General features: G+C 40.5%; 6 protein-coding genes and 4 long non-coding RNA genes across 17 annotated transcripts; 6 read left to right on the forward strand and 4 right to left on the reverse strand.

The window, feature by feature from the left end:
• The first annotated feature begins 23,243 nt into the window (after positions 1-23,243).
• LOC119134803 lies at positions 23,244-24,518 on the forward strand. The gene is made up of 3 exons (XR_005100401.1): positions 23,244-23,484; positions 24,027-24,095; positions 24,194-24,518. It is a non-coding gene; the product is annotated as an uncharacterized LOC119134803 (long non-coding RNA).
• Positions 24,519-62,278: 37,760 nt separating this feature from the next.
• bcl11aa (BAF chromatin remodeling complex subunit BCL11A a) lies at positions 62,279-96,112 on the reverse strand. Its single transcript, XM_037271150.1, has 3 exons — positions 95,757-96,112; positions 92,240-92,686; positions 62,279-67,727 (listed from the first exon to the last, which is right to left on the reverse strand). Exons 1-3 carry the CDS (start codon positions 95,809-95,811, stop codon positions 65,503-65,505), a joined length of 2,727 nt encoding a protein of 908 aa, XP_037127045.1. The 5' UTR covers positions 95,812-96,112; the 3' UTR covers positions 62,279-65,502.
• Positions 96,113-97,260: 1,148 nt separating this feature from the next.
• On the forward strand, positions 97,261-100,467 carry LOC119134462. The gene is made up of 2 exons (XR_005100345.1): positions 97,261-97,781; positions 99,840-100,467. It is a non-coding gene; the product is annotated as an uncharacterized LOC119134462 (long non-coding RNA).
• Positions 100,468-101,444: 977 nt separating this feature from the next.
• Positions 101,445-111,189, forward strand: LOC119134461. Its single transcript, XR_005100344.1, has 2 exons — positions 101,445-103,973; positions 110,566-111,189. It is a non-coding gene; the product is annotated as an uncharacterized LOC119134461 (long non-coding RNA).
• A 174-nt stretch (positions 111,190-111,363) lies between these two features.
• On the reverse strand, positions 111,364-144,213 carry LOC119134458 (regulating synaptic membrane exocytosis protein 1-like). Of its 7 annotated transcripts, none has more exons than XM_037271136.1 (32): positions 143,752-144,213; positions 141,665-141,739; positions 137,190-137,400; positions 136,001-136,012; positions 131,319-131,587; positions 130,216-130,895; positions 128,277-128,317; positions 128,067-128,180; positions 127,856-127,955; positions 127,554-127,677; positions 127,089-127,106; positions 126,259-126,305; positions 126,037-126,152; positions 125,834-125,964; positions 125,482-125,653; positions 125,174-125,327; positions 124,873-124,926; positions 124,016-124,178; positions 123,473-123,577; positions 122,983-123,042; positions 120,806-120,895; positions 119,546-119,629; positions 117,580-117,683; positions 117,355-117,476; positions 117,115-117,275; positions 116,804-117,018; positions 116,487-116,519; positions 115,135-115,303; positions 114,821-114,933; positions 114,600-114,701; positions 114,371-114,510; positions 113,413-113,631 (listed from the first exon to the last, which is right to left on the reverse strand). In XM_037271136.1, exons 1-32 carry the CDS (start codon positions 143,901-143,903, stop codon positions 113,413-113,415), a joined length of 4,350 nt encoding a protein of 1,449 aa, XP_037127031.1. In that variant the 5' UTR covers positions 143,904-144,213. The 7 variants fall into 7 exon arrangements, with proteins under 7 accessions (XP_037127034.1, XP_037127035.1, XP_037127031.1 ...); XM_037271134.1 differs by having other exon boundaries at positions 128,067-128,201; XM_037271138.1 differs by lacking the exon at positions 127,089-127,106.
• A 1,224-nt stretch (positions 144,214-145,437) lies between these two features.
• On the forward strand, positions 145,438-150,794 carry asrgl1 (asparaginase and isoaspartyl peptidase 1). Of its 2 annotated transcripts, XM_037271141.1 has the most exons (8): positions 145,467-145,580; positions 145,770-145,812; positions 146,319-146,516; positions 147,219-147,361; positions 147,771-147,925; positions 149,501-149,622; positions 149,875-149,985; positions 150,144-150,794. In XM_037271141.1, exons 1-8 carry the CDS (start codon positions 145,560-145,562, stop codon positions 150,353-150,355), a joined length of 1,005 nt encoding a protein of 334 aa, XP_037127036.1. In that variant the 5' UTR covers positions 145,467-145,559; the 3' UTR covers positions 150,356-150,794. The 2 variants fall into 2 exon arrangements, with proteins under 2 accessions (XP_037127037.1, XP_037127036.1); XM_037271142.1 differs by lacking the exon at positions 145,770-145,812 and having other exon boundaries at positions 145,438-145,580.
• Positions 150,795-151,709: 915 nt separating this feature from the next.
• LOC119134436 lies at positions 151,710-157,401 on the forward strand. Its single transcript, XR_005100325.1, has 2 exons — positions 151,710-152,115; positions 157,331-157,401. It is a non-coding gene; the product is annotated as an uncharacterized LOC119134436 (long non-coding RNA).
• Positions 157,402-159,308: 1,907 nt separating this feature from the next.
• Positions 159,309-164,943, reverse strand: LOC119134414 (opioid growth factor receptor-like protein 1). The gene is made up of 7 exons (XM_037271079.1): positions 164,425-164,943; positions 163,294-163,380; positions 162,804-162,882; positions 162,642-162,720; positions 162,502-162,568; positions 162,287-162,432; positions 159,309-162,193 (listed from the first exon to the last, which is right to left on the reverse strand). The coding sequence occupies exons 1-7, from the start codon at positions 164,608-164,610 to the stop codon at positions 161,644-161,646; spliced, it is 1,194 nt and encodes a 397-aa protein (XP_037126974.1). The 5' UTR covers positions 164,611-164,943; the 3' UTR covers positions 159,309-161,643.
• A 9,633-nt stretch (positions 164,944-174,576) lies between these two features.
• Positions 174,577-194,812, forward strand: b3gat2 (beta-1,3-glucuronyltransferase 2 (glucuronosyltransferase S)). Its single transcript, XM_037271089.1, has 4 exons — positions 174,577-175,506; positions 183,982-184,126; positions 187,666-187,814; positions 193,473-194,812. The coding sequence occupies exons 1-4, from the start codon at positions 175,006-175,008 to the stop codon at positions 193,557-193,559; spliced, it is 882 nt and encodes a 293-aa protein (XP_037126984.1). The 5' UTR covers positions 174,577-175,005; the 3' UTR covers positions 193,560-194,812.
• Positions 194,813-195,656: 844 nt separating this feature from the next.
• LOC119134415 (stromal membrane-associated protein 1-like) lies at positions 195,657-221,255 on the reverse strand. Its single transcript, XM_037271080.1, has 11 exons — positions 220,978-221,255; positions 216,088-216,221; positions 215,319-215,404; positions 213,233-213,305; positions 212,153-212,218; positions 211,750-211,815; positions 204,916-204,976; positions 203,838-203,947; positions 200,118-200,307; positions 199,062-199,225; positions 195,657-198,393 (listed from the first exon to the last, which is right to left on the reverse strand). Exons 1-11 carry the CDS (start codon positions 221,093-221,095, stop codon positions 198,268-198,270), a joined length of 1,194 nt encoding a protein of 397 aa, XP_037126975.1. The 5' UTR covers positions 221,096-221,255; the 3' UTR covers positions 195,657-198,267.
• Between the last annotated feature and the right edge of the window lie 587 nt (positions 221,256-221,842).

Raw genomic sequence — 221,842 nt, forward strand, 5'->3', positions numbered from 1 at the left:
ACAGTCATTTCAGGAATCATGATTTGATTTGATGTTTTTGCTACCCTGCAAGAATAGCTCCAGGGGATAGTGTCGCGCAGTTGGTCCACTATTTAGATCCAGGCTGATGTATACCATACTGGAAAAAATTTCATGCGATCACATGCAAGAAATGAGATTGAATTAAAAATTAGTTGCTCCCATAATTGGTGGAAAAAACATTTTTTAATTTTTTTCAGATCGCAAAAACACGGCATTTGAACAGGGTTTTTTTTTTTCAATTCTGTATATGCAGACAAACAACAGACTTCAAACAACAGACTTAAGCAGGAAAGCTGTTTAAATAGTGATTTGGATATCAAAATGCTAAAATGCAATAAGAAAAAGTGGACAGATACAACTTTGTCAGTTTGCATAGATCAAGCTGAGACCAGAATATATAAATGTGTGTTCCTCTATGAAGTTGTCCCTGACACGCAGAGGCCTCATCATCCACTATGATCCAGACTCTGATGTATCGACCTGAGCCTGGGCCTCACGTCAATAAATCTATTCCATCTCCTCCTACTCTTCTTCATTCTTCTTTTTTTCTGCACTCGCTCTCCTGCAAACCAGTGAGGTGAGAGGTGTCCTGAAAAAGAGGAATGAACACACCAGCAGTCTATCATGGCAAGGTCGAACTGTGTCCAAAACTCCAGGACAAACTGACTCAGGAATTGGGAGGAGTGAAAAATGAGAAGGGACGTGAGGATAAAAATAAGACTGAAGATGGATGGGCAGGTTTGATAGTTATACTAGAAAAAAAAGATGGTCTCATGGTCAAACAATAATTAAAAAATATTTCTCTACTCCATGTCTTACACCGAATAGGACAGAACAACACCAAATACATTTACACTATACAAATGACCAAAGACATACGCAAACATAAACACTCTCAAGTTACACCTTTTAAAATTTTAGAAATTGCACTGGCAAAAGTATTTGAAACCCTTCATTGCTTGGGATATTGTTTTAAATTATGCTTACTCTTTTCTGGGAATTTATCCAACTAAATCATAGACTTTTGTTCATTATCTCCACCACTCCCAAAAACTGCGAGAAAGCACACCGTCCTATAAACACACAAATGATCATCCACACACATAGACACACTCGCGCACACACACACACTGGACATAAGGAAGGGGCTTAGCCAATCGTCCTGACTTAGATTGAGCTCCAGACCGGGTCTTAATATTCTGTTGGAGTGGCAGAGCCGTTCTTCTGCACGACCAATCCCATCGTCAAGTCAAATTTGCATTAGCAAATGGGAAAGTAGCGACGGTCTATTTGTTAATCTGATCTTTGTTTACCCAACACTCTTGTAATCCACTTTTAATTAAATAGCTACCCAAATATGTGAGAGCAGCAGTTTGACTTTGTCTGTGCCCACACAGCCAGACTGATGCAGAGAGAAAGATCTAAAGAAAGCACAAAAGAAAGAAAGCAAGAACCAAACGTCACTCACACGCACCACACACAAACACAAGCTACAGAAAGCGTGAGCGCTATAGTTTATATACACACCAATGGGTCACTTCTGGAGATGGAGCACATTCCATTGTCTGGTCAAATATCTAATTCTAACCTCACAATAGATTTCTATGCACTATCTGTCGTAAAGCATGCACTGGCTAGTTAGAATAAATCATATGATGCACAAACACACACATATTGTAGGTGCGAGCAGTATCAAACACACACACACACCTCGCAGCACAGACAGACAAAACACAATATGGCTGCATAGGTTCCTTTATCTATTTATAGTTAATGCCATCCGAAGCCCGATAATGCAAGCAGATACCAGGTAGGCAATTACATCGTTCTGATTTCTTCTGCAATAAAAATTCACCGGTAATAGGAAAAAAAGGGGTAAATAACATCATGGAATGGATGAATCTGGGCTGCCCGCTACTGCACATCCCCAATAAGTCAGCCTCCACTGACACTAGCAACATTGTCATTCATATGTGTCGGCTCTGCTGTTTTTACTTGTAAAGGGAAGGCGGTGTGCTAGTACGCTGTATCTGGATCTGGGTATTAGAGGTGACATCACATTATCCTTATCCCCAAAGCAGATCTAAATAACTTTCTTGAATATTTATGGGCCTCCCTCTGAGGCTTTGTATTCATATAGACACCTTGTGGATGTGGAAGTTAGAGATAGAAAGTGCCATGCAGATGCTGTGCATGTGAGTTGTGTACGTTGCGCTGGACGTGATAAACGACACAAGGAGTCACGAACAATAACTGGAATTTATGTGTGGTCTGTTTTTCTTATTCAAATTTTATTTATTTATATTTTATTTTGGATTATTATATATCATACTGGATCTATATTGAAGAAGGGGACATAAGCAGGTCCATGGCTGGGAGATTGAGGGTTGAGGTGGAGGGGGAGTTAATTCCCGCGGTGAAGAGGTATTGAAAAACATTCCTTAGCCAGTTGAAGTTCCCTTGAGCAAGACACTGATTTATTTTCTTAAATCTGTGTCTGTCTTGACTTCAGACAGATTTCTGTAGCCTGTAAGGTGATGAGAGCTGTGTGTGTATGTGCGTGTGTGTGCTGCGTAAAATAATATACAGTGGATATAAAATTTCCTCACTCAACTGTTCTAAGGCTAGTTTTTTGTGATATGGAAAAAGAAGGTATGCGCAGAAGATTCACTGTCGCTGTCGGTCTTTTGTGGTGTATTTTTGTCATTTTATTTCCAGTGTCGACACGTGTATATATATATATATATATATATAATTTTTTTTTTTTTTCTTCCATTTTGTTTTTATTATTTACATCAGCAATGTTGGCCAGACTTATTTTTCCATTTCTACAAATATTGCTACCCCTAAATTAGTTTAGAACTCCTTTTCTTTCTCGTTGTTAAAAGACACGGTTCCTACTAAGTATTTAGCGCCACTGAGCCATGAATATTCATTGTTGGTTCACTTTCCTCATAATGCTGCAGTCATAAAGGAGGAGCGGGGCTCTAATATACCCATCATTCCAGGGAGAGAGTATTAAGGAGAGATTTAATAGAGCCATGAGTATGGGCAGACTCATTATCTTTCTATTAGCCCTGTCGCTGTGCGTTCTCTGCCAGCAGGGTTATACTGACTTCTATTAGGTTAGCGGTCAGATACACACTTTCACACACATATTAACTCGAAAAAAAAAACTACTTCCAATATAGGCCAATTTGGTAGCCTGTGCTTCTCAGCACAAAGAGTTCTAGCAAATGAGTGTCCATTACGGGACTTGATTTACGAGACTGGTAAACCTAATATTTTATTTTATGTGTGTGTGCTCTTTGCAAGTAGTTCATAATTCTGAGATCAAATAGAAAGCTCCTTACGGGGGAAACCAAGACAATACTAAGGGTTATAGTTACCGCTCGTCATTTTTACCCAAGAGAGTCAAGTGCAGTCAGTAATTGTCGTGAAGTGTTCCCTAGATTATCGCTGGGTTTAGGTTACCAAAAATAAATGAAATCCGCAAAGCAGAGGTTGTTTATTTTTATTATTTATTTAAAATTTCTTTGGGCGGGGGGGTATAAGCCTCTATGGTGGTCAACTATTCAACAAGTCTGCCTCAGAGTGACCCTTTTGAGGATATTGCTGTTTGGATAATGGATGGATACATTTATGCCTCCATTATGCCGTTACGAGCACCCTCCCACCGCCAATCAGTTCTCCTCCTTCTAAATACTTGTTCCGCTTCATAAATTTAATTTCTAAAATGCAAACCAAATATCCAGCTGTAGGTTGTGAGAGGTGCATATGACAAACTGTGAATTGTTTTTTGATATTTTTACCAATATGTCACCTCGTGTGACCAACAGCCTGTGCAATTCACAAAAAATAAACAACCAACAATTTATTTACCCATGTGTTGAAACACATTGCAACTGGGATGTGACTCTTCTCGTTCAGAATCAACCAATCACATTCAAAGTTCTATTAAATGGAAGATGCCACCATTTAAAGTGCCCCCCATGATTGTATAGTTGATTATAAAAGCGTGTCTTGGCCACTGGTGTTGGAACATTGGGGCCAATGCCAATCCCCCCCACCCCCACTGGGAACATCAGCAGCATCCTTTTTTTTTCTATACAGTGTGCTCAAGCATTCATCGCGCCAGGAGCAATGGCCCAGTACAGATATATTACAAAGCACTTAGATCTTAAAGCTTACACAGTGCATTCCCTCTTATAGATCCTGACCGCAATTCTATTGCCTGCCTAATTGAATCATAAATACCGTACATGTATATGTATATTATCCATTAATAAATAAAGACACACTTTTTTATTAATGAAGTGGAAAATGTGGTATGGGGAGACATCAATCATTTAGTATAAAAACCATGGGTATTAGTGGGGTGATATGGTTCAGGGGGATAAAATTAGACACGTTAAATAGGGAGCGCTGTGTGCATTAGTGTGAGTTTTTACATAAGCAATTATGGAAGCCTTCAATGTTAATTTATGTGTGATCAGTGAACAAGAAGAGGGAGGGAGAGGGTCATGTAAGTGGGTGAGATAAATAGATGGAAATAGGAGCAAATGGGGAGGAATTGTGCAGCCGGTTGCTCGACAGAAAGGGAAGTGAGAAGATGGAGTGAGTAGCGAGTGGTACAGGACGGACGGAATGCATTAGCAAGGAGACGTGGGAAGATTGTGTGAAAAGCAAGCATATTAATGAGGCAATATGAATCACGCTGATTACTCAACAATTAGGGATCTGTTGTCTTTCTGAGAGTGCACAAGGAAGAAGGAAAACAGGAGAGTGTCAGTTGAGGGACAAAACTGCAGGTGCATCAGAGGTCTTGTCAAACAAACCTGAAGAGCCAGGCGGAGGGAAGCACATTTTCTCCATTGATTCCAAGAGGAAGTGCACCGAGTCAAAAGTGAATTGGATGAACTCGAGAATGAACTAATGAGACATTGAAGATGTAATGGGGCTTAATGTTCACCTAGGGCAGCCTTTAATACTCACAGCGCCATTTCGACCGTCTTTTGACTTAAAACTAAGCTTGAATTATCCACTTAGCCAGCCCAAAATGCAAACCAAAAATGCCATCTGTTTCTGTCTTATCCTTTTATCACATATGGAGCGGCTATAAGTCTTAACAATGTAAAAAGTAGATTTGCGTAATAATAGCCAATCCAAATATTTATTTTACCTGGTCAAAGGGATTTTTGCCTCTGCTATTTATTTGGTCATTTTGGCCAGGTGATCATGTCTGTCGATATACTTCATAAAACATTCTATGTGTGTGCGTGAGTGTGTGTGTGCGCGTGTGTGTGTGTGTGTGTGTGTGTGTGTGTGTGTTTGGTGTCTCTCTAGGGTGAGGGTGAGGGACACAGCTGTCTAAAATCACCACTGGGGGAGAGAATAACCTGGGGTCTTTCAGGCCTTCATCTGCGTGCCCACACACACACACAAACACACACTCACACACACACACAAACACATATAAACACATGCCCACAAAGAAACAATTCACTCATAGCTGAAGCGTAGTTTAGCGTAGAAGCCTCAGGGTCAGGACTCACTGGCCTCAAATTATATTTCTCAACATGAAGACCCACAAGTAGAGTGGAATTATTGTTCTCAGGTTGTGTTTGGCCTTGGTGTTTAAAATGCCTGATGGCAGCCTTTTGCATGTTCTTTTCTAATGCATACTCAAATACAAAGTTTGCTCTGCAAAAAGAAAACCATGGGAAATAAAGGTTATAGACTTCAAATTGTGTGACCATTACGTTTTAACTTGATGACTGACAGTAAATGTAAGAATTGTGATTTGATGTAGGTGTAGGACCAAACATGGTTGTTTTCTATCAACTATCTAGTTCAGGTGTTTTATTTTGTGCTCTTTTCCAGCCTATAAAAGGATTTGCCATTAATGTTTTAGTGTACGTGTTTAGATTAAGCTTGCTAAACTCGGAGAAAGTGAAAATGAAGAAACTAGTTTGTCCACCCTCTGAGGCTATATGAGCTCCCGCTCTTCCGCTACGACTTAGCACAAGGTGTTGGCATGTGTTGTAGGTTTTTTCCAGTTCATCCAGAGAAAAAATCTTTTGAGGTTAGAGGTCACTGTTGTTGGACTAGAGAGAGACCAAAAATCTCACCATTGTTGTTGTTCATGTCAGATGTGTAGAAGATGTTCCATGCCAAATATATCTAGTATATCCTTCAGGACCTTATTTTGTGCACCAGGTCACACTCAAACTGCAAAAGGCCTTTTGCAAACAAAGTTGCAAGTGTAAAATTGTCCAAAAGGTCTTGGTAAAATGAGTTTTTCGAGAAATTAAGATTTAGCGTGAAATAAGTCATATTCTATTTTTCAAGACATGGCTTCAACCGACCGAGCAATATTCAGTACCATGTCGTCCCGGCATCATTTGACAACAATCGCACATAAAAGTAAAACCTAAATAAATTAAAAAGCCGCGTTTTGTCGTCATGATTTATCTTGCTCTCCAAATAACATATATATTTTTTTAATATCTACACCCAGTGCAAAATATCAACGGAATAAACGTTCAGCCACACTCAAATTCTGCAATGCAGCTTGAAATAAATCCAACAATAATGTACTAGTTACCAATCACACTTCTAGTATTTGGAGTTTCTTGGGTAGTGTGCATTACAGTGTCCTCGAGGCTTACAGCTCCAAATATATTTTTACAGCCATCTGCGCCAGTTGGCTATTCTTAATCTGTGTGTGTTTGTGTGTGTGTGTGAGTGTATGTGTGATTTTTACCAACCTTACATACTGCAGTGGATAAAGAAAGTCATCAGCAAGACTTGGCTCAGGCACAGTGCCTCTGCGGTATATACTGTGATGCCAACATAAATGCCAGTGGAAGAGCGTAAATGTCAGTCATGCACACTCAGACACACATGCTGAGTTTTGAGGGATAGTCTTTATGCAGTAGCATGGGGTCTTTGGCACAGACTCGTGCCCAGACTGGCATGTGGTCTGGGATAAGTGGGGAGGCGTTAGCTGAGCTGACACACTACCAGACGTGACATACTGCACTCAATTCTCTCCTTTTTTTGACTGTTGTTCTCTCTTGTTTACTTGTGATAAGTATCAAACAAGTGAGCAAAAAAATCAACCAAAATAGCCCAAACAAGTCTTTGCATCCATTTCAGAATGTTTTGAAGGTGCTTTTCAGAATGGGGTTGATGTATGAATATAAATCAAAGGAGAAAAAGTGCTCATGTTTGGGAAGAAGATTGTACCTTCATTATTGTGGGTTTACAATTACAGTCAGCTTTAGAATAAAGGCCATTTTATAACGCAGAATTAAGACACTTGGTCCAATAAAACATTTTTTTTAATTTATTTGAAGCACCAAAGTCAAAATAGCTGCATGTCAAGTCAAGTTGCGAAATGCAGTGTAAGAGTGGGTGCAAAATATGTTGTACCATTCAAATTAGCCTGTCAAGTTCCAGTTCCAACTTCCGCCCCCCCAAATATTATTGCTGTGTCACAAACTTTAATTTGAATAAGATTTCTTCAAGCCTTGACAGCAAAGTAACGCAACAGTGCATTTCCAGTGCTAAGTAGTAAAGTGAATTAGATGCTAATGATTGGGCACAGATCGCTAAAGACGAAGCAGACTCTTGAGATGAAGAGACGGTCTGAGGCCAATTTGGAGGACGTAATGGAATGAAATGATATGATTGCCCAAACCTTAGCCTGCTGGTACGAGTTTCAATAAAGTGCTGATGAGTCCAACGTCTGTTGCACTATCAGCGTCTTCTCAATAATTTGCTTGCCGGCTGTCCACCCCTTCCTTCAGATGAATTATTTTTATTAGAGGAATACACTGTTGGGCATAAGGGAGCAGCTACTAGTACCCTGTGATGCAAGTGCCAGTTTAGCTAAGGTCCTTTCCGTCCCTCCATTCATGGTGAGCCCGGTGGGCCATGCCAGGCTCAGCTAGACTGGCTCAGCTCCCAGCTTGGCCGGAGGAATTTTGAGTACTACCAGTGATGCTTGTAGGCTGGAAGAGCAGCAAAAGAAGAGATCAAATGTAAATAAATAATATAATATAATATAATATAATATAATATAATATAATATAATATAATATAATATAATATAATATGACAGCCTAAAAGGTTCAAACACTATGGCCATTCAAATACTTCAAAGTGCGGCAATATGTACACTGCCATTGTTGGGAAATCTGAATTATTTCACCACTAGTGTTGGAGGCCACAATATTTCAGCATGCAACATTTGGGAATGGGGCTAACATGTTCTGACATCAAGGAGGCCAAAGATAAGAAGTTGATGTTGGAGGCCCTTGGACCCTGTGGCGCAGAGAGCATTAATGCCAAGCCTTCAACTTTCACTTCTCGCCTGAGTGGCTAAGACAATGATCACAACTACAAGACAGGCGCTTTGAACTCAAGCCAAAAAAAAAACATGTTACATTCTGCTTTTGTTTTAACACTGACGATATAATCAGGAAAGAACAAAAGTTTATCTTCAGCTTTTGTTGTCCAAATGGTCAACATCTTTCAGTTTGGAAAAGCTGTTGGACACTTCTGACCATATTTTGTTTGAGCATCTCATCCAAAATGTAGAAAAACAAATGGTGTTAATGGTGATGGCAGTGTGGAAGAGAATGATTTTAAGTGCTACTTTCAACTTCAACACATAAAAAACACTGCGTGATCTTCCACCACAGCTTGCAGACACACTTGCCAAGTATCAGTGAGTGCTATCTCAGTTAATTTGGAATTGTGCATCATCCAATTATTGTCTGCATACAGTATTGTTCATTTGTATAACTATGAGATTACACTTTTCTCATATTCATTTTCGTCTGGGTCAGATCGTAGGGGCGGCGTCCTCATCATCAGCAATCTTTCCTTTTGGTTTTGGTCATAAGCCTCGGCCGCTATGCTTGCGGTGTTTCGAAATATGAATCACAGTGGAAGTGACGTCACAAATTAGAGCAAATCGAAATGCAGAAAAGCTTCCATAAATTCTTTTGCAGATTATAGCCAATCAAAATGCACTAAGTCTTTAACACAAGACTTGACTCATTCTAAAAAGACAGTCCTTCGATTGAATGTCATAACTACTGACTCGGTCTTCAAGTGTTACGTATCCGTGCTCAATTCATTTTCCTCCTTTGGTATTCAGCTCACCCAACAGCCATCATTTAACATGAAATTCCTAAAGAAATTGCAATTTGTAGGTCGCACATCATGGTCAAATGCTGATTTGTGTCAAGTGAATTTAGATTTGTGTCTGATTTGGTCATTTCTGCTAGAAGCTTAATTGCTCATTGGTGACAGCAAATCTCATTTACATGCTGAAAGATTTGGCACATGACCTTTGTTGGCTGGTGTAAAAACAACATTGATGTGTATTAGCAATCACATTTCTTTTATAGGCTTACTTTAAATAGACTATTGAAGAGAACTATCACTTGCTGAGTGTGTGCGTGTGTGTGTGCAATATCAAGCACATGCCCTGCACACCTAAATGAAGATAATGTCTTGATTAGGTACGTGTGTGTATTTTGGCAAGGTCCTTCTGTACTCTGCAGGGAAGCGTTCCATTAAAGTTGGCAAGAGGCTCTTGTTCACCCTGCGCTTATGCAGCTCTTGATCTCACTGTGCCATGAAAAACTTGCGGCACATTAAACGAGCAGCCCAGGTTTCCACTGTTAACATATTATAGGGAACGACTTTTTCAGAAGAAATTGAAATAAAAGAGAGAGACTCCCCAGGCGTTTGAAAAGATTTTCGAGTGGAAACTTTCTGTATGACCTTATTGTAAAATTAGACAAAAACAAAAGGGATATTAATGTTTATATTCATATCCATCTTCTGTTGATTCTACATTTCACACAATGTCTATAAAATTCTCCAAAACTGAGGAGATGGAAGAAGAGCTGGCTTAACACCAACCATTTTACAATGGCCACTTGGATATATATATAATTTTGGAGGTCTGGTATGTCTTTCACTACTCTTGGCTGTGTTAAATTCCTGTCCACAAAGAGTTGGTCAGTTTATCTCATGTGAACCTTTTTTTGAGTTAGTCTTTTGAACCATAAATCACCATCAAACATTCACAAATGACCTGACAAGCATGCCTTTCGAGTGACCTCGGCTAAAATAGGGTTGGTAATGCAAAATATTTATGAAAATGTAGGCGAAATGGAAAGAGAATTTCCCAAGTGTCAATAATGTTTGTGTTACTCTTGTTTCATATTTGAACTCACGCTTTTGCATCATTATGAAACTAAAATCTGAATACTTTTGAGCACATATGACTTCTCTGCTTTTGCGTGAATCTCAAGGCATGTGTATGCCTGCATGTGTGTGTGTGTGTGGTAGGTGTATTGACATTGCCCCCTGTCAAAGGCGATTTGAGGCCAGTTCAGTCACTGTCAGGGCTGAGGCCAACCGGGTTGTGGAGCGTCTGTGTTTATCAGCTCTGTTAGATGCTGTCATCCAGCAGGCTGCAAGCAGTGCACAGGGGACCGATCATCATCTCATCCAGCAGGTAAAGAACATTGAAGTGACAGGAAAGGACCTCCAACCACACATATATGTGAACACTCACAAAACATGGCACATGTTGGCCATTCTCAGCGCTGGCTAAGCCCTCAGGTGTGGAGTAAAGGTGTGTCTACATTTACTGATTCACTTTGACAACCACCCGGGGTTTTGCTACCTACAAGGTATCAATTTAGCATCCAGAAATGATTGTCTCATTAACCAATTGTATTCATAGCTATTGATCGCTCTATCGATTTATCAATCTATCGATCCGTCCGTAGGCAAATGACTTGCACGATTTGTTTGTTCTTGCACCTCCTAATGCAACTAACCGATTTTTTGAAAAAATATTTTTGCACTGGCCAGGGATCACATCCACCCCAGCATGAGCCGGTACGCCATCATGGGCATCACAGTACATATGTATAAAATAGATAGATAAATAAATAAATAAATAAATAAATAAATAAATAAGTAAATAAAATGTATAATAATTTCAGACTGACTTATTTAGAATTGTGATATTGTTATTAAAAAATAAATAATACTATGTTTCTAATTCCTCTGGTGGAAAATTATATTGGAATAAATAGTCATCATAGAGATCCATCATCATATCTGCCAAGAATGGTAAATTATCTGTTTATTTGAGCGTATATGTGCAACAATAGGTTCAATATGTGTTGTGAGGCGGATAGTTTATAAATACATATATGTATCATCATTATTGAAATAGAACACAATGAAAACATTGTTTTTTAATTAATCCTGTCAGAATACTAAGGACACTTCAGGCTCAGCTCTAAGCAAATTAAAGTAAATTGGTCTTGAATTCCAGTTTAAATAGCTAAAGGCTTTTTTACAAGTAGCTGCTGCATGCTAATCAATGACTACTGAAAGGTAACTTTGATGTTTTACTTGATAAACATTGATTTATTTATTTAAGTGCATTTCTAACTGGAATTTAGCAACCAGAAAAAAACAATAAAGATAATTTGCATACAGTTTGGATGCTATTTCAGAAACTTTCTCGATGCCACAGGTGATAAACAATTGCACAATATATTGTAAATGCAAGTAAAGCACATCGTGCAATGGAAGACAACGGAAGGAAGGGAAATGAGTTTAGAACAGTGGAGGCAGGGAGATGGAGGGCTGTGGAGCTGAGGTCAGTAATGACTGTGGACAGGTTCAGAGGAACAGACCGCCAAGACACGATTTCCCACTAATAAGATTAAGAGGGATGAAATTTTCCCTGGAGGACCGGATGCTTTCACACCAGAGAGCCATGAAAAGAATGACATTTCTCCCTCGCTTGGCAATACAACCTGAGGGTTGGCTTTGTGCGTGTTTTATGTTTTTGTATGTTTGGTGGACTTTGTAGGACATTTGAAAAAAATATGAGGACAAATCATTATCTCATTTAGACATGGGTAGAAAGATAGTGTAGAAAGGTAATGCCAAAATGAGATACTATAATGTAGGTTACGTTTCACTTTCTTTTGCATTTTCAAGCTGAGGATCTTTTATCATTATTTTTCACATGTTGCATCACAATACATTGTACATGTACTTGGATTGTTCTGCACGTTTCATTTCAAAATTGTTAAAAAAAAAATCTTTACCATGTTAAGTTGTTCATGAAGATGTTAAAAAGAAATGTCTTCAGGTGTCTGCAGGCTCTATGTGGCATGCCAGCTCAACAATATAAAGCTAATGCCACCAAGTTAAAAAAGCTTTACAAACTTTTGTCCCCTTCAGCTCCAAATTTAGGCAGTACCGTATTGTGGACCTCTGTTGGTCTGGGGGTCTCTGCCTGTGTTGCTGCCCTGCCTCATCTGCCTATTTATGACCAGAGTCAAGTGGACAGGACTGACGGATGGTTCCCTGAAGCAAGGCTTTAGCAAAAGAGAACCGAGTGGAGGGTGTTTGTTTTGGGGGGAATGTTTGCACTCATTCTTGGGCAATTAGAGGAAAAGAGTGTGCGAACAGTGTGTGTGTGTTTCTGTGTGTGTCATGTGTGCGTGTGTGTGTGTCATGTGTCAGGGGCAGACATGGTGTGAGTTGGACTTTCCTAATCCATTATCAGTGGGCCTCGCTCCAGGTGGCGTTATGTCGACATGCTGAATGGCGAGTGTGTTGTGATGTGACAGGTTGGGTGTAGGAATGATCCACGGAGGCATCTGATGTGCGGTAATTGCTTCCCTCTCAGTTAACGGTTACAGATTGTCTTGAGAGGGGAAATTTGGTCCAGTCAAGGCACACTTTCTCACTACCACTGCCAAACTTTACTTCTTTCTTTGGGGGCATATTTTGGCTGTGGAGGAAATGAGTAGCTTAAAGGGAAGATAAAAATGCCTCTGCTTTGTTGTTGTCATGTAACAAGAAGTAAACACGACATATTTCTTATTATTTTAATTTATTGGAATTGCAAATAATCAACAAAGTGATCAATAACTCTCCTTTTACCATTCCTTGACTGAATAATCATCTAAACTGCATGTTTTTTGGGGAGGATTATTCAATTAAGAAATGTATCATTTACCTTGAAATGAAATGGATTTATTGATATACTGTATAATGTATAGTGACATTTTTGTATTACAGTATGATGTTGGTAATCAGCATTAAACAGTATTACAGTATAAACAGTATTGTTTGATAAATATATTATTGATAATATATATTTAATTTGTATAATAAAATATTAATATTATATTTTATATATATATATGATATGTTCACTTAGTTTGGTCTCAAATTCAAATACTGTCCAGAAAGTTAGTTTTATTTGTGATAGTCAGTCACTAGGAAGGTTGTTGTTAACATCATTTTTTCCCCTCAATACAATATAATGGATTCTTTCACGATTGACATTCCAAAACAAACAGTACTTGCACACATGCATACATTAAAAAAAATCCACACGCTACAAATACCACGAGTTGGTCTTCCACATGCCCACGACATGCTTACACTTCCACCCTGGATTGGTGAACCACAAAACACACACACACACACACACACACGCACACATACTGAAACAGGCACAGCTCCCACTGCTTCTCGGCCTTCAGAAGGTATTTTCACTCTCTCTCTGCCTCATCAGGCCCTGTAGCAAAGGGCAGGCAGTAGCTAATAATAGGTATTGACTGGTTCAACGTGGGATGAGCAAGGTTCAACCATTGGATCTCCAAATGTGCCCGGGGGTCACTCTTGCAGCGAACAAGTCTCCCTGGACCAGGCTGAAAGAAAAGGCATTTTAAACTTTCATGACTTCTCTGAAATCACGGCTCTTTCGCCTTTCAGGCCTTAACTCTTTGTACTCAAAGCGCTCAGCCCGATCGATATCCGCCATGTAGAGCGAGAAGAGGAGAGAAAGTGAGGAGAGGATGGAAAGCAGACATCTTTATTTCAACAACTGAGAGTGGTGAGCACGGAACACACAGGGCCAGGTTTGTTGGGTCACTGCGGGGGTGAACTCTGTGAGCACATTTGCTGTATCTCCAAAACAGTGAGATGTGCATTTAAAAGTTGACATACTGTTTACAATCCCCTCTTGCTGTAATGTCCTTTTGGTTATTTTACTGATTGTATCATTTTATAAGGCCCAAGCTAAGATTAAGCTACCTCAAACGTTTTAACAATTATCTATATTCATAATGAGCTCATTCTCTGGATCTTGTCTGACTTCCACACCAACTCTACAAAGTGAGTGCAGGAATTCACACCCCCAAATGTCAGTTTGTGAAGTTTTCTAACGGGAAGTACTCGTGTTCCTTCTGTTCGGTCCAACTCAGCACTTTGGACACGCTCTGCAGCAATTTAAGTAGTGTGACCCCTTCCAGCTAGAACTGAAACGTAGAAAGACCAAGGAGATGATGGTGACCTCACACAGAAGACAGAGAGGGCTTGCTGGAGCTGTCGCAACCAATATGTACAAATAGGGGGGCCACCTCCAACACAAAGGTCACCCTAAGGATGTGCATTTACTATGTCTCCTTCTCTTACTGAAAATGTTTGGAAAAAGGAAATGGATTTGAAATGGATGCTTATTTCAATTTTTAGGTCTACATAAAAAAAATAAAAAAAACGGAGCCATTCCAACCTTGATAAGCATGCAGATCAAGTCGAAAGAGTGGACAAAAAAACAAAAGTGCTTGTGACAACCCTGAGGCTGGAATGGACACAAACAGCCATTCAATAAATAGAACTGTTTTGCCTTGTGACAGGTCGGTCAGTCAGTTTATTGTTAGCTGACTAATGCACCATTCAAAAAAGTTTAACTGTTCAAATTCCACTAAATGGGACATCTGATATGTCTCCAGCTATAATAAAAAAGAGAAGTTCATAAAGAGAGAAAAACATATTTATCCACAGTTGTGCTTCGCACCAACATGGTCATGAATATTTGGACATTGCTTCATTAAATTGTCAAAAAATTAAATAAACCTAAGTGAAAAAACACACTACGTTGCAATTTCCAATTCAACTGTTCTACTGATAAATTCAGCAACATTATTTTTATTTGATATATATATTTTATTTTATGATATTTATTTACTTTTATGTAGTACATAGAGGCTGTCTTGCCATGAATAAATTAAATACAAAACAAAACACATTTTGCTTTATTCATGTGCAAAAAAACTTTTGAATATTTGTTTTAAACATTTGAGATGAACTGGAGAAGAGACATCATGATCATAAATATCTTTTCTGACCTCACAAATGATCCCAATTAATAGACACAAATTCAAACCAACGTGACCAGTACTCTGGACAGCTCATCTCCTGCTCCTTCCATCCCATCAGCAACATTTCCTGTGATTGGCCGCACCTCCGGCTCATTTCCACACCTGCTCCCAACTTGTATATAAACCTGGTACACCCAGCACTCTGTTTCACTTCCTTCTGTTGCTCTACCTGTTCTTTTTGACTGGGAAAAAAAAAATGAATATCCAGTCTAGCTGTTAAACGTTTCGAAGGCTTTCCATACTGGTTGAGCCAACTCTGTTTGCAACGCTTCACGTCTGTCACATCACTATTGTCACTTTTTTTGTGTAAAAAGGATTGTTTTGAAATGTTGCCACCTGAAACATTTTTAAAACACTATAGGCTGTTTTGGAGTGACTATACCCTTTTTATTTATTGCATTAACATATTTGGCTGTGATTGGCTGGCAATCAGTCAATGATGTCGTCTGCTCAACTATAGTCTGAGCTGACATGTTTTCGGACCCATTCAAATGTAAGCACATCAGTGAAAAAGCTTTCACTTTAATTAGTAAAAGACTATTTCCACTTGTAAACTATTTGATAAATTGCATGTTTTTTTGAAAAGACACTGCTTGTATATATCAAGCTTGATTAATATTTACACAATCAAACCTGTCATTAACAGTAAAAATAGACAAATGTGATTGCTCTAACCAAAGTTATTTTTTCCCCTGAACATCTATCAACAGATTTGTTGCTTTAAATGTCAATTTGAGATATTCTCTCGGTTTAATGTGCGTCTTTTAATTCTTTCCTCTGTGACCCTGATCACAAAACCCCAACCAGACAGACTCGCTTTAGCTTGGTCAAACACACATACTCACAGTGTGGGCGCTGACAGTCCCTTGAACTGTTGACAATAAGTTGATGGGCTAAAGCCTCCAGTAAACATCTCTGGTGCCACATCTACCCAGATGGAGATACTTAGAGGACACACACACACACACACTCTCTCGTGCACACACACACTTTCCAGGGCTGTGTTTCATTAGTCCGTGTGTTTATGTCTGCATTCATGTGGCCTGGCTGAGAAAACTCCCTGTTTCAAGGTCCTCTCTGGTTCTCTTGGGCTTTTACTTTGAGCAGAAAGCGGAGAGTGACCACATTTACTGGTTGGCGATTCATGTATGGACAGCTTGTGTGTATATTGGAGTGCAAGTGTACCCAGTCACCTTTGATGTTAAAACACGCAGTACATGCTGTTCTCATTTCTGATCCCACTCTTCTAACATTGCCGGCCAGCCACCCTAGGGCAGATGGCACCAGAATCTCCGTGCACGCACTTACACTCATGTGTGTTTGCGTCCACGTTTCAGCTTTGCGAGAAAACTGATGACCCCTGGGTCACTGGCCCTAGACAGGCTTAATTTTTCAACTATTAATCTCTTTCAGACAGAATGGATGAAATGAGTTTAAACACTCTGTCACATACACACTCTCGCTCGCACAGACTTGAAACCACTGCGTGCGTGTGTGTGGGAGTGTGTTAATCTGAGAGGTGAGTATGAGGAGATTAGATGGACCCGGGGGATTAAAATCTGGCCTTTACCTTAGGATCCCTTCCATCGGTGGCAGCCTGATGGACACGCTGTCCATCCATCCATTGGCCACACACAATACATGCACAAAAAAGGTCTAAAGCAGAAGACACATTTGGAGAAATGATCTAACATAAAATGAATAAAATGAGACAAGCTGAAGTTAGGGAGTGACAGCAAAAATATGAGATCTCGCGCACCCATGACACAAATATTGGCATGCAATCCTGGGCAAGCAGTGTGGGTTTTCCTTCAAATTTCAAAACATTCTTAATGGGTCGGAAAACAAGTTCTGACCCGCTCTTTATCGATGATGATGAGTCACAAACAAGTCAGCATCCAAATGCACCACCCACTCTAGTTTTGCTCACTCTAGCGGAAGAAATGCCATCCATTTTTGACAGCATCATTCATAATGTAATACACATCATTTTAAAACTAATTTAAAAGAAAAGTAAATATAATTCTGTTAACAAATTCTCATTTAGTGTCCAAGCATGTGAAGAGTAAAGCTTCTTAAAAAATGAAATACTCTTTAATGGCAATAATACAAGCTGCACCCAAAGAAAATTGTGGATATTGTCAAGATGGTCAGGTTTTCTTTTTTTGCTGTCAATTCCACAAACAGTGACTAAGCACAAATATTTGGCTCCCTCAGCAAGACACTGTGACGCACAATGTGTCCGCTAAACATAACAAAACAAATCTCTGTATTTTACGAGTATTATTGTGTTGTCATTCTATTGTTTTATTTATTTAATAAATGTGATGGTATGTGTGTGTGAATCTGTGTGTCCAGTCAGTGACATGCGGGGCTACAAGCAGAGACAGGGAGCATGTTGGAACTGACAAGGCCTGTAGGGTCAACATCAAGCCAAATCAACTGTACTTGGGATCAACCACTGCTCCGGGTCTGTCAAATTAGGGCACCACGCCAACACACAAACACACACGGACATGCACATAAACAGCTGTCAGGCACACACACACTCGTGACTGCCCACTGCCCCGGAAACATCAGAGCACATCTCTGCCCTGAGGTGAGAATTGCAGTGTGTGTGTCTGTGTGTGTGTACGTGCGTGTGTGTGGGCAGTCACAGGGTCTGTGTGGTAACTGCCGGAACATACTGGCTAAGCGGCAAGGGATTTGTGTTGGTTTGTGCATGTGTACATAAGACGGGACATTTTTATAAAATGATGTGTTAAGTGCAATTTGAAGTTGAGTGAGTCATCCCTTACTGTGTGTGTGTGCACAGTGGATGCATCAGCAATAATATTAAGAACAGCGCCTCAGCTCTTCATTAGTGTGTCTGTGAATGTGTGTATGTGTGTGCGTGTGTGTGTGTGTGTGTGAACCTGGTATTTATCCACACTGTATATTAGTAAGGTCTGTGCATGAAGCTATATCGAGCATTGTGTGTCGTGGGTGCACGCGTGTGTACGTGCGTGCGTGCGTGTCAGTTATGCCCCAAGGGTGTCATCAGCGGGGCAGTAAATGGGCATCTGTGCGTGGTCCAGTGGAAGCCAGCCGGTTAACTGGGCTAACTGGGCCACCTCTGCCAGCTTTTGCCAGCTGTGTCACCGAATGCACCCTCTCCACTTTGTCAACATCATCATCTTTGGCTTCACACAGACTGCCCACCATGGCCACCCCCACGACTCCATCTAGGGCAAGGGTGGACTTACTTAAATGCTGGAGGAAAAAAAATAATAATAATTGTTGTCCTCATCAACACAGAACTATCAGTCCATAGCATCAATTTTTCAGTTGCTTCTCGCAATTATCTGTCTGACATACATAAGTCCAGTGGTATTCTTCCAATAGCGTTCAAAATAGAAATAACCAATTAAGAAACATAAACACAATGAAAACTATTTGAATGACCTCACTCGGTTGTATCCGGTTTGTTTATTTATATACGGAGGGTCCTGTGTGTCACGGCGACTTGAGCGGTCAGGCAGCAAGGGCCTCATGACAGATCAAGGCATTCAGGCCAGTGACATTCCTCCCAAGCCCCAAATGCATCATGGGCCAGTGGTGTGAAAAATGCTGGTCGGCCTGATCCACTCAGCTGCAGATGAATGGAGCACTCGGTGCACTCACCCGTAGATGAATGGCGCGATCTGTCTTGTCAGCGGAGGTCGACCGAGAGGTTACAGTATCTGGCGTGTCTATACAGTACCTGTGTTTGCTGACTCTGGAAACAAGCTAGAGTGGAACGGACACATAAAAACTGTGTTCACAATAGATAACAGACAAACACAGTCGAGAGACACCAAGTTATCTTGAATATGTCTTGAAGCAATCTCAAATCGGTCAGTCTGTATCCAAAAGAAGAAAGAAACACCAAAAAAAAAAAAAAGGCAGTTTGAAGACTCCACAAAAACGTTGTTTCCGTTATGTTTTACATGTGTTTGGTACATTTTTCAATTTACAACAAGGAACACATCCCGGATGAGATATGATAAGCTAAATTGAATCATTCCGCTAACTAACGGGAGAACTAACGGCTGTTAAAAAACTGCAGTTATTTGTTTATATTTAAACTTCAGCTCGTGCTGCCAACTCAAATAATGTTATACTCGATGTGATTGCAAGATTAAAATTTCAGCATCCCGGCACCTTCATACTGGTCATGGGAGACCACAATCATGATTCTCTATCATCTACAAACAACTTTAGACAACATACATGCAAATATGTTTGATGCATGCTATTGTACATCTGATCAAATTAACTTGTGAAAGTAAACCTTAATTTTCTCCACTCAGAAATAGTTGTGCTACCTTGTAAAGTTGAGTAAATCTTCCGGTATTCATTTCTTCGACCAACAAGCACAGACACGAACACGCTGTTCATAACACATGTACAGACACACACAAAATGGCCAAGCCGTCACCGCCTTAGACATCAGCCCGGAGCTCAGGCGCCCCGAGCAGTGGCTCTGACATGTCTATATGTTTTTTCCACCTGACCTTTTACCGTCCTTTCTGCCACAGCCCGTAAAGAATAAGCTGATGTATGGTGGCAATTTTTAGTGGTGCCACTAGTATCTGAGTTATTGTGTACACTTTGGGGTTCCTGCCATCATGCCACCTTACATCTCTCTCTCTCTCTCTCTCTCTCTCTCTCTCTCTCTCTCTCTCTCTCTCTCTCTCTCTCTCTCTCTCTCTCTCTCGCTCTCTGTCTCTCTCTCTGTCAGTGTGGAATGAAGAGTTTGGTGATGATGATAATAATAATAATAATAATAATAAACATGACCTTTGGCAGTGTTTTATACGTTTTTTTTATATACTGTATATATATAGTTTCAATATGCTTTCTGTATATATTTTTCTGGAGCCCACATGAACATTAAGAATCATTAAACATATACAGCACATATAAAGTGATGGTTGTGAAAAGTTTAATTTTTTATTTATCTGATTGATGAAAACTGGCATCTCCCTGCACTTTGATGGCCATTCTGTCATACACTCATGGGGCATTTAGTTGAAGAAATGTCTAATTTTTACGCCTGCCACATTGTGTGTACACAGAGTTATTGTGAGTGTGAATGGTTATGTGTCTACGTGCCCTATCTGTGGCCAGTCCAGGAGGTAGCGTTTTTTGCCCAGGGTTATCGACCATAGACTCCAGCTTATCTGTAGCCATAATGAGGACAAACAATTTAAAAAACAAATGGGTTGATGCCATTAGTTGTGTGATAATAATAATAATAATTTCATGCACTTAATTTGTAGAACTCCAGAGTTAATTGAGAATTGCATTTACTTGAAATAAGTTTGGCTCTGAGCACAACAAACCTTTTGATAGTGTTTAAATCCCTTTTTATCTCAGCTTAATTTTTGGAATGCTGGTGAAGAGGTTGCTACGTGTGACTAGGAAGAGTTCATGTTCCAGTAATGGACTGCAGTAGCAGCTTGTTAGCATTTAACTCATGTTTGAACAGGCTGCAGTGTGCCCCTTTAGGCCGTTATCGCAGCGGCAGATTGAGCTCATTAGATTGTTACCATAAACTTATGCTATGGGAGCTATATGGCATTAGGCCATGTTACATTACTGCGACACAATGACACTTGTTAGCTTATTAGCATAACTCTCGATTGAATGGACGAGGAGGGAGCAATGCATTACTCCATGTAAGAGTATGGGAAAAGGCTTTGTTTGCATGCTAAACAGAGCAAGTATGCAATTTGGAGCATCTACCATCTTAAAACAAGTGCAAAGTGAATTCACAAATATTACAGGTTTTGTGCAGTATTATCGATTGAGGAATTGTGTTTGAGGAAAATATCGAATAATAAACTCATGCATTTTCGATGTAAAATGCATCTTGATTACAAACGGCGTCAATACAACATGACCATCCCCTCTTGCATCTCACAAGACCCACAATCATTTTTCCTTTTTTTTTCTTCCTGCAGACATATATGTGAACTTTAACAATAACACAATATGAATATAAATATAAAATGTGATTAGTTTATTTGCGCCAGTTAATTTACAGTCGACAAGCCTTTCGTTGTTTTTGACCAAAGTCATGAATTGTGTCATTCATTTTCTGTTATGTCAACTACTTAATAAACAATTGTGCGTGATCCGCAACGAAATCAATCTCGCCTGGAGCCTTGGAACCCCACCTTGTCATCCTGTGCAACCTTTCACAAATTCCCCATGCTTTTCAATTATGGATGACTGGGGTGTTATTGGCATTACTTTTCTACAGCTGGAATATTAATCTCGCTGTGGAAAGAAAGCATAATGCAGATGCCTTAATAAAAACTTCACCATGAAGGAGAATAATTACCGTGTCCTTAATGATGTACTTCCCGGTCTTTTAAATAATTGAGCTGCCCAACTTTGATGTGTTTGTATCGGGATCATTTCATCATACAGATTTCATCTAATGTATGTGACGTGTGGTTTTCACGTGTATGCATTTAATACATGAATGGTTTCTGTATAAACTTTATCCTCTAGTTAGAAATACCTGAAATTAAGAATGACCTGAAGTTTCATTGGGTTCAAAATAATTTGGCAAATTCAAGGTTAGTGTGCATGGGTGGAGTTTTTTTTTGTTTTGTTTCTTTTAACACTTTCTGATATAAATTTAGCAGGTGCACCGGAAGGCCCATAAAGGTGCAACATGGCCTCAACCACGGAGGTGGGATTGATGATCTTATTTTAAGATACGTGACCATGCTTATATTGCTGAGTATTTCACAAACCAGGAAAGATTATTGTGGTCGATGAATCAAAAGCTGGTATTTTACCCGACGGTGACAACTTTTTGCAATCTGTGCATGGTTACTGATATATTGTATTATTTTCTTTACTTTTGGTCATTGAACAAACTCATTTTTTCAACATATTTCATGTTATTTTCCAACCATCTTCAGCTGCATTAGAACTCGAAAGTGCATTTAAACATTTGCTGTCAGTCCTCTTGGGGGGGGGGGTGTCAAAATTCTTGGAAACCCTGCCAAACTACATGAAGTCTTGGATTTATGGTTACTGCATAACTATTTTTGTATCTAAGTTTTGGGCAGCTAGGTCACAGCTGTTGGAGATGTGCCAAGGTCATGTGGATATTAACTAGCCTTTAGGTTACTGTGCCTCTGTGCACTAAACAGGTCACCGCTTGCTCAAAGCCTTCACCTGGCTCCACATGCGCACATGCACACACACACACGCTCACACACACACAGACAATGGAACACACATTGAAACACTTTTTTTCCCCCCTCCAGTTTTACTTGTATAATAGGCTATTATTTTGATTTTCAATTTTTTATGCCACAAATCCCCACAAGAAATTTATTATAATAACTGGCAAATATATCACCACATTTTTATTTTTATAGTGACCTCATAAGTAATGAAGTAATGAATCATGACAAGCTTAATTACAAGTGTATTTCCACACAACGGGAGTTATTTTCTCCAGACTCAAATCATCGGAATCATCAATATCCTCGTCAAGGCCCACCTCCACATGCCCACCACGCTGGCTGCACGTGAGGGGCTCTGAACAACACACATAGAAAAAAGTCGGCATCCGGGCCGACGTTTACGCCGAGAGAGGCTCTTCAAGATGTGACTCTACGAGATGGGAAATGGTTAAAACGGGTGGGGTAGTGATGGGGGATTGTTGAAGAATAATTGCCTCGAGACGGTGCAGAAATAAGCCCTAATGGTCAGTAATCCAAGCCTGGAGAGGCCCTCTCCACAGTGTTCCACTGAATGCCGGTAATGGGCTTGCAGCTCTGTCACTTACATATGCATAGATCTTTCTCCATTAAAGCTGGTTTGAATGACAAATATGGGTGGGTGTAAAAAAATAAAAAACAGAAAAAGTAGAGGGGGAAACGAGGGAGGAGAGAGAGAGCGCGAACAAGATGGGAGAAGATTTTATCTTGGCTGGCAGTAATTTGGCAGCCGATCAGGCCCCCATCCTTAAATCTCATTAGCCAATTGTTCGCATGATGCTGCCTGGGTGAAGTAGAGGGCCAGGAGATGCAGCTTAAAGATGGTTAGAGGATATTTGGACCTGGCATTTCTTTTTTTACATCTTTGTGTCTGAAAGTGTCTGTAAGTGAGGGTGAGTACTTTCATGCTGACACCAATATGGATTAATTGGGGAATATAAATTGCCCCATGTCTGTTAGCGTTGTGACTGACAGGTGTAGGCAAAAGATTGTTTTGGATTAAAATAGGATAAAGGTTCCATCATTTTGGAAGTTCAATTTTATAACTACATTTCTGTAGAGGCGGGGACTAAATATAACAAACTACTAATGTTTTTATAGGAAATGATACACATGCATTGCTGGAAAGCGATGCAAAGTTTCCCTTTGGGTTTTTACAACTTACCGTGAAAGGGAATCATTATAAAAAAAATAAAATGAAAGTGTTCGTTTTTGTAGTTCTCGTTTTACTCTAAAATTAATTAAAACTCGGTTGGATTTGGTCCCAGCTTCGGTGTCGCACTGAAGAGGATAATATGATGCTGTAAGAAAATAATTGGATGGATAGTTTTGCTTTTAAAACTATTGAACCCACTGCAAATGTACAGTATATAGCAGATTGTGATCCTGATCTTGACTTTTTAAAGCAAAGCTGGTTGGATGTTTATTCTTGTAGTCCAGGTGGTCTTTATCTGGCTGACTGCATCACAACTGTTCTCCCCAGGCACCTGCATTGATACTCAGGGTAAAACAAACTCAACTGCCACATTCACACATCAGCATATTAGACAGACAACATCACACAATGCTTTCCACCTAAGACACAGGGCTCTCTTTTCACAGATGGCGCATGCCGAAATGCTGCCGTATCCTGATGGTCATGGAAGTGCAAGCCTTCTTTGGGAATTTGGCTGACCGCTCTGTGAAATGTTGGGCAAAAGTCTTATGATTCCTCAAACCACTTCTGGAGTTGGTTTTTACTTGAAGTTTTGCTTGCTTTTGATCAATTTGATTCATAAATATGACAACAGTGAGAGAGGCTGCTTTGATTGACAGTGAATGAGGTCATCCACTGTGTTCACGCCCACAACTGCGCACACGACCCTTTCCTTAAATACAGCGACTTGTCTGTGAAATTACACCGGGTCGAGCACTCTATTAAGAGATATATTTTCATATCTGTTGAATTCAAAAGTGTCAAATGGAATACGCTTAAAATCCACTGCACTGGTTTCTGAAGCTTAGTGCTTTTGTTATTTTGACAAGTTTGGTGGACCTCTATAAACTTCCATCGCCTATCATGTTCTGCCCACCTGCTGAAATTTTCATGCAGCGAAGCCAACTTGTTTCTGTGGGTCGACAGGATCAATTCCAGTTAAAGTATAGCATTTAGTGACTGGGTAGCACAATTGCACAGTGGTGAGTTTTTTTTCCAAACACCGTGAGAGATTTTTGTTTTCTATCCTCCTTCTCTCTGGGTCCTCTTGCTTCCTCCCACAGACCAAAATCATGCAGCAAGGCCAATTGTTGAGCTTGGTTTTCTGTCTCTAGGTGTCAGCCCCTGTGATTCCCTAGCAATCTGTCCAGGTTGTACTGCCTTTCTCCCAGTGGCATCCAGCTGTATCGAGAATGGATAGATAGATATTTACCGACCATCATTGTTTCCCAAAAACGATGACCATTAGCCACCCTTGGGCTGCCGTCCACGCGATTCCATGAACGTTCTTCAGCTTACAGTCTGTGCCCCAAAGGGTCTCTCGAAGAATGTGTTTTTAACAACTAATTTCACTTTCTGCTTTATATATATAAATTTTTTTTAATCTTGATACATTTTGAGGATGTCTATTAAATAATATCATTGAATTATTTTTGTTATTCAGTGAGTTGTCTAAGGTTATTTGTATTATACAAATGTATTATGTGGAAACAAACATATACAATTTTGAGTTCACACTTTAGAGTCTGTCAACAAATGCAGCATGTGTGCATGTTTTTGCATGCGTGTCTTAAGGGGGTAAGGGATACAGCGGTCTATTGGGGTTGCAGAGGGGGGCGGAGGAGCCATCATAACGGGAAGCCCCCCCAGCTTCCTCATCCTCCTGAGCTGCCAGATGGCACACGGATACCCCTCTGGAGGAAACCGCATATACACAAATACACACACACCCACCCACATTCAGTATTTCCGTAAACACAAATGCATCAGTCACACGCATCATGCACCCTTCATGACAAAAGAACACAGGTGCATAATCTTTCCAGAAAAAAAATGAAAGAGGAATGTGTGTAATTTTAGGCCAGCCGATCAAGCACAAATCACCTGCATTGTGCATGGAGAGCTTTTGCCGAACCATTAGAGAAGTCAGTGTAATTTCATGTATTTATTCGAGGTGCTACACAGAATATATTCCACTTGCTCACAGATATCAGCAGTCCACATGTTGTCATTGAAACGTGTCACCATATGGACGCCAGGACAGTCGGTAAATGCATCACTTTGTGACGGTTTTGTCACTCGCTCTCTTAGATCTATTTCCAGACCAAATATGTCACTCTTTCACACCATAAAATGCCAAAGCTACTGAGCACAGGGTGTGTGCGTATGCCAAGTGCACAAGTTCAAGGGCGCACATGTTCCGACGTGCAGGGATGAATGTACCTGGATTGAGAGATAAAAAGGTTCATATTTCACAATTGCTTCTCAAAGTGCCCCGGACTTTAATAGGAAAGATGGCTTTAGATGATATGAATATGAGAATTTGAGTGATGTTACTTATTTTGGGTACACGCTGTTGGAAACCCGGTTAGGGTGTGTGTGCGTGCGCATGTGTGTGTGTGCGTTCTGATAGTTGTGACAAATTTGTTGTTGAAGACATTTGTGTGTAACCTTTTGCTCAGATATCACACTCCCACACACGCTCCCACCCCAACACACACACATGCACACACAGTACCAGCAGTAATAGATATCCAATAGCTGGGAGCAGTGGAAGGGGTCTTGCTACATCTGTCAACGCTGCCTGGCAAAGGCACGGCAAGTTCAGATGCTATCTCCACAAACGGCTGCATCAAAAGATTTAGTGTCCCTAGCATCACTCCCACCCTGAGGTGGGCTGCGCTCGCAGTCTGCCGGGCAACACAACAAGGAGGAGGGTGGGGTGAAGAAAGACGCAGGCAGGGGACAGATAAGAGCCAAGCGACAGCAATATCAGCCAGGGGGTTTGAGGTGGAGGACAAGAGAAGGGGGTGAGGGGAGACCAGAGGTGGTGGGAGGAACAGGGAGAAGAGCTTCTCCTTTTTCACCTCTTCTTGAGCCCTACTTGATAGACAACACTTGGAATATAGTGTCTTTCCTCTGCCATCCGATGCTCTAAAACAAATTTTTTGTGGGCCTGTTTCCACCCTGTGTGGTTGCTTTTCCATTACACTCTTCCGAGGACGTGGTGATAATGGAAGTGTTGCCCCCAACCTTTTCTGACCTGGTTCAAGAATGCAGGCCAAGGAGTGCCTTGATGTCAACTGTCATCAGATTTCTTTTTTAAGCGATGTGACAAGGAACATGCTCATTTCTTGGTTTTAAACAGCCGAAAAAAGGTCGGAAAATACAGTATATACACTACACAAATTGTTTTTTAGATTAGAATATTACTCAATACTTACTTATGTATTTACAATTTCATATGTAGCAATGGATGAAATACTGAAGCATGTAGCAAAAGTTTTCAGAAGCATCACCAGGTCCATTCAGTAATGTTTTTGTTGAATAATGGATTTCATGTCTTTGTATTGTTCAGGTTCATGTTCAAAAGTTACATTTAGAGATGACAGATGAATAGAAGACTGATAACACCGGGAGCTTTTACAAGGAGATCTTTCTCTGTGCAGCTTTGGGTCTGAAGTTATAATCCTTTTTTTTTTCTATCTATTAAATTCCACTTATCAATGAGAGGGCAAAAATCTATTTGTTTGGTACGAACAGGAGTGCAGCACGGGGTGTGTGCAGGAGCAACAGCGACCTGGACACACTTCTAATTTCTCTCCCTTTGGGTCAGCTGCTAATCACAACTCTCCAGAGACCCCACTTGCCCCCCTCCCCCTTTCACACACAGACCTCAAAGACACATAATTTGCTCTTGAATAACCTCAACGGGGGTATGTGACGATGCAGGGAATTGGGGCAAAATGAACAATATTTTGAAAGAAAGAGAGAGCGTGTCTTTGAAGCTTTTTTTTTTTCTTTTTACTGCCACATGGCTACGAGGCTGTCAGCTCGTGGAGGATTTCTCCTGGATGTGTGTGTTAAAAGACCTTCCCATGAAGTAGGGGGAGGGAGTGAGGGAGGGAGAGAGCCGCAGCCCTGATTAAATGCTGGAGCCGTCATGCCTGCGAGCCAGCTAGGAGATTAATATCGGCGTAACCTGTTACTTAATTCATTATGGGGATACAGGCTAATTTGATTTGATATTATTTTAATAAAGTTCTGTGATATCCAAGATTGTTTCAGGCTATCAAAATAATTTTCCAGTTATTACAGTTCGTCAGGCAGGTCCCTTTGATAGCAGTGGTTAGCCAGGCCTGTCCTGAATACATTACTGCAGCCCCCCCCTCCACACACACACACACACACACCAACCCCCCATTTACATTCTCTCATTCCTGAAACTCTCTTGCGCTCTTGCCCTCACACAAGGACCCCCCTCACACACACACACACATGTACAATTTGTATTTTTTCACAAGTTTGGCACAAGGCGAGGTCTAAATCTGTGCAGTGACGACTATACTTTGTTATAATATTTTCTCAGACGCACAGAGCTTGGCGCAATGGGCATTTTGCACCATCGTGGGCATGACCACAAATGGAACGACTTGTTTCGCCACCATCAGAAGCGGCTCCTCTCATTCCCTTTCAAATTTACATGTAGGAGGAACAGACCTTGACATGGCGAAAGAAGAAATTGGTCAGAATGTTTAAAGATTGCATGTGAGCTTCGAACTAATTCATTCATTTTCCTTTTTTATGTGGAAAAAAATGTGTTCAAAATATGGACAAATCCAAAGTTAACTAATCTCTTTTACTTTTTCATTATATTTTCAGCGTTGTTGATTATGGCATTTGAACGATTGCTACAATGAAATAAATCTTCTAATAAAGCAGAAAAAGTCTACTTTGCCACTTCACCGATCAAAATATAAATACTCCCTCCACAATTTTTAGCAAAAAATCCACTTTAATTAAAACTCTCTATTTCTCTGTCGTTTCCATCTTGCTTTCCTTTTTTTCCCCCCCATCACCAGCGTCATCCATTCATTATTAAAGCTCCCCTCGCCTCATCTCTCCTGTGTTCTGCTCTATTATAAACCCTTGTATCAACTGCTCCGGGCCATCGAAGGACAGAGGAAAGAGGGGAAAAAATAAAATGAAGACATGTTCGGCTCTTTGCAGGGGGCGTGTAAGTCGCCTGTCAGCCTGTAATCACTGTGTCTGCGACTCTGTATGCTAATTTATCCCTCCATACTGCTGACTAGGACATGTAATATAAATGAAGTTTGTTGGACTGCACAAGGGCTGACTTGAATAAAAGATCAGGGTCCTGAGGAGATTCAGTGCTGTTATTAGCCATGTGGAACTTCACAACCCTACCACCAGAGACCTAATGTTGTAATGAAAATTTTTTACATAGAAATTGGCCTCTTTATCCGTGTCAGTGAGGGAGCCGCATTGTACTGTATATTCGTGACTTGAATGGATGCAAGCCACCGGACGGCCTTTTTTCTCACCTCAATTCTGACCCGATTATCAAATGAAACAACTAATTCGATTTTCAATGGGGAGGGTGACGAATGAGTGAAATTCTCAAGGCTTTCCATCGCTTACTGTTAATCTACATTCGTCACTTTTTGTTCTTAGCCTGTCCACTGATTTGATAGGTAACAGCCAATCAGAGTGATCAAATATCCCAACGTTACGATGCCGCTTCAACATGCAAAATCCGATTGGAAGGCCCCCCCCAGACGCTATCGACGTGATCGAGACATTAATCCAACACCCGCATGCTTCCCAACGCCAGCCGCATGGTCAGAGGGTGCTATTAATAATAATTTTAAGATAATGATAATTCCATCAATGACTTTATCTCTACAATGGTTCAGAGTGATTGCCTCATGGTGTTGTCAGATTTATGAATGAAATAATGAAATCCACCACACATGTCTGTGGAGCTCAGAATTTGTCAGGCTGTGCCTTCATTCAATCCACCAAAACCGAACACAGAACTAACTGTGTGGTAAACGGCTAACCAAACCGACCTCAGGCGCTTGGCTACTCACTTGGTAATGCCAAGTAAAAGTCACATTCAACACACTCCGGTGTGTTTGTGTGTGACTTCAAGCTACTATGATTGATACAATTGTTGTGATTTTTGAGATTTTCTGCTGGACACAATTTCTTGTACTTAACTGTAACTTTGAAGCCATTTTCTTCTCTTTTTCTGAGTGCTTTTTAGCCTTTTCAGTTTATCGTTTTAATTTCATGGCCCACTTATTTACTGCTGGGGCTCATTCTCATTAATCCAGTTTCCAGTTGAGGCAATTTGCTATGTTACCAACAAGGTGATGAATAAACTGCACACTTGGATTTGCAGGATCTAGCAGGATCTAGTCAACCCCAAAAGAAAACTGAAACAATAGTGGATTATGTTGTGCATTTCCATCAGTGGATTGTTTTTTCATTTTATTTCTGAGGGGTAAGGGGGTGATTGTTCTCTTCCACTTCTACATATATATACTTTTTAAACAATACAATACTAAACATAAACATTAACACAATTATTTTGAGATAGAATAAACTACAACAAATTTAATAGAAAAATGTTTCCTTTATATTTTGTTAATGGTATTACTAATATACACCCTTCCATCAAATACAAAATCCCCAAGGCCGAATGTTCAAATAAGGAATTAATACCTCTAATACAGAATCAACAGTTACTCGTGAGCTTTGCCCTGAATCAATAATTATTCAAACATATAGAATCAATAAGTGAAATAAAAATGAAGAGGAATTGACAAGATGGAGATGAAGCACATTGCATTTCTTTCTCTGTGAAATGAATGTTTGAATAGTCAACATTAGCATAGCACAACATCTATTTAACTTGTATGTGATAGGACTTCACATTTTACTTTAGCACATGGTTCAATATTTGAACAGTATTTAGGGAGGTTGAGAGGGGAAAAAAGTGCTTGGAGTGATAGTGGTAGTAATAAAGAAGTTATTGACCAAATGATATTGATCGACAGTTCCTCAGGCAAAACGAGCCGACCTTGGTCTCCCTCTGTGGCTTGCCCTCTCTCTTACTACCTCCCCTCTACTCTCCTCCCCCAGAATTCAATAATATATTATTTTACACAGTTTAAAGCCGGACAACAAATAGCTGCACTGCACAAGGTGAGGAATTGCTGCTAAATTTTTAATGGCTATTAGCCTCTAGGAATTTGGCAAGGGACTATGTGAGGGTGATTAAAATCAAGACTGCAGTCAAGTCTCAGTCTTGATTAGAAGCTTGCTATTCAACATAAGAAGGTGGGAGGGGGATGTTTGTCACAAACAAATAATTTCCTTCAATTCTGCTTGAATAAAACAATAACCTTGAAGTCATTGTAGAAAAGAAGCGAGGTGATTCTATCCACTAGTGTTGGCTGCTTAATGCACAAGGTCAAAGGCAAGACAAAGTGGCCATTGATTTAGCATGGAGAACACGGGAAGGGAATACGTACTTGGAAAGCTCAGAGATGCAGATAGATGTCCACATTTGGTGTTGGGTTTGTAACTTCTTTGTGAGGAAAGTTTGGTAACAATATTGCAAACGAGCTGAGATCAGCCAAATTTTCTTCAAAAAAAGATTTTTTCAAATCTTTGGAAAAATGAAAGAATTCCACCAAATTTCAATGCTATTTTTTTAAACCCAAGGGCAATACAATGGTGCTCATAACACAACTGCACCACAACAACAGGATTGGACTTGGAATTTGGGTTTCAATCTAAGCTCAAATTGCATCAATGTGGAGTACACAATTTCTGATATCCAAGTCACAGGCTTGTTAGGTTCCTCCTTTCCTTCCCAAAAGTGAGTGGTGCGCTTCTCGCATATGCTGTTTGAAACTGTTGTCAGCACTGATTCAGCCTTGTTTGCAGACGAAAACATTTGAAATGGTCTTTCCAGTCTTAACATATTCCAAGAGATTTGATTGACAGTCATTCCAAATGCTTGCGCAATATTTTTTTCATCCCACAGCCCAAAATGTCACTTCATTTGTCATCAGTTTTAGTCCTCACTTGAAAATAGACCCAAGGTTCATGTAACAGGCTATTGCAAAGTGACAAAATTGCCAAGTTGGACTGATTGGTACATTTTGTTGGCGGTGTCGAATAAAATGTTGGAGTGGATACAGATCTGACTCTTTTAATCAGATACATGATTTAATGATTCTCTTTTCTTTCTTTCTTTCTTTCTTTCTTTCTTTCTTTCTTTCTTTCTTTCTTTCTTTCTTTCTTTCTTTCTTTCTTTCTTTCTTTCTTTCGAAGGGCAAGTCCGATCATCTATAGCGCGTGCTTTCACCCTTACCTCACTTAGCCCATGTGAACATGATCTTCTTGTTCGTTTGCATGTCAGAGATGCTGATGGAGAAAGAGATGGTGGTTATGTTCGGTAAAATATTCATCCTTCTTGCAGGCCAGTCAAGTGAAACATCCAACTACTTGGCAAACAAGGCAACTGAAAAAAAGCAGACGATACATACATTATTTAGCTGTCGGGTTGTTATCAATTCATATTGGGTCACTATGGAAGATTTCAATTTGTGTGCATGTCAAAAAAGAAGAATTTGTGCCACACTTCTTTGTTACATTTGACCAGAACTGCTCAATAAATTCAGTTAGTCATTTAATGGTTTCAACAATCGGTGGCACATTGGGTTACATTGTTCTGCTTTTGTTCTTAGCTGCATCACTACTCTTTTAAAGCTTGACTGCATGATGCTACAAGATATGACCTTACCTTAAAATTCAGCCCACAAGTCTATTTCCCTACGTGACACACACACACGCACAGAAAGAGGGACAGATTCGCACAGTGTTTGCTGTGGGAGAGCTCCTCATTTACATCAATTATGGATATTCAACTTCCATCCTTGTGGCCTGGCACTGCATATTTCATGGAGAGGGGGTATTTTATGAGTTAATGTGTCCAGTTGACATGCCTCTGAAAGCACTGCCCTGTCCCTTACACCGCATGGAGGGTAGGGAAGAGCACGCAAACCTTGTGTGCGTGTGTGTATCCATTCAAAGTCCTCCCTTGCCATGTCATACATTAAGTGTGTGGCTACAATTTTGTAGAGGATATGCAAAATTGCATGCTTTTGACTTTGTCTTTATTGAGAGAATTTATGAACATCAAGAACAGAATATGTACAATGTCATGTATGTTTGGATCTTTAAACATCTATATACATACACGCATAAGAGTTTTGAATAATAAGGACTCGTTAGAAATTGTCCCAGTGTGTCATCCTTCTCTATGGAAGTCTATCTTCGGCATCCTCTATCACCCTAAGCTCCGTCCTTGTTGTCTTTCCTACTCTTTCTGGTTCCTCCACCAAGTCACCTTCTCTACTAGAAGTCATTCCAAGTACTCTCTTTTCTGTCTCACTTTGGCGGTAGCGGTCCAGTCTTTTCAGAAGCTTTCAGAAGATATTTTTGGGGAAAAAAAAGACATAACGGTAATAAGGAAAGCAAGGGGGCTCAGAGTGGGCTAACAGGGGGGCATAGCACCTCCTGGACTGTTTTTAACCATCAGTTAGCAGCACTCTCATCATCTTCAAACACATCGCCTTAGTGTGATGAGTTCCCCGAAGAGGTCTGTGGCTACTGTGCCTTGAAAGCACCCTGATTTTTGCCAGTGTGTGCACTTTTAATTGCGCTCCCATTGCTTACCCCACAGCCCCTCCAATCTCTCCGTTTCACATTCACCCATTCTCCTCCAGACCCCCGACAGCTCACTTTCCCCTTTTTCATTCTGACGTTTAAGCCCTTTCTCTCTATCTGTCCATTCTTCAAAGGCAAACTTCATTCACTTTATTTTAATTTCATAGACAAACCCTGGGGGCCGAGTGAGCGATGGCTGCGGTATTGGGAGTGGGATGGAAGGAGAAATAAGAAACTCAGCTTTATTTTACTGATGGCTCCATAATATTTAGGCTAAAGCTTTATTGGACTGCTTACCGTCCAGCCATGAACTAATAGTCAAAACAAAACGCGCTAACAGAAACGCCTACACAGGTTGAAGTATAGGCCTGAAGGACTTTTGGATCTTTGGTTACTCAAAGTTATGGAAAATTTGTGCAGACAAAAGGTTTGGCAGTCACTAAACCAGAATTACACGGCATTTCAAAAAAAACGGTATGGTACTTTTGCTCGCGATAATAGTGCGCCCCAGTATGCAGGTGAACAGGTTGAGTGAAAGATGAGGCCATCCTCTTCGCCCTTTGGTTATTTCTGTACTAAGCCTTCCCTGACAATGGTTGCGCAATGATCTGTGAGATAGAGATCGCTCTTTGTTGTCTCTGTCAGCCAGAACTGGTTCCACGGTGCCAGAAGGTCAAGTGAACGGAAAAAGAACAGGCTTACACAACATGGAAAACCCAGGCTTGTCTTTGATATGAAGCAAGGCCCCGTTCTCAGATTGAAGGCGGACATTGATTTCACAGAAAGCTAGCTTGAACAGAAGCGGAAATTGCTGGAAACAAACATTTTATTTCCTGCGGTTAGCCTGAACGTTTATTTGATACTAGCCTTTGATTTGACACAACTAAAATAAGTATGTGTTCATAATTTTAGAGGTTGCGGAGATGTATTGTAATGAGGAGGACATTTGTTTCTTCAATGCAACGCCTGTGAGATGGCAGCCTGTTACAACAGATCCACTAATTTGTCAACAATGGAAGCAGCTTCATTCCCTTTAAAATCAATGCGCGGTTCTTGACATGTCAGAAGAAGTGATTTATTCAACACCATGGTCAAGCAGGCAGATGACGTAAAGTTGGACAGGGAGATGATAGATCTGTGATGTGGGCACTTCACTTTTTGCATTGAGGGTCAATTGTCACAATTGTTTGGCACTCAAACCTACAGCCTATCGGGACCGAGGAAGGACAACAAAATCTTGAAATGAAAATGAAATTTACCTGTTTGATCATTAAACTTTCTTTGTGTTTTGACCAAGCGGAGAACATCGGCCCTGAAGAGGGAGAGATTGAGATGGGAATGAGAATGCATGGAACAAGAGCTGAAGGCAGAAATCCAGTAGGAATACAAGCCGTGCATTGCCAAATACAAAAACAGGCCGCTCTTTCGTCTTTCTTTATCCTCCTATTTTATTCCCTTTGTTAGCGGAACTTGGCGTACAGGACTTCAGAGGAGGCTGCAATGAGCACATCAAAGCATGCTGACAGATTGTGGCCCAACGGACACACTCCAAGTGGGCATTATTTTTCTTGTTGAAAATGTAGAAAAGGCGAGTACAAAGTGGGGAAATGAAAGCGCCTTCTACGGTTATTTTTGCCTCCCTCCTCATTTTCCGCTTTTGTTTTCCTCTCAGTCTCCTCGTGTCGAGGGTCAGAGCGGGTACCTTGTTTGTGTCAGATGTTCCTTTTTGGAGATTTATGTCCACCCTACAGTCTTCCTTTCTTACTTTCACACATTCCTTTTTGCAGACTTTTCTGACAAGCGCTTTTTGAGTTCAGCTCACGTGGCTCCGGGCAAAAATCCATATGGGTCTTCAGCTGCTCTACATTCAACCGACGAAGGTTAGGATAGAGAGAGACGGCCCAGCTCACAGTCCTGTGATTACAAACAAATTATTAATCGTGCTGTGCATCTGCTTACCAAAATAATAGATGAATAATTAAATGAGAAATGATCTCTTGACACTCTTTGTCTTATTTTTGTGCGCCTCGGGTTCCAGCAACGAGGAAAGTGTCAGATGGGAATTAGTAGTAAGATTATGAGAAGATGAATCAGGAAGGGATTCGCTCTGACCAGAGCTCAATGACATAGCGGGTTACTAAAGTCACTCACCTCGAGTGATGAATTTCAGACATGCTATTGATCATTGCTATCTTGCATTGTTTTGGCGTCATGGCTGGGGGTTCTCATTTATTTAATTTTTTACTGCCGAAATGCTAAGTAGCTGAGTGGGTGGTCAATTTGACAATGATATTGAGTTGGTGCGATCATAAAATATTTGGCATAGTGTTCTAGCTTTATGATCATAACATTTCATATCATTGTTACAATTGGTTTCATACACAATCCGATCAGATTACATCTGATTTACTGACATGTTTAATAAAGTACAATTATAGGAATAGGACGGCTGGCTTCAGTGAAGCATACAATGTAAATCTCGCCATTCAAGAGATTTGGCTGCAAACAATCCTGTGTGGTTCTTTTGCGCAAAGAAAGTCATACAACCTTGATGACCTTGATAATCCAATATATAAATTAACAAGCCTGGTGTACCCCTAAACTGCAAGTGATGTAACTAGTAGCATTTTTTTTCAGTATGTTGTGAAACGGGAGAGTCAGTTCAACAACATCAAATGACTTGTTTGTAATGCAGTCCACTTTTTTCAATCAGTGTGTATGTAAAAATAATTTAGGACAAAATAGATCGAGTTTACAATATTCTTTCTTGTTCTCCTCTTTGGTACACATTCCAGATAAATACTTTTGGCCAATAAATAGAAAATGAAGGCGATTTTGCAGTGACCCAAAGTTAAACATTCAGGAGTTCAACATGTAGCTGAAAATCTTTCAAGGGTGATATGTTTCAAAGCAACTCCGGCATCACAGAAATCTTACGCCATCGAACCTGGCATGGCCCCTGAGGGTGATGTTTCAGCCCATTGTCCAGGAATTGACAGAATTTCACAGCTGCATACTCTTCCCAGTTTTGATGCCTTTTTTGCTCATCGTGCGACCCTTTTTGAAAATGCTACACAAGACGGGTATACTTCCTTGGACTGTAGATGCTCTACACATTCACTTCACGTCGACCTCTTGGACTCCTCTCTCTGGTTTTGATCTCTCTTCCCTCACTCTTTGGCCCCTGGAGGATGTCAATGCAGACTGAAGGGGCTTCCAGGGGGTTTCAAGGGGCCTTTCAATCCTTCATCCAGGTCTTAGTGTTCAAAGACCTTGGCCAGTCATCCAACTGCACACACACACACGCTAGCTATTGTGTTGAAATACACACTGCTATTCTGGTGAAATAATGAAAAAAAAAAAGATGGCAAGACAAGAAAATGTCAAGAAAGGAAGGAAGTAGTAGCAAACTGAGAGCTTATCTGAATTTCAGAATAAGATCAAAAAGAAGTCCTCAGAGATGAAGCCTAAACACCATCAAAATGAGATTAAAAATGTCAAACGAGTACAACTTTGAACATGTTTCCAATATAGTCATTCTTCCACAAAACACACAATTCATATTCTACCTGCTACACATGTGCTTTTCCAGAGATGATCTTGTTAGGTTATCATATTTTTTTTTGTAAATATCTTGCCTGATTTAACACAACCAACTGAGGAATCAACAACTGCAGAACCAGACTCAACAAAAAAGTGTGTGTGCTTTGCAGCTTTACTTGCTGTCCATGAATCTTCACTTTTGTTTGCAGATCATTCGTATGTCCGTGTCCCGTATTGAGAAGAATGACAATGTGTGCACAAGGCTTGTCCGGCCTTATCTAGATGTCCTTATTATCGACTGGGCAACATGGCAGATAAGGAAAGATGACTACCCTGCCGTGTCCATCCATCGCAGTCCCCACACTTAATCAAACACAATACCTCAGTAACACCAGCAACAAACACTTCTCCCGAGTCTGATAAAGTGGAGTTTGAAGCACGTGCGCCCGTTTAAATATTTCTAGGGATTCTTTTTAGGATTTGTTTTGTAATAATGAGTGGTATTTGTGTTTGGATGGATGGACGGACGGATAGATGGATGATTTAATTAGGTTTTGCATGAGTGGTGCCACTCCACACCAACACACTTGCACACAGACACACACTTGCACACACACACTCACTTGAAGACAGTCAACGAGAGACAAATGTTTTTCCAATGGGATTTGACCCGCCAGTTCCAAACTCCTCAGTCTTACAGACGGCGACTGCCATCCATAACACTATTATTTTAGAAAAGGTTCAGGTTGTATGTTTGATAATGCTCTTGTATTAGATCTGACACCATTGTTGTATTGTTTTTTTTTTGCTGGTAAGTGGATGTTTATATTTTTGTGGTGCACTGAATGTATTCTACTGTAGTCTGTAAGTATATACATTGTAAATGAATGAAGATTAATATCAGCTGTATTTTGTCCCCTGTTTCTGTTAAGCCACAAAAACCCAAGATGAAAATAGAACAGATGCATATTGACCACATGTCACTCTTCATCTGAGTCAACTTTGAGCGAGGGAACACAGGTGTTCTGTACTGTTGTCATTTGTCTTGTTTTGCCTTGAGTGTTGTTTTTGATCAATAATCAATATGTTTGTATTTGCGGTGGGTGAAATAACTATGAACAGAAAGTGGGGCCGGGAGAAATACCTTGCATCTAGGTTCAGATTTGTTCCATTTTCATGAGAATGACACTGCAAAAATGTCAGTTTTGTTGCTGGGTAAACATCATAAACATGTAAACATCATATTACATCTTTAAGCTATTTGAACAAAGAAATTCACAGCTGCAAAAAAAAAAAGTAGTTGAAATCACATTTACACAATATTTCTCATTGGTTAAATGTGATTTGCTTAAATTCTCTCTTTTCATTATGGCAGATAAAATGTTAGGAAAAATGAGTCATGCATTCATCCTACCGTATAGAGACTTTTTTTTTTTTTTCTTCTGCCATCCCTTTTCACGGCTGCTTGGGCTCCTAACAGGAACCTGTTTGTGTTTTGTAGCGTCACGCTTGACTTCACCCACCTCCTCCGCCACACTAACCACTCTCTTGTTGCTTCTGCCCAAGTGGCTCCCTTTTGAATGCGCAACTTGGTTGAACAATTAATTATTCTAATGATGGGCCAGTACTCAGTGGTGCTTTTAACAAGGACACAGAGAACGCAAGGATGAAACGGATAGCAGAATTAATCTTCTGGAGTGGAAAAGAATTGTGCATGTGACCATGAGTTCAATTTGTCATTAGTTCTGATTGATGCAGACATACATAAACAATTCACTCAAATGTCAATTAAGCATAGGAGGCCTTCATTTCACTGGGCAACTTCGGCCACAGATCCTTTTATACCTTTGAGGAGTATTATTTGATAACAAATTACGTCGACTGTGTAAGAGAGACCTGTTTTATCTGCTGTACATATTTTTCATATCTTTTCAATATTCAGTAAAATGGATGCAGTCTTGATTTTCATTACAATCATGAATGAGCTTGTTTTGCGACTGTTCCACAGCGGCAGCCATTGGTAGCGAAATAGGAGAGATACATAAGTCAACACAATTGTAAACACAAAGGCCACTGGAAGAAAGGTGTTACTGTTAAAATGTGTTGTCACTGTCACTGCAATGCCAGAGCATCTGGCTGGCAGTCCGTGCCTTTGGCTTCCAACAAGATAAATGATCAGCGTTGGATTTGCGAATAGTGTTTAGGGCATGGCGATGCCGTTCTATTTACTTTTTTTTATATTGTTTTTAATCAGAAGAGAATGTCAACAAAATAAATGAAGTTGTGCTGCGAAGTGAAATTTTGATCCCATCAGCGGTGGTTGGACGGGTGTGGGAGCAGAGGGGATGATGATGCCTTTCTCCACCTCTCCTGATACACTGCTTCCCCACCACTTCCATTCATCATAGGCCATATTGAGGGAGTGAAATGCTGTGGCGCTGCCGGTAATCAATGGAAGGGCTCCATATGGTGGGGATCAAAGGTGTCACATAGTGTGTGGTTCTGCTTTATTGCCAGCCAGCACTGTTAATTGGACAACAAGATCAGAGGCAATATTAAAATCCAATTAAATTGATATGAACAGATTGCCAAGTGATGTACGCTAATGTATAATTGAGTATCAAGCAAATGCGAGTGGCCCGTCTCGAGTGCCGAGCTGCTGAATAAATGATGGCCTCGCCGTAGAGGACGGAAACAACTTTGCACATTAGCCCGCCCACCCCTCCCATCTCATCCCATCTCTTTTCCAAGCCTTCTCTCAATCCCCTTCCTTCACTCTCTGTGCCCTCAGATACGGAGGGACACGGAATATTTTTGCCTATTTTGTTCCTCGGGAGTAAAACGGAGAGTAGCATTTGTCCACGCTTGTCAGCGTGAGGGCAAAGGAGGAGAGAAGGTGCTCGCACGAGCGTGCAGTCGTGTCATGGTGCGTGTCCAAAGGGAGCTGCGGAAGATGGCGCGTAACGTTTTAACAGTGCTATTCCTTCACACGCACGCAGCTTTAATTTGAGTTTAATGAAATCTAAATTATGTATTGCCTTTTTTTCTGGAGCAAAAAACAAGTGCATGTTTTGGTGGTTTGACTAATCAGGCATAAACAACAGCGCCATTTCCCCGGAGACACTCACACTGTGATATGGAGTGCTCTTTAAGAAAAAAAAGCAGGAAATAAGCAGATGAAGATGGATGCGCTGACACTATTTAACAGACCAACGAGGTTCCGTCCAAGGTGACATTCCCTGATAAGGTACTCTTGGACCACAGCCCAAATGAATCCAAAGTTCATCACAACTCATTCATTTATTAATTGAATATTTTTCGCCCGGATTTAATGCGTTCAGCTGCTGTGCTAATTTGTGTCACTGCTAGGCTGATAAGGAGATTTACATATCAAATTTTAATGATATTTTGGCTCTAGTGATCCCCCTCCATTTTGGGGGGCTAATTATTTATTTCTGTTGTTTTGGTTGAGGTCCAGCATATGTGTTTTAGCCCCCTGCCTCCCCTTCTTTCTTGCATTAAGCTGGCTTCCTTAATTAAGCGGGCACAGGGCTCATTAGCTTCCATGGATATGGGGTGGCATGATGTGCCCATCTCTGCTCCCGCAGGCAATGCCCAGACAAAGTGCCTGGGGAGCAGGTGCTGACAAGGTCGCGGTGGCAGCGTGCCATCTGGACTGAGGCTCGGGCCCTATCGAGGCCTGGCTCTTTGTAGCTGGAGCTGTGGCTAATGCCATCCACCAATAACCCTGACTCAAAGACATCAAAACAGCGCTTGGGCTCTTAGGAGATCTGTGGACTTAACAACGCTAAAACAAAGGCGCAATAATTGGTTTTGGCGCAATCTGTCCTTCGTTTTCCACTCAAGGAGCTTTTGTGGTTATTAAGTGAGTTCCGAACAGACGGCACATTGAAGGTTTTCTTCAATTAAGCATGATGCACCTCCATTTGCATAACATAGATGTGCACATAAATACGCATGGATTGCAACAATGAAGACACCCCCCTCCCCCCATCTCCGTAATAAACCTCACCCAGGGACTTTATGCTAAATTGTAAGGGGACAGAAGATATTTTATTTTAGTTAAAAAGCCAGCTATATTTAGCAGCTATATGTAGCTTGGCACTGCCATGAAAAAAAAAGATGATTATGTCTGTACTCCACATTAACACATACACGGTTTGAAAAAAAATTGTTTTACCAGCTCTTGAAAGCTCCTGGTTCGAAACAGATATAAAACTCTCATCCAACGAGGATTGTTTTGAGATGATACTAATCACACAAATAATGAAAATGACATGGTCATTCAAAAATATCTCCTAAAATAAAATGAATGGCAAACGAAAAATGTGCACCACAGAGGGATGACGAGCCAACAATTTGTTACTGACTCTGACCCGATATTTGTTTGTCATTTGTTGCTGTGGGTGGTTTCCAAATAGAGAAGATACTTTCTCCTGCCCGGCACTGGTGTGGTATCACCTCCCTTTCCACCAAGTGGCAGATTGTCACAAAGTTCTCAGGCTTTAACTTATGAAGCTGCTGGTCGCACTCTATTTGAGGCCGCTATTCCACTGATCACAAGGGCTGAACACATAAATACCAGCGGGAAACCCATACTTACGCACTGGTCATTCCCATTCCCTTCCCACATTATTTTACAACCTCTGTGGGCTCCTTGCTAGATGCCTTGGCTGTCATTATGCGGTCCAGTGTTTGGGTTAGCAAGCACTCAGCTTCTGATTTGAGCTAAGGATGCGTTCTCTAACGGAAGAAAAAAAAAAAAGTATAAAAAGTGGTTTGATTCTACCTCAAGGTAGGATGTTAAAACCTTTACGGGTCTTGGACTTATTCAGAACACCACAGTGCGAGCACCACATGAGGTCAATCAGACGTGGTCAAAGGGAACGTTTATTTTAGTGATTTCTGGGTGGCTGGCATGTGGCGCAGCGCTTTAGATGAAAGCAAATGTTGACTTTGAATGGAGGGTTACTAACAAGTTTGTTGCACACAAACATTGAAAAAAGGAAGGAGGCCAGTTTACTGACAAAGCTAAAAGTGAAAATGATTCAAGATGCTGCAATAGACACGTGAGCATTTTACATGCATGACATACTGTACTTGGATATGAAGTTGGTGACGCAAAAAGGATTTATGAACACAAATCAGCGTATTTTTTTTTTCCAAACTTTGCTCGCTCACCAATGTCATTTCAATAATAATAAAAAAAAATCTCCTTGCGGTTAATTAAAAGTGCGTAAGGATTTCATGTACTTTGACCACTGATACACATACAGTGAGTGCATGAGGATAAACAGAGCAGAGTCTGAGGGATTTTCTTGAAGTCCCCTAATTTAATCCTCCAGCCCCTAATCTGGTGTGAACCCCTAAACCCTTCTGCACACAAAAGATGACCAACATAATCCCCCGGTACAGAGAGAAGGCCGTTCATTCCCTTACTTTCTGACAACTGCGCCATGCACATTTTTCATATTAACTCATTCAGTGCCATTGATGGTTATAAACGTCAAAGATATTAACAGGGTTGGCAGTGAAAGAGTTAATCACTATTTTTTTCACTTCCCTGTCAATCATTGTATATTAGTTACTACCCCAAATATGCATCACTAGTTTAAGTATCAAACAGACGCTTGACCATATTTTTAAAACATCCTATTTGCCTACAGTGCATACATTAAAGCATTTGGAAATCTCAACCAACCTTCTATGAAAATAAACCGCATGGTTTTGAGATGATACGTAATTAGGGGCAAGGGCAAGTAAGGCCCCACGTTTAGGGGGAAAATAGGTGGAAGAAAGAGTGGTGGGGGGGGTAGATGGAAGGGGTGGGAGAGACTCAGTAGGGGGCTCATTCTCCCCATGCCTTGCTGCAGCTGTGCCGCTGAAACTGAATGACAGATCCCTGAGCATGGGCGGGGGGACGTTGGGCATATGTCAGAACAGTGAGGGGCCTGCCAACTTCCTGTTACAATTTTCATAGGTTATTTCGCAGCCAGGCTAAGAGTTTCTCTGTAGGGAATAGAACGGTCACAAATATGTTTTGTCATTTTCCAAACCATTTTGTCAACTTCATGTGCAAATACACACCACCATTTTGGTGTATTCATGCATCAGGCTATTATTCCCAGTGGAGTCGATTATCTTTTATTTCCAATCAAATATTTATTTTTGACTTGTTACGTGGATGCAAATAGTTTTGCTGCATTTGCCCTGAAGCAGCTGCAAGTACAGACGGTCAATTAAAGCGAACTTTAATCTGAACATGTTCCAACGGTAGCTACCACTCTGGACCAGAATAGAGAAATGTCCAGTGTAGGTGTTCAAAAAAGGAAGACATGAAATTGCAGTGTTGGAGCAGCCACCCCTCCTGCGGCAGGACCTTAAGCACAGTGACCTTCTATCAAAGCTTGGCATGTAGCAGAGCTGCCAGGGAGAAGCGCATTAATTATTGAGGAGCATACGGTAACAAGCTGCGAACGCCATTGACCACCTATCGCCCGATTAACTAGTGTTAACCTCATTTTTTGGCCCCGTCTCTGTTAAAATGAAGGCTTTTGAATATCTGGTTGTACAATGTAAGTGAAGAGGCAGAAAATTCACAAACACGGCAAACAAAAATGACAACACACCTGCTTTTTAACCAACTTCTTCCTGTAACCAAATTAAAAATGGAGTCGGGGTCAAGGCTGCTCGGTGCACCCAGATGTGCGCGGCACGACCCCAAACATGCTAAAAACATTTCTTTTCCAGGCGTATAATTCACATGAAGCCTTGTCTCCTCATTTTCAATACCACATTTAAAAAGCATGCTATTAATTCGAGACAAGAAGCAGAAGTGCCATATTAGCAGTCTTTTCTTACTTTTTTTATGTCAATTTCTTTAAAAAAAAAAAGAACATTCCCAAATGTCACAAATCCCTGCAGCTGGTTAAAAAAAAAAACGACAGAAACAAAACAACTGAAACAACCACATCGTATTTCTCAGTAGGGGACAAGGCCAGAGTCCCTTTTCAAGTACAATCGCAATAAAAAAAATTCAAAGCCAAGTAGAGCAAGAAGCCTTTGTTTTTCCTCCCAATCCACACGACTTGAACCTGACCCTGTTTCTTCAAGCCTGGTGGAGGATAACATGTTCCTACAGTTTGATAGCGCAAGAGTACATTTTCTTATGACTTATTCATCTTTTCCAGCTCTCTGGCTCCTTAATTTATAATTCATTTGATGTAAAATTTCATTAATTTTCTAAAATGTTCCGATTGCTTTTTTTTTTTTTCTTGTCCAACCGTCTATTGTAGCTGACTATTATTCTTTTATGTAGCAGCCTTGTAGAGGTTATCATCTTCTGAGGGCAACCGGCGCTTGCTTGAAAAGTTTTAATCAGCTTTAATGAGAGGGGTCAGCGCTGGAACCAGCTAGCCTTTGGAATGTATGCATGACATTTTTATCTTTTTACAGTTTCTTTCTCTGTCATTTGTACTTTTCCCGTCGCAGTGACGGCCACGTTGTGCCTTGGCATCTTGATGTGAGATAATAACAATATTTGAATTCAGTTTGCTTTGATACAGTATTTTCTCAGAAATGATGTCAGACGTTTTGAGTGAGCAATTAAAAAAGTCCAATTTCTGCCAGCAGTCAAATAATTCAAACGTGCCTAAAAGGATGGACAATAATATGTCAAATCCTCAACCTCATCTTGCTCAAATTCCCTCACAATGATAACACTAGTTTAGACCTTCTGCGCCGACAATCCGTGGCTTTTTATCATTCCATAAAATCCTCAGATATCCCACTTTTACCTTCTCGTCTTTAAGTTACCTTGGTTTTCTCCGCTTAGACTTTATCAAATGGCACTGGCCTTTCTTTGGCTTTAGCCTTGGGCTCTAATCTTCTTCCAGAAGATAGTCTAATCCATTCCATTATTAGCATTTTACAGCCAAGGCTGAATTGCTCACCATGACATAGACTGTCTTTTTTCAGGCCAAACGGCAAATATATGACTTAACCTATTTAGCTTTAAGGTCATTGCAAGAACTGTGCGGGTTCTGACTGATTTCTTGCACCCGGAATGACCTCTGTGACTCAGATTCTTCGGACATTTTACTTCTTCTTCCGAATTAACACTTTTAAGGGTCAAGTTACACATAATAAAAATAAGAACTAATTCTGTAGTTTGCGAGTCACTATGGGAAAAAAAAGTCTTGGCTTGTTTACTGAGTTGCAGCCTGAATCACTGGTCAGTCAAGTCTCCACATGAGGTATTAGATCGAAGTAGGAAATTGAAGCCTCCACACCTCACCTCTTTCACACCATGAGGCCACAAAGCTCCATTGATCTTCCTTTTGCAAGCATTAGCATGTTTTCGTCCCTTGTATGCCACGGGAAAAGGTTAGCGTGTATCTGTGTGAGAGTGTGAGCATAATGTACATGTGCCCATATCTCTATCATCCCTATTATCTCCTTCTCCACATATCCAAATGTCACTACATCTTTTTTGCAAATGTCTTCCTGAACGCATAGTCTTTCAATGTCTCCTCAATATGTATGCATGTTGTTGTTGTTGGTTTTTTTTGCATTCTTGTGTGTACGTACTTTAGCTTGTACTGAATTTATCACAGGCCGAGTGTGTGAGCATTGCACGTTGTGCACGTGTCTGTGTAGGTGCAATCAGATAGTGATGCAAACTAGACTCACTGGGCTCCCAGTAGTGCTGAAGCCTGAGCTCAGAGGGCCGGCGCTTAGCCCCGGTGTCGATAAGCGGCCGCTCTTCAAAGAGCACTGAGGAAAAACGGCTCGGCCCTGTCAAAGCTGGACAAATTCCCTGCTAACACCCTGAGCCTCGCTGCTTGAACAGTTCAAAGAGCAAGAAAAGGAAAAGCGAGGAACTGAAGGGAAAGGGGTAAGCGGCTTTATAGATACAATATATAATTAGACGCATATGGAGATAAAACATCATCAGGTCTTAAGGAGAGGCCCAGGTGGACGTGACACACTGAGGTCATGATACACACAGTAGTAATTAGGATTGCTTTAAATCCTTCGAATTTGAATTCTTGAGGAGCACATCCGTCCGTCTAAACATCCATCTTCTATGCCCTTATCCTGTTCAGGGTCACAGGAAAGCAGGATCATATCCCAGTTGCCTTTGGGCACCAGTCAATTCCAGAGCTGACATGAAAGCCTCATTTCGATCCAGCGCCAAGGCTTAGTTCGCTTCATTACAGTACATACACTATTTGTGTCTCCCTTAAAAAGTTCCCAAATCACACAACCTATCCCATTTTTCTCTGTAGTAATTAGAATATAATGTGGGAAAATTATTATGTAAACCAACATATTTAATTGTTGGCAAGTGATATTTTCTCTTCACTTTATATCACAGTCACAAATTTCTAATATGAAAAACTCTTTCTCGCATGTTTTCTTTGGGAAGCTGAGAATATACTTTTCGACAGATGTGCGCTTGCGCTGTATGGATTGCTGGCAGTTTTAGTTCTGAAAGCACTTTGGCTAACCACAGACAGCATAGCCTTCCAGCGTGGGTCTGAGCCACAAATCCGCAAGCACTTCCATAACTTTAGCTAACAAAGAAGTCCTCCTGAAAGTTAGTAAACTTTGTACAGTGCATGAAAACAGAGGAGTGTGTGTGCGGGGGGATGGATGGATGGATGGATGGATGGATGGATGGATGGATGGACGGACGGACGGACGGACGGACGGACGGATGGTCGGAAGGACAGAAAGATGGATGGATGCATGTATCACTGATTTGTGGTGAGATTCATGACTGGTGAGGCACTACTTCACTGGAGTCAAAACCCCCAAAATAGCCCATATTACAATTGACTAAAATAAGATCAAAATTAAATTCTTGAATATTTGAAAGTTAGCATATCCGCCTGTCAGTTCAGAGGTGCAGGGTTCGATTCTGGCTCTGGTCACACGCGGTTGGGATCCTTACACAGAAATCAATGTCATATTTATTGTGTGTATCAATTTAGTTAATTCACGCTGAATAAATTATGACGGGATGACAAATATTCCATGATCGATCTCATCGAGGTTTTACTATGCTGCAAGTATGTGCTGTTCCACATTTGCCACAGTTTCCCACAAGTCCATTGTGTTCCCCAAGTAATGCACACCACGTCTGTAGTCCGACTGCCTGCAGGGGAGAAGATTGACTCCCGAAACTTCCTTAAATGACCAGCAAAGCTTTGCCTGTGGAACAAAAGAAATTGTAAAAATGTGCCAAAGCATAAAATGAAAAGAATGAAGAAAAAATGTGGCCTCAGCAACTCCACTTTTTCATCAATCGCATTAATAAGTTCTCCAGAACAACAAATTATTCTCAGCGCCTCTATATATATATTTTTTATCTGCCTTTCAGAAATTAATTAAATATTTTATATGTAGAATATGCAAAAAAAAGAGCTGAGGAGTGTTTGGTAAGGCAAAGTGATTAAAAATTTAACAATGTAGAATATCATTCTGTTACCTAAAGGGATACTACAGTTGAGCCTTCTGTTTTTTTTCTCCCCCATTCTGTATCTTTACTCCCTGTCTCCCTTGATGCTTTCATTTGTTTTTGTTTCTTGGGCTAGAGATTTTTTAAAGTTGCCTGCTCCTGGGGCAGTCATGCTTTCCAGCCCACAGACAGCAACAGAGTATGTGTTCTCCATATGCCTCATTTCTCTGTGTGTCTGTGATACATGTGTGTGTGTTAAGCAACATCTAGGCTATTTGTCATGGTGCAAGATGTTTGCTGGGTCAATCCAGATAAACTAATGTGTCTGTGCACAGGGCTCCACTGCTGACCAGAGAGCTTGCAAAATGCAAAAAACTTTGAATTATTTCTCTAGCCCGTGGCTCCCCTCTGAACACCATGCGAAAATGAGAAAAAATGCAAAGACAGCATAACATACGGAAGGAGGAAAAAACTGGGAGAGTACAGCTGGGATTAGTAAGGGACATTGAAGAGAAGAGAATGTGCGATATTGGAGGTCATAGAAATCGAGAGGGATAAGGGACTGTCAACCAGTGCAGAAGGAGAAAAACAGAGATTGAGAGTGTGTGAGAAAGACAGGATTAATGGAGGTGGGGGACAGTTTTTGCCAGTGCTTGCCCTCAGGGAAAGCATTAGCCAGCTTTAAAGAAATACGTGAAGGCTTAAGTGGCAAAATTGAGACGAACGCTCACAAGGTCAAAGGGCCTTTGGTCAGATAGATGGCATGAGTGTGTGTACGGTCTTGGGAAAATCTATGTGGCGGCTAACCTTATGAACTTGCATTTCATAGCGCATACAATATATTGCCATGCTGAGGATTACATTACAGCCACCAAAGCAATTAGACACTTTTTTTGTGCCGTGCATCTGCTGAATGACCTTAATTCAAACATTGGAAGGCACACTGTAAACAAATCTTCTCTTTTCAATGTCCACGTTTTAGAAGCACCAAAAACTGATGCTTGTTGTTTTAATCCTCCGGGATATAATACAGAATGTAGGAAACAAATAGACACCAGAATTCACTGAAATATAAATGAAGTTTTTGCTCCCATTTTTCATGAAATTCTCAAAGCTATTTTGCTCATTTGATTGCATTGAGGAGATTGTGACCTGTGAAATGTTGGTCCACTCGTCTTAGGTGGCTGTGTGGAGTTGCTGGATATTACCGGGAACTGGTTGTATACGCCAATCCAGAGTTTCCCAAAAGTGACATGGCTGTCCATGCAAGAACTGCAATATTTTCAGCTTCCACGAACTGTGTAGACAGCAACATGGGCCAGTGTGCCATCATGGCTGCAACATGACATGACGCTCATGCATTAATGACACGACAATAGCGTTATGGATCTCGCCACCGTATCACTAAAATGCACCCGGGTTTGTTGGCCCATATAATAAACCCACTGCCACCATGTGTGGCTCAATCTACAATACTGACATCTGAAAACCGCTCACCTACAATATAGTAAATGGTGTACGGTGATCCCACTTTGGCGGGGCTGAAAGTGGCAATGCAGGTGGGTGGTCCGTCTGGTAACTCGACCTTCAGCTCAGCTTTTCGTCCCAATGTTTCTGGTACTAAAATTAAATGATTAAATTCTCGTTCCTTTTATTGGGTAAAAACGTTTCATGATCACGTCAGTTCACAAACAAGAGTCAGGAAACAAAATTAGGACGTCATGAATGGAGGTTCTCGTCACATCTTCATCTAACTAATTCCTCTTGCTTTGATCAATCGCTAACCGGAGCAGGATTTGTGTGCATGCTTCAGTCCTAGCAGCTAATTGATCTGAGAGTCTAACACCATTGAATTTACAAGACAAGACAAAGCCAGAAGCAGTTGTCCATGTTTGGACAACACAAGAGTACATTTTGCCTATATATCAAATCTACGTATCACTTTACCAACAGAAAAATTGCATATATATATGGGTGTGTTTATATATACATATATACGTGTATATATATATCTTATCTATATATTATACTATATACACATGCATGTCAAACACACATATACGTATATCATATATATTACAAACACACTCTTGTAATCGGAATCAAGGCATGCATGTAGTATATATGTTTGCGTGCCGATACCCCAAACGACCAACTAAACACAGATGCTTGCCATCATTCTCATCTTCTGTTTCATCAAAACTTTGATTTGGCTGTTTTGCCTCGAGCTGACAGCCATGTGAGGGGATTTTTTTTTTTTGCTTCAGTTTTTTTGGCAAAGGATCAGACAAGCTGCACCATGGTATATTAAAATGTCAGCTTAGAATGGAAATAAACAAGTATTGGGAGAAACAGGTTTGGCAATCCCGTTACTATCAACCTAACCCCCGGACTGCTCGGTATGGCCCTGGGGCAGAGTGAAGATTGACAGATGGGCTGGCTAGATCTTGCAGCTGCAGGGGGTTCCCTGTTTGAACGGCAGGACCATTAGGTCTGTTAGAGGATCTAATAATAAACAGATAAGGCGATGACTTCATTCTGGTGTGCATACAATAGGAACTAACGTATAAATTGTCTTTGGAGTACACTTGCCAACAGCATCGAGAAGTCTGCCACAAGTGAAGTGTATGAAACTTAAACATATTGAGCCCCATGTTAAGTTTCCACAGTCTTAAAATTTCCATAGTTCAGTTTTATGTATATGTCACATGCCTACATCATCTGCCTTTGCTTTCACTATACTGTGGTGTGACCGAACGGTCAGAAGTTTGAAGTTTTAGAAGTTTGATACGATGTGCACATGCATGTCTAGACAGCAAAGTGTGTACCTTTTGTTTGTATGTTTGTTTGTATGTGCCCAAACGTGCGTATGTGCACTATGTTCTTGTTGAACCTCTTTGTCTATTTTGGGTGGGTGACATTCAGGAAATACTCCCAGAATGTCACAAGAAACAAATAAGCCACCCCCTGCCAACAACTGAGACAAAAGGGAAAACTTTTTCTCTCATGAATATGCAACTATATCACAAAGGACTCGTACTTGTTTGAAGAATTGCTGGTTTTGTTTCTTGCAATTAATAGCACAAACAACTCTGCACCCATCCGTCTCCGTGTCTGTCTCTCTTGTCCTATGAATAGGGTCGGCAGGGTGGATACAGTTTTCACTTCTTTCAGAATGGATGGAGATTTACAATGGAAATACAAAATGCACTCGACAATATTATTCTTGTCAGTGTTCGAAGGACATGAAACAATCAGTCAGAGATCCGAATTATTGTAGCTTCTATGTTGTAAAAGGGTTTTGGTCAATTTCAAAATTATTTTTCCAGTTATGTGATTTTGAAATTGAATATTTTATTTCTTTATATTTACAGACTCAAGATTGATTGATTGATTGATTGATTGATTGATTGATTGAAAAAAACATCAAAACCACTGGTTTTGTTTGATCAATGCACCCACTAATTGAAATTTGTACTGTCATTATTTTAATTCAAATTCAACCTCGGTCAGCAAGTTGATCTTGATCAAATGATAATAAAAAAAAAAAATGCATGAAGCCCAACTGAGCCTGGTTTAGACACGTCAGCGCTCAGTCCTCATATTGTGATAAGCAGCAAAGAAGGATGAGGACGTGCCCTGTCAGATTCCATGGAAAGTTGAGTGGTGAGAGACCAGGGCATCTGTCCGCCGTGCACAGGCTATTCCTCATATATTAATAATGATAATGAGCAAAGGGCTGACCAGGGCCTGGGGCCCTCAACTTGCATTTCCTTATTAGAATAACCCTGGCTACACACACACACATACACACACACATTCAACCAAGTGAATATTAGCATGAATATGTGCACAAGGCAGAATGACTGACAATATGCGCATGTACATGCACATGCAAATACATGCAAGTCAACAAAGACATATTATTCAAGAATGGATAATTAGACAATAAGCAACACACAAATAAATGGAACAGACATGCAAATGGACAACCCCTCTGGCCAAAGAGCCCATACTCAGAACTCATCACCCCTTCTGACCCTTGTCACACACAATCAACCTCCTACTCCAACACACACGATAAGCATGCGTAGCCCCCTTCGCCCCTTGTCTGGATCTCTCCCACGCATTTACACTAAGACACAGTGGGTGCCCTGCCTCAACCCTAGACCCGATTGGTCATTAGTATGGCGGTCTGTCTGTGTTTGTTTGGCTTCTAATGGACCATTTAAATGCAGAATATTCACAGCACACATGGCCATCCTCTGGGACAGCACGCACAGAGGCCTGAATGTGGTCCATTATCCAGGAGAAAGTTATTCTTATTATCATCTCGCAACCACAAACTGACTGGCAATGGATTTGGGAGCTTAATGCACAGCAGGTTGGACCAGCACAGCACACTGAACCTGCAAAACTACTCATTTTGTTTTCTATTAGACCCCATTCCAATCCATGGTGACAATATAATCACAAACACGTGATTGCAATAATTGTGAACATGACATCAAATTTCCCCACTGGTAAAATATTGTATCCATATAAGAAATGGTTCGGTGTGGTCAATTGCCTGGATTTAATTAACATTGGGCTGAGTGGTTAAATTGCTGAAGCCAAAATGCATTACCACACATGTTTTAGAGTGCCAATAGCAATGTGCCTCATTTCTGCTGTAAGGTGTTCACATTTCTATACCAAAACATGATTTTTTTTTTTTTTTTTCAGATGTCAATCAAAAGAAAGATGATATGTGACGCAAATTTGCAGGGTCAGTTGTCTGGCTCAGACAAACTAAAATTAATTAGGGGAGAATGTGCTGGAAGGAACAGCCACATCGGCAACAAAGCCTGTTGTCACTCCATTTTTGTTTCAGTCCTTAGCAAAATTAAAGAAATTGGCTTCACTAACAGCAATAAAAGGCAACAAAAGTATGTATGCATTGTATGAATATTTGTGTGAAGGAGTTCGGTGAAGTGTGCTTGTCGCGTGTGTGTGGCATGTGAATGTGTAATGGTGTGAGTGTACTTTTGTGCGCTCAGTACTCCCCGAGGAGCGGTGGTGGTGTTGAAGGAGGAGGTTCTGGAGGGAGGCTGCTGGCCCAGCGGGAGGCTCCAGATGTGGGGCTACTGAGCTGACAGGCCTGGGCCCCTTTGGGCGTATGTGTGCCAACCACAGACTCTCTCGCTTTTCAGCAGTTTCCTTTGTGGTTTGGTTCCAGTGAAGGGACAGGCAGAAAGAAAGTTAGAGAGAAAAAGACAGAGAGGCACTTTATTTTATTAAGCTAATCGTCATAAACAATACACAGTACAGTAATATGAATGTAAGTGAACAAAAAGCACAAGATTGCACAAGATCATGCAACTAAAAATGCAATGATTTTTTTCCCCGTCATTTTAGTTAATTAATTATTGAATGATAAAATTGCACTTTATGTGTTACTACTTATTATTTGTTTATTTATTTATTTATTTATTTATTTATTTTGATAATACTAATTAAAAGCCAAACGTAAAACACAGCCCTGCTGTTGCGTGTGCTGCTCTAATAGCTTCAAGAATTTACCTCAAATAATCAAGCCAAGCATGAGCAGAATCAAATATTCCGCTGGGATAGGCTGTTGGTGCATTTGTGTTTGTAAGCATTATATATAGTTCTCTTATCATAAATAAACAATGACTGTATATATTTTTCATATGGACAACACAGTGAATTACAACCCTGAAAATCATCCATGAGTCCAAAACACCAAAGGGACGAAACGGGTGAAATATTCACAACATATGGACAAAGTTAAAAAAAAAAAAAAAAATGACATATAAATAAGAGATTTGTGTTTAATTGAGCCTCCAGTGCAATTAATGTGAACAATAACCTCTAACTTAGTATTTCATGGAGCAAAGCATGCAAAGAAACTCCCTATTGTACGTATGAACCGTACGTCAAGTTTGCAGCGGGGTTATCAGTAAATATTATCAGCTCTATCTGTATGTGCGATTATTCTGGTAACACACACATCTAAAATGGGCAAAATCATCTGCTATCACACACACACAAGGCCATAGAATGCCTGGTTGCCCCTAGTGAGATGCGAGAAGGTGGTGTGGGGACGAGGGGCATCTCCTCGGGCCATATGGCAAAGACACAGACATTTACATAATGTCATATTTTATTTAATTAACCATTCTAAATGCAATCAAAACCTGACGTGGGCTTTGAGGAGCCTGGCTGATTGGCAACATGATAGCGCTCTGACCCCAAACGCAATCTTGCTGCATCACAATGATACAACTAAATTTAATTCCCATATGTGTTGTGTGTGCAGTCCATGCAGGAGATCGAACAAGAGACAAGATGGTCTAAAAATATATCTATTTTATTTGACTATGGATAGTGATCGTCCTTCGACAATCAATATACGTATATTTTTAATACTTCTATACTAGAACTGTAATCCCCCAAAGAGGCTAATAAGACATTTCAAGTAGGTTTTTGTCTTTAACTGTATATAACATGGTTTGAATAGTTTCCAAGTGCATCTGTAAATGTGTTTCTGAGAATCAGGAACTTCAATAATAGAGTAGCCTTGTCGGTGATCAGTTTCTAGCCAAGTTTCCGTAACGTACAACACATATAAACAGAAAGTGAGAGAAGCGTTGGTCGGTCAACGAACCAGGTCCCCTTGAACAGGAAGGAAGGAAACATTGTCTGCAAACACATACCTCAAAACACATACACACTCTCAGAGCACATGGAGGAAGCATTGAAAGGTAATACACACATTCATTGTTCATTAGTACATACACACACACGAGTCATACCTCCACAGACACACTTCCACACTACTGTGCTCCCAGCAGCAAGTCAAATAAACAGTTTAAGCAGTCTGGTCAGGTCCGGCTTGTTTTCACAGAACCAAAGTGGTTTAAAAAAGGTACTCATAATGTGGATTTTTTTTTTTTAACAAATAAATCATTCTTTGTAGTTCTTACGTTTATTGAAATAGCCACTGAGGCTAAGATGGCTCATTATATTATTTAAGTCTTTAGGTTGTCAACATTATAGACCTTTGCTCATCTTTTGCTTTCGCTGTTGAGATTAAAGTTTACATCAGATAAAATGCACTTATTCAACATTTGATGATAAAAATCACTAAGCCAAATGAATGAACACGAATATGATCATCAAGACAATGATAGTGATTGGGAGGAAAGATAATAGGCCAAGCAGTTGCGGATCCAGACTTACTGTATTAAAAATGTAAGGATTCATTTTGATGAACATTCTTTTACAGAAGGTAAGAAAAACCTTAGAGCTTTATTGATTGTATTTGGAATTTTTAGTGTTTTGACTTTGGATGAATTCATATTCTTCTCAAGTCTAGAGATTAAAAACAATCCACTTATCCTTTTCCTGACAATCGATATACAATTACATTGTCCAAGCAGCAGGGAATATGTGAGTGGCAGTGAGTAGACTAGTAATAACTGCTGTGTGTAGGACTTAAAATCCACCAAAGTTTATCATTGAATAAGTCATCAAAGTTGCGACTCTAAACTGTCCTGGAATGAAATCTTCACATTCTCCCTTCAGGTGTAACTTCAGCACACTTGAAAGGTTTTGTAAGTGTAACATACAATGCTTGGACATGGTTTGTTCAAATGGAAAAAAAAAACATAAAATGTATTTGCAAACAGTAATGATGGTAAAATGAAGCTTCAAACTTTCTCTATGAAGCAATTGTTCAATATTCAACATTGGGGTGAAAGCTTGCCATTTCTTTAACTATTTTATTTAAACCAGCAGTGCCATCAAGAAGAGTAAAAAATACAAATGGTTCATAAAGCAAATATGAAGCTTTATTTCCAAGTAGTTTGCTATGGTCATTGTGTTCAGAAAAGTGGACGCCGGTATTTAGGGCGAGAAGATTGTCTGGTTAGGAATTGATTTAGTCTGGGACTGAGACAGGGGTGGAAGGTCAAAGCCTTAAGCATATATCTTTCAAGAAAGTGGTCCACCTGGTGTACAAAATTGATATAACTGTCTAGGGATTAGCAGATAAATAAAAGAAACATATTGTAACTGAACTGTGAAATTAAAGAAAATGGACTTGCAACACTTTTTTCGTATGTGTGTGTGTGCGTGCGTGGGGGGGGGTCCATGTGTTGGTCCCACGATGACGCACGTCTCATTAGGCCGAGGAGGAGGTGTAGGGTCACTCCAAAGGGAGACGGGAGATCGATCAGGAAGTGTAACCCCCCACGACCTCCGCCACCATTTTTCACCTGCCGTACATTCCTTATAAAGCCTGCAAAACTAAAAGTGGCAAACCTGCAACTTCTCACGAGCAATTCTCAAATAAACCAGTGAAATAGTTTATCACTTGAAATGTCTTTAGTTTTTGCAGCACCTCTGTCAAATAATAGGAACAAGATTAATAAATAAACACGTGTTTGAGATGCAAGCATACACTGAAGGACAAACAGGGTGCAAAATGACCTCAACATTCACTCACATGCATTCACATGCCTCAATCTAAATTAGGGGTGCAAATTGAGTGAAGGGGGAGACGCAGAAGGGGGTGAGGAGTGACTGAAATGGAAGAACCAAAGTGATCAATACTCCTAGAGACTTGCCTCCCTTCACTCTCCTCTCAATTGTCACGCCACCGCCATGCAATTAAAGCCTCCCGCTCTGTCCACCTCACTCTGCCCTCTTTTCTTTCGTCTTCTTTTTTTACCCTGCATTTTCTTCAGTCCAGATTTAGAAAACTATGTATCTCCCCTTTTGTCCTTTGTATTTCTTGCTCTGTTGTCCAATTTGCTGTTGCGAAATGAAATTAAAGGTTAATGGTACTTGTGTTATTGTAGTATATATATATAATAATATATTTTCCCATCGTATCTATTCAAACTAGAGTCTGCACTGTTTTGTCTAAAACTGATCTTAATGGTTACCTGAAATCTGAATGACATTGTGCAAGTAATCCCAGCCATAATTAATTTTCTATTATGTTTAGTTTCATGCCATGGGTTATTTCGTCATTCACATTCCACTTTCATGCAGCTTGAGTGGGATCATCACCCACTAAATGCACTCTGAAAATCGACTTGAGATCGTCATTACCACAATCCTAGTAAAATATGTCATTTTGGAATACAAGTATATCTCGTAGTGCCGACAGTACTTAAATTAATATAATTACCGACAATGGGTTCAATACCAAAAAAAGGTTGGCACGCTGCATTTTCTGTTATTGTAACTTATCGCACTCTTCCGATCTTTGTAAACTATACAATGCAGTTTCAGGGTGTGTACTGTAAAACGGCATTGTTTTACCTTAAATTACTGACACATACTTATGCATACTCACAATAAAGATCACCCTCCTCAGTCTGGGGATTATGTGAATAGTTATGAATAATACATGAGTGTCTCCCCTCCCCCAACCTCCCATTGCTCTTATTGGTCTTGGCAGACCGCCACTCATTCAGCGGTTTGGGCAGACTTGTCTGTCTATCTAACTATTGGACCTTAACACACAATGTGTCTCTAACAATCAGACCTAATTCTCCCTCCAAAAGATCAGTGGAGACACGTGACAACAGCAATCATATTAGAAAAGCCCTTTTTTATGGAAACCAGCCAAGTTCTGGGATGAGGGCGAAATTTGGGGTAATATTCCGTCAATCAAATCGAATTGGAATGTTTGTTATAGGTACTTAACCCTGAGATTTGTGAATGACTGGCTGGTAGGTTCCAGCTTTTTCCACTCAAAAATGATCCGTTCAAGAATCACTGCATTTGATGCAATTTAGGCAGATAATAATCATATGATGTCTTGCGGTACATTACATCACATTCAGAAGACTCGGGAAATGTATCTTGCATGTCCTTAGTATTTTGTTGAATTGAATGTGCAGGTACACATCAACACCTCCACCTGGACCACTGTCTGGGATCCAGAATCAGCACATTCGGAAAAGTTTAATCGCGTCTCTGATCAAAAAATAAATAAAATAGAAAACATAAAAAATACACACACACACATATCTTTCTGTGTTTCCCAGAGAGATAGAAACACACACCTAAGCAGACATAATTATGCCACAAGGATCCATTTTCTGTTGACAGGACCATGTAAAATACATGGCGCTTGTCTTGGCTTAATATATTGCTGTGGAAGCGTAGGAGACCAGCCTAATGACCACACGGATTCATTATTTCAAATATTAATGCAATGTCATTCCTTTGTGTCTCCTGCATATTACAGAGAAGTGCACTACAGGCATCATACCATTTACGCTTATACTTTAATGGTTCCTTCTGAGGGTCAATAGTGACAAAGAGTTGGTCTCTGGAAGACCCAGGATCTGCAAGACAGACTGTTGGCAGTCCTTGGAATGTCTCAGTATCCCACTGGATGAAGTAACTGTATGGAGGGAAGTCTGGACCTCTCTGCTTAGGCTGCTGCCTCCATGACGCAAGCGTGGATAAGTGGAAGAAGATGGATGGAGTGCTTTTTATTTTAAGCATACCCTGTATTTGTCATGGCTCCGCTCCCCGGTGGTTCCGATCGCCCCACGGATGCCTGTATTCAAATGCACATGTTCTCGTGCTAACACAAGCTGAGGTCAGGCGACTGTGAGTGACCTTTTACACCATATCCCGTGATTAGAGAAACCGACATTCACAGCCTGCAGGACACTGAGCCCCCTCTAAAAAGGTGCTCCTCAGATTGCATTCTGAATGACGCATCGTGGTTCTGTAAATATGCATAATTTGAATGTGTGTAATTTACAAATACATTCTCTTGGTCAGTCCAATTGAACAAGTATACATTTATCATGCATCCGCGAGAACGGTACTCTGGACAGCTCATCTCTCATGCCCCTCCCATTCCGTCAGCAGCATTTATGCCGATTGGCCGCACCTCCGGCTCATTTCCACACCTGTTCCCAGCTCGTCAGCCACCCTATATAAACCTCACACACCTAGCCCTCTGTTTCAGTTCGTTCTGTTGTCCTACCTGTTGTCTTGCCACGTTGCTACCATTTTATTTCTGCTGTAAACATGTCAAACCAGGTGGGTATGTCAGCGCATCTGCCATATTGGATGTGGTCATCGCGTTAACCATAAAATTGGCAAACAATATTTGTAAAATTGAGTTAGAATGACACAAGTGGCAGTGCTGCACTAATAGAGTATCAACAAATACAGTACATGGAGCAGAATAAGTTTCTAGGGTATTCTAAGGTTGGTTTCTAGGATATTCATAATAATGATTTATCCCATTCTTGTGCCCCCCTTATGTCTGAGGTCTGGGGGGATCTGACTACCGGTAACTGTTTCGGACCAGATAAAGTAATCTGTCTTTGAATCTGTGTCAGTTCAGGTATTTTTATGTGGAGTTTGCATGTTCTCTCTGCTTCCTCCCACAGTCCCAAAACATGCAATGGCTGCTGATTATGAAAGTGATGTCCTATTTGTTAGTCCTGTGATGAAACGGTGATCTTTACACCAAAAGGCTGATAAACGGAGTGTTAGGACATGTGCCTTGCACTTGACGATATAAAAGTCGAATGCATAAAAAACATGACTTGAAACATGGAGGAATTTTCCTGAAATTGGTGAGGAGGAGTAAAACTGAACTAGACAAAACATACACACTTGAGCTTCCCCTATACCCTGTGGTGAGCAATAAAGATGTTCACTCATGTGAAACCCAACTCTCAACTGCATGTTGACCTTTGAACTATCACCAACAAATATGCACAAAAGCAAGCGGTGTGGGGGGATGAAATGAAAGGATGAAAGAGCAACGCTTGTATGTGTCTGTATTATAAAAAAAGCTTGAAGGCAGGAAGGTCACAGAAACACTTTGCTATCAGACATAACAAAAAACACAATGTCCCATAACCCACGTCGGTCTATCATTCCCTCCCACGTGCACGCACAAATGCTCATAAACACGGTGCATCTGAACTTTCTGCCATTACTTCTGCTATCTTTCCCTCATTCTTGTAACAAAATAGAGCCATATCCCTCCTCTGTCTAGCTGTAATTAACATCCCTGACCTCTGTGCTTATATCAGAGACTTTGGAACTTGGTAACACAAGTCAGGCAAGACACACACAAACGCACATTCACACACGAATAATCCATGTCTCTCCTGAACATCCTTTTATCCAGCTCAGGCCTGAGGGATTTTCCGTTCACCCAGCCTGGCCACTAGGTCTCTCCTTTTGGGGTCAGAGATCAGAGCGATAGCCTTCGTGACCCCGGAGGCTCTAAACAAGATGAAGCCTGAACAACTTCCTTCCTTTGTTGAGTTATGAGGTCACAGGGTGAACAGAGTCACAGCAGCTGATATAACACAGGATCAGCTTGTACAGTGGATAAGGGTAACTTGTGTTTTTATTATTATTCAGATAAATTGTACAAAATGCATTACTTGAGTAGACGGTGTACCAGTGAGGATTCAAAATAAGAGCCTATGCCCAAGAAGAAAAGAGAGGTACATTTCACAGACAATACCAGAAGACAAACTTCAATTATGGACGACAGGTGATTCCCATGCACGAAAGGTTAAAAAGTCATTCATTGGTGAAAAGAAGAAGATGAACGTTCATCATTGCCTTTTTGCAAATCTGCCCTGGAAAATGCATTTGATTGGTTGAGTCCTGTCACGTGAAAAAGATTCCCAATTTGATTGGTCTGTTAATCGCCTGTGTACATACATTTTCTGCCTCAGATCCCTCAAATAGTGCATTGTTTAAATTATAAGCACATGATATAAAAATAGATTTGAGTCCACATAAAAAAAAAGTTCTGTGTTATGGAACGATCGCTTATGCAGTAAAAATCTGACTTTGGCAAAAAAGAAATTTGCCAGGAAACAAAGACACATGCAAATATCTAAAAACGGATTCACTTCTTTTACTAATTTGACATTGGTAGGGCTTTTATATTGTCTTTCTCTGTGCTCAAAAAATCAAGAATTGCAAATTGTGAGTAATGTTCATGGAAAGTCCACTATAGAATTAATCATTTACTTTGCAGTGAGTTCCCACATACCGCAGTGGTCAGCCAACATGTATTCAATTATAGAACTACTCAATAGGTTGTCTCACACAAAATGAATTGTTGTGGCATTGAACACTATCTACTGTACACATAATATACTTTAGTAAACAGAAGGAAAAAAGACAAAACACTCATGCATCTGTATATTTGATTGCATTGAAACTGTGTTGTGTCAAGGCCATACACAAAAGCAGTGTGGAAAATGAAGTTTCTACTGTAAATGCAGAACCTCCTTTAAAGTATAAAGCCTGCAGGCCAAAGACAAATGCGCAGGCAGTTACTGGAGACTGCAGGTCATGGTTGTATACATTTTATTACAGTGACAAATGCATTACGCTCCTCATATAAAACCACAAAAGGATCGCCTCGATGAAAAGCCTGAATGCTTTGGAGGTTTACAACAATAAGCGTGTCGCAAAATCAACTGGAAAAATGTACAGAGTGGGAGGGAGGAGGGAAAGCGCAAAAAAAAAAATGTGCTGCTGATTTGTTTTATTCTTCCAGGTGGTGCACAGTGGCTAGTTTCATTGTTTAACAAAGAGCAAAGCAGAAACTGTTGCCAATTGTAGGTCATGGGGTGACAAATAAAGCTTTATTATATATATGGTCGTGTCCAACCTACCTGAACCGCAAGGCTCCCAGGGCACTGGGTTTGCTAAACTTTGTGAATTGCGGCATATGCTGTGTGTGACATTTTCTGGGTTATGTATAAGAAGTGTTTCGCCACCATGTTATGCCACCTACACAAACTGTATTGGCAAACAAAAAGTCCAGCTGGTTGTTTGGGAGGCATGTTTCACAAGCAACTTACTATTAAAGAACATTTTATAATATAATATAATATAATATAATATAATATAATATAATATAATATAATATAATATAATATAATATAATATAATATAATACAATATATTGGAATCTTTATTTTGTACATAGGCAAAAGAAGAATTTATTATTTTTGGATCTGGATGAGTGTGGCAATTTTTTGTATTGGCCTCCAATTCTCAATGGCTCCCAGCCTCTTCATCAATCTTGACGAACGGAGTTGAGCATGCATAAAGAAATTGAAGTGAGTCTTTAGTCTGTGAGATCTTATGGCATTGGCAGCATGCATAAAGAAATTGAAGTGAGTCTTTAGTCTGTGAGATCTTATGGCATTGGCAGAGGTCTGTGATTGACCTTTTTTTCATCGTCAACGACATCTCATACGATGTGATCAAATCTTCAGTACAAGTTTTCCTCTAAGTCGTCCAGTACCTATCTTTGCTCAAGAGGCTGAAGAGTGTGTAAGCTGAGCCGAAGGGTGCGGTGGCTGGAGGACATGGTGCTGATTGATCCTGACAGCTTTATGAGGCTTTGTGACTACTGAGCAAACTGAGGGACATAATTATATTTGCTTAAGGACATTCTGTGAGAGCGGGCCATTATATGTGTACTCATACTGTTAGTATGTCAAGTGAATATCGGGCACATGTGACTGTGAATAGCCGTTATCAGTAGCATACTGCATTGAACTTTAGAGTGACACACACACGTACGCAGGAAATCACGCGCACACAATGAGAGAACAACAAAGAAACTATGTCTACCGTAACCCATCATAATCCGAGATATGTGTATGTGTGTAGGGAGAGAGAGAAACAGAGATAATGGACATGTGCCAATATACTTTCATTTTTTTTTATTAACTGTTTTTTTTTTGATAAAGGGACAAAATGGGTGTGTGAACAGGATTATGCAGACATCTGTCAGAAAACACAGACAGTGGTTTTCTTAATACAACTGAACAGGTACTACATATACAACAGAAATTAATAAAGAGCTTGATTTGTCAAATGACCATTGGCCACAAATACAAAATAAATGATATACTCTGACAAAAAATATAAAATAAAATTAAGTCAAAACAAGGATCCATCCCATGTCTCTGTTTTGAACAGAGCATATAGGTGATAATAAATAGCAACTCCCATTGTAAAAGATAAAAGTTCAAGTTCAAGTTACAACAAACAGCTCTCAGAACAGGAATAGAAAAGGCTGATAACAAAATATTCCGCATTGCCATTTACAAAAATTCTTAACTTAAGCAGGCTTCTCCACGTCTCCCAGGTCAATTTTAAATATGCTTGGCATATGAATGTGTACCCAATCTGAATAGAAAGCACCATTTTGTATTTGGCAATGAAAAAAAAAACTGCAAAACATTGAATTATTTTTAAACATATTTATTTTGACACTTTTTTTTGTACTGCATGTACTGCATATGATTTATTTTTCTCTCTACTTGTTGGAATGTTGTCAGGTACGGTAAGAGAGACAAAAGCGCACAACAAAACAGGCCAATGTCAGCTTGTATGAAATCATACAAGAGTGGCAGCAGGATGGAAGGAGGGTCGAAACCAAAAACCAAAGAAGATATGTACAACGACCTCTGTGGACTGGGGAAAAAGCAGTGGCCATCATATGGCCGACAATGCCTCCCAATGCCACACACTTTAGCTGATTTTTTTTTTTTTTGTGAAAGGTTTTTCATTTTATCTCTTTAAACATACAAATAATTTGCACTATATTATCCTGCCAAATTAAAAAAATATACCGTGGCAGCTTGGGATTTTTTCCACTACCAAAAAAGGTATGGTACCTTTTAGAGAGAACAAGCAACAGTTAAAAATACGAGCCTCAATATAAATACTATAGTGCCTACTCTAAGTGAACATTGAATTCAAATACAGTTCTAGAAATACAGAAAAATCAACCATAAATGTGTTTAAGCATAGGAATTGACATGTACGTGTATTTTCCTATATTTTAAGTTCTTTATATATTTATATATAATCTTAATCATTTCCCCAATGCAAATTGTATTTCAACCTGAAGAGCTGTGAAGAGCCAAGGCAAAATAAAATACAAAACCATCACAGATTTTTTTTTTTTGTTTGCTTTTTTTTTTCCCTTTTCTATTTCATAATTTCATATATACTGTGATCGAAGTCTTGAACATTACCAAGACGCTGAGGAAAAGAGAAACGACAACAAACTTAACAGTTTGCCCTAAAAGACAGTGAAGTGTTATTTCCGGGAAGAAATAAAAGTTTATTTCCATACCTTATAATTAATGGGACATTTATACAAAAGTGTGAACATCACAAATTGAGTTTATCGTCCAGCTGACAAAATCAGAGATTATCCAAGACATCCATGGCAAGAATGAAACAATGCAGCTCTTCACCAAAGTCAACACTACAGTTGCCAGTGGGCCCAGAGTCCTTTTTGAAAAGATCTCCGAGTATTGTACATTAAATGTCCAAACCTTGTTGAAAGACTGCTTTTGCTTTTTTTTTTTTTTAAACCAAGCAGACACATTAACAAATGATTAACCTGGCAAGGAGGTGAAGAGTAACTATTATTTGTATGATTTGTTGACAGAGTGTTTTGCTGCTTTTACCAGTCGGACCCTTTTCTCCCTTCACCGTAAACTTTTAAACTTGGAATTTGAATTTCGACCACGACTCCAAATGTGTGGAACAATGCAAAAGAGATGATGGTACTTCCAGGTTGAATGACAAGTGCTTGACTGGTAAAAGATCTCTCCTCTTGGATTTCAAAGCAATGAAACATTTGCTCTGCATTCGCCTATGCATACTGATTAAAATGATCACATTTCACTCTTTTTAAAGAGCCAGTGTGTACTGATGGATTTGGTTTTTGAAATTACTGAAGATCACTGTCACGGACCCTGTTTTGAAGAAATGAAGAAATAATCGCTTTCAATCTCCGTAACACGTACTGTGTGTATATTCAAGTTTGTTGTAGCTTTCTCTCTGACTAGCTTCAAGGTATTTCAATGCTTCTCGAGTTTCTTTCGGAGGTCACGCATTTTTTAATGTGTCATTCCACGCACCACAAATCAAAGCAGCGTTGCAGGTTTGTGCTAACTCGGACAAATATCACCGGTATCCCTCAAGTTCAGGATTGTACGTTACAGATTAGCATTTTTTTTTTTGCTTCTTAAAAGTAGCTCCTTTTCAGAAACGGAACTAGAAATACTCAGATATCCACAACACTGGTCGTACCATGCTCCTTATGAAATCCACATACTGAAGCGAAGCCCATTGAACATGTACTAGGTAGCTGAATGGTCAGTAACTAGAAAGTGAAGCTTTGATTATGAGGTGTCACAGTCCACTGGGGCAGGCAGGTGCTTGATGCAAGAACCTTTTCTTGGTGGTTTCAACAGCCTAGTTTCCCCCCCAAACTTATTCCAGATAAGATTATGGCCAATGTAGTCTTAAAATATCAAAGGCACTCTTTCTTACTTACCAAATGATAGTACAATTTGATGTCTTTGCACACCCTTGCGTTATTGAAATTTGACCGTCATTGCTATTTATTTACTCGTCGAACCTTTTTAGTATTTTTTTTTTAACCCTGTGTGAACATGGCATCTTTTAGAAAGATCCGGATAAGTGCATTTCCAGGGATTCCAGACGTGGGTCATTTTCCATGTAACAACTCAAAACTGTACATGATATGTGTTACAGGGTATATGCAGCATGGGTATACTGTATCTTTCTTGCCTTTTCTCTTTTTGAAGAATAAAAAGAAAAATAACATAACAAGAGAAAAACAGCAACACATTTACTAAACAAGTAACCAACCAGGGACAAGTTCTTTTCTTTTTTTTTTCCATTTCTTTTTTTGTTTTGTTTTGTTTTTGATTAACAAAAACATACTATGCATGCTGACAAATTCTTCAAAATGAAAACGGTAAACTCAAAAAAATAAAATAGTACACAACATGTAATTTATTGCACAAGAAAAAGGCTTGAAGTTTTGCCTCAATGCAAGAGTATTGCCCCGATACAGATCATGCATTCAATGGGTAATGAACACGGGGTGTGCTGGTGCAGAGCACATGGTCTTAACTTTCCACCAGCCTGGTGAAAGTGGAGTTTTTGGGGCTGGGGCAAAAACTGCAAGAGTCTTGGAATAAACGGGGAGTTAATGGCAGATAGCTGCGGGGGGGGGGAAAGGTCCCATTGTTCGGCCTTCTACTCTGACTTTATTTCGGTACTCAAAGGACGGTCACTGTGCCATTTTTTCATGTGTTTCTCCAAGGTGCTATAGACACTGAAGGGCATCTTACAGATTTCACACTTGTACACATCCTTGCCCACTTGACCGTGGGTCTTCATGTGACGAGTAAGTTTGGAGCTCTGGGCACAAGCGTAATTGCACAGCTCACACTTGTACGGCCTCTCCCCCGTATGGCTGCGCCGGTGCACGGTCAGATTACTACAGTTCTTGAATATCTTGCCACAGTACTCACAAGTGTCACTCCTTCGGCCATCCTTGGAGCTGGGCCGCCCGGGACCCCCGAGATGAGGTGTGCTTCCCCCGCTTCCCGTACCACTGCGACCTGACATCCCACCGTCAAGTTCACCCGGAGGAGTTGAGAATCGTAGACTGCCGTTCTCTGAGGAATGCTCGGATGAAGAGGCAAAGGGCGATTGTCTGGAGTCCCCGAAGTTCAGAAAAGGATCCTTCAGCTGTCGAGAAGCAGCGTAGCCAGCGAGCCACTGCGAGTAGACGTTTTCCGTGTTGGGGATCGTGGGAGTAGGCAAGTCAAATTCTTTTTCCAGCTTGATGCGTTTGGAAAAAGGACTAAGTGGACTCGGGCTAAGCAGTTTTTTTGAAAGGCAGGCAGAGGCAGATTCGTTTGGGGATGCTCCGCGTCCGTTGACGGTCAAGAGCGAGCCCTCCTCGCCGCGATTTGTTTCCGGCATGGAGTTAGAATCGCACATCTCCCGATTTTGTGGATGTCCTCTGTTAAGGTGGTGGTGGAGGTGGTTCTCCTGGGCGATTGCGTTCCGTTTGTGTGCGTTGAGGGCTTCGCTGAAATGGTGCATGCTAGCGGCAAGGCCCATTCCCTGCATGACCTCAGGGAGCGAACGTGGAACAGACCCCTCATCAGTCATCCCTCCCAGTCGGGTTCCGATACCACCATTGTTTTCATGCTGACGTGCGGCTTCAAGGTTCAAGCCAAAGTGGTAGCTGTTGTTTCGTCGAACAGCCCTCTCTCCATTTTGCACTTCCTCCTCCTCTCCTTCTTCTTCCTCTTCCTCCTCTTCTTCTTCCTCCTCCTCCTCCTCTTCTTCCTCTTCCTCCTCTTCCTCTCCATTCTCGCGCAGCATTCTGTTGTTTTCACATTTCATCTTGGCCACCACGGACTTAAGGGCATTGCTGGCGCTGCCCATGTGCTCGCTGGTGCCAGGCTCTGGAGAGGAGGCAGTCGAAAGTCCATCTTCTGACTTGCCTGTGTTTGGCGAGGAGGATTTGTGCATGTGAGTTTTCATATGGCGCTTCAATTTACTTGCCTGTGTGCAAGCATGGTCACACAAATGGCATTTATACGGCTTTTCTCCTGTGTGGCTGCGCCGGTGCACTATTAGATTACTCTGAAACTTGAACGCTTTGCCGCAAAACTCGCAACACTTGGATTTCATTGGAGTGTTGGATGAGGGTGTTGCCCCTGCGGAGGGAAGTGGAGTGGTAGGAGTGGTCTGAGAGCCCACGGGGGACTGCATGGAACCTGGCAGAGGCGGTGGAGTTGCAAGATACGGAGTCTTGTTGCCACCGCCGCCTCCCGTGCCCATGCTTCCCACACTTGTCTGGAATGGCTGGAGTAAGCGTTGCATGGGGCCTGGCCGGCTGGGGGATAAAGGGGGAGTGGATCCTGAGGTGTTACCCGCCAGCTCCCGAAGCCGCCGTGAGAAGTCCATTGTTGGAGGGGGCTCCATGGGAAGAGGGGGATTGAGGCGCAGCACCCTGTCAAAGGCACTCGGATGGTGGGCTGCCAGCACCATCTCCTCCGGGCTCAGGTGGTGGGGGTCCAGGTGGTTCCTTGGAGGGGGGCTGAAGATAGGTGGTGTGGGAGGAAAACGCTGATGATGATGGAGCCCACCGCCAACCCCGAGTGTACTTCCTGCTCCTACGCTGTCCCTTCCCCCTGAGCCTGAGCCTGGGATTCGGAGGAGATTGAAAGGGCTTGAATCAGGAGGCAGATGGAGGCCGTGAAGGGGAGGATGAGAGGGGCAATCTGCGCCCCCACCCAAGGAGGAAGGCCCACCCATTCGTGGGATGAGAGGACTGCCATGTTCACTTTCCAGGTAGATGCGGAAACCATGGGAGTTCTGGGCGTGCTGCAGCAGGAACCAGGCACTGCCATACGACTGCTTACAAGTAGTGCATGTGTAGGTTGTCGGTTCTTCTTTGCCTGCAGTGACATAGAAATAGAAAAATATCTTAGAGGAGATCTTAGGAGTTATATGTTCAACAAGAATATATTTACGTAGATACAGAAACTGCTCCAGTTCTGTTCATTTTTTACCATCAAAGCTGCCACTGTATAGAGACTATTAATATTTTGTCCGGAATAACTAATACTCGGATGAACCAATCACTTTTACGAACCTTAGGCCTAAATATTCCAGCTATCAAGAGCAGTTGGAACATGGTGTTGCAGACTTTGCAAATACAACACTACCTCTTATTGAGGTCATGCCCCACATGAGTTACATGTGAGAATATGGTGTGCATGTTTTTTTTAGTGTGTGTTGTTCTTCTCTCAGACTTTTCTGGAACAAAATGCTTCCCTTTAGACTAAATGTTAGTCCTTTAATGTCAGCAGCAGAATAAAGAAAGTGCTATCCTGGCGGGCCATCTCTTTCCCTTCCCATTCAGCCACCAAAACAGTGTTGCACACAAACAGTGATAAATTTAGACAACAATATAATTACAGAAACATAACCAGGAGATAGAAATGTAGCAATATTCATGGAATGTTTCTCCTTTTCCTAGTCTGTCCTTTCTAACACACAGTCATCTCCCACGTGACCAGAACAGGGGCTGCTAAATTATGGATCATTAAAATCGGCACAAATTACCGCTAATGTGGCCACCTGCATCAGATTTAACCTCTGAATATCATTTGCATTATCAAGACTAGGGATGGTTAATTTTATTCAATCATTCATTTTTCCTCTTGATGAACTGGTCAGTCCATTTATTAATTTAGACTGCATGAAGGAATTGACAATAAAGCTGACTCTGACTCTATTTCTGAGATGCAGGAATTGCATGATGTGTCCTTATGACTCGTGTGGGTGGGATTTGATGCATTTTTCAGCAACATATTGATGCATTTTTCACCAACTTAAATGTTACAGCCCAAAAATAATATACAAAAAAAATCCACAAAATATTCAACAGATTTGCTGCCTTTAAAATGTATTTGCCTCCAAAGCCATTTAACATATAGCATCCATTAATAATCATAATAATTTGAAATAAAAGTAAATAAAACATCGTTGTTGTTTGGGGGGGAGGACTAATTACAGGGCAATAGTTATCATAAATAATCTCAAGTAGATGCGTCAGAGCAATGTAACACGAGATTAATTTCCAACATGTAAAAAGAAATATGAAGGCAACAAAGACTTTGGTACTCCCTAGCTATCTATGTATGTTCCCTAAAACACTTGGCCATGCACTGAGTGAAACTGTAAGGTTAATGGATTTTAGAGTAGACGATTGCTCCACTCCATCTCTCTGTAATATACTCCCATCAACCACTTCATTAGGAAAAGTCTCTTCCACTCTGAGGTAAAAAAAAAAATGAGAGAGTGGAATGAAGACAAAAACATGAAGGCAAAGCGATAGAGTTAAGAAAAGTGAAGTAATACTTTCATTTAAAATGAATAGCAAGTCGACAAACATGCTATAACAGGTTAGCTGAAGCACAGCAGGTTTATTAAAAGGAAGGAGAGGAAAGATGTGGACGGGGGGATGATAGCGTTGGAGACTTTACGCCAAGCTAAATGTCAAAGCTCCCGGTGAGACTCTGGAGAACAGACGGTTTCTGAAATGTCCTAACACTCAATACGAGCCATGCGACGGTGACCGGCTCAGGCATTACACTCTATTAAAGCAAGGGCGTTGCTTGGACACTTAAGTGGTGCTGCATGGGAGAGGGAGGAACGGGGAGAGATTAAGGTAGCTTCACTTGTCTTACCCCCTGCGTCTGCTTGTGTGGTTGCAAGTGTGTATGCACATGTGTGAGTGAGGGAAAAAGAGACTTGAATAGAAATAGTTTGGAAAATGGAGTTCTAATGTCACAACTGATAAGTGCTGATTTTTTTAGGATGATTAAAGTCTCGGCCACCGCTGATTGTCTGTATTTTTTTGACGCACATGAATTTGATCAATTTCTAGAAATGAGTCATTTCTCCATTTACCAGCTGTTTTTGTGAAATCTTTTTACTCTGTTTCAATGTTGGAATCTTTTTTCCACCTTTGCTCCCTCTGCTACTTCTCTCTTTATACCCATCAAATCTCTTTGCAGGTGTCCTTGACTGAGGTGGCGGTAACTGATCACTAAAATTGGAGTGAGGAGACAATTGTGTATTCCATTTAAAAACATGATGAAATTTGCGGATTCATTTAAAAATGCTTGTTGGTCAAGTTGAAACCAGTTCTGTTTCAAATGTAAAAAACAAAGACTTATAGAGGGAAACATTTAAGCGTGTTTATGTGGCTTTCCGTTCAATTATTGCATCCGCCCCTCAAATTAGAAGACATTTTTTACACTTTGACAGAGCATTGTAGGATGGAAGGATATACAGGATGTCTTACAATTTCAATACATTTGAAACTTGCATGAATTGATTGGGTTTGACTCAATACAAACAAAATATCAATAGTATATAAATATAAATTTCAAATAAAATGTTTTGAATACATACAAATCTGGCTGATAGCAACAAACCGTGGCCTAAAATTACTTTAAATATTTAAATTCCATATTTTCCAAATGGTATCCGCAGCCTTGAAAATCATCAACAGCTATTTCATGGTATTTCATGAATGCATTTAGATGACAAAAATAAACAACAATAGCGAGCTTCTTTGCATGCACGATGCATGTACATGCACGTGAACGAGTGTCTGCATGCTCCTGCCACACAGTCTCTCTTATGAGAAAAAAAATCTGTCCGTGTCTATTGTGGAATATATCAATACCTTCTGTCTCTGTGTTTAGAACCCCCGCCGAGCTACAGACTGTGGTATCTGCAACTCTCTTGTAATCGAGTGTGTTTGTGCGTGTGCGTGTGCGTGCGTACTCAATCCACCACAAGCCATTATAGCTGCAAAGTTTTTTTGCACACACACGCACCTTGTAAAGGCTGTTCTAATGACAAAGCCTGCACCTTTAAACTGTGTTTATACATGTAATTAAATGGAGGTGACCTTTGCAGAAGCATCCAAATGCACGGTGGCAGTATGCTTGTCGGTGTGTACGAGTGAACGCGCCGTGTCCATGTGGAAGGCCGGCACCCCTGATCGCAGTGACAGCCTCCACTTAACCCGAAACCACCATGGTGAAATTACAGACCAGCTAAATTACAGCACTTAGGTGCACAGAGAGCCAGAGAGAAAGAGAGAGACAGAGAGGGATTGAAAGACAGAAGGTGGTCCTCAATGTGTCTGTGCTTATGTTGGAAGCTTCTGAACTTGGTTACAAAGAGTCAGTGTCCACACATACACGCATGCACACACACACAAACACACAAAATTGTGCCTGCATGTGTGGCCCCATCCCGAGATGCAAACTATTGCTTTCAATTCTTGCTCTCTTGCCGTTTCATCAGATTTAATTTGATCGGTCCGAGTTGGTTTGGACTTTACTGGGACTGAATAATTTAAGCTTTTGATTGATTGCACACAACTGAATTTATTTGACATGCAGGACTTTTACTTGAAGGAGGAAAATGAACAAGAGGTAGTTAGGTGTTTAGTTCTGTCTCCACTAATACACATTAAAATGATACATAAACATCAATGCACAATTTCTGTAATTCATATTTTTAAAAACACATTCTTTTTTTTTTTTCCCTGAGACCAGTACCCCAAATCCACTTGCTCACACTGACACACACTCTCACAGGAACACACTGAGAATTTCATTACTTGCCATAAGTGAGAGAAGGGCTTGGTGGTCACAAATGACACACGCACACAGGCTAGTATTGAACGATCTGCAGAGATCTGCAACAGCTGCCAAGCACGACAATTCAGTCATCATTGTGTGTGTGTGTCTGTGTGTGTGTCTGCGTGTGTACTTTGTGCGTGCTGCAGTGACCGCAGTAGGAGATCACTCTGAGCCGAGCAAACACCTCAGCTGGACGGAGGCCCACACACAAACACGCACAGCACTTTGCTTCCTCTCCTCATCTAATCCCTCCTCCGCCCACTTGGCTTCATCCCTCCATCTGTCTGTCAACACTGCATACAGGTGGCTGTCTTCTCAATCTCTCTACTTTGATATTAAATTCAGTTGTCCGTGCCCTTGTTCTCGTCATCACCGTCTATCCATTACCCAGTTGAATTTATAATTCCCATCGCGTTATGATTTCATAGCGACGCGAAGGAAAAGACAAATCATCAGAATCCAAATGAGGAAAATTCTGAGTGTCACACATTGTTAACCACCCATGCATGTTAAATGCAAAATTTTTGGGACTTAAGAGCAGAAGCCAGTGATGTTGGTTGATGGTGCCTGGCTCACAAAATCTGAATGTGTCTTTGAATGCTTGAGAAGGTTGAGAAGCCAAACACATTTTTTATGGGCATTTCTTTGTCCAAATGATCTCAGTCGAATAAAGAATTAAGATTCCTGCACTGAGTGTAGAAACATTTTGATTATGTGAATATACAAGATCAAGCCCATCCTGGTTTTACTCAGCCATTTTCTTCCTGTCGTCCCTCCACTCTACTAGGTGGGAAGCACTCAGAGCCGATCTCTTTAATTGTGTTCGTTTAAGGCCAATCGATGTGGGACATATTTAATACAAATTTATGACTGTAAGCCATCTGCAATAAAAAGCCTTTGCCTTCCAATACAGCTTGTGGTGACAGAGTGAATGAGAAGAGAGGGGGAGGAAGGAGAGGAAAGATACGCCATCCTGCTTTTAACACAAACAGCCTCCCACAGACTCATTGTCGACCTTGGAGAGATATTTTGGCTGCACCAAAAAAATAAATTCAAGATAGCCCCGCCCCACTACTTTTCAGATGAGGCCACAACTTCAAGTGGATCTTGGGTGTATTTGGGGAGGTTTTTTTTAAGCATTTTATTTTCATCTTCCAACTGGGCATCAGTTTTGCAGTGATTCTTTAGGTAACGCAACTAAAATGATTATATTACTTTTCATTTATAATTAGAATATTATAATTCAGCACTCAAGCTGTGTGCACATTACATCAAAGTCTGTGCGTGGAAACAATAAAAAAAAGAAAAAAAAAGTTGGATCCACAGAGAAAACTAAAACCAGAGTTTGTGCTCACTGTGTGAAGACGACAAATTCGCTCTGAAGACCATGTCTGACTTCAGCCTTCAATGATGAGCCAGAGCTCCCCTGCGTTTCTGACTCTGGTTTGGAGCCCCCACACACACACACCTAGCAGACAGAAATCAACACCGAGCATTTTCGCAATGAGATGAAGAAGCGCAAAGACTAACTCCCCTCCAGCACCTACTCCTTCTCAACCTTGTCTATTTAATAAACACTGCAGGCTTCATTCATTAGAGCTACAGTCACTACACCCTGAGAGCCCAATCGATCCGCCAGACGTTTTATATAGAACGAGCAAAAGCTGAGAGCAGACGAGGCAGATAAAAGCAAGCGAGACAGGAAGAATATATGACTGTGTTAATATGAAATGAACAGCAGTTTACCTGCCTCTTTAACTACGTACTCGTGTGTGTGTGTGCGTGTGTGTGTGTGTGTGTGTGTGTGTGTGTGTGTGTGTGTGTGTGTGTGTGTGTGTGTGTGTGTGTGTGTGTGTGTGTGTGTGTGTGCGCGTGTGTGTGTGTGTGTGTTTGTGAGGAGACCGGGACGGCTCTCGCAGAAAAAAGCCCGGCGCTTGTTGCCAAAAGAAATCTTTTGTCCTCCAAGAGAAACAGGGAGTGCAACACTCGAACCACAGCCAAGCTGATGGAGACAGGTTTTTTGGTTAGTGTGAAATTGGTAGACAGATGTATTTGACAGACCTCAAGCAATAATCCTGGGGAATTTTTAAAAAATCCTTAATTTTGCTCGGGAATAAATGTATTGTCGAGGCATAAAATATGTTCCGTGTGTGTTTGTGTGCCTGCTACTGCTTTAAAAATACATATGACACCCTTTTTATTGGGTGAGTGGAAGAAAAACTGATCATAATCACAAACCTAAAGGCAATAGTTGTTCCATGTGGCACAGCAATATTGAAAACACATGGGCCTTTTTTGTTATGACATACGTTTTTTTTTTTTCAAATCTATCATCATTTTCTGGTCCTTGTGGGAGGTTTTTAAGTTCTACTTGTCATACAAATATGAGTAGCAACATGAAATAATCAGCTATGCATTCTTACAATTGTGAATGCTTGATTCCCTTTGACGTGGATCAAAAAACAATCAATGAACGTCTTAGTGGCTCATTTCTTTGCATGTAGAATTTCTGCTTGGCTCCATGCATCAGGCGACAATCTTTATGAGCCAGAGATTCAGCAGCATTTTAAAAGATACATTCACTCGTAAAAAATAAAATAAAATCCGACTTAAAGAGCAATGAGCTTTTTTTGTTTTGTTTGTGGTGACGAAAAATTGTTTCAGTGTTCAGTTATGTTCAGTTGATGTCTACAGAGCATATGGTATGGATAGGCGACAAAAGACTCGTGATGGATGTGAAAGGCTCTTCTGTTTGCGTGCGAAGCCCCATTCAGTTCTGCATACACAACACACACACACGCTGAATTACGCCTGGCCACCGGCAGAGGACAAAAAGGCCAGTAAATAACTGAGAAGTGAGAACAGCAACAGAAAGAAAAGTAGCGCGCTCACATTTACAATCGTCACATCTTTTAAACAGTGGATTCAATATCCAGGTGCAATCATTTCAACTACTTGTGTCTGCAGGCATGTGGCATGTGTGCTTGTATGTGCGCGTGTGTGTCCAAAGATGCTCCATTAGTGATTTTTGGAAAGTGGTGTGGGGGCCTGGCATTCCCATCAGGGTTCAGTATGGCTTAAGTGCTGCACCACATTCTCCTAAACCCCAACTAACCCCACCCTCATGGGCACAGCCTGAATTCCCCCCTCTCTCCACCCCTCAATCCCACCTAAGACGACCTTACAGCGCATCTGTCAGCTGGTTTCCAAAACGACACACACACACACACATATTCATGGTCCACTAATGACCAAACCCAAACAGCTCCCAAACAACTCTGAAAAGCTATTAGGAGAGAGCTTTTTGACGAGGAAGTGATTTTTTTTTTTTTATACGCCATTAAAAGCCATGGATAAAATGTGTGTTCGCGTAAATACAGCCACAGGTCAGAAGTAGCGCCAAACAGAGATAATTGAGAAAGCAGACTTCCCCCCCTGAGATAAAGGTAGAGCAGGATCCACGTCTGGCTTTATAGCACATGTAGAATACATTTGAAAGGAATGTGCTGTGAGTTACATCCTTTTAATGTTTTCCTTTTTTTCTGTGGCATGTAAGACAAAACTTTGAATATTCCCAAAAGAATACAGTTGACTGTGAATTTTGTATCCTGGTCAAAACGTTGAAAATGTTTTACCGGCTTTTGGTGCGCTGTCAGAAAAAGTGGAATAGATGTGACTCATTATTGTTCTATGTCCAAATTATTGCAATGAAACAGCATTTTTTTTTTCTTTTGGAAATACAAACGAAGAACACAGTGATGTAAGATGCCGGGTTAAAATACATTTGTAATGTAACTTTTTTTTATTTTTTTTATTTTATTTTACATGGTCCATGTTCAAGATTATTCATACTTGTTCTCAAAATAGACCAATGTGAGGTTTTAAATGTGTAATAGCTCAGAAGTCTCGTGTTCTGCTTGCTTGTGAAGAAGATTGTGCTCCAGGCTACAGAGATCCTTCAGATAAATGCAAAAGCTTGTGTTAGTACTTCCAGAATCTTCAGTAAGAAAAAGAATAATTTGTAAAATGCAGAAAATAACGTAAATCCAAACTTTTTCACATGCATAGTTTTTGAAGGTTTTTTTTCTCACATTCAATAAATAAAAAGCCAGATAACACCAAATTTGACTTGGGTGAGTTTGATATAACTGTATTTTGTGTCTGACAATTTTTTTATTCTTTTGCAGTTTTTCAGATTGCCTGATGGTAAAATTATTTCTTCACATTTCAAATATTTTGTCGCTGCAATGTGATACTCTGCAATTACGAATGTTAAAACACACGAACACTGCGCTGAATAAGCTCTATGCATGGAATTTAAAATCGGGGGACTTAAACACAGCACGAGTGCACAAGGGGCTCTTGACGGGGAGAAAATAAGTCTGGTTCCAGGGTAAACAGGATCCAGAGACACGAAGATTCACGTCAGGTCAAGTTCAGGCATGATTCAGAGCCCAATACCCACTGAAGCAATATTTTCATAGAAAGAGGTGGGCGGCTTCTATACCTGCTTATTACCGCTTTTTTTTTTTTTTCTTCCAATCTCCTCCCTATTTGTCTTAAGGCAGGTAGTGGATGAAAGACATCTAAAAGCCATTCATCAACAGATGCACTCACACATTCACAACACACCTGGCTCACTGTCACCCATCATAAAGAGCAAGTCAATCAGCACTGTCGCCCGTCTGTTAAAACGGAAAGTTGCAACACAAAATCGGAGAAAGCAAACAGACCTCATTTTTAGAATTAAGAGTTTCTCACGATGTTTTTGGGGCTCTTTAACAAACACTATAATTGCTGTTTGATGATCTTGATAAAAAATATTTCTGATGAGGTTACTCAGCTGATGAGCATATTACATATTTAGAGGCTGCTCAACTTGGGTGTGGCTAAGGCAGGAGAGGAACAAAACAAGTGTTGGTTGTGCTAATCAAATTGAGGATTTGTCGGATATCTCTAAAAATATATTAGTAGTGAAACGGGAATGCAAAAAAAAGAACAAGAATCGAGGAATGTATAAAGGAAACAGATGTATGATTCAGCACTAGACAGTGCGCTATTCATTTCAAATAAACAATGTTGGATGAATAATAATCTTATCCCATATCAGTGCTCTCTTTTTTTTTTCAAACCGTAGAGGTTGTTGGACAACTTTCTGATGAAGTGATAAAAGCACACACACTATTGCATTCATGTGTATCCATTTATGGATCTGTTTTGGCTTTCAGATGAGCTTTTATTCTCTCCGTTTGCGGGCTATCATTCTCTGCCATCCCCAAAAAGCTTCTGAGTCACATCATTAAAAGCACACACATGCACGTCTCTCCAAAGTCATCATATCCCAGTCATTCGGAATGATCCACAAAGAACATTATTGGAATGGATTATGGAGGGAGAAAAAGTCCCTGTAAAATAGCTGACAAAGGCGTTTTGGGTCGCTACGCTCTCAAATGTCTTCTGAATGTCTATGGAATGTATGTTGCAGTGAGTCAGATGCACAGATTAATTCCCCACAAAGCACACTTCTCCTTACAGGGCAGCAACTACTGGACCTCATAAAAACCACCAGCGTTTCTGTTTAAAACAAGTTATACAGTCACTATATTTCTTCTTCCCCAGACCTACTACTTGTAAACGACACTAGCCCATTTCTCTCAGTCCGTCTATGTCCCCTGCCCTCTTTTTTCTTTCTTTTTTTTTCACTCCTATTCCCTGCAGCTGAGCCCTCTAAATCAAGTTGAAACATATAGCGTAGCTGCTTTTTTGCGTATGTGTGCATGTCTGTCTATCTGTGTGTGTGTGCGCGCGTGCGTGTTGCTGTGTGTATGTACGTATGTTCTATATAACCATTGCCAAAAAACATGTCCCAAATGTACCACTTTTCTTTCCCTATACGTCTATAAGGGTACAGCTAGCGTGTACGTGCATGTGTGAGTGTGCTTAATATGGAATTTGGTGCTATCGGTCAGGGTCATGGGGGTAGGACTGCAGGCTTATCTCATGATGTGTGGAGCAGAAAAGTTTTTTTAGTATGTACAGTAACAGCTGGAACATTTTTATAATATTTGACATTGTTTGTCATAATAATATATCCGTTCATTATTAATCATCAGATATTAAAGAAATCCTACGTTGGCATTTGAAGGTTTTCTGATCCACACAATTCATCTGGATTAGCCTCCTGAGAGTGTGTTTTTTTTTTTTGTTTTTTTAGTTTTACCGCAGAGATAAAAATGTGCATTCTAAAAATTTTGTCACACAAAATTTAACTAAATTTTGTACAAAGAATGCAGTTTTTTCTATTCAGTACTACTGGCTCATATGTGTGTCCAAAAATAACAAGTACAGAAGTTGCACGTTTTATCCATTGAGTATATCTATGCAACATAGGTTGTGAAAAATGTTCCCATAATAAACAAGTGCAGTATATTCGAATATGTTGAGAAAAAAAAAAACCAAAAAAAAAACATGATAGACTTGCAGGGCAAGACTGATATGTCATCTTTAAATGTTCCAAACCTCAGAGACTAAACACCAAGTTTTGCTTTGGTCATCATTTATCAAATGACATTAAAATAACAGTGCCAATAACATTTTTTTTCTTCTTCATACAGTCACCAGTATAAGAGACGTGAGTCACCGTTCGTTTTTCCCTCACTGTAATTCAATACAAATGTACTCCTTAAAAAAAGCAGACGAGTGATCTGATTTATTGCCACTGTGTTGGACCACAGCATGAACGCACACAGAAACAGAACTTTTTGCGAACAGCATTTATGTCCATGATTTTTTCCCCCCTCTTGTTCTCCAGAAACAACACGAGAAGGGGTGTGTGTGAACAAACGGGTGGCAAAGTGAGCCGTATTTAGTCCAGACTGGCAAAGACAAGGATTTCCTGTTGCTTTTTCACACATGCACTAGTTTTACCATCTGCCTTCGTCTTCCTCACCAAGTGTCTTCTCTGTCATTCAGCGTACTCCTACTTACTCTGATATAACCTCCCATCACCTCCTCTCTGCCTTTTCTCGCCATTAAACGTGCCTCAACTTCTCAACCTGACAGTAGCTCGCGCGCCTCACACGTCTCGCCAAAACCCCCGGCGGCCATCACAGCTCCGCGCTTACGCTTTAAAATGGCTACCATTTAACTCCTTATCACATTTTAATATTAGACGCCGTAAATCTTTGTGGCAATGTGTGGGCCGGTGAGTCATGACAAGTATCGTGAATCACAAACGTAGAGGACGGTTTGTATACAAATCACACTTAAATAAGAAATGAGGACAGTTGGGTGTGACACCTGCAGTAGCTGAAACTGTAGACATTTTTAGAATATGTATCCACATTTGTTTGTTGTTTATTTTATCACTAATAATGGTTGTCTGTCATGAAGTCAGTGTATATATGTATGTACCTGGAAGTTTGTATCCACATGAGGACGCTACTTCCCTGGTTCTACCGTGACCCTGGCCGGACCTGCCCATCCCGCCACAGTGGGAAAGTCAAGCGCCATGTTGCGGTAATTAACCCCGTTAATCTAAGTGGCCAGTGCTTAAATGTGTGTGTGTGTTTGTGTGTGTGGCTGTAGCTGGCTAACCCCGGCAGATGAGCCCTCGCCCCATCACAGCCCCCTTATTTGCTGGCAGTCTGCCGTCTGACTTGGCAGACACACACTCACAAGGGGTCTGGCGTGCACGTGTGGCTGAGTGGCTGTGTGCACACGCGCATGTTTCGTCTGAGCTCGTGTGTGATTTCACAAGAGAGGAAGGATTATAGATGTTGAACATACACAGGCAAATGAGCACAGGGCTCGACTGGTGTGCGTGGTCCGCGTGTCTGTGAGTTGTAATAAAGCCAACAGCGCTTTATTAGCCCACTGACACTGCGCACAAAAAGATCAGTGGGCCAAATCCATTAGTGGTATAATTGCATTACATGGTAAATATTCCTAAAAGGTCAATATCTCCATCATCAGAGAGCATTGGAGGAGAAACAAGAACTCTGGGATTGCTTTCAGGCACCTACTGTGGCAATATCTCTTTTTCTTTTACAGTCTGGATTAATGTCGCACACATTTTCTCAAACATGTCATAAAGAAACAAGTCGTATAAAATGTTCTTCATTGTTGTACAGTTCTTTGCTAAGAATATCACATCGCCCTTTCTTTGTTACTGTAAATTCATGATCAGATAACACTGCATTGCATTACTATTATGTCACATAATTTACACAGTTATCTGATGTAGGCTAAAAAAAATTCAAGATGTACTGATACAAACGTGCCCATTAAATGAAATGATTAAACTTAGCAGCTTGAAATTGAGAAAAGGTCAGAGTTTACAAATCATGAAAGAAAAACTACAATTGTACAAAGATAAGCGAAGCGGGGCTATTTGGCACTTTTATCGCAACCAGACAACTTTTCTTTATTAAAAGAAGAGAAAAGATCACTTAAGGATACATTTTCACTCTTCCTTCTAATAGTTTTATATCATATACTGCATAATTAAATGACTTTTTACAATGACATTGAAGGATGTTTTTTTTAAGTGCCCAGTCTTCGTCAACAGTTTTTCTCTTTCTTCTTGAGCTTGTGCATGAGGTTAGCGCCAATCCAATAAAATAACATAATTACAGATAAGGAGGCTAATATCTCCTTATATGAATGGTGTCAAATGCTGTGCATTTAATTCGCGCAAAGCATTGTACCATTCAATAACATGGTGGATCTACTCCGGATTTATAGAATTGGGATGTAGCAACGTTTATTGGGCACTAAAAAAAACCTTTGACATGCCCAAACCTAAAGGGGGTTTTCATCTTTACTGCTCAAACACATGCTGACTCACTTAACTGTCATATCAACCCAGGCGCTTGTCTTATTCCAGGTTGTTTGGCTGCGGCCATAGAGTATCTGATGGAAGGGAAGGTTTTGGAACACAGAAAAAAACAAAAAAAAAACACTTTAAGGAGCATGTTTGATGGCTTGTTCAGTGTAGATATGTTGGATGGGTTAAATGTACAACATAAGATTTGGAAATGCTCAGGCAACGTCGTATTCACTCGAGTTTTAACTCATTCACTGCCAATATATTTGACATCTATAACCGTCAATGGCAAGGAATGAGTTAAGCATCATTTTGACTAAAATAGGTGCTTTCACATGGTCTACTTGTTGTTTTTCCCGTGTGGGTGGAGTAAAGAATTCAAAGCAGGGGCATATTGCTTTTCTCCATTGATATGAGCAGTCATGTGGGCATACCAACGGTTGCAGTTGAGCAGATAAAAAGCACATTTCTAATACAGTTGTATTTCTCCAGAAAAAAGATTGAGGTAAAAAGCATTGAAGGAAACCGAGAGTGAAAACACGCAAACAAACAGTGGCACGAGAGAGACACACTATCGTAAACACACACAGCCTCCAGGCTATTGTCCTCCAAATTTAGGTCAGAGTGAATCTAACAGTTACACACACACCCCAGGAGGCTCTCCTCACCTGCAAAGAGGCCAGTTTGGACACAGTGTCAAAGATTAAACCTGTTTTATGTCAGAGATGGGAGCCTGCTTGGGGGAGAGTGAGTAAGAGGGTGCGTTCACTCAGTCCTTTAAACCAAGGGGCAGCGGGTCGCTGGGGAATACACTTTTCTTCACACGTCTGTGCACCCGCACGCACACACGCGCGCGCACACACCGACATAGCTGACCCGCTCTATGTACCCGGTCAAGTAGAAAGGTGGATCTGTGTCAGGTAGCAAGGGTATTTACTGTTACTGAGACAAGCGAGCTGTGGAAACACAAACACAGCAAAGGGGGGAGATTGGAGAGCCAGTGTGAGGCAAAAAAACAACAAGAAAGATGTGAGACAGCAAGTGTTGTGAGACCTTGGCGGTCATCCCAATGCACACGTAATGTAATGTGTGTGGCACCCGATATACGTACATATGTGTGTGTGTATTATAAAAGGTCAGACAATAGGGAAATATTGATGAGAACGATCAGCAAGTATTCATCTATGACAAAGAGCTTTCTAGTGACACCATCAAAAGCCTAAAATATTATTTCACTGTTTTGACCCGCTTTTGCTTTACCCTAATACAGTGTCACAACTAAAGTCCAAACGTTCAAAACAATTCAAAAGATGGTATTTCGTATTGTCAACATGTGGCTATACTCAGAAAGAACAGACAGCACTGCATTTTTTTTTTCAAATTGTAAACAAAGACGGTGGATTTCAAATGACCTAAATCTAAAAAAAAAAAAAACAGAGAGGGAGAGAGAGAGAAATAGCAACGTGCTTCCAAGAGTAAACAATGTCTGCCATCTCTATTTACACCAGTCAAACAGAAAACCGGTTCATTAGGTGTTCAATCAGCTCTTAAAAAAGTTCATAAGCCACAGCGGCAAGACATATTGATCCTGAATGTTAACACGGTAAAGGATATAAAGCGCAAAAGAAATTTGAATGTTTTGGCAAAGGGGAAAAGAAGGACCACAGGTGAATTCGATGGACATCTGCAATTTATCATTCATACGCCAGTGATGGAAAGCCCGGACAAAATATGGCCTGGTAAACACAAACCATAGATCATTCACAGCAAAACACACACACACATAATACGTAGACACATAAAAATGCATCTCAGAAGACAGACGCTTATGCGTACATGGGTCTGGACATGGGTCATGTCACAACATGTCTCTTTCAGCACGGTGAAGACATTTTTGCTTTCTTTCAATTCCACTTGATTTTTCTCTCTCTTTTGTCGGCCTCCTGCAGTTTTCCTCTTCATCGTGTGAATTTCTAGCGGAATAAATACCTTGAACCAGTCACCGACGTTCTATTAACAGACTTGTCCTTTAACCCCGTAAAAAGAATCTTACTTTTTTGTTGTTTTGGATGCACACCGCCCAATATTTGCTTCTGTACGGTAAATACGATAAAGAGACGATAGACAAACTTCTTCCTCCTACATAAACATAGCTCCCCTAAACGTGAAGCATTTCTAAAGTTTAAATCCAGGATTTCGAGGGGGCCGTATCACAGTGGGACATCATTGCTGGCCCTCATCTGCCAGAGTAAGCTGGAAGCTGATTTCTGTGTTTACACAAGATTAGAGAGCAGGGAGGAAAGAAGCTAGCTGATATGGTAGCTTCAAGCCCAGAAGCTCTCATTTCAAATGCAGCCAACGATGTCACAAATAGCCACTAGGTAGTGGGGGCGACGTATAGCCAGAGGTCAAAAGAAGTTGTAACACCACCACACTGCATCTGTTTGTGCATGCGTGTGTAAATTACCTCCTCGATGCAAAATTGGCAGTAGCAATATGGAGATTTCGAAGAAAGAAAAATTAGAGATATCGAAAAAATGAACTGCAATTAGTACTTCAAGGCCAAAGTGAGAAGAACAGAGTTTTTTTCCTCTGTGACATCAATCACAACAAACCCCTTTTTCTCAAAACCCATCTTAATAAAACAAAAACAATGAAAACTAGTCAAGTCAGAGATTTATTGAAATACTCCAAACAGGTGCAATGAACCACTTTGCCGCCACCATATTAATTGCGAAATGGAAGTAGATTTTTCTTTGCAACTGTTGCTTCACTATATGATTACAGTATTGAAGTAAAGAGTACATTCCCATGCTTTACTGATTCGAGTGAAAAATAATCCAACATTAAAATCAGCAACATTTGTCTTTCAAAAGTCTAATTTACTTTAAAATACACATTTATTTCAATGAATTTACAACTATACTCTGGTCTGATAGTTATAAATAGTAAATAAAAACACAGCAGTATAAATTTGCAATCGTGTAACCTTCTCCTACTGCCCCTTGCTTTTGCGTCACACAGTGCCGAAAGTAAGATCCATAAAGGCATAGTTTGAGATTTTGTTCTATGATAAAACAACAAACTTTTCTATTGTAACATTTGCATTGTTCTTCAAGCCAACAATAAATACGTACCTAGCCATACAACACTGCTCTCATCAAACAATTAGACGTTGGCCAAGATCATCTGTTAATGGACAGTCTCAGCCTTTCACTCTTCACTTCACCCTCCCCCTTTCTCTCGTTCCCATCTCTATCCATATCCCGCCCGTCAGCCCAAGCCCCTCAAGGCCCCACTCTACCCCTATGCCCCTCTCTTCCTCGTCTCTCAGCCCTTCTCTTTCAGCCTTTCACAGTTCCATTCCCCAATTTCTCTCATCACCTAACTTTGTGGACTGGGGCCAGCATTTCCTTTGTACACCAAAGATAAACACTGCGTGTGTGAGTGCCATGTGTGCATGCATGCATGCGTGTGGCTTCCTTTCTCCGTCCGTCTGTCTGTCTGTCAGCAGACACTCTATGAATATACTTTACAGAAAGCCACAGAGCAAACGCAAATTAATCATGAATTAGACAAAGCCCGGAATAAATATATTTTAAGACAATAGATAAAAAATGTGCGGCTATGTATTGTTAACTGCAATCCAGTAGTTCAGACCAAAACATATATATATTGGTTTTATTGCAAAAGTATTGTTAAAAAGAATCACAATTTTGGTTTAGAACATCTGACAAACACAACCCAAAAAATAACCCACAATCTTACTTCACGATGCTTTGGTTTTACTCAGTTCCATTCATACGTTATTTAAAGTGAAATATATTTTCATTAATTTCTACATTGGCATCTATATCAGCACGAGCATCTTCTTCCATTTCGACCACACACACAGCAGAAGTGTTCATGGACACAACACACGTGTGCGTGCAAGAAGGCCCATGAGGGAAACGAGAGAAAAACGGCTAAAAAGTACATTTTAGCCATTCCATTTTGGGTGGATAAATTATCCATTAGATTTCACCATATCTTACAGGGCAATTACATCAAGAAAATGATAGCGGGCACAGGATCAATTATGCATGTTCTTGGCCTAAGACCAAGCACCGGGCACACACACACACACACACGAGAAAATTGCCCATCAGTTCATCTGACTACCTAAAAAAGTTCATTCACTAAATAATTTAGCTGTACTCTGGATACAGTTTCCCCGCTGAATATTAACAACTTTGAAGTGAGTAACAGCAGCCAGAGGTACATGCTGTATGTGTGGCAAATTTGTGTGTGCATGTGTGAAAAGACACCTCAGGAAAGATGCCTCTTGAGTCCCGACGGAGACCACCCCTCTAAACACACATACATACACTTCGTCCATCACGTTGCTCATTTCTGAGCAATTAAGAATTCCTTTTCATCAGGATGTAGCTTCACATATTTCCCCTAACAGCATTTGTACACAAACTGGGAGGAGGACGGAAGAGGAGTGTGTGTGTGTGAGTAGAAAGTAGGAGTAAATAAGTGATTTAAAAAAAGAAGCAACAAAGGGAATAGGAGAAGAAAATCTCAAGATTAATGCTTGTGCACACGTTGTTGATCCCGCTACCCATCTTTGTTCTCATCTTGTGAATTTTGCGTGCTCATTATTCAATGGCAATCAATGTGCTTTATTGACTGTTTTGCTTTGTCTTTCCTCACAAAGAGCTTTTTCCACAGCAAAAAGCATTTTTCATTATTGAAGAATGCGTTTCCAAACATACAGCTAAGTGCCCATAAGCATTTGAATTATTTGATTCTGACACGCAAAACACAGTCAGCCATTATTTCCTTTTATTTTACCTATTTCCATGTACAACTTTTCTTTTACCATTGTTTATAGAAGGGTGAAACTGCCAGCACAAAGTCAACCCCCTTTGGCCAAATTGACTCTAAATATGTTGTTGAGGAGGCGCAAGACAGAACTCAATTAATATGCTTTTTTTTTTTCAACAAAAAAGAAAAAAAGAGTAACACTCAGAGTGAGAAAGAGAGCGAGAGAGAGAGAGAAAGAGATGTGCATTGAGAAATCATTTTACCATGTCAGCTGACCCATATAGGACCTAGCCAGATGGTTTGTTGACTATATTTTTCGTGTGTGTGTGTGTGTGTGTGTGTGTGCGTGTGTGCGTGCGTGCGTTTATAGGACAAACACCGTAATGAGGAAACAGCCGAGACATCATGTAAATTAAATATGTCCAATATCAGGCAAGGCTCTAAATCTTCACAATTAAGAATAATGTAACTTTCATTTATATTAGCCAAAAATCAAGGCAACAAAAAAACACCCATCTCTCACACACACATGCACACACACAATTACCCAAGGCACAAACGTGAAAACACACACGACGCACATACACAAGTATGAAAACGCCCCCTGACATGCGGGCTCTGACAAGCGTGGCGGATGTGCACAGCAAATGTGCATGGTAATAGGCCAATCAAAAATGCAAAACAATTGGCAATTACTGTGAGGAACTAATGGTCATTAGAATTTACAACTAGGTAATGAACTGAAGTCTGCCCACTGCATGCATATTCATAAAGCTATTTGAGCTTTGAAGATTAAAGTAGCGCTTAAAATTCAAATGAGCATTCACAAATTATCTGAAAAAGTCAGCATTGCTGCTGGTGGCGGTTTGTGTATGTGTGTGTGTGTGTGTTCGGGGTGGTCCCTTATGCATAGATTTGTGTTGAGGATTTTATTTTTAAAAAAACATTCCTATGACTGTTTTTAGTTTTTCTGACAATGTGCCCGTTTTGTACATTTATATATTAAATCATCAAAATGTATTCTAATATTTTCAACTGTGAAGAGGATAATGAATCATGATGCTTAATTCATTGACAGGCAGCAGTAGTATTTTTGCATAAGGTCATAATTCAAGTAAAGAATTCAAGGTAGGTCATAAGAATGTGGAACAGCTCTTTGAATGCGAGGGGCTTAAGTGCACATTTAAAACAGAGTTAGTCAGTAGGTGGAACATGTTACAGATCAGGACCCAGTAGCCTTTATATGCTGACTTAAACCTATTATTTTGAATATTTTATCAATTTGCATGCTCAACTTTTCATCTTGTTTTAATCTGCATAGACCCCTGGCAGAAGTTTTTTTTTTACATTTTTTACTTTTTCCTTCCAGGGCCTTTCGGATGACCACTGTATTTACTAACTTGTGTGCAAATATCTAAAAAGAAATAGTTGAGTTTTGAAAAAATCATTTCTTTTTTCTAATATGGAAATAACACGTGATGTTGTCATAAGTGGTTATAGATAGATGCATCTATTTTTATTATATTTGACACTGTTGATGATAACATACTGTATATTGAAGACATAACATTTTTGCTGAGACAAATATCGGTGGCTGACTTTTAATCCAGTCTCTGTAGCAGAACTGGACCTCTTTAAATGTTTAACTGAATGCACCTTATTTGACGCTTTTCAAATATGTGACAATCCGTAGCATTGCAATGAAGTACCACCACCATCTGCAGCTCGTGACTTTCATTCAGCGAGTGGCGCTTGTTAAAGAACGTTTCATCACAGCAGTAGATTATACAATTGACATACTCTTATCCTGTTTGAGGGATACATCCTATTTTGTATGGCAATCAACACCCTTTTCATTTGCTGAGGAAGAAGGATATCAAGTGGAGAAGGTGGTGGGAGAGAGTGAGACAAACACACACATTCACAATGCCAACATAAAAGATTAGACCCACAAATACACAACTGGAAGATGTAAGCATCTCGTCACGGGACTTTCTCTCTCGCATACACTCACACGCATGCACTTGAAAACTACCAACGCATCCCCCTGCATCAATTTGCCAAGTCCCACCACACACACTTTCCAGGCTTGGGACCAGCACTGGAGAGCTCCAGCGACTGTGTTTTGGGAAACTGGCTGAGAATCGAACCAACACTGGCTACATGAACGGCACAAGTCTATAGTGTGTGTAGACGGATTGTGAAGGTCTTAATAACCACACAAAACGAGTCTTTTAAACTATGAGTGCGTGTGTTGGAAAGGGCCCTGTAATCCGATGGCATATATAAATACACTTTGCAGCATATAAACAGGTTTATGAACCCTTCAACATAATAAGAGAGTCACATGTACAAATCTTGCGTTGTCTTAACGCTGTGTGTGCGTGCGCAAAGCAACAAGAATAAACACACCCAGTGGGCAGCAAGTGAGCCAAAAGCAGAAGCTTTTCCCCTCATGCTACCAAGGAGTAAATGTAGCGTGGATACTGCATTGCTTAGATAAACACAAAAGAATCAGATCAATAAACAATCCTCCACCATCAGTGAGTACTGCCCCGGAGTAAGTCGCACATGTCAGGACAGCACTCTAAGTACTACAAAGCAGGAAATCATTCAAATGTGTTGTTTTGCACGATGTTTTGGGGAGAACTGCTGGGTTCTACTAACCAGTCTCTGTCTGTGGGGTGTCAACTCAGCAATCAGCTGTTAATCAAAGAATTTGGGCAATGCGGTCACTTTAACCGTTTAATGTTCCTATTGTCTTTTTAGAAATGTATGTATGTATATTTACTGTATATGTAAATTACTACTAATACACTAGAAGAGGGGTCTCCAATCACCGGGGTGTGGACCAGGAGTGGTCCATGCAACATTGGGTACCGGGCGGCAGAAAGAGACTGAACAAAAGGTGATTTATTGATTATCAGAGTCTGAAAGAAGTTTGGTTTTGAAATTTAGGTACGTTCACCTGTGACTCTGTACGCATGTAAAACTGATCATAACACAATACAGTCGTAAAAAAAACGTGTTTGAAGAGGAATGTGGAAAAAACAGCATAGGGAAAATCAACAACTTCCAAGAAAAATATAAAGCTGAATTGAAGCAACAATTCCTATAAAATAGGAGTTTGGGACTACAAGTGATTCCTGTTTTGCATAATTTGCAGCAAAATGGTCACAATTGGAGCAATAATGCCTACGGAATAACTGGCTTCCATTTCCAACATCCTATTCATGCAAAGTAAGATTTTCTGCAATGACAGCAATCAAAACAAAATTACGCAGCAGGTATAAGTAACATGGTGTCTCCCATTACTCCAAGATGGGGCCCATTCACTGAAGAAAAAAACAAATGCAGGGTTCACTCTAATTTCTACGACTACATTCAGTGTAATGGTGTGTTTGAATTTGTTGTTTGTCAATCAATCCAAATATTGCTTTACATGCTTTGCTTTCTTTACATATATATATATATATATATAGTATGATAAGTTCAAACGCTATCCAATCCCCAACTAACACATTTGTAGAATTACACGATTGTAAATAAGCAGTGAATATAAAGCACAATGCAATTTGTTGTCCCCAACAGCAAATTATTCGCTGTGTCAGGTTGCCTGTGTCCTCCCACTGCTGATATTCTGTGCCTCCAGAAAGATATTTACATTTCATAAGCACATTCCAAACCCAAGAAGCCAAGTTCAAAAAGACTGCACTCAAGTCCACTAATAAATCTTGTGTTGGAAAAAGGACGAAAGAGGGGCTATCAATAGATTAGTGATGGCAGCCTGTGTGTGAAATCTCTTTGTAGGCTCGCTGCAGCGTGAGAGACACACACACACACTAAATACATCCAAAGTGGTTATCATCGGCATTAACTGCTAAATGTTGCAAAGAAGGCAGACAAATGCATGAGTGAAAAAAAAATGAAATGGTTGAAAATAAAAATTGAATAAAAAAAAAAACAGAACAGAGCAAAAAACAGAGAGAGAAAGAAATAGAGGAATGAGGTTGAGAATGGGATCTGACACCATGCAAGAAAATAAATGGACCTTGGAGATGAACTAATATGTATTGAGGTAAGTTGCATTAGCAGCGATGATGAGATAATTACAAAACAATAAATCATATCCAACAATCATCAATGGGAATATCAGCAGTAGCAGGCTAATGGCTTTCAGAAACACTTTCAAGTGGGTCTCCATACATTTTAGGCAAGTCGGAATAAGGCCTGTGCTAATGAGCTAACATTGAGAGGGTAGCACGCTTTATCAGCCGATAACATCGTTGGTCAATAGCGTGAACAGTTGTTTCTTCTGGCTCAATTTCAGCTCATTAACGCACATAACTGATGTGACTGTCAAAGGGGAGGAGAAGAGCTGCTGAATTCAAAACACGTCAAAATTAGATTCCGTCAACAAAATAGTACATCACAAACCGAGACTGTTAAAATCCATCAAAACTATGCGGCCGTGAGGTGACACATGTGGTCATTGACACACACACACACGCACGCACGCCCTCTTTTTTGAGACATTAGCAATGCTTTTGTGAATGAACTGCCTCAGGGATTATATCACAATTTTCATCTCAGTCAGGGATTAATAGAATAAATGGGCAAGAGAGAGCACATACTGTATTGTGTGACTATGTGTGTGTGTGTTTGCGGTGGGGAGGTATGCTGCTTTTTTTTGCATGGCTGATTTGCTTATACAATCCTCTCTCTCACACACACACACACACACACACATGCATAAACACACACAGGTAATGCTTCTTCTCCACAGCCGGATCTCTTTGATATGCAAATAGCCGCGGCCAAGCACGAGTCCGGAGCTTTGTGCTCTTCGGAGCGTTGCAGCTGGAGCATCATTGTCGCACTCTGACCACAGATACATATTTCACAACAAGCGACTCGAGAGGCATCACAACATCAGTACACAAAAAAAAAAAAAAGTTACCAAAAAAAAAAAACATTGTCTTATGGGAAAAGATACACGAGTTCCATGAGTTAAGCTGCGATTCCAATTTCAATTCCAGTAAATCATGAGCGATGATGTTGGGACCGTGCTCGCCTTGTAACGGTGATTAAACACCTACCACAGTCTGTATTGTGAGTGCAAACTACTTGGACTAATTTTAAAGAACATACATCTGCGTGAGTTTTCTCAAAAACAGAGTTAATTTGTAATGTCTGACTGGCCTGATTTATTGTAAGGAAAGAAAATCTAATATATAATTAGAGATGTGACTTGAACATAACAAGTCAGCATTAATAAATAAGAAACACACTAAGTGTCCGCTCTCTTCGTTGTTTTGTCATTAGAAATGCCGGGCAGAGATAATCAAGGCTGATGCTCCGGTAGGATTTTTTTCTGACATATTTACTTTGCCATGACAGTTTCAGGTCAATTAGGATGAAAGCAACGGGGCAGGAAGGGGAATACTGGCTTTTATTATCAGAGTAGATTTTTTTTTTTCTCCTAACAGAAAGCTGCTTGAGAGTTGTTGTGTTAAAAAAAATGCAAAGAATTTTCATTGGCTTTCTGTCGTTCAAACTCAGACAAGACATATAGAAAAAGCCATCCTGTTTTCTGCAGCAGTTTGAGTGTACAGCTGTTCATACCAAGACGTTCCCACACACAACGCTATTGAAGCAACCAGGCGCCTGCATTATGATGTAAATCGCTCTAATAACCCAGTTGAGCTGCTAACTGTGTGTGTGTCTGCGTCTGTGCGTGTGTGCGTTGAAATATAGCCACTGCTTAGACAAGCAGGTTTGCCTGAAAAAAAAATGAGACACACCCTCTCCCGCACAGACATAGATTTGTTTTATGTGCGGAAAAAGGTCAAACGTTTGTCTGTCGATAATTTTCCTCGTCCGTTGCTCCTCGTCTTAAACGTTATTCGATGCGGGACAGAGGTCGTACACGGCAATTACTTAATATCCACACAAATACAAAAACAAAACAGCTAAATGGGGGAACAAACTGGAGCACTGAAATACAGTCAAAATGATAACGTGTGTATTTTTATTGTGTCTTTCCACTGCTCTATTTCATCTCCCATCCCTGTTTGACTCTTTCTCTTTCTGCGGTGGCTAATTTGGTACAGACAGGCGGCCACTAAAAACTACTGCTAATTAAAATGCATGGGGAGGAAAAAGATGGCAGCGCAACAAATAATTAGTGGTGTTAAGATGCTTTATATAAATGACTTTCCTTTTCAGAGCTTAACTAATGCTGGCTTTTCCCTCTCAACGCATGCCTGCTTTTTGATTGCTTCGCGAGGGAAAAGATGCGGGACAAGTTACACGTGAGGTCATATCTTAGCGTTTTACCTATGAAGCACGTGGTCCAAAGAAAGATGTTTGAAGAACTAAGGGGAGGGTGTAGAGCTGGGCTGCATTTAGTCGGGCTAGATGTGGCAATGAAAGAGGGGGAAACCACAGCGAGCGGACACATCTGCTCAGGCCACATGAGAGCGAGAAGCAAGCACACACACGTTCAAAAAGAACACACATTCTGCGCGCCCAAACTCAGAAAGAGGCTGTGCTTACTCCTAAGAGGTCCAACTCATAAATACTCACAAGTACTTATACAGCCCTGTATATACTGACCAAGAGAGTCTGGATTTTTTTTTTTTTTTTTTTTAACAATGGCCACAAAATGCATATAAATTTGTCATTCGTCGGAACGAAAGACAGAACTTTATTGTTCCAGGTGTCATTCCTACTTCTGTCTACCCTTATCCGTAGAAAAGCAAAACTCCAAGACTTGTCTTAACGTGTCGTCTGAGACTACACTGGCCTCTGGATAGTTTATGCGGAACACTTGACTGCTTCTCGTCCGTGTCATCTAATGACACACAAAAAAACAAAGTCCGCGCAAGTACAATATGTGCATATTAAAAGATGCAAGCTGGAATCCATTTCCTAATGTGTCTTCTTATTGTAAATGTAGCACCTTATTCACAATCCTTATGGGAGCACAAACATCTGCTCCAAAGGAGAAAATCTGCAAAGCATTGCCTCCCTCCAAGAGGTTTGTTTTTGTATTCTGAGACACCATGTGCATGATGGGAGGTGTGAAAGCGGTTACCTGGGAGGAGCTCCTGTTTGGGGAAGATTCCACGAGGTGACGAGAAGCGGTCGTCGTCGTCTGCCAGCGTGGCCTGGATGCCAACTTCCACGGGCCTTCGGCTGCGCAGAGAGTTCAAGGCGGGAGACGGGGTCAGGGCCAGGCCCGGGGAGGGGGAGGGGGGCTTGTCCAGTCCTCGGCCCACGGTCAGACAGGGGGGACCGTGGCATCGCTTCCTCTTGTGCTCAATGAAGAGCAGGATGTCCGCCAAGGGGAACGTGGCCTGGCACTGGCCACAGGTGAGCAGGTCCTGTTCCGGCGAATGGTGCGGGTCGTGACCCAGTCGCGATAGCCGACCTAAGGTTGAGCCCGCGCGGTGCCCGTTGAAGCTGCTGCTCCCCTCCGAGTGCTCCGAGCAGCGCTCTGACAATTCCTCCGGTAAGACCGCTGCCGTGGAAAGGGGATTGGCTGCAGGAAATAAAGAGTAGGGCCCAAAAAGAAGAAAGAGATAAGAGTGGGAGGAATGAAGGAGAATGAATAAAAGGGAGGAAATTAGAAGTGAAGGAAATCAAGTGGCATATTTAGACAGTCTCATGATTCCCTTTGTTGCAGTTATTTGTGTGAATTGAGGAGGGAGCAAGCCAAACGTGTAAAAATAAGCTTTAAGGGCGCTTAGCATGCAACGCACGGCAAAAAGCCTGTGACCGAGTCTGCCTCGGAGTGGTTACAGTTGTGTTGCGGACCCAATGGCTGACTCGCTTCGGTAGCTACAAATCCAAATTTTAACCGACTTTTTTTTTTCAATGACAAGGGAAATCTGTTTTGATCATTTTTTTTTTTTTTTTACATAACATTTTGACTTTCCAACCCTGTTTTGTTTTATTCCAGTCACTTGCAGACAGAAAGAAAGCGTAACAAACATGTCCAATGTATGCAGGGTCCAGGACAAAAAGTGGATGTCACAGTTTGACTTCTTACGTAGATTGGCTGTTCGAAAATGAGCCTCACCCTTTCGATGTCGGATTAACTCAAGACTACTTTTTAAGAAGGCTTTTGTCAATCGCACAACCTCCCGCAGTCATGCGAACAGAGCAAACGCTGAATTAATAAAGAAGCCTAATTCAGTGTTCTTCTTTTAAAGATCTTCCAGTCGAAGGTGAGGAGTGTGACTCGGCGCTCGCCAGAATGCTCGTTGACCTTCTTTACTCAGCCACCCAATTTCACATTTTAATGAATTTAAAACCACTGAGGATCAAAAAATAGATTTTAATTTTCATCGTCCGGGTGATTGGTACCGATTTTGTCTGATAAAAGGCAAGGCTTGCACAGTGTGTCTTGGAATGCAAGCCAGTGTGTGTCTTTGTGTGTGTGTCTTTTTGGTGTTATGTGGACTACATCCCCCTCCACAAATTATCATTTGAACGCTGCACTCCTGCACAAACCGGGAGAGGGAGATAACATGATAAATTCACCAGCACCAGCACAAGCGCCAGCATCATCCTACATGCACCCCCCTTCCACCCAACTGATTTAACTTCAGGTCAGCGCAGCCTTACGTTTGTGACACACTGCAGTAAAAAAGTGGAAAGATGGCATCACAGTGACAAAATAAGACTGAAATATTGATATATACTAGACAAAAATAGTCTTCAGGTAAAGGAGAAAAGGAAGCCAATGATCTTAATGTTAAAAAGATCATTGTTGCAAGACAGCTCAAGAAAAACACCAAACATAAGTTTAACTAGCAGGCCTACATGTTGTTTTTTGTCATTAATTTAGTTTTGAACAGTTTAAAAAAGTGGTTTGTTTATGCTATCAATAAACAGACATTAGAATTATAGTATGTACTGTATGACGTATACATACATTAAAAAAATATATAATAAAAAGACTGTCGGTTGGAATATATGGCATGTTCATGTTGTGAATAAATTCCCTACGCGGTACGACTTGTACACAAATTGATGCAAAATTTTGCTTCTTAAAAGAGAAAAAGGGGGTTAGGTCAAAGTCTGCGAGGTTGATGACTTGAGGATTTTAGGATCTGTGTGTGTGTGCATGTGTATGACTGAATATGTATGTGTAGTACCTATAGCACCCTCTACCCCCCCCCCCCAAAAAAAAACCCACCCTTACCCCAACACACGAACAATCCTTCCCTCCCAATACTCCCCACACATGCAATAGCAGTGAGTATGTAGAGTAGCAGCCTAAGTGTTCAAGTTCAAGCTCTGAGCTGGATTTTCTGATCGTACTCTGCCTCCTAGCGACAGTTTTTCGCCATGGTCACTGTCACCCAGCATGTAACCCCCCCACCCCCAAAAAAATATATATACTCTAAAACGAACAGCAGCACGGACAGCAGCCAATCAGCATACCAACACATAACCAAGCATTGATGTGTAACTATACAAATTATTGATTTAGTTGTTATCTAATTAAATACAATTTGGTGAACTGTTGAAATACCACGAGGAATAAATTTATTATGACACATGGCCATTCTCCCTACGGTTTAATAAGAAATTATTCACTTTCCCCTAATATATTACACTTGCGTGTCAATGTTGGAGCAATAAACAGGACAAATTACAGTTCAAATGATAAACACGTCGTGCGTAATGAGTCGTTTGACGTAAAACGGTGTTGAAATTGTAACTTTTTTTCTCGAGATAACCACAACCTTGAACAGCTAATACGCTGCTCTTACATCATCTACACATTAATATTTGTCTTGCCTCAGTTTGTTTGGTAGGATTAGAAAAAGATGAAAAATTGGACAAGACGAGTATTTCCTGTTGCTGTCTTGTAACTCCGAGCTGCAAAAACTCTGTTGCGTATGTTTCAGCGAGAAAGTTCCTGCAACTAGGATGAACGCCAATAAATTTGCATAGGGGTTATGATTTTAAAAAGCGAGTATAGGAAATCGATCTGTGCTGTCAGCATGCGCCAAGCGCGGTGCTGCTGTAACGGAGGCATGCAGTTTACAAACACGAGGTGATGATATGTGTTTGCCGCTTCCAGTCATTTCGACTCCCAAGTTTTTCTGTTTTTGGAAAATAATCCCAAAATAGAAAGAGACAGAGAGAGAGATGGTGGAACTTGCTCACAAGACAGTAACTAAGTGATATTCCAAGATCTTTCTCCCCAGCTCTGCTAAGAGCGCGCTCTGCAGCCGCTCAGATGATCTCAAGCCGTGCATGTGCGCGCCTCCACTGACCGGACCGATCGTGGGGGCACCGGAGCAGGAGATAATTTGATCCGGTCACCGGTGACCAATGTTTGGATCCCGTAGCATTTTTTTTTTTTTTTAGAGAGGCTAAAAAACTTATTTTGGTCTCGTTTAAGAACTAATGTATCGCACTTTTGCGACCGCGCTGCTGAGTCCAGCTGACCGCGGGTTCTGAGCGGTCCATCCTGGTATCCTCACGGCTGACGTTCCGATGACTCCCTACCCAGCAATTTCACCCGTATGCAGAATTAACTAAAAGAGACGAAAGCGTGGATGTGGATGTTCCCAATTCTGGTTTGTACTTACGCGAGAAATCCCGTTTACTTAAGTGCTGAGGTTTGCCTTGCTTGCGGCGAGACATGGTGGCTGGCGGCGGCGCTCAGTGCGGATCACATCGGGAAGAGCCGGGGTTACACATTGGAGACTCCGGTGGGGCAAAAGAATGTCTTCATCCGGCGCCTTCGTCATCCACACACAACAACAACAAAAATAATTGCGGGGCGAAAATTAAAAACTAATTACAAATAATACAAAGATGGCGCGGAGGCGAAGATGGATCGCGGGATCGCCTTCATGGCTTTTTTGAGAAAGAAGATCGGAGAAAAGAGAGAGAGAGTGTGTGTGTGTATGAGGATGGAGAGAGAGGAGAGGAGAGAGGGGAGAGCGATGGAAAAAAATGGCAAAAGCCCCCCTCCGCCCCCACCGCCCCCCCTATCCCCCCACCCCCCACCCCCGTGGTTGGGGGTTCAAGTGCACGGACGTGACGTTCCCGGCGAACTTGAACGTCAGGCGGTGGACGGACACCCGACATACAAAAACATGGGCAGGGCCGAGGCACCCGAGTGGGAGTGGGAGTGGGAGGAGGGACGGATGGGACGCGAAATAACAACACCAATGGACGATCATTGGAGAAGAGAGGTAGAGGAGGGGGTGGGCCGCACATGAGAAGTAGACCCGGTGGAAGCCAATGGACACAGAGATCAGGGGGGCCGGACAAGACACACTTCGAAGGAAGGGTGTGTGTGTGTGATGCGAGAGAAAGAGAGAGAGAGCGAGAGCCGGAGAGAGAGTGTGTAATGAAAGCAATATGCAGAGGGAGGGGAAAAGGGACGTGGACGCGAAGCAGGGCAAGCGGAGCCGCCGAGTGAGGCGAGAATGATAGCCTTACTCGTGCACATGCAAAACCCGGCGACTCGCGTGGACGGGCGCCGTGTGCGTGGCCACTGGCATGCACAAACACTTGGAAAACTTTAGTTGAGGCATGTGCGTGTATTGACCAATGCAAGCCACCCGAATTGCAAAACGACTGGCTAAGCAGTGGATGTCTTTATTAACCATATTGCACGACCACTCTTTATTTTAGAATGGAGCAAATAGATTATTTCACTTTTTTTGTATTCAACAGTAGAATTTGTGGCATCATTCAGTAACTCAATGATCTGATCACCCCAAGATGAAAATTTCCTCTTATTGCCGTGTAGGTGTCGTCTCCCGTCCAAGTCACGTCCATCACTCACTTTTCGTCCACTTGAGCCGATTCCAAGCGCGTTGCGCACGCCTTTGGAAGTGCCAAGAGAACGAGTGGATATATTTATCGGGCACTTTCAAACATGCTGTCCAAGAGCCCTTGCCTGTATGTTCTGACTCGGTCCGGGGTGAAACTCAAGCTGCTGACCTTGGCAAGAAGAAGTGCGGTGCTGGCCCATAATAACTATCAGATGTGATTCAGGTTCGAGCTGGAACGGGGGAGGGTTCGTCGTTAGTGGGGGTGGTGTATATAGGAGAAGGAGGAGGAAGAGTGAAGAAGAAGAAGAAGAGGAGGGGGAAGAGATTGTAAATACTCTTGTAATAAAAGGGGGTTTGGTAATGTAAGACGACAGGCTTTATATCGGCAAAGTCGCACGCGTACAGCGAGCAGCCGGTCGGGCATCCTCCGAGGAGACACAATGGGGGTGGAAAGATGGGCTTCGCGCTCGGGAGCCGCCACAAAAGCAACGGATGGGAAAAGGGGAGAGAAGACGGGAGACATAGTGGCTCTTGTGACTGAAGAGAAGACGGGAGGAAGGAGCGAGCGACCCCGGCGTTGGTGGAGGGAGCTTGGAGTGGCGCTTCATGCGAGAGCCCGGAGATTCGCTCACTGACCGAAGAGGACGCGCACTTAATACGGGGGGTGGTGGTGGTGGTGGTGGTGGTGTGGAGAGAGGCAGGCCAGGAGGATGAGGAGGGGGGACTGGGGGTGATGGTAGAGAGACAGAGAGAAAGACAAGGAGAGAGAAAGTCGCCGGAGGAGTGGCGGAGGAGGTTCAACGTCAAGGGGGAAATGCATGACCAGTGAGTGAAATATTTTGCAAGTTGCAACTTGCTCGCATGGCTTGGATAGGACGGGTCGGGCAAGTACGCGCGTGCGTGCGTGAGCGTCCATTTGTGGAAGTGCTCGTGTTGCAGCAGGTTTCTCCGGATATAAGGACAAAACACAAAAGTCTGCATATGATCTTGTACGGTGTATCGTAATAGTATTTTTCTTTTTCTTATGATAAAACGCATTCACGATTAGAGATGTGAATGCATCAGTCAGGATAAATGGAAGTGATAAATTGATGTACAATTTCCAGAGCTGCTTCACACAAGCACGGAAACAAAAACAACAAAGCGGTATGCAGTAAAATGAAATTAGGACAGCGGATTTTGATTAAACGCGCTAGCAGTTCACTGACCACTTTGTGATGATAAAAAAAAAAGAGTAAAATCCTGGATTTCAAAATTCTCCCATTTAGACTCCCTAGCATATAAAGTGGAAATATTTCTTACATATCTATTTCTATTATGATGTGTGATTGAAATACTTTCAATGATATTTTCCCCCCAACACAGTTTAAGAGATTCCCGTCGAGCGTATCGCCTTTAGAAGCCACCGCCCCATTAAAGCGGATTAAGTAACGACTTGTATGAACAAGTGCGTTGACTTTCAATAATACAAATTTCTAGTTTATTCCATGCGTGATACCCTTGGCGTTATTACACTTTCATTCAAATCACTGCAAGCCCATCCAAACTATATGGGCCAGCAAGTTTAAGGGACCCCGACCATACAATCCTGACACGGTTAAAAAGTGCGTCATTTTACAACTCCCCAAATCCAACGCACGCTAACATTGACCTCTCGCCCTACCCGCTCCATCTATTTTACTACAAAATATCCGCATTTCTCTTCCTCCAATCTCCCTCTTCATCCTCACCTGCCACTTTACACTTTCTCCATCACACGTAAACGCGCGTGCACGCAGGGGATTGCTCGCAGCCTGCAGACCTCGGACGTATGGAAAGCGCACTGGGCTTTCTCCATATGGAAATTGGAAACGCACTGCCCGTCATAAATCAGACTTTACAATTGTGCGGCGCAGAGAAAGCTCCCGTGCAGGCGCGCGCGCATGTTTGCATGTTGATTTCAATGCATGATCTTGGACTTTGGCAAAAAATAGCTTCATACATGCAGGTAGTTATTGTAAATCTAAAACAATGTTTTTAATATGCTCTGTACTATATCTGATGTTCATACCATCCCATTAATCACTTCAGCCCTTTTGCTCCGAAGATCTTAGTCGCCCATGTTAAATTCAAGAGTGCACAGTGGCGTTGGTTGTTGTCAAACTATAAGCACATGCGGAGAAGTGTGTGCGCGTGTGTGTGCGTGTGTGTGTGTGTGTGTGTGTGTGTGTGTGTGTGTGTGTGTGTGTGTGTGTGTGTGTGTGTGTGTGTGTGTGTGTGTGTGTGTGTGTGTGTGTGTGTGTGTGTGTGTGTGTGTGTGTGTGTGTGTGTGTCGTAAGGGACGTGAAAAGAGCTGAGAGACAACAGAGCATCAGACCGATGACGGTCACATGGGCGCCTTCCTCTGCACGCACGGCAGCTCCGGGGAAATTGAGTAACTGGGGGCGCATTTCAATATATGGAAATGACCAGGGGGCCCCTGAGATAAATCAGCTCCACATACACCCCCCACCGTATTCACCCCCTCATGCTCTTCTTTACACCTTCATTTCTCTCTTGCTCTCTCGGGTCGCTGCAGTCTATATTGTTTTGAAATCTATCCCAAAATCTGAGCCATGCTTTAAGAGACTTTAATGGATTTATTACACCTATAACGTGAATATATGCCCCGCTCAAAAATTTGCTCATGCAGATAAGGTGACTTATGGTGTTTCCTCTTCGTACACTTGTTAAAGTGCGTGTTAAATGTTTAGGCTACAATAAAACCAAACTTTAGATGATTTCGTGATGCATAGCCTCAACTCCATAAGGGATTTTTTTTTAGTTCACAAATGTTCTGCATACGGTTTGGATATTAGCCTCAAGCAATGGGTTAAAGACTTTTTTCTCTCTTTTCCCCCCCAGGTGTCGTCTTAATTTCTATGCAGAGCTTCAAATCCCTGTCACATCCAGTCTTGCGCTTTGGCAGTGGAATTTCATGTGCACGCACGCACGCACGCACGCACACTCTCGCACACATAGAGACACGCGCGCATCGTCAATTTTCAGCCATCCTAAAAGATTCGCAAAAACGGGGCCAGTCTGGATTTTACAGCGAACTATTATCACGTCGCTGGATGTGCGCACACGTCGCTGCGTCTGCCCGGTGGTATTAGATGAAATCAAGCGGGATTACGCAGCCACAGAACAAATTACCCCCCCACCCCAACCCCCGCCCACCCACCCACACACACACACACACACGATGCGAGATCGAAGTTCAGGACATTTATACACGTATGCAGTGAATGTTATTTATCATTTTATCTCTTTTTTTGACAGAATTTAAATTCACTTCATCGCAAAACGGACAAAGTGAAAGTGCCGCTCGTTATCTCACACCAGGGCCACACAACATCAGATGGTGCAACCCAACTCTTCCTATCAAGTCCCAGGCTAGCCTCCATCACCACTATCCATCTGCCTCTAATGCACGGGCACGTTTATGGCCGCCGTTAGTTAAGTCGTTGTTAATTTTACACTAACTGGTTGTTATGAAGATGAATGACGAGGCGGGAATGACACGCTTGGGACCTTTGCGTTGCAAGATAGAGCCCGGCAGTAGAGCATATAAGGAGATAGTAAAGTGTATTCTGATGTTAAACACGACTGCGTTTAAATGACCGCATACGCCTTGGATAATATGAGGTTAGGCAGTTCCACAATTTAAAGCATTTTGAAGTTTTTTTTTTTTTTTCAAACCAATGCAGCACAAACGGTGTATTTATTTGAATGTATTATTAATGGTCACATTATTCCTCTATATGCATGTACCTTAACAAATACACTGAGCGGGACTAGTCAGGTGTTGATAAAGCAAAGATGGATTGTGCTGTTAAATAATAGTAGCAATGGGTTTACTAGATCGGAGGTGGCATTGAACAGGAGCAAACGCGGACTGGAGTTCCCTCTAGTGGCCACTTACCGTTAGTGTATGAGAAAGGGGCCTTAACGAGCTCCTGTCCATTCCGAAGCATCAACTCCAAATCAATGGCGCCAATAAGTTTCAGTCTAGAATTAAGTCATTAAAATGCAAGTTATGGTTGTCCAACACAGTGTTAAAGCCAACACTGTCTATAGAGGGTCATTGTCCTGTTTGTTTTCCACGTTTTTCTATTGTAGCACACCTGATAGGTGCATTATCAAGCGTCTTCAAATCCTTGAATGATTTGAACCGGGTGCGATGCAGCAGGATGATAAATAGGTAGGACAATGACCCCCGAGGACCGGGAGCAGGACATGTTTTGGGGTATACTGTCAATATGTTTTTTTGCATCCTCGACCAAAACAATAGCTAGTGTAATTGATGAAAGAGGAATAAGAATAAACTATATACACTACATGAATAAATAATTGTACCGATAAATACATAGAGACAGACAGATAGACAGACAGACAGACAGAACTACAACATGGACAAAATATACAGACTTAGCCACCTCATATACATATACATATATTTCTGATAGAAAAAAAGTTTTAATTTATTATTATTATTATTATTATTATTATTCAGTTTCCAAATCATATGATTGCACAAGAAATTGCAGCGGAAGAAATCCGCAACAGTCCAAAGAACACTGTTTCTACCTTGGAACGGCTGCACGCAGTCGTACCTCAGAGAGCTTAGTGATAAATCATGTATTTTTAATGAATATCAATAGAAGGAGTATCCCCCCCACCCCCTTCCCCAAAAGGCAGGAGCCGGGCTATCTAATTAGATTAAGCGGCGGTGCGGGGGGAACAGCGCGGTAATGACGGCTGTATCACGGCCGCCACTTTCTAATGGGCTCTGAAGCAAACTAGGGGGCCTTTCAAACCATTAACACCGAGGGGGGAAATAACAAATCTAATCTGACATGACACCCTTCTGTTTCAGTCTGCCTCTTAACCAGAAAGCCTCCATTACTGGCAAAGTCCCTGCGTCTAATGCCATCTGACTCCCCGACTTGTGTGTTCATGTAGCGCATCTCTGGAGACCAAGAGGACCTATTATTATCATAATTGACCAATTATAGGTTACACTCTTAATGTTTGTTTACACATGCACAACCCCCGTAAAACATTAATCGTGCAATAAACAGTGCATTGGATTATTGAGTATTTTTTTATTATTATTTTTAATTATTTTTAATGGGAAATTTCACGTGATCATTTAAATTATGGGAATGTAGCATATAAATCAAAGAATATTGATTACAATATACAACCACAATAGGTCTTACAATTTATAAAGGGGCAAACTGAAGTTTGGTGAACTCCAGAAAGTTTGATGCATGAAGATAGATGTTCATTTGCGTAAAATAGCAATTTGGAAAATAAAATTTGGAGTCTAACAACGTTTACCCACATCCGCACTAATAATGCATTGGACGTTTATCCAAGTCTTTTTTTTTTTTTATGCAAGCCAGCGAAATCATCTTGGACCGCAATGCTCACCTACAAATTAAGTATTTCTACATTAACCTATCTCTCTGACAGAGACGAACCTTATTTAAAGGCAGAATTAAATTGTTGCCATGCGCATAATTGTAAATATTTTCTGCTAAAGTCTTGCAGCATTTTTTCAACGTATAAGTGAATACAATTCAGGAAATGAATGTATCATATTTTTCATTAACGTAAACGAAATATCTAAACCATGCAAGTTTCAAACAGGCTATTGTCAATATATACAGTCACGCACGCCGACTACTCCTAGAACCAATCGACTATTTCATATATTTAGTCATCATCTGTGATGCATTGCAGCACGCACCATTGCAGTAAACACACCGATCCGAGAAATATGATAAACAAAAGTATTATTGAACAAGCACGAAATTATTCAAACGAAATGTCGATTACGGGATCTTTGTGTTGTGTTGCAGTCGTTTTTAATATATCTTAAATACTTAATGTAGACAAAGCTGTCCTGTGCCATAATCTTTGATAAATACACATGATACATTTCTGCTTTAAATAAGTTAATAATCCCAAATGTAAAGCAAAGAAAACAAAAAATCTATATAAATATCCAATTTCGAAAGCTTTTTTTAAAGGGAGGGGTCAAGTGCGCAATCTGATTTGCACGCTCAACGTTTTAAAAAGGTTTATGTTCTGAATGACCACATTTGACCTATTTGTTGCTCAGTCATATGAAATCCCAAAATTCATTTATAATAAAAAAAGTAAAAAAATGTTGCCATCACCTTCATCTTCTCCTTCCAAAGGTTTTGGTTTCATTAAAAAGTGAGGACGAGTATTGTCCCTGGTTTCCAATACCATTGTCCAATCACGCCACAAGGTGGCAATAAAGAGCTTTGAAGCGACTTCTCAGCGTGCAGCTTTGCAGCATGGAGGTCCAGAGAGGCAGAGGCCGACAGCGAGGCGGCAATCAGTCATCTCCCAAGCCATCAAGCTGCTACATTCAACAAGACTGATGATGACTACGCCATAAAACTGCTGGCGATGATGCTCACGTGGATGGTGAAAATCTGGAACTCTAGCGTCTCGGCAACATTTTAATAATTGCCATTTTACAATTTATGCTGTACGCTTTATGGTTTTAATGGTCTAAAACCGTGCTTGCCAAACTTTTTGCATCAAGTACCACCTAAAAAAAAAAAAAACTTATTAAAGCTCTCAGAGTCCCAAGACCCACATTAAAATAATGACATCTTGCCCCGCAAAGTTTGAGATAGTGCAATTATATTATCCATCTACTCGTTCATGTATGGCCAATACGTTTGCTGATTCATTAATTTTTTTAATTTAAATATTTTTTTTGTCGCTGCCAAACGTTGCACATTTCCATCCTTTTATCAGAAATATAGTGCAAATGACAAATGTATTTGCTTCCCAAGTAAATGTTTTTGCACCCATAAAATTTTAGGTCATACTGATTCAAGTAAAATGACTTGCACGTAAAAATTAATTGAAAAATACCTTAGGTTTCATTTGTGACTATAATTCCATCTATTACAGTTTTTATCGCAATCTTGACGGTTTTCTTGCAATGTATGTCTTGTAGGGGTGTAAATCGCGGGTTTTGTAACGATACGATATCATATCGATACAAAGAACACGATACGATATTTGCCGATATCTTAAAGCCTGCTGTGATTCATTCACGATACATCACGATATAGTGCTCTACGATCGATATAGAACAATATCCTGATTTATAACAATTCATACGCAAAATCAACAAGGTACTGCAAACTCTTTATTTAGGAAATTACAAATTGCTTCGAAACGAATGACTTGAAGCCCAAAGGGGAGCGAATTTCCTCGTCTTCTTGGACACTAGCCATAGCACCAGCCCAGGAGCCGCGTAGTTGTCGGCTCCCCTTTCACGTGCCTGCTCTGCTCACAACACAACACGCCGCGCACTGCTCCCGGAAAGAGGAAGCAAGCAACAATGAACTGGATTTCAAAATAAGCGACTTTATTTTAGACGCGACTGTCTAATGTCCGAGGTCAAAAACGGGCGATATAGATCGATGTTTACGTTTAGCATCGATGCCAACAAATCGTAGAGCATTATATCGATTAATCGATGTGTATCGATGAATCGTTACACCCCTACTAATTAGGGTTTCAAACTAGGGTTAGGGTTTCCGACTAGGGTTTTAAACCAAGGTTAGGGTTACAAACTAGGTTTTAAAGCTAGGCTTAAGGTTTCCAACGAGGCTTTCAAACTACTTTTAGGGTTTCTAAGATTAGGCTTTCAAAACTAGGGTTAGGGTTTTCGACTAGGGTTTCCAAAGTTAGGGTTAGGATTAGGGTTGGGGTTAGGGTTAGGGTTAGGGTTTCTAACTAGGTTTTCAAAACTAGGGTTAGGGTTAGGGTTAGACTTAGGGTTAGGTTAGGGTTAGAGTTAGGGTTAGGGTTACTAACTAGGCTTTCAAAACTAGAGTTAGGGTTAGGGTTTCTAACTAGGCTTTCAAAACTAGGGTTAGGGTTTCCGACTAGGGTTTCCAAGGAGTTTTGCCATCGCTAATTAGGGTTTCAAACTAGGCTCAGGGTTTCCGACAAGAGTTTTAAACATAGGTTAGGGTTTCAAACTAGGTTTTAAAGCTAGGGTTAGGGTTTTCAACGAGGGTTTCAAACTACTTTTAGAGTTTCTAAAATTAGGGTTTCTAACTAGGCTTTCAAAACGAGGGTTAGGGTTTCCGACCAGGGTTTCCAAGGAGTTTTGCCATTGCTATTTAGGGTTTCAAACTAGGGTTAGGGTTTCCGACTAGGGTTTTAAACCAAGGTTAGGGTTACAAACTAGGTTTTAAAGCTAGGCTTAAGGTTTCCAACGAGGCTTTCAAACTACTTTTAGGGTTTCTAAGATTAGGGTTTCTACCTAGGCTTTCAAAACTAGGGTTAGGGTTTTCGACTAGGGTTTCCAAAGTTAGGGTTAGGGTTAGGGTTAGGATTAGGGTTGGGGTTTCTAACTAGGCTTTCAAAACTAGGGTTAGGGTTAGGGTTAGGGTTAGGGTTAGACTTAGGGTTAGGTTAGGGTTAGAGTTAGGGTTAGAGTTAGAGTTAGAGTTAGGGTTAGGGTTAGGGTTACTAACTAGGCTTTCAAAACTAGAGTTAGGGTTAGGGTTTCTAACTAGGCTTTCAAAACTAGGGTTAGGGTTTCCGACTCGGGTTTCCAAGGAGTTTTGCCATCGCTAATTAGGGTTTCAAACTAGGCTCAGGGTTTCCGACTAGGGTTTTAAACATAGGTTAGGGTTTCAAACTAGGTTTTAAAGCTAGGGTTAGGGTTTCCAACGAGGGTTTCAAACTACTTTTAGGGTTTCTAAGATTAGGGTTTCTAACTAGGCTTTCAAAACGAGGGTTAGGGTTTCCGACGAGGGTTTCCAAGGAGTTTTGCCATTGCTATTTAGGGTTTCAAACTAGGGTTAGGGTTTCCGACCAGGGTTTTAAACAAAGGTTAGGGTTACAAACTTGGTTTTAATGCTAGGGTTAGGGTTTCCAACGAGGGTTTCAAACTACTTTTATGGTTTCTAAGATCAGGGTTTCTAACTAGGCTTTCAAAACTAGGGTTAGGGTTTCCGACCAGGGTTTCCAAGGAGTTTTGCCATCGCTAAGTAAAGTTTCAAACAAGGGGTAGGGTTTCCGACTAGGGTTTTAAACATAGGTTAGGGTTTCAAACTAGGTTTTAAAGCTAGGGTTAGGGTTTTCAACGAGGGTTTCAAACTACTTTTAGAGTTTCTAAAATTAGGGTTTCTAACTAGGCTTTCAAAACGAGGGTTAGGGTTTCCGACCAGGGTTTCCAAGGAGTTTTGCCATTGCTATTTAGGGTTTCAAACTAGGGTTAGGGTTTCCGACTAGGGTTTTAAACCAAGGTTAGGGTTACAAACTAGGTTTTAAAGCTAGGCTTAAGGTTTCCAACGAGGCTTTCAAACTACTTTTAGGGTTTCTAAGATTAGGGTTTCTACCTAGGCTTTCAAAACTAGGGTTAGGGTTTTCGACTAGGGTTTCCAAAGTTAGGGTTAGGGTTAGGGTTAGGATTAGGGTTGGGGTTTCTAACTAGGCTTTCAAAACTAGGGTTAGGGTTAGGGTTAGACTTAGGGTTAGGTTAGGGTTAGAGTTAGGGTTAGAGTTAGAGTTAGAGTTAGGGTTAGGGTTAGGGTTAGGGTTAGGGTTAGGGTTAGGGTTACTAACTAGGCTTTCAAAACTAGAGTTAGGGTTAGGGTTAGGGTTTCTAACTAGGCTTTCAAAACTAGGGTTAGGGTTTCCGACTAGGGTTTCCAAGGAGTTTTGCCATCGCTAATTAGGGTTTCAAACTAGGCTCAGGGTTTCCGACTAGGGTTTTAAACATAGGTTAGGGTTTCAAACTAGGTTTTAAAGCTAGGGTTAGGGTTTCCAACGAGGGTTTCAAACTACTTTTAGGGTTTCTAAGATTAGGGTTTCTAACTAGGCTTTCAAAACGAGGGTTAGGGTTTCCGACGAGGGTTTCCAAGGAGTTTTGCCATTGCTATTTAGGGTTTCAAACTAGGGTTAGGGTTTCCGACCAGGGTTTTAAACAAAGGTTAGGGTTACAAACTTGGTTTTAATGCTAGGGTTAGGGTTTCCAACGAGGGTTTCAAACTACTTTTATGGTTTCTAAGATCAGGGTTTCTAACTAGGCTTTCAAAACTAGGGTTAGGGTTTCCGACCAGGGTTTCCAAGGAGTTTTGCCATCGCTAATTAAAGTTTCAAACAAGGGGTAGGGTTTCCGACTAGGGTTTTAAACATAGGTTAGGGTTTCAAACTAGGTTTTAAAGCTAGGGTTAGGGTTTTCAATGAGGGTTTCAAACTACTTTTAGAGTTTCTAAAATTAGGGTTTCTAACTAGGCTTTCAAAACGAGGGTTAGGGTTTCCGACCAGGGTTTCCAAGGAGTTTTGCCATTGCTATTTAGGGTTTCAAACTAGGGTTAGGGTTTCCGACTAGGGTTTTAAACCAAGGTTAGGGTTACAAACTAGGTTTTAAAGCTAGGCTTAAGGTTTCCAACGAGGCTTTCAAACTACTTTTAGGGTTTCTAAGATTAGGGTTTCTACCTAGGCTTTCAAAACTAGGGTTAGGGTTTTCGACTAGGGTTTCCAAAGTTAGGGTTAGGGTTAGGGTTAGGGTTAGGATTAGGGTTGGGGTTTCTAACTAGGCTTTCAAAACTAGGGTTAGGGTTAGGGTTAGGGTTAGACTTAGGGTTAGGTTAGGGTTAGAGTTAGGGTTAGAGTTAGAGTTAGGGTTAGGGTTAGGGTTACTAACTAGGCTTTCAAAACTAGAGTTAGGGTTAGGGTTAGGGTTTCTAACTAGGCTTTCAAAACTAGGGTTAGGGTTTCCGACTAGGGTTTCCAAGGAGTTTTGCCATCGCTAATTAGGGTTTCAAACTAGGCTCAGGGTTTCCGACTAGGGTTTTAAACATAGGTTAGGGTTTCAAACTAGGTTTTAAAGCTAGGGTTAGGGTTTCCAACGAGGGTTTCAAACTACTTTTAGGGTTTCTAAGATTAGGGTTTCTAACTAGGCTTTCAAAACGAGGGTTAGGGTTTCCGACGAGGGTTTCCAAGGAGTTTTGCCATTGCTATTTAGGGTTTCAAACTAGGGTTAGGGTTTCCGACCAGGGTTTTAAACAAAGGTTAGGGTTACAAACTTGGTTTTAATGCTAGGGTTAGGGTTTCCAACGAGGGTTTCAAACTACTTTTATGGTTTCTAAGATCAGGGTTTCTAACTAGGCTTTCAAAACTAGGGTTAGGGTTTCCGACCAGGGTTTCCAAGGAGTTTTGCCATCGCTAAGTAAAGTTTCAAACAAGGGGTAGGGTTTCCGACTAGGGTTTTAAACATAGGTTAGGGTTTCAAACTAGGTTTTAAAGCTAGGGTTAGGGTTTTCAACGAGGGTTTCAAACTACTTTTAGAGTTTCTAAAATTAGGGTTTCTAACTAGGCTTTCAAAACGAGGGTTAGGGTTTCCGACCAGGGTTTCCAAGGAGTTTTGCCATTGCTATTTAGGGTTTCAAACTAGGGTTAGGGTTTCCGACTAGGGTTTTAAACCAAGGTTAGGGTTACAAACTAGGTTTTAAAGCTAGGCTTAAGGTTTCCAACGAGGCTTTCAAACTACTTTTAGGGTTTCTAAGATTAGGGTTTCTACCTAGGCTTTCAAAACTAGGGTTAGGGTTTTCGACTAGGGTTTCCAAAGTTAGGGTTAGGGTTAGGGTTAGGATTAGGGTTGGGGTTTCTAACTAGGCTTTCAAAACTAGGGTTAGGGTTAGGGTTAGGGTTAGACTTAGGGTTAGGTTAGGGTTAGAGTTAGGGTTAGAGTTAGGGTTAGGGTTAGGGTTAGGGTTAGGGTTAGGGTTACTAACTAGGCTTTCAAAACTAGAGTTAGGGTTAGGGTTAGGGTTTCTAACTAGGCTTTCAAAACTAGGGTTAGGGTTTCCGACTAGGGTTTCCAAGGAGTTTTGCCATCGCTAATTAGGGTTTCAAACTAGGCTCAGGGTTTCCGACTAGGGTTTTAAACATAGGTTAGGGTTTCAAACTAGGTTTTAAAGCTAGGGTTAGGGTTTCCAACGAGGGTTTCAAACTACTTTTAGGGTTTCTAAGATTAGGGTTTCTAACTAGGCTTTCAAAACGAGGGTTAGGGTTTCCGACGAGGGTTTCCAAGGAGTTTTGCCATTGCTATTTAGGGTTTCAAACTAGGGTTAGGGTTTCCGACCAGGGTTTTAAACAAAGGTTAGGGTTACAAACTTGGTTTTAATGCTAGGGTTAGGGTTTCCAACGAGGGTTTCAAACTACTTTTATGGTTTCTAAGATCAGGGTTTCTAACTAGGCTTTCAAAACTAGGGTTAGGGTTTCCGACCAGGGTTTCCAAGGAGTTTTGCCATCGCTAATTAAAGTTTCAAACAAGGGGTAGGGTTTCCGACTAGGGTTTTAAACATAGGTTAGGGTTTCAAACTAGGCTTTAAAGCTAGGGTTAGGGTTTTCAATGAGGGTTTCAAACTACTTTTAGAGTTTCTAAAATTAGGGTTTCTAACTAGGCTTTCAAAACGAGGGTTAGGGTTTCCGACCAGGGTTTCCAAGGAGTTTTGCCATTGCTATTTAGGGTTTCAAACTAGGGTTAGGGTTTCCGACTAGGGTTTTAAACCAAGGTTAGGGTTACAAACTAGGTTTTAAAGCTAGGCTTAAGGTTTCCAACGAGGCTTTCAAACTACTTTTAGGGTTTCTAAGATTAGGGTTTCTACCTAGGCTTTCAAAACTAGGGTTAGGGTTTTCGACTAGGGTTTCCAAAGTTAGGGTTAGGGTTAGGGTTAGGGTTAGGATTAGGGTTGGGGTTTCTAACTAGGCTTTCAAAACTAGAGTTAGGGTTAGGGTTAGGGTTTCTAACTAGGCTTTCAAAACTAGGGTTAGGGTTTCCGACTAGGGTTTCCAAGGAGTTTTGCCATCGCTAATTAGGGTTTCAAACTAGGCTCAGGGTTTCCGACTAGGGTTTTAAACATAGGTTAGGGTTTCAAACTAGGTTTTAAAGCTAGGGTTAGGGTTTCCAACGAGGGTTTCAAACTACTTTTAGGGTTTCTAAGATTAGGGTTTCTAACTAGGCTTTCAAAACGAGGGTTAGGGTTTCCGACGAGGGTTTCCAAGGAGTTTTGCCATTGCTATTTAGGGTTTCAAACTAGGGTTAGGGTTTCCGACCAGGGTTTTAAACAAAGGTTAGGGTTACAAACTTGGTTTTAATGCTAGGGTTAGGGTTTCCAACGAGGGTTTCAAACTACTTTTATGGTTTCTAAGATCAGGGTTTCTAACTAGGCTTTCAAAACTAGGGTTAGGGTTTCCGACCAGGGTTTCCAAGGAGTTTTGCCATCGCTAATTAAAGTTTCAAACAAGGGGTAGGGTTTCCGACTAGGGTTTTAAACCAAGCTTAGGGTTACAAACTAGGTTTTAAAGCTAAGGTTAGGGTTTCCAACGAGGGTTTCAAACTACTTTTAGGGTTTCTAAGATTAGGGTTTCTAACTAGGCTTTCAAAACTAGGGTTAGGGTTTCCGACCAGGGTTTCCAAGGAGTTTTGCCATTGCTAATTAGGGTTTCAAGCTAGGGTTAGGGTTTCCGACTAGGGTTTTAAATCAAGGTTAGGGTTACAAAGTTGTCTTGCCTTCGCATGATCAGTACCATGGACAGCTCATCTCTCCTGCCCCTCCCGTTCCGTCGGCTGCATTTACGCCGATTGACCGCACCTCCGGCTCATTTCAACACCTGCTCCCGACTTGTTAGCCGCCCTATATAAACCCCGCACACCCAGCACTCTGTTTCAATTCCTTCTGTTGCCCTACCTGTTGTCTGGCCACGTTGCTAGCCGTTATGCTACCTGGCTGTTACCCCAAGTTGCCATCCTGTATGCTTCTCGTGTTGCTCCCTGTTGTCCAGCTTTCCCCCAAGTAGATAAAATCCATCCTGCACATGGTGCCCTGTCTCCGCCCATGACAAATTATCTTCCTTTTACATTGAACCAGTCAAGAAATTAAAATTTTTGAAGGGTAATTTTTACAAAAACTGAGACCATGAACATTATGCACACTGCTTCACTCAGACTGTTTGGAAACTCGGAACGTTGTTCAAATGTGCTGTTTAGCTATTCAGAGTGCTTCCAAAAATTGAGCCCAGGAAGGTGTGCTCTTCTGCCTTCATGTTTACTGCTTTGCCTTACTGTTTTTAAATAGTAATACTATTTTAACTTAAGTTGTATTAAAACATGGGAAATACTGTATGACTAAGCGTTTCTTCTTTGAGTGGATCCAGGATCAAGCTGAAAGGACATTGTACTTTTTTTTAGTAGTCCACAAGAGTCTTTCTTTGTATTGTAGCACCTTTAGCCACGACACAAGTTCCCGTGACAAGAGTTGCTTCACGGTAAGAATGAGGCCTCTTCCTTGGAAAGAGCAGCTATCTTCTTCTGCACAGTCTTTTATTTGTAAATAATAAAAATGAACTCTTGAATATAAAACATACACGTCAGTAGAGCCACATCTGTTATACAAACAAGAACCGTTGCAGTGAATACTTCTCCATCTTTCATCTAGCGTCATCGTTTGGGTTCGGGGAGCCATGGGCTGTAAACAATCAGTATTCCAGGAATAATACTGACAAAGGAAAGGGCAGTCGGCCACGCTGCCAAGTTTTTCAACACAAACATTTTGCAACATAGGTCTGTAAAGTCAGATTCTTCATTGGCTTTAGGAGTCCGGTCCTCACCGAAACAGGAGGAGAGGGATTCTTCAAAGGAAAAACTAGTATTTCTAAAATTTTCCTTTAACAACTTAGAGAGTGGGTCGAGAAAGGCCTTTTAGCACGCCCCCTGTGGCTCAGAACCGCTCAGCAGCTTGAGTTCAGCAAAGGGTGCACATTCCTCTCTCAGGAAAAACAAACAAAACAACAGGAATGTTTACGTGTCACTGACATTTCTCTCGTTAATATCGTCTCATTATTTTCTATGTACAAGGTGTGCATGTGTGTATTGGAGACAGGCAGATACACTTTTTCTATATTCATATATATATATATCTATCTTTATAATTTCTCTCAAACTCTTAAAAGTACTTCATATACATGTAACTGTTTTTCACACATTCTCTATTGGTCTGGAGCCCGACAAAGTGACATGACAGTTACATCCTCATCATCACCCACCGGGGTCTCAGCTATGCTCCGTACTACAGAACAGCGCTGTCGTTCAAAGGGCTTGAAAGAAAAATAGAAACAATGACATTTTACCGTGGAGAATTCCTGATATGAATATTTCGACCCAGAGTGGAAGGTGTGGCCCGGGTGGAGTCGGCCCGTTATCGGGGCCGGGGGGATGGCTTGGCTTTTCTCGGTTTGTATTCATATTCAGTACAAGCAAACTGTACAAGAACATGCAACATACAAGCTGGCCTAAAATTATGTAAAACTAAGACACGTCCTATCTCTCTTTTTAAAACCTTTTTTTTTAAGAATTGACTAACATTCATGTCATTGACATTTTCTATTAAAAAAAAGACAAGGAAGAGATCAAAACAAAAATGACATTAAAGTAAAAAAACAAAAACAAACGTGCATGCAGCTGGGCGTCGGACAGGGCATCCCAAGATCATGCTGCTCCCTTTAACAGGTGAAACAGAACGGGGCGCGGGGGTTCCGATTACGTTGTTTGGACAACCTGATAGTGGCCTTTGCTCAAAAGCGTTGTTCTAAAACGGTTAAAAAAAATACAAAGAGTTTGCACCACACGGTCCCGGAACTCTTGACTAAACAAAGACAAAAAAAACCCATTTCAAATCAAATATACAATGCACATATGGAATTTGGCCTCTTTTTCCTTTTGTTCAGACAAAGAGCAAAACTCATTTGTCTCTATCATACTGTCATAGAAGACTCAAGCTTTTCTTGTGCTTGCTTTCATGTCTCACAAGGCTCCTTTAACTTAAAAGTTAAGTACACCATGCCAAAGAGCAGCCCCTCGTGCTCAGCTACACTTGTACCGCTACCTTGGCAATGCCAATGGAGCAGCCGTTAGTCTGCATGAAAACGTGTCAGTTTGAAATGTGACCAACTCCCTCCATTGTTTACAGCACTCCTGACTCGTGAAGGATTCTAATTGGGTGCACAACAATAAAGTTAGACAAAAGAGATTTTGATCAACAAAGTGAAAAGAAAATCTCCATCTTGGAGGAACAAAGGCAAAGGTTTGCACAAAGAAAAGGCTCAAGTACAGTAGATAAAGAAGTAAAGGTGTGAGAAATGATTGTCAGACTCTGACTCAGCTTTGATTGGCTAGATTTTTCCCGCCTGCTCTCTCTGTCACTCTTATTCCCTGTCTCTCCGTCTGGCTTTTTATTGGTAGACTGAGGTCTTCTTTTCCCGCGGTCACCCTCTGCTCCATTGTGGTCCAATAGTTAGGTTCCTCCGTTTTGTCATTTAAGAGTTTTTGAACATTTGACGGTCATCACGGTCACTAGGACCGAACACCCGGGGGTGGTCCTGAGCTGTCCAATGATGTCTGAGACGCCAGTCGCGTGAGTGGAGCTAGAGTGGGATCTACCAACGAGGATGGTGGAAAGAGTTTGTACCATCCAATCACCGTGCTCGATAGGTCCAAATCTTCCAATAAGATCTGTGCTACACCCATAAAACATTTGTGGTCCAATCGTCCATAGTCCCCCCACACTATCACCTAGAAGAGAAAAAAAGTGTATAATAAACATTCTTCATATGATAATGACTCTCTGAGATTGAATTTCTATAGATTCAGAAGGGATTGGTGCACTCGTAAATCAAGGTACCAACATAAATAAACCAAAATAGAACAAGAGGCATGAATCAATCACTCACAGAGACAACCACAGAACAAAAAGAGGCGAGACAAAACAGAAGGACCGAATTGACAACAGTTTTGAACAGATTTTTTTGTTCTGTACTGTAGTTAAATTCAAGAAATGCTTTTTTTTTTTTTTAGTCCTTATGGTTCATTATGAAAATCAAAATATTGGAAAATGACAACATTTGATGTTATGCATGATTTATATTGTAATTTTCCGGACTGTGACCTAAAAAATTCTGGGCACTTTTAGTATGTGAATGGAATTGTGTACAAAGAGGCGCGGTATCACACAAGGGCAGTTAAGGAGTTGAGGGCAGTGCTGACGAGACAAAAAGTTCACAGCACACAGAGGACAAGGCAACACCCAAAAAACACAAACCACGGTACTTAGTCCAAAAGAAAATCTAGTGCGTGTTGAGAGCGGGGGGAAAAAAAGAAGAAATAATTTTCAAAATCTTCACTCCATAAATAAATACAATGATCATCTCGTTTAAATATAGTAAATCCTTTCTATATTTGCACAGAGAATCTATTTTTGATGGTTGAGTCAGTAAAGCAGAGACACACAGACACGCTCAGTGGGAAGATTTACCTGAAGCACCTTGCCCTGGGGACTCTCGTCAAATAGCAGATGCTGCTGGTACAGAGGCTCCAGGGTCTTTCGTGCAATCTTAGTTTTCTTTTTGGCTTTACAACTTCCATTATCCAGTAGGTACACCTTGACATAGGGAGCTGTTGATACAGCGATGACATTAGAGGAATTTAAAAAAGAAAAAGAAATTTTGAATAGGATGAGGTAGGATTAAGAAAAAGTTGGTAACCTGGGAGGGATTTGGAGCCTGGTTTGGGGGTAAGGCCTCGTGCCCTGATCACCTCCACCTCCAACTGTCCTTTCTTATCCATCAAACCAATTTGAACATCACCTGCATGTGTGGGAAATACATAAGTCGAATCATACTGTATGATCTTTAACATTCAATAAGCCAACTTCATTTTCTGACATGTTTCTAAACGAGCATAGAAAACAAAACAAAAGACTCACCCATTGCAGGTGTTGCCAGTGTTTGCCGGCCAACCAGCTGACCAGGTCCTAAACCACCTAGAAAGTCACTGAACTGGCTGTCAGCACCCAGTCTCATTCCTGAGAAGATAAGACTGATCCATACATACAAGAATACAGACATAGAGGCAGGCACACACACACACACACACACACACACACACACACACACACACACACACACACACACACACACACACACACACACACACACACACACACACACACACACACACACACACATTAGTTGACAACTTCCGAGATCATGAGAGAGCACCAGACAGTGGTGTACATACTTTCCCTCAGAGGTGTAGCTGTTCATGCTACCATCGGTGGATTCTCTACTGGCCTGACGGTTCATGGCTGAGCCTCCTCGTGGGTACTCCACCGCCATGCCCGTCTCCACGCTCCTTTGGATGCTGCTGCCGCCGCCACCCTTGGCCGCCTTCTTACCTGCTGATGCCTCTGCAGCCAAAAAAGAAACGCGTTTAACTTTCACTTGCGTTGATTTTAAAGCAGGCCTGACAAGCTTGATAACAGGATACATATAACAATGCAGGTCAACAAATCCTCCATGTGACCTGAACAAAAACCGTTTCTACATATTTTGCACACCTTGTGATTTTAAAATCTATTATTTAGCCACTGTTAGCATTGCACGAGTATTTCGCTCATGTTCAAAATATGATACTTTGAAATAAAAGGAAGTAAGCATGCAATCAACATTCTGTGCATCCAAAAATAATTGGTTCAGCCCTTTCTAAAAGCCAACTGTGAAAGTTTGATCCTGACGTTCAGGTCATTGATTAGACAATACAAAAGAAATTAAGAAATCCAAACACAATACAACAAACAAATTGCCTTTTTTTATTGGCTTCTTCAAAAACTGAACCACACTTAGAAACTTGAGCGGCATTGAAGACATCTGGGAAGTTGGAAATATTCCATTTGATGGCCTGAAAGTTTACTAGTCAAACATCAATAAAAAAAAACATGGTGATGAAAAAATATTTGAATAAAAACTATTCCCTATATAAATCAATTAATTTGAATAATATTATGATTTAGTGCCTTTCCTCATCATAGGTTGGAGATTTCCGACTTCCCAGTTTCTTGGAATGCTGCAATAATGATGATGAAGAGGATGGAGTAAGGAAGCGTGCTGAAGACAGAGGTCAAGAAGGGCGGGGACTAAGCTCTAGTAAACTGCATTTCATCTTTTGCTGCCAATTTCTGTCTATATGTACTCTATGTAGAATATATTCAGAAAGAAAAGCGTCTCACTCTAAGCATGGGTATCTTAGTGGTACATGCTGCTGCTTTGACGCACATCGTATGCGTTCGATTCCCAGCCACTGCTGGTACAAAGCCCGGAAAAAATAAATGGATGGGTTGTGTAGTATGGTCCCAAACAAATCATGCTACTAACTCTCTGGTGTGACAAGCTGAAAATGATAACATAATAGTTGCTCAATTTAAAAAAATAATACAGGCTCAAATGGTTGAGCTAGCTGCTTGATAATTTTGCTGTGTGCTTCAATGGTGCATGAAGCAAATTATATTAAGGTGAGTCTTAAATCCGTCTTAAAATGTTTTCTTATTGTTGTAACTTCCTCTCCATGCTACACTGTCCTTCTAATTTGTTTACCTTTCTGTCTGCCCACCGCCTTACCAGCCGCTTCTGAAACAACACAACAAATCCCGTGAACAACAACTAAAACCAAAATACTGGAAAGACAGAAAAAACGTATTAGCATGTAGGACAGATAGTTTTATACTGTCGAGACGGCAAAAAGTAGAAAACGTTCATGACTGTAAGGAAAGAAAATGAGAAATTGAATGAAATTGAATGTATACTGATTAAATGTATTGTCTTTTTTTTTTTTTTTTTGCTTATGTGTGCTCAACCATTTTTTTTCTCAGTCAAAACATGACTGATGATCATTTTTTTGGGTAGTCTCTGACCTGTCTGGCTGAGCTGTGAGGTACTCCGACTGCGTCTCGACGGCAAGATGGCAACAACACGTTGGCTGAGGCTGGAGCGCCGCTTTTTGATCCCACTTCCCAAGCTTCCCAGGGCGGTGTCTGATTGGCTGCCATCTGCGTGCTCCATGCCGTAGATCTCGCCACTCACACTGGTGCTCTTCATGATGTGGCGGCCCGTCGCACGCATGGCTCGACTGATCATTGATTTTTTTTTTTTGTAAAATCACGTCACATCATTGAAATATGAATTCATCCCCAGCAGTGAGTGTCATAAAATATAATGTTTGTACCTGAAGCGTCCTCTGGGTCTCTCTGACTGGATGGACATGTAGCTGGTGCTACTAATCCGAGAGGCACTGCTGGTTCGAGAGATGGCTGATACGTCGCTGACATCACTGTCTGAGGACTTATGGGAAGCATTCTCACTGCTCGTCCTGTGGTCCTTGAAGAGCTGCGAGAAAATAACAGTGTAATGGGTCACATGGCAGACATTCTGGCTGACTATCTGTGAAAGCGAAGTAAAAAGCCACCTCTCGTTTGTTCTTGAGCGCTCGGTCCAGGTCCTGCTGGCTGGAGTTACTGACAGCAGCTGACATCCGGTTCGAATGAACCCTCATTTGGAGTTGACGGACGCGCTCCTCTGCTACCAGGGCTGGAAAAAAAAACAAAAGAAAAGAAAGATTGTATTGAAAGTGTTTTGTGCTATCGTTTAAGTTCAGTCATGTAGCACAAGGACAACGCCTGTTCATGTTTACCTTGTTCTACACTGTTGCTCTTGGGGGGAAGCTGGGGGAGCTGCCTCACTTTGCGAGATGAGGATGATGTCATTGAAAGAGGTGTACCACCTTCGTGGTGGCCCCTAATATTCAGTAACAAATAAAAAAAATGCAACAGACAGAGGAAGAGACAAAAGAACAGACAGAGAAACTACATGAAATCCAAAATAAGATCCATGAAATATTCAGACCATGATAAATCGATAAAATATAGAAAGAATATCACTTGGTTGGCAACAGCAACAATTGGGGAAAAGGTGGCAAAAACATATCAGCCGTAGGAGAAGCAAGCTATAGATTCATCAGCAAGTGAAGCAAGATTCTTGACACACACTCACACAAACATGCACGGAAAATAGGTGATGGAAGTGGGAGAAGGTGGAAATATCGAACTCTGTACTTTGCAAAATCTCACAATACTGCACGGATGAAATCATTCAAAACATTCTATAGAGAAACACATCATTAGTGACAGCCGTCGACAAACCTGGCCACACTAATAAACACAGAACAGGAGATAATTTGGAGAAAGTTTAGGAGTTGACAGGTTATATGGAATACAACATAGAATTAAACAGAGACAGCTTGTATCTAACTCAGGGTTAATTGAAATTGAAAGAGGATTTGCTGGATGAATCCCCTAACCAAGACTGCGCCTAATGAGCAAAGTTTTACACACATAGTGCAAAAGTGCACAAGCAGACAAAAAATTGGGTAAAAAAAAAAATAGAACTACGATGTCACATATTATGAAAAATGCGAAAACAGAAGCATACTGGAATGAAGCACTGACTTTGATTTTGGCACGTCAAGCATACAAACACTGAGCGATAACTGGATAAGATAGAGGAGCGCAAACTTGCTGTTCCATAACTTTTGGAGAGGACTGTCTAATGGCATTTAGTCAAAATATGTATGCGTGTGTGTCAAATAAAATACAGTGTAGCTCACTGAGGAGAATTTCAGGGACCACAGAGCAAAGAATAATGTGGATGACACATAGACACATCCAAACTTGATGCCATTGAAAATTCTAAGCCATCTTGGAGGAGAGGAAGTTGAGCACATAGAAGCTGCAAGTGCAATTCCCAGAACACCAACACTTTATATCAATGCAAAAAGCAAACACAACTGCGCAGGATTTCACACCAAAAGCAGTCCGAGCTACCGCAAGTTAAAAAAGAGCACAAAGTGAAGCTTATTAAGGGAAGGAGACAATACGAAAACCAAGACAAAACAATGTCAACACTATCCACAACCAGGAACACAAACCATTGCAAATCTTTGTGAAGAGACTTCAAAAGTGCACAAAGGCAAAAACCTTTACACAATGTGAGTGACAAACGGTGTAGAATTTGTCTTTCAGACAAGTTCTACATTGTATGCCACAGCCACTGCGTCAAAGTCGTGACCACAGAGTACCCGGGATTTAGGATAAGAGAGCTGGCCAGCAAAAACAAATAGTGATTTTATCTTGTATTTGTTCAAATAAATTTACAGTAGCTTCTGCTGTTATAATAAGTGGAAAAGCAATAGAAATACAACTTCACGCTGAAGAGGATTTTCTGGCGTGAAGATTGATGTATTGAAGAATAAGGCAAATAATTTAATCCAAAAATGGAAATTTACGTATAGCTGTGCTTAATTTCATACAAGATAAAATCACTTTCTACTCGTATTTTTTATCAAAAATATTCATCCAAAAATATTTTTAAAAAATGGAATCAAATTTTAGAGGCTCAGTGTAAAACACCCTCACAGGTGCTACCGCATACTGCCTGCACCCCTCCCAAAAAAACATGTGAACACAACTGAAGAGAATTAATTGATGTGTACGAGAGCTTTTCTCAAGTTAGAAAATAAATGTTTGATGGTGGTACTCAGTGGTGTCACAAGTCAAGCTCAAGAGAGTTGCGAGAGATGTCACGGGTCCACAAAAGGGTACCTGTCATCTTCAGGGGAAGCATGTTGGATAAAAATCCGGGGACTCGGGGGACGTCTCCGGGGCAACGAATGGGACAATGATTTTCTAAGTGTACACAGGGGAAAAAAAATAACTTCACTGAAAAAAGAATGGACTCCAGTATACACATATATCTTCAGGTCCAACAAATATGATTTCACCACACCCTCAGTAGTTAAAAATAAATATAATAGAAGTCTTGTTTGATGCTCACAATGAAAAAAAGATGCTTATCACTGAAGATAACATTTTGACAAATCTTCATTATTTAGATACAATACCCAAATTAAACTGATGCATCTCCTAAAACCAGTTACTGTTGCTTATGTTGAATACAAAGTATGTATATGACATATGTAATATACACACTTTTGTTATATATCTTATATATGTGCGCAGATCGCCTTTATCAATTCAATTGTACATTAACAATAGATAAAATGCAGCAGCATGCTTTTATTTTCTACCACTTGAGGGCAGCAGAGGCAAGCCTATGTTCTTTGCTGCAGATTAAGCCGTACATTTGTCTTGCAACAACCTTCTCATTGTTGTGTTTTTCTTAATTGCAATTTATTTATTTATCTATTTATTTATGTATTCATCATTCCATTTTTAGTAATATTAGTGTTTTAGAGATTATCCTAAAAGACCACCAGTAAACAAATTCAAGACTGCAGCAGCACTACCACAGGAGACATGACAAAAACTAGAAACACATTCAAGGCTCACGCTATGAATACCAGTCACAAACAACTACAATTGTTTAAGATAGCAGTACACTTTAGATAGTGACATAGCGCAGTCTCAGCAGACAAAGCAGATCGATAATGGAATGTATCTGACATAGATTACTGCAGGTCATCCTCTGGATTAAGAGTTTGTAGGATAGAGAATTAGGTGTGTATGTGTGTGAGTGGTGAAGTGAATCACAGCACAAGAAGAATTAACTTGAGATATACGTACAACAAGAAATGCAATTGTCTTTCACCACTGGCAAGTATCTAACTATTAACTTGAAGGATCAATGTCTGAAATTTGATTGTCCGCATAATTTGAATGAAATCGGTTATTTTGACAACAGGTGAAGACCAAGGGAAATCGGGCAACATTGAGTGCCTTGGTGTGTTGTGAGAGTGAAGCATCATTTTGGAAAAGTGGGGAAGAGTGCAAGAGAGCAATACCAAAGGGAAATGGGGGACTACAGCAAAACTACAGGAGGGTGGTGGATACAAAGCATGGTACCTTTCCAACTCAGGTGAGGGGACATGATTATCTGGAGTCAGACAGTTGGTGCTAGCACTCCTAACCCTGTCCAGAGAAGGCTGAAGATCACTAGAGGCATCACAGCACAACATGCCATCCAATGGAGGAAGAGGAGGATGGAAAGGAGAGACACGGCAAGAGGTCAACCACAAAGAGAAAAACAATGGACAAACACAAAACTTACTTCAAAACAAAGTTTGGCTGGATTCATAAAATCATAAGTCTGAGAACTAAGCCATGCCTGCCTGCAGGGCACAATGATGTGACTGGATGTATCTAAAAGGTGTAGTTACCCAACTCATTGTGTGAAGGTGTGTGTTATCAGGATGGAGAGTCCAGAACAGAGCTTAGTTTAGCTTTTGACATGCAGGCACGGTACACTGCTACTGATCATAGCAGATTTCCAAAAACAGCATGCATTGCAAGCAAAGTTGAATCTAATTGAACAGCGAAAAGAAGTGAGAATCTCTCATTCCAAATAAGTTCCTTTAAATGTTTTCAGACAAAGAGATATTTGGTATTACGACCGCAATGGTAGCAAAATAACGCCACAAAAGTTGGCTATATGCTTCAAACAAAGGAATGAAATCAAAAGGACTACTTTTAACAACATTGTGTCATCATTGCAAACATGGCCAGACCTGTTGGCATCTGGTAAATAAAAAAATAAATAAATGGTCTCAGTACTTGTCTTTTTCTCTGTACTGTCTATTCATTTATTGTCTTCTCAAACAGATGCCTAACCGACAAGACGCTTAGATAATGTTTGACAAGTTATCAGTGAGCTAAATGTGGACTTATTAACATAGCGTAGCATTCTTTGTGGGTTTGAGAGTGAAGTCAAAGTTAGGTCGAGTCAAGTCCCAAGTCCTTAAAGTCTACAACTCTGCTATGAACGGGTTTGTGCATCAGTGTTTGTTTGTTAGTTTGTTTGAAGCATATCAAACCCCCGTATATGTACACTACCGTTCAAAAGTTTGGGGTCACAAAATTGTTTGGGTGACCCCAAACTTTTGAACGGTAGTGTAAATATTATTATAATAAAATATTATGAATTAAATATTGTAAATTATATCTTATATTTGTATAAGATTATATATAATCTATGAATATAAGCATACATATATATTATAAGATTTTTTACACAGAAGATTATATATATAATCTATAAATAATTATCTAAATAAATATATACACTACCGTTCAAAAGTTTGGGGTCACCCAAACAATTTTGTGACCCCAAACTTTTGAACGGTAGTGTACATACTTACCTCATCACGTTATAATATTTTCAAATAAGTGGCATCTTGTGTGGGAGTGTTTTCATGCGCCTAGTTGAACTCCAGAATTACGATAAGCATGCATGCCAGTGACAGAAGCAGCAAAATGGACAAGATTGTAGGAAAAGGGAAGAAAAAGAAATTATTGTGCGCGGCTGTTTGGACAACAGAAAGAAGAGTTCTACGGGGCAAATGAAGAGGAAAGTTTACTTGTGGTTTTATGTAGTTGAGTATGTTGTGGTTTAAAGGCACAGGTGATAATGCAATGAGGTTTTTTTTTTTCTATTCCTAAAATCTTTGGTATGCCTGCCCAAAGTGTAAAAGTTCTGAAGAACGATTAACATTGTGAATAATAATTGTGTTAATTCTTAATGTTTGTGTCAGTAGAAAAGAGAAACGTGTAAAGACTAAAACTTTAAGAATTTTTAAACTGAAAAAATGAGTCAAACACAAAATCCATCACTCTTACTGTAGGTAATAAGCATCGTCCTGTAGCGCCCTCTTGTGGACTACAAGCAGTATGCAAGTGATTTACATGGATGCGATCCACTACTTTGCTTTTCTTCCTCTCAAAATCTTAGCGATAAACATTAATAAACATGACTGCTTTACTATTAACTTACTTTCCTGACAGCTGTTTTATCTGCTACCAATGTTTGACATGTAATATCGCCATAATTCCTTACCGCTGTTCTTTTTGTTGTTGTTTGCGATTAATATCGAATTGGAAATGATCTCGATTGTCTTGTCAGTTTGCCAACATACAGTATAACCAAAAGGCACTTTCATGGAAATGCTATGCAAGTACAAGTTCTGAGGCAGAAATTCACACCCAGAAACACACAATATGGAATATGACATGATTGACTAAGTTACCTTAAGTGGATGCACTCAGCACTTTTGCCTCGCATTGATTGGTGGATCATGATGACCTCACTGTGGTAACCATGGGGATGGATGACACATGAGGAAATCAACAACAATTCCCCAAAACAGGAGAGCAAAGGGAGAAGAGAGTGAATTGGAACACGAGGACGCTATGCACAAACAAAAACGCAGACATGAACACACGTTCCGACGCCAAAACACACAATTAAAATGTAGTTTTACAAACAACTAATCAGTTGTTTATAGCACCAACAACCCCGTCCAAGGTCAACAGTGCAAAACATAAAATGCATACAGGAAAATAAAAATCAAGCTTGACTCATACAATGGGATTTCAACATCCATGACATTCACACACTCCACACATTCAAATGTTTTGCCACTTTCCAGCTTTGCCTACGATGAAGCAGCTCAAAAGTCAAATAAGTCAATAAATGAACATCCTAGGACAGGACAGATGCAAATGCAATGAAAATACCTGTCATCGAGGTATTCCTGATCCGTGTGGTGACCTCGAGAGGAGTCGTAGTAGCGGCTCGGAGACCGAGAACGCCTGGGGTGCGAAAGCTCATCGTCTAGACTCCTGAAAAATAAAGACAATAAATATATATTTAAAGACGGATATGAATTAAGTCACTGTGGTGGTCAAGCAATGTGGCAGACAATTCTTGGCTGGGCTCATTTGGCTCAGAATGTAAAAGCAGAGCTGGCAGCACAATGAGTTCCGGGCTAGTTGGAGTTGCCATTTCATTAGAAGATGGCCTCACTTTGTTGCTTTCCAACATTGCTCCTCTCTCACCCACTATTGCCTTTCCTATATACTAAACTAAATTGTAGCACCTGATGGAAGCGTGGCTGTACATCACATTTTTTCTGGACATACTCTAGAAAAAAGACAACCACTTTGTGCAAATGCAATTAATTCGAACAACCCTAAAAATCATCTTGGTAACGATCAGTGTATTGAGAAGCCACAGCCTCTTTCAGTGCAATATGTCATTTTCAAATCATAACTTCTCACCTCTGCGCAGGGACATTGGCCGGTCGGGATCGTATACATCCCTGCTCCTCGCGGTGGGGGGATACTGAGCGGGAACGTATATGATGTGAGGGCGTCCTCTGGCACTCGGGCACCTCCAGGGTGGACGTGGGCTCCCGTTGTCGCTCCCTGCCACGTCCCTCTGCTGTCAGGGGCCAGTGAAGGTGCATGGAGATCATTTTAAGATTAACAGGTCTAATCTTTCTACCTCAAAAATCATGTTTATCTTTTGATGTCAAATCTGAATGTGTTTAACCTAAAGCAAAATTAAAGAAATCAACAATTTTTGGAGGATATGCAAATAGAGCAGTAAAAAGCGACGTTGAGATAGAAAATTGTGCTGTGTTTTAAAAAAAATCCTTTTTTGTTGTTGCAGCAAAACATGGTCTAAAGATAAAAATAGCAATATAGAGAGTGATCAGCCTTGAAAGCATATGTGCATCCTTGCTGGGCTTTGTTTTGATCCCAAGGTCCCTGGCTTCATTTCCAACAGTGCAATACCTCAAAGCTTGCAATGGCCCACTAGTTTCTCTTTGAGTGGGCCTACCATTTTTCTTTCCCATTTATACCTAACCAGCCAAACCAGATGGTTTCTTTTACAAAGGAGTTTCTCTCAAGCCAATCTGGGATAGAGTTGATCTAAGGTGTTCGGAGAGAGGAGGAACTTTTCAGAAAAAGTCGCAAACCCCTCCACCACGTTCACCTTATAGCTTATGTTCAATATGAATTTCCTTTGACATTACAGTTCATTAATAAGCGTACACAAATGCATACCACGAAACACTGCACAGAAACAAATGTGGGAAATGTTGCATAATACAAAAACAATCCCCACCCACCTTTAGAAACTACTGCTGTACCCTCAAACTCAGGCTCTGTTACACGCTGCGAACCTACATACACACCGACACACACAAACACACGCATGCACACATTCCAGATGCAGATACACGTGAAGTATTAAGGGAGGGAAGTAAAAGCAGACATTACCATTGACGTACAGTACATGTTATACAAAGGCTATGTATGATTTGTTTTGGAAACTAAAGATTGTCTCTTTCTCAATGCACGCAAACACACACGACATGACACAGCTTGAAAACAAACAGTTAAGTCGAAACACAGACATGCAATACTTACGCTGCAGCTTCCTGCCAGGGTTGTCGGCGTGCATGTGTCGACGAGGCAGATACGGGGAGGGGCGGGGGAGCGGTATGGATGAGACATCGTGCGTTTGGAGGGGATACAAGTGTGGCTTGTCATCCAGCAGAGCTGTCTCCAGCTCGATCAGGATCTGTCAAGTCAAAGTTTTCCCGTTCCAATAACTGATGCAATAAAATAGTCACTTTGAATCTGTTAAATACTAACTGCTATGTAATTCTTGTGTTTGCTTAAAAAAAACAATACGAGAATATAGAACTGCGTGTGTGTCTGTGTGTGTGTATTACTTCTCCCATAAAGATGCTGTCCTCCTCTGGTGACCTAGGCTGGTCCCATACGGTCAGCTCCAGCATATGGTTGCGGAAATCCCTACGATGGATGTGAGTGTAGAGGAATGTTTGGTTCCACTTGGGTTCGCAGGTCTTCTTCACTGCTTTTGTCCTGCGTTTACTCTTGTCACTATTTTAAACACATCCAAATCCATTTTTGTGTGTGTGTGTTTGTGTAGCAAAGGCCATTGTTGATTCAATTCACAAATAGGACAGTGTGGGATAGTTTTAAAAAATCAAAAATCATTTTAAAAAAATCACAGTGGCCACTTTTGAAATTTTTTGAAACAAGAACATATGCCAGCTGTACCTGCGATCAGGAAGAAAGTACATTTTGACGTATGGACTTCTGGGTCGTCCATCAGGCCGGAGAGGGAGCTCTACCGCCTGAAGCACATTGACTATTAACTGGTGACCTGCTTTGTCGTACCACAGCTTGACCTGCAGGCCAAAAGCACACAAAGACATTTGGTCCAGAGATTTTACAATGTGACCCAGTTAACAGCCACTCACAGAAAGTTTTCCTGGCATTAGCTGTGGAGCGTCTAGAATCATTCTGGGACTGGTGGGAGATAAAAGATTTTTTGATGGTCGCTCCATCTTCTGGGACTCAAATGAACTCGAACCTGCTATGAAGCAAAAAGAAACAGAAAATGATTTGCAAATCTCAAGGTTGGAAGGTGGAGCCTGTGTTCATGGGTGGAAGATGGAGTTTTTCGAAATAAAGACACCTACTAGATTCTAATGGAGGATGGGATGTGTCTGGGATTCTTGGGATATCACTGAAAAGACAAGAAAACGCGTGAGCCGTTTGCATGTTTACAACTGGCTGGATTGAATGCAGTAAAGTTAGTAGGTTTGTGGATGCACAGGCTTGCATGCTTGATTCAGAAATCCATACAGTATTCAAACTAGTTAGATACAGCAGATGTTCAAGCTAAACTATCACATGGTTAGAAAATATGGCAACGCAAATGATCATGGAATGGGGACATTTCTTAAATAAATAAAGTGTGTAGAAGTTGAGTACCATAGGTTTCAGTCATCTCTAAATTATGCAGCTGCATCAAGCTAATTCTACAAACACTAACAATTTTTACACCAGTTTTATAATAATATAATTCTATATACAACTACTATTGTAATGATAATAATAATAATAAAAATGATGACAAAACACACGTATAGATCAAATAAATAAAGCAAGCGTCATCAAATAAACTCAAATCATGCTTTATAAATTCCAGCAGCCCAAATTCAAAACAGCAAGGTTAGCAAAGTTTGAAGCATTATAAAGCATCAAATGATTTCTTCGATAATGTTTCCTAATGTGGTTTGTGGAAGACTATTCTACCGTCATAGACATCTTTCATTTTGCATCTCTTTGATTTATAAAAATATAAAATAATCAACAATTGCAGTGATTTTCAAAGAGACAAATTTGCGCATATGCTCATTTAAAGGAAAGATTGACTCTTTTTGGGATGCAAAATGTCACCAGCAATATGGTTCCTCCATAAGCATGAGGGATAAAAAGGTCCTAATAAAATGGTAAGATTACTTACTGATATTTTCTATACACCCTTTGTGATTGTTTGGAGAGAAATTAATACATTCAACTTATGCTCCAAAACAAAGCAAATAATTAAGTCAACGTTATTGAAAAAAAAAACAGTATCAATACTGTTAAAGATAACTTTTCAAAAAGATGATACAATAAAGAATAAATAGTACATAAGTGATGTTTAAATCAATGTCTGCTATTAGTTTTTCCTTGTTGACCAGGATTTTTAACTTATTTTCTTATGAACTTAACATGTTTTTTTTAACTTAGTTTAAATCAACAAGACATGAATTGGGTAGGTTTCGTTTACCAAAATTGAAACAGCCCACAAACGGGTATCTGCACAATCCGATGAGAACAGAAATTCTATAAAATCATGTCTGAATTTTGTCTGTGTGTGTACATATTCTATCACATGAGATATTTTTAAAAATGACATTGGTTTATAAGCATATACATAACTTACCCAATAGGCCGGGATACAACTAGCTCGACTTGGGGCTCCGCTTGCGATTCCAGGATGATGTTGTAAACTTCCTTCATGGTGGCTCCTGGTAACAGTTTCCCATTCCACTGCAAAACTTCATCCCCTGAAATTAGACATTGCATAATAATTTTTACGTGAATAGTAATACATAATTAGTACTGGATTGTTAGTCCCACTTAGTATATAGTGTGGCCTGATTTTCAACATTTCACGGGTTCTGGATAAATATGCACAAGGCACTGAATATTATGAAGAAACTTTTTTTCTTTTGCTCAAAGTACCTGCTCTTAGATGTCCAACCACATCAGCCAGGCTGCCCTTTTTGACCTTGGTGATGAAGGCACCTAATCTCCCTGACTCTGTTATTCTACCTCCCACCACCTATAAAGAGAAGGGGAACGTGAAATATTTGGAATCCATTTGTAGAGGCTAATGAAGCCATATCTTTTATCATGAATGTGTGAATGCAGTTTATTTTATTGGCACCCTGACCTTTAATCCCAGCAGAGCCCCGGCTTCTTTAGGCATGGTTGTGCTCCTCTTACTAAGGGTGATTCTGCCAATCAGATGGTCACCTTCCTTGGATGGTTGCCAGGTTACAGGATGCTGCAGCAAAAACAACGAGAACTGCAAAGACTTAGAATTGTGACAAGCTACTATTTTAATTATTGTTTTCAGGCAGACCACTTTTGTTCTACTTACATGCCACACAGTGGGGTCATGAGGGTAGCATTCCCAGTCACCTGCAAGTGGAAGATGATGGAACATGAGAAAGAGAAAGAGAGACAAACCTTATTAAAGTATTTAAAAGAAAACTTGAAAGTTTTAGTCTTGGAGAATATTATTTTCCTTATTTGGTCATTGTGAAAGACAAAGTGACAAAGTGAGCGACATCACATTCTCACTGTCCCCACTTGGGATGACTTGCAACTGGTTCAAGCAACTCTAATTATTTTTGTTAAAAGTCATGAGAAGCTTTTTTTTTTTCCCTTCCAATATAACATTTCACACTGATGAGAAATACGATTTGGGGGTCCTTCCAGCTGTAGCTTCTGCTGTACACATGTGCAGGGAGGAGTTGTTGAAATGTGTGCAGCACTTCAACACCATTGTTATGACATCAAGCAAAATAAGAGTAAGCATCCCTAGGAGCAGGCAGACCATGAGGAGAATGGCTTGTGACAACTTATAGTGGCATTATGTAATCTTAAAACAAACCCACTTCTCAGTTTCATAACTCAATCATGACTGTAATTCCGTGCAGTGTTGGATGAAATGCTTGAGAATGTTATGTTTGTAGTCATTATCGAGTGAGTGAGTGAGTGAGTGAGTGAGTGAGTGAGTGAGTGAGTGAGTGAGTGAGTGAGTGAGTGAGTGAGTGAGTGAGTGAGTGAGTGAGTGAGTGAGTGAGTGAGTGAGTGAGTGAGTGAGTGAGTGAGTGTTTCCATTGTGATCTCACAATGATTTTAAAAGTCAAATGATTTAAAAGCCTGCATGGCGGCTGCCAGCAACCACATTTCGTAATTGATCCCGTCTTAGTCTCAAGCTAAAAAAGGAAGCAGTGTCTTGCTGCCATGCTGGAGTGTATACAGTAAAACCTGCTCTGACAGAAACAGCTCATACTAAACCTCCACTTGCTCAATGTCATAATGCTTGGAGTTTGACTTCTGCAGAATGTGCAGCAACAATCAGATGCCGCAGGCTTGTTCAAGTTAAGTGAAACCTGAAGTATTGTGTCTGCTTTGTAAACTGATGCATTGGGTTGAATATGATGTCAAAATCCCTCTTCTCTTAAAAGGGAAGATTAAAAAATAATCTTCACTTAGTGCTATTGCTGTTAGATGCTCAGCAATGAGTTGGAAATGGAAAGAATGGTTAGCAGTGAAGTGATATCATCCCAGTTGGAAATTACAAGGTTAGAGCGTAAACAGCCATGCCTTCTAGGGCTCCAGGACACTTTGCTATGTGAGGCCACACAAGGTCAACATTGGAATCAAATGGGGTCAAACGGACCTATCACAAACACACAAACATGCACACTCGCAGTACAACTGTCACCACCAACTCACTCCCTTAGGGCCAAGCTGAAAACAATATAATATGACACTCAGCAAAGCATTTAGACACACACACAAACACAGCACACAGTCTAACACACGCTTGTTAACATGCACATTGGTCACAATGACAGTCAGGCTGCTGGCTCTGGCCTGAAGCATGCATTGTGTATAAAACACAGCGCTGCAGTTCTTCTACAAAGATGGACAGAGAACAAATGCTGCACCTCAAATGCTATCGGTAATCATGTCATACTAGCTTTCGTGACAATACGTAATTACAAGAGAAAATATACTGAATGTCATTAGAATATAATTCAAGGTATTTTTTTAACAAATGTGATATTTCAGACGTGTGTATGCAACTGGTAGCCCTTCGCATTCATCAATCCCGGAGAAGTAAGAAACTTAAAACACGTGGGCGCGCCTGTTGACACGTTTTAAATCATTCACTGCCAACCCAGTTAATATCTTTGACGTCTATAACCGTCAATGGCGCTGAATGAGTTAAAAGAATGTGTATGGAGCCTGTACTGTATATTTTATGTGACAGAAGGAAAATGACACAGTTTAAGAAGTCTCACCTCTCTCGCTCACACTTTCAATCTCAGCATCCTCACAACTGCTGTATTCCGGTGTGGTCCCTCCCTCTTCTTCTGAGCTGCTGACACTGGTCTGCCTCTTGCCTCCAGCTCCCAGCCCTCGCTTTGATTTGTAGGGTCGAGGTGGTGGCGGACGCAAAGATTCCGATTGATCTGAGCTGAGCGAATCATTGCGTAGCATGCTGTCAGCTTTGTTCCTTTTGGTTCGTCTCACGACATGCCCCTGACCGGGGGCTGATCCGGGCCCTGAACTCAAAGGTTCTCTGAGTTGAGGGGGGTGGTCTTGTTGCGCAAGGGTGTGTTCACTCAATCCACCGACGGTCCTCTGTCCAGAGACTAAACCGTCCCTCAACTCTGCCATAACTCCTGTTCCACTGCCTTGCACTGGTACAGGATGGCCCCGACCGCCAGGAAGTACTGGCCCTGCTTGATGAGGGGGGCCACGACTGTGGCCAATGTGTTGGTGGCCCCCTTCTTGTGTCCGTTTCAACCCACCGCTTCCTCCGACTGGATCGATGTCCAATGAACGTCCTTTCGTGAGTCGTCGGCTTTCCCTGGATTCGCCCCGGAGGTCTCGGTCCATGGAAACCTGGGTTTGCAGCATGGGCTGGCCTGGCCTGCGCTCTGCCCGACCAGTTCCTCCACCCCCTCTTCCGTTTCTCCTTGTGGAATAGATAACAAGAAAATAAAACTGTTAACCATTTTGCAGACTCTTATCTACGTAATTATTTACTTGCCTGCCTAAAATTTCAGGTTAGGAGCTACTGCGCTCCTAGTAAAATAATTTAATCTAGACCCCTGCAAATTCATTCAGATTATAAAATGACAACCAGAAAGTCATTGCATCATACATTCTCTCGAACTGCGGTTCATTGAATTTGGAAACATCGAATTATGGTCCGACTGAATCGACTCAATCAATTTGACTTTGAAATGAACCGTGCTTTAATTGTATCCCACCCAACGCTAGATAATTTAAAAATATCAATTCAAAGACAAAAGCTCTGTTCCTCTTAAAGCTTGAAACGATTCTCTCTTTTTGGCATTGTTATTGATTTGAAACGCAGTGTGCTTGCAAAACGTACGTGTCTCTTGGCGGTTCACTTCGTGACCGAACGTCTGTTCCAGCCGTGCTCCCGGCTGCACTGGCTGTGTTGGGGTCTAGGGATGTTGTGGAGCCCGGAGGGGCTTGGGAGTGGGATCGGAGCTTCTTATCACCAAGGGTTTGGCACACAGATGGCTCGCTGATGGCTGATCCGAGACCGGTGGGCTTTCCTGACGAACCGGTGAACCATTCGCCTGGCTTGGTCAGTATCTCCTGTTGTTTTCGGCAGTTATTACAAACCCAGATGACCTACAAAAATAATCAAATTCAGCGATTACGCACATTATTTTTTTCAATATTCACTGACAATTGAATGAGGAACTACATAAAAGGAGGAAATAAAAACAACTGAATAATGATCGGACCATCGACATCATACAGTAGCAAATTAAAATATGTCAGCTTTGAGGGATTGTGACGGGCACGTTTCATTATCTGACATTATACAGTGTAGACCGCTCAATTCATTTAGAAAACAAATGACAGATTAGATAACAGATCAATAACTATTAGTATTGACAGCTGATATTGATGAGGGGTGCGATTCCATCCCAGAATAGATATGATGAATCATTGCGTAAAAGAGGAAGTGCTGCACGAAGGCCCTGCAGCATGAGCACAGTAGTAGTCATAAGCCGGCGTTTATATCAGATTCAGTGACGGAGGAAGTGTGGCTGGCCGTGAGATACAGACACACAGAGGATGGAGGAGGAGAGAGATGGGAGGTTAGAGTCGGTCCGTCTTCTCCAGCCACCAGGGTTCTCATTACTCCTGAACACTCCCCAATGACTATTTAAAGAGAGCTAAAATAAAACACTCTGCCGTCTGCCATACCCACCACCCCTTTTCCCCATCCTCGCTCCCTCTCTCCCTCTCTCTACTCGCGCTCTCTCTCTCTCTCTCTCTCACCCCCTTCTCTTTCACTTCTCCCTCCTCCAGATTGCTTTTGATTAAAGCTACAAAAGCTGAGGAGAAAACAGCTTTACACCGACGCCACGGCTATATTTATCCTGCCAAACAGCCCAGCACCACCAGGGAAAGCAGGAGAATGTGTTCAAATATAAACACACACATAGGCACGCACACCCATGTGGAACATTATATCTTTGTTGAAAACATCCGCAATGTGATCAATGATGCTCAATTCTGCTAGATTGAAATTGTTTAGTTTGAATGACCAGCAAGGGTATAAAAAAAATTCATCAATTAAAAAATATATATTCAGTGAACCACAGGTCATTACTCTGTGTTACAGAGATACCAGATAAGATTAGATAGTTTTAACCCACACACACACTTTAAACACATTTAAAACAACCAAACCCCCACTTTAAACACATACTTGATTCATTTGAATAAACAAAATAGATACAAGAGGCAGGGTCTGATAGAAAGACACGACTTCAGACACTTGCAGGGCGGTTCAGGGTGTACCCGGCCTACTGCCCAAAGACTCTTGAGATAGACAATGGAAATATATGCTTTGTGATCCACATACACACCTACACTCACACATGGACACACACACACAAACACAATGTTGCAAGAACTGTAGCAGCAGTGTGTCACATCACCGTAGTAAGATTCCCCTGAGATCTTCGTGTGAGTGAAGGCGAACTACAGAGAGAATAGCTTCTCCTTAGATGGAAACTAGGACACAAAAACCCGTGTGTGTGTGTATATCTTTGTTTGGCGTCCTGCAGCATCTGTGCCTGTGTGCACAAAAATGTGTGTATGTGTGTGCACATACGTGTGAGTGTGTGTGTGTAGCGGCGGGTAAAGGAGGCCTGCTCACATATACTGTACGCGCATCATTGCTCATGTCTACTGTTTATGAAACATGTGGTGCTTGTGGATGTTTTTACTGTAGAGATGCAATTTCTAAGCACAATTTGTGGCTTAAGTTTGAAAAGCACTCAAATATTTTCCACATTGTTGTGTTGTACCTGCCTGTGTATCAAGTAAGTTTCTGAGTATCTAATGCAACTCCGATCAAATGATCAGGATTGTTATCCAGCTTCTGCAGACCTTGCTAGAGCTTTTCTGTACAACGAATAAAGTGTGCGGTAATTCCTCCAGGTCATGTAGTAGATTGCAAATTATTTGTGCATTGATTGAATGAAATAATTTCCTGTTCACGTAGCGGAATTCATTGCGCTATGGTGCGTTCAATAAATCTGGCTCAATCTACGGCTCCAACTATAGCTTGTTACACTTGACCTATACTTTCTTTATTTGCTGCCTAACCATACCACATAATTACCTCTGTTTTGCTCCACATGGATATCACAGCCATCTTTTACTGCAATTTTGTTACAAACTATGAACAATCAAGTGGCAAGTTCCTATCACCTGAAGTCACAATCCAGCACTTACTGTATTGATCACCGCAGTCAGTTCACTCAAGCAGGCATACTGTCATGTAACACTCTCAGGCTACATAACCCTTTCTACTAATGCCTCTGATCAAGCTAAAAGCCACCAAATACTTGCCACTTATCAGGTGAAAGGAAAACAAATCCAGAAAGAAAGGAGATGGTGAAGGAGGAGTTGGGGGGGGGACAGGAAGAAGTGGCAGCCAATGACAGCTTGACGTATGGTACCGGCAGCATGCAACTGTGGGCGTCTATAAATCCTGAGTTAAGGATGAAAGACTGCCACAAAGGAGATTAGTGTCCACAGCAGCTAATGAGGTACTACATCAGCACACCACAACTCCCCTGCAACACAATACACACACACACGCACACACATACAGTTCATGTACAGTACACATGTACATACGTACACAGATAACATACAAGTCAAACAAATAGTTTCCACAAATATTGAACTTTGAATGGTTTGCACATCTATGAACAGTGTTGCTGTGAAAAAATAATGCAGTTATTGTACTGATTACTTGATTTTAAAAGTAAATAAAGTAAAAAAAAGTGACCACAGGCAGCAGTTAGAAAGACTTTTACTCGCGCAAGTGGTTGCAGATATTCATTTTTTGCCATTGTTAACTACAATTTCTGATTGGCATTTACTAATCTTGTCATGTAATGTAATAAATAAATGTTATAAAAGCAACACTGAGCATTTGCAATAAACAACCCCTCACCACCTTTATGCCACTTAGTCAAATAAAATAGCATGTGATGTATTCGATCCATAGATGTTGACAACCCAACACATATAAAAGCAGGGTGCCATTTGGAAAGGGCCCATAGCAGCATGGAAATAGAATTTCCCTTGAGATGTCTATCATTTTCTCTGGTGTATATCCAGCTATTTGTAGATAAGCACTACACACTGAGATCATACCAGTGTACGTGTGGATTTCATATGGTAATATACGGCAAGAAGCAGAAGAAAGATGGGCCCCTTAAGACCAGTCAATGAGAGACGCACGTGGAGGTGGACGTAACTTGTGAGACTGCCAATCAATAGTAATCATGAGCCTTTGTGGCATTAACAGGAGATGGCACATCGCTCAAGGCTTTTTCTACTGTGTTGTGCCGCGACACATCATTTCTGACTTGGATCAATAGACATTTGCAACACATTTTTGTGCTATTTCAACCTTAATAGCACATTCCTGTCATCACTAGATTAATTTTTGTCAACCCAAGAGGTTAGCTATCCAAAGTTTTCAGTATGGTAGTTTATTTGCATGGGGTTCAGAGGCCAATTTAACAGATCTGCACTGTAGCAGAAGGCCTGTGTGATCTCATGGAACATGTTACATAGTTCAATGTCATACAGAAGTGTACTCATTATAATTTTATAGAAAAATAATACTATTTATTGTCATGGAAGATTTTATTTTTCCTGGGTGGGCATAACAGATAATAATTGAGAAGCACTGATGTCATGTAAACTGTTGTTTAAAAAATATATTCAATATTATAGTATATTAATATAATGATAATACAAAAATAAAAACAGACAAAATACAAATTAAAAACATTCATTCATTCCCATGGTTACCAGTGGTTATCTCAGACTCTGTCTATTATCTCAGTTATTGTTAATGCTGGACGAAGGTCAAGTGAAGCGTTCTTATTAATGACAGGTAAAAAAAAATAATAATTGACTTATTTTTCAAATTATTTTTGGAAATGACATCAACTAGCAAGGCCTTCAATCATTTCATGCATGTTCACATGTGTTCATTGAATTACAAAAATGCCCAAAACGACAAACATTTTAATGTAAATGTCAGGCATCATTTTAAATGTTTCCTTAAGCCCACAATGAACGGAAAATGTGTCACTGTTGAGTGCAATGGACACTTCTACAAACAGGAAAACAGCAAAGCACTCCTAGAGAAGTGCTGATTTGGCTGTTTCTGGAAGGGAAGTTTGCCAAATAAGGTCCTCAACCTGACTCAACTGTACAAGCAGATAAGTGCATGTCTGCCACCCATCACCAGTATCATACATGATCATTCAGTATGACCTCAGCAAGTGATAAAAATAAATAATAGCACTAAATGTCTTTCTACGCTTAGTTTCCAATTTTGGTTTTCTCTTTTCGATGACATTTGTATTTAAAAGAAAAGACAACTTACAAAGCAGAAATCTGACTATGGGATATCAACAAGCCGTTCTAATGACACAAACTACAGTTTTTAAGTACTGACTACTTAATAAACTAAAAAAAATCACTACTCACCACTTTGTCCTCCTTCAGCCCAGTCAAGCCATGCATGTATATAAAAAAAGTGAGAAACTTAGTAAGATACATAGAAGGTTGGTTTACAGAACTATTTTTCTTTTTTCCTTTTTTTTTTTTAACATGTAAGCATCGTTTATGAAATAACAAAATTAGTTTACAAGTCACCTCCGTGGTTCTGTTGGGTTTTTATTTCTTACCAATATCCAAGTGAAATGTATGTAACAGTGAATTTTACCCCAATTAATAAAACTGCTACCCACCCAATCATACCGCCTCAGACCCCATGGCAGGCAATAATTACAGTAAACTTCAGGCTGTATGTTTAAGTCTGTGTGGGATCATTAAATGCCACACCGGGAGCAGAAGGGAGGGATGGAGAGGCACACCACCTATTTCAGCGGAAGTTGTAACGCCTTTACTAACACACGCCCCCCCCCCCCTGCTGTGTGTTGATAGGGCACCCCTGCACCCCTGCGAGACCCAGACAGAGTGGGAGACTACCCCCTCCATCCACAGCTCAGTGTAATGCCCAATTAACCTTTAGCAGCTTCTGCCTGGGTCACACTGCGGTGGCTTCACACATAAACAAACAGTAGGACTACTGTATATCAAATATATTGTAACATATACAGTGGAATAGCAGCAAACATATATACGTGGATGCTTGTGATGCAGGACGGGTTTGATGTGTTTGCTGCAATATATTGGAGACTTTGACCCAAAAATGTTTGCGGTAAATTAAGTTGATTCAAGTTATTGTGACTTGAAAATTGTATTCTGAACCTTACCTGCCACAATATTAGGTACGGCTGCAAATAATCCAATGTGAGTGTTGGCTCAAATTGTATAACATTCTTTCTGATTGATATTGGCTATTTGTAGTATTGAATAATAGCATATATGAAAACATCTACATACGCGTTGTATATATTTTCAAGTTTGTGTCTTTGTAGCAGAAAAGGCATTTTTGTCCTTTTTTATCAATATTGAATTTGTTTATCTATTCAAAGTAAAGACTCCCCTCACTGAAACAGATTTTGGCAATGTCAATGGAATGGGGCACGAAGAAAGTTTGTCACATTGTTGTTGTTGGGTTTTTTTTGTGACATGGAAGAAAAGCAAATGACTTACAATTAGGCTCCAAACCTTCATGGAAATAGAAGCAATAAAATTCTCTCAATCTCACCGTATTGGATCGAAGCGAGACCCTCCCTCCGCAGCGGGCACAGAACTTGGTCTGGCAGTACGAGCACAAGTTCCCACAACCATCTGCAAACTTGGTCTTCTGGCAGATGCCGCAGGTAGGTGCGTCGTCTCTGTGAACTGCCGAGCCTGCTGCAGCTGTGGCCTGCCTGATCACCGTCTCCCTGTAGCTGGAAAGCTGCTGCTGGATGCCCCTGGGACATATTAAAAGTTGAGTAAGTGCTGGACGAAATGTAAAAAGGAGCTGAGGGAAACAAAAGCTGAAGATAACTGAGGGATTGATATATATACATATTATGAATATTTTTGTTTAGTTTTAATTCACCATTTTGACTGTCTTTGTGGTTGTACCATTAAGTTCTATGTACTGTGCTTTGTTAGGGCTTCAGTTGTTAAATGCGCTGTATAAATAAAGTTGTATTGTATTGTATGACTACATTCGACACCTCTGTTGGTACTCAAAGTGCTTAACCGCCTTCAAGCGTTACCTCATTTACCGACAGCATCAGGAGCAACTGGGGGTTCAGTGTCTTGCTCAAGGAGACTGGCTGAGCAAGGATATTTTTCCTTGAGGGGTCATGGGGGACTCAAGGATATCTCAGGGGATCAGCAAAACAAAACAGTATGTTTTTTTTTTTTACAAACCCAAAGAATTTTGCCAAACATTTTGACAAGGATTCATTGTGTGCCATACGGGGATGGATGGAAAAGTGGGGTGGAAAATCCCGGAAAAATTGTAAAATGGCCAAAAGTAATTTATTTGGGGTGGCACCTGGGGGGTCCAAGCATATTTCAGGGGTGCCATTGCCCCCACGGCACCCCCCCCCCCCCTAGCTCCGCCAGTGAACATGATCACAATGGCAGGAGAATGCACACTGAGCCATGCCGCCTCTTTTCTAAAAAAAAAAAAAAAATCCCTCACCTTGCCATTAAAACACATAACACCTATAATTTTTTTTTAAAAAAGGACACCCATTTGTACTTAACACTCGTGTATACCCAAGGAGCCATAGCTAAAGGTCACAGACGGGTCACCTGCAGGATTTAGTACCTGATCCTTGGCTCTGACTGTGCATGAAAAAGTCTGAAGATGGTGGAGGCATGACAAAAACGAATAATAATTCTGCACACTCTAACACATCATATCAATTTTGAAACTTTCAACTTTTGAATATCAACTCTGAGACTCTTCCACATCTCTGTTAGCTGCCCATGGAACTTTAACAAAAGAGGTAAATAAATAATTTGTTTCCCACGATAGTTTTGGATGACAATTGGATGCTCAATCACAATAAAAACCCAAGTGGAAAAGACCTTCTGCTTAATATTCAGTACTTGCATCCAAAATACGGCAAATAAAAAATAAAGACCCTCAGTCGTTGAGGTTCATTAGTGCTACAAAGCCAAATATTGGCACATTGTGTCTTCAGTTCTGAGCTTTTTGAAGGCAAGTTGGCATGTTGTTGGGATTCAGAGCCAGCCTCAGCTATTCCCTGTTGGGATTTGGTTCTCCGGGGCCTATAAGAGCCATTATCCTTGTACTTGGATCAACATTCAAATAGGAAGTGGACATAAATCAAAATAAGATTTAGTGAAATGGGAATTCACCCAATTGTCATTTAGATCTTACTTAAACTCATAAGAAGTGAAGTAAATGTTTGGATTTCATCACGTTCAAATTGGACGTCAAGTTTGGGAACACTTCCACGATGTCTAACATTTTGTCTTTAAGAGTTTTTTGCATGCAAAGCATATCCACCCACAGTCATTTTAACACTTTATTATTTGCAGCAAATACTTTAGCACCTCTTTTGAAACAGTATCTGAACTTTGGAAACTTGCATTGTGCTATGACGCACCACAATTCACACATTCCAAATGATCTTTTGTGCTAGTGGGGTATGTTAATATATCTTTTTTAGAATGTTGTTGAGTTGTTATCTTTCTTTTTGGAATTAACAAAATAATCCCATTTGACATTTTGAAACATTATTCACAAAACCTACATGAAAACTGGCCTTTTCATTTTCACAGACAAAGCATATACTGGAAAAAAAAATGAAATATATATATATATATATATATGTATATACACACTGCATGAAATGTGGTGTGACCATATGGAAGCAGGCACATGCAGGCTCTCTCGTTTGCTCTATCAAGCTGTTCCAACTTCCCTCAGTTCCGTTACAGAATTCACCCTGCTGGGTTGCTCGTGTGTAGTCCCCACCATTCACTAACCCAACCCGACCCACCTTTCAAACCTCCTTTCAATATTAACTCTCAATCTAAGTGTGTACTTGTTTCTGAAAATGTTGTCCACAAACGTGAAGTAGAAAGGTGTTTATCTTTATACATAGGACACCTTGGGTGTCTTTTATCTGCATTTGCTTTCCAGCTAAATAATAATTAAATTGATGTATTTACTTTTACAAACAACAAAAACACGACTTATTTGCCTAATACGACATATTGTAGTTGGTGGTACTGTGAAAGTAATGATGGGAAACAGAATCATCATTCTTGTCTTTAGAGTTTCTTTCCTCCTGACATTACACTGTAAATTTGAATAATTCATTCGAAGAACTTCAAAACTGATACATTTTTAGAAACAGCCATCCATCTGTTTCTGTAGCGTTGTCCTCATTAGGGTCTTGGGTTAGCAGGAGTTTATCCCAGCAGAATTTGCAATTGGCGTAGTACACCCGAAACTGTTGGCTTGAGAGGAAGGTGGACACACTGTAGACTTTTTAATCATTCCCTTGCTATTACAATAACTTCTGTTACTTATTTATACCACCACTGAATCCTGAATATGTTTAATAAAACAAACAAAGGTTTGCGTATTTCGCAACGCATTGCAAGACTTCTCAACCTTTTCTCACTTTTCAATCAACTGCATGAATCTTAATGACAACATTCTGGCATACGGTATGCAAGACCTTGATGTCTATGGAATCAGCGACGTCTTACAGTTTGGTGCCGATCCAAATTAGAATTGTTTGGCCTTGGCAGAATAATGTCTGAAGATTTATAACACTGTTCAACCTTTTGAATAAAGTGGTCCACAAAGTCACCCTTGAAGGCAATGAAGGGGGATGGCCCTTACATCTCCTTGAGGTACATTTGTGTTCAAGCGCTACGAACTTGCCATCTTGATGTGTACACGTATACATGCTGTGACTATGTCTGCCTGTGTATGGCATTACCAGGCCATATGGAGCCTTGTCTGGGGAGCACACTGCCCACTTAAATCTGCTGTTGGCTCTGGTGCTTCCTCCATCTGCTTCGCCTAGCCCCCCCCCCCTCTCTTGAAACGGACTAAAGTAAGAAATATTATCAATGCATAGGAACATAAAATAGAATTTGTTTATGTGGTTCATCATCATCATAGTTTAGCATCATGATAATAAAACTATTTAGCTGGATGTTGTTGGAGGAGCCACAATCTGCCACCTTTCTGACATTGGTCTGAAAATCGTGAATGGCTCCATCGTCTTGGCTTCCATTGTACTCTGCACGATTTCAAAACACCAATGTTAGTGTGACGGCTGAAAAGTGGATTCCATTTGTGAGAACTTAAAATATAACTTTTATAATAGAGCACTTTAACAAAACACTTTTCCTCCATGCTCCATAAAGCTGAAGTGAGCCAAAGAGAGGCAAGTCAGTGTTTGTCATAGACGCAGTCCTGGTCATACTGGTACGATCCATCCATCCATTTTCATAAGCGCTAACCTATCATGTATGTTTTTGGTCAGTCAAAAAGGAACCATATCTGTATTCTAACAAGTATTAATGTCTGTTATGACAGTAACGACACAGTGTTTGCTATCCATACATCCGATTTCTGAGGCACTTAACCTCAACGGGGTCGTAAGCATGCAATAAAGTTGTTAGTTGTAGTCTGCACATTAATGGACATCATAAACCGGCGATGGAAGTTCATTTTGTGAATGTGATTTTTTTTCTACCATAAGGTTTAATATTAATTATGAACATTGTTTTTAGAGTCGAGGCGACTTCGGCTGGTTGTACCTGTATAACCTTTAATTATTTTCAGTCGTCGTATCGTGGGCGCCTGCACGGAGTGCACCCCAAATCTGGCACACCATAGAGCCCTGTAGTGGACTCCCACACCACCGACATAATCATCTTTAGCGAATGGTTTTGATCACATGTGGTAATATCAGAGATAAAATCCAATAGGGTTTTTTTGGGCTGATATTGGACCGATAGCCGATGTGCATAGGGGATCCCGACATCCCTCACAGTACCAACATGTGTTTCTTTGCAATGCAATTTTTACAGCTGCGGTTTTTACCCCAGTGACACATTCAAGATCACAACAAATCAAAGTACTATGTGAAGCAAAAGTTTAAACAGTTAAGGATCCGCTCTAAAGTCACTTTTTAAATTTCAATTTCAAAGTCCCCATCAATTGGGTAAGCCACTCACCGGACATCGTTTTGCTGCAGAGGTTTTTTCTGCCCGACCAAGTTTACTGTTCTCGCTTGGATAGGCTTCTCTTCTCTGAAATACACAAAATAAGAAACGTTGTCACTTTGATTACATTACACATAGTAACTTTATTATTGACAGTTTACAAAGACTAATATTACGATTGCTATTATACTATTACTATTATTAGCACTATAAAGCATTTGAATCTCTTTCCTGGTCTGATATGATTTTCAGACTAACACTATTTGTAATTCTTTTTAATTTTATCTAATTATGGCTGCTGTATACTGGAATTCCCTCGAGTGGGACAAATCAAAGAATATCGTATTTTATCTTCTCTTATCTTAAGCCAAGAGATTTTCAAGCATTAAATTATTTGTTACTTTATGGTCAAATACATGACATAATTTCACAATTTTCATTGATGAGAAATAAATTTGGATGTGTTTAGTCTGACTAACCTCTATACACGTCAAAGAGATAAAATGTCTTATTGTCAATAATTTAAATATATTTTATATTAGAGATTTCCCTGTATTTTCATTTATTAGCAATTTTAATTTTATAAAATTAGATACTAACTTGCATCTTGCAAGAGACTCACACCAAACATCATCCCAGAAAAGTGGGGAGAGTTTTGCTTACAGCTGCAAACGGCGGGACAGAATCCAAACATGCAAACAATACGGAAAGGCCCTGAACGAAGATACCCGCACGATCTGTGAGTTAGCAGCGTTAAAGCAACATCGACTGAGATGTGTGTTGTGCATGTTTTCTTGCCGTAGATGCAATTAATAGTCATCCAATACTTTTGTGAATAATTTTCACTTGTCAACCGGTGAGGCCCAATCAGAAAGATGGCTTTGGTGAGTCAATCTTCTTTTAAAGACTGATGAGAAGCTGAGGCCAGTCCAAGTTAAGACATAGGTGCTGACAATCTTATTTGCAGCCTCTACAGAATGACACATCTGAATCCTTGGCTTCTGAAACATGACCAAAAAATGATGCATGGCCACTTAGAGATGAAGCTATATATTGGACATTTCCTACTTTAGATGCAGTGAATCGATCCTCCATTCCAGAGCTGGACTATCAGTCCACGCAGAGTGCTTAAAATAGAACAGAATCGTAGCGCTTGAGGAGCGTGTACCTTAGGTGGGTCATCCGAGCTATCTATCTGTGCAGATACTATGAAAAGGGGATTTAACCTGGACTATGTAGTATTGGGTTCATTTCCGTACTTATCGCAATGACCAACATTGGACCTTTCTTCATAGCTGCGTGGATGGAGACAGTCTAAAGGATGACAGAGGAGGTGGATGGATGCACACATTGGATACAAGTGACTCCTGATTCACAATGACATTAAACAGGCACCTTCTCCCCACACTGTTATTGGCCTACTGGTTCTATAACAGCCTTTCTGTTTGCAAGTGCTCTGGCCTACATATCGTGCATAAGGATGGGAAAAGCTCAACCGCACCCCAGAGCTGGGAACAGCAGCTGTTGAGATGGATGCTGCACAGATAAAAGCCAACAGGGAGGGTTTTACTTTTACTATGTGCCATGTCAGGCATCAGTGAGCTTTCTGCTATTCAGTTGCCCCGTTGCCGCTGCATCTGTCAATGAAATACTTCAGGTTAAAAGCAAATACAGTCCACTTGACTGAAGCATAAGCATGACTCATGGTGGTGATGCTAATGAGACAAGTGCAAATGAGAAATGAGTTTCTGTTTCTCAGAGAAGGGAGTAGAAGTGGGATGTCATCCTGCTGGTGATGAGTTGTAGAGTGACACACTCTTGATCCAACCATCAAGTTACCCATAACCCAACGTCAGTATCAAAACCTCATCCAGGTCTTTTTTTATTTTTCACTTTTTGTCAGTCTGTCATTGCAGCCAGTGTGCGGGAGAGTGTAGAAGAATCACACCCATCCATGCCATGCACACACATGAAACCCGTGCATGGTCAGATACAGAGGAACTGTGGTACTGATTCTGAAGCACTAGTTACACAAGAGTGGAAGAGGAGTTCTGTCACACACACTCGCACGCACACACAGCAATCTTTCTTTAGCTCACTTTAGCATGGCCTCCTCCTTTGCTTCTTCCTCCCGTTGCCGAGCCAGAACAGCCATGATGATCTTCCTCTCGTCCTCGGTCAAGTGGCTCAAGTCGGGCTCTGGGATGGCCTGAGCGACGGGTGGACCCCGAGGGCCTACTGAGGCAAACATCTTGCCGACCACCACCCTCCTCTTCCTTCCCCTCGATTGGGATCACGAAAACCCGCTGGCGGAGCCCACGGATCACGACATGGCCCGCGGATGAAGCAGTCTAAGGAGCGACTGATGCGGAGTTCCCATGGCGGTTGGGGGGGAGGCACCCGGCGCGGCAGCGGCGAGGGCGGCGGCGGCGGCGGTGTGATAGTAGCTATGACAGCGATGGTGGTTGTGGTAGCGCCAATGTTCACGATTGACGTTATTGCCTCTCCTTTTCCCTCTTGTAGCTCCGGTGTCGAACCCCCACCCCCCCTCCCACCCGCCCGCCTTTCCCCTCCACCACCTCCGTTTCACGGGGAGCCCATTTCTCCGGCGGTCGGTGCGGACTATGGCACACGGGGATGATCCTGGTTCCGGCCGAGCAAAGGAGAGGGAGGTAGCGACGGAAGGCGGTCTCCGCTCGACCACTGGCCTGGCTGCGTCGCTGCAAGGCGAGGCAGACACTTCTTGCTGATGCTGATGCTGATGCTGATGTCAAGGAGACAGAGCCGTCAATGGGACCGCAGCCCCTCGAGCGCGTTCACTTCTTTTGCAGCAGGAACGCGCCGCCCTAATTTGAGAATGGGGGGCTCCGCTCGCCGGGAAAATGCGCGCTCACGGCAGCCTGTCGCACGTATCAAAATAAAGGGTATCCTCAGGGGCGAGATATCAGGTTTTCCCGTCCCCAGTTGACAATTATCTTACGGCCTAACAGCCTTCAAAACACATGCAAGTGTTTTGTTTTTACTATATTCGGGGCTCATTTGGACAATGCATGCCTGCGAGATCAACTCAATTCAATAATAACCTTAATCATTTATGTGATTAACTTCATGTAGTATGCTGCTCAATCATCTGCTGCTCTTTAGACTCCTGTCTCTTTAAGGCTTAAACGTTCCCCGCAAGAGAACACCTTTTTCTTATTGGTCAGCTGTACGTATCCTATAAAGGGCCGTCACACTATTGAAGATTTCTCTGTCATTTACAGTAAAACTAGCACAACATACTTTGGCTTAGTGCACTTCAACAATTACAGTAAATACCCTCCATCGTGGGTGGTGCGTTCCTGACCACCCCTGTAATCAGTGAAATCCGCGATATAAAAATCCTCCATTTAAATAGACATGTTTTTGTAGCACTTACGACACTTTGTTTGTAAAACAGTAATACTGATCCATTCACATAAAAACATGTTTTAGGGTCATGGCACCATCGACAGTATACCAGCAGTTTATTTGTGTTCCTTTTTTTACCCTAGATGTTCACAACCAGCACTTTATTTTTACTACCAGCAAAAAGTTATAATAAACCTATTGCCATTCATACAACAGAACAGAATAAGTTGTGGCTTCTAATCAGATTTGTTCAATGAAACAGACCCAGATTTCACACAATAATTTAATTGGAAAGAAAACATTGGAAGTGAAACACGTGATCATCACTATTTTATTATCCCGTTGTGACATGTATTTGTTTGGGGTAGTGTTATAGGTTCGCCGTTAGGGGGCGCCGTGCACCTTCCATGTTTGTTTTTATTCGCCTGATGGTAGCAGAGAGTACCCATTTCATTTTTTGATTTGCTGAGCAAGGCGGAGGAAAGGAAGCGGTTAGTTAACTTGAAGTCGTATCCATATGGTATCAAGAGACCTTTTGGTAAGTGGTTGCTTTTTGTAACATGAAACGTTATAAAAGGTAATAAAGGGTTTCGCAAGCTGGTCACCTGACCCTTTTTACAATACGTATTCGTACTGAAATGTCGATTTCTGCATGATTGCCTTCTCTAAAAAGCATTTTTTTCCTGCATTATTATTTGTATTTATAATAAGTGTTTTATGATTGTAGGCGGGCTTTGTTGCTAATTTCGATATTTGCAGTCATAACATAAGTATATTGCCACAATTTCTTCCCTTCTTAGTTTGTGATCTGTATTTTAAGGTGAACATCTATTTACGTGGCTTTTTTTTTTTGTCAGTGATAGCGAGTTGTCTTCGTGTTTGAAAATGCTCTTGCTTTAATTTGTTTTCTGCTGTCTGCTGTTTAGAAGATTAGCCGCAGATAAGTCGGTTCTGTCTGACTGCATGCTTGTCACAAGAAAATAATGTTTCACTACACATAAACATTAATAGTTTCAGCAAACTTATTATTTCTCTCTCTGACGCCTCTGAGATGTCAGTTTGTTTTTAAAATGAAAAGTTATTTTCGGTATCATCATTCATTGATTCTCTGCACTGGTTGTCCCCACAAGTGGAGCATATTATCATTATCATAAGAATATAATGATCATTATCATCATTTTTGCAAGCTTGTCATCATTTGCTTTGTGTCTGCCTATACTTATACCTGGGCAAGGTATTATGAGGAAAAATATTAGTTATACCTCATTTTCTGCAGAGGTGATTGCCATGCTTCCTGTCATCGTGGTCCACGGAGGGGCTGGCGTTGTGCCAAATGAAAAGTCAAAGGAGTCCGCTGCTGGGGTTTGCGCAGCGGCTCGATCCGGGTATGTCATCCTCCAGCGGAGGGGAAGCAGCATGGATGCTGTGGTTGAGGCTGTGACCAAGATGGAGAATAACCCCAGTTTCAATGCAGGTGAATTGGCAGCAATCTGCAACATTTTGCTCAGTTTTTTTTTTCTGTTTCCCTCAGGTGGTCACAGGGGATTTAAAAGTTGAGTGCTCTGAAAAATATTTGGGCAAAATGTTCAGCAAAGGTGAAACTGCCGTCATGCATGGGTCATCTGTGTGGTTATTGCACTGCTGTGGGCTGGGCACGTTATAAAGACACTAGAGAATGCGTTATTCATTCATGAAGCTATTGCACTGCCAAGATTTTAAACTTACAATCCAATGTAACCCAATTCTCTTAATTGATCACGTTCCACCCATACGGCAGTGGAGCAACCGATAACTCCGTTAAAGGATGAAAATTGCGATATTGCATAAGTGGAATGCACCAATGGAAATGTCGGTAGAACAAAATTGTTGATTGTTTGAAAAAATACTGTATACTTATGTGGAAATGAATTCCAAATTAAACTATCAAGCAAAATTAAGGGGAACAGGCAGGCTGTGGAGTGGCAAATCTGGAGCTTATTAAAAATTCCTGGTAGAAGAGCCAAATTCCCAAAAATAATGTCCAAAAAGCATAACAATGTGAACGAAAGGCTGCTATCGTGTGAACTCAACTCTTCAGCATGAACTCACGTGATCTTGTGGTCTCACGGGTGCAGATTTCTGGACACGTACACCTGCATGCATAATGTTCATTCATTTGGAGTTGTTCTTTTTTTAGGGTGTGGATCGGTGCTTACCAACAATGGCAATGTGGAAATGGATGCCATTGTGATGGATGGCAAAACACTGGCTTGTGGTGCTGTCTCTGCTGTACGCAATATAGCCAACCCTGTGCAGCTAGCGAGACTGGTCATGGAAAAGGTAGATAAACCATCTACAAGGAACGCTTGAAGTGTTCTTGGTCCTTGCCCAGAAATGATTTTTAGTTGCAACAATCGTTTTTTTTTTTCTAGCGGTGTTATCACGGAATTGGTCATCTTACATGTCAGTTATTATTAACTAGTCAAATAAGTAGTAGGGTGGCACTTAGTAGAGCCAACTTGAGATTCATTCACTTTTTTATACATACGTTTTATCCAGCTCACGGACTTCTCTAGGAGGTCAAAAATGAACACAGCTTGATTAAAAAGTATAGAGGATTATTTGTTTCCTTTCTTTTCTGTGGACTCATCTCACCTAATGCTAATACAATTATCAGCCAAATTTCAATTAAATGTACCATCAATGTTTTTAAAAATTAAATTTGTAATATTTTCTTTCTTTTTTTTAGACCACACATACTTGTCTGACAGCTCATGGTGCTAATGAGTTTGCCCGGGCCATGGGTATCCCTGAGGTGCCCCAAGAATCCCTCATCACTAAATACGCCCGAATGCGGTGGGAAAAAAACCTGGCACCTGATGCCAACCCTGTGGAGTGCCAAATGTAAGTTATGTCATATAATGCCAATTTTAGTCCCTCCGGATCGTTCCATTCCAAACGTTTTATTTTTTTGGACTTGATTATAAAACACAAAGCACATTTGACTTTGCTCTGTGTGTTTTCAAAGACACTCAAAGGAGCAGGTCTAGTTTACTGTGTTTGGGAATTTGGCTGACCATGTTGCATCATGCTGGGACTTGACTGACCCTAAAACCTCTATAATTTGATAGCCTTCCAAGTGTCTTTTCCAAATCTTCTCAAAGTCTTCAGATGTACAGGTAGTATAAATTGTGCTGTTGCGCAAGTGATATAATGTCGAAGCACAAGCAGACAGATTCTGACAAGCAGCCTTGCAAAATACCAAGATGATGCAAGAAACTCTTGATATGCTCCAAGAATATTTACACAGATTACACTATTGACGTAACTGACATGTCTTGCATGTTTGCATTTTGCACCAGTTTATGTGCTCACTCTAACTTATTTGCATGAACCACACGGAAGACAGTATGCCCTTTTAGCACTTGCAAGTGGAGAAAACGTTCGTCACTGTGCATACAGCGATGTTCGAACGAAGTCTTATTTAGGCCTCCTGCGAGAGCATATTTATTGAGAGAAACAGGATAGGTTTGGTGAACCCCCAGCTTCTGGTCAAATCAGAGCAGGGAGTGTTTTAAGACGTTGGGAGAAACAGAACAAAGCAGAGGATGCAACCACTTTATTTTACTGCGTTGTGAGAACAGGACAAGTTTGGTTTATCATTATAGTCTACATTCCAACATAATCATACGATCAAAATAATCTATCAACCCTAACATTTTACCTTGATCAATATTTGCTATCCTGTTTGTTTAGGCGTCTGGTATTTGCATGTTTTCGTTTCGTTGCGCCAACAAAGATAATGAGAAAGTGATGACGTGTGTGTGTGTGTGTGTGGGGGGGGGGGGGGGTATTCTGAGTATTTTGCAGCCTACTAGTGTGTAATTATAGTTACTGTATCAATAAATATACCTTTTTGTCTGTGGTGTTTATTTGTGCTGCTTTATTCACTTATTTATTCACTACAGAATACAACAACTTTTTATTTACATTCTTATGACCAATAAGGGAAGACTTTAACATTACATGGTTTGTTCTGATGCTATGTGGAATTGTTGGGCCTTCAGTGATGACTTAAGAGACCTATCCTCCTATTAATACCACAACTGTCATGTCAGTATTTTACAAAATAATACACAAAATCTCTATAATTGCATTATAGAGAGAGAGAGGGAGCGAGAGGCATCTCACGTATTTGGGATCAATACCAATAAAACCCTTTATCTTCCTCCAAACCAATATGTTTTGGAGCAGTTCCTAATCGATATGTATCTAATAATATGACAAAAACATGAACATTGTAAACAAAATACATTATTCTTACAAGAGATTTTTTTTCAAACTATTTTCGCCTCTATAAATTGGCTACAAAATGCACAAAAATTACGATTCGTGGGGAAAAAAAGACTTGGACTACATTTGGACAAGATATCCCGCCTGACAATGCAAAGCAGCCTGAAATCATGTTTTCTTGTGTAGGGGAAAGATGGGCACCGTTGGAGCTGTGGCAGTTGACATTGAAGGCAATGTAGCATGCGCTACTTCCACTGGTGGGATTCTGAACAAGATGGAAGGACGTGTCGGTGACACACCTTGCATTGGTTAGTCTTCCGATCAGTAATGAAGTTATAATGAGGTGTTACAGGTTTTCTTTAACAAGGAAGGACAAAGGGTAGAGGAAACAATTCATGTACTGGTATATACTATCACAAAACAATAAATAAAAATAGAAGTTTGTTCTTTGTATGTGAATGCTATGCAAATAAATTTACAACAAGGCTTCATTTGCCCACAATTGCATAATACTAAAAAGAGAACAAGTGTGAGTATTGTAATGTTTTTTTGTGTGACAGGATGTGGAGGCTTTGCTGATAATCAGGTGGGAGCTGTGTCAACCACTGGCCACGGAGAGGCCATTATGAAGGTTACTCTGGCCAGACTCATCCTGTTTCACATGGAGCAAGGTACTGAAATACATACATGCTCATCCATATGCACAAAGACATTTATTTGAAACAAAATATATATTTGTGTTAACGTAAATACTCATCACTCAATACTCTGTCTAAAATGTTCCAAACTTAAAAGCTCAGCATGTATATAGGTAAACTGTCATACTCAGGTCAGTCAGTGGAGGCAGCCTCTGACTTGGGCCTGGCCTACATGAAGTCAAGAGTTCAGGGATTGGGTGGAGTGGTGACTGTGGATCCACAGGGTCAGTGGGCTGCTCGCTTCAGCAGTCTTCAAATGGCCTGGGCTGCAGCACAAAAGGATACCCTACACTATGGCTTGTACACCGGGGAAAACCTTACCCAAGGCATTGATGAACCTTGATGAGAGACAACACACCACTCAGGGAGGTTTGCTGATTTTATTTCTTTGTTTAAAATCAAAAAGTTATCCATCCATTCATCACTATATTTTTGGAGTGTCGTTGGGGAAGTTACATGGGTACACAATGAACGTACACTGCCAAACAGCCTTTAAAGGTTAGCATCAACACCACTGTATGGATGAGTTTGTAATGAAATATTTCATGATATAATTTGATGGCAATCTCGTTTCTGTTAGTGATTATGATTAATTTTGCAGCTAATCATGTTGATGTGGTTCCTGTTTGTAGCCACTAGAGGGTGCTATTGTAAATGAAACACCGTAAAATGGGAAGTGGGTCGACAATACAATATTTTCGATACTTGTCCCAGTCTGTATATTAATGACATGAAGTGTGTTATTACGTCAGATTGCAAAAAAATAAAATATTTTGAGGGATTTTTTTCCTTCATGGTGTTTTTGTTGTAATTGTTTGACAACATTGATAGTCAATAGGCCCATATATTACAGTGGCCTTTTTTTCCACTCTCTTGTTTTTATCTATTGTTTTGAGTAGCAACAATATCGGGAAGTAAAAGCAGATAAAATACAGGCAGGCCACACTAAACCTCTGGTTTATTGACTCGTGTTTACACTGAAAGCATCAGTAAAATGTGGGGATTAGTTGACACTGACAGCAGTGGTGACCTACAGACTATATACCACTAACTGTTCACACACAACATGTAAGCTATGAGCGCACACTTAATTAAGTAGCCTTAACTGAGACTTATTTTACCATGATGAATCAATAAGATTCATTCATTCTTTCATTAAAAGGTTAATGTTGAGGTTGAAAACCTTCGGAATAAAGTGAATAAAATACTGTGGTGCAGAATCTTGTGTAGCTCAAATCTATTTACTAAAATGTCTTGAATTTCTGCAATTCAATTCTAAAAACGCTAAAATTATTTCGGATTGCATTATAGGAATATTCATCTTTATTTATTTTTAATATTAGAGTCTTCACGAATCTGAAGTACACCTGTCTCTTAAACGAGACTTTTGGGGTCATTTCGTGTCCAACCGATGAGTTTGTTACGTGCGGCAGCCCTACCGGAAGTAGCTTCAAGTTAAATCTAACTTGCCTAACAGGAAAAGCGCATTAATTAAAAAAAATAAAAGCAAACTGTATACGAAGATTTACCATAGCATCTAAATTTGCAGAATTAACATATGACATTTTGATGGATGAATAAACTTTCCTTGATTCTTATAGTTTCATCCCCGTGCAATTTATAAAACCAAACATTTTATTTTGACGACAACCACGTCAACCGGAAGCTGCATAGCTTCGAAGCTAACATTGCTCATGGTGCAAAGAACGCTAACTAGACACCGGTAGGAAAGAAGGGGCAGGACGCCTTTCACTCTTGCACCTACATAAACCTTTGGCAGTTTAGACCACAAGATTTCCGATAAAACGCTGGATTAGGGTAAAACGTGATGTAAAAATCTTTTAAAGTCATCCGGAAAATTCAACTTAAGGACGCGACAAAAAAAAACAGTTCATCCTTCAACGGTGGAGTTTTGAAGGACAAGTGACGGACAGCTTTGACAGAAGACCGAAGTTCGCCTTTGAACCTTAAATATGTTTTTACGTTAATATCGCTTTCAAATAACCCTTTTAAAGGAATGGAAACTGTAGTATCATCCCGTTATGTACACTAAAGCAAAGCTGCTCCGCTGTCCCAACTGTTGTCGGTGAAGAAGTAATCATGGTGAGTAAACGTTGCCTCCGGAATTGGTACTTAACACTCAGTTCGTTTAACTGTTTGTTTGTTGTAATAATAATAATGACAATACTCATCTTAATAATAATATACAGTATTCACTTTTTAGTTCATGTTACATAGTATGTCGTCATGTTGTATTCATTAAATTTTTGCTGTCTAGTAAATGGGTTGATTTGACGAACTATATTGTACATTTTGCAAAATACATTTCTAATTTGGTTGTTATTGGGTTAAAAAAACTGGTTGTTTATCACCTTTTATGTATTTTTTTATGGATGTTCTCGTTAGGCTAGTTTGTCTTGTAATTGATTGCCTGTGGCTTTATTTCAAAAGATCACTGCAATATTTTTCCAGGTAAGGAACCAAATCAGAGGGTTGCCTGTTAATTTCTCTTCTCTTTCCTCCCTTGGGACTATGGCTGCTTTGGTTCCCACCCAGCCAAATAAGAATTTGGAAGAAGCAGGGACGGAACTGTACTAGTATAATCCCCCAAAGACCAAACTGAAGCTCAGTCAAGAGAACTGCCTACTTGGGACAGTTACACCATTTCAGATATTGTTCAGCGGAACCTAATGCATAACCATCAACATTGCAGTTCTGTTAAAAGTCACATCGCTTTTAATCTTCATGTGGTGTACAGTTAATACTCACAGGCACTTCTTAACTTCAGTGCAATTAATTACAGTTTGACTGTGTTTGCATGTGTGTGCTGGGTTGTTTGTGTTGATTCAGAGCTCTGGGCCTCTGTGTTTGAGGAGGGGTCTCCGGCCTAGCTGAGTTGACCTCAGTGTTGCCATGGAAATGACAAGAGTCACTTCCCGAATTCTCAGCCCATCCCAGAGTGCATTTGCCATGGAGAATGAAAAGAGTAGTGAGGTGAATTCTATTTCAGTTGCCTTATCCATAGCCTAAAAATGTAACAAATGAGCATTGCTAAATAGGAGGCTAGTTGAAAGGTAGAATACCCCAAAAAAATCCATTCACAATTTTGGTGTCTCATTTTTCTGACTATCTGTCTTTTATAGCAATTTAATCAAATCACCTTGGAGCTCCAGTTTTGCTTTTAATGACCAAGGATGTTTCTTTTTGCTTAAAAAAAGGTAACATTTCTATTGAAATATTTGAAAGTACTAAATTTAAAAAAAGAAAACAATTACTGGGTAATTTTTCTAACCACACTTTTTAGTATTGACTGTTTAGGGGACACTGTAGAGTTTTTTTTTTGCAAGGTATCCAAAGGAAGTCAAGGAACATTAACCTGCTTTGTAATCCTTTAGAAGTTAACGGTGTTAATAATCACAATTCTGGTTACACAGGCCACCAGCTCTGTTAGTATTCAGGAAGCTGTTTGGAATATCCGGTGGCCTGTTAAATTGCTGACATGGACTGGGTGTCAAGACAAGGTCAACTTGTCAAGGGTGGAAAACTGAGTGAAGAAAGAAAGGAGGCTTTTCACTGATAAAGAATGGAAACTTTGAATCAATCTCATAAAGGCCAAGGCTAAATGTCGAAACATTTTTCTTAATATAAAAGTTTTGGACCTCAGGTGGTATTACAGTGTAGTGTCTGTATTTGGAGTCATACGTTGACATTATATCAATATATTACTGGAATGATCAGTAACCAACTAGAACAATAATGAATGAATACAATGCGGTATTTTTGTGAGTTGTTTCAAGTGCTCACTTTTTAAAGATAAGTAGAAGTGTACAGGGAGTCATAATGCTCTTGCATACCCTTAGGCTTAATTGTGGAAAGTCATGCTGTTGACATCAAGGCCATTCCAGGAAGCCTGTAAATGTAAAACCCACTAAGCTGAGCTGTAACCAACAGAATGGAGGTTTTGTGTCTTACTACAAGAAATCAAGTTCCCAAGTTACCAATTACATTTTTGTAAAAAAGAAAAGTCCATGTTTTTGTTCTATATGTGTTATTGGCACTTTTGCACAACCGTTCGTCTCATAGTCCGGTGCGGCTTATCTATGGATTCTTTATGATTTTTATGACATTGGGAAATTATTTGTTTGTTTAATACAGGTAATAGAAATTCAATTCAAGCATTCAATTCAAAACAACTACGGCTTATCGTCCGATGCTACTTATATATGAACATAACAGAATTTTCCCTAATTTTAACTGGTGCGCCTTATAGTCCTGAATTTACGGTAGTCTTCCATGACTGACCCGGAAAAAAAAAAAAGATGTGAGACATCAAAGGTTCTTTTCTGGCACATACTGTAACTCAGCTAGAAGTCACTGACCCATTAATGGCATTCAACTTGTGCTGTTCATCATCCTCCCAAAAAAAAAGAGACAGAACTGTGCAGTGGCTAAAGGTAATAACTGAGAGTATTACAAAAATAAATTGAAATAACGGATCATTGTTAGAAATCCAAACATTCATGGTGAAGGTATGGTTAACAATTGGCTGAACAGTGCTGAAAGTGTTCCCACTAGTGTCCTATGCAACCACTCTGGGTGACACATTTTTAACAGCTGCGAGGACGTCATAGTAGCTACCCACAGAGCAAAAGTGTGCCCCTGAATTAACCGGCATTGCAGTTTAATGAATCAGTTATCACACAGCAAGCAAGTTTAAATTCTTGATTTTTGCAACCTTGCACGACAGCGCATTGACACCTGTAGTGTGTTTTGTGATTGTTACGCAAAGGCGCAAGTGTTTACTAAGTTATCTGTCATTTTAAGAAGGTTATCATGATATTGGGCAACGTCAATATTGCAAATGTCTGCAGTAATTCCAAGGAACAATAGCAATAATGTACACGTCTGAAATCATGAAAAGCATGAACGTGATAAGCCATGCACTTTGTATTTCACATTTTCTTTCTCCATACAAATAGAGAAATGCTGCAGGTCAGTGCATAATGGTGTCTGTGAAGGGCACTGAACTTCATATTTCGATTGTTTAGCAGTCATAGTTTTGTGTCTTTTTAATAATATCACTAAAGTGTACTTTTGAAAAGTATCTTGAACCTCATTTACTTTTGCTTGAAAAAAAAAAAAAAAGACAAAACTTGATTGTTCATTGATTGACACTCTTCTGCCGCGCCAGTCAATTATGTGATACTGTAGATTGCGTTGACATTTTCAAAAACTGCAAGGGAATGAGAGGTTAGTACATACACCTGCTCAATTTTGACCAGGGCTTGCTTCCTCGGACGGCCATCTTGTGCCCTTTACCGTTTCACTCCCCCCCCCCTCCCTCCCCTCTCTCTTTGTGTCTCTCTCTCCCTTCTGCATTAGCTGGTTGCCAAGAATCTGAGGAATGCAGGAATCCAATGTTCTGATAAAGTTTGCTTTGTTCCCCAAGAGACCTTTGTGTATGTGTGTAAGGGAGAGGGAGAGAGCGTTTTAACCTGAAGCGTTATGCACTTGAGTCTTATGCATGTGAAGGTAAACCGGCGGCCTGCTGCGAACACGTAGAGAACATGCTATTCTCTTCCCGAGCCATTTGGTTTTCAATGCATTGTCAAGCACCCATTAGGACTTTTCACAGAGGCCTCTGCTTGGAGTTAAGTGCAGTCAGACAATCAGGGACAAAAAGTTGAGTGCTCTTTAGTTAGCAGAAAGAGGAACAGGACGGCGGCTGTCTAAAAACTTTCTACCTCATTAAAGAGCTTCTCTTGGTGATTGTTGCTCATGTAGCATTTCAAAACAGGATTGGGAAATGTTAGAATCATGAATCCCTTGTCATCAGGGTCTCATTCTCATTCAAGCGGTCAGCAGTCATGATGTCAGTTGTGAACCACCTACTCTATTATGTGTCATTTATAATCTTGAAACCTTGTATGTTGGAAATGAAGATAAATGTTATTCTGTAGTTTTTCATAGTTGTTTTGCTACTCAAATGTAGCAGAAGTAGTGGAATTTGTGATAGTTCAAAAACAGCAATAGTGTCATGTATCTTTTTTTTTTGTAATGACAGTAACTACCACAGTTTTGAAGCCATTTTTTTCTGAAAGGTGGATGCTGCTGTTGATGAACTAGTTGGCGTAAACTGTATTTCTGCTAACTGTATTTCAATGATCAGATAATTAGCCAGACCTGCAGAAGCTGGATAACCATCCTGAACATATAAAAGGAGGGAGGAAGACAAATAAAACATCCAGGAAACTGGCCCTCGAGGAACAAGATTGAAGACCCCAGCAAGCGTATTCCTCTATTTACTCTCCTGCCATGAAATAGATCATTAAAACAATAAAACGTCTTTTTGAATGCTTACTGTAGAGGTCAGAATGTTCCATGTGCAGTTAGAAAAACTTTCATTTTATGCATTTCTTTTTTTCAGTCTGGGACAATTGAAATGCATGTTTTTCTCAAATCACAACAATGGAGGTTGACCTGCAGAACAAATACCCACTGTATTTAATACATTCCAGCAGAAGAGGCATGCTGTATATTTGGACAGACACAGTAGTCAACGTGAAGGAGACTCTGAACCGAGACAGGAACTGCAGTTTGTGTATTCATGTGGAGGTCAAAGAGAACGCGATGGGAGTTCTTCATAATCATTTGCGTGTGAAATGTAATTGGATTTCTTTGTGTGTGTGTGCGTGTGCTGAGCTGTGGGAGTGAGCATGATGGCTAAACACAAGTTGAGGTGTTTACATGGTAAATACAGTATGTGTCTGTGTGTGGGATGGGAGTTGAAGGCTGTGGAATGTCACATGCTGACAGGATGCTTGCTTACCGGACAACAATGTGAAGGGAAAAGCCATCGTGGAAACCAACAACTGTGCTGGACTAATGGCTAATGCAGTACACATATTTGGATTTCACCCATCTGGAAAAGAAGATATTTTTATTGAACTTGTTTGTTAAAATGTCTAGGGCAGAGGTCACCAACTTGACCTCAAGTAACCTTTTATGGTTGATGCTCTTTTTCAAGCACAGTCTCGTTGTGCAATAGGAGTCCAATTTATTTGCTGTCCCTTCCTATTTGTGAAAGGAACCACCTCTCATCTCCTCTCGTCTCATTCATCTCTCATTGACCTGATGACGTTTCAACAGAGGTTAATGAAAGGTGTCTTAAAGATTTTCCTTCTCTTATTTCAGCAACACAAGAATTAGAGTGTCACTCTTGATCCAGGGTGGTCATTAATAGTGCATGTAAAAATGTACGGGATGCAATTATTTTCTCTCGTCAAGACAAATGATCAAGACATGTCTTTTCTTTCAGGCTTCTACACTGCGTGAGCCAAAGGGAGCAGCGGCCCAAACCGATGCAGTCATGGGATACCTCACGAGTCAAAAACTGTTCATATTGTTAAGCCTGTTGTATACTGATACTCTTTCGAAGCTTCACCAAGTTGTTTGGCAGTCAGGGCTACTGTAAACATCCTTGACTGGAAGCTGGTGTTGGGTCTTGGGGCTTTCAGTCGGATGTTTGCAGCAGCCACCTGCTAGTACCATCATGTTGATACCTGGACACTTGATCCTGGATAACTAACTACATGTGAAATGCATACCTACTGCTGTTGACCAAAACAAGTGGCCACTGTCCTAGAGATAAAATTGCAGTCTCTGTTTTAGGGCTCTATTTCCGTCGACTGCAGGATGGTCCCGGATTGCTGAGCATGTTTGACAATTTGGCAGACTGCTCTCAGCCAAGCGAGGCAAATTGTCAAAGCAGGCAAAAGTGAATATCAAAAGTAAAATCCTAAACAAACTGGCCAGCGGAAATAATGATGCTTGTCTGTTCCCCGTGGATGGGAGCAGCCTCGTCCTCTTGAGAGACAAGCCCAAAAAGCAGTTGTGAAAGTTGAGATATTGATTGATGTCTGTGCACATAAGTGGCGCTGTGTAACACACCACAGGACCACAGACATGGAAAAAAGAAGGAAGGAAGTAGGCGTGCCATTATTACAAACAACCTTACGGCCACATCCATCATACCGTGCCATGCTTCTTGCAGCTTTTGTTTAAACAGTCTGCAGTGGTCATGGAAAAACTACGGAACATCTTATTCTGACAATATTGACCCGTATCACCTCATGAACTAATTTTATTGTATTTCTTCCCCCCCCCCCCCCCCCCCCCTTACATTTTTTTTTTTTTTGAGTAAGCCTCTCACTTAAAATGACTTCTGAGTTGCAGGAAGTGTAAACATCCTACACTCTCGGCATCCACCCCCTGGTGGCCGGGAGTGGGGCTGTTTGCACTGCATGGCTCAGGAATTCAGCAACTGGTGGGACCAAAGATATCCTATCAGTGGTTATTTATTTCGCTGGTTGGAACGAGTCACACTGTAGTCACATAGTGTATGTTCAGCTAATGTCATACTTGCTCTCTCGTGTTTATTTAGAGAATATAATGTTCATGTTTGAGCCCTTTACATTGGTTCAGAAGGCACTTAAAGCCTTTTTCAGGGTGGGTTGGCAAATTGTGTTTTGATAGGCTTTGCAAGAATGCCATATTGTATCAATTATACAAATTAAAATGTGATGAGTATAAAAGAATCTATTAATTGTATCATTGCTGTTTTTTGTGCAATCTTGCATGCATGAGAATTAACTTCAATTGTTGCTGTTTACAATTTTTAATGTGCAGAAAGTACAAAGTTTTAGATCTAATTTGAGTTATGTCTTCTAAATAAAATACAATACTTGCAGTACTTTCAGAGTCTATAATTAGTTTTTTTTTTTTTTTATAACTAAAATGTGATCATATAACAGTAAAGATAATTGTGTCATCTCTAGGTACATACGCATAATGATGCATAATGACCTTGAAATGTGATAATGATCTTGTTAATTTGGCCCAAGTCTCCATGAGGCACCTAAGCAATGTTTCATTTTGGGGTTATCTAACACAGGACTATGAGTAAAAAGAAGATTGTTAAAACAACTGCTTAAGGTGCAGCACACTGCTGGCAGGAAATGAAGGACAAGAAGACAGGAAGCACATGGAGATGCCATCTGTTGTTGGGCAACAACTCAGAGGAAAGTGTCAATTTTGAGACACATGGCATTCTCTTAGCCAAGCACACACAAATGGTATAAAGGAACCAGCATGCAAAGAGCAAGCATTCAGTATATATATATATATGCAATTTGAATATATAATATATGTCCCAAAGTTGCTGTGAGCTCTAAATACAGTTTTATGAAACTTCCTAAAATGGTACATTTGCACAAAGAAAAGCAAACAAAACTTTCATCTACACGCCCAATTTTTATTTGTGCATCATTTTGAATTATTGTGCCTTACATAAGCTTAGTATACTGTAAAGTCCAGGAAGTACTAATATAACAATAGTGAAACATGGAACAATCATTAAATGAACCAAATACAAACTACAAGATGTTTTCTCCAATTTCCACACATTTTTAAATATACAGTATATACATATGTATTCTATATATAAAAAAAAAAAAAAGAAAAAACTACACAAGAAGTGATTTGGGAAATACTACCATTTTAGACACCAATTTAATACAAAAGAGGCACTTTATAGATATATTACGTTCACACGTACCCGCAACACATACCCACATACAGTAGATAATACACAAAGTATGCTTAAAAAGTCAAATAGTTTAGCCCATGTGAACATATATTTCACCTGAAAAGTTAGTTTTACAATTTCATCAAATGCATGGCTGCGACCTTGTCAGCCAGCAGGAAGAACACTAGTCAGGAAGTCGGTGAAGGCATTTCTTTACAAACATAAGCGTCTGCCAAATTCTATTTGAGAAGGCCTGTCTGGCTGAGGAAAAAACACGCTTTCGGTCCTAGGAAAAACCTCAAAATCGTGACCACCCCAACCTTATACAGGACCAAGTACATTTAAATACGCAATAGAGGTTAAGATAGAGTAACAAATATTATCACTCCAGCATAAGGCGCTGCTCACGCAAAAAAATTAAACGTTTTTTTAAGTGCATTTATACCCTCATAATAGCATATTAAAAACTCACATTTATGGGCTCATATTGTTCACACACAATTCACTATCACAGTCGGGTTGTCATATACATAGCCTTCCTAAAAACGACTAATGTGTATCCATTAATGAAATGTACACATATTCATTTTAAACTTCATTGTGTGAATCTTAAATTGTATAGCTTGCACTTGTAGTCTCTATTGGCAATCTGACCATACACTTAATACGTTTCTACCAGGAAAACAAAGATTGTCCAAAAAGTTGACTCAATTTGAGGCCTGTTATTGCCACCAGTTGCCAAGAATTGTGCCCAATACTATTTGGGTAATGCTATTAAAAATTCTGATTTTTATTTGTATTCACAATCGCGGTACTATTTTATTTTTCTATTTTCAAAAAAGATATACAGTATACTATATTTGACAAAACAAACACCATAGATAATGTGTTAGCGTTGTTGCTATTTAAAGGTACTGTACAGTACTTTACAAATAAGTGACTTTATTAAGGATATGTAAATTGTTCATGTGAATAAATATGATTGGTAACACTTTTTAACCTTTCATTGCGTGATTAGGATTTACCAATATTTTATTATGCATATAATTGTAATTTGTCACACGTTTACCTATCTACTATTTTCAATCACAACAATAGATCCTGTAAGCCAGGCACTAAATATGAGATGTTGCGGAAATAATACGACTTTTAGGTGCATCAAGCACGCAGAAAGTTTTGTGAGTCACATAATGTACATTTGGCTATTTGTGTATTATTGACCTGTACTTTATTTATTGCATTAATCCTTTTATAAAGACAGTACAGTTTAGTGATGTCACTAAAAAGGCGTGGCCTATTTTAAATGGCTACAAATACCAGTGAGTCACATGAATGTCTTTGCGGAAGGTTTGTAAGGAGTATGATTTGCACCAACTAATTTAACAGCATTCAGGGGCAAAACCTGAATTTCTCACTACTCTAAAATATATAGAATTGATCAAGTATTGCTATGTGTTCTTAACCTACTCTGCACAATTGTTTTACTGAGTTTGATAAGAAATAATAGAAAGGTTCTCCCTGAAATCTCACTTCCCATTGTCACACAGAGTAGGCTTCATCCTGGTTCCTACCGTGGCTCCACTTTCAGGGTTTGATTAATTGTATCAGTGGATCAAGCATGGCAAGCACCTGCTTCTCAGGTGCTCCAAAAGCCAACCACGTTGGCTGACAAAAATATAAGGCCTTTAGTCTTGTGTTTCAATGTCCCTGAAATGGGCCTCCACCATTTCACATGGTTTGGGTGTTTCGTCCACATGTGGTCTTATTTTATTGTCCCATCCTAGCCAAGATTCTCTAGCATGTTTTAAATTAATCAACAGCATTCATATAGTATATATATCTATATATGTGTGTGTGTGTACGTGTGTGTATATTATAAGCCCTTATGATTTTCTACCCTAACAACGAGTAATACGATAATCTGTCTAATGTCTTAATTTACTTTCTTCCTATTGTTTGTATACAAGCAGTTTTTTCTTCACATATCATAATGTATCAACTTTACTTTTAAAAGCCAATATGAGTCAAAGCAGACAACTGGCACCTTACAAAGGAACAGCCTCACTGTAATCACTCCTCTCCAGCATGATAATAAGAGCCCCCTCCAGTCCATGCATGCTGGAGCCCAGTTGCGTATATCCATCCAGGTTCTGTCCGGCCACATCCTGGCATACCGTGGCATCATGGTAAGACAAAATTGTCTCGCTACATGCAGAGGCAAGGATGGCGCTCATCTCCCCCCTCCTCTGCGGTTCGGGTGTGGGAGCAGGTGCTCGGATCCCGCTACTCCCGGCCCCCGTACTAGCACCGGCATCTCCACTTCTAGCTTTGGACCTCTTAGATGGAGGACCCCAGAGGAAGGCGTGAGCAGGCCTGTAGTGCTTGCGGGCGTAGCGCAGCAGCTGTCGGCGGGCGGCCGGCCGGCGGATGGTGTATACAAAGTATTCCAGGATGCTGTGTTGCATGTTGGGAAGCGTGTTGCGATGCAGCGACTCCTCCAAGAAAAGGCGCACCAATGGCGCTTTGAAGGCCTCGTAGCCGAGCTCTCCCAGCGACTTCAGAATGCGAGTAATGCGCAGGTAGTTGTGCTGTGACCTTCACAAAAGAGACAATTGCTTCAATCTGTGCTACCATGGTGGAAAAATTACGTCGCTAATATTCAAAATGTTAAAACATGACCTGACTTACTCATTAAGGTGACGGAAGCGTTCCTGCCAGTTGGAAGAACGAGCGACATTTCCGCTCTTATCGAGAAGTTTGATGCCGTAAAAGTCCAACATCAGGGAGTAAGCTGCCAAGAACCTCCGCTTGGCTTCTCGAGTGCTTTGGAATTCCTGAAAGGCGTCATGAATGGCAATTCATGTGTGTGGTGTGACTGAAGTTTTGTGTGATACGTGTCTTACCTTAATCTCGTCCTGAGTCAGTTCATGTGCGTAGAAGTTTAGCCCTTGTTCTCGTAATGGGAACAGCCTTCCACCCAGCAAGTGAAGAAAAAGAAAAAACATTTACAAAATATCACGACTAAGGAAAATGTCTTACTTACCACTGAATATAGGTGTGATTGTGCTCCAGCTTGTCATAATCACCTCTCCACCTTGTCAAAATCTCTTCTATGTAGATACCTGAGCAAAATAAATTTAGCACAATATTGCCAGAGTCAACATTGCTTCACTCTATTGTTTGCGTCTTTACGTGTCCGTCTCACCGTCAGGTACAAGTGGGATCTTGTTAAGGTAGAACCGTAGGTTGCGGTACTCGTTGGGTTGCCGGGACTTTTTGTAATTCTGCAGGCACACATACACAACAAAGCCATTATTATATTATCAGCCAGTGTCTAAGTTTACCAATCGGCTCAGTTGTATTTAAATGGTTATCTTGGAGTTAAATCCAATGTTGCCTGGCTATTTCGAGGTTTTAATATTTCAGATTCACTCTATCATGGATTTTCATTTGTGGCTGTAACTTTATCTAATGCATCTTGACCTCGCTATTTTGTGGGTTTTCTTGCAAGTTTTTTTTCCCCTTATTGTTTTCCTATTTTTCCTCATAAGCTTAGTCGAGTTACATCTGAAGTAAAACAAATGGCTGACGGTCGCCCACTTATAAAAATGAGTTGCAGAACTGTGACTGTGTTGTGCCTCTTAACCAACCATTAGCAAACAAATTGCCATTACTGTGTTTGTGTCTGCATTTACCGGATAGCAGTGGCGGTATTTGTACAAATCTCTGGCAGCGTAAAAACTTCTCTTCATCTTTGGAAGAAACTCAGGAGAGTCAGTCAACTGCGTAGGAAAGAGAATGAGAGAAATTTTTGAAAATCATATAGCATATAATAATAAAATAATGTCATTGCCATAGCTCGCTGGTTAATTTTTCATCCAGTGATATTCAAGCCTCTGTGGAGGTCTGGTAGTAGTTTTGTTCAATGCTAACAAATGTTTGCATTAATACAATGCAAACATTTTTGTCTTAAATCACTAATAATGTGCTACTTTACATTTGGCCGTTTTCGCCTGTCACAACGTGTTGACAAGAAACAAAAGTGACAAATGAAACAGAGCAAAATAGCAGAAAGGAACAAAAGAAACATCCAAATTTTGCAATTCAGTTACATCACATTGCACGCATATTGATGACATGGAAGCAAAAAAGTGAAGACCAATTCATCAGCATGATTCAAGGAAGGACACCACACAAATAGAGCTTCCGGGCCGCAAGTTTCAGTTACCTTTTTTGGAATGAGGAATACAGACTATGCCAGTAATAGATCAGTGTACCTAATGCACAGTACAGCCACAAAATTATGACCACTTGCATAATTTATAAAAAACAATTTATAATAATCTTAATACAAGAGCTGCATTTCATGTTTTACCCATGCCAAGGTATTAAACACTCAAATGTGGGTATTCAATACTGTTATAGATATGTTTGTAATTTGCTGTGGTGTAAAACTGTGACATTGGGGACCCTTCCTATTTCGTAAGTCATAATCACAAAATGTTTTCACACATTATATTATAATGCTGAAAGGTTCTAGCCTACTGCAAAATGTTTATTGTTAAATGAACACTTGTCAATCAAAATTGAGCATTATTACTTTGCAAAGAAAGAATATTTGGTATAACAGCAAGGATATCTTTATTGTGCAAGCGATCATAATGTATTCCGTCTATCCACCTGACAGTAAAATGAACAAAAAGCTGTCGTCGACCATATAGTAGGCTCCGCCCACCGTTATTGTCTACAGTAATATGTAATGTGCACAAAAAAAAAAAAAAAAGCCCTTTCTGTGTCATGATATAACGTGTTGGAGCCCCCCGCACCTTCAGGGACGAGTCTCCATTGCTTCCGACTGCCCACTCGTTCTCCGCCGGGCTGACGCTCTCCGATATGCCGCTGTCCTCCTCCGCTACCGGTTCGTCGCCCTCCGAGTCCGAACCCCACGTCGAGTCGCATTCCTCCACCGTGCTCGGCTCCTTGAATCGCCAGTTGCCCAACAAATTTCCCATTTAAGACACGCTGCGCCCGCTCCCCTCCCCTCACCTAATATTATGATTACATTATCAGTATTATGATGTTGCAAACAGGTATTGGTTTGCAGCTGTCGAGCGCCGGTGTTAGATGTCAAGTTGCTCCCATGTTATCTTGCTCCCCGTCTCGAGTTACGACTGTTATTGTAAGGCGGGTTGCGCAGTTTTGTGTTTCGCGACTGCAGATTCGTCACAGCGACTTGGAACTTCCCTGATTCCAAAACTGTTCAAATTCTCAATAAAAACGCTGAACGAAACGTCTCGTTTGCATTTCCGACTGGCTGCAAAAAATAGCAAACACTTAAAAAAAAAAAAAAAAAAAAAAAAAAAAGGCATCATCCGGACTTGATCCCGTGACGCAAAGAACTAAGAATGGTTTGTAGGAGAGCCTTAACCGATGAGCTATCGTGGCACAGCTTCCTCAATAGATAATGTTTTATATAGCCAACAACACTAGATTACCCGGCGAGGGTACGCGTTGATCTGACCCGCCCATGTTAACTGGGGGGGAGGCTAATGTTGCCATTGCATCGTGAATTGCATTTCCTGTTCACCAACTGAACGGCTACCTTTATTGCATGAAGGGATGCGCCGTTATGCAACAACGGGGAGATTATGCTACTCTTTGGGTAATCTTGATTTTATAACACTTATAGTAGTTTTTAAATAACGTGTATATACGCCTAAATATTGTTATCCAATATATCTACTGCAATTTCACATTAGATTGCTGATTTGAAATTTACTTTTATTATTATTATTATTTTAAAAAACATTTGTGTTAAAACTTGAGTTTTTCCTTGCCCTCCTGGGAGTCTAAGATCAGGGGATGTTTGAGAATATTTGTCATTTTTCACACGTCCTGAGTGTTGTCAGTCACCTAAATGTTGAACCGATGCTGTGATGTACCGAAGTCAAATTCCTTGTTTGGCATGCTCAAACATGGCGAATAAAAATTCTTGAATCTTCAATCTTGTCTGGTGTTTTATTCCTTGTTTAGGTCCTGTGATTAGGTACACCTCACGGACACTTCAATAGGTACACTACACGAGGTAAAAAAAAACAAATGAATGAAAAATGAATAAATGAATTGTTTGCATGTGCGTCCACTTAAACAAAGCGAGATTCGAATTCTAAAAGCAGACACAGGTATGTGGTCGCATCTGGGATCGAACCAGGTTAATACCGACCAAGAGCCTGTGTCACTAACCAGTGGACTATTTCAACCCATTAGACCTTGGCCGTTTGTACTCATTTGTACTAGTCATGTGTATTCCAGTTCTTTAGTGAACTGCATATTTAGAATTGGTTCACTCAAAAGATTTGTTCAAACGAATCGTTCACCGAATCGTTCGCTACACTTTCTTATTTATTTATTTATTATTATTATTTTTTTTTTACCTCGTACCTAATAACAGGCCACTTTATTAGAGCAATATCATGGCCAAAGGTCACAGTTGTCAAGCTCTAGTCCTTGGGGCCGCGTTCCAATATGTTTTCCAAGTTACCTCGTTAAGCGCACCTGCGTGAAAAGTTTTAGCTCATTTCATGTTCCGCAGGAGCTAAAACTTTTCACGCAGGTGCACTTAACGAGGGAATCACACGGACACTCCATTAGGTACACCGCCATTTTCAAGTGTACCTAATAACAGGCCACTTTATTAGGGAAATATCATGGCCAAAGGTCACAGTTGTCAAGCTCTAGTCCTTGGGGCCGCGTTCCAATATGTTTTCCAAGTTACCTCGTTAAGCGCACCTGCGTGAAAAGTTTTAGCTCATTTCATGTTCCGCAGGAGCTAAAACTTTTCACGCAGGTGCACTTAACGAGGGAATCACAAGGACACTCCATTAGGTACACCGCCATTTTCAAGTGTACCTAATAACAGGCCACTTTATTAGGGAAATATCATGGCCAAAGGTCACAGTTGTCAAGCTCTAGTCCTTGGGGCCGCGTTCCAATATGTTTTCCAAGTTACCTCGTTAAGCGCACCTGCGTGAAAAGTTTTAGCTCATTTCATGTTCCGCAGGAGCTAAAACTTTTCACGCAGGTGCACTTAACGAGGGAATCACACGGACACTCCATTAGGTACACCGCCATTTTCAAGTGTACCTAATAACAGGCCACTTTATTAGGGAAATATCATGGCCAAAGGTCACAGTTGTCAAGCTCTAGTCCTTGGGGCCGCGTTCCAATATGTTTTCCAAGTTACCTCGTTAAGCGCACCTGCGTGAAAAGTTTTAGCTCATTTCATGTTCCGCAGGAGCTAAAACTTTTCACGCAGGTGCACTTAACGAGGGAATCACAAGGACACTCCATTAGGTACACCGCCATTTTCAAGTGTACCTAATAACAGGCCACTTTATTAGGGAAATATCATGGCCAAAGGTCACAGTTGTCAAGCTCTAGTCCTTGGGGCCGCGTTCCAATATGTTTTCCAAGTTACCTCGTTAAGCGCACCTGCGTGAAAAGTTTTAGCTCATTTCATGTTCCGCAGGAGCTAAAACTTTTCACGCAGGTGCACTTAACGAGGGAATCACACGGACACTCCATTAGGTACACCGCCATTTTCAAGTGTACCTAATAACAGGCCACTTTATTAGGGAAATATCATGGCCAAAGGTCACAGTTGTCAAGCTCTAGTCCTTGGGGCCGCGTTCCAATATGTTTTCCAAGTTACCTCGTTAAGCGCACCTGCGTGAAAAGTTTTAGCTCATTTCATGTTCCGCAGGAGCTAAAACTTTTCACGCAGGTGCACTTAACGAGGGAATCACACGGACACTCCATTAGGTACACCGCCATTTTCAAGTGTACCTAATAACAGGCCACTTTATTAGGGAAATATCATGGCCAAAGGTCACAGTTGTCAAGCTCTAGTCCTTGGGGCCGCGTTCCAATATGTTTTCCAAGTTACCTCGTTAAGCGCACCTGCGTGAAAAGTTTTAGCTCATTTCATGTTCCGCAGGAGCTAAAACTTTTCACGCAGGTGCACTTAACGAGGGAATCACACGGACACTCCATTAGGTACACCGCCATTTTCAAGTGTACCTAATAACAGGCCACTTTATTAGGGAAATATCATGGCCAAAGGTCACAGTTGTCAAGCTCTAGTCCTTGGGGCCCCGTTCCAATATGTTTTCCAAGTTACCTCGTTAAGCGCACCTGCGTGAAAAGTTTTAGCTCATTTCATGTTCCGCAGGAGCTAAAACTTTTCACGCAGGTGCACTTAACGAGGGAATCACACGGACACTCCATTAGGTACACCGCCATTTTCAAGTGTACCTAATAACAGGCCACTTTATTAGGGAAATATCATGGCCAAAGGTCACAGTTGTCAAGCTCTAGTCCTTGGGGCCGCGTTCCAATATGTTTTCCAAGTTACCTCGTTAAGCGCACCTGCGTGAAAAGTTTTAGCTCATTTCATGTTCCGCAGGAGCTAAAACTTTTCACGCAGGTGCACTTAACGAGGGAATCACACGGACACTCCATTAGGTACACCGCCATTTTCAAGTGTACCTAATAAAAGGCCACTTTATTAGGGAAATATCATGGTCAAAGGTCACAGGTGTCAAGCTCTAGTCCTCGGAGCCACGTTCCAATATGTTTTCCAAGTTACCCTTGTTAAACACACATGCGTGAAAAGATTTTGGTCATTTTCACGTTCTGCAGGAGCTAAAACCTTTCACGCGGGTCACTTTTTCCATGACAAATTTTTAAGGTCCCACCAGGATTTGAACTCGGGTCGCTGGGGCACAAGACCAGAGCGCTAACCACTACACTATGAAACCCTTGCTGGTAGTGCAAGAAACGTACGTACTCTATATGGTTTAATGGAGCAGCTCGAGCAAAAAGACCAGAGACTTGTTGAACTCAAAGTCAGCCAATCGGAAATGCGAACGAGACGTTTCGTTCAGTGTTTTTATTGAGAATTTGAACAGTTTTGCAATTAGGAGAGTTCCAAGTCGCTTGTGCCGAATCTGCTGTCGCGAAACGCAAAACTGCGCAACTCGCCTTACCATAACAGTCGTAACTCGAGACGGGGAGTAAGATAACACGGGAGCAACTTGACATGTAACACCGGCAGTTCCTCTCCTCTTTTCCGTAAATGACAGCCTGGGACAAAAGATTTCGAGCCTAGCAACGAGGTTGCGTGTTGATGTATGAGGGCTGGCTAGTGCTTCATTGCCCAATAGGAAATAGGACTCGATGAACTATAGTAAATCAATTTACCCCTTATATATTGTGACAACCATGTGCATATAATATAACAGTTATACCTTTGAATTTAATATTTGCAAGAGGAGATAATGTCGTTGTCATCATCAGTATTCTAATTTGTTTTGCTTCATTGAAGGTGAATATTTCAAATATTTTTATTTGTCTTCAATTCTGAAATATTTAAAACCATGTAAAGAATATCTACTGCACAGTCCACATACTAACACGCAAGTTAGGTACAAATGCACAACCTAAACTGCATATATAGAATGTATCTTTTTTTATCTGATGGCATAATAATGGTGACTGCTACCATTATTATTATTCCCTCCCCCCCAGTACAAGAAAGTGATACGATTTCCAATCCAGTTTCCTGTTAAAGGACCCTTTTTATCATCCAGCCTGCACTTAGCTTTCCAGCAACAGCAGCATCAGGACCGAAACTGTACCACGTGACTGTACAGTCAATCAGTACTGTGCAGAAAGCTTGCTATACTGTGCAACATACCCCCCACACCACAATCTGAGATTTTGCCATTATCAAAATACCCATAATGCAGTGTTAGCTCTCTCTCTCTCTCTCTTTCTCTCTCTCTCTCTCTCTCTCTCTCTCTCTCTCTCTCTCTCTCTCTCTCTCTCTCTCTCTCTCTCTCTCTCTCTCTCTCTCTCTCTCTCTCTCTCAAACATTATTGTTCCAAATAGTCTCAATTTCTCGATAACCGTGGTTTGCTGGTGTTTTTCCCAAAAAGTTCTTTGTGACAATAATATTATTATCATGCATTGAGATGATTAGCCATTAATTTGAGAAAGTTCTGCAGAAAGTGTTCTCTTGCAAAAGTTTAAATAAATAGATAAAAAGACAATAGAAGACAAAAAATGACAATAACAACCAAACAAAGGGTATTTGATACATTTTTTGTTTCGTGTAGTTTCAACCTGTCAGCAATCCTTCTTTGAACCACTAGAGGGCAGTGTTTCCTAAGGTGATACAGTGCAACTAAGCATTTGTAGTGAGAGAGAACATTTTGATAACCCCAAAACAGTATTGTGTGGCCTCGAATCATCATTTTTACAAAATTCAAAAAATGGAAACACATTCTTGTTCTGTACGTATACTTTAACTGTGAACAAAAACGTATAATACCACAAAGTCATGCAGTAAATAATTGAGACTATTTTAAATACACAAAAGAAAATTATTTACATTGTTTACAACATTATTTTGTCCAGCCCTGAACAACAATATCATACTTGTGTCACAGAGACCATGTTCTTCCCATAACAGCAACCAAATTCAACTAATTGAGTAGGTCATTGGAAAATCTGTATTTTTTATGCTACAATACTAAATGTGCTTTGTCTTTCTGTCTCAAACCATGTGATGAGCTCATTCAGCAGGCCTGCATTGTGAATACGCAAATGTGAGGAGTTCATGCTCTATGTAATCAGAACATCATTAGAACTGAAGTTTCTTCAAGGTTAGGAGATTGAGTGCACAATGCCTTTTAAGACCAATAAAATTATATTAGGATAATAAAAGTCTAAGTATCAGTAATTTGCCTTGGATAGCACACACAAAAGTAGCAGATTGAATACCCACCATGTGATTTATTCAGTTTATTGTTGTATTGGCCTCGAGTCGTCTTGTTCCATCCCACAATGCCACACAACGACGCAAATGTCCTCTTTTGCCCAATTCTACCTGTGCAAAGTCTCTGAAATTATCCAGTAAAAGACAAGTCCACCCATGTGCAAAGTTAGACTGCGCTTTGCACTAGACTTGCGCTTGGCACAAAAGTAGACTTGTATAGCGACTTCATCGCAGGACAGTTTGCCCTCAGTGCTTGAATATAAATTTGTAAAGACCTTTTGAGTTGTGTTTTATTAGAAAAGCACTCTATAGACGGAGTCCATTTACTGCAGACAGTTATTAATGGTGACTGTCACACCCAAATATATTTGGTTGAATTTCATCCCCATTTTCCTCTTCCCCAGAGCTTTAAAGTAGCAATGCACAAGAAGCTAATCTCTCAGCACGACAGGCTGGCTAATGGTAAATGTCAGTGTAACTGATGGGGCTGCTGTCCACATTGACCTGTTTACAGACACTAAACGCTACAGGCGTGAATGGCGACCATGATAAATAACTTATACACAAAAACTAAAATAATAGCTAGTGGAAAGGAATCATCAGCATGTATAGGATAGCCGCTGACGTCTCAGATTCCAAATCAGTCAAATCAGCATCAGAAAAATGCTGAGCCGTGATTGGTTGAGGCGACTGTGATGTCATTTTCAGTCAACAGCAAGTGGCAAAATGGCTGCCCTCTGAGAAGGATAAAAACAAGTAGTTTAATTCATATTCCACAAACGAAACATTAATCAGAACACTGTGGGTTGACAAGTTGGGCTGGACAGAACATATTAGTATAAAGAAATATTTGGGTTGACTTTAACTCCTTCACTGCCGTTGACGAGAATAGACGTCAAACATCACTTTGTACTAGGCTGCCATTGATGAGAATTGACGTCAAACATCACTTTGTACTAAGCTGGAAGTGAATGAGTTAAGATGAACGCAACAACAGTAGGGTCTTCATAAAACCGAAATGAACGGCGCAGCAGTCGAAATTAACTCCTTAACCTTTCTAATCGTAATGTCATCAAACAACGGTCGATCTCCCTCACCCAAGCGAAGAAAGAGCTGGAAAGAAATGTATTCTGTTACTAATGGTGTTGACAAATGCGGTCTGACTGGATCGCCATTTTAGAGCACAATCAAATTGTCCCACAGAATTGCATTATACTGCGAGTTATCATATAATTGCATTTTCATGTGCACATCAGGTCAGGGTGCCCCACTTAGCTGTATTTCTTGTCGCAGTTTAAACACCACATGCTTTATATTCTCATGCATTCTTGTGCTTTTTACCCTCATTCATTTGTTTATTGTGGCTCCGCCCCCTTCCACTTTTCCCACAGGCGACAGTTGCACTTGCACGTTCATGTTTTCCTTCATCTTTAAACTGTGCCAGTTATGTTTTGAAGGGATGACAGTCAGCTATTCACAGCTGCTATGGCTCCATGAATGCATGCTCATCTCCAACGTAAGGGGGAGGAGACTCATGATTGATGGCTCGTTTCCTCTCATCATCTGTGCAGTCTCTCACATTACGGAAAATAATAACACGTGAAAGTCGTTCCAAATTGTTATGTATCAGACGAGTTCCGTCCTCAGAGAGGCTGTGAGCGGTACTGTCCAGTTCCAAGTGTGGAAGGACTCCACATAAGCCAATTTCGTCCACCGTTGGTGTTGAGAATCTTTGCCATGCAGCCACTTGTATTGACAGCACGGTGTATTGAGTGAAACAAGCAAGCGCTAGTCCAGTCGACCTGGATTACCTTTAACAGTGGGCTTGAGGGTACCGACTGTCAGCAGCGGAGACTTGCAATTGCTATTCATTTGGCCTCGCTGTTTTGGCAATTATGTGACATCATGTCCATTGTCAGTCTGCGAGAGGTCATAAGTGCTGTTGCTCACACCATGTCTACATTGAAGTTGTCATTTTTATTCTGGAGAATGACTTGGAAGGCACATTGTTGGAAAACCCATTAAACAACCATATTTGCCAACAGGACTGACTTCACTTTGGTTCCTATTTTCCTCAAGTCAAACGAGTTGTCGCAAAGAACACAATAAAGGACAATAATTTTGTTGTAAGTAATTTCATATGCAAATGTACAGTTAAAAATAACTGTGAAATTATTTGACCCGATTATGCAGCACGTTGACAAGGTACTTAATATAATTACATAGATGCATAATGGTAGTCAGAAATGGCTCCATGAAATGATCATTTTAATTTGTCTGGAGTGAAATGAAATGTCATTTAGATATGTTCTAACAGCCAGTGGTTATTGGATGCATTATTTAGAAGAACTGAAGCAATGAGCATAAATGTTACTTTGAGTAAATTGATGATAATAAGTAACTTTTATGCGAAGACACAGTGTTCATTTGTTTTCTAGCTATTTTCGCTGCTTTAAATTGGCTGAAATTGCGTAAAAAATACAGACGAGGCGGAGATGGACCATTAGTCTCCATTTGTGGAGAAAAATGAATTTGACCATATTTGGGCATAGGAGGTTTCGTTATATGTATTCTTCTTATTAAGGTATTATTTCTGAACATTGGTTCCACCTCATGCTTAAATCAGCTGTTATTTTTTCAAACACACAATTACAATATTACAGAGTAGTTGCAACCAACAGTATTGGTCGATGAATTCCTGTGACAGAACATTCAAACAAAATGTATTTCACGCACCTTGCTGTCGGGGGAGTGTTAAATGTGTTAGCTGCTGATAATAAGCTCTTTTAAATCAAAGTGCTGCTATTTCAAAGTATCTTATGCTTGATGGTTTTTATTTTTGAACTGCACATTGTGTGAACAGATGGAGGAAGACGTCATCAAGGTTGATCAAGCTTAACAATTTAGTATTGGAATAGAGCCTATTAAACCATTTGCTGTCATCCTTTCAGTCTCAGAAGTGATTTATCCCTTGGTGAACTCATTAAATGGGTTTCATCCAAATCGCTAAGCATAGGATTGATTTTAGTCTCCAAAAGCCACTTTGTCAAGGGACAGTGTAACATCCAATAATTTGCAGAGAACAATGCTCGAAAGTAATATTCCTTTCATTTTCTGACTCTGATTTCATTCCAACCAATAAAAGGTGCTTTCCTTTTGTGAAGTGTCTTTGCATGCTTGCTGTGGACTATCGCTGTGCAATATACTAAAAATATACATCCTAACATCTTAAACTATAAGCCTGTATTGTTTGTAGTGCTATTATAGGGTTGAAATTATCCATGGTGATGCACTGGTTAGCACGCCTGCCTCACAATACAGAGGTTGAGAGTTCAATTCTACCTACAGGTCACTTAAGAGCACCTTTATGATGCCAGTTTTTTTTTAATGGTAGACATTAATCAGTTGCTAATTGTGCTTTTATTCATTTATTTATTTTAATGTGTTTTCTGTATTAAAAATGTGTTTCATGCATAAATATAGAAACGATAAAGGAAAATTGACATTCATCAATGTGATTTAAAGAGATAATATATAGGGTGGGACATACATCATCACCCGGATATGAGATTACCAATATCGGGATATAAGATTTTATTCGCATCGGACAGCACTAGTGTGAACCAACTGTTAAGGCGCAGTACTTTCACTTTGTTTTCCTCTTGACAAATCTCTTGATCAGTGTTGAATAATTAACCATCAATGATTAGCTTCTTGACTGGAGTGAGAAATATCACCAAAGTGCGGAAAGCTCCACTGTTTAACATTACAGCTACAAAACAAATGTTTAGCACTTGCAGACGCAGTGCATTTGTTAGAAAAGTAGGTTTTTACTTTTTGTGTTGTTTACTTGTATGTATGTATATTGTGTACTATGTCTTGTCACCGTGGGATAGTGGGAACGTAATTTCGATCTCCTTGTGTGTGTCTTGACATGTGAAGAAATTGGCAATAAAGCAGACTTTGACCTCAACATTAAAGTTTTACAGTTTGGTGCTGAGCTGAGGTGTCGCTCTGCCATGTCTTTTATTTTGTTTGTATTTCTACACGATCTGGAGGAACAGGAGCGTGCTGTGTCTGTCTGTCCCTCCCTCCCTCTCTCTCTCGGTTTTCCCTGCTGTGCCGCCTCCCAACTCCTCCATTGCACCTGCTCCTCCCATCCTGCCTTATTATCCTCATGTTCTCTCCAAGTGATGCTTCTCAGCTACGGGAGGGAGCGGTGCGCACGACCGATTTCTTGGGATTATTTTCGTCCCGTGAGAGGCTCGCTATCGACGGACAAAGGCTTCTGGACATGTGGGCTTCTCGTCAGAGTCAGCTGGAAGTGGACAGGACGACTGGGAACACATTGTGAGAGGGAAGCAGAGTGACTTCGAGGTAACAAGACCCCCGGGAGAGTGGAGATCGGCGGATGTTGGAATCTCAACATGACACATAAAGAACGAGTATCAACATGATCTTTGGATAATAATAAAAAAAAAAGAAAGAAGAGAGAGAGAGAGAGGGTCGCAATCGGCAGTTTGCAATGAAGTGAGTGGAAGAGGAGCGCACGTTCGGTAACTTCGCCATGAAATCAGTGTTCTTCAGCCGATTCTTCATCCTGCTGCCTTGGGTCCTAATAGTCATCATCATGATCGATATGGACAGCAAAAGAACGAGCTGGACTCCGATCGATGTTCCGCGCGGCAAGCTCGGTGGCTCCAAGAACCATTCTGTCCTGCCGGTCATTTACGCCATAACTCCCACTTACACGCGACCGGTGCAGAAAGCCGAGCTGACCCGATTGGCCCACGCGTTCCGTCAGGTTCCCCAATTCCACTGGATTGTGGTGGAGGATTCCACGGTGCGCACGGATCTGGTGAGCCGCTTCTTGGCTCACTGCGGTGTGCCTTATACGCACTTGCACGTCTTCACACCGCGCAGGTTCAAGCGCGCCGGTATGCCCCGTGCAACCGAGCAGAGAAATTTGGCCCTGGGGTGGCTCCGGCAACACCGGACACGCCGGGACGCAGGGGTGGTCTTCTTTGCGGACGACGACAACACTTACAGCCTGGAGCTGTTTCAAGAGGTCAGACCCTTTTTGCATTTTCAGCACTGGATTAAAAAAAACGGAGTTGCTTTATTATGTTAATAGCCTTGAGGCGTGATAATTCCTCCATTTGAACGGTTTGTATTAGAAATACTGCATATTAATATCAATAATCAGCATAAGAAAACACAAAGGTTCCAGATGAGTGTACCCAACACTACTTTGGGAAGAGCGTCTGCACTGCCGAATTGTGGAGCGCCCACGAACCATTCCACACATGGCTGCATACCAAGAAAATCATCATCATGTTCTTTCCTAACACAAAGCTTTCTTTCAACTGTGTCACACACTTCGTTTGTTCGTCTGTCCATCTTTTTTTCTATATTGCATGTCCTCATTGGGGTTCTCGCTGAGTTGGAGCATTTCTCCCAGCTGACTGCATGGGTGAAAGATGGATAGCTGATTTGAACATGAAGGCAATCCAACACACACTGTGACACAAATAGTTCTCCATCTTCTCCCATTTATGGTCATCACAATAAGTCATGTTTTTAATTGAGTGCAGGTATGTTGGTCTGATTAGAATGAACTGGTAAGACCAACCAAAGTGCAAGCAGCAAGCCTATGTGTTCATTTAATCTTCATGGCGGCATTCACACAAATCGGGTTTCCTCTTATATCCATATGGTTTAATGCCACACAGCCATGCAGATTTACGAGCATAATACCTGACTTTAATAAAGGCTTCCCTGGTGAAAAATGGTTTCAGCCTCCCTGGGGAAATCAGGGCTCCCATCAACATTCAAATTTGTTCTCCCTTTGTCCCATTTTGGGAATACCTTCAAATGACTTTTGCTGCACTTACATCTCTTTTTTTGGGGTGTTTTTATCCTTGGAGTGTTGATGCTGTAACTAAAGAGCTTAACTCCTATTGTTGTACCCCCACCATGCCCAGGTTACTAGCCTTAGAATAATACAGCACTTGGATGTGCACAATTTTAAATCATACTCATCACTTTTTGAAAAAACAAATATGCTCAACAAACCAAATGAATAAGAAATTCTTATCCTTGTTCAATTTTGCTCTGTTGTTTTTTATTATTATTTTTAGGCTTCCCTTACATTTTGGCAGCGTACTGTGGTAAAAACAACTTTCCACGCAGGGATTGCCCTGCTGGGGTCCGTTATGCTCCATCTTGAATGTGCCAGCGTAATTCTGTAAAAGAGCATCTGTTTTATTCTCTCTGATTGAAGTCTGTCCTCCCTCACACTTGCTTCCTATTTCATTAGCAGCACTGCTGTGCCAGTAATGGTCTGTCATAGAAAGACAATGGGCTGTCATGCAGCAGGAGGAAACCTGGAGCGAGCCACTGCAGGCTAAAGGCTGGATGATGACATAAATAGAGAGGGAGCTTTGTTTTAGAAATCAAATGAATTTAAGCAGCTCTTGTTTATATTTGCATATTATGAGAGAATGTCACAAGAGTTTCATTGTTCCACATCTTCTGCCTCCAGCCCTGCTCTCTGTTGATACTTTGTATAGACTTTTACTTTTCAACTTTCGTTCGCTTCTGGGTCCAAATCCTGCTCCACATGGGACCTATTGAATCAATACAGGGATAATCCCTCAAATTGACATGAACTTGATTCCATCAGTATGTTAATGAATACACACAAAAATGAATGTCGATTTTTTTTTTCTTTGCTAATTTACACAAACAAAGTCAATTGTGTTGGTCAGATGGGACCTGGATTAAAAAAAAAAAAAAAAATCCTGGTCTTTTGTTTGTGTAATGTAAATCTGAGGGGTCATAAAGGATTATCATTTCCAATGCTTTAGGTAACGCAAATTTAAATTTAAAAAGATTTTAAAAAAATAGTCAAATTGTAATTTACATTATGAAAACGAGATATGTTGCACAAATGCATTGCATTGATTTTGCACACATAGCACGTATTTTGGCAGCATTCACACATCTTTTTAAATATCACAAATTCATTTCATATAGTAAATTCTTAGAGAACTTATAGCTTTCAATATTTACCCACGCACCTCCCATCCTCTTTACACATAACGCGCTTTCGGGGGTTAACGCAATTCCCAAATTCAGGACCCCAAAGTCGGCATAAAATTGCGCTTTAGCTGTATTTTGAAAACCTCCTCACCAGGTTTTCCAAAATCCATCTCACTGCTGACTATCACTGCTTTGATGTTGATTACACTCAAAACAGACTGCCCAGTCCGTTATGCCCTAAGACACCACAGCAGAATAATCAGTTACAAACAACCACTTCTTCCCTCTGATGAAAAAAACATTGGGACGTAGCAAATGTTTAACAAGGCTCCTCACTCTCGGACTGGAGAGAAATCAGGTGGAAAGGCAATTTGCATTAGGCTCAGCGTTAAATGCCTTGTAAATGTAGATAGAAGTTCTTCTGACAGCAGGGAAGGCCTCGGTGGCCGTGACGGCTCACCACAAAATGACAGTATCTTGAATAACAGCGGCAATTAATAATCCAGTCATCCATTTGTTGTTAGCCATTTGAGTCTCTGTTGGGTGCAAAGACGTGCAAGCTTGTGGCTACCTCGCTTTCTTATTCCTGAAAAGCTGACTGTGGGAACGAAGGGGCTGACGCCAGCAGAGCAGAACCGTTTGATGCAGCTGCGGAAGCCTGTCATCTAGGCAAGACTTTCGTCAGACTTTTTTTTTTTTTTAAATAATTTAATTCCACTAAGCCCAGACAGCTTCACGGCGTACATTGCTTATTTTAGGGTGCAGGTATGATGCGGAGATGGAACCCGAGACGTTTATAGAATGAAGATTCCATGCATTAAGGCCATTATAAAGGTTATTTAAAAGACATTCCAAGTATTTGACTGCCTGCATCAAATCAGATCAAATCAGATGTTTTTACTGCCAAATTCAACAAGACAAGTACAAAAAGGTTGATAGATTTATAGCTCGTTGCCTTGTTTTGTTACAGTCGCTGTTGATCATTAAGTTTATGTATTGCTACATCCTTTTCCAAGCCTTCCTTTGTGGAGTTCCAAGCCTTGACCGCTCTCGTATGATTAAAATAAGACACAAAGAGGAAGTGGTTGGATCAAGGAACCGGAGGGATATGACAAATTCAATTTTTCCAAAGTCCCTATGAGCAGTTATCATAATTACATAGTGTCGTGGGTGAAGTGAAAGAGGGGGTTGCAATGTCGGAGGAGAGAAGCGGAAAGGAGACCGACCTCGCTGTCTGAATTCATTCCTTGTTAAGAATGGAGAAGAGAAGTTGGTGACAGGAAGGCGCAACGCTTTTAAGTCCCATTGTAAATGTGAAAAGGTGTTTTGCATCAGTTCCGTAGAAGCTTAGGTTGAATTACAACCACTTTCTTTAAGTTGCTGAGATCCAATTGACCCCAATGAGAAAGATGCTTTTGAATTTGATTGAGACATTCCTGGTTAAATAAGAATAAAATAGAAGTACAATATTATGTAATTGGTTTAGGGTGAAGTCTGTCTTTCGCCCCAAATAATGGTGGAGCCAGCATACAATCTTCAACTGCGATGCTGATGTGCTGCATCACAAGGTTGGCACACAGAATGAGCTGCCAAAATGTTCTCGCTGTCCCTGACATCAATTTGCCATGGCCGCTACCGCTGGATTATCAGCATAACATTTACTTTCCATCACTCTAGTTTCTAGAGAACGGTGGAAAAAAAAAAAGGGCATGCAGCAGCAATGCTGCAGAGAAGCAGCTATGTCAAAACTGCAAGTTATTTCACATTCATCATTGTTCAAATGCAAATGAGAGATTCAGCAATTCAGTCCCATGAACACCATACAACTAATAACAGATACTTGGGGTCATTGCAATTCATTAAAAAAAAAGTCTTCCCTTTATTCAGAAAGGGAAGATTTCCTCACACAATCATATTTTAAATAGAGCTTGCACTTTATGAAGCAAGCACAGTAGGTGCACACGGTATGAAAGCACCTTCATCTATTTTGTTTAAACCCACCAAGCATTCAACCTTCACACATATAATGCACCATTGCATTCCAGTTTCATAGCTCATCCCCAGCCCCACTTAATTCGATTCATTCATTTTCTCCTCGCTCACTTTTTCCTCTGACTGCCTCCTCCATGCATATTAATAACACAAAGATAAAAATACACATGATTAAAATCAAATCCCAACATTCACACGCCGAAGGCTCTTTCTTCAGGGTAGGAGGTTGGAATTGATGGATTTGATTTTATAGATAACATTATTGAGCATATGCACAATTCAGTCCTTAGCTACAGTATTTGTTTGCTGGCGCGAAGTCAGATTTGATTATCCGGTGGACTTGAATTGCTCTGAGACGTCGCGGGTCCAATAAACACAATTCCGCACCTTTTTTTGTTTACCCGTGCGTCATATGTTTACTGACTGAGTCGGTGTCATTTGTCACGACTCGCTGTTTGTCATTTAATGTGCGGGAAAGATGAATGATTTGTTATTGGCGGGCAGCAGTTGCCCTTGGGTGAAGTGCTAATAAGATAGGAGCTACTGAGAATTGACACGTCATTGTATTGTCTGCCGTAGGCTCCCGGCTGTAAAAACTAAATTGATATGTGGCAGAAGCCAGCACATATTCATCTGTGATGTTAAAATACAGATCAGAGAGGCGAGGCTGTGGTCAGCTCTCAAAAGTGCAAGTGGACCGAGTGGTCGTGAAGGTTGAGTCATTTCATTCACCCTTTTCTGTTATAATATTGGAAATATAATGAGTGATTAAACTAACAGGTCCCCTATTAGCTCTTCAACAGCAACTGAATTTCAAATATTTTATCATAAAACATTTACTTTCCCTCTGTTCAAACCTTCCATATAAATTTCCAGACATAATTATCCGAGCTATATTTAACTCATTCGGTGCCATAGACGTCAAAGATATTAACTGGGTTGGCAGTGAATGAGTTAATAGTTGTGTAATTCAAGAACACATTACACAGTGGTAACGGTGAACTGGGTAGACTGGATTTTATTTCCGCAAAGACTAAAATTTTAAATGCAGTTCATCACCTCATATCTGGAAATCGGGTTAGGGTTTTCCTGACACTTGGTGACTTTTAAGTTGATATGTCATATGATGTTGATATATATCGGATATGATATATCATAGCTGTGGTCATCTTGGAAATGGGAAATACCCAGAGCAACAAAATAATGCCCCCTAAAAGAAAATTAAAATAATTGGAACCAAGCCTTAAATTAGACCAACGATGAGCATTTTCTCAAATAATTCCTCCATTTGATTTAAAAATGAAAAAACTGAGTTTGTATTCAGTGGCTCAGCTGGAACTTTACCAAAATATATCATTTTCATCTTTTCATTTGTGCTCGGCGTAGACTTATTGAGCTGAACAAATAAGAGTCTCCATTTCAGTTTGAGTCTTTTACAGAGAGATATTCAATGAAATATTTTTTTCCGAGGAAAATAGTTCACACACATAAAATGAAAATGGTTACATACATCATAAACAAATCAAACATTGATTTATGTGATGCTGATTAGAAAAAAATCCTATTTTCATGGCTGGGTATAAATACATTTATTTATTGACAGTTGACACTTTCTTGCAATCCATTTGTGAAAGCATGTTCAAAAACAAAGTACAGTTTATTCTGAAAATTGAATTACAGGACGGTAAATCTTTAGATTCTCCTTTTCCTTCACTTATTTTCCCGCCACTTCATTTCTGGGAACAATTTAATAACAGAAATGCTCCGTGCAATATTTCAGCAGCATTTATGACACAGTAATAGTTAACGGTCAACTCAAACATTATTAGAGCCGTATACACGCCATTATAGATTAAAAATCACCTTGTGTAAAGTGCTTGGTTTCCAAACACAGATGGGAGGTAGTTAAGTGATTTTAATCGTAGCATGAATCATGTTTCAAACTGAGCATTGTATTTTTGATGACTTTCAAATGTAGCCAGACTATTTTGGGGGATTAAATTCCTCCCAAAAAGTCTGCTTGGATGTTATTACGTTGCTTCACTGCTCATTTGGATAGCGTAGCATGTCATTTCCGTCTCAATGTCGTCCCAATTACAAACCAATTTTTTAAGTTTTGTCAGCGTCTCACTATATCTCCATTATCGGCATGATTTTATTCCATTGGCTGAATTTCCTATTAAACAAGCCAGGCTGTATAACAGCATGAAGTATATGCTCAGCTAAACCTATTTGTATAAATCCAGGCTTAACTTGAAGTTTGTGTTGTAAAATATCCCTGTGACGGCAATAATGTACAGATGGTAGTGTGTGTAAAGCTGTTGCCTCACTGAAAAATAATGCACCATCTGTTGAAGTACTTTCAACCATCCTCCCATTTTGCTAAGTAATGTCACCTTTACGAGACTGTAGGGATGTGTAAAGCATGTATGTGCTATGACACTGCAGAGGACTTCATAACTAATTGTTTCGGGTCACTCGCCGTTTTGAGTCCGAAATCCCTAACTGCAGGATGTATGAGCTGCAACAAGTAAATAGTGTGACCTCATACCACATCATTAAATTCAAAGTGGAGCAGAGTAAACAAAAGATTTCAAGGGAGAAGTTTGACATGAATATTTCATGCTTTCCTCTTGACATGTGACTACTGAGCATAAAAAAAAAAAAGGAGCTTTATACAAGAAAGTGTGTTCTTTTTATTCTCACAGGTGGAGTGAAGTGACCTTTTGGTTTCCCCAATCTCAATTTCTTTTAGGTATCTGTGGTTGAAATACTTAAACCGGAGTGTGCCCGACAGCATTAGAATAAAAATCAGCAAAGCCATCACAACTTTCAACGCTAAATGTTGTCTCCAAATGTATCCATCCATCCATTGAATGGTTGTTTGTCTATATGTGCCCTGCGGCTGACTGGCGACCCGGTCCAGTGAGTACCCAGCTTCATCAGTTTGGATAGGCGCCAGTTCACTATAGCAACCCTAATAAGGACAAGCGGAACAGAAAAGTAATGAATGACTGTCCATGAGAGCCAGGATTTTTTTTTTTTTTTTTTTTTTTTACTTGACGGTAGAAAATGCAGCTTCAAGAGCAACATAATGAATTTTTCAGATAAACAGTGGGGAGCCTTTGTGGCACTTACTAGATACATAGTATAAGTACCACATTCAAAATGTTACATTATTCTTTGAACACCAACAGAGAAAAAATAATACAGGGATTCAAAAGAACAGGAACCTTGGAAGTCAAAGGAGTCACATGCAGTGCTATGCCTGACAAACGTTTGTATTTTGAATATATGAAGCTCAGCCTTCACTTTTGAGCACGTTGCTGAACTCCAGTGGAAATAAAGTGTCAAACTCGACTGTGCTTTGAGATAATGTATTCAAAGTAGTGTCTCATCAGCAGTCAAACCAGGACTTCAACATTAAGCCAAACAACAAGCATGCGCCAGGATGAGTGTCAGCCTCTCTTCTCTTTCCAAGCCTTCTTTTCATCCTTGATTCCACAAGGTGGAAGAGCTTTGAGAATGACCTAAGAGAGGCCGGCCAGGCAGCAGCTATGGAGAAACCAGGGAAGGAGGTTTAATTCTGATAAGGTTCAACTCAAGGGAGGGGGGAGTCAGAAGAGGGAAAGAGCTTCAAAGCAGTTTCCATCTGTGTGGCTCAGAGGCGGTGGACCTGAGGGTCCGGCCATGACACGGGTGTTACACTGGTGAGCCAAATAGCAGAATAGAGCAACTAAAAATGAAGCGGTAAATTCAAGCTGAGCTCCATAATGATCTCAGCCAACATCTCAGAAAAAAGATTTAGTTCAAGCTATTAATGTTACTCTCATCTGTGGGATTAAACTGCACAAGACAAAAAGACTCATGTGTTGTTTAAGAATGGCCCGCGATGGAAAACACCATTGACGTTTTGGGTTTAGAACCCCATGCACACAGATAATATAATACTCACAGACATATGTTCTCGATCTACTAAAAATAACAATTATTACAGCACTTTACTGTGACATTTGAGTCTTGCATGATTTTATTATCCTGCCTTCCAGTCACCAAGGGGGGGCACAGTTCTTGTAGAGAAAAGATAGCATAAAGTGAGTCTTGCGTGTGCGTTTGTGTATGCGTGCGTGTTAGTGTGCGTGCATGTGTGTGTGAATGTGCGTGCATACTATGTTGTTTTGTCATGAGCACCTGCCTGGTGGCTTTTTGCGTGAGCGAATAGCAGTGGGTGGCCAGAGTTAGAAAATAGAAAATAACACAAACACACACAATCACAGTAGGACGAGCTACAACCTGTGAGTTTGTTAGATAAAGGGAGCCTGAGCTTTGTATGGACTGACCAAATATAATATATAATAATATATATAATAATATATATTTACATTTATATATATATATATTAATATATATGTACATGTACTATATTAGTACTGTATGCCAAGTCATTTTATGTTATGTTCTTATGTTAAAACTGATTGTAGACTTACACTGACTATTTATTTTCTAGATGCGGAACACTCGACGTGTATCTGTGTGGCCAGTGGCGTTTGTAGGTGCCAGAACATATGAGCGCCCAATAGTGGCAGGGGGCAGAGTTGTGGGCTGGTACACTGGCTGGAGACCAGATCGTACCTTTGCCACCGACATGGCAGGTAAGACATAATTCATTCAAAACAATTGGGATTTTTTAATATCCATCTTCTGATAAAAATTATGTTCTAATTTCATTTGAGCAAAATCATTTTGACGGTGCTCTGGCTTGTAATGAGGTCTTAATTGTTGTCTGTGTGTATTTATGAACTCACAGACAATTTAAAGATTCTTATGGGAAGCAAATGGTTTGAAATTCAAACAGAATGGAATTAAATCAAGTCTCAGAGCAGATGGACTTGGCGGTTTTACTGCACTTTATCCTAAATAGAAACATTTCAGCCACACATTTACTTTATGTTGATTACCAGGAACCAAAGCATAATTAGAGTTGATGGCACGAATGCTTTCAAAACACATATGTCCACAAAACTGCCAAATGCACTGCGGCCGACCACACATGCACTCACATTATCTCAAATATGCACTAGTCTGCCCCCGGGATTATTGTTAATTAAACCCTCATAACAAGAGTGAGCATCTCTTTTTCTATCTACTGCCTTGCTCCACCACAACAAGCACTGCCAGCACGCTCTTCTTCTCTTTTGCCTAATTTCCCTCTTAGACTCTCACATACAGCGGAGTAAAAAAAACAATTTTCCCTCTTACTTTTGTTGCATCCAATTCGCATCTTTTAAATCAAGAAACAATTTTCTGGCTCAAATTGTTTGTTTTGTTAACCCACTTCGAAAATCCATTTGTAGCAGAAGGTTGACTAGACAAAGTCATTCTTCATAAAATTTGCCAAACGTCATTTGTAACTCGCTGGATTCCTACAGAGCTAACACAATGCTGATGCAGAACCCAAGAGGGAACTGAAAGCTGTTTTTCATCTTAAAGTGGGAAAACAACAATGCAAAAAGTAAGGATTTGACAAGAGGGCAAATACACATACAAACACAATAATTATCCTCATATTTTCACTTGTGCTAAATCATTTCACAGTAGCTAGATTTACAGCAGTAGCAGCATAGTCCAGCAATTCTTTGCATTAATTTGTGCTCAAACAACAAACGATGTGCTGAACCAGTCACCATACTTGATTCCCTTTTAAACGATTATTCATAGGGTGACAATGAGGTGACTGTGAGCCGTTGAATGGGTGCCAGTGCTCGCTCGAAAAGTTTACTGTTGGACAGCGCTGCATTGTTCTAACTGCACGAAAGCGGCGCATCTACAATGTGACCTCATTGAGCTGTACACAAAGGAGCCAATTTCGTGCATGCGTGTGTGTGTGTATATAAAGCAGGGACACGCAATAGCGCACTGAATTTCATCATGAATCTTTTCAGAATGACACACCTGCCAGCACATGAATTGATGCCAGCGGACTTGTGTACATGTTCCAGAGAACTGACAAGCGTGCAATTGTCTAAGCGCACATCAGAGCAGCATCTCTGCAAATCGGGGCACAGGGGCACCTGTGCACACACAGCAAACAACAAAACACACAAACACAACATGCCGGCACTGAGATGGCGGGGATTTTGCCCAAGTGGTGCTCGCTGTCGGAGAAGTGGTCGCTGAGAAGGACATGAAAGTGTTTAACCCGGAGTGACCTTGTCGGTTAGATGCTGCTGCTCCCGAGGCAGTGAGATGGGAGACTCTCTGCACGAGGTTACATCACAACAACATATATATATGTATATACACATATAAATATATATATATACACACATATAAATATATTTAAAATGTATTATATTATATTTAGTATATATATCTATTATTTATATTATAAATTATATTAATATATATAATTACCTAAAAACTGAAATGAAATAATGCAGACCATTCTGGGTTTTTAAAATGACTGAACATAAAAAATCAAAACGGTTTTCTTGCATATGTGTAACGGAATGTACTGTGGGCAGGCAGCTGACCTGGTTTAAAACTTAACTCATGGGGGGGGTGATGTATGTGCACGGCCACAGTTTCTCTGTGTGAGATGCATGCTGACACATATCTCAAGAGGACTGCTCTCTGCGAGTGCTGCGTTTCATTATTTCAACATTGCTGCAGTCAACAACATTCTGCTCAGACAGGAGGCGAAGGAAATGAGAGATGGTCAGGATGCTAAATTACTCAAGGAGAATTCCCCAACTATAACCTTGATTGCCATGGTGCGCTAGCCGCTAACGATTTGCATAAACAAATATTCAATCATTATGATTAGACCTTGCATGACGACTGCAGCTAGTTCTGAAAGGATGAGGTCCCTGTGAGCAATTCTGTTCCATTAAGTGCACCCACACTTTCATTTGTCACGTTGACATTTGGGTCCATGTCATTATCATATCATGGAAATGTTACTTTGATTAACATTAGTTATTACATGCCCTTCATCGTTTAATTATGCACATGTCAGACACCATGGTCATCAAATCATACATAGGTTACTGACATTGGGTATTATTATTATTTTTTTTGCCAATCTCCGGGATCAGACTAACAACCTCCCCCTTTTCAATTACCCCAGTATACCTTTTTGAAATGTGGAAATAAGGCAGAATACCAGGGAAAAAAACTTTAAAATCAAGATAGTGAGGCGGACATATCAACGACTACTCCATCATACTGCAGTTGACGCAATACTTAAAACTACAAAAATAACCACCAGTAGTAACTAAATGCAAAATAAGCTTGAAGATGTGCAGTCATGAAGACGACTCTGTGGAGTAGTGTCAACTCCCCAAACAACAAACGAGTTATAAACAAGTTGATCTCACCGAGCATTGGGCCAATTAGCCGCATTAATCCGTTTTCATTGAGGGCTGACGATCACAGATTTTTATATATTCAAAACAACTGGAGGCAGTCAGATAACCAGAGGCCCCGGTCTTGAATTTTAAGTACTTGTGTCAATAAAAATGACTTAATATGCTCATAAAACCCCTGGCAAACACAGATTAACTACAGGCCAAGGCAGAGAGAATACTATTGTCATCCTAGCAGAGGCTAGCACAAATATTCGTTGAATTGGCAAAAAAGGAGGAGGCAGGTGCTGCCATTTTTAAATCATTATTTCAGTGTTCAGCCTACTTCCTGCACAAAAAGCAGTGGAGTAGATTGGGACATTTTCCAGCAGACATGAAGGTGTTCACTACATTTTGCTGAACATTCATGAGAAATTGCTTTGTACTAGAGTTCTTTATACTTTAGCTCAAATAATCAGTACTCCCCACACACATGAATTTTAATAAACTTTTAACTAGATTGATTAAATCTTATTGCAGACAGTCCATTATAACGCTCTATAAAAGCTCATCTCTGCATTGTCATCAGTCTTATGAAGCTTTCCAAAGCGTCCCATCTCCATAATGCAATTACCGCTGAGGAATTGCATACCCCTGTGCTAAATTAATTTCTTATCAGCCATATCATAGTCATTAGATACATGAATGCGTGCTATCATCATTACCTGGTGTGATCATAATAGCTTCATAATAGGCTTTTAATTCATGCTGGCTAACCTCTTCATGCCTCCCCTCTGTCCTTGTTGCACCTTGTCTCCCTCTCTCCCCTTTCTCGTTTGCCACAGGTTTTGCTGTGAACCTCCAAGTCATCCTGGCCAATCCAAGGGCGCAGTTCAAGAGGCGCGGCAGCCAGCCCGGAATGCAGGAGACCGACTTCCTCAAGCAGATCACCAAGGTGGCGGAGTTAGAACCCAAGGCCAACAACTGTACTCGGGTTAGTGAGACAGACCCACTGAAAGTCTTTACAGCAGTACAACAATGCTATTTGACATATACCCAATCCATAAATGTAGCTTGATACTGAAGCATTTCACTAGGCTGAGGTCTTTTTCTTTTACATATCCACGGTGCACTTGACAGTTTGGTGACTGAAAGTCGACTAGACGTTTCAACAGCAGGAAGCAGGTCTAAGTTGTGGCGCAGGTGGTGTAACACAAATAGCTTCAAATGCGCTCATATTCCTATCATTCCTATCAATACTCAATTGTGACCAGTCTATCTATCTATCTATCTATCTATCTATCTATCTATCTATCTATCTATCTATCTATCTATCTATCTATCTATCTATCTATCTATCTATCTATCTATCTATCTATCTATCTATCTATCTATCTATCTATCTATCTATCTATCTATCTATCTATCTATCTATCCATCCATCTATCCATCTATCCATCTATCCATCTATCCATCCATCCATCCAAGAACCAACCAACTAACCAACCAATCCGATAACCTATCAACCTTTATTGTAATGTTGGAGGAAAGCAGCATGCCAGGATAAAACTGATGCAAACACAAGGATAATCACAATGCCTAAGGTTTTACTGTGTGTGTGAGAGAGATTGAGAGATAAAAAAAGAATTGCTTGAACTCGCAATGGCTGTTCTCTCCCCACTACTGTATTGACAGCATGAGTCATGCATAAAGCCAGTGGCCTGCTCTAAACGTAGACGTACATACTAGCTTGAATAGACTAGAAACACTTTTATGTGAGGCAGTCAATTGTAGTCCCGTGCTTAGACAGCTTAAATCGATGGTGCTCATCTTAAATCACTGAAACCCCTTTTTGGCACGTGGTTTTATGAAGCCACTCATCCTTTTGACAACCGTCACTAAGGTGCCTTCAAATACCTGCTGAGAAATGGATTCTATTACACGCTTTCAAGGGAATCATCAACTAAAAGTATTACGGTCCAGTGTTTCCAGGGTAAACAGGTTATATTTATTAGCCCCCCCCCCTCTGTTGTTTTGGCACTATTGGCATTTGTTACTGAACAGAAGATGACATTCCGACCAAAATGCACTTTCCTTGCTCTAACCCAATTATTCCATTATTAGTTTGAAATTGATGATGATGATAGAACTTTATTCATCCCACAGCGGGGAAATTTACTTGCCACAGCAGCCCATACAAGTGCAAGAATACAAGGGCCAAAATATCAAAAAAGGATAAATAACAGACAAGGACAAAGACAAATGCCGCTAGTAGAGACGAAACCATTTTATCAGATGCCACGCATGTTGTAGAGTCTGACAACAGAGGGAATGAAGGACCTGCGGAATCGTTCTTTCCTACACCGTGGCTGTAATAGTCTGCTGCTAAAGGAGCTGCTCAAGGACCGCACAATGTCATGGAGGGGGTGAGAGGTGTTGTCCATGATGGATGGATTTCAGCTTAATTAACATCCTCCTCTAACACTAGTGCACTAGTAATCAAATGGTCACATATTCCAGGTTATTTCACGCCAGGTATTAAGCATTATTTATTTAATAAAAGATCATTTTCACAAATTAAAATCATAACTGTGTAGCCAACAAAAAGGAGAAGCACATTTTAATTTCTCACTCTTACTGAAACAGTAATCATGTGCTGATGGCATCTTCTTCTCACTTCCAGATTCTGTTTGCATACTTTACATCTCCTCTTTTCCCATTAGGTGATAATGGAATTCTTTTTGAACTGGTTCTGCATTAATGTAAGTTTAATGTATGCATGAACCATAGAATTGCTGCGTGGCCAAGGTTGGCCCCTCCGCCCCAACTTAATGTTGCTTTCAGGTTAAGGCAGCGACGTCACGATGTGGGGCACATTAAATATTGAATCATATAAGGGTGCTTTCCAGAATGTTGAAACATTTAAACCCACAGGCCAGCTCCATTTTGTGTCCAGTGTAAAGAAATATTAGTTTTATTTTATATGGCGATGAAAAGACTACAGTTGAAACTATTTCTCCTTATGGAGTGCATGTGTGTGTGTGTGTGTGTGTGTGGCACTGCAGTATATCCCGGGAGGATTATTGGTTAATGTCTCCTACAGGAAAGAGGATAAATATTCAGACCTGCTGGCTCATCATTTCCAGTCGACTGCTGCTGCAGCTGCTGCTGACAGCTCTGTGTTGAAACTATCGCTACGATTATCAGCCCCATTACCTTTAATGGGGCTGATATGAATGCTGGCCTTTAACAGTCTGTGACATCATCAGTCATTTCAATGGCAGGGTTGCAGTTATGAGATTAATTTGAGAATGAAAATATATGTCACAAAGTGACATCATTACTCAGTGAAGGATCATTCCAGTCACAATATGACACCACTCAGTTCATTAATTGGGCTGACGTCAGACATACATGGGTGTTCCTCTCGAAATGGGCCGTGTTACTCAGAGTAGTTTGGTACAAGCGTCTAAAACGCAGAATCAGGGACTTTTTTGGTGACATTCCACCTGGTACAATTGGGTTGCAGCTGTATCCATAGCTTAATGTACGTCAATGGTAAAAACAAAGGTGTCAAAAGTATTCATTCACGTTCATTACTCAAGTTAGAATTATAGACATTTAGGTTTAAAAAGACCGACAAAAAAAGCTTGTTGGATTTCCTCCATTTTATCCTAGTGCACAGGTGTCAAACTCAAGGCCCGGGGCCAGATACGGCCCGCCACATCATTTTATGTGGCCCGCGAAGACAAATTGTGCATCAAATTCGTGTGTCATTACTAGAATTGCAAATTGTTTTCGCTTTTAATAATCACTTTTTTTTTTTTTAAATATTTGACCAGTTTTTACTCGTCTGATTTGAAAACGAGTTATTTGTTAGTTTGTTTTGTAGCTTTTACTGTATATAATATGAGGTGCTCATACATTTATTTGGGTTGACAGTCATAATGGCCCTCCGAAAGAAGCTATTACTACAATACGGCCCGCGAAAAAAATTTGTTTGCCACCCCTGTCCTAGTGGGTGTCAAGAAAAAGGATGTCCTCCACCTGAGTGTCGAGTTTTACAATACAAATGCTCAGCAAGAGGATGTGTATTCATTTTAGTCATTTCTAGCTGTGTTTGAGTGATGGAAGACTGACTTTTTGCTGTTAAATCTCTTTTGATCATCAGCACCTTTGAGTAGTAGCACACATAAAAGCTTTGCAAGAAATCGATGGTAATGTAATCCCGCTGCAGTTGTTGCAGTTGGAAAGATCTCCTTTATTAGGGCGAGCAACAATCATGGCTCGCTTCCATGCTCCAAGGCTAGTTTCATTGCACCAAAGTTGGCTGCGGATCTTTAGTTGCTGCTGTGAAAGTTAGCCTTTTAGCTACAGCGGTGACCTCGATTCATGAAGCTATAAAATGGTCTTCTAATTCCATTCTTTTCTGACTGTCGAGCAAGAATGTTATATGTTCAACTCATAATTGAAACTTGCATCATAGAATATATACAGTTGAAATAGTCATAATAAAATCTCATTTCACTCATTCACTGCCATTGACGCATATAAACGTTCACTGGTAGCCCAGATAAAATACAACTTTGACATCTATCTGCGTCAATGGCAGTGAATGAGTTAATATTACAATTCATCACAAATTCCTTGAGATGCCTCGCTGTTGATTTATTAAAGATTTTGACAGGATTAGCACTTTTCCTTCGTGTTTGAGATTATAATAAGTGAAAGTCTGAACACAGGTAGACAAGATAAAGAAGTGATTGATTGAAGGTGGAAAGTTTCAGATTGACCTTACTGATGGTGTTGTGGTCCCGGTCTTTTCTGACCTTGATGCAGGCTGTACGAGTTCAGTTCCCATTCAGTAACTGTGTGAATGGTTGTCTGGCTCTCTGTAAGCACTTGTCGCCTGGAGTCTGCATGCTGGGAATGGACCTTGAACAGAAGATGTAGAAAATCAATGGATGCACCTCAAATAAGACTGAAAAATGACACTTTATTTCATTTGCATTGACCTTTCGTCTTTTCTTTTGATAAATTGTGTTTTATTCTATTATTGTCGGCTTAGTGTGTCTGCGGCAACCAGATCTGATTTATTTTGCTTTCTTGAGTGGTTCTCCTGGATTGCATGCTGTTTGATCCATTTGTTTATTAGGTTTATTGCAAGGGTGCTATCAGTCTTAAAGGAAGGGGGTGGGGGGCAAAACATGTCTGAGAAATAAGTTGCTCCTGAACTCCATATATATATCCCATTTTTCTCCCTCTCTGTATGCTATTAAGGGCGATAAAACACCCAGGTAAAGTGTTTTGTCTCCAAATCACTGCAGGCAAGAAGAGAAAAGTAAAGAGTGACATAAGAGATCATGCAAAGCCATCAGAGAAAATGTCAGAGATACCAAAATGTGAGCAGGATATTCCAGGGTAACTCCGAGTGCATGATTAGCGCAAGTGGGAATATGCACACGTATACATTGTGTACATACACACTCTCAGTCCCCACAGCTCTGGCACACTTCTTGGTGGATGCCGCATTAGTCTCGTTAAGTATGCAAAGTGGACCAATTAGGGGCACAGTGGGCAGGAAGTGACATATTCCAAGTGAAGAAGCCCACATGCACACACTTGTAATATTTTCAGCCTGCTATAAATCAACGCCCCTGTGAGTCTCAGAGAGCAAAATATTCCTCTGGAGCCACAAATGTCACACGCATCTGAATTATAGGCTAATTAGCTTCAGGCAGAGAATAATAAAAAAAAAAAAAATAGAGGGGGTGCTAATGAAATGAGTCTTGGCATTCTTGTTGAAAGCATAAATGTTTGCATGCGCTGCTGCGGTTTTCTTCTCGATATGCTGTGACACTGACTGCAAAATGTGTAAGAGCTGTAGCGATGAGTGTTGCTTTTGCTCTGAGACTTTTGGTGAGGTGTCACACTGCAGAGCATCGACTGGCACAAAGAAGCAAAATACGTAAAAACATATGAATACGGCAATCGCCTAAAAACAACAAACAGAATGTAGTTGTAATGAAAACAAAAATCCAAGATTTCAGAGTAGCAGCGGGAGTTTTGACTGACTCCGTCTTTCCTTGCACCTTCACGTTTCTCATTCGGCACCCGCAAGCAATTTGAGAGTCAATGTCTATCACTCTTCGACAGCTATGAGCTCTCCAGATTTTTAAGGGTGGTATCTTCTTTTTTCTTCTGAGACTGCAATACGCAATTAACTGTGGCTTGTTAAACAGGTTCCCGTCATATTTTGACTAAATTGCAAAAATAACGGTGTCCCAAAGAGCAACCCCAAGATCTTCATGAGCAACTGTGGCTGTCTATCAAATTTTGATGCAGTGCATGAATCCGATTTTTTGGCTTGTGGCATCAGTTTCCCAAAAAGCTTTAAATTGCTGCCAAAGACGAATCAACAGCGTTGAGCCAAGTCCATGTCATTTTATTCCCTTAAATGTTTTTACAATAATAATACATAGTTGATTTATTCCTTACTTTTTTGTCATTATCAAATGTGCTGAGAAATTTGAAGGGAAGTTTTATTTTATTGTTCAATTTTGAAATAAGGCTAACAATAAAAAAAGCGACCCCTTTTTGGCTGCATCGATGTGATTTTTTTTTTTGTAATTCAATTGCTTTTTGTCCCTAGGTGCTGGTTTGGCATACACGCACTGAGAAGCCACACCTTGGAAATGAGTCTAAACATCCTAAGGACACTGTGGTCATCGAGGTGTGACCTACAAAGAGAAGAGTATTTTAAAACAAAAAGGCATTCGGGATTCCCATCATATCGGAGCTGGAACTCGCTGGTTGCATACAGCTCGCTTTCTTTGGTGAATAACGACATAACACGGAGGAAGTGAATCAGTCAGGACATGTCAACAGGAACAGTGAGAGCTACTCTATCTATTTTCAACACCTGAAGGATGCTTCGGAGCTGACAGCGAGAGAGTGTAGTCAATCCCAGCTGACCTTGGTCCCGGACTGCCCAGCTATCAATTAGAGAGCCGCAATGGAAATTCTGCAGCGTTAACCTCTACACCACCCATGACCCCAAAAAGATAACTGTATATTTCATCCATCCATGGTGGTTTAAAAAAGAAAACATTGTGTTCAAGTGTGATTATTTTTGAAAGCATTACTGTTGGTGTACTGTTGCTAAACAATCAAGATTTGTGGTCTGTGTAAAGGTACTGGCCAACATTGTTTGACGTAGTGACTGGAACATTTCTCAGTGATACTGATAATGAAAATTTGGGAAGTGCATGACTTCACTTTGTTTGATAATTGTGTCTTTCTTTAACTGTATCGACATAGAGAGAAAACAAGTTCAAGATTTGGGTCAAGCAGAGTGCAGTTTGCCATAAAGCAATCGTTATTTGATTGTATCTGGAAGCAATTAAGGCGAGTTGGATTTAGTTCTAAAGAAGGAACCACCAAGCGATAAGGATCGGAATAAAATCCATATCAAATGTTCCAGGAAATATTATTTTGCTGAATGTAAGTAGGACTTTGAACAATCCGAGAAATATTGTCATCCAAGAAGACCTTGTCAAATGCTTGTCCATAATCTAAGAGGGAGAACTCCAGTGCTTTGCCTTCTTCTCAAATTCCTACTTTCTTGTGAAGTTTCCAGATTTTAATGTTCAGATCATAAAACAGTACAAGACAAAGATTTGTTTTAATTCAACAACATGGGGACCCAAGCGCATGAAGGGCAGTTTTAAGGATGGGATACAAGTCCAGAATTTAACGAGGCCATTCCTATTATTTTTCTTTCTTTCTTATTTTTAAAGCATTTAAGGTTGCAAGTATGTTATGGATTGTATTCCTGCAGCAGAATCCAAAGCTGGAGGTCAGAAAATGAAGGCTGAACATTCTCCCTGAAGATTTTTTGATAAAGGACAGAATTCGACCTTAAGTGAGGTGCGGGAGGTTTGCAGCATTTTAGATGTGGCCTTGGGTTCCTTTGTGACCTCCTAAATGAGTCCTCACTGTGCTCTTGGGGTCATTTCTGTTCATCCCTGCGTCACATTTTATCCATTTGTGAATAACGGCTCTCACTATGGTTTGCTGGAGTCCTAACCCATTAGGCTTTGCTACTCTTCTCAGACTGAGAGATGTCATATCAATTATTTCTCATCCGTTCTCAAATGTATTTGGATTACGGCATTTTATTGCAGCTTTTTGATATCTTCTGGACGATTTTGTTTTGCCAGACAGGTTGTAGCTATTTAATGTTTCCTGGGTCGATCAGGTCTGGAGGTAAAAAAAAAAATAAGAGAAGTTAAATTACGAAGAGGCGGCTCGGTGAGTACGAATTGACATATTAAGCAGAAGGGCAGAATTAAATCAAAGACTTTGACACTGATCCGCATATCATTTCAACTTTGATGAACTGGTTCATTGTATTGTTTTGTTGGCTGCTGATGTCCCATCAAGACAGTAAGTCAATAAAGTCACTCTATTTTTTTGTTTCTAAGTTTCACAAAAGCTGTGATCTACTGTATTTCAATTTGTGAATGTAAAACCAACTAAAGTGACTATTTTGGGGCTTATGCCGAAATAGAATGCATACATAATACACAAAAAATATTTGTCGTCACTTGAAAGGTCTCACAACAACAAAAAACAATGTGATATTTTTAGTAGCTTGTCTTGAATCTATCTTCCAGATTCTGTGATGTCTTTACAGTATTCATAATGAATAAAATATGAATGCGATAACAGTTGAACGATGCCTAATTACGTATTTGCACTAATGCAATTGGAAGACATCAGTGTGTGCAGTAAATGCAGCACTACAGGATGAAGTAGTGAGCGTACAACTACATTTAGGATTCAACATCCTTTATTCCACGTGTTCTGCTGGTAAATGCTGGGACCAATACAAATAGAATGGAATTCCCAAACAACAATACAGTACTCACACAGTGGGGTCGAAGTCTTGGTCAACAACAAACATGGATAAATTGATACACAGAAAAATGTTTTGTATTAAGCACCAGAAAATGTAAACACAAATGTAAATAAACCCGGCGGGCGTGTCATGTGTTGATGTGTCATCCACACTAACCACGTTATTATGTTTATGAATATGTATTATGTGGCAGAGGGACCCTGTTACAAGTGAATGAGATTCTCTGCATTGGTGTGGCAGAGAATCTTTCAAGTTTTTTTATTTATTTTTTCTGGTGTGTGCATTTGTACTGTTGCTTTTACTCTCAACGGCAACAATGCAAGCAAGCCGGCATTTTTCACCATTATGTGATTCGTCGTACAGGTTTATTTGTGTCACAGTAATTGTGCTACTCTTGTACCACACGCAACAACACACACAATAAAAAAAAGGATGCCAGAACACCGGGTTAAGACTCAACCATGGATTTGAAATTGCATTATATAGATGGAAGGAGGAGACTACATTTGAAATACACATTTCACATATCTGTTCCCTGATGACAATCTTGAGACAAAACCACAATGCACTGAGATGCAGCGCTCGCTCTGTGGTATTTAAAGTGCACCGAGATGAATCGCTGTAATTCCACAGAGGTTTAATTTAGCTTCAGGAATGCAAGAGAGGTCTACAGAAAAAATGAATGACTTTACTGGCTCATAGCCCAGGAGCTTGATCTGACTTTGTGTAATATGCAACATGGCTGATACTCCTAGGAGACCTTAGTTTAGGACAACCCAACTGTGGACAGTCGTACAGTCTAAGCGCCTAATTTACTAAGATCCCAAATTTTCACGCTAACGGATAGCACGCGCTGTTAGTGGACATGTGTCACATGCACTGACAGCGCTAGGATTTCTTTCTTAGAGGGGGTGGGGCATTGTGTGGCCAGGTATATCGCAGAGAGTCTACGATTTATTTTTTACATTTACAAAAAATGAAAAACTGCTCTGGGAGATGCCAGCACCAGACAATTGTGCATTGGAATTATGATATGAAGAGTTGAAAACAGCTTAGTCATAGGAGATATGGCATGATTCCTTCTTATGACTGGTCACAAGTCAGCCCTCAGATCGCCCAGAAGCTCTGAAACCGCATTGGTGATTAATTGTTGGTTCAAACATTTTGCACGAGCGGAAAAGATCAGTTCTCCTGGTCTCCACTCATATTTCCCATGCCTCCTCATTATGATTACCCACAGTGGTGCAATTAATCTTGCCAGAATTGTATTTGATAAATCACAGTGGGTGTGCTAAATAAATCTATTTGCATAAACCCCTGACAGAACAAACAAAATGAACTGCTTGGCAATTTAGTGCATTTGACAGATGCAATTCTTGGTACACTTCATTGGTGGACAGGGATGTGCAGTGAGGGGAGCCAAAGGTATTTGCATTGCACAGATTTTCATTTCTAATCCAATAATGACAATGATTTTGTCATTACAATTACAATTGTGTCTTTCCCATTCAAATAAAAGAATGGAAGGCAATGTCAATGCTCCACCATCACGATGCATAGAAAAAGCACGGCGCTCTTCCCATAAATACATAAAGCACTCGAGAAACCCTCGGCTAGTTGGGGACGTAAATGAGAATTGGCTAAACAACTATGTTAGTTGTATCGGCTTTTCCAAAATGACAAGAGCATAAAACATCAACAACTAAAATCATATCTGGGTTATTAAAATTTAAATTTTTAAACACCCATTAAAGTTTTATCAAATCAATTTACAAATGCAATCATTTTTGATTGATTTCACATTACACGGCTAGGTTTTAGAACTACGGCTTCTCAGATGGGATTTCGACACTGATTAGAAAGGATAAACAGAGATGTGTGGTTCCACTGTCATTTGGCATCATGACCAAACATATACAACACAATACATGTCTGAGAAATGAATCACTGACCTGACCACCGGCTATGGCTCTGTGGTTCACACATCATTATCACACAAATACAGTACTGGTCAGACGATTGATTACCTGCCCACGAGACTCTGTCGGTTCTAAAGAAGGTGAGGGCAGCTGTGGGAGGAGTTTAACATACACAGCAGAAAGCGGAGACCAACCACCACGAGGGAACCATATCTACTGTATGACTATCAACTATCTATTCATTTTCATGATATTATAGACCTACAGTATTACATTACTACTATAGTGAATACTCTGTCCAGCAGTGTTTTCTATTGTGTGTTGTTGTGTTACTGTACCTACTCTTCACACAACACGAACAGAAAATCCCAATGACATCCAATTCAGAAAAAATATGACGGTGGCCTGTGCTCCCACCCCTACTTTATTGTATTGGCTTTGTAGAAGAAACCTCCGCGATGCCGTTGGAGGATGTCTGTTAAATCATTCACTGCCAGGACAGTTAAAACGGATCGTTGACGTCTATAGGCGTCGATGGCAGTGGATGAGTTAATTTGGTGTAGGTACTACAAGCCGCACAACAAATTTTGTGGGCTGCCCACTCGTCACTTCCACAGCTGAGTGCTGAGGGTCTGCCCAGAAGCTATTGGCGCTGGGGACCAACTGGCTGCAGACGTGCTTGATGGTGTTGCGCCTCCATTGGTGGCCATGTCTGACATCTGCTGGGATAACTGAGGGAGAGAAGAAAACAAATAGAATCATAAAATAAATAATCATGAAAATGTATTTGAATACAGATTGGCTGGCAACCAATTCTTGGTGTTTGCCCGTAGTCAGCTGGGATAGGCGACCCTTGTGAGGATAAGCGGTTCCGAAAATGGATTCGAATACACTCAACTAAAAACACCCACTGAACCTCACATTTTTCCTTGAATATTACTCTCCCAACCACTCCAAGTGACCTCCTGACACTTCCCCACAAGCGCCTCGATTCAGTACCTCATCTGCTTCGCTCTGCTTGCCTTCGGTCTTCCATTTTGTCTTATCTATTATGAGTGTGCCCTGCACCACTCTCTTATCTGGTCATCTGAGAGCTTTGTGCAGGTATGTGTGTTAGCACACACACACACACACACACACATGCACTTACACATACACACTAAGAGCTAAAGCAATCTCGAATGTGCACCGGCTTTTCAGTCACTGTGCCTCAGCTCCCACATACTCACTGACAATTAGAAAGACAGACACACGTATTTAAGTTGAATGCCAGCGTCCAAGGCCTGCACGCACCTGGAATAAGACACAGTAGCTTCATATAAACTGTATTTTGTAACAGTGCAGATATGACTCTCTCATTCTCTCCCTGTCTATTGTAATTGTACTGTATTATTTTTACCTGGCCCACACTCCAGTGTCCTTGCTGAATGCCGCCGTGCATATTCTGCTGCATGTCTGCATAGCTGCAGTTAGGTAGAGTCATGCCTGGCATCATGGCCCCTCCTCCCATCATGGCGCTGTTGAAGCCTTGCTGTGTTATTTGAGGCTGGCCCAAGTGTATTCCTGTAGCACAATACAGTAGTCCAGTGATTTGGAGTGGGATCATTAGCCCATTTTGATTTCCATCAGCATTTATTTAGATCCAAGGCAATGACAAGGGAGGGCTTCTCAAGTGTGAGTCACACGTACACACAAACACTGTGAACACACTTGCACACGCGTATGCACACTCGCACAAACAATGCCCAACCCTCCGACCCCCACCCCTCCTCAAATAAAAGGAGGCAGGGAGAGTGAGTCTGCTTTCACTTCACTGGTTAAGTTGGACACCAGAAAATGGACCTGACTGCCTTTCATCACACTGACCTTTCATCTGCCTTCACTCTGATCTGTTATTCTGATTCTTGTGTGAGAGTACTCTAAGTGCATGTGCATACGGCCAACAATGTGTGCATGCATCGCTCAAACATGATACTTTACAATTTGCATACACACTACCTAAACAAAGTTATACTAAATATATTTCTCCACTGTATGTAATAATAATAATAATAAATAAGATGCTTAACATGACTCATGTGGGTAATTGTAATGTTGAGTGTGTTAGAAATGTGCCCGGCTAGCATCTAACAGCAAACGAAAAATTCCAGTATAGGTCTTGGCAAGTGATAAGCAATTTCTCATGATGATGCAGCAAAAGGTCCAGCTCACAATTATCTGTGGTGGAAGTTAATGGTATTGGCCAGTGGCTCAATGTAAGGTACGATAAATGCAGAAAAAAATCGATAATGATTATCCTCTGAAAGTGTCTTTCTGGATGAAACCAAAGTGGACAAAAATAATGATAGTGCTTGTTGTATGATGAAACTGTAAAAACTGTCATGGTTTATCCAACAATAGTGTGTATGCGCATGTGTGCGTGCATGAGTGTGTGTGCATATGTTTTGTATATTACCTTGGGCAGTAGCAGGCTGTTGCTGGCTCTGTGGCTGACTACCCACTGAGCTGGTGGCGTACAGAGACAGTATAGAGTCTTTGGATAAGAGCTTTTTCTCCTCTGCCCTTGTGGTGGTACAGGTGGAAGTAGAGGAGGAAGATGAAGAGGTGGAGGGATCTAATGGCTGAGCTGCTCTACTGGAATCAGGCTGTTGGGTGAAGACAAATGGATGGAATTCCTCCATCAAAAAACTGATACGGCTTTCACATTTTCATCCCCTGCCAGAGAAAACAACATTGACTGGCTAGTGTAGCCGTGCCTGTGCTGAGGAGAATTATCGTAATTGTGTGCAATACGTACACCCAATTTGGAGATAATCTAAGGCATATCTTCCCAGAACAGTACATGAAGAGATTTTTTTTTTTTTTTTAAAAGTGTCATTGTCAATTCATGAACCAATGAGCATGGTTTTAGCGTGATTATTGTTGTTTCAAGAATATCTGAAGCACGAAAAAAAATAAAAACAAAAGGGGAAGCAGAAGCGACTTCATGAATACGATAAGAGGAGACTGAGAAATGTTGGTCACTGAGAAAACAGACACACACACACACACACACACACAGCCCACTTTGAAAGTATGTTGTGCTCAACTACTTAGCAGGCAGTGCTGCACTCATCTGCTTCACTCAGCTGACTCTCTTTGACTAAAAGAGGGGCAGACAGGCAAACCAAGAGTTGAAGGGTGGAGGATAAAAAGGAATACGGAGAAAGCAAATTTTTGGAAGGGGACAAAACTTGGGAGGAAGGTGGGGGTGGTGGAGGAAGCACCAAAAATAATGAAGAGAAGGCAGTGGAGAGAGGGGCAATGAGGGAGGTTGATGGGAGACAAGTAGGGCAATGGTGAGAGGATTACCAGAGTGATGAGGAACAAATAAAGTACAGAGGTTGAGAAGACATGAAAACATCATTTGATGGAAAAGGAAGACAAGTCGGGGTCATTCAAATCCTCAGTGGCCGACCGACATGAAGCTTCATTCTTTCCTAGACATAATATTTTTAGCATGGAAGCCGTGACTTGTGAAATATTTTGTTCTGAAATTCATCTCGGAGGCTGGTGTAGTTGAAACACGTTCAGCAATAAAAATTGCTTGGAGGAATGACAAGTTTAATTAGGTTTGCATTAAGATATGGCAACTAACTGTTTGGTGTGCGTAGCTTGGATTATAACGGTTAATTAGGACTTTGGTGAGAACATTTGTGAGATTTGCCATCTTGGAAGGCAAACTAATACGCATAGTGAATTGCTCCTCCTGATAAATCTGCCCCGCCCGCTTCCCTTTCAGAACATGTGACTTGTTGATCTTGCCACAGAGTCATTGTTTGACATAAACCCAAAATATTTCAGTGAAGAGGAAAACTGAATACAAATAATTAGCATGCCTGCTCCGATAAATTTGGAAGGGCATGTATAGACAAAGTTTGCTCAGGGAGCTTGTGTGTATGCCCAGATACATGAAAAATTAGAGGGAACATTGCTCATGTATTTATTTATTTTTGTATATTTACTATATAGGATATACACTGAGATATAAGAGGAGAAATTCACTTGGACTTGAGCACACACATGCACGCGCAGAACACAAATGCACAAGCGCACCCACATTACGTGTGATATGTCGGGGGCTCCTAGCAGCACATTGTGTGCCCGAAAGCCTCTCCAACAAGGCTCCATTCTTTCCGACCAATTCTGTGCTGTATGGTGAATTAGCATCTCTCACAGCATTGTCCTCGCTGTCGCCATTCAAACACAAGCGCACATACACATTCACGTATACACACACACAGAGCAACCTTTTTCCTCCATGGTTTTCCATCACTGCTTGAAACAGCAGACCATCTGTGTCTTTTACGGCCACAGTAAAATTGTTGGTGTGTGTTGAGAAATTTGAACAAAGAATGGAGTACACTAGAAAAGGCCAAAAAGGGGGTGGGGGAAATCAATCAGGAGTCACTAGTTCATTACTTCACTTGTCTGCACCATTCTTCTCTCTTCGGCAATTAACAGCGTGTGCCTCTCTTTCCTAATCCCTGCTTCTCCATTTTTCTTCACACTTTTAATCCTGTTAAGAACTCAAATTGAGCACCTGAATAGGTCAACGAGCAATTTACTTCTTGTTCACTCTGCTCACAAAATATTGAACAGTCTGGACTGTCTTGAGCCTCAAAATCAGTTTGGCGTAGATTTATGTTTGTCTTTTATCTGCTAGAGAAACAATGACACTAGCAGGAGAAATGCTCCATTTACAATTTATTACAGCTACAAAGTGGCTGTTACGGTTTCATGGTTTTAATTAGTGTAGCCTTGCCAAGGACATTTTTAACAGCAGTCGAAATGTAATATTAATGGCTGAATCCATCGCTGATTGCCTTGTTTAGGGCCATTGTTTGACATTTTGCTGATTTCATGCTCTGCTGCCTTCAGAACTCATTTCTGTAAATAATTATTTCTTAATCCACAACTTAAAGCGTGAATTGAGAATCGTCGGAAAATACGCTATATGACTTTTCAAGATTACCAACGACTTCTGATTTTATTTTAAGGACAATTTCCCAGAGGAGGTTTTTAGTGCTACGGTTGCATCTGTGGTAGAAAACTAATGCCTCCATATTTGCTCAAGGCCTGGTGCTAAGACAGAAAAAAAACGAGTATGATGCCCAACCCCTAAAATATTTTATAACTAACTACATTGAGAGTTTACACCATAAATATACCACAAATAACACTTCAAATCCATTAATAGAAGACTTGCCCTGTGTGACTACATGTGTCCTATAATTGCCCGTCAGCCCAGCCCACACAAACTCAGTTGAATAAGGTTGCAGTACTCATGACCTAGAACAAGATAAGCCGTAGAAAATGAACAAATGAAGACCTATCTAAAATTGGGATAAGGCTTAAACACGCATAAGACACGCAGAAAATATGTTGGCAAGGGAGAGAGGGAGAGAAAGAAGAAACACAAATCCTCTCCCTCCCACAAGGCTGTAATCACAATTTAGTAATTGACATTCATAGATAAGCAAGCACTCCCAGATGCCAGTTAATAACTGCAAGAATCAGCAAGCTATAGCTTCCCTTTTTTTTTTTTTTTCATGCACCTGGATAATCACAGCCATAAAGCAAAATCCGTCTGCAAAATCTCAAAGCAATGCTGGCGAAGCTCTAGAAGTAGATGTCAAATTTGTAAAAGTAGTCAAAGATGAGCCTGACATGTGCACAGTGCATTCATCCACTTGGGGGGGGGGGGGGGGGGGGGGGGGCATATTGGCAGCTGTTTTAGAACATTCTGACCAATCTGTCAAGTCCAACAGAATACAGTGTTCTATAAAAAAATATATATATATATTCCTGTTCTTTAGTAATCAGCAATTGAACATTGATTGGTTTTACCAAACACACTAACAAGCTGAGACAAAACAAAAACACTGAATAAAAGGTTTTTGATGACGTACTTAGTATTTGCAGATACACCTACAAGCACAAAATTTGTTGTCTGTGACATAAATTCAATTAATTGACTGTCAGTGGCTTTTTTACCTGACGATTATCATTGACTGAACTGCGACAAGCTTTCGATATGCACTTTGTAAAAATTACCCCAAGACTATCCATTACTATACATGTATAAACGTGTCAGGTGCTTAAATGTGTCCAATTTGCAATTTGTGTATATTACCTTAGCCTGTTGCGTGATGCTGGAGGGGGGTAGAGGGTTGGAGACCATTGGTCCAAAGATGTCCACTTCATCATTGATTGTTGGGCTTTTTTGTTGACCATCTGGAGTATCTGAGGGAGACAAGAGGACACACACACATTACCAATTTTATTACCAAAATAATCGCAATTGGGGTTTTTTCATAATCCAGCAGCCCTACAACACAGTATTTGTAATTTGTGAGTTATGTTGTCGGTAATTTATAGAATGAAAAAAATGTACATAGTATCAAAACCAGAGAAATGATTATTTTGCATTGATTCATTCTCACCTCCTTCAGTGTTTTGTAAAAACAGGTCCATATATATCCAACCTGTCTGTTTACTTTGCAGCTTAGACAGACATTCAAATCATATTCAGATTTTTATCCACACTTATAAGTGGCATGATTCCATTATGGAGATGAGGAGCAAGGGGAAAAGGGTCCATCATCATCATCATCATTACCTGTGCCATATTTGCAATGAAATGGGGTTGCGTCTATAGACCACTCTCAATTTCTCCATGGAAACAGACCAATGGTGCAAGATGTGCTTTTTTTAATCATCCAGTATCACCCACACACTATTTCACATGCTTTTACTGTTACTTGTAATAGTCAGGTGTCCTGCTACGTTTTTCAATATCGGTTGCATTACTTTAGTGTTGTGGGTGTACGAACTGCAACGATACTCCAGGTTTTTTGGGTGTAGACAAATTAATTGTACCCTTAACACCATATTATTGTAGTTAGTAGATATTTGGGAGGCCTTTTCACATCCATACAAGACAGCAGTGTACAGTGTAGCATATTCAGTCTTCATAGATAAGTTCTGAACATTTAATAAAAGCTCTCTCTATATATGACTCGTGTATCCTGACTGCATTCAACTGTTCATTAATGGGCCGGCATTAATCAACTACAAATGACAGCAACATTACTCTAGAAGTATAATTACCTTTTTTGTCCTGTCGGGTGCAATTTGCATACTATCGGACACATGAAGCAGAAACGCAAAAGGATTTGGAAATGTTCTTGAGAGTGTTTTTCAGGTCTTACCCAGGCTCAAAAGGTCCACAGACGCATCTGGACTTTTCTTGGGACTGGCTCTGGACTCTGACTGCAAAAAAAATAAATAATAAATAGGTGAAAAGTAGAAAAATAGGATTAAAAAATAAATAAATAGGTAATATATTGATGCAGATATCTGAGAGAAATCCTGTGTGGGAGGGTGTAACAGTCTAACAAGGGCGACTTTCGACAGCTAACAAACCCAATTTCCCCTCCAACTAAAGATCGATGGGTCACATTAAATTCAATACCTTCGCAATTCCAGGCAATGAAAACAATTACAGTGGCTACGCCTAATTGGCTGTGAATTGGGTGCGACAACTGCAGAAGCACATGAAAAGTGCTGGCCTGAATCACAACAGGAAGCCACCTGGCTGACTGCAGAAAATACTTGGCTCACATTCATTCAGAATTAACTCAAATAGCCCAACCCAACATTCGATACCTTTGAAAACACTATAAAACAAGAAACATGAAAATCTATTCATACAAAGTTCAATTTCTTGCTATAATTTGAATAGATTGAGCTGCAATTCTGTCCAGATTTGACAAGACCACGCTGTCTCGTTAATGAAACATTTTGAGTTTTCCTGGCCCAGAAAGAGTTTTTGATGGAGAAACCGCTTGCAATTAATTATCTGGGGTGTCACTAAGCAATGTCACCAGGAGAAAGTTATAAAGGAAGCGCGAGAGGCTGTCAGGATCATTTCTCTTCCAAGTGGTAAAAAAGGAATTGAAATGGAAGGGAGAAATCGATAGCGCTCCACCTGAACATGTGAATAGAGTCTCATTTGATGGCGAGGTACGGCGCGCCAGTTCAGGGGAGAAAAGCAATCCCTGAAATGCCGTCTGTCACATCTGATTGTTGTAACATCCACACCGAGACAAACGTGCATCTGTCACACTTAACGGGCTTTGGTGTTTTTAGGTTTGCCTGACGTGCACGACAGGACAGGAGTTTCAAATGATATTTTCAAATCACGTATTAAATTTGTTTTTTATTTTAGTTTTGCTTCATCGACAGCCAGCATAGAAATAAACCAGAGATAGTCTGGAATGATTAGCATGGGGGGTATGGTAATATGGTTTTAAATATTTATAAGGCACAGGAAACTGGACCACATGGCATCCCAATCACCATTCCAAAAAGTATGAGATGGTACTTTAAAACAATAATATAATAAGGAGGAGCTCTCAAAAAGCGCAGAGCATCTGCCAAGGCTTAATGTTTTTTCTCCTGGGAACTCAGTAAATGAACAGATGTTATCTAGGATATGGATATTAAAAAACAAGGCTTAATTCAGCCATTGCAATACATTATCATGAGTTAGAATTAAATATTAGTTGTATTGCTATCTAATGCAAAATCTGTATCAAACAAAATTTCAAATTAAAGTGGACATATCTTGGAAAAGTGAAATTTGACTAGATTAGGCGATGGTGCCTTCACACAATAAGCAGAGCTGTATTGAGTTTTGTTGCATGCATCTTGGCAGTAATACAAGATCATTTTTCATTTGCCATAATGTATAATCTGTTTAGTACTTCTTTGAAAAAAAAATATACAATGTAGTTTGTTGATCACAAAAAAAAATGAACTAACAAAGTGAGAAAACCAACCATATGTATACTAAGCAGAGAAAATAGTCAAAAATATTGACGGCCATAATGACAGGAGCATCATGCTCACACACGAAAGCACATTACATTACAGAGGAAAGCACGAGTCAAAAGGGAAATAGCAGCGTGCACGCCGGAAATTGACCTTTAGAATTCGTAGGTGCCTGACAGCCCCTGTAGCGGATAACCAGCTTCAATAGGGAAAGAGGCCAAAATGGTATGGAAATTTTAATGAAAAATAACCAATTGTTTGCTTTTCATTATGATATTCAAAGAGCACAATGTCCTACTGCCAACAACCTGCTCTCCAAAATGCTGTCACCACCTTCCAGACGTGTTTATTAAATCATTTTGACTCTAGTTGTCAGGCCTGATTATAATCTAACTTTAGTGCTGCAAATAACGATTATTTTAATAAAAGATTAATCTGTCAATTAATCGACAAATCAGATTTTTTTAAAAAACAAGTCTTAATTTCTTAATTCGAAAATTATTTCAAAATGACAGTGCAGTAAGTGCACAAACAATGATGATCATTGTTTTCCAGCATTAGTAAAAACATAAAAGCAAATGTTTTCATTTTTTGTATTTTGATTACCAACAAAAAAAAGAAGTCTGATTGATGATGACGATGAAGGAATGCAGCTAACAATTGTAAGTTAAACAATCTTTCTAAATGATTAATTGAAGATAAAAATAATTGTACATCACGCTTAGAAAACAGGTTTAAAAAAAATGATCATAGCCAGACTTCCAAAACCATTTTATCATGCCCGAAAGTGAAAAGAAACAAAAAAAACACTTCGACTAATTTCCATGTAGGGTCTAAGATAATTTTGTTAACATCTTTTTTGAATTAGGACAAAGTGTTTTCCATTTTACCAAGGTGAAAATACTCCAGCTTTTTCGCAACCAACTGCATGCGGGTTGTTTGCGCACCGCAGCACAAATGAGTAACCTCCTTGGTGTGTACAGTACAGGGAGAATTAAAAACAAAGGTCTGATTGTCGTAGGAAACCAGAGCAAACAACAATGAGCGGGGTGGAGAAAAACAAATCACAAAAAAAGGAAAGAATCGGGAGATGGGGGTTGCCAATTGACTAGCAGTGAGTGGGCAAGGATGGATGAATACAAAAGAGGCAGGAAATAGAGGACAAATAAGAGAGTGAGAGTGAGGGAAAATGAGGGCATTGGAGGGACATAAAACAGAGAGTGCAGCAGAGGAATAAGTCCACATTGTCCACATTTCTGTAAGGGCATGCAAATGAGCAAATAATCCCCGTCTATCGTTTAAGGTAGGATGCTCTTGAAATTTTGGGAAAATGCCATATTGTCATGCTAGGTGGACATTTCCCCAGGTTTTAGAACTGCTGTATAATCCATTAAGCGGGAACGCTACCACACTCCATTAACAGCAATATTGCACAATCTTAATGGCTGTGAAAGAAGGCTTATGACATTATATGTCTTTTCATGGGCGGTTCAGCGAGGCACTACAGTGTAGTAAACTGCTGCTAAATATAAATGCTCGTGTGAATATATCCGCTCCTTGGAGTGACTGATTTGTGCCGTATCGTGCAGACTGCAATTAATGGAGCATTCGGGATCATGATTAAAATGAGTGTGTGGTTGCACGAATGAAGCGGTCTTGTAGTCTATAAACAAATACTAACAATAAGATTAGCAAATTCCAAATATTGCTGTTTTAGAGCATTCCGTTCATTTAGTATATAGTATGCATTTTTTGTATGAATGCCCTGCAAAAACACTCCCTTTATTTTCTTTTTTAAACAATCATTTGAATGGTGCAAAATACAAGACAACACCATATCAAATGTTAATCTCTCTTACACGGTCAAACGTTTGCAATGTCATTTTGTAAAAGTGGGATTTTTGATACAGGTCGTGTATTGCACCACATTTGATTGAATGATAAGAATAATTGCCATGTGCACTGTATGTGGCCTCATTTTATTGAAATGACATAATTGATCATAGGTTTTAGATCATATTTATAGGGCTTGCAGTGGTGACAGCAACAGTGCAGTGACGACCATCTACAGAGGGTGGATCATCTTTGTTTGCTGACAGCTGGCGTACTAACAACATGAAAGAGAATAATACAACTGCCACTGGCTATGATGAGTCGATACTTAAATCAGACAGCTACAGCGGAGCTTTGAGAAAATGCTGAAAGGCGAACATCGTAATAGGGCAAGGTATAAGAAGACAAAAGGTGTTATGGGAGAAGAATGTTGCTCGTGAAGTAAGAGTGATAACAGATGGAGGGAGGGAGAATTGCATTGGAGGTGGGAGGATCTAAACAATGAGGATGACAAGCAAGAAAATGCGAAAGAAGATCGATAGCTGGTGGAGATGGTGACGGAGGGAAGGAAAGAATGACAAAAGATGATTAGATTAAGTCAAGGAAAAATGTGTGCTGGATTGCGCCATTCGCCATGGCCGCTTACTCAGCTGCTCACGTGCAGTGTGTGGTCATGTCTTCAGCCTACATCATCACTCACTGCCCACGTCTACCGGTGGCAAACTCGATGCTCGGTGTTGTGAGAGAGAAAAGTCAAAGCCCAAAATCAAAAGGAGAAACACCTTGCTGAGCGCCAGCTGCTCTCACCGCATGCTCCACCGTGTGATGAAAGCTTTTGTGTTTGAGAGAAATTGCAGTAGGGAACCATAGGGGTCGTCATATAATGTCAAATCATTTGAAATGTGCTGAATTCAAAATAACCAGCAAACTCAGGGGTGTCTCCTCAAAGAATCTCGGTGGGATGAATAATCTTTGCTTTCACTCGCTCCTCTCCTCCTTCATTTGTCCCACCTATCTCTGTCATGATCGTTCCTTCTCTGTCTCCTCTTTTTGTCTGTAGCGCTTTTTACAGACACTAAATCACTGTCATCCCATTAGGCTGCTAACATGTTGTCGTCTTCTTTGAGATCATGAATAAATTATCAACGAGAACAAGACGTTTCTCCACTCGGTGGAAGGCGCTTGTCGAGAGTGAGTTTGAGGTGTATGTAAAGGCATGATTGGACAAGTGCAGTTGGAAAAAAAATAGTCAAGCACATTTCTGAATTGTCAGTTTTAGATTGATGATAAATGGAGGATGCAGGCAAACGCCAAGCTGCGAGTCCTAGCATCACCCTCACCCTCCCGCCGGCAGTGCTCTTTAAGGTCTAGCAGTCAGGGGGCGGATCGATAGCATAGCCACAATGAGGCTAATCAATAAAATGGATTTGTACTGCTGCAGGAGGAGAGCCAAGCCTGCCTCCAAGAAAAGACACAAATGCACAACACAGACACACGTATAAATAAACATATGCGCCCTCCCCCCAGCAGGAAGGATCCCCCCTGCTGTGATGTGGGAGAGCATGCCATTGAGATTGTTAAAGCCCAGCGTCTTAAACTGAAGCTGTCGTCATGAATGCAACCAGGGGCCCGTACGGATTAACGTCATCACCACAAACTCCATGTTATCGATCTTTTTTTTTTTTTTCTGTTCGACAATAATAAGCCGATAATTTGCTTTTCCGCTTATTTACAGTTTAAGGCACAAAGGAGCTCATCAAAAGCACTGCTTGATCAACACAAATAAAATGAAGTCTAGACAGTAGATAGGTTGCCACACAGCCTACATTTCTACACCGTGTAGTATTTGATCATGCAACGCCACACGTGAAGATACTATGTTAACAGTCACTCAGTATGCAGCAGCAGCACCCAAATAAGTGAGAGCTGCATTACTCCCTTGTTGCTTACCAAACCCTAGAAATATGTCCATGACCCAGAAACACACTTCTTATAGGCTGTAAGGAAAAAACAATACTGTTGGAGTTGTACACATGTATGGATCTATGTCCCATGAAAAAGTATTTGGCCTCGACTACATTTTTTTTTTTTTAACATCCATTTTATGTTTAAGATTATCAAACAAATTCAAAGACCTGGCAAAGATGAAGTAAAGTAAAACCAAACAGTTTTGTGCCGGGTCAAATCTAGTTTAGGGTGTTTGGGATTGTGTTCATCGGACGTTAAGGCGTACGGATTTGTCGCCCCCAGAACGCACTTAGTCAAACGTGCAAACCCAAATAAAATGAAGTGGGATGCATCAGGAAGGGCATTCGGTGTCAAATCTATGTCAAACATATTTATTCAATGTATACAAATGTATTCAGACAGCAGGAGATTAATACAAGTTACCTTTGACCTCTACTACAACAAGAGGTGCTCAAAATTGTGGCCATTACATTCCAGACATTCATGTGTACGCCAAACTACTGCGTTGGGCAACGTTGGCTAAAGTGTCCAATGGGATTGCTGCACATGCATTTTCGATTTTCATGTCCCCCATAGGTACCCTCAAGGATGTTGTCGCAGGAAACTGACTACACAGCTAGAAATTGAAAATGCATGTGCAGAAACCCCACTGGAGATATTTAAGAGCAACTCTAAGATGTATGCACGATGAAGAATGGGGGGAAGATGGCAAGATTGTATCGTGGCAACAACGACAAACAAAAAAATAAGAAATATTGCAGAAGAACATTATGAGCAACGGGGCAAATAATTTGCATCGGAAAACGATAGTGGACGCCGGAGATTCACGGTATAAATGACAAGAGCTTCTATAAGAAGAAATGTTGCATGGCTGCACCCTGCATATGACTTACAAATGATCACAGAGGTAAAGCAAAGCCTCTCTGTGTGACAGTGTTTACGAGCCGACTCCCTCGAGAATGTAGTCTCTGCAGCAAAGCGGCAGAATGAACACACAAACTCTCATCCTCGCTGTTGTCGCACGCACGTCATGCAGAGAAAATAGCGTGCCAACACACAAATAACACATATTTAAATATTTTTCTGCTACCCTTGAAAAATACATTGCGATTTATAAAAAGTATTAGCATTATTTTCTGTACCTCTTGATTTACTTCCAGATTGACTGACTGTGTGACAATTTCCATTAACTGAATTCAACTGTGTGATGCACATTTGTTATTTGAACAAACAAATCAAGCCCATTCTTACAATACAGAATTGGATGTTGATTTTCAAAAACAAATTGATTCCTTGTTATAACAAAATAGGCACAATAATGAAGCTGAGTGAGGTGAAGTTTCTAAAAATAAAAAAAAATGTCTAACTTCTAGATTTGAATGTAATAATCCACCACTAATAAACAGTACCTTCACGTTGTTTCGATCAGAGTCCTTCTCTTTTTTCTTCTCATCTTTCTTCTTTTCACGTTCCTTCTGTAGAGGAAGCAAAAATTCCTATCAATCCACATTTTTTGACGTCCAATTCTCATTTTATGATGTGCTTTCAGTGCACACAACAGCATCTGTCACAGGTCGACCATACTTCTTCCATAGCGGGGTTTCATGAAGTTACTATCAGTATCCTGATTTTTCAACAACCTTTCAAGGCCTTTTATACTGAACTCTTCATTTTGCTTTTTGCTATGATGCCAAATAAAATGGCAGCCTGTACACAATACAGTGGAATCACAAGAAAACAATACTGTTGTTGTTCTTATTATTATTATTATTATAACAGATTGCCGGAGGTTGCACAAGGAACAAAGTGTACCTCGTGTTTGCTTCTGACAGCCTGGGAGGATGATGAGTTGGAGTGAGGAGCACCTTCACCTGACTTCTGTGAGAAGAAAAATCTGGATGAGCACATAATTGAGGTTGCAGGAAGAAACACATATACAGCAGGAAAAAAAAAATCCACCCAGTAAAAAAAAAACAAAATAGAGTCAGCGAGATATGTCAGTACAAGCAAATGAGGTTTTCCACTGCTACAGTGAAGTGCTCTTCTGCTTGTTGCGAACCAAGGTTATATTCAGCATCTCAGCTGAAAACAAGAAATGGTGTTGAAAGAGGCCGTCTCACGCACACTCAAGTTACGGACTGGACAGATGACCGCCATTAACCCGAGAGTTGGACAGAAGTACAGATGAATTACAATGATGACTGCAAAAGTTCATTATAAAACATGTTTTTGTTATTATTATTATTATTATTACTATTATATCAATATTGTTCTATCGCCGTTTAAAATCTGTGATAACAAATTCAGTTTTTCCTTTCTTCCTTATATACAATATCCAGAGTTAAGTTAAAAGAGAATATAAGTCTGGGTACTGCCAACAAATTCAGAAGCATGAGCATGTCGACGCTGAAATGATTTCACTTAAGAGAGAAATCTCTATGCCTACACCCAAAAATGGCTGTGGGTTAATGGCTGCCTCTCCTCTGTTTTTCTCCATCCACACCCTAGTGCATAAAGTGATAATCACTTGTTTTTAATAATTAATTTGCATATAAAAGACAGGCATATAAGTGGGTGGCAGAAACAGATCCGAGATCACAGTCTGGCTGCTGGCAGTGCTCAACAGAAAAGCAAAGAAAAATGAGAGGGATGCAAAATGCGAGATATCAAACAAGTGAGGAATGAAAGGAACAAAACAGAAAAAACAGCATAAGGAAATCACATTTAGAGATCAAATAAGGATAGGATGAGAAGGAAGCTGTGGCCGACTCATTTGGAATAAAAGAAATTAACGTGTGTAGGAATCATATTTGAAGTTAATGTGCTCTCCTCCTGGCAGCTGGATCAGCAGATGTGTCAACAATTACAACAAATAAGATTTGCGATACTCACCAGGGTTGTAGCCAGAGTCTCGTCGTAGTATTTTTTCCTCTCATATTTGTCACGGATGAAAATCTCCACAGCCCTGACAATTTCGGTTCAGGACTGCTTAGTTGTATACAATCAATAATTGAAAATGAAATTCAACATTGAAAAATGACCTCAAATTTTCGACCACTTTAACTAGGTTAGCAACTGAGCATTGTGACTGAAATTTGGTCACAACTCCCCACAAAATGAACCTCCTTAGTTCTGATCCTCTCCAGTGAGTTTGTGAAGGTTAAGGCCACTGGCATGGAGTTATTGTTTTCCAAGGAAAAGAAGGATTGGATTTACAATTGATTTATTTTCCTCTGGCACTGTGCATAACAACTGAAGTGCTCCTCAGCATATTCCATGCCAAGAGCGCCCTCGGCTTTGTTGCCATGTAAATTGCTGGAGGGATCAAAAACATCAATTTGGTCATATGAAACGAACGTGTGGCTGCCCTCTGCACACATGAGTGGACTTCAGCTAAATGTCACCCTTTGTATCAGCTCCTTGTTTGCATCATACCTACGATTTTACATCAGATTTTAAAACAGATATTTCAATTAAACAGGCTAAGGAGTTTTGACGTACATTTTTATGCAGCCCAAAAAAGTGAGCAGTTTTAGGACTTATAAGCACATAGGTGCCCAAAGGTGTGCCAGATGCTTAAATGACTTCAATAAGCACCTCTTGATGTGGAGTAGCAGCTCTGCTCTGAGGCTGTGCTAACACTTGACAGGTTTGATCACTTAAAATGAACTGTGACGCAATTACATTAATAGGGTGGTTCAAATGAGTAAGCTCAAATGTTACCGTTCAAACCCTGGTGCATCATGGGATTAAAAATATAGTAGATGTCAGTCTATTTCCCAAAACAAATGGTCGAGTCCTACTGAAATACACATGCTGCACAGACATGGAGCAATGTTGGAATGGCAGTGGGAAAACGACAAGGCAGTACAAGTGTTTGAAGTGTCACGAGCCAGACAGTACACCTGAGAGTCGATCAATACAAACGCAAAGCCAACCAGTATAAACTAGCAGCCAGCACTGCCACACAGTTTGGCTTTCATCACGTCATACGTTCCAAGTGCTGTTAAATGTAACAAAGACTTTATCCAAACAATTTCCAATGGACAACTTTTACCAATGCCATTATGAATCAGGATTTTTCTGCTAGGGTCCAGACCAGAGAAACAAATTGCAAGCGTAAGCACATCCGCAGATCCTCCAGGATGAGCAAATTCTCTCAGCGTATCTCCAAGGGTGAGCCCAGACACCCTGCAGAGGAAAGCAATTTCGGCAGCTTGTTTCCGTGACCTTGTCCTTTCGGTCAGCACCCCGCAGCTTGGCCATTAAATTCCGAACTTCGCCTTTAAGCTCCACTTTCATTGCACACACCATCAATCTCACACTTCAACTTTCCGCCCCTCATGAACATGACTCGGCCATGATTGACTCACTCCTCTACTGGAGGGCTCGGGCGAGCCTTTTCCGTCAACCCTGGCCTCAGATTTGGATGGGTGGATTCTCATCCCAGCGGCTAAACAGTCATCAGTGAAACATGGAAGCAAACTCTCAAGGTCACAGCAGGACCGTGTCATCTGCAAATAGCAGAAGTGAGCTCCTCAGGCCGCTCACCACACCTTGGTAGCAGCGAGACATTCCGACAAAGAGCCCCCATGGTAACATCTAACTCCTTCTGTGAGCTTACCGCTCGTAATATAGATGGCATATCTGTTCTGTGAAGAATGATGAGCCCACGCAGCAAGCTGCCAGATAAAAGATACATTATTAGAACGCCATTTCCAACTGTGTAATTATTTATTTCAGCCTGCTGATGGAAATATAAAGATTTGCTGCTCTGTTAACCACACAAATGTCTCTTCTTGTAAAGCGGAAAAGGGCAAACTTGTAAGACTGTTCTACACAGTCTGAGCTAGCAGTGCATTAATGCCTCAACATTAGAGACTTTTTACTCTGATGTGTAGAGGTTGCTAAAAGGACAAGATCTGTATGCAGAATAACTGACTGGAAATGGCAGAATGTGCAAGCATGAGGAGGATACTGGTCAGTCTGTGGCCGACAGAAGTTCTCTGGAAGGTGGGCTTCATACAGCTGCTTGGCCCGGCCGTTACCCATGTCCACCATACTCTAAGAGGGGAGAAAACAACATTATTTTTTTATTAATATTATGATGATATATATTATTATATTATATCTATCATATATTATTAATAATAATAATTTTATTTTATTATTAAATTAGACAGGTGTACACATTGGGCCCCATATATCAAGGCCAGAATGGGAAAAAAGATACGTGATGATAGCTGAAGTCGAAACGTGTCAGAATACTCAGCCATCCATAATTAATTAGTCACTGAGAGCAGAATTACTATTCAGAGAGTGACATTCTCCACTGACCCAGCAGATAGTTAGGGATCATGCACACACACACACACTCACAGATACACGAACACAATTGCTAAGCAAAACAATTGGATGTATTAATCACAATGAATAAATGAAGTGACCTTCAGCAATATATGCACAGCCCTTGGCCGTTGTGTGATTAAATTAAAGTAATGTGCTGGTTATACACACAAGCTTCTTTCATTTTGACGTTAACAGTCACCTCAGTGTGACATTAAAATGTATACATTTGACACTATGCACACATTAGCTGAACATTCACCATTAATTTGTGTTTGAAAAATCAAAGATGGGTTTGTCTTTGCTCTATAAGCTTCACTATTAAATAAAGATAATGGACAGAAATTTACTGTGTCAACTGTGTAACTTGTGCGCTCGTGCATGTGTGTTTGGGTGTGTACCTGCATCTGCTCTGGGGTCCACTGGTCTAGATTGACAGATTTGACTCTGGAGATGTGGACACCCAGGTTGCGGTGGATGCCAGCACAGCGGATGCACATGAACACCCCAAGGTTCCATGAGGCCCACCGAGGACCTGGAAGAGAAAGAAAAAAATGATGATTGCTTTAAAGCTCAATCTCCAGCGCCACAGCTTTCTACTTCTGGTTTTGTTGTCTTTGAATAAAAGTTGGCGAATTGTTCTAAGAGAAAGATAATGATGAGTCAGTGGAAGAAAAAAAGAAAAGCAAAAATTCAATAAAGAGCATAGTGCATAAAAACACTTACCTATCTATAAAAGCTACAACAAAACTAATGTTGGCTAATAAAATTGCTTTATTGTGTTTTCACGTTTTAGGAAGAGCATTTGAACACTGGACTACAAGGAGTAAATTAGGGCATTTCAACAAATAAGAAGAAGAGGCTTAAGTTTTCTGCCTCTAGTTGTAAAATGTAAATCAAGACAACTACCATTTAACAGAGCCACATTTAGCCATGTTAAAGTGAACTATTACTTTTATATTTGATCGAAGATGGAACCGGGTTCCTCTCCTTTTATTTTGTACTTTAGTGTAATGTAATGATGGAATCTACAGGGGAAGTAGCACATCCAACAAAATGCTTTTAGAGAACTCCGCAGAGCAGCAGGGTGCTTGAATCCCCCTGTCATCCCAAATATGTCAGAACTGGAGACTGCTAAATTATCCTCAGCACTTCCCTCATTTGCAAATATGCTAAGGAAATCTTACCACTCCAATAACTATGTATCAGCACTAATAGTATTCGGCAGTTCAATGATTCGAACGGGCTGGCGGCTGAAGACGCTCAGCGCTGCATCCAGGGCAATCAGATTATATCTCCAAGCCTGACAAATTGAACTGACTTTTATAGATCCAGGATACAAAATATTGGTACGGCGGGACACTGCTGGATGGGGGCAGAATGGACCGCAGAGCTTGCCGGTCTCGGGTAAGAGCATCTGAGTGTTAATTCAGTGGCACTAATACGCTTGACGGCCTAAAGGGGCATTAAAGCAGGGATGACTGAGTGTTAAGCCTAAATCAACAAGCTGAGCCCCCGTAAGCAGGACCCTATCTGTTGGCGTCACAAAAGATTCCACATGCATGAAATTATCTCTGTGGCGCACTCGTAGGGCTCTTTAAAATTATCTCCAAAGTGTGCGACAGTCCAATCAAAACAGCAAATCATCAGATGGAGCGCAGTAGCATAAAAATAAAAAATAGGATGTCACTCCTTCCTAAAATTGCTGAAGAAGAGCCTGAAAATGACACTTTTTTTTTTCCTAGTACAAAAGTGTCACACAGTTTTATGAATTTCCAAACATATTGTAAATAAGTCCATCCTGATTCTCGGGAAAAAAAAAGAGTAGAAAGTATTAATTGAGCATTACACCCCATGTTCTTTGCTTGTCAGCCATGTCTCATGAAATAAGCAAGAATTGACAAGAGTCCCGAGTTCCAGTAAAAATGCTCAGATGATTACAGAAAAGTCAAAATTCCTGGTATTGGTGAGATGGGTGCATTTATCGGCTTTGACACTTTAGACCTCTGCAGTAAAGTGGCCGTCGCCAGGCACAGACGACGATGAGTACATGAGACATTTTAGAAAATAAAAAATAACAGCAAGACCTCAACACTGCTGTACTTTTAAAATATCTTCCCTCTCGTGAACTGGTTCAATTCTGACCTGATTCTTCGCAACTCTGTTCATACTACTCACACTTTCATGCAGGTAAATTTGTGCAAATCATGAAGAGTGACACAACGAGGGCATGCATGCCCGCTGACGGTAAAACCATATTTGAGCGTACAGAAAATGCACATGGGAGACACGTGTATTGGCAGTCACATCAAAACACTGAGTAGAGGCACACACGCCATCACAAAACAAGTCATCAGAACTGAGAGAAGCACAAACAAACATACCCTGGAGCCTTGATGAGGGACAGTGGAACTCTACTACAACCCGGAGGAGGAAGGACAGCCAGCAGAGCATGAAATTAAAGCCCCGTCCGTGTTTGTAATGAGCTATGACACTTTTCTGAAGCAACCAATCAGAATCTAGAAGTGTTGGATGGAATATACTGGCAACAAGCACATTTAAACATATACCTTGTGATGCTTAACAAAAGAAGCCAAGATTGGAACAGCACCTTTTTTTTTTCTCTCCAAAGTTGTCCATCTGAGTTCGGAGTTCAGAACGCAGCTCGTGATTTCATTTGTATGGTAATTTTTGTGTTAACAGATTTGCTGTTTTTTAATTATCATTCATTTTTACATGACGTTGTTATGTATACATATGAGTAGCTGTCTCTGTCACAAATTTTTATGGCAATTCTATGAGATAATCATAGGATTACATCCATCATGTTGTTTTTAGCCGCTTATCTGTCACGGGTAATCTGAAATCCATCTCAGATGACTTTGGGCTGGTTAGAGTTTGGATTGGTCGCTAGTCAATCACAGGACTAATACAGACAGATAATGATTCACACACAATTACAGCTAATTAGAGTCTTCAATTAACTACATGATAACATGGGAACGTGCATGTTACAAACATGGGAGGTCATGTAACCTCCACAATGTAAGATTAGTCAGAGCCAAGAACAAAACTCAAAACCTTTAAGACAAAAGCAAGATCTGTGGGAACAGCAATTCTCTAAGCCCAACATATTCAGATAACAGAGTCTTTATTTTGGTGACCTCCCATATGGAGTGCAAGGAAAATTCATAAAATCATGAATCCATTTAGATTTGCCAAATAAACAATTCAAGAGCAAAACATTTTCAGCACTCTCATACATTTCAAGCCTAGTGATGGATGAGTCATCCTCATTACAACAGCGATGCGTCAACAAAACAACTAAACCTGCAGTTTATTGAAGCCTAAAATATTTGTTGTTCTCCAGTTAATACATTTGCAAGAAGCTGGCTGTGATTTAATTCAATTGTATAATCAGTGAACAATTACAATTAAATACACTCATGTAGAAGTTGTTTTTATAAACAACAATTAACCACACACAATATTTTGTGATTACATTTTTCAATGCCATTGTGCTTCGTAAATAGCGGAAAAAAATACATCTTATGAATTTAGCCGTATTTCCCTCAAAAATAAGATAATTTTCCATGTCGCGCATTGTGTGCCGTTAATGACGCCTACGCCACTGTCTTGATGGATGTAAAGGATATGCTGCCCCCTGCTGGTCTTGTAGTGTAATTCCCTCTCACTATGTACAAACAAATAACGTTAAGAGGTCTGACTGACCAGATAATCCTTTGCAGTGTGTAACAGGGTTTGCTGGCACGCTTTGTTAGACATCACGTCTCTCAGTTAGGATTTAAATTCACAATTGTTCTTATAAAATGCATAAAAGCAAAACACAACAGCAGAAAGACAAAAATCAATAATCAAAAATCAATCATGCTAAAAGCAAAGCCTCGTTCGGTAACACGATGCCACACTTTGGATGACACCAGAATGCTGACCAGCGGGCCTTGTGACTCAAACTAACATGGATCAATTCAATTTACTACATTACAGACAGTAACTCAATGCTGGCTTACATACAAGGTGTTTTTATCTAGTCTTAAATTGCTGGATGCGTTTCCACTTCCAAAAGATCTGACAATCATCTACACTTAAAAGTAGACCATTCTTCAGTATTGTTTGATGAATCAACAAATCACTCAATCAACAAAATACTGAATTGCTGAACTCTGCCATGCGTCATGATAAGACATTCACTAAATAAGGCAAAATAAGGTACCGCGAATAGTGCTTGCTCATGGGAGATTACTGTCATGCCTTGAGATAACCTCCATTCCTATGTATCGATAATATTAACCAGACAATATCAACAATGCATCGAGCTTCGATCATGTGAATTGGCAAACTCCTTAGATTGTTACCAATGTTGCAAGACGTTCTTCTGCAAAATCCTACAAACGGATTGTTTAATGTGCTGTTTGTGTTTTTGATTAAAAAAATATATATATATATCATAAAGAGGATGCTTGCAAAATGTGCACAGCTGATGTTTTCAAAAACATGTAACAATATTATATTGTACATAAATGACATGTTCTCAATCTGCTTATCATTCACAAAAATAATTATGCTCGGTGTTTTTGCATCCTGGTATTTTGATTTGCTCATGATTTTGCTGCATGACAGGACAGCATAATTTCGCAAAAAACGTTTTCCGCTCATAAATAAAGCAGCCAAGGACGTGACATCGATACATCATCGCCCAACCCCGTCAAGTTGATGGCACTTTAACAAAGCGGAAGTAATGAAACTTTATATTTCAAACTAAAACAATATTTCAACCAGGTATACTACGTATTAAAATCAATGTGTCGAATCTCAATCAATATACAGAAACACTAAATGCTAAGTCGTATTTTAGTTTACCCAGTACTAACCCTTCCGAACCACTAGTTTCTATACGTTACACTACAGGCGCTCTATGCTTTTACTTTTAAAATATTTAGCGGATAACGAGTATTAAAAGATGTTGTGTATATGTACAGCTTGGAAATTTGCCATTTAAAAAAAAAAAAAAAAACTATCTGCCAATAGTTAGTTACTGTTCTGGTTATGACATCACGTTAAACAATCGTCGATGTGCAAATTAATTCTATTGTCATATCGATGTTTACTGCTTAGAACAAGAAACACAAGCATACAGCTGCACTTAGGACTCCCTTCTAAACGTATTGTGTTGCTGCCCCCGGCTTTGGTAGAGTGTTATCACGCAACCAAACACACACGACAATTTGACATTTTGCACATGCATTTGTTTTCTAACATGCACACTTTACCTTTTGCTTCGCAGTCGGCACAGTATTTGTTCTCGTCCTCTCTCAGCAGTTTCGATAGAATGGCCTGATGCTGCTCATTCAATTTCTGAGCTTTTTCTCTTTCAGAACGCGTCGTCATGTCTGCTCAAGTGCGGATGCTTGTCTTTTAGTGTGAGCAGCCGTGAAATATGACAAAGACAGCAGCTTGATATTGAAATGATTATGTCACGCCAGTGAAGCTCAGCCTCACTCGATGTACTGCTAACATCCAACCTGCTAACAAGGTAATACGGATCCAAAGTAGTGTTGACTCGTGAGTGAACGATCCGTTCAAATACACGGATCCTTTCAGCGAACGAGAGTGAACGAATCACTTCTTACAGTGATTCGTTCTTTATTCAGTTCATATGACTTCAACCAGTAGGTGTCGGTAATGCCCATTGAAGCTGGTGCCACCTCGCCGTAAAACAAAACGAAGAAGAAAATGACGTAACTTAGTTGTATTGTTTGATGTGTATGGGTTGTTTCCACTGAATATAAAATAAAAATAAAAATAAAAAAAGCCGTATCATTGTGTGTGTATGTGTGTGTGTGGGGGGGGGGGGGGGGGGGAATTCATTGATCGATTCGTTTGAACGAATCTTTTGAGTGAACCGATTCTAAGGATTCGGTTCACCTAAAAGAACGGGAATGCACATCACTCATCCAAAGCGACAGCATCTCTGCTGCGTTCACCATCATCGGATATTTCAGCACCCAAGTTGTCACACATCCATTCGGCTCCCATTTTATACAGTATTAGAGAGAGAACTTATTTTATCAAGCCATAAGGTATATTTCAAATAAATAAATAAATCGCCTAATGTGTTTACTAAAATGATTATCT

Source organism: Syngnathus acus, chromosome 15 (genome assembly GCF_901709675.1).
Source record: "Syngnathus acus chromosome 15, fSynAcu1.2, whole genome shotgun sequence".
NCBI classification, from domain to species: domain Eukaryota; kingdom Metazoa; phylum Chordata; class Actinopteri; order Syngnathiformes; family Syngnathidae; genus Syngnathus; species Syngnathus acus.

Coding starts and splice junctions, on each gene's coding strand:
- bcl11aa (XM_037271150.1), bottom strand. CDS start 95,811: ATGTCTCGCCGCAAGCAAGGCAAACCTCAGCACTTAAGTAAACGGGAT. Junction 92,687..95,756: donor AAGTAAACGGGATTTCTCGC/GTAAGTACAAAC, acceptor TATTTCCTGCAG/CCAATCCCCTTTCCACGGCA. Junction 67,728..92,239: donor CAAACAGGAGCTCCTCCCAG/GTAACCGCTTTC, acceptor ATGTCACTGCAG/GCAAAGAAGAACCGACAACC.
- LOC119134458 (XM_037271134.1), bottom strand. CDS start 143,903: ATGTTTGCCTCAGTAGGCCCTCGGGGTCCACCCGTCGCTCAGGCCATC. Junction 137,401..141,664: donor CTGCAGCAAAACGATGTCCG/GTGAGTGGCTTA, acceptor AATATGTCCCAG/GGGCATCCAGCAGCAGCTTT. Junction 119,630..120,805: donor CCCTCACCTGAGTTGGAAAG/GTACCATGCTTT, acceptor GTGTACACTTAG/AAAATCATTGTCCCATTCGT.
- asrgl1 (XM_037271141.1), top strand. CDS start 145,560: ATGGTATCAAGAGACCTTTTG. Junction 145,813..146,318: donor TATTTGCAGTCATAACATAA/GTATATTGCCAC, acceptor CATTTTCTGCAG/AGGTGATTGCCATGCTTCCT. Junction 149,986..150,143: donor CCTGTTTCACATGGAGCAAG/GTACTGAAATAC, acceptor TGTCATACTCAG/GTCAGTCAGTGGAGGCAGCC.
- LOC119134414 (XM_037271079.1), bottom strand. CDS start 164,610: ATGGGAAATTTGTTGGGCAACTGGCGATTCAAGGAGCCGAGCACGGTG. Junction 163,381..164,424: donor ATGGAGACTCGTCCCTGAAG/GTGCGGGGGGCT, acceptor TTTCCTACGCAG/TTGACTGACTCTCCTGAGTT. Junction 162,433..162,501: donor TGACTCAGGACGAGATTAAG/GTAAGACACGTA, acceptor GACGCCTTTCAG/GAATTCCAAAGCACTCGAGA.
- b3gat2 (XM_037271089.1), top strand. CDS start 175,006: ATGAAATCAGTGTTCTTCAGCCGATTCTTCATCCTGCTGCCTTGGGTC. Junction 184,127..187,665: donor CTTTGCCACCGACATGGCAG/GTAAGACATAAT, acceptor CGTTTGCCACAG/GTTTTGCTGTGAACCTCCAA. Junction 187,815..193,472: donor AGGCCAACAACTGTACTCGG/GTTAGTGAGACA, acceptor TTTTGTCCCTAG/GTGCTGGTTTGGCATACACG.
- LOC119134415 (XM_037271080.1), bottom strand. CDS start 221,095: ATGACGACGCGTTCTGAAAGAGAAAAAGCTCAGAAATTGAATGAGCAG. Junction 211,816..212,152: donor CTGTCAGAAGCAAACACGAG/GTACACTTTGTT, acceptor CTTCCTCTACAG/AAGGAACGTGAAAAGAAGAA. Junction 200,308..203,837: donor GCATCACGCAACAGGCTAAG/GTAATATACACA, acceptor TTCACCCAACAG/CCTGATTCCAGTAGAGCAGC.